Here is a 288358-nt window from a genome sequence, read left to right on the forward strand (position 1 = left end):
TACACTAGCTTACCCGTCGCGCATTGCTGCGATCTCGGAAGAAAGGAAATTCAAGGAAACTTGTTATGATAACATTCAATTTACATTGTGTCATTTTTATTGAAACGTATTCATTTTAATATGGAAAACATTTCAAAGTGTCGTTTTAATTCTATTTATTTATTCGAGTGCTTGTGGATACACGATATTTTTTGTTTTTCCGTCTGGTGCGTACACGAATAAATCAGAAGGTTTTCTGACGCATGAGCTGGCCACATACAGTTGTCCATGTGAGAAGCACGGATTCTCCAAATGGAGTCCACACACTTACAGCGATTGTCCTTGTGCTTTGTTGATGGTCATTGCAAAAGCGAGTCAGACCGGGAACTGAAAACGTTTGAATTCAAATGGCATATCTGTTGGGATCATTGGAATACGTGGCAACAGTACATCTTTCCCCTTGAATTTCCCATTCAAAATTGTAGCATCGATGACATTGTTAATCATCTTTTTCACCGAAAGTCTTGTTCCGTTGCAAAGTCGTGGTGGATTGATGTTTCAGAGAAGAATGATAGGCACGCCAATTTTCAATGTCAAAATGTGCGGTGGCATACAGAGCAAATCCAGTGAATTCAAGAATCCCGTTGGGTAATTGACAACTTTGTCTTGATTCATCACAGTATCGATGGACTTATACGCTGTCGCTTCGCCTGGTATTCCGTTTTGAATGCTGAAATTGATGGCATTTACATCGTTGTTCGTAGCTGCTAATATAGCACGTGCACTGAGCCACTGATGATTTTTGTAATTCCGCGCGATATTCGAAAGATTATGAGGGCCCCGGAGGTCCGATATTTTAAAAAAAATTATGCCAGAAACCTTCACGGGAGTGTACTCAACAACTTCCCAAAGTTTCATGGTGATCGGATGAATGGTGTAGTAATGCATAAAGGACAAACAGACAGACAGACATTCGTTTTTATATATATAGACTATAATATGTGGCCATTAATAGTGTGATAATGTACATCTGTAGAGATTACTGAAAAGAATGTGTGCTTACTTTATTACACACTATTGGCAAAATCTGCAACAAAGTACAGTTTTGACATAGTTAGGCCTAGAGACTAGTGTGATGCACCATACATATGGTCAATAAGAACACCAAATGCAGATCGTACATTAATTTCCTCATATCTGCCCCCATTTTGACACTTAAGAATGTTTCTCTGCTTCAGCTCCTAATTTGTTTTTGGCCATTTTAATCACCCTACCAGGCAACGTTAATTGTCCTGTTGGCCAGCTGGAAGTTCAAAAGCCTCCCTAAACAATATGGCCATTAGTCACTAAATTAGGCCTGCTCTTGGTAAAGGAAAGGACAGGACAGAATCTACGTGTGCTAGTTCGTTTTCACACTACCCCTGATTGGGAAGGCTCTGTCCCACAGAAACAAAGGAGGGTAGCCACACCTTTGGAGCCAGTCATATCACAGGAGGTGCTGGCCTTTGAAGTTTAAGAGGGAAGGGACCCGGCATCTTTGACAGTTTGGGGCCGAGCTTAGGCTCTTAGAGTAGCTCTTTCAATAGGCCCCTTGATAGCGCCATCTTGGAGATTCCCCACATTTTGTGCAGGAGTGTTGGGGCAGGGCATGAACAGAGGGGCTTCAGAATATTTCTACTCCCACTTATCAGGATCTTTCCAATCCCACTTAAAACTCCTTGAGAACAGTTTTGAACTGGAGAAAGCGATGCCGAGGGCTGTCCAGCAAGAGAAGGGAAGACATCAGATCCCACTGCAAAGATGAACTCAACGTTTCCTAATTTTAATTGGCACCATGGGTACTATGACTTGTTTCTCATCAGAGACAATAGAGGTATGACCCTGCTGGGAGGTACAAAGGAGGGCTTACCAGGCTCTTCTGTGTGTTGCTCTTGCAGGAGTGTCTGGAAGAAAGGGACCCATGATTTCAGTTGACCCAGGTGCTCTACAAGTGGCCAAATGAGGCCCTAAGACCTGGAGGGTGAAGGCAGGGAAGTCAGTCTGTCTTGGGGTTTATGGGGTGCTACTGATAAAGGCTTCAGTCCAGGAAAAGTACCAGGCTCCCAGATAGGAGACAGGTCATGTACGAGAAGGGAAAGCAGTAAAAATCAAGTTCCCCAAGAATTGCAAAATATTTTGGCCTGAAGGAACCACTCCTGGTGGTTTGAGCGCATGAAGTGAATTTTTTTAGATATTAAGGAATGCCATTGTAAGAGGGTACCATCCTTAGTGATCTTAATAGTGTTACGTTGGTTTATCATGACATGCTGATGCTTTTATTAAAGGGGCGATCCTATGACTAAGCAAGTAAGCCAACCTTTTGATAACCATAACCCCCACATTTGCTTTTAGTATATGTGGGGGTTATTGATGTCATAGGGTTCAGGACTCACTGCAAGTGTTATCTGTCAGGGGCTATCCAGAGGGAGAAATGTGTAGTATTGAGTAATGTGGGTGTAATAAAGAGGTTTCTGTTGTTATAACTGAAAGCACTGCCTGGGCAATTATTTATTGGGTGTTGTTTCTTGTGTACCTGTGGACTGGGGTACTAGCCCACTTCACTTCTCTTGAGTGCTCTTGGACTGCTCTGCTTCGCTACCCTGAGAGAGTCAAGTGCTACAATGGGGTGCGGGGTGGGGGCATATTATCAACAACTAGCGATATTTATTGCTAAATAAGCTTAGCGACATTTTTTTTATCGCCACGCATCGCCGGAATTTATCGCAGAAATAACGTGCTATTAGCAACGTTTATCTCTAAAGCGATAACATTTCCGTGGATAGCGGCGAAATGCGGGAATATCACTGGAAATCCAGCGATATTCAGGCATTATCGCTAAAAGGGTCTTAGCCTGAATATCCACCTCCCATTGGATATACAGGCTAAGAACTGGTCTGAGCAGGCGTTAGTTTTCAGCGATATTCGCGCTTAGCACGAATTTTCTTTTTGCTACGCCTGCTTTGATAATAGGCAATAGCGATGTTAGCGACTGCTTTAAGTCGCTAACAGGTTAGGTACACCCACTTTGCATGTCAATAGCAATAAATATCGCTGACATGCAAAGCGGGCCCCAAACCGCTCGCTATCGCCTACAAGCTGTCGCTAACTGCTGTTAGCAACAGCTTGCTAATAGAGCGATAAAATCATCACCGCTTAGCGGCCGAAAATGGCCACTAATGCGGCGATAATCTCATATCGCCCGCCTTGGTAATGTGCCCCGTTGTTCCCAGTAAACAAAAGGTTGCAGACCTCTTACATATGAAGAACTCACATCCTTTCCAACTAATAACCCACAAACATGCTGGTCTGCTGGCCTCAGCAGGTCCCTATCCTTCTGATGGCCTTCAATTGGGTTGAGTCGAAAATTGAGACCCGCCTCATGAATATTAACGAAGGAGATTAGATTGCAACCCACTCCGAATCAGAATTTTCTGAACAAACCTATTTGTACTTATTTACTGTCACAAAAAAAAGCGGTTTCAAATTGTGAATAGTATTTCTCGAGCAGTACATAGGACATCCGGCCTTCATTGTCAGTAGAATCTATGAAAATTTTACAAAGAAACTGTTGGAAGTGGGGGTTCTTATCCCTCACCGCCGCCACCAAATGCTGGAGGTGGGAGTCCCTGTCCCACACTGCTATCGCCAGGTGCGAGATCCGGACCCCTCGTTTCAACGTTAGGCTCAGTATGGACACCGTCTGAGATAGCCCTTCTCACCCCTTTAGTAGCTTGGCACGAGCAGCCAGGCTTATCTCCAAGGCACGAGTGTACAGTATGTGCGACCACACTCACAGCAACCCAATGATGTCACCACAAATAGACTCCACACGAGATTTTATAAATCGAGTATAATCTTTATATAAGCAGATATACATTATGACCACACAATACAAAACCAACATATAATAACGAGTAGTATTCCTTCCGGTGGATTGGTAGGTTCTAATACCAACCACCGCTTCTAACCAACAGTTAAGCTTACGTCTAACCGTTTCCAAAAGGTTAGGCAGGTCGTATTGCTAGAATCACACACGTTCCAAAAGAAATACTGTAATGCGTAATGATATACGCCTGTACCGTGCAATAGCTAAACAATACCATACGTAGCACCACAGTCATGTGCTTTGCAATAGAAGGAATAATGCAATACGTATCACTACCAGCATGCCCTGTGCAAAGAAGGAACAAAGCAATGCGTCACGCTATAATCATGTACTGTGCAATGAAGAAATAATGCAATGCAAAACCAAAGGGGATGATGGACAGAGTGTTGAACATTGCAAGCACTCACCCCCAGTCAACTGATCTGGGTTTAATGCATCATCATTCTTTAGCTTACTCCGGCACCCCAGTTCAGACATGGCCATATGCAAATCAGTCTGACCCTGTGCCTCATGGGAACAGTCCAGCCCGAACTGCCAAGCCATGTCTTCCCTGGACCGGAAACAAGCATCTTGGGACCGGTTTCTGGCTAATCAGCCGTCATCAGTCAGGCTAGCTTGAATCCAGTGGCAAAGTGAGCAAGGGACCCACGTCTGGGCATACACTGCCAACTTAGGGCGAACAAAGCAAAACCAAAGGGGATAATGGACGGAGTGTTGAACATTGTAAGCACTCACCCCCTGTCAACAGATCTGGGTTTAATCCATCATCATTCTTTAGCTCACTCCGCCACCCCAGTTCAGACACGGCCATATGCAAATCAATCTGACCCTGTGCCTCATGGGAACAGTCCAGCCCGAACTGCCAAGCCATGTCTTCCCTGGACCGGAAACAAGCATCCTGATTCCACCTTGATGCCTGCAGCCTCAGCTCAAAGACTCCCCCGACCACGACCTGGTGAGCTGATTCCAGATGTCAAAGGACATCTCTGCACCCGAAGCCCCTATCCTTGATCTTGACCGACAGTGTCCCTTCGTCCCCTAGTATCTTTACTTACCTTGGCAGCTGTCTGTTTTCTTCATCTGGCCTCCTAGCCCAAGCCTGCAGTCTTTCTTCAAGACCTATCTCCCCATTGGTTAACATTGGGGGTCCGACACTCTGTTGAGACTCTTCCTCCGGCCGCCCATGTGCCACTGAGGGTGCACATTTGGTGCTGCCTTGTGGCCCCCCTTACACTCACCTTAAGTCCAGAAGATTGGCCCCTGACACCGCTTCACTCACCTGTGAGCAGGGATCTTCGAACACCCCTGGTCTCCATCTTCATTGGTTAACAGTGGGCACCTGACACAAATCTAACCTCTGCATCCAGGCCACCCTTGAGCCGCTGGTGGTGCAGTTTTGGTGCCAATCTGAACCTTGAATGGTGTTGACCTGAAACCCTAACGACTGGATCTGTGAGTCGTATGCTAACCTGAAAAACTGCATTCCTCCATAGTTTAACATTGCACAGCCTGAAAATTGCAGTGTGTCCACTTTTTAAAGTGTAAAGTATATTTCTTGAAAAATGTATTTATCTTTTTGCATGCATCTTGGTTATAAAATAAATCTTGAACGAAGCTTACTTTCTAAAATTGGTGTGGATCTCCTTTTAGAGTTCTGTCATTTATTAGTCAATGTGTGTATAACAAATGTCTTACACTCTGTGTTAGGCCTAAGGCTGCTCGACCAAGACCACAAATAGAGCACTTTGGGTTTACATTGAGTCCAGTACACTTCTGGGGGAATCTCTGAACTCTGTGCGTGATATAACCACTTAGTGGTATACATACCATATACAGAGACAGCTTCCTATGAACAATAACAAACATATAAGTTGAACAAAAAGGCTAATCCCCACCTGTGACAGGACCACTAGACATACATAAGCTAGGCTCAGCTTAGCACTAGTCGCAGAGAGTCAAAAGTAAGGCAAGTATTTTCATAGTAGGACATTGTGACTGTTAAGGCAAGAGAGAGGCCACAATTTTGCATTATTTTTTATACTTGCCAATGGTGGGCAGCAATGGCAAACTCACTTTTCACGAGGGCAGAACCAAATGTAAACAGCGACAAAACAGACTTTGATGACTCGTGATGAGTGTTGGGTCTCACAAAGGTATCTTACTCTTTATTGAAAGACCAGACTGGTGTACCATGTATGCAAAGATTATTACTGCAGCATCTTTTGGATCAAATAAGTATTTATGGAAAGAAACATACTCACAGGGTGAAGGGTACCAGGCTGTAGATTGTAACGATTGGACCTCTTCTGATTCTTGATAATACAGATTTGTCATTGTAATTCCCTGCTCCTGACAGTGATTTCATGAATTATGTTGTGATGGATAGAATGTTTGGATTATTCTCAGCCACTTGTAATTACTCGGGCTGCATCACTGTTATTCTGCACACCATGTCACCTCAATTTGGACACAGTCATATACAGATCCAATGGTAACAGTGCAGCCTGAACTGCCAGGCCAGGTCCTCCCTGAACCAGATCACAAGCAGCCCACAACCGGTTTTGCTCTTGTTAAGGTTCATCAGCCAGATATAGCTTGGGCACAGTGTGCACACATTATGTTGTAGTCAGTTTACTTTTTCTAAAATAGAGATTTAATAAAAATAGTTTTACTTGCCAAGCCAGCAACAAACACTGACAATCCAATAGGTCCTGACATAATGTTTTTGTGTTTCTTTGTAAAAATAGTAAAATAGAGAGAATCTTGGTTGAGAATGAAATAGAGGCAGTTAGAGACAGAGAGACAATACATTGTAATAGAGAAAGACCGAGAGGGATACAGGTAAAAAGTGACAGACAGAAGGAGACAGTCAGAAATATAGAGAATGACATATTGAGAGAGATAGAGAGAAACATTGAGACGGTAATAGAGACTGATATAGAGTGAGATAGGTAGAGACAGAAGCAGGCAGGTAGAGACACTCTACAGCACTCTAGTTTTCAGCACTGCACTCTCTGCCACTGAACTCTATGCTAGTCTACTCTGCACCACTCTACTATGTGCCACTCTACTCTGCGCCACTTTACTCTATGCCACTGAACTCTACTCAGCACAACTCTATGCCGCTGTCCTGCACTCTGTTCTAATGGAGTAGTGCATCATAGAGTGATGTATCCTCTAATCTACTGTGCACCACTGCACTCTGACACTGCACTCTACACCACTAGACTCTACACCTCTCTACTCTACTCTGCATCACTCTAGTTTATGCCAGCACACTCTACTCCACTCTGGCACCACTGCACTCTGTGCCACATCACTTTACACTACTCCACTCTGCAACACTGCACTCCACACCAGTACACTCTATGTCACTACTCTATACCACTCCATTCTACCCTGCACATCTCTACTCCGCGCCACTGCATTCTACTCTGAAACAATTAACTCAACATCACTGCACTCTATGACACTCCACTCTATGCCACTGCAATCAATTCTGTGCCCCTGTACTCTACACCACTCTTTTCTGTGCCACTGTGCTCTACCCTGCACCACTATACTCTACCCTCCACCATTTTACTCTGCAACAATCTACTGTATGACACTGCACTCTACGCCACTCTACTCCACTTTACACCACTGCAATCTATGCTATGCCGCTGTACTCTAAACCACTGCACTCTACGTCAATGTACTCTACACCACTTTACTCAAAACCAAAGCACCCTATGTCACTGCACCTATGTCAAAACAAAAGCACCCTATGTCACTGCTCCACTGCACTTTATGCCACTATACTCTACAACATTCTATATACTATGCTACTGCACGCTATGTCACTCTATCCACCACAATCTAAGTCACTGCACGCTATGACATTCTAGTCTTCTCTGCACCATTGTACTCTACATCACTGCTCTCGCACCACTCTACCCTGCACCACTCTACTCTGCACCACTCTATGACCCTTGACTCTACAACCAGTCACTCTGACACTCCACTCTGCATGACTTCCACTGCACTCTAGGCCACTGCACTCTACTCTGCCCCACTCAGCTCTACGCCACTCTATTTCACTCTACACCACTGTGCTCTATGCCACTACACTCTGTGCCACTCTACTCTACACCCCTGCACTCTACCTTTAATCACTCCACTCCATGCCACTTCACTCTGCGCCACTCTACTCCACTCTGTGCCACTCCACTCTACACCATTGCACTCTACACCACTGCAATCTACTCTGCACCATTCTACTGTATGTCACTGCATTCTATGCTACTTTACATCACTGAACTATATGCCACTGCACTCTATGCTAATCTACTTTAGACCATTGGACTTTATGCCATTTCACTCTAGGCCACTCTATCCACTCCACTTGACGACACTCCACTCCAGGATACATCACTCTATGATGCACTACTCCATTAACCTCCGACCCATTGACACTCTACTCCACTCTGTGCCACTCCACTCTACACCACTGCAATCTACTCTGCACCATTCTACTGTATGTCACTGCATTCTATGCTACTTTACATCACTGAACTATATGCCACTGCACTCTATGCTAATCTACTTTAGACCATTGGACTTTATGCCATTTCACTCTAGGCCACTCTATCCACTCCACTTGACGACACTCCACTCCAGGATACATCACTCTATGATGCACTACTCCATTAACCTCCGACCCATTGACACTCTACTCCACTCTGTGCCACTCCACTCTACACCACTGCAATCTACTCTGCACCATTCTACTGTATGTCACTGCATTCTATGCTACTTTACATCACTGAAATATATGCCACTGCACTCTATGCTAATCTACTCTACACCACTGAACTTTATGCCACTTCACTCTAGGCCACTCTATCCACTCCACTTGACGACACTCCACTCCAGGATATATCACTCTATGATGCACTACTCCATTAACCTCTGACCCATTGACACTCTACTCCACTATATTCCACTCCACTCTGTGCCATTCTAAAACACTACTCCCCTCTACACTGCTCTAACAACTCCCTCTATGCAACTCCATGCCACTTTACTCCACTCTGTTCAATGACACACTACTCCACTCTATTCCCTCCCCTCTATGCCACTCCACTGTATGACAATGTTATGTTATGTAATGTTAAATGGGTATTTATAAGCGCACAGCTACTCCATAGAGTGTCCTGGCGCTGAGGCGTAAGAATGAACAGATGAAATATGCAGTATGACAACCAGGTTCAGTATTAATGCTGAAATAACCAGGTTTTCAGTGATTTTCTAAACGCTAGGAGATCTTGCGTCAGTCTTAATTCCCTCAGAAGATTTTTCCACAGTTGCGCCGCCTGAACCTGGAAGGAGCCCCCCCCCCTATCTGTGCTAGGTGGTATTTACGGCACATGCCAACTGAAGTGTAGATGACCTTAGTGTACGGCGAAGGCAATAGAACTGGACTCTCTTCCTGATGTACCCTGCACCTATGCCATGGAGAGCCTTAAAAGACAGAACCGTGGCCATAAAATGGATCCTCTTGCAGATGGGAGCCAATGCAGGGATTCCAAACATATGGACGTCCGTGCTCTTGGGCCCAGCATGAGTATTGCTCTTGCTGCTGCATTCTGGGCCACCTGCAGCCTTGACAGTAGATACTCCGGCAACCCTAGATACAGTACATTCAGGTAGTCCAACCGAGAGACTATCATAGCTTGGACTACCGTTTTTGTTCGAGTGATAGGTAGGAGAGGCAGGAACTTCAGCATCTTCAGCATGCCAAAGCAAAAGCCAACCACTGCCTGGATCTGAGCCTGCATAGAAAGGTTCTCGTCCAACTCCACCCCCTACGTTTTTCACTGTTTTGACAGAAGTGGAAGGGGGAGACATATCAGCTGGCCACCAATTATGCCATACACTGCTGGGGGGGTGGCCGAAGAAAATAATCTCCACCTTTTCGGGATTACATTTAAGCTGATTAGCCTGTAGCCAAGAGAACACTTCAGTCAGACAGGAATTCATCTTGTCTCCTTTAAAATGAGTCTTTATTGCAAGTGAAGAGAAGCTGCGTGTCGTCCGCATACAGCACAATTTTAGCTCCATGAGCCTCGGCCAAAGACGCTAGCCATATATATATATATATATATTAAAGAGGGTGGGGCTCAAAATTGAGCCCTGTGGAACTCCCACCGCCAAAGGTCCTTTAGAAAGGAGGCAAACCATTTGAGTACCGTACCCCCAAAGCCGCATTCCTGAAGTCTCGCCAAGAGTAGGTCATGGGGGACGGTATCAAAGGCCGCAGATAAGTCCAGTAATATCAATGCAGCTTTGCCGCATTTATCTAGCACTTCTTTAATGGCTTTCAACAGTTCAAGCAGCGCCGTCTCAGTGCTGAAGTTTGCCCTAAAACCCGACTGACTCTGGTGGAGTATTGAATTTGTTTCGACAAATGCTGTAGTGACCTGGTTCATAACTTTTTCCAAGGCTTTAGAAAAAACAGGAAGCAGAGATATTGGTCTGTAGTTAGAGGCCAGTTCTGGGTCTAAAGTAGTTTTTAATAAGGAGAGAATTGTCGCCCTTTTCCACCTTTTGGGAACTAGGCCCATCTGAAACGACAGGTTAAGGATCTGATTAACCGCAGGATTGATAATCTCTGCTATTGATACTATAATGCTGGCCGGACATGGGTCGGACGGAGAGCCGGACTTAAGGTCTTTCATAATTTCTAATGGTTTCTCCAAGGGAACCAATGAAAACTGATTCAGGGATGCTTCTCTCACATGAGTTAAGGATAAGTCTGCCTCACCACTATCTCTCAACACCGAGGATGTTCTCGGGAAGGTCTCCTGAATAATTTTAATCTTGACATGGAAATAAGAGGCCAAGCGGTCCGTCCATGCCTCTTTAGGGATGAATGACTTAGCCGCCGCTAAAGGAGAGGAGAATTCACTGACTATTCTGAACATTTCTTTATTTTTGTTCTTTGCTAGTTCAATTTTAGTGGAGAAAAACAGTTTTTTCTCCTTAAGGACTTGTTTATGGTGAGTCATCAGCGCCTGTTTATAAGTAATTTTATCACTAGGGGTGAAGTGTTTCCTCCAGGTCCTTACTAAATATTTACAGATCCTCTTGCTTTCCTTAAGGGTAGTTGTAAACCAATGGGCAGAGGACCTTACAGTTTTCACTGGGCGCAAAACAAGGGGTGCAAGTTCCGCAGCCCGGAGCTGAAGACAGTTGTCCAGACCCCCTGCATCTGCCTCTAAATCTCCAGTGAAAGATATAGAATGCTTATTAATAGCAGTACTCAAAGCATCTGGTGTAATTAAATGGAAAGGTCTAAAGTTACTAAGCTAAGACTTCCCTGGGGCCTTGGGAAAAGTCGATTCCTTTCTAAATGTAAAATCCAAAAGGAAGTGATCAGACCACACAAGGGGAAGTGGTTGGGACATTCCTATTTTAACAGTGGAGAAAAGCTGATCTAAAGTGTGGACCTTTTCATGAGTGGGAAGATGTACATAAGGGACCAGTTCTATCACCTCCAAAGACTCTTGTAATCTGATAGAGTCTGGATCGTCCGATTTATCCATGTGCAAGTTAAAATCGCCCAATACCGGACAGTGTTTATGTTTCAGGACAAAAGGCGAAACAGCGTCGCTGATGGAGGCTAAAAACCTTCCAGCAGTACCAGGGGGTTATGTATTAGAATGCCCGACAAAGATTGATGAGGAGACACCCCCAAGTGGAAGCAGAGACATTCTGCACCCTCTACTACCACCGAAGAGACTGTCTAACAGGTAAAGTTGTTTTTAAAAATGATAGCGATACCACCCCCTGTGCCACCTGTCGATCCTTCCTGGTTATCTGATAGTCAGCTGGGATGGCGGCGGCAATGGAATGGGTTAGAAGCCTCACTTAACCAGGTTTCCATTAGGAATAGAAAATCCGGGGAATTCTCCACTAATAGGTCAAGAATATTGAGGGCATGTTTAGTCATAGACCGTGTATTTAGAAGCATTGTGCGAAGTTGCGGCTAAATCTGAGATTGGTTAGTATCCCAGTTACCTTAACTACATCTGACTGGCTCCTTAGACAGCTTCTTTGATAGAGGCGTCCCCGCCATATAATGAGCAGCCCTTTAACATTGGTTATGCAAATAAGGATAAGGGAAGGGGGGAGTATCCACTCATATTCTTTCCCATTTGTAGCAGCGTATGTTTATTGTAGCTAAGTGATGCGTAGTGATGGACCTACCGCCAGAGTGGCCGATGCCGAGCGCCTCCAGGACGCTGACGGGCGCAGATGGGCTTGCCTTTGGCGCGCCATCAGCGTGCCCTCTGCACGGCTGAATCATCACGCTCTTTTAAAAGGGCAGGAAGGAAACTAGAGCGCTCACCAAAGTAGGCGTACCTGCTCTTACAGACGGGTACCGCGGTAGCGCTAAAGTGTTACAAAGATTCAAACAAATTCATACCAAAAGTATGCTAAGAAAGATTAAAACAGGTACATACAAATTAAAATCACTAAAATGCGAGGCAAATCAGGTTTAGCAGCAGTAGACACCCTAAAATAAGCACACAGCGCACAGCGTTGTTCACACACAATATACTACGCTGCACACCACTCTACTCTACAACACTATACTCCACTCTACGGAACACCCTCTAAGCCACTCCACTCTGCTGTACACCATGCCACAACACTCTATGCCACTCCTCTCTACGACACTCTACTCAACTCTGACACTGTGCTTCACTCTACGCCACTCGATTGTACGCCTTTCCACTTTGCAATATTCTACTCCCTCCACAACACTCCACAACACTGTATGCTACTCTATGACACGCCACTTCAATGCTCTCCACGCCACTCAACTCTACTGTACGCCACTCCATGCTCTCCATGACACTCCACTCTACTCTACTTTATGACACTCCACTTGACACCACTCTCCTTTTTCCCTTCTAACTTTTAGCCATGGTGAACAGCAGCCAGTTTGGTGTACAACATTGCTAAAACATATTGGCAAAGCTAACAGCTCTTGCATAAGCGAGACCTATTGACTTTGCAAATGCATGTTTTAAATGAACCTGACTACCATAATCTCACTGGGATGCTGACGACAGACAATGGTGTCAAAAACAAGAGTGCAGTTGCAAGCAAACCTTTATACATGTTTTCTGCCAGGGGAGAGTCAGCTTCTGTCCTCCCCTGCTTACATAAATTGGCCTGCCAATTGCCTGGAACCGGGTCCCATGCGTCATTCTTGTGGTGCATGGATGATGCGTGTGTATGTGTTACTTTTGTGGGTAGAGGTTGCGTGTGGAGTGATCCTACATGTGGTTGGGGCCACACAGGATTACATTTTGTTTTCCTAAATGCAAGCGCACCTAAGGCAAAGGGTGGAGAGAGCATCAAACAGTAATGTGAATTATTTATCTCCTCCAGGACATTCCAGATACCCTTTGTAGGGGGTCAGGCACCGGGGTGTGTAAGAGAGGAGATAGATAGCTCTTTGAGGCTTCTGAAAACTCCCCTGCACTCTTGTGCCTCATTGTTCTCTGATAGGGATACACCACGCAGATAAGAGAAGCTATGCGGGCCACCTACTCTCACTCTGGTGTCATTGTTTTGAATCTCCCTGACAACAGATTGACAACTACTCCACCCAATTCCATGGTGGCACTTGAAGAAAAAGACTAAGGCTGGACCAATCAGAGAGGAATGTGCCAAAGGCAAGATCTTCCCAAATCCATTCTCGGAGCTGACTCTTGAGATACCCCAAAACTATCTGAAACTTTAGTATAAAGATGGGACAGAAGTTTCCAGCCAGAGCATCAATGTTCTCAGCCTGCACCAAAGAAATCACACCAAGGAATGATAAGGACAACTGGGGCTCTAAGAGGGAGAGGAAAACTGAACATATAGCATTGAACTCTGATCCAGAGCACGCTGATCAATAGCTATTAATTGGGTGTCCCAAATGAAGGGCTTTCACGTTTTATGTACAGGATTCTCTGACATGTTCAGGTTTTTTTTTTGTAAGTAAAAGCACAGGATGGGCCTTGATTTATTATTTACTGTTGCGTGGTCTCCTGAGCTCTGAATCTCTAAACCACAGCACCTCCCAGCGTAAGACTTAGGTGTATTTACTGCTCAGTTTTGGGCTCAATGGCAAGGGTAAGCCCCGGGGCATTGGAGTTAAAAGGCTGAGTCAAGTAACCCCAGGGACGTCTGAAAAGGTTTGCACACCGTTTGCACGCAGATTCATAGAGCTAGACAGATAAAGACACATAAGGCTGTGGTTCCCAAACTGTGCGCCGCGGCACCCCGGTGCGCCGTTAGGAGTAGCCAGGGGCGCCACGCACGATTTGGGAAAGATAGCGTGTACCCAGGAAGCTTGAGCTTCTAAATATGTACTTGTGAGAATGTGAAAAATTAACTACATCTCAGCCTGTCGGCAGCAAGTGAAGCTCATTTAAATTACACTCAACTGCATCTCATCACACGGGGGAGTTACAAATGCTTCCTTTCTAATTCGGAATCATGATTTCGCCCAAGAGGACACGTCCGTTTTACACACGTAGGATGTGTTTTCTCGTAGCCTCCGCATATGCAGCAGCCAACAGAATGTCGAGCTCGAGTTCAGCTATTCCTCTGAGGACCCTCGTCACAGCTTACAAGTAGGTTGTTTCCACACTAGAATACTTCTTGCTTTAAGGTTAACTGCACAGACCGGGGACATGAAAAAACTCGTGACCCCCAAGCCAGTGTGTTTATGTTGGCTGCTGTTCCTGCACATTGTTCTGTGAAGAAACACCGTGACGGAATTCATTAGGTTGAAATTCCAATGGGCAACCTCGCTCTGGAACCAGCCCACCTTGCAGCCTGGATTAGTTTTCCGCCCTTAGTCTGACCCTCAGCCAAGGCCAGGCAGGACGAATGTAATAAATAACCTGTTTCTTCCTCAGGCTCAGTGAAAGCAGTTCCTCCTTCTTCCCTCATTATATTTCGAGTGACAAAACACTTTTGTCCGATTCAGAAAAGCTTCCCTTGAACTCGGGATAAAGATTTTGGAATTCATTCTGAGCAGTCTGTTGTGGTTATTTCTGCTTTAATTTGGGTTATTTACTGCTGCACAATTAGCATCTTTACTGATTGTGGAGTTAAAAACAATCAAACAAAGTGTGTTTCTGCTCACATTTTCCCTTAGGAAATATAAACAAAGAAGTACCTTGAATTCATGGATTGCAAGCTGTTAAATCACCCCAGACTGGGCAACCTATGTTTTATATCTGGGAAGAGGAGTGTGGCAGAGTGATGAGAGAAATGCAGAAAATAAAAGTGACACCCAGACTTTCAGTCTGAGAAAACAAGGGCACGCAGCAGGTGGAAGAAGGAATACCTGGGGGTAAAACAATGTGTGAAATAATGAAAGGGGAAGAGAAGGAAAGCAGGACATAAAGGCAGAGACAGGGGCGAAATAGAATGTATGAAGAGGAAAGGCAGCAAACAGAGGTGGAGAAAAGAAAAGGATGAGGGAATAGAAGACGCTTTAGCTTTTTCATAATTGAAAGTTCAACAAAGCGTCAATAACTGACCATATACAGATCTAGCAGAGTTTGCAACAATGCAAGCTTCCTTTATTGCAAAGAACAGGCCCCCCCTATAGCTGCTCTTTGGCTCTATTTTAGTGTTTAGTAGTGCATTCTAGGGCTTGTAGTTTGTCTTTGTTACACTATGAGTATCATCTCACAACTCATGGCAAGCAAGAGTTAATAGGTGACTTGAGTCTGAGAGTATCAGGGTGGGCAGCGGGGCAGTGCATGTGCAGGAAGGCCAGGAAGTGCCAAAAAGCCAAGTGTTGCAGCCCACATTTCAATTCATGTGCCATTATAGAAGAAGCAGCATTGATAATTAGTTGGCTGCTTGGCTCTGACAGCTCTGAGTTTCAGAGCTTTAAAAAAATTGGGCTGCAAAACTTGGCTTTGGCAATCGCTGGCCTCGCTGCACATGCCCAGAGTTTGCTTCTTGACTGGCTGCAGCACTTTGCATGACAGTGCTTACTTCAGTTATTACTGAGGTGCCATGGTTGTCAAAAAAACGATGGATTGGGATGCGGCCTGAGTAATTGCCAGTGGTTGAGATTAATTCAAGCATTCCATCCATCACCTTGTTCTTTGTACTTCACTTATTTAGAATACTCATCGCCTTCATCCCAATTTATTTCAGGGAGAAAACTGGAAGTTCTTCTGAGGTCGGGCTTACATCCCCCCATCGGTTAAAAAAAGTGACATGTGGGGAGCCACGGCCAACTGCCAATTTGGTCAAGGGAGCCACAGGTCGAAAAAGTTTGGGAACCACTGACATAAGGGGATATTTATAATAAAATGTCGGAGCGTGGTGTTACTCCAAAATTTGTAACGCGCCGCTCCGACATTTTTAAACGCAGGGATGCTCTATATTTACGATCATACACTGCACTCTTGCGTTTCGCCTAGCGCTGGTCCTAAAAAAGCAGCCTAGCACGAGTGCAGGCAGACTTGCGCCATGTTGTAAGGGTGCCTGCGCTGCATGGGTGATGGTTTATGTGCCGGACGGTACACCTTCCAGCACATAAACAATCTTTAAAGGTGATTTGCTTTTGCTATGTGCTGCAGAATGCAACACACATAGAAAGAGCAAAATGCGAGGAGAAACAAAAAATTTCTCCTTGTATCACCATCCAAAGACAGGGTTTTACCTGGCCTTCGTTTTTGGTGCTGCCCCATTCTTTGAAATATGGGTGTTATGGCGTTAAGTCAATACCAACAAGAGAGGGAGTAGGCACTCCTGTACCCCAATCAAATGTATATTAACAACAAAGGAGTGACTGTGGTAAAGGTGCTATCAAACTAAGATAGTGAGGTGTGATATTATTCCGCTATGTGCTGCAAATGTGATCAATACTCACACACGTGCATGCACACAGCGAAAAACTCTCTGTCTCCCGATGCACGCCCATTGGGTCCTCCTCTGAGGATGAAACCTGGTGGGCTTAGTAATCACCCAGTGTTAAAAGAGGGAAAGAACCTTACTTATTAGAAGGACCCTCATGGCGTTAAACCATGTTCTGTGGCTTAACGCCAATGTAAATTTGGGGTAGGTAGCAACACGACCGGAGCGTCAAAAAAGTGACACTCCTGAGGCGTTAGGGTCTTGTAAATATGCCCCATTGAGATTTATACTGCCAGAGACAGAGACAGAGGCAAAGGCACACTGATAGAGACAGATAAGTATAGACACAGAAAATACATAGAAAATATGGGTAATATCCAACAGCTGACAGATCAGGCCGCAGTCAGGTGCACCATATTTAGAAGAAAAAACTGTGAATGAACGGAGCACTGTTGCCAAAGAAACACAATCTAAACTAAAAGTGGAAATGCTTTCATTATTAATTGCTAATAGATAACATATCATTACAACTTGAAAACAAAATACAAGTTTCACAAAAATGCAACGAGTTTCAGAGCCCAAAGGCAAAAACTCATTGTCGCTAGCCAACTAACTAAAACTGTCAAGAGAACTTTACTCAACTTAATTGACAAGGAAATTAGCTAATTCCTGTGCTGTTAACAAAACAATAATAAAGCTGATATTTCCAAGACAACCAGTGGCTAAAAATGGCTGACCCACTTACTCATTCTGTCTGTAGTCATGAGGGCTGATCCAAGTTTTAAGTCACAGTACAATTATCAGATGACAAAATGAAGGCTAGCTCAAAGCTAATTTTTCCACTTACAACTATTTACTACTGTTCGTGTTTCAGGACCACAATAACATTGAACCTCAAATAAGACAGCCAAGAGACTAGCGTTAGGAACTTTACTAGGGTTTCAAGGTTGAACAACCAAGGCTTGGCCAGAGGTGAAGAGGCTGGGCCCAAAAGACAGCCCTCAAAAACGTTACTGTCTAGACAGTACCTTACCTCACAAATAAATAGCTTTAATTGAAGGCAAGTAAAGAAATACACTTAAAAATATGACCTGCGTAGAAAATCAAAGGGGCATATTATCAAGTACGGCGATAAAATGATTCTGGTGTTAACCTGGGCTTCTATGTGAATTCACAAGGGCATATTATTTATTTATTTATTTTAAAACTTTTATAGCCGCTCTATTACCACGGGGTATCCTGGCGCGGTGAGTAGTTTAACATCATGAGTGATAGATCTGGAGCAAGTCTGTTATAGTGGGACGTTAAAAAGGTGGGTCTTAAGATCTTTCTTGAAAACAGTAATGGTTGAAGAGGCTCTAAGGTATAGGGGGAGGGCGTTCCAAGCGTAAGCTGCCTTAACTGAAATAGATTGGCCTCCCAGTCGAGCATATCTATATTTGGGAACGATCAATTGGCATTGGTTGGCCGAACGCAGGGCACGATTGGGAATATAGAATGAGAATCGTTTCTGCAAATACATCGGTCCCTGGCCATGAGCTGCTCTAAATGCCAACACCAGAATTTTGAACAAAATTCGGTGTGGTACTGGGAGCCAATGCAGGCTACGTAGGTGGCTCCGCACGCTCGTCCTCCTGGGGAGCGAGAAAAGCAGACGTACTGCAGCATTTTGTATCACCTGAAGGCGATGAATCATGTACCCAGGCAGGCCGCTAAATAAGGCGTTAGCATAATCGAGCCGAGACAAAATCAGGGCTCGAAGAACAGTTTCCTTAGCAGCCCTGGGGAGGAGAGGGAAAAATCTTCTCAGGGTTCGCAAGGTACCAAAGCAGATGCCAGTCAATTTTTTTACATGATCCGAAAACTTCAGGTCCTGGCCGAACCATACCCCCAAGTTCTTAGCTGGGCCTCCCATCGCACTAGGGCAGGGCAGGTCTGAGGGCCAAATCTGGTCCTTGAAGTTGACAGGGAAGGTGCCAAAAAACAGAACCTCAGACTTGTCTTTGTTGCACTTAAGTTGGACTTGTGCAAGCCACCGAAAGACTTCCGACAAACAGTGCTGGATTGCTGATGGATCCAACACACCCTTAGGACAGGTGAAAAGCAGCTGTGTGTCGTCAGCGTAGGCCATTATTTTGGCTCCCAGCTGTTCCGCCAGGTAGAGTAGGGGGGTCATGTAAACGTTAAACAATAAAGGGCTCAACGTAGACCCCTGCGGAACTCCCGTTGTCAGTCTCTTTGGGGCCGAAGAGTGGGGGGGCATCCACACCTGCTGAGTTCTATCGCTCAAAAACGATGAAAGCCAGTCGAGGACCAGCCCTGAAATGCCAACGGCTCCCAGTCTTGCAATAAGCAAGGCATGGGGCACCGTATCGAAGGCAGCAGAGAGGTCCAATAAAATCAGGACCGCTCTGCCGCCCCCGTCCAAGCACTCCCGAACTGCCTCTGAGACCTCAACCAGTGCCGTCTCGGTACTGTAGGCCGCCCTGAACCCAGACTGAGCAGGATGAAGGGCGTGAGAGGACCCGATGAAACTATCCAGCTGTTTAAAAGCCACCTTCTCACACACCTTCGCCAAAGCTGGCAGCAGTGAGATAGGCCGATAGCTCGATGGTATTGATGGATCTAGACCAGCCTTTTTTAGCAGCGGGTGCAGTTTTGCCTCCTTCCAGCTTCTCGGAATCGAGGCAGTGGAAAGGGAGAGGTTGACGATCTGAGTCACCTCTTGAGTAATGGTGTCCACTATCCCTCCCAAAACCCTAGCAGGACAAGGGTCCGAGGGAGATCCGGACTTTAAAGCCACCAGGATTTGCCGTATGTCAGATTCCGAAGCCGGCCGGAAAGCAGCAAACTGAGCCTCTAGACATCGTCTATCAGATAATAAGAGGACAGATGAGGTCGCAAAGGTCTTTTGAGCCACTTCCAAGTCCAGTTGGATTTTTTTAATTTTGTCCGTAAAGTAACATGACAGTTCTTCACACCATTGTGCGGAAGAAGGAAGCAGGGATTGGGCGGCACATGGAGATAAGAAATTTTGGACAATCGAGAAGATCTCTTTACTGTTATTATCCGCCTTCTCGATTCTGTCCGAATAATATCTGCTTTTAGCTGCCTTAATCGCAGCATAATATTCCTTTTGAGCTACCCGTAAAGTCTTCTTATCGGCTGGCAGATAGGCATGTCTCCAGGCTCTCTCTAGTTTCTTACAGACCAACTTCTGTTCCCGCAAAGCATGCGTGAACCACGGTTGAGAGGGTCTTGATCGCATCCGACGGATACCCCCCACATTAGTGGAGGCGGCGGAGCCATTCGCAATCCAAAGATTGAATGCATCAACCGCCGCTTCCGTTTCCGTCGTCGGATCCGGACGGGTGCGAGAAAGGGACTCAGATAATGACACCAGATTAATTCGTGGCCTATGTACCAAAGAAGGAGTTTTTCTCAGATCCTTATCTAACTGCCAAGCGAACTTAATCAAACAATGGTCGGACCACAGCATAGGCATGGGGGGGGACATACTGATGTCAAAGTTGGTGCAAACCAAATCAAGGACATGGCCTCCCACATGTGTGGGAGCGTCCACCCATTGAGTGAGGTGAGCCATGCTAAAAGTCTCGCTGAGACGAGTAGCTGCAGTGGTATTCCCGGAATCCTCATGAATGTTAAAGTCGCCCAGCAGTAGGAAGCGGGGAAACCGTAGAGCTCGTGGCACGATGACCTCCTCCAGGGAACCAATAAAGTTTCCAACATAACCTGGGGGACGGTAAATTAGCGTGCCACCTAAGGTAAAATGCGGACTGAGCTCCAAGCAAAAGTGGAGAAGTTCTGCCTCCACCAGCTCATCCAGGTGTTCACAGGTGAAGGTCCAATGATCCCGATAGATCACAGCAACCCCTCCACCTCTTCCCTGTTGGCGGTCTGCACGGCAGATCCTAAAACCACGGGGAATAGCCAACTCGACTACTGGCGCGCAAGAGTCGGTCATCCAGGTCTCGGTAACAAAAAGCAGGTCAAAATCATTTTCTGCTAATAGGTCAAAAACCTCCGCCGTGTGGCACACCAATGATCTGGCATTGATTAAGCCCGCCTGAATGCTCTTGATTTCATGGCCGGATTGGGTGGGCAAGCACATTATCGCCGCTTTAGCGGCAGTTTCCTTTATCGCCGTTCTTGATAATATGCCCCAAAGGGTCTTAGCTCATTCTGGGCCTTAGATACAACTATAATCATCTTTATAACTCCTTCGAGGCACTAGATTTCTGGATAACTTGATTATAGCCAGGGACTCCAGTTATGGGCCCTTACTATGACCTTTTTAAGGGAAAGACGGTGGGCAGTCACCCCAAAGGTGTACAGCTGATTAAGTCTGTGACCCTGACTAGAAACACTGTGGTAGCACCATCTGTCGCAACGCAGAGTGGATTGAGCAACACTTATTCAAAATGGTGCACACCGGGCCCCTGCTGACAAGGCGCTGATGTAAAATTAAATAGGGAAAGGGCGCACTCCCTGCGGGTTCACAGGATTGTTGAGCTTCACCCAAGGAACTGGGGAACCAAGTTTGAGTCTCGACCCCGGCTTAACATCCTGTGTTTGTGAGCAAATCACTTTATCTCTGAAAATAATGAATGTATCCTTTTGTAATAAAACTGGAACTTCTATAAAGTGCTCCAATACCTTAGGGTCAAGTTCTCACTATATATAAAACTAAAAAAAAAAGAAGTCATGCAGAGGACGTTGGTCCCAACACCATTTCAGTTCTTTTCACTCTCTTTCTCTCTTGCTACATCACAAAGCTTGGTTGCCTCCAACTTTGGGCCTGATTACAAGTTCGTCAGGCGCACCACCAGCCCATCTCAGAGAATGCCGCCAAACCTGCAGCAAATAAACCGCTACATCACAGATTTACTGTCGGGCTGGTGGTGTGCAGGCGGCGTAGCCACGGTGGCGGCATGTTTCGGCTCTAAGAGAGAGCCTAAAGGCAATGCTGGCCACACTGCTGCTCTTCTAGCAAGTTGGGGGCACTGTTGCCATGCACCCTGTCGTGCATGGCAATCAGGGCGCGCACCAACAGTGCAGACATGTGCCCTGCCCACAGTCACCAGGGGCTAAATCACCCTGAGGCCCTTTTGGTGGCCATTTACCAGCTTTTTCACCGACCTTTGCATGGCGGGTCCCACAATGAAAAGCTTGGCAGAAAGGCAGGTCATAATTCCCAATATGGTACCCATGCGGCCCGACCGCACACATCGTAATCGGATGGTCGAAAACCTCCAGAAATGGCACAGCGCTCACAAGACAGTTTAAGTCATAATTAGCCCCTTTGTGTGTTTACATTTCGTATGCCTCCCCGCTATATATTCATATTTATTTATGTTTCTTTCCAGTCTCTCTACATTCCCAGCTTAGTACTGGGATTCTCTCTAGCTTTTCAGTCTCACTGTGCCCTTGATCATTTTCTCTTGCCACATTATGAGATTAGATTTGTTCTTTTCTTGTCTCTGTGTTACAACTGTACACAAGCGCTCCGGGCGCTGGCTGCCCACTGATAGAGCAACAAAAAGAAGCAGCAGCAAGCGCAAACATGCCAATGTAAACTGACAACCATATGCTCTGTGCAACCCTGTACACACAAAGGTACGGGTGAGCCCATAGGACGAGGCATCATCAGCCTATACGGAGATGGAATAGCCTGCAGCATGCATGGGTTGCATCTCCCATGGACGTCAATTAGGGGTCACCAGGAGTTGATACTGCGACCCCCAACCCACCTGTTGCAGCCACTGCCCCCTTGCTTGCGACACCTGGCTGCTTGTGAGCCTTGGCAAGCACTCTGGTGGCATAAAATCAGCCGCAGTGTGAGCAGCGCTTGATTGCATTGCTTTGCTGAAGCTCTGCCTGCAGGCACATCATGATGGCCTGCAAGCTGGAAAACACACAAGATGATGGACGGAATGTTGCACAATAGCAAAACATTCACCCCCAGTGACAGATCTGGGTTTAATCCATAGTTATTTTGCTCACCACGCCACCCCAGTTTAGACATGGCCATATGCAAATCAGTCTTGACCCTGTGCCTCATGGGAACAGTCCAGCCCAAACTGCCAAGCCATGTCTTCCCTGGAACGGAACCAAGCATCCTAGGACCGGTTTCTGGCTATCAGCAGTCATCAGCCAGGATAGCTTGACTCTAGTGGTGTAGTGAGCATGGGACCCACGTCTGGGCATACACTTCCCACATAGGGCGAACAGCAAAACACACAAGATGATGGACAAAATGTTGCACATTGGCAAAACATTCACCCCCAGTCACAGATCTGGGTTTAATCCATCAGTATTTTGCTCACCACGCCACCCTAGGTCAGACATGGCCATATGCAAATCAGTCTTGACCCTGTGCCTCATGGGAACAGTCCAGCCCAAACTGCCAAGCCATGTCTTCCCTGGACCGGAAACAAGCATCCTAGGACCGGTTTCTGGCTATCAGCCGTCATCAGCTTGTCTCACTCATTGCTAGGGTGACCCCGGGCTGCCCAGTGTATTTCTTGATTTGATACATTATATGTGTCTGCTGCGATCCTGAGTCAGGAAGCTGAGTGAATGAGCACAAACTGTGCGCAGCACGGCTGTGCATGATTGGACAGTGACCAGCTGCACGTGCTGCAGCTAACAGCAAGCGGGCACCTGCTGCACCCTACCCTACATAAGGACATGATGCCTGGTGCACTATGGAAATCTGGTAGCATGTGTGAAAGCGCTACCAATAATGGCAAACCTGACAAAAATTAATGGGCAGCCCCCGAGCTGCAGGAAAAGAGGCACCAACGCAGCGCTACCTCAGAATCCAAATCGAGACAGATTTGTGCCTGCCGGGTGGGTGCTGGGTGTCAAGACTCTAGAGTGACTCACTAGAATCAACGCAAGTTCAGTACAGGGCAGTGAGTGACTGGCTTCACTCAATTGTCACTCCTTGACTGAGTCTGTTGGTCTGACCTTGGGTGGGGCAGTGTGGCAAGGGATGTCATGTAAGAGACTGACTGAGTTGTCACATCGAATCTACTAGAGTTTCTACTCTCTGACTCCCCTTTTGGTGGTGCCGTTGTTGTGGTTCCTGTGAGCTGCGGGCCTGGATAAACCTCTAACACAAGCATCAAGTAAAGTTAGATAAGAATATCTATTTTTGGAGCTAACACAAGATTTTCAAATGCCCTGCAAAACTTTAGAAATGATTGTTAAAGAGCAAACATTTCAGGTTCATCCCTTCTAGCGGTCTAAACATCATTTAGGTAATGTAAATAACACATTAATTGCAATTGTTATATATCGAACACTGCATCTGTGTAGCCACAGCATGCGCACGCTGGACTGTGAGTGCTGGTGGACTAGCCAGCAAGCAAAAAGGACAAACTCTGTTATAAAGTGTTACATAAAGGAACATATTGACCACAGTGTAAATTCTGCCTATGAGCCGATATACACAATCTACTTCTCCCAGGCTCAATAACTTTAGATCAAGAGTTTCAGAAATTATAACAATGTATAGAAATTTAAGTTAAAAAGAATGTATTCACATAAATCATAGAAAGACCTCCCTAGGGGTTACAATCTAAAACAATTCAATGCCAATGTCTCTTATTTTAAAGAGGCAAGTGTCATTAAAAACAGTCGACGCGGCATTTAGGTGTACAGTAGGTATTTTCCACCTTCATCAGGACGAAAATATTTATTTTATTAAAATCTTATGATATTAGTGGGAATTATGTTTCATCAATTTCATAATCCCTGGGATGTTCCATGTATCCACCGGCTACTTAATTGGCGCCTTTATTTCTTTATATTAAAATAACTTGCACATCCTTATTGGAGTTACACGTTGGAGCCACCGTCTTGTGTGTAATAATTTGCGGAAGACAACTCAATGGTCTCAATTAAAAGCCCTAAATATCGGCGTGGCCATACGATATATATCTCTGCAGACTTCTATGGCTAATCACCGTGTGATGCCCGGTTTCTCTAATTCAATTTCACATTCGGGCACTGTTAAAATCAATGCCCGGGAATGCACGTTGGAGCAGGGAGGCTGCATTGATTTTAACAGTGCTCGAAATTGAAATTGAAATAAAGAAACCGGACATCACTTCCTGTGATGTCACCAGGTCAAAGTTCATGTGATGTCACTTCATGTGGTATCAGGCAGCGATCACATGTGATGTCACCTCTGCTACCCCAGGCATTTTGATGAATCGATGTCCATGTGGTGTCCTGCTTCTATTTTGAGGTAGACTGGCAGTGCTGGGGATGCATGGCCCCACCGTGGACTCTAGATTCCTTTTCCCAACTAAGACAAGGCTCAGAGGAGTCGAAGAGGGTTCTCACTGTACTGGACAATGATCAGTGCTCTACAATACTGCCCTGGTTCCGACCCACAGAGACCAGAGGATGCCCATCTGCGTAGATCTCACTACGCTAAGTCACAGCTTAAGGAAAAGGCATAGCTTCATGGAGGGCAAGGAAACTGCTATGCTGTGTGCATGGATATAGAAGGACTAGCTGCTGGTTGTGGTCTGGCTTCAGGTGTCGGATGGTCTAGTAGCCTCATGGAATTCTTCCAGGACAGGGGAGAATCATCACACCCTGGCACCAGGCAGTCTATGGATCTCACCGTAAACGTCTGGCTCAGCAACCATCAACGCATGGTACTAAGGCGCTCATTGGATTGCAAAGTCTCCCTTTACATGGGACCTGTTGTTCCAGATGACATTCTTCACTGGGGAGAAACGGCTTCATTAAAGACCTTTCTTGATGGGACACCAGAGTGAGAAGATGCTGCAGTATGTGTGTGGCGTGGTTTGGTCTCACTATATACAAGAGCAAAGAACACCCTATGGATGCCACCATGCAAAACAGAGCTGTAATAAATAGTACTTTGAAGGATCAACAGTTACCCACTGCATAATGTGTCTTTGCTACTTGCTTATCTCTATCATCTCGGCAGAGCCCTACTGCTGCAAACTACCGGATAAGTAAATCTTCTGGTATTTCGTCCACAGTTGAGATAATGTTGGTTCTGGCATAATACTGATAATAATTAAGATAGTTTGGGCATCCTTGATATTGTGGTATTTATTTCTAGTATAATTCTGGTCATGGCATAATGATTATAATTTCTGGCTTATTGTGGGCATAACTGGCATGGTGGTGCCCACTTTTGCAGGTAGTGGGCACCACCATGCCAGTGGTCTAGCCATAATGTTGGTAATTCTTGGCCATCTTTGGCATGATGATGCTTACCTCTGGCATAAGGCTAGCCCTGATGTGATGATGGTCACTTTGGGCAAACTAAGGGTTTCTTTGACATTATAGAGTCCATCCCTGGTATAATGCTGACCTTGATATCTAAGTACATAGTGGACTTCAATGGCAACATGGTTCCTATAATCAATCATATAGGCAGAAGAGGAGGTGGACTAGCTGTTATATTCAAGCAAACAATAAATCTCGCTAAAGCTGACAATATCTCCATACCAGGTTTTGAGGCCCTCTTCAACAGATGCAATCCTACAACATCTTCCTCCTTTAACTTCCTACTCCTTTACAGAACTCTACCTAGCAATGCAACATTCCCAGACACGTTTCTAGACACAGTTTCAAACCTGATAACACTACACTCCAAACTAAACATTCTTGGTGAGCTAAACATTTGGTTTGACACACCCAATATGCCGTTCACAAACGCACCCACATCGCTGGACACATCCTAGATGTCATTTTTGCTAATCCAGAACTAGTTACCTTTCAAACGATGATTTCAGTCACATTGTCAGACCACTATTTGCTAGCTTTCCAACATAAAAAACCACAAACCAACACCCCTAAAACAACCTTACATGCACCCAGCTATCGACCGTGGAACAAACTACATTTTGAACACATAAAAAACAACTAACATCCAACACAGATTTATACACAAACTCCGTTCACAAATTATATATGAGTGGCTACAGGAACCTTTTGATATCCTAATACCACTCAGAACAACAACACAGGACATAAGAAAACAGGTACTTTGGAGAAATACAGAACTAAAAGAAATAAAACAAAAAATTAGAAAGCTGCAACACACCTTGCTCAAAACAAACTTTAATAAAGACAAACTTCACCTACACAGACTCAACAGATTATGCAAGTCAGCAATCAAAAAAGCTAAAAAAAAAAGGTACTATTCAGACTGAATTCAGAATACTAAATGTGCAAATAAAAATTGTTTTCAAATTCTCACTGAATTTCATAAACCTAAATGCATAGAAGTGACTTGTCCCACTACTCAAGAATTCATGGACACACTAGAAAATCTTTACACAACCAAGGCAGACACATTGGACTCCTATTTAAAACAAATGAAAACCACCAGCACCAACCCCTTTCTTTCCAAAAAACCCTCCAAGACTAGGCTAACCCAGCCTTTGCAGTCCTTTAAACAAATATTAAAAAGTGAATTTCTGGATCTGGTCAAAGCAAGCAGGCCTGCTGGCAGCCCTTCTGACCCTTTTCAACCACAAACCTTCAAGAACATTCTTCTAACTACCACCGGTGCCACACCAGTAAGAATCATCAATAATTCCTTAACCACTGGAATCTTTCCAGAAGACCTACAAAAGGTATACATACACCCATAATTAAGGAAAAATAAACTGGACCCGCTTGACCACAACAACTACAGACCGATTACAAATGGACCTTTCCTGGGAAAACTGATAGAATGAACAGCATTCACCCAGGTGTCACAATTTATTGAAAACAATTCTATACTTTCCGATTGCTAAACAGGATTCCGTCCAGGAAGAGGCCCAGAATCGCGCCCTCATCGCCATCTAAGATGACCTCAAAAACACTGAAGACTGGAATGGGGTTGCTGCATTTCTCTCTTGGGCCTCTCAGCTGCCTTTGACGCAGTTGACCATGTGTAATGTGTTATGTTATGTTAGTAGTTTGTAAAGCGCCTGGTTACTTCAAACAGAGTGTCCCCGCGCTTCTCCTTACCGTCCATCAGAAGTATACAACAAGCCAACCATAGCCAATATACCCATGGATTGCCTGAAGAACCAGGTTTTCAGATGTCTTTGAAACAGCACTTCGGAGGGCTGCATTCTAAGATCCAGGGGCAGAAGATTCCACATTTTAGCCACATGCAGACTAAATGATCTGCCACCTAGGCGAGCACTATGGACTATGGGAATCATCACTTTAGCTGTTCTCTCTGATCTGAGATCATGATTGGGCCAGTAAAGGTTAATCAATGGGAACAGGAATCGCAGACCTTTGCCGTTTATGATTCTATGACAAAAACATATGGCTTCAAAGGCCACTCTATCCTGCATGGAGAGCCAATCGACCTTTTCGAGGGCCAAGCCCAGAGAGGAACAGGAATATTAAGAAGCATACAGACGGCAGAATTCTGCACCCTCTGCAATATTCTTATTCTGCCCTTGACGACCCCAAGATAAAGGACATTGCAGTAGTCCATGACACTCTAAAACAAAGACTCTACGAAACCGGCATAGAAAGGACTGCTCTCGACTGGATCACATCCTACCTTCAAAACAGAACATATGCCATCCATACCGTCCAAACCGTACTTCACAAAAGCAGGGGTCCTTCATGTCTCTATCATGTCACCTATACTATTCAAAATCTACATGAAGTCATTACCAGGACTGATCAATGAATTTTCCCCATGTGCTATAACTATGCAGATGACACACACATACTCCTTAAACTGGAAAACCCCAACAACATTGGAAACTCCTAAATTTTCAGTTGCCTATGAGCCGTTGATCAGTGGATGACGTGGAGCCATCTCAAATTTAATGCTTACAAAACCGAACTACTCATGTGTGACGATTGAAAACATTATGACCTGCTCGCTGCGTGGCCTGATGATATGGGAACACCGCCTAAAGTACACGTTGCAGAAAATCAACCTTCAAGCTGCTTTGTATCAGCCACAAAGCAATATGTGCAACAGGGCTGCTTTTCATCAGGAATAAAATCACCAAATACATTCAACAAAGGAACCTCCACTCCAGATTGGCACATCGCCTCAAACTACATATGGGTATTTCTTTGTATAAATATGTATAATATTTATGTCAATAAATATAAAGATATTCTTTAGGTCTGCTTAACAAATGTACATATTACTTATGGTTATATTATTCTATGCATAACGTCACTGGATAGTTTTAGATTGGATACTTATGGTTCTCCATTTTCTTTGTTTCACAATATGTAAATTCTATCATAACTATGTATCTACATTTGCTTCACTATTTAATTATTGAAGAAAAAGAAGAAAAAAACACACACAAATATATTAGCTTAAAGTGCAGGAACACTTGAAAGTCTGAGTTTATTAAATACAACATAAATCTTGATAGTTATTATCCTTCCTTATAAGTGTTTACCTTCCATGTACTTAGTTATCTATATATTAATTACTTTAATCCTACTGTTAAAAAATATATATTTGTGTCTCTCCAATCCACTTCTCTTTGTTTCACCCTATACCTCTCTCGGTATATCCTCTACCTCCACTCTCTCACTCATCCCAGACCCCATTCTACCACTATGGTCTCCTAAATAACTATTTCTAGAGTGATTCTTCCCTTCTCTATCCCTCCTTGCATCACCCCAAACCTCTTTTTGCTACTAAGACCTCCCAAACAACCCTTTCTAAATTCTTCCTTTATGTTTCCCTCTTTAGACTAATCTGAGACCTCATTTTAGTACTGGGGCCCCCCTAATCGATTTCTAGAGACTCTTCCATCCTCCATCTCTCCTTACTCATCTCAACCCTCCTCTTACTACTATGATTTCCCAATAAACACTTTCTAGGCTCACACTCTTCTATCCCTCCATTATCTTTTTCAATCCAACTAACAGACTCACATGTCCCCCACTCAAATGAATTCATATTTCCCTATACTAATTCACCACTAATCCTTTTTGGGTTCCAGAGTAGCATGCTACTTGCCAAAAAGCGCTTTGACGCCTCATCAGGTGTAGTAATCACTATATAAATACAATTACAACTATGGGATTCTTGGATTGTGATACTCATGCATAGCTTCTTTTGTACCAAATCTATATGAAACGTCTTCTTTGAAGTACATAATAAGAACCATTTTTTGTCAAAACTTTTTCATGCTGGAGAACCTTCTCAAATGGCTCTAAATGGCTCATTTACATTTACTTGGTGCAATATAGGGACACATTAAAGCCCCACTACTCCCAGTTATCACAAACTACTACACGTGCAAGTCATGGTGATAAGGGTTTGTGAATAGACCTTTTTGTGGTCTTTAAAAAACCTCATACTGGTGACGCATAAAAACTCTAACTGTGCAAGGATTTTAATTAGTGTACAGGTCAGACCTTCCTGTGGTTAGTTTTGTGTTTTGTCAGCTAAGGACTGTAAGCAAGCATTGGCAAAGCCAACATGTCTGTTGTAGGTGGTGATCAACCGATTGACTTTAAAGTTATTTTTTAATCTTTTTGTAAATCTTTCCTATGAAAGCATTAAAAACAAAATTGCTGCCCGTCTGTGCTCATGGGTGCGGCTGCTCCGGCGAATATCTTCAATTGTATTTGTAATAAGATTTTACAAAAACATACAAAGATAGCTGGCTGTGTCTGCACTTGCACATGCAATCAAATGTCTGTGAATGTTTTTGTAATCAATCAATCAGAATTCATAGAGCACGCAAATCACCCATGAGGGTATCCTGGCGCTGGGTCTGGGCTGCTCGGGGCTTCAGTTGAAAGAGCCAGGTCTTGAGTTCCCTTCTGAATTCTTGGAGGGAGGAAAAAGTCCTCAGGTGAATGGGAAGGCTGTTCCTAGATTTTGAGGTGAGGTAAGAAAAGGAGCAACCTCCACTGTTGCTGTGGCAGGAGCAGGGAGTGTGAGCGAGGGAGGCAGAGCACAGGAGTCTGGAGGGTCTGTGGAAGCTCAGGCGGTGGCTGATGTACACTGATCCTTGGTTCTGAAGGGCTTTGTAGGCATGTTTCAGGATTATGAACTGACACCTCTTCTATACGGGGAGCCAGAGCAGTTTCTTCAGGTGAGGGGTGATGTGGGTATGGCTGGGGTGGTTGAGGATGAGTCTGGCCACTGAGTTCTGGATGGTCTGAAGTCTCTTCATGTGTGATTTGATTCTGGCATAAAAAGCATCATCATAATCCAGGTGGCTGGTGACAAGGGCTTGAGTGATGGTACGTCTGGTGTAGATAGGGAGCCATTTGAATATCTTACAAAGCATGCGAAGGGTGATGAAGCAGACAATAGAGATTGCATTGAGCTGGCTCTTCATGGTGAGTTAGGAGTTCAGGATGAATCAGAGGTTCCGGGCCTGGTCAATGGGGTGGATGGGGGGGTCACAGGTCAGTGGACCACCCGGAGTTGTCCCTTGGCGAGGTGGTGCCTCCAAAGATCAGAACCTCTGTTTTGCCTGTGTTGAGCCTGAGGCAGTTATCTTGCATTCAGTTGGCAACACTGGTCATGAAGAGGTGGAAGTTGGCCTTCGTGGTGGTGGGGTATTTGGAAAGTGAAAGGATGAGCTGGGCGTTGTCCTCCTAGGAAATGATGTTCAGTACGTGGTTTATAACGATGCTGCCCAGGGGTGTCATGTAGGTATTGATAAGGTTGAGGTTGAGGGATGAGCCTTGGGAACATTATAGATGATGTTCTTGGGCTTCTGGGTGAAAAAGTTGGGTGTCAAGATCAGCAATGATCTATCAATGATACCTCAGATCAGCTCTGTGGTGTCCGCCTGCTTCCTCATGTTACGGAAAATTAAAAAAATAAAAAGATTTTTATCAACAAAAGCCCTAACTCTGGTTGTTCTTGCGCTTATCATCTCGCGGCTAGATTATGCCAACGCACTGTACGCAGGCATTCCTGCCTAACAGATGCACCGCCTACAATTAATACAGAACCAGGTGGCCAGACTGATCTTTCAACTCCCGGCCCGCCAGCACATAAAACCACTGCTTAAACAACTGCACTGGCTTCCTGTGGAACAACGCAGTATCTTTAAGCTCAGTTGCATGACGCATAAAGACCTATCAGATGCAGGCCCTAGGTTCATCCCCAATCGGATCAATAAATACACTCCCTTCCGCACCCTCCGCTCCTCTGGTCAACATTTATTGACCGTCCCCAGATATAAGCGCCTAAAATACAGCGGGATCCGGTTCTCCACTCTTTGCCCCCAAACTTGGAATTACCTCCCTCTTTCAATTCGATCCACTAACTCGCACTTTCACTTTAGGAAGCAGCTTAAAACGTGGCTATTCCAGCAAGCCTCTTCCACCTAAGCCCCCAGCCACTCAGAGCTCAAACCCAGAAGCGCCAAAAAACCGATCAGGTGAACGTTGCGCTATATAAATATTTTAACATAACATAACATAACATAACAGGTATGGAGGTGGATTCTCTGAGTTCTTCTGGAGAGGAAGGATACGATCCATTTGAGGGCATCGTCTTGAATGGTGATCTGATGGAACCTTCTGATCAGGGTGTGATGGGAGACAGTGTTCAAAGCCACGTCTGGGAGGCCAAGTCTACTCTGTCCAGGAAGGTTCTTATGTCATCTGTTGCAGTGATCAAGGCAGTTTTGGTGCTGTGGGTGGAGCGGAATTTGGATTGGGATGCATCCAGAAAGGTGTACTTCACTAGGTATTCTGTGAGTTGCTGGTTGATAGCCTTTTCGAGGACTTTGGCAAGAAAGGGGAGCAGGGAAATCCGCTGGCAGTTTATGAGCTCATTAGGGGTCGGTGGAAGGGTTCTTGAGGAGAGGTTTGATCTGGGCATGTTTCCAGTCATCCGGAAAGGTGACTGAGGTGATAGATGTGTTACAAATGTCTGCGAGCTTGCTGCTAATGGTGCTGGTATCGATGTTGAACATATGGTGTAGACAGGGGTCCTTGGGCGATCCAAAGTAGATGGAATAAATTATGTCAATGGTGTCCTGCATGATGAGCTGATTCCAGAGGGTTTTCAACGAGGCCATCTGTAGGGTCTAGGAGACTGAGGGTGTCGGCAGCAGTGAGTTGGTGTTTGAAGTTTTTGTAGAAGGTGGATATCTTGTAGTGGAAGAAGTCAGCAGGCGTGTTGCAGAGTTCGTGGAAGGGGGTGATGATGTTTTCAGTCACTGAGGGGTTGGAGAACCCCTTGATGATGCTGAATATTTCTTTACTTTGGTTGGAACTGGATTCGATGTGGTTGGCTAGGACATTCCTTCTGGTGTCTTTCAATTGTCTGGTAGTGGCTGAGTGAAATCTTGAATGTGGTCCTGTCTGTGGGTTCCTTGGTGGTGCACCATCTCCTTTCCAGTTGCTTGTAGTTGTATTTGGAGGTTCTCAGTTCCAGAGTATATCAGTTAGCTTGTCTGGAGGGCCTGTTGGGTTTGGAAGGTTTATTGGCAGGGGCGATTCTGCCAGCGCTGTCGGACATCCATGTGGTGATGTTTTTGATGGCTTGATTGACGCTCGAGGGGGTATTGAGGGGGGAGGAGTTGATGGCATTAGTCCACTGGCTCTTGCATACTCTGTTCCAATTACAGTGAGAGGTACTGATTGGTCTGGTAGTGAGTTCAGGGGCTGTAAAATAGGTGAAGTGGAGGACTGCATGGTCTGTCCAGTTGAGCTCGGTGGTGTATCTGTGTTTGTCCTGTAATGTGCGTGGGGTCGATGAGTATCTGAGTAAGGACGATGTTGTTCATGTTGTCCAGAAGGTTAACGGTGTTGGCATTGTTGGAATCTTCAAGGTGGAAATTGAGGTCTCTGAGAAAAATGTTGTGTTCATTTTGATGGCTTTGGGGTGATGAGATTGGGGATGGCATCACAGAAACTATGGCGCGGTCCGGTGGATCTGTAGGTGAGGGTCACAGGTCAGTGGACCACCCGGAGTTGCCCTGTGGTGTCCGCCTGCTTCCTCATGTTACGGAAAATTAAAAAAATTAAAAGATTTTTATCAACAGAAGCCCTAACTCTGGTTGTTCTTGCGCTTATCATCTCGCGGCTAGATTATGCCAACGTACTGTACGCAGGCATTCCTGCCTAACAGATGCACCGCCTACAATTAATACAGAACCAGGTGGCCAGACTGATCTTTCAACTCCCGGCCCGCCAGCACATAAAACCATTTGATGGTGGTTTTGCTGTCTATTCTGAGCTGGAAGTTGAGGGGTTCCATGATCAAGGTAATATCATCTGTAGTGGTGGTGCAGTAAATTGATCCTTGTGGATGATGGTGATTCCACTTCTGTGTTGGTTGATGCGGTGGCGGTGAACAATCTTGTAGCTGAGGAGTGTGGCCATGGCAATGTCAGGTGCAGAGTCTGAATTGAGCCAGGTCTCGGTGAGGAAGTCTATGTCTGGGGTAAGGATGGTGATGGTGTCCCTTATCTTGGTCGCTTGCTTGCAGAGGAAGCGAAAGTTGAGTAGTGAAGTTGTCGGGGTGCGGTTCTTGCCTGCCGGGTGGTGGTGGTAGTGTGAGCTTGTGTGCAGGTGTTGCAGGAGAAATGGCATTGGCAACAGGTGAAGGATCCTGCCGTTGAGTGAAGTGAAGTGCAGCAGCAGTTCTTGTTGCAGTGTTTGGGTTTCAGGGCAGTAAGCTCAGCTGTGGAGTAGCGGGAGATCCAGGGTTCCTGGCACTGGGCACGGTCCAATTACGAGCTGGCGCAGATGGACTTGCCTTTGACATGCCGGTGAAGCGCCAACTGTGTAGCAACTGTGCGGCCTCCATTAAGTAGGTCTTGGGAGGGGCGCTGTGGAGGAGATTGGCGGGAAGCATGTGCCGGGAAAAGGGGATAGCAAAAATTACCAGAACGAAGCGGCCCAAAAGAGGCAAAAAACTAAGTAGCAAAAACAAAATGCCAGGAGAAAACAAATCATCTAAAGTAAGATAATAATAATAATAATAATAATAATAATAATAATAATAATAATAATAATAATAATAATAATAATAATAATGAAGTAAAAAAGTAAAACATTTTTTAATAGATTGGCAGCCCATTTAAATAAGGCTGTCATGTATGTGCACACAAGGGCAGCCATCTTGAAATGGGTTAAAAGCCCATTTTCAAACATGGCTGCCGCAAGCAGTGTGCATCCAGGACGCTGTTAACTGCAAGGGTCTGGAAAAAATACCTGGGGAACTGCTAGCCCTTCCAGAGTTTAAAATAAGTTTTTTTAAAGATGTAAAACAGAAAGCATCCAATTGTACGCCAGGCCCTGACACTAAAAAGGAATATTTGATGTGTTGTAATGACATTGTCACTCGTAAACAAAGGACTGGCTGAAAGGCAGCTGACCAATTGCCACGTGCTGTAAATTGGAAGTTTTCTGTAAAAGTATGTGACTTTGGGAGGGCATTTTTGGCAGATAAAGCAGTTAGTAAATTCAGATCAATATCTTTAATGTAATCACGTACACACTTTTCATGAGTCTGATGTTGTTCGTGCGGCTGAGGCAAAGTGATCTTTTGCTGGCTCCCGTATCTGCAAGTAGGCATCTGCAAATCAAGTGCAAACCTGCAAAATATTATTGCTTTACTCGGTCAATAACGAGGCCGCGCAAATTAATCTCTGACTCTTGTGTGATTGATTTCACTTTAAGAGTCGCAGGATCAAAAAAATCAGGCCAACGCGCCGGTATCGATTGGAGATTGTAATATATTTTTCCATCTCCTTTCATGCGCTTCCTCTGCTCACTTCTGTGGAAAGCTCTGAATATTTAATTGTCCTCAAAGGTGAAGGGCTAATTGCACTGGATAAACCCAGCCGCGTCCAGACAGCAGACTGGAACCAGCACATCTCTCCCTGCATCCAATATTTACCATTTGATATCTATTGACAGAAGCCACGACTTTAAATATTAAAGACCCACATGTTGGCAGGTGTAAACTAGTTGCTTGAACTGACACTGTAATTGGTTGCTTGAAATATAGCTAGTTAATCCTTCAATTTCCTTGTTTCTGTCTGGCAGCGCCTAGAGTCCCCCTTCACGCCTTGATGGAAATGGTGCAGACATGGTTAGTTGTTATGATGTAAGGAGGAGTTCCAGTATACATAGTTAGGTTAAAGATGAATATGTGTATTGTTCTTAGAAGATAAGGTCTTCCAGTAAGGACAGTAGTATAGATGTAATCAGCCCCCCCAGGAGCAGCCTCCCTGCTGCTCAGCCCAGGATCCAGCTGACACCATCCACACCAACATTCTACCCAACACATCCACACTGGCTGAGCATCAGAGACAGAGAAACAGGGAAGATGAATGATATCAAAAAGATATAACATTAGTGATGTAGTAAACACGGATTAAATGTTGCTACTGGTATTTAAAAGCACAAATAAGGATACCATCTGACGATAAACCTGCATGCCCAAACAGGAGAGTGCCTACCAGGTTGGGAGCAGGGCCGGTATGTGAGAGTCACCACAAGGCCCTAATGTGCTTGGAACCCTTGCAGCTGTTCACAATTGCCGGCTGTGATTGCGCACTGAGCCAGGGCTGTCTTTAGCACTGGTGGATCCTGGTGCGACAATGTTTGTTGGCGCCTCCCCCCCCCAATGAGTGCCTCCACCACGGATTCCCTTACCACCACCATTTAACAGTGCCCCAATAAGTCTCCATAACCACTATCTCTCAAATGCATTTAATTAGTTATATAGCACCACTCATACCAGTGTAGGGTGTCAGAGCACTTTACATCACACACACATTGCACAGAGACAATCATACATGTGTAAATCAGTGTATACCAGCTGTTACATAAATCAGACGACTACAAAGTGTAGGAGTCACATGCCATCCATGCTAGTAGGCAGTATAGTTTAAGAGTGCTTGGTCTGGAGAAGCACAAACTCAGAATTCAAAACGGAACACTATAGTTAAGTGTTCCCTCCGGCGGCTTCAGCGGAAGGCAGTCTCCTCAGCGCAAGCTCCGGCGCACCATCTACGCGAGGGCCGGTCTTCTCCGGAGGCTCCAGCGGAAGGCACTCACCTCAGCGCAAGCTCCGGCGCACCATCTACGCGAGGGCCGGTCTTCTCCGGAGGCTCCAGCGGAAGGCACTCACCTCAGCGCAAGCTCCGGCGCACCATCTACGCGAGGGCTGGTCTTCTCTTGCAGTTCCAGCGGAAAGCAGTCACTTCAGCCTTCCTTGCTAAAAGAGGAGTTAGAGAAGACATAGCAACCTTTGATGTCAGAAATATCACCAAGGAAATACGAGCAAGTTTAAAAGAACTTCTAACACCAACAAAGCATCTTTTGAACCAAAGTTTGCAGGTAAAAAGAAGCTTTGTTTCTCAGTGGGGAGAGACCAACGCTGATACTGATAACGCTGAGGACCCTGATCAAGACAGCGCAGGGGGTACCATACCTTGCTTGCCTCTCTTGCCCTGAGGGAACCGGACGCCACCTTCTACCGCGCCGCCGCCCGGGACTACATCTCCCGGCAGCACTAGCGGCGGCGCGCACCTGACACGTGACGAGAGCGCCAGGAGGCGCACTAAAGAGCGAGCACCCCCGCGTCGCGGGACGAGCGCGGGACGAGCCGGGCGAAGCCCGGGCGAAGGGCGGGCCGTCTGTGGCCGTCCGGGGACGGAGGAGGACGGGACGGGTCACCTCTCTTTTGCCCTTCACAAACCCCCAGGCTGCAGGTCAGGTAGGACATAGATACCATGTCTACAAACTGTGATAAATCGCTGTCTGCGGGGGGCAGTAAAGGTACACTAGAGAACTACTTTACAAGGGCTGCTACGGAGTTGGATAAGGACATTGTGATGGCAGAGCGCAGGACTGAGCGACGCCGCTCCATTGAAGCCATGAAAAATAGACCCTTGTTGGATTTGATGGTTGTATCCGGTCTGCCGGACTCTTTTTCTGCCTCCTCCAGTGAGGACCCATTGTCCTTGGACAATTTTCCTGTACTCCTTAGAGACACCTCGCCGCAACAAGTTGTTGTAAATACTGCCCCTTCATTCAATGTGGCGACCCCAAGTACTCATAGTACAGGAGCATATGTAATTAATGTGCCTTCTCTTCCAGCTAGGGAGTTACCTCGAAAGAAGGGCAAGTTGCCCTATGTACCCAAAGTTCATGGTCCTCCTCCAGCCAAACGGAGAAGGGGGTAGCTCAGAGGTGAAAGCTCAGTCATTCTGAGTTTGGCAAATCATTAAAATTTAATGTAACAGCCGTGTCTAAGGTAAAGGCCCCAGAAGTCTCTGCTGTAGTGCCACCGGCTTCTGATGTAATAGACACAGCCGATATATTGCCTGCTACCGACCCATTATGTGAAATGAGGCCAGCCTTTCCCCCCTTAGAGAAAGTCTTATTGCCTGACTCCCCCTGTAATTCTATTGAGCACCTTCTTAGGTCCTTCATGCACCCAATACTAGATATTTTGAAGAGGGTGGAACAACGGTTGGGGAACCTTGAGTCATTGTTTGTCGATAATGCCGGGGTAGGGCCCTCTTTGTTTATTGAAAAGCCAGTCCTTCCACCGATGGTTACAGTTCAGGCTCCAATTGCCCCTGTCCCGTCCCCGGCTGCTCTTAAGGGCCCCACTAAGGGCCTTACCAAAGTTAACAAACCCCCTGTTAATACCCATTCGGGAGTACCAGCAACTCAGCAATCAGTCCAACAGGCCCCTTTAGTGACAGCAGCTAAATCAGCTGCACTGGTTGCTGGTGAATCCCAGAAGGGAGGGGAAAATCCAACCACCCCGAACAAGCGAGTGGGACGGGGAAGGTTGAGTCGACCTACCAATGATAAATTGCAGGGCCCTAACGTTGAATTGCCTCCCGACGCTGTGCCCTTTGTGGTCGTGCTCACAGGAGTTCCAACCCTGGAGGCAGGTAAAAGGGAGGGATACTCCCAGTTAAAAAACAAAACACTGCACTGGCTTGGACTAAACAGACCACTCCCTTATTATGTTAATGGAGAGATTGTTCATGTCAGGCGTCTCCCCTGGTTGGGCAGTAGGGTAAAAAACGTGAAGGGAGATCTTATTGTAATATACTTTAGAGACCCAGAGGCAGTCAGACTTATATTGAATGGGTCCTCGGGGAACCTGAGCAGTGCCATAGTCCCATATGACTTAACTTTTTTTTATCCAAGATCCCTTGTGACCCCCCCCTTCTACCCGGGAGGATTAGCTGACATACAGCCTGACATGTATATGCCACCCAATAATAGTTACACGGGGCAAGTTCTTAGACCTCTGCCCACGAGGAACGATCTTGGGTGGAGTACAGTGCCTGTTAGAAGCTATAGTATGTCTCCAGGGAGGTTGGATCACTTACATGGGAACAGGAGAATGGATCATTTGATTCCATTTACCCCGTTAGAAACATCTAACAGATTTAACATTTTCTCCTGCTTCGATGGGTGTGATTGACAGCCGGGGTTCTCTGTTGATAGATCACTGGGTACGGTGACTCCAACATCAAACCATCTATTACATCCAGCATATGAGAGTCCTTTATCTGCACAAACCACAGAGTTTAAAACTGTACTCCCTTCTGTTGACTGCAGCTCTTTTTTAGTGGGATCCGAACAGGGGATATCTGTTGGTTTAAATGTTGATAAAGCTACCCTTGGTGAATCATTATATTCAGTCTTACCTGTAAGTTCCCTAACTTCTTGCATTTATGCTAGCCCAACTCTCTGTCCACCCTGCCCAGCCATATCTAGCTCGGCAGGAGTTAGGAAGGGGGCAACTGATCTGTGTTTACCGATGTTACGGATATGCTCGTGGAATATTGCTGGCCTTGAAACAAAGCTTGATCTGCCCGACTGGGGGTCCTTCATAGACCATTCTGATATTTGGACATTCCAGGAAACCTGGGCTACCCGGCCTATTTTTCGCGCTGGTTTTCTGAATTTTTCTAGACCAGCTGTGAAGGGTGCAAGGGGCAGACCAGTGGGTGGTCTAGCCATCTGGGTACACCAACATGTGGGAGTAACAGTGGAGGAGCTCCCGCTGGATAACCCCGATATGTTGGCCATACGGGTAAAATCGTCCTCGGGACTGAATATGGTGATTATAAATATCTATATGCGGGGTATCCAAGGGGGAAAATGTTCTCCTGTTGCCTTGGTGTTGGAGGGACTCTTAAGCTCATTGCCGGTGAATACAAATAGAGTGGTATTGGGGGACTTTAATACCTGCTTTGAACCTATGGGGCTGGATGATGGTATGCTCACTGAAGATGAGGATTCTTTATGGGGCATTCCGGGTTTGGAATTACAACCTATTAAGAAATGGTCCCAATCAGCCATATTTTTGAAGGGTCTATGCTTGAATCAGGGAATGCGTGCAGTTAATGGGCGTTTGAAGTCCGATAGGATGGGGGCAATGACCTACGATAACGGCAGATCTGGTTCCCGTATTGATTATATCCTGGTGAATGTGGAAATGTGGCCCAGTCTGCTGGATATGGTGGTAGTAAATAGACCCGAGAGTGATCACAATCCCCTGGTTCTATTGATCAAAGAAGGTTCCTTTGCAGAGCCCTCGGTGGCAGAGGCGTCCCTGCCGCAGGTCTTATTATCCAATAACGAAAGAAGGGTCAGTTGGCCTAAAATAGCCCTGGATGAGGTGGCTCTGTCAAGGATTAGAACCATGCCGAGGGATACAATGACTCAAATCAGCGGGTTCAGCCAAGAGTTGGCCCTTCTGGATAACATTACTACACTACATAGGGATCTATTTTTAAATCTCAAAACTCTTTTTATTAAATCCATTGGCCCTAGAAGAAATAAGCTGAAGCCCCTATCCTGGTATGACAGTGCATGCAGGGAGTCTCAAAAGGCGCTGCATGCGGCTTTAAAGTCAAGAGATCAGAGTTTAATCCGTAGTTGTAGGGCCACCTACAAAGTTGTGCAGGCTACTGCTAAGAAGAACTGGGACGAGACCCGTTGGAAGGAACTGTTGGTGGCTTGCCAGAGTAATAACATGACTAAATTCTGGTGGCAGCTTAAATGGGGCAATCGCCCACAGGACAGATCCCCCTCAAATTGTGTTGAGCCAAGGGAATGGGTCGAATACTATGGGAATCAATTCAAAGCGAATGTCACTAGTTCTGCAATTTTGTTGCCTATTACTTCCAACGAAGCCTTGGTTTTTACGCCTACTGAAGTGAGGGCAGTGTTAAGGGTTATCCCGGGGGGTAAAGCACCAGGACCTGACTGCATACCAGCTGATATGTTTAAGCAGGAACAGGACCACTGGGTCTCATACATTGTTCTCTTAGCCAATGCCTTGGCAAGGGGTGCGAAAGTCCCTGATTCATGGCTGAGGGCGGAGATCCTTCCCATTCATAAGAAGGGTGATCGCTCAGTAACAGCTAATTATCGACCTATTAGCCTTATTGATGCTGTACAAAAGATTGTGGCTCGCCTTCTTTTGGGTAGGATCCAGACTTGGATCTCTGATCATGATGTTTTAAGCCCTCTCCAGGCGGGTTTTCGGCAACATATGGGGACTTTAGAACAAGTTTTTAGATTCATGCTACTATATTGGAAGGTGGTCTACCTTGGGGGAGGTTTGTTGTTTGCGGCATTTGTGGACCTTAGGTCTGCGTTCGACCTAGTGCCCAGGACCAAGCTCTGGGAAGTCCTGCTGGATTTGGGCATGGCCAAAGAGCTGGTGGTGCTGTTGATTAATCTGCACTCAAACACCTATGCCAAAGTAAGATGGGGTGGTCCAGGGGAGGTTACTGACAGTTTTAAAGTTGCCAAGGGGGTTAGACAAGGGTGTGTGTTGGCTCCCACCCTTTTTTCTTTGTTCATTAATGGGGTGACCAAGTATTTTTCTAATTTTCCAACGGATGCGCCCTCCCTTGCTGGTAGGAAAATTCCTCTCCTTATGTTCGCGGACGACACTCTTATCATCTCTAAAACGAGGCAGGGCCTTCAGTCCGCACTGGCCCGTTTTGAGTGTTTTTGTAGCGAGCATGAGTTAGAAGTGAATGTCAACAAGACCAAATTTATGTTCCTGCGAGGTCCTAAGGCTGTGAAGGCTAAGGTGTCGATGAGTGGAGCCATTTTGGAACAAACTGAGGTTTTTACATACCTGGGTGTCACATTGTTGGACTTGGCCTTTTCCCCCCAAAATTTTTCGCTTTTGACCCCCTTATCTGGATTGTCTCCCCCATGGGATTAAACCTGTATAGGCCATGAGTGGTGTGAGACATCTTGTGAAAAATGTAATTACCTGAAGTAATGTGAGCACTTGTAAAATCCCCCATTTTAAAACTGCACTCCCATTTTGGAAATGTACCTGACTGAAATGTATTGTTTTTCAAATGGATGCCATGGCCATGGGTTTTGCCACTGGACTGACATAGGTTAGCAGTCTAGATAATATTACCCAGCTACCCCTAGTTTTGGAGGGAAAGCCTGGCACCCAGGGTGCTCACCCCCTCCCCTAGAACCAGTTTAGGCTAGATGTGCCAACATTCTAGAAGGTCCTGGCACTGCCTGGGAGGAGGGTATAAATAGGGGGAAGTGTCACCAGAGAGTCAGTCAGCGCTGGGACAAGGAAGAGAGGGGACCTGCTGTGAGGTGCTACCGCCACATGGGCCTGTGAGCTGGGCCCTGCACCCCTATGACCCCCCCTCTGCTGTCCCCATGGGCCCCTGACAAGGGAGGGCCCCTACCCAGGTCCCTGACACTGTGGGAACCGGGAGTTACGCCAGCGCTACAATGAAGAAGCGCCCAGGAGGTGAGAAATAGGATTGTCCACTCCCCCTGCTGAAGCTGTGACCCTGTGGGAGTACTGGGTCGTGAAGAGCTGCCTGAGGGAACTGTTGCCCTTGTGAGGTACTGCCCGTCAAGCGCTATTCTGAGGAGGAGTGTGCCCTCGAGGAACTGTGTCTATTAGACTGCCTCTGGACTGCCTGTCAAGCGCTATAATTGAGAAGCGCTAGGAACTCGAACTGTGCCCTGCATAGCGCTGTGTGGTGAAGCGCTGAAGAGCAGTGCGCTGTAAATAGCGCCATCTGCTGAGGAGTAGTGTGTGGTGAAAAACGCTGTTCCCTGAGGAGACTGGGGCAAGGAGCAGTGCGCTGTGAATAGCGCTGTGGTGTGAGGAGGCGCGCTTCTGTCGCTATATAAATAATTAATCAGAAGGGAGCCTACCCCTTATTGCCACCGGAAATCACCGCCGCGGCCCGGCGCCATCGTGGGGACCCCCCCACCGCTGTGGAAATCGTTGCGGCGGCCCCCGGTACCAGGAGAGGGCCGCCGAAGTGCAGGAAGGGCCGCGCTAGGCCCTGAGGCCGTCAGGTTCTCCCGTCACATGACGGGGGCCAGGCTGCATCATCGGCCCGCCCCCGTCGCGCACTGATTGGCCTGCGCGGCCGTGACCTGTAAAGGCCGCGCAGGGATTGGCTGACGGCCGGGAAGGCCAGGAGAAGCGGAATCCCAGCCCCGGGTCCCCGTGAGGTAGGAGGGGGACCCGGGTGAAGCGCTGGAGCGGGGCCCCCGTGGACGAGGGGGGAGCCCCGAGGATTAAGCGACCGAAGCGGGAGGCCACCCCGCCGGTCTGTGCCCCAAAGAGAGCCTGCCCGGACCTAAGGCAGCCCCGGGTCCCCATGAGGAAGGAGAGTCCCGGGTGAAGCTTCGTTGCAGGGCCCCCGTGATCAGGAGGGAGCCCTGAGAAGAGCGACCGGAGCGGGAGGCCACCCCGCCGGTCTGTGCCCCACGCGAGGGGCCGGTAATGGTAGAAGAGGGGCCGGGGTGCATTGCCGGTACCAGCCCCGCCTCCCGACCTGTGGGAGCCAGTGAAGAGAACCCCACACAGGGAAATCCCGGGTCCCCGAGCTGTGGAGGATTCCGGGGGAAAGCAGGGAGAGGGCCCAGACGGAGCCTGCAAGCCCTGAGTGCTGCCGTGAGTCCTGCGACTGGTGGCAAGGTCCCAGAGGGGGGGCCTCGAGGCACATTGTCGGTGCTTGCCCCCCCCCTTATCTCAGAAGTCCCGGGAGAAGGCCGCGTGGAGCCTCCTGCTCGCCCCCCCCTTGACAAAAGGGGCCAGCAGTGTGGATGGAGCCCGAATCTAGAACCCAGGAGTAGCTGGTGAGTGGGGCTTGGATTAAACTGTGTGGAGGTCGGGGCACAGGGTCGGTGCTCGCCCCAGGACTTGTGCTAGCCCCCTGGAAACTGTACTGATCTTCATTGGCCCTATTGATCTCCTTTTTAAGCCTCTAGACTGGGCTGGGACATTACTGAAACCTCCCCGAGATTGGTAGAGGGACAAGTTAACCCCTAGCTAGGTGTCAGGCCCTGCAGAGTGAAGGGCTGGGTAACTCAGCCTGGTTGTTAATGGCTTGTTGACCCCTGTGCCCTGCAATGGTTATTTGCCATGTTCATTTCTGATCAGGATGCTGGTTGCCTAGGGTAACGCAGCGTTTCATGTTACCTGTCCAGGTGTGATGCGCCACTGCGCCTAGTGTTATGGTCTGCTGATTACCCTGCTAATGTGGTTATGCAAATGTTATGCCTACACTAAGGTTATTGAGGCCTAGGTATACTGTGGTTTTACACCTGATGGGTGATCGTATGCTTTTGCGCCCTGTTAGTGCCGTGGTGCCCCTATGCTGGCCTGATGAGTTATTCCAGGCCCCTGTTATGCCCCTGATTAATGAGCCTGCCGTACTGATTTCTTACAGGTGCTCCTGACTAGTATGTGCTGTAATGCTCTGTTGTTGTTTTTCCCTAACAGGGGCGGGTTGGTGCTAATGTGCATGATGTATTTCTATGCTAACGTAGAATTTTGCAATTACAACCCCCTAAGGATGAGAGCCTGAGTTGGCCCCGCCAGATTGGCCCCAGGACTACTGTTATTTAATCACAATTGTTCTTTATTTCAGCATGGACTACTTCCTATGTAAATAATTCCCCCCTTTATTCACTTGGCTCTGGCGCCATTTGGTGCCCTGTGTGACACTACTGTTTTGCATTCTTTTGCCTTGCAGGTTGGAAACCCTACTAAATGACGTATCTTTTTCCAACTCAAATTGGTGTCCTGCCTCTTTTGTGGTGTGCCTGGTGTGTTGACTGAGGGTACTGCGTGAGTGCTTCACATGTCCTCCAAGTTTGGCCTGCCCGCTTGATGCCATGCTACCCCCTTTGAGACTTGGGTAACCCCCAATTCCAACATTTGGTGGCAGAGCGGTGGGATAGGACTTGTGTTTGCGCAGTACCACAGCGGCCACAGGTTACACCACAGGTAGAGCCTTGTGGTGGGGATTATTGCTGTTTGGCTGAATATTGTTTTTTTTTTATGGCTTCCTCCTGAAGGGTATTCTGAATTGTCCCCTTGTTCCACTGGGAGGGTGTGTCCCGGGTGTACCTCGCCACGATGGGGTTGATTTACCAGGAAGTGGAACTAATGGAGTACACCGAACAGGAGGTGATAGACTTCCTCCTGGAGAGAGGGATACCCCCAGTAGGGAACATTAGGAGGAATTTGTTTCTCTATGAGGCCCTCAAGAGGGGAGAGCCCTTAGAGGTTAATGGGGACTTGTCTGACTACCCCCCCGAAGTTTTGAAGGGTCAGTGGGTTAGAGACCAGAGAGAGGGCTCCCCATCCAGAACCCTGGGAGGTAGTTGCTCCGATGAGGAGGAGGAAGAGTCTAGCAGGGCAGAGACGCCAGTAGCTGTGGAGGACACCGGAGATAGGGAGTCTCGCACTGGGTCCAGTCCCGGGGGCACTGCCCCATCCCTTTCCCTGTCCCCAGAAGAGTGGGTAGATAGGAGGGAGGAGAGGGAGTATCAGCTGGCGCTGGCAAAGCTCAGGCATGCCGAGGGCTTAGCGCAGCTGAGGGTAGAAGAGCAGCGACTAGAGACTGAAAAAGTCCTAGCGCTGGAGAGGATGGCGGAGGCGGAGAGGGCCTTCGCCAGGGAGAGATCAGCTCAGGTGGGTAGGTTGTCCCCTGAGAGTGGTTTTAGGAGTCTGGATTCACCGGAGAGGGTGGGATCCAGTGGTGGCAGCGAGTGTAGGTCCAGTGCAAGGAGTCCCACTCCCGAGACCCAAGAGACTGTGCCTGATTCCCTGGAAGAGGAGGACGGGTTAGTGTTTAGGGGCAGGGGAAAGCTGTTCCATCAGTCCTGGGGAGAGTTCGAGGAGGAGTGTTGGACTGTACTGGAGGATTGGGTGGTGAGGAGAGCAGTGGAGGATTGGGAAGGGCTGTGCCATGCCGTTATCCGGGAGCACATGCTAAGGAGTTGTGTCCCAAGACTGCGTCACCATCTGTTGCGGTGCGGGTTCTCAGACCCCAGGGAACTTGCACGGGAGGCAGACCTCTGGGTAAGTGCCAGAGCGTCTGGGAAGACATTGGGGAGTGATCCAGAAAGGAGTGGTGCAGGGAATTTCCGACCCAGCGTGGCGGGAGAGGTGAGAAGCCCAGCTAGGTCCCAGAATAGTGAGCGGGTTGTAGGGCCTCACATCCCATCTAAAGGAGGGAGTGAGACGGGGAGGTGTCCCGAGATGCCCCAACTGCAGTCACAGGGCCTGGAGAGTTCTTTTAGAGAACCCCAGGTTGGGAGTCTAGGCTGTCCCGATGTGTCATCCAGAGGAAGGGATCCCCTCATGTCAGGAGGACCCGGAGCATCATTAATTGGAGCTCCAGTGGTTCGGGGGCTTGACCAGTCACAGGGTTTAGATCCTGGACTGGGGTTCCAGGTTAAGGGGTTGCCTGACCTGGAGGGTGGGGTACCTGTAATTCAGGTCCCTACCAATTTGACTCCCAGGGGTACTACTCCCAGTGGGAGGGTGCGGAACTCTGGGAGGGGGTGCAGAGGGAGGAAGGTCTCTTCTCTGTCACCGGCTCAGCCACAGGGCGCAGATCCTGGGTTGGGTGGCCAGGGACAGGGTTTGCCTGCCCTGGTGGGAGGGACCTCTGTAATCAGGGTCCCCCCAAAGTTGACTCTCAGGGGTACTACTCCAGCTAGGAGGGTGCGGAACTCTGGGAGGGGGTGCAGGGAGAGGGAGGACTCGCCCCTGTCACCGGTTCAGCCTGTGGGTTTCGGCTCCAGGTTGGGGAGAGAGTTGTGTGAGGGTGTCCCCCAGCGTAGGAGATGGAGGAACCCTAGGAGGAGAAGTAGGGGGAGGAGAGCCTCGCCCCTAAGGGCTGGTCAGTCTGAGGGTGTAGACCCCAGATGGGTGGACCAGTGGCAGTTTGGAGAGAAGAGAGTGGTCCAAGGGAATTACAAGCCTGAGGCTAGTGCCTCCCACTCTAGGAAGGAGAGACATCCCACTAGGGAACACCAGTGGGGTGGTGATGTTGGTGAAAGGAGGGATGCGAAAAAGAACCATTGGGTTCCAGAGTGGAGGAGAGACTGCAGGTGCTCCTGTAGTTGCAGGCCTGCGTCCACCTTTTTCCGCCCCAAGCAGGGAAGCCCATCAAGGCATTGATATGTCTACCCTGGCTTTTGGCTGGGGGGGAGTCGTGTTGGACTTGGCCTTTTCCCCCCAAAAATTTTCGCTTTTGACCCCCTTATCTGGATTGTCTCCCCCATGGGATTAAACCTGTATAGGCCATGAGTGGTGTGAGACATCTTGTGAAAAATGTAATTACCTGAAGTAATGTGAGCACTTGTAAAATCCCCCATTTTAAAACTGCACTCCCATTTTGGAAATGTACCTGACTGAAATGTATTGTTTTTAAAATGGATGCCATGGCCATGGGTTTTGCCACTGGACTGACATAGGTTAGCAGTCTAGATAATATTACCCAGCTACCCCTAGTTTTGGAGGGAAAGCCTGGCACCCAGGGTGCTCACCCCCTCCCCTAGAACCAGTTTAGGCTAGATGTGCCAACATTCTAGAAGGTCCTGGCACTGCCTGGGAGGAGGGTATAAATAGGGGGAAGTGTCACCAGAGAGTCAGTCAGCGCTGGGACAAGGAAGAGAGGGGACCTGCTGTGAGGTGCTACCGCCACATGGGCCTGTGAGCTGGGCCCTGCACCCCTATGACCCCCCCTCTGCTGTCCCCATGGGCCCCTGACAAGGGAGGGCCCCTACCCAGGTCCCTGACACTGTGGGAACCGGGAGTTACGCCAGCGCTACAATGAAGAAGCGCCCAGGAGGTGAGAAATAGGATTGTCCACTCCCCCTGCTGAAGCTGTGACCCTGTGGGAGTACTGGGTCGTGAAGAGCTGCCTGAGGGAACTGTTGCCCTTGTGAGGTACTGCCCGTCAATCGCTATTCTGAGGAGGAGTGTGCCCTCGAGGAACTGTGTCTATTAGACTGCCTCTGGACTGCCTGTCAAGCGCTATAATTGAGAAGCGCTAGGAACTCGAACTGTGCCCTGCATAGCGCTGTGTGGTGAAGCGCTGAAGAGCAGTGCGCTGTAAATAGCGCCATCTGCTGAGGAGTAGTGTGTGGTGAAAAACGCTGTTCCCTGAGGAGACTGGGGCAAGGAGCAGTGCGCTGTGAATAGCGCTGTGGTGTGAGGAGGCGCGCTTCTGTCGCTATATAAATAATTAATCAGAAGGGAGCCTACCCCTTATTGCCACCGGAAATCACCGCCGCGGCCCGGCGCCATCGTGGGGACCCCCCCACCGCTGTGGAAATCGTTGCGGCGGCCCCCGGTACCAGGAGAGGGCCGCCGAAGTGCAGGAAGGGCCGCGCTAGGCCCTGAGGCCGTCAGGTTCTCCCGTCACATGACGGGGGCCAGGCTGCATCATCGGCCCGCCCCCGTCGCGCACTGATTGGCCTGCGCGGCCGTGACCTGTAAAGGCCGCGCAGGGATTGGCTGACGGCCGGGAAGGCCAGGAGAAGCGGAATCCCAGCCCCGGGTCCCCGTGAGGTAGGAGGGGGACCCGGGTGAAGCGCTGGAGCGGGGCCCCCGTGGACGAGGGGGGAGCCCCGAGGATTAAGCGACCGAAGCGGGAGGCCACCCCGCCGGTCTGTGCCCCAAAGAGAGCCTGCCCGGACCTAAGGCAGCCCCGGGTCCCCATGAGGAAGGAGAGTCCCGGGTGAAGCTTCGTTGCAGGGCCCCCGTGATCAGGAGGGAGCCCTGAGAAGAGCGACCGGAGCGGGAGGCCACCCCGCCGGTCTGTGCCCCACGCGAGGGGCCGGTAATGGTAGAAGAGGGGCCGGGGTGCATTGCCGGTACCAGCCCCGCCTCCCGACCTGTGGGAGCCAGTGAAGAGAACCCCACACAGGGAAATCCCGGGTCCCCGAGCTGTGGAGGATTCCGGGGGAAAGCAGGGAGAGGGCCCAGACGGAGCCTGCAAGCCCTGAGTGCTGCCGTGAGTCCTGCGACTGGTGGCAAGGTCCCAGAGGGGGGGCCTCGAGGCACATTGTCGGTGCTTGCCCCCCCCCTTATCTCAGAAGTCCCGGGAGAAGGCCGCGTGGAGCCTCCTGCTCGCCCCCCCCTTGACAAAAGGGGCCAGCAGTGTGGATGGAGCCCGAATCTAGAACCCAGGAGTAGCTGGTGAGTGGGGCTTGGATTAAACTGTGTGGAGGTCGGGGCACAGGGTCGGTGCTCGCCCCAGGACTTGTGCTAGCCCCCTGGAAACTGTACTGATCTTCATTGGCCCTATTGATCTCCTTTTTAAGCCTCTAGACTGGGCTGGGACATTACTGAAACCTCCCCGAGATTGGTAGAGGGACAAGTTAACCCCTAGCTAGGTGTCAGGCCCTGCAGAGTGAAGGGCTGGGTAACTCAGCCTGGTTGTTAATGGCTTGTTGACCCCTGTGCCCTGCAATGGTTATTTGCCATGTTCATTTCTGATCAGGATGCTGGTTGCCTAGGGTAACGCAGCGTTTCATGTTACCTGTCCAGGTGTGATGCGCCACTGCGCCTAGTGTTATGGTCTGCTGATTACCCTGCTAATGTGGTTATGCAAATGTTATGCCTACACTAAGGTTATTGAGGCCTAGGTATACTGTGGTTTTACACCTGATGGGTGATCGTATGCTTTTGCGCCCTGTTAGTGCCGTGGTGCCCCTATGCTGGCCTGATGAGTTATTCCAGGCCCCTGTTATGCCCCTGATTAATGAGCCTGCCGTACTGATTTCTTACAGGTGCTCCTGACTAGTATGTGCTGTAATGCTCTGTTGTTGTTTTTCCCTAACAGGGGAGGGTTGGTGCTAATGTGCATGATGTATTTCTATGCTAACGTAGAATTTTGCAATTACAACCCCCTAAGGATGAGAGCCTGAGTTGGCCCCGCCAGATTGGCCCCAGGACTACTGTTATTTAATCACAATTGTTCTTTATTTCAGCATGGACTACTTCCTATGTAAATAATTCCCCCCTTTATTCACTTGGCTCTGGCGCCATTTGGTGCCCTGTGTGACACTACTGTTTTGCATTCTTTTGCCTTGCAGGTTGGAAACCCTACTAAATGACGTATCTTTTTCCAACTCAAATTGGTGTCCTGCCTCTTTTGTGGTGTGCCTGGTGTGTTGACTGAGGGTACTGCGTGAGTGCTTCACATGTCCTCCAAGTTTGGCCTGCCCGCTTGATGCCATGCTACCCCCTTTGAGACTTGGGTAACCCCCAATTCCAACACACATTAAGTGAGAATCTGAGCTGGAAACCCCAATTGGATCTTATGACCCTGAAACATGCCCAACTTGGGGGAGCCCTACTGAAGGAGCTCGCAAAATCTCTCACTAAACCCCTGGCACCGTTGGTAAAAATGTATGGCTCGAAGATAATCCCTGCAACTATCTACGGTGCAGAACTGTGGGGGTATAGTGATTTATCCACTCTGAGGGTGGCACAGAATAGGTTCCTCAGAATGGCAACTGGTCTTCCACAATCAACACCCTCCCTACCCCTGCAGCTTGATTTAGGTGTTAAATCCATCGAGGACGTGGTACGGTATAGACCACTGGCGTTCTGGCGTCGTCTGTGGACTACACCTGAATTAATCCTGTTTGCTGAGGCTATCACTGAGGTGAGGGGGCTTGAAGGGTCCCATAGCGTTCCCTGGTTCTCTCATCTCAGGATGCTTTTGAAAAACTTGAGCCTGGAGGCATTATGGGTCGATCCAGCACGTGCGACCTTTCCATCTAAAAAGGCACTCAAAGATATTTATTGGCACTGGATCGCTGAGAGGAGATCCGCTATGGTTGTTGGTCCTACCCTGTCACTTGAATTCTTGGTTGTAAAGGATGTCCCTAAATACGAAGCCTACTGGGATTTAATTACCAAGCCAAATGATCGCAAACTGTATCACCAATTACGTGTAGGCTCGTTACCTGTGAGGGGGCTTACGCACTCCTGGTCAATTGGTGGTAGCGATAAGTGTCCTTTCTGTGTAACAGCAGTAGAGAATATTGAACATCTCTTCTTTTGCTGTCCTAAGTACTCGTTACCCAGAAAAGTTTGGCTTTTACCGGTCTGCCGCCTATTAGGTACTAGATCTGCAGTTGCAGTGACTAGAATTCTTAAAACAGATACTTCCCCCCCTATCGCCATTGGTGTAGCAAAATTCGTGAGCTGGGCTTGGTCAATTCGTATTCGCAACCTTGGCAAATGAAGCTCCCACTGTATATGTTTTTACAACTCTTAGCTCCAATGTAGCATTGTTTTTATGTAGTAAGGGGTCTTTTTGCACATCATTGTCTAAAAATGTAATACTTTTCTTAACATGGTTTTAAAATGTAATGTATTTATTATCTTATATGTAAAAGTATATGAATTGGTTTTTTTTTTAATATGTATTTGTCTTTTATGATGCAAATCGAATAAAGACCTCTCGAAGATTTAATAATAAGAATCAATTTCTACCCAAATGAAACCTTTTTGCAACATTCATCTCTGCTCTGATTTACACCTTCAGTGTGCACGCAGTTCTTTTGTGACAGTTAATATTGCACTGTTCTATATTAGGAGTTTAATTTATAATCTGCAAGTAACAAAAGGATGTCTCTTAGAAAAGCAGTAACCCACTGACCTATTTGCATCATATGCACTTTGTGATCTGCATGGATCATTGCAGCAGGCATAGTAATCCTCTGTGCTATTTTATGATCAGTCAAAACCTCAACAAGACAAAACTCCAATCTCTCTATAGGGCCAACATAAATCACCAGAAATATCTTGACATATTTATTATTGCTTGGAAATTGCTGGAGGCAAGGAAGGCTGCAGTAGGTGCTTTTTAAACTCAAAATAAACTTGCAAACTCAGCACCACCTGAAGTCAGCTCTCGGTGCGGTGGAACCGGTCGCACCGCCCTAGAGCCGGCCTTGCACTGAGCATATATATGGCTACTCAGTGACACAATGAGTATATATGTGTGGCTGCGCTGATTACACACTAAATTTAACTGGTCTGATCCCACAGTGAGGCCGAGCTCAATTATTTTTGGGTGCAAAAGTCAAACTTGCTGAACTGCGTTCAAGTAGGAGAAACCTTGTTAGTCATATTTGCTGATGTTATCTCTTTGCAATGCTTTTTTGCAGGTGCTGATCAGCTTCTGCAAAAAGAAAAAAACATGCCTGTAGCATAATACTGAAGTGTATTGGCAGAAAAGGTAAAATTGCCAGGCCCAGGAGTGATGACGTGGGTGAATGCATGCTCATGTAGGGCATTTTATTTCTTACATTTAAGTGCCGCTCTAGGATGTTTGACACCCATTTTAGAGTGAGGAATTAAAAGACAAAAAGTGTGCACAAGTACAATAGAAAGAAAGGAATAGCTCCATAGCAAATTGCAGCTTCTGGTCCCACCAAAAAAGAAAAAAAAAGAGTTGCTCACCTCCCGGAGTGGGTGAGCAACTCAACGTCACTACGGACAGGGAGGAAGAGGGGTGGCGGAACAACAAATGAGATGGAGGAAGGGTGTAGAAACTTTAACAATGTGTTCTAGTCATGTTATACACAACCGTGGATACTGTTCAGCATGGATAAAAGTTAGTGCCATAAACGAGAGTGCAGTGGAGTGGCATAGAGGAGAGTGGATTGTCATGGACGTTATGCATTATGTTATATTGAATTATATAGCGCACTAATCACCCAAGAGGGTATTCAGAGTGGCGTTGAGAGAAGTGGAGTGTCAGTGAGTGGCTTAGAGTGGAGTGGCGTAAACTTTTGTGGGATGTTGCAAAGGGAGTAGAGTGTCATAGAGTGGAAGGGCATAGAGTGAAGTAGAGTTAAGTAGAGTGGCATAGAGTGGTGTGGCATAGACTCTCGTAGAGTGGAGTGGGGCACAGCAGAGGGGACTGGCATAGAGTGGAGTAAAGTACCATGGAATAGCATAGAGGGAGTTGTGTAGAGTTGAGTAGAGTGGTGTAACGTAGAGTGGTGCAGAACGGAGTAAATTGTTGTAGATTGGAGTGGCATAGAGTGCCTTAGAGTGGAGAGGTGTAGAGCAGAGTGGAGCGGCATAGAGCGGAGTAAAGTAAAATGGAGAGGCTTAGAGGGATTTGTGTAGAGTGGAGCAGTGTGGCATAAAGTAGAGTTGCGTAGAATGAAGTAAATTGTCATGGAGTGGACTGGCATAGAGTGATGTAGTGTAGCGGAGTGGAATGGCATACAGTGGAGTGGAGTGTTGTCGAGTGTCATAGACTGGAGTTTCGTAGATCAGAGTGAAGTGGCATAGAGCGGAGTAAAAAAATGTGGAGTGGCATAGACAGAGTTGCGAAGAGTGGAGTAGAGTAGCATAGAGCATAGTAGAGTGTCGTGGAGTGGCATAGAGTGTTTTAGTAGAGTGGCATGGCATAGAGTGTTGTCGAGTGTTGTTGAGTGTTGTAGAGTGGAGTGGCATAGAGTGTCAGAGAGTGAAGTGGCATGAGTGGAGTAGAGTGGCATGGAGTGGCACAAAGGAAGTGGCACAGAGGGAGTGGCGTAGAGTTTTGTAGAGTGTAGTAGAGTGTTGCTGAGCTTCGTATTGTTGAGTAGAGTGATGTAGAGTGGAAGGGCATAGAGTAGTATAAAGTGTCATAGAGTGGCATAGAGTGGAGTAAAGTGTCAGAGTGGAGTAGCGTGGAGTAGAGAAGAGTGGAGTGGGATGGTGTGGAGAGGACTAGGGTAAAGTGTCATAGAGTGGAGGGGCATAAAGTAGAGAGTGGAGTGAAGAGTGTCAGACAGCGGAATAGAGTTTAATGGAGTAGAGTGTTGAAGTGGAGTATCGTGGAGTGTCACAGAGTGGAGTAGAGTGGCATAATGAAGTAGAGTAGAGTGCAGTGGGGTAGAGTGTTGCAGAGTAGAGTACAGTGGCACAGAGTGCAATGTTTTTGAGTAAGGTTGTGTAGAATGCACTGGTGTAGAATGCAGTGACAGAGTGCAGTGACTTAGAATAGAGTGGTGTAGGGTGCACTGGCACAGAGTGGTGCAGAGTAGAATAGAGTGGCATAGAGTGCAGTGATGCAACATAGATTACAGTGACGTAGAGTGCAGTGGAGTGGTGTGAAGTGGCGTAGAGTGGAAAGGTGTGGAGTAGAGTGGCATAGAGTGCAATGGCATACAGTAGATTGTTTCAGAGTAGAATAAAGTGGCATCGAGTGTAGTGGTGCAGGGTACAGTGGAGTGGTGAAGGGTACAGTGGAGTGGTGCAGGGTAGAGTGCAGTGGTGTAGCGTAGAGTGGCTTAGAGTGCAGTGGCATAGAGTGCAGTGGTGCAGAGAAGATTAGAGTGGAATAGAGTGGATTGGCATGAAGTGTAGTGATGTAGAGTGCTGTGGCAAAGAGTGCATTGGTGTGGAGGGTTGTAGATGGTGGAGAGTAGAGTTGTGAAGAGTACATTGCAGTGGCTTAGAATACACTGGGGCAAGGTAGAGTCGCAGAGATTTCTGAGGCAGAGAGTGCAGTGCTGCAGAGTAGAGTGTCATAGAGTGCAGTTCTATAGAGTAGATTGGTATTGAGTGCATTAGGGTAGAGTTTAGTGATGTAGAGTAGAGTGTCATCAAGATCAGCAACATAAGAGTACAGTAGTGCAGAGGTCCATAGAGTGCAGTAATGTAGAGTGCAATGGTGTCGAGTAGAGTGGCGTACAGTGCATTGGTGCAGAATGTAGTGACGTGGACTCGAGTAGTGCAGAATAGAGTATGGTTGGTTTTGAGTATGGTGGCATAGAGTGCAGTGGTTTAGAGAGCTGTGGTGTAGAGTGGAGTAGTGCAGAGCAGAGTTGTGTAGCGTGGAGTGGCGCTGGGTATATTGCAGTGGCATAGAGTAGAGTGGTCCAGAGTAAAGTGGAATAGAGTTCAGTGGCATAGAGTAGATGGTACAAAGTATAGTGGCATAGAGTGGAGTGGTGCAGCATAGATTGAAGTGGCATAGAGTGGAGTGGTGCATAGTGGAGCTGGGTGGCATAGAGCGCAGTGACATAGAGTGCAGTGGCGTAGAGTTGATTGTTTCAGGGCAGATTAAAGTAGCGTAGAGTGCAGTGGTGCAGAGTGGAGTGGTGTAGAGTGCAGTGTCGTAAGATGCAGTGGTACTGAGTAGATTAGAGTGGCTTAAAGTGGAATGGCCTAAAGTGCAGTGATGTAGAGTGCAGTGGCGTAGAGTGGAGTGATGTAGAGTAGAGTGGCAGAGAGTGTAGTGGCATAGAGTGCATTGGCATAGAGTGCAGTAGAGTGGTGCAGAGTAGACTGCCGTGGCATAGAGTACAGTGATAGTGGCGTACAGTTCAGTGGTGGAGAGTGCAGTGTTGCAGAGTACAGTGTCGTGGAGTGGTGTAAAGTAGAGTGGCGTAGAATGCATTGCAGTGATTGTGGTGTACAGCTCAGTGGTGAAGAGTACAGTGCTGCCTAGTACAATGATGTGGAGTGGGGTAAAGTAGGGTGGCGTAAAGTGCAATGGCATTGAGTGCAGTGGCATCGAGTGCAGTGGTCGGGTAGAATAGAATGACGTACAGTGCAGTGGTGCAGAGTAGAATAGAGTGGTGTAGATTGCAGTGACGTAGAGTGCAATGTTGTAGAGTGGGATAGAGTGCATTGGTCTAGAATATAGAGTTGCAAAGTGGTATAGAGTGTTGTGATGCAGAGTAGATTGGTATACTGTGCAGTGACGGAGCATGTATTGATTTTGAGTAAAGCGGTTTATAGTGCAGTGGTGTAGAGTGCAGTGGTTAGAGTAGTGTGGTGCTGAGGAGAGTAGAGTGGCGTGTGCATTGTCGACTGCAGTGGCACGGAGTGCAGTGGCATAGATTAGAGTGGCATAGAGTGAAGTGGTGCAGAGTAAAGTGGAGTGGCATAGATTGCAGTGGCACAGAGTGCAGCGACATAGAGTTGATTGTTTCAGAGTAGAGTGAAGTGGCAAAGAGTGGAGAGATGTAGAGTGGCATATAGTCTAGCTGCGCACAGTGGCGCAGAGTGCAGTGGCATAGAGTGCAGTGGTGTATAGTAGATTAGAGTGGCATAGAGTGGATTGGGATAGAGTGCATTGGCATAGAATAGTGATACAGAGTAGTGCATTGGCATAGACTGCAGTGTTGCAGAGTAGAGTGGCACAGAGTGCAGTGGTGAAGAGTGCAGTGGTGCAGAGTAGAGTGCCACAGACTGCATTGGCATAGAGTGCAGTGGTGTAGAGAGGCATAGAGTGCACTGGCATAGAGTGCAGTGGTGCAGAGTAGAGTGCAGTGACACAGAGTGGACTGGCGTAGAGTGGTGTAGAGTACAGTGCAGTGGGATGGCGTGGTGCAGAGTAGAGTGGAGTGGCGCACACATGATAATGTGTGGAAATATCATCACCTAGTGTATTAATTTGTTTTGATCATATTTAAATATGTGTTTCCACCCCAATCTGAATTACCACATAATATGCTTCATTAGTGCTATCCTAAATCAGATATACTCTGAAATATCTACCCAGTTCAGACATTTAGATTTTATTGTGTGCTAGAAAAAAATAACATTGCACAGACTTCCTCTGGTGCACCCCTGTACCCAGCCACAGACACGGTCTCCTACAGGTCTGAATGCCTACGACAACTGAACGTGACCACCTCCCATTACACATGGATCCTACAGAGAGGATCACTGAAACCCTTTCCATCATGACTAAAGAAGCTAGAGACAATGGATGGATCACACCAAGAGAAGCTGAGTTCCTTTGTACTAAAGAACCAGTGACCCCTACATCAACGTTCTATGAATAATCTACAAAGATTCCTTGCTGTAAGCAATTAGAACATGACCTTTGTGAACACTCTAAAACAGCTTCTAGAAGGCAGCCTCATCAAGTTAATTATCGGCACCTGTCGCTTGTTACAAACAATTGGAATGTGGCCTTTATGAACGTTCTGATACAGTCATATTTAAAGACTGTCCACACTCCTACTCATCGCTTAGCCTCTTCGCCTGCCATCTACCTGTTTCCCGGCTTCCAGGACTCTGTTTTGCCAGTTCTCTTGATTCTCCCGCTTCGACCTCACCGCAAAGAACGTCCCACATTAGTCTCGTACCTGGATGCAAAAAAAAGCCACGAAGAAAAGGAGTGACCCATTAACAGACTTGATTTTACTACACGATGAGCTCAGCCACAACATCGTGCTGCAAACAAAGGTAACCAGTGTTTTTTTTCAACTTGTACATACTGTTGACAGGGCTCTGCTGGAGAGGACTTGGATGGAGCTCACCCAAGCCAAATTTGCTGTGGGTTTGATGCTGAAATAATACCCACTACAGTTTTGAAAATGTTGATAAAGGAGCCTTTATGGACAATCTAAATGAAAACAAAACAGCAACAAAACTTAAGGTTGATTGAGATTTGAAAAGCTTTTGTGAGGTGATACCATGGGAGATAGAGTTAATTCTAGACTAAAGCCTTATTATTTGTTTGTTTATAGGTACCACATCTGCTGGTACCATTCATCAGACTGGTGTGAATGCCTGCTGCAGTGTTGCTGTTGAGTAGATGATCCACAGCATAATTGACTCTACATTCTCTCTCCATCCCAACCCCGTTCCCACTGGGATTTACTACTGGAGCAGCATCTTCTCCTGTAAACTGAGGACAAATCTAGGGAGGATTTAGGAACTAGCGTCGCTGCCCCATTGGAGTCATTTGGTATACAGGTAGGTGGCTTATGACATTATGATTATCAAACCAAAACCAAGAATTGATGTATAACTCATATTGTAAAACTGTCCCAAATATCACTGAAATGCCACGTTGACAGAGTTCTTTTTTCTTTGTGTATTATGTTGTCTTATTGAAGTGTAATTAACAGGTATTAGACAATGTGGTCTTGCAAATCCTAGATGTGAAATAGATCGATGTACCTAAATCAGCTTGTTTTTAAAAGTTATTTTATCTAGGGTATGTTTTACTTGTGCATATTACTTGATATATGAATGATTGCATTGCATATATTTTTTATATAAATACATATAAATTAATTCTTCCATAATATTGTGATAGATTCAATTAGATTTTGAGTGTGTTTAAGCTGCTCACTGTCCATTATTTTTTAGTATATCTCCATTTAGCCCAGGGGTAAAATGCAGCTTTTCTTTTTATAAAGGCTTGCACAAAAGGGAACATATTTTCCTTTAGATATAAGCAGCCCTGTCTCTTTTGGCAGTGAAGGGTGACTGTGTATTTGGACCTCTTTTTCACACCAAAGACCACAAGAAGCAGGTGCAAACGCCCCTGCGCCTTCCCAGAAGTCACCTACTGTAATATAACATCTGAGGTCAACAACTGATAATCTTCATTATTTCTTTTCTTTCTCAAATTCAAAACAAAGATGTAGGTTATTAGGCTCTATTTAGTCAGACAACATGTGTGTGGCCTTATCTTAAGTGTCTAGTTCGTCTTGAGCAAGCATCAGGGCTTATGGCACACCACTGATCCCTTCCCATAACCTAACTTCTATTCTTTTGTGTTGTTGTCGGAAGGTATGTATTACCTGTTGCCAGGGTGAAACAGATTGTTAGCTCCTGCCTGAAAAGTGCTCCATTGGGATAATCAGGGTCATATTTATAAAGGTTTTGCATCACCCTTGCGCCATGCAAGGGGGCGCAATGTTGATGCAAAACCTATATTGGATTTATCAAGCCACTCAAAGCCACCTAGCTTCCTAGAGGGATGAGACGACTTAGAAATTAAACTAAATAAATATTGCCTGGCACTTTGAGAAGGTTACATATTTTCTTGACCTATGGTTTCCCCTTCTTTCCTTGGAAAACGTGTCTTTCTTTCCTTGTCACCGACTAGGAATATATGGAGATGTTTGCTCTTCTCTTTTGCATCCTTCAGACTGGCGGATTGAGGCTTCTTCCTGCTTGCAGGGCCCATGTCAGTGTTGAGGATAACAGTGCTTTTGTTGAAGGTATGTCACATTCTGCTTCAAATGTAAACTACAGCTGAACTTTTTAGGAAACACTGTATGAATTATTTCTGGCTTCTCATGTGCACCCTAGTCTTTAACCAAAAGGAACCACCTCCCCCTTTGCCAGAACTACCTGTTGTATCTCCTTTCAGGGTGTTAATTGTGCCTGCCACTTGATTTGCAGCATACACCATCAGCCTGGGAGGGCGCTTTAGAATTACCCTTACCTAACTGTATAGATGGTCCAGACACTAGGTAGTACATGTGTCATTTTCCTCACCTGTGGTTGATCACAGAAAAGTAACTGGCATGTATGGAGAGGTGTAAGGCTGATACAACATTAAGCTACTTTATATGTAACTAGCAGCCCGTCCCGACATTGTCCGGGTATGAAATAGAATGTGTGTACTGTGTGTATTTGTCAAGGGCAATTTATTTTAAAATCTTGCGGTAGACAGCATTTTTTGTTTCATTAGAATAGGGATGGAGAAGGCCCAGCTGCAGCCCTGGTTGATGTTAGCAGGCGCATGTAATTGGTGTAGTGATCCGCCGCCTGAGCACGGCTACAGCCCTGGTTGATGTTAGCAGGCGGTGTAATGTCTTGGACTGAGAGAGTTATCAGCCGCGGGTAAATCCGTTTAATGAGAGAGTTGAGTGACAGCGAGTAGGAGAGGCTGCAGTAATTGTCCCAGCAGACACGCTCATTTGCGTGTTACCCCGCTTGAGGCCCAGATGCAGGCCTGTTTGATGTTAGCAGGCGCGTGTTCCCCCGCTTGAGGCCCAGCTGCAGCCCTGGTTGATGTTATCAGGCGCGTGTAATTAGTGTACTGATCCGCCGCCTGAGCCCGGCTAGAGCCCTGGTTGATGGTAGCAGGCGCAAGTAATTTCGTTGAATGAGAGAGTTCAGTAACAGCGCGCAGGAGAGGCTGCAGTAACGTTACTTACCAGGCCTCCAGGTGAACACGTTTGTCACGCCCCCAGCACACAGCCACAGCAGACGATCTTCTGATTAATGTACGACCCACATGGCATGAAGGGCGGAACGTAGCACACGTTTCCAGCGTTTCTCACGCCCCCAGCGTGCCCCTTGATGAGGTGCAATTGCGTTCACATGGCATGAAGGCCGGACACACGCCCCCAGCGTTTCTCAAGCCCCCAGCGTGCCCCTTGTTGCTGCGCAGCAACGTAATTGGCGCTTATATGTACGACTCACATGGCATGAAGGGCGAACACACGCACCCAGTGTTTGTCACGCCCCCAGCGTTTGTCACGCCCCCAGCACACGCCCACAGCCCACGATGTGATGACCGTACCACATGCTCCCAGCGTTAGTCACGCCCCCAGCCCACGCCCACAGCACAACACAGACATGCCCACAAGGGACTACTTTGCTGGCACGGTTCTTTTACCTTTTAAATGTATAGAGGAGTTGGCCTAACGGCTAAGGCGCTCGACCTCGGACCTGGGGATCTGGGTTCGAGTCTTGGTAACGACGCCAAGCATCCTGTGATTCTGGGCAAATCACTTAATCTCCCCGTGCCTAACAAAAATGAATGTGTGTCCTCAGGTAACGTAACTGGTGCTATGTAAAGCGCTCTGATACCTGATTCAGTTCGGGTCAAGTTCGCGCTATATAAAACTCTGCAAAAAAAATAAAAAATAAAAAAAATATGGTGGCCGTCTGCATAGTCTATGTCCTTCTGCTGCAACTGCCCTTTCCAACACTGTATTGGGTGTTGTGATTGGTGCTGTGGTTACTGAGATTACCCGCCTCAAAGGTTTGGGCTCTCTCTTTATAATATTAGTATGGATTATCATTTTAATGAGGAGTTGCTCTCATTGATGGTGCAGTCAGTATTCATAAGAGCACAATTCTGTTTGAACAATATATTTCAGTTTAGCCAGAGAATTCAAGGACTCACTTTCTGATCATTGATGCAAAATAGTAACAGCAAATCAGTCACATTTGCAAAGACCGAATAGACATTGGTGGAAAGAAAGTACCTGATTTGCAGATCAGATGCTGTGAAATCGAACAACAAATAGGCAGACCATCTACCAGCTCTTCCAACAGCCCTTATTTGGATTCCCATTGGCAGCAGACATCCTGCCAGGGAACACTCCTCCAGCTTCGCCTGTGGGCCAGGCCAGTTACAGATGTACCTCCATCATACGTGAACAACAGGACAAACTCAATATTGTTGATGCCCAGGCCTCGTGTGTTTGTTACCATCTTCTTTTCCATTTTTTTAGTGAGTGCAGCTCCTGGTCTGGGCAGAACACTGCAGGGCTCAATGTCTCTGGCATTCCCAGCAGAGTGCACCAAAACAAATATGTGCCCTGGAGAAGGAAACACCTTGCACATAAAGAGTGGTAGCATTTCAATAAAAGACCAGTATAGTGTCCCCAGCATGCTAGGGCACACCACTGCATATTTCGAGAGACCAGATGCGTGGGTGCTGTCAACTCCCCAATACCCTTAAGAACATTGCTACCAGAATTACCACAAACACTGATACATTTTACACCAAATTATTTTTTCATCAAAGGAGTTTCCCATATAGTGAAGACAAATACTTTGGTGGAGCAGCCTTTCTGGCCATAGCAGAAGAGCCTCTAGCACAGTTTCTCATACACTACTAATGCAAGTCTGTAGCGTCTGTAGATTGAGCCTTCTCCGCGATCGTATCTGCAGTTGCTCTGGTTGGCAAAGGAATCTCAGGAGCACACTGGGTTTCAGTGGGTCTGGTGGTGTGGGGTGGAGCCCCACCAGAGCTGTGCAGGTCCCAATGGTTGCCCCGACAAGCACACCAGGTTCCTTCCAGCAGGTGAGGTTATAGTAGGCCCGACCGAGTGACTACCTGGTGAGTTCACATCACAATTAGTTACTACTTGTTCAGTGTCTCAGGTCACACTTCCATCTTGTGAAGAAGCTTAGGTCACACCACAGTTGACACTTGGGCACAGCGCTTCAGGTCAAGCCACAGTTGATAATTTAAGGTGTGACATGTTAGGCCGCGCCAAGTCTTGATGATTCCTGCTAGGAAGTGCAGGAGAGTCTGGGGTCTACAGACACTAGAGCTCTTAGACCGCTCCGTGTAGTCCTCTACTGGTCACACTGCACTAAGTTTCTCTTGGACAGTCACTCTTTCTACAGGTTTGGCAGGCTTTTTCCCTTTCTGAGTAGCAAGCTGGCTTCCAGGCGCTACAGGATAGGTGAACAGCTCGTGCAACGATAGATTCAGGTGATGTGTTGATGTCGGCTCACCCCAGGACGCTAGCTGTCAGGCAGATGCAGTCCTCTGAGTACTCTCCAGAGGACTTCCTTATTTGGACATAAAGAAACTAGAACTAGAACAACAAGTGTGTCAGTGGGTCCCATTTTTAAATAGTCAAAGCAAAGAGGAAGCGTGGATCCGCTCTCTGCACTTTCAGAAGCGGTTTGGGTGGTTCTCCTTTCTATTGAACTCCCCAGGCTACTCTCCAGACACAGTCTTTGTCTAGAGTGAAGCTCCGCACAGCAGGGCCATCTCAAGCAAGGATCACCCACAACAGGGGCGCAAAGAGAGCTTTCTGCACCTGGCTGTCATCAGCCAAACTGCAGACTGCTTAGGGGAAAGACAAAGGGCAGGCCTCACCTATGTGGTCACTTTTACCTTAAACAACAGAGATTTTAGCCCTTCACTTCGCCCCACTATCTACCAAGTGGCAGTGTTCAGGATGAATGATCAGCTGCTCCTTGCCAAGCAAAGTCCTAATCCAATTTCTAAAGGAGCCTTTTCTCCTCTCGCCCCACTTCAGTGTCTAGGTCTCCCACTTAAGCTTCAGGAATGTCAGCAATACAGTTCCACTGTCTGAGAAAACAACCTCACCTTCATCTCATGCTAAAGGCTATGCAAGCAGCAACCAAAATGGATCTACTGTTCCTCCATTACTCTGGTTCACTCAACCCTCAATGCAGGTACCACTAAGGCCACATAAACGAACATATACCACATACACTTGGGATGTTCGTGCTAGGATCTGGGCATAGTGCATAGAAGCTGAGCTATACTCAAGTGGACCGGTAGGCCTCCACTCCACTGGCACAGATAAAAAGGTCTGGTCACTACTATGGATTCACAAAACAGTACGCTGGCACCAATGCTTTATGAACTAAGCCATGTAAGGGACAGTAGTAATAACGGCACATTTGGTGTGCCCCTCCAGGTAATAGGAAAGGACCTTACTGATAAACAGGGGGCAGGTTTAGGCCTCTGCACAAAGTCGACCATGTAATTTTGTAGAAGTGTCTACCACACATGTGCATGCCTAAATATTAAATGTTGTGTATCTGAAACAAGGTTTACCCTTCCCACAAGGAACCAGGGTATCAGTATTGTAACGGATCCTGCAGCCTATGTATCTGGATACTTAATAGGTAAAACGCCCAACGTAAATAATTGTGTGCGCGGTGAATGTCAGAAGGAGAATCAGAACCACACACTAGATGTAGTTGTCAAGACAGACATTTTTACTGAGTGATAGTATTTTTCACAAAACATTGTACACATATAAGTGCGCGGTGCCCCTAGTGAAATAGAACCTTATAAAGGGGAAAGGAGTGTGGACAATTGGTAAGAAGGTTTCTATGTACAACAGACGACCACAATACAATATGTTCAAATCATCAATCAGTCCTCTATAGAACAATGCTAGGGGTCTGTGAAGGTGGTTTGTTTGTAGAATGTGTCTGGAGGCTGTCTTGAGCGATGCACATATCTTTGCATCATAGTGCAGGGATGCATGCATGATCTCAAGTGTAGGTTTTGTACTGGATGGAAACACACTACAAAAACTATTCTTTTATATTTTCCTGCTTTGTCCACGAGCTCTACAGTGTAGCACGCATGGAAAGTTAAAAAAATGCGGCAACTTTTTAAGGTGTACATGTTTAGTGCAAATCCCTAACTACCAATGCTAGTAGACAAAGATTTTGGTGGTTGCAAAGGCATTATTATTATTATTATATTTAATTTTATAGAGCGCGCAGCTACCCGGAGGTTTCCTGGCGCTAAACCAACAAGGGAGGTGTGCCTGCCGAAATAGTTTATTGATTGAATAACCAAGTTTTTAAATCCCTGCGGAACTTTAGGTAATTAGGTTCAATCCGAAGGGGTAGAGGGAGAGAGTTCCACAGGGATGGGGCCAGAAAAGCAAAAGAGCGACCACCCATTTTGGCTCTCCTAATCCTGGGAATCTGGAGTTTGTGTTGATTGGACGAACGAAGAGTGCGAGAGGGAGAGTACAGATGAATCAAAGATCTCAGATATTGAGGGGCCTTACCAGTATTAATTTTGTGTATAAAACAGAGAGCCTTAAATTTACAGCGACTATCAATGCAAAGCCAATGAAGGCTACAGCGGGAAGGGGAGGTAGAAGACTTGTAGGGTAGTTTACATAGCAGACGGACTGCCATGTTCTGAACCGTCTGCAATTTACGGATTACCTCTTTGCCCGCCCCCAGAAAAAGAACATTACCATAGTCCAGGCGAGATGTTATTAGCGCCTGGACTACAGTTTTCTGGGTGTCCAAGGAAGCATCCATGTGATTTTCTTCAACCATTTGAGAATAGTTGTGCAAGTGGAAGAGACTCTAACAACATGTTGCCTCATGGACAACTGGTCATCAAAAATGATGCCCAAGTTGCGAGCTGTTTTAGATGGGTTAGGAGGGGTGCCCATTTGAGCAGGCCAATGAGAGGGTACCCAGGGTGTTGTTGCCAAACAGAAGAAGTTCTGTTTTCCCTCCGTTCAATTTTAACTTGTTGTCATGCATCCAGGAGGCAATGTTGTTGAGACCATAGCAGAGGGAGGATGTAGTGGAATGATGGCTGGTGGAGAGTGAAAAGATGACCTGTGTGTCATCTGCATATGAATATATGGAGAGCCCCGCTTGCTCCGCAATAGTAGCCAAGGGTCTGACATACACATTGAAGAGAAGGGGGCTCAAGATGGTACCTTGGGGAACACCGTATGCTGAATTGTGGATTTTGGACGCAGAAGTAGCCGAGAAGACTTGAAACGTCCAGTCAGACAAAAAGCTGGTAAGCCATCCAAGGGCAGAATGAGTGATGCCAGAAGTCTTGAGGATGTTAACCAGAATGGGGTGGGAGACCGTATCAAATGCGGCACTTAAATCTAGTAGAATAAGTGCCACGGTCTCCCCTCTGTCCACCAGATGACGAATGGTTTCAGAGACTCCTGGAAGTGTGGATTCTGTAGAAAAACCCGAGCGATAGCCAGATTGTGAATGATGTAAAATATTATGAGATTCAATGTAGCTGGTGAGTTGTTTGTTTACGTGCGCTTCCAGGATCTTAGAATAGACTGGAAGAAGCGAAATTGGACGGACATTGGCGGGGTTATTTGGATCTGCATTGGCCTTTTTCAGCAATGGTATAACCATTGCGTGTTTCCAAGAATTGGGGACCTTGGCCTCCCTGAGTGACATATTCAATAACTCCAAGATGAGCTTAAGAGAGGAGGAGTCTAGGGTTAGCAGAATTTGGGGAGGGATGGCATCCAAAGGGGAACTGGATTTGATACTTCTGACTATGTCATGTAATGTAGAAAAGGTCAAGGGGTCCCAGGCAGTAATATCCAATTCCGCCGACTGATGATCGCACTGATGAAAGGCATATACATGTACCACCCGTGGTCCGCCTCACTTACGCACTGTAGCACAAAGCATTACTTTGTGTTACTTTAGGCTACTGGCCAACACAAATCAAGATTTGTACTGGAAACTAAATTACAACACAAGACTATAGACTAGGTTTTCGTCACTTTTGTAATGCGATCACGGCACAGTGTTAGTAAATCTGGGTCTAAATCTATTTGTACATTTTGCTTTGGTCTATCTTTTACTGTTTATACTACAATCTGAGTCAACCAAGATGGCCACAGGAAGGTCATGGGATCACTTTATAGTAAATATCCCTGCATTTGCCAACCTCTTTTTTTAGGAGTTTTATATAGCGCGAACTAGACACAAGAAATCGGGTATCAGAGTGCTTTACATGAGCACCAGTTTCGGGACAGAAGGACACAGTCATTTTTGTTAGGCACGGGCAGATTAAGTGATTCGCCCATGTTGAGCATCATCGGCGAGGCTCGAACCCAATTCCCTAGGTGGGAGGTCGACCGCTCTAGCTGTAAGGCTACATCCTGGCCTCGACTCAACACTCTCCATGACCAAGCAAGTCAACGCCGTCTCTTCCTCATACTTTAATACCCTCTGCATGCTCCGCAAGATCTACAGATGAATCCCCACCAAAACAAGAAGAACAGTCACCCAGACCCTCGTCAGCAGCAGGCTGGACTACGGAATCACCCTCTACGCGGGAGCCTCAGCCAAACTCCTGAAACGACAGCAACGTATACAGAACACGTCTGCACGCCTGATCCTCGACGTCCCTTGCCACAGCCACATCACACCCCACCTGAGAGACCTGCACTGGCTCCCCATCAACAAGAGGATCACCTTCAAGGTCCTCACCCACGCACACAAGGCACTCCACAACACCGGATCGGCTTACCTCAACAGACTACTCACCTTCTACATCTCGAACCGCCAGCTTCGCTCAGCCGTCCTCGCCCTCGCCACCGTCCCCCGCATCCGAAGAGCGACTACCGGCGGAAGATCATTCTTCCAACTTGCCACCAAGACCTGGAACACCCTCTTCATCCTCCTACGACAGACCCAGGACCTGCTAATCTTCAGGAAGCTACTCAAAACCTGGTTGTTCTAGCATTAGCAGCACCCCCTCTCCCCAGCTCCTTGAGACCCTCACAGGTGAGTAGTGCGCTTTACAAATGTATTGATTGATTGACTGTGACCTACCATGGCGGTGAAGCTTCTATTTGCCTCTGAGGTAACTTTCAGCAGCCTACTGTCTGAGCAACACTTCTGGACGGAACTCTTCATGATGCAGACGCCCGGCCCGATTCTGGCTGAGCCAAGCTCGAGGTGAGCACCCGAGGCGGATCCCAGTGGCGCCAGGCAGTTCTCACCTGCTTTTACCCTCTTGCGACCCACAGCCCGGTGGGCTAGACTGCGAGGTCTTGGTGCCACTTGAATTGCATCCCCCTTCTCGCCCGAGTTCTGGACTGTTTTGGCTCTGGAACCCGCCATCCTTGCTGAGGTGGGTGAGGGGATCCGACCATCCCTCACCCGTCCCTATTACCTGGTCCTAATTTTCACCCCTAGCTGAGCCAGTACTACTGAAGTCCCAAAGCGCCACTGTGTCTCTGGCAGGGTTGTCAATGTGGTTCACATTCCACCCCCAGCTACTCTGAAATTGCATGCTGATCAGCTATTTGGGGAAGAAGACACCATCTTGTGGAAGTGCTGACCATCCTTACCCGACCACGGCCCACCCCTCAACACCCGGGTCTGCACATTGCTGCTGAGCCCTGCAGCGTCACCGCTAAGCCGCTGGTGCCATTTGGCCTCGATCCTCCCCCTCTCGTTTGTGTGCTGTGTCAGATCAGTGGTGGAGGAAGAATCCCTCCATCCTGTCTTGATTGGGTGCCCGGGGTCTCATCGCCCCTCGCCCAGATCTTGCTGCTGCGGCTCTGCCCAGCTTTCCAGATTCTGCCTGTTGTTAATGTGTAGATCATGTGCAGTCAATGTATTATTCTCAAGGTCCTTCTTCAATGTGAGGCCAGATGCCCATTACCTGAGGCATGAGCCTATGGGATGTATGTAACTTCAGAGATCTCCATGTGAGTCCTGAAATGGGTAATTTGGAGGTCAGTTTTGCTGTTCAAGGTCCAAGACTTTTGTAATTTGCTAAATGGAGTGCATTGTAGGACTACTGGTTGCACTGTCAGCTTTCTTGGGTCTGAACATATGCAATTTGGCTAATCCTGAGCAACTATGTGAGGCTGGAGATTATGGATTCTAGGCAATTCACAGGCTTGCTGCCTGGCCCTGTAAAACACTTTCTGGGGACGTCTGGTGTGAGTTGCAAATTGAAGTTCTGATTCCAGCTGGAGCCGGCTCAGTTGTTCATTCTTACAAGGTTGGCTGGTGGTAATATCCGCTATATTCCCAGGCCTGTAAGAAGTTTGATACCTGAGGGCTAGATTCCTTGAGTGAGCCTGGGTACGATCTGGTTAAACCCTCATACTTCTTTTAAGCCTTAACAATGCTGGCATTTGTGGCAATGTCTTATGTTCGTGGCATGAAGGCCACCGGAACGTAGAGGTTGACACTCCCCCCCCCCTTCCTTGTGACTCTGACACATCTCTCCGAATGTATGAGCACCATGCCGGTCTCCCTGGTGTCTAGCCCTTTGTCAGACTGGGGCAGACCTGCAGGACTCCCCCAATTCTTTGTGATCCTTGATCCTCCAGTATTTGTTGTTGTCCTTGTCGTGACAAGGGCCTAACCTATATTTGTACTGCACATTTATATTGTATATTTAATTCCACTTTGCTCCTCTATCTTTGCATTTAAACGGCCACTGAAGTTGATACTTGCTTGCGACACCTACTGGATCTAGCCACGGTAAAGTCAATTTTAGGCAATTTTGAACGGTCTTGGTAATAGATTTGAACGAGGAGCCTCTCTGCCTCTGTATTCAGCAGTGTTCACTCCATCTCCCAAAATGTCATCCATCTTTAAGAGGCCCCCATCTGCTTCCCCCAGCTCCCTCATGTCTTCTGCACCCAGCATGAAAACACTTTTACCACCTACAGGAAATGACTCATACTCAATAAACTACCCTCTCAACCTAGCCAAAAACACCATAAGATAGAAAATATTTTCTTTAATAACAAAACTCTTATCACTGACCTCTACATCTGCTACAACAAAGGTACCCTACTGAATGACCACATCTTCACTACCAATCAATATGCTCTGTGGAGAAAAGTCCTATTTTCCTCACTCAATTTATTTTATTTAGCACATTTATAAAGCGCAATGGTTACACTAAAGACAGTGTGGCCCCGCGCTGAGATACAGTTGCCAAGGTTGTACTATCCGCCACCACTACTCTACATATCTCGAGGGAAAAGGTGTGTTTTTAAGTTTTTCCTGAAGCGGTTCTGCTGGACCTCCATCCGGAGGCCCACCGGGAGCGCATTCCATTGTTTGGCCGCCAATAAGCGGAAGGACCGACCCCCCATGCTCGCTCTCTTGATGGCGGGTACACACACCAGACCCACTCCACCTGATCTTAGATGATGTGTAGGGACATAGGGGGTCAATAGCTCAGACAGATAAAATGGGGCACTCCCCTGCAGAATCCGATGACAGACACAAAGTGCCTTAAATATGACTCTCTCTCTTATCGGGAGCCAGTGTAGTTCCGCCCAAGCTGCCCTTGCAGAAGACCTTCTAGGTTGCTTCAGAATTAAGCGGGCTGCCGCATTCTGTACTCCCTGCAGACGTCGCGCCCAGATAAAGAATGTTGCCATAATCCAGGCGCGACGTCAACCAAGGCATGGACCATGGACTTCCTGGCCGCCGTGGGTAGGAGATCCAACGTTTTTCTCAGGACCTTCAGGACCCCAAAACAGGCGCCTGCCACCCGCCTGGTGTGATAGTCAAAAGAGAGGTTCGAGTCTAGCCAAACTCCCAGATTTTTTGCCTGTACACAGGGCGTTGGTGTCATCCCCAGATTCTGGGGTCACCACAAGTACCTCCGTCTTGTTGCCATTCAACTTCAGGCAATGCATTGCCATCCATGCAGCCAGTACTTGCAGGCAAGCCGTGAAGTTGGATGCAGCCATCTCCGGAGACTGGGTTAGAGAGCCCACCAGCTGAGTATCGTCAGCATAGGATACAATCCTGATCCCAAACCCATCAGCAATCTCCGCTACTGGAGCTACGTAGAGATTGAACAAGGTCGGGGACAGGATCGATCCCTGCGGCACTCCTTGCCTCAGCTCGATGACTCTAGAGTAGTGATCACCCTGTCTCACCTGGAAGCAGCGCCCAGACAAAAAAGATTTAAGCCAGCTCAGGGCATTACCTGACACCCCTCCCTTTCTCAGGCGTTGCACCAGCGTGTGGTGGGCCACCGTGTCAAAGGCGGCGCTTAGATCCAACAGGATCAAGGCCGCCGTTTGACCTGCGTCCACCAGTTGCCTGATGGATTCGGTGGCAAAGAGCAGCGCAGATTCAGTGGAATACCGTGCTCGGAACCCAGACTGAGTTGGGAGAAGAAGACCGCCTTCCTCAATGTGTGCCGTCAGTTGGTCATTCACCACTTTTTCTGCCACCTTCGCAAAGTACGGCAACAGTGAGATTGGTCGTAAATTGTCTAATTGGTCTAGACCAATGTGTGGTTTCTTAGGGAGCGGCAGGACCACAGCTTCCTTCCAGCAGCTGGGTACTCTGCAGGTCCTAAAAGATGTCTCCACCAGATGTCTTATGTAGAGTTCCAGGCACTCCAAAGTCCCTCTCAGCCTTTTCGGTGGTGCCGGGTCCCTGGGAGAGCCGGACTTAATACTGAGGCAGATTGTAATTAGGTGCCCCGGAAGGGGCATCAGAAATTCCTTCAGCCCTTCTCCCTCTTCCTCAAGTTCGCTCTCCTCAGTCCCTTCATCTCCTATTCTGGCCAATACAGGGAAAGTGGCATGTATTTTCTCCACTTTATCGGAGAAGAACTCAGCTATCCGATTGCAAAGCTCCTCTGAGCCCACTGCCGGTGCTGTTAAAGTAGTAAGGGAGGATATCTCCTTATAGACCTTGAATAGCTCCCGAGTAGAGTTACTTGCTGAATCGATTCTCTCCAGGTAGTGAGCAGCTTAGGCCCTTCTGATTAGTGTGTGATATTTCCTAAGTTCCGCTTTATAACACTCTTTCCTCTGTTCTGAGAAGTCAGTCCTCCCCTGCCTTTCTAGCCGTTTACACCCAGCTTTCGCTGCTCTCAAGGCGTCCGAGTACCACGGGGAAGATTTCTGAGCTCTGCCCGGTTTCCTCTGTGCCCAGGGGGCAGTGCAGTCCAAGGCCTGCGTAATTCTCTCCCCAGGATCTTACATGCCGCTTCGGCATCTGTGCCACCAGGATGGCCCCCCTGAACTAGGGCATTACTAAAAAGAACCTGCGAAAAGCCCCCCCATATCCGGCTAACTATAGTCTTATTATCATTTTTTTCCCCTTAGATCCAGATCGCATTATTGAAAAAGGGACCAAGGAATGATCTGTCCAAGTGACAGGGAGAGGGGGGTGAACTACGATGTCTCCCCAATTCGCAAACAGGGCGTCCAACAGATGTCTCTTTATGTGGGTAGAGGTGTTAGATCTAAGCCTGAGTTGCAGTGTGTCCATTTCTTGGCAGAGTTCAGTGGCTGCGGTACAGGCACTGTCCTCAAAGTGCAAGTTGAGGTCTCCGAGCACTATAAATTTCTCGTATCGCAGTGCCGGTTGAATAAGGTAATCCATCAGGCTTGCCGAGAAGCCCTTGGACATACCAGGTGGTCTATAAATTAGGACCCCCTTTACAGTTTAACTCTGGTCCACCTTCATCGTAAAAGCCCCAGCCTCACTATCAGTCAGGTTGATATCTTCCAAAGTGCATTGAATGGGGTGTTTATAGATGATCGCTATTCCACCCCCCCCCTACCGACCCCTCTATCTATTCGGCTAATAGCATAGCCCTTAGGAACCGCCTCTAAGATATCAGGGGCCAACTCCTCATCCAGCCAGGTCTCCGTGAGAAACATTAAGTCACACTGACCATCTACCAGCTGGTCACAGACTTCCAGTCTATGTTTCCTAAGGGACCGGCAATTCAATAAGCAACAGGTGAGCTTCCTAGTCACCTCCTCCTCCTCCCTCCCTTCTACTAATGTGAATAGGCAGAAGCTACAGCCCCCACTTGTGCTGTTACCCGCAATACTATGTTTGCAGCCATCCTTGATATGGGGGCGAAGATTATATAATTCCTGACGACCATAATGGTAGCCGACTCTGCCGGGACCAGGGGTTCTGGCCTCCGGGCCCCGTACGGCAGCGGCCGGGCGCAGACGGGCTTGCCTTTGGCGCGCCAGCAGCGCGCCTGCTGCGGGCGTCCGCTGCGCGGTCGCTGACACATCTCAAGAAATAGCTGCCTGTTCCAGCAGCTAGACCGTTAACCGCCCCCCCCCCCCTCTCCGGAAGTGCCTGGATCTCCCTACCCTGCCTTCCGCGCAACGGTACTGGTTACCGCGACGGAACAGGGTGGGTAGGACTGACGATTGAGCCCAGGACACAAGCCTCCAGGTAAGATTGCCCCCAAACTGCGATTAACAATAAAGTTTTAAAAGGAACTGGGTGCCGAAGCTAAGCACCGCTATTTAGCACAATCTCCGATCCCCAAGTTAAAAAGATGCACAAGTTAAAAATAGAACAGTGACTGGCCGATAGCGCGAACAGCGGCAACAGGGCTCTGCCACCACCCTTCTCACTGCATCGCACCCTCGGCGCCACCTTCATTTATGCCTGCCTGCTCCAGCAGCTAGACCGCTAACCGGGCCCCCCGGAAGTGCCTGGCTCTCCCTACCCCGCCCTCCACGCAACGGTACTGGTTACCCGGTCGGACCAGGGCTTGTAGGAGTGACGATTGAGCCCAGGACACAAGCCTCCAGGTAAGATTGCCCCCAAACTGCGATTAACAATAAAGTTTTAAAAGGAACTGGGTGCCGAAGCTAAGCACCGCTATTTAGCACAATCTCCAATCCCCAAGTTAAAAAGATGCACAAGTTAAAAATAGAACAGTGACTGGCCGATAGCACGAACAGCAGCAACAGGGCTCTGCCACCGCCCTACTCACCACATCGCACCCTCTGCGCCACCTTCCTTTATGCCTGTCTGCTCCAGCAGCTAGACCGCTAACCGCCCCCCCCCCCCCCCCGGAAGTGCCTGGCTCTCCCTACCCCGCCCTCCGCGCAACGGTACTGGTTACCGCATCGGACCAGGCGGGTAGGAGTGACGATTGAGCCCAGGACACAAGCCTCCAGGTAAGATTGCCCCCAAACTGCGATTAACAATAAAGTTTTAAAAGGAACTGGGTGCCGAAGCTAAGCACCGCGATTTAGCACAATCTCCGATCCCCAAGTTAAAAAGATGCACAAGTTAAAAATAGAACAGTGACTGGCCGATAGCGCGAACAGCGGCAAGAGGGCTCTGCCACCGCCCTACTCACTCAACACCACCATCACGATGAAAATTCAATACGGACATTCCATTCGATTCCATCTAGAGCCCACCACATTGTACAATGCAGTTGCCATCATGTCCAACTATAACAACGGCAACATACTCATCCAAACTCCTTCTTTGCTGAGAAAACCATGCTACCCACCACCAATATCCAGAACGCTATGAAACTTCTACCTCGCGAATCCCTCTACACCCCACCCCTCTCGATGAGGAAGAATGCCCAAGAAACCCTCCCCTCACACCTAAAAATAATGCTGCCTGGTCTAGCTATAAAACCTTTGAGGAAACTATTGACTATTGACTATTGACCACTCTGAAATACTCCAGCCACTTCAATGATCCCCTTTCCTCCAAACTTCTGAACGAGTCCATTCACCTCCAACTACTATTATGGAATATGATAATCAATGCCTACCTCACCAAAGGCTCCATACCCAACTGCCTCAAAAGAGGCCAGGTTACTCCTATCCTAAAAAAAATGAACTCCAACCAGTACGACCCCCAACAACCACCGTCCTATCTCTACCATCCCAACTTTACCCAAGCTCATAGAAAATTGTGTGCACTTACAGCTTGCAATCACATTGAGCAATGTCAACTACTCACCCCATGCCAATCTGGCTTCCGACCGGGCCACAGCACCAAAACTACCCGGATCCACATTGTTGGTGATGCATTACACTCACTTGATCAGAAGGACTCCTGCCTACTAATCCTACTTGACTTGTCAGCGGCATTCGACACAGTCAATCATGATGCCCTTTTGAATGTATTAGAACACAGGATGGGTCTTTCCGGTACCGTTTTAAAATGGTTCTCCTTTTTCCTTCACAAGCGATCTCAGCGTATTCTTATCAACCACACTGTTTCCAATCCGTTGTCAGTCTCACTGGGCATACCCCAAGGTTCTACTCTTTCCCTGACATTGTTTAACCTATACGTGAAACTCCTAACCAAAATCTTCAAACTCATCCACATCTCCTACCATGTGTATGCAGATGACACTCTACTTGACATGAAAATCGCCTCTCCAGATGATATCCATATCCTCAATAACACCTTGACAAAACGCAGCATTGGAGGATCCTTGCCCACCTCAAACTCAATGCCCTCAAAACAGAATTTATTGATCTCATCACCCGCCATCTCCCCAAATGTCAAAGACTGGCACCCACATGTTACTGCCTTGAACTGTACCCCACAAATTGTTGACTAGGTATGTTCTTGGATAATGCCCTCTCCATGCAAAAGCACATCTGTGCCGCCACCAGAGGAGCTAATCATCAACTGCATACACTAAGGAAACTAACACCTGTCCTCCCCTTGGCAGACCTCAAAGCAGCGGTTCAAGCTCTCATGCTATCAAAATTAGACTATGGCAGCGCTACCCTTGCTGACCTCTGGAAAAATACACTTGCACCGCCGTAGGCTCTTTGAATGCGGCAGGTAGGCTCATCACTAGATTAAAACAAGTGATCATATCACCCCTGAACTACAATCTCTAAAATGGCTACCCTATAAGGCTAGAATCCATCTCAAAATTGCATGTATGACCTATAAATCTCTGCACCACCATACTTCCTCCTACCTGACCCAGAAACTGACCCTTTTATGTGGAAACCGATCTTCCAGAAGTACAAGCTTCTTACTACGTAAACCACAAAAGTTCAACCAGAAGAAAACCTGCAACTGATCCTTCTCTGGAATTGCCTCCAAAATGTGGAACTCTCTCCCTCCCGAGATCAGACGCAACCCGTCCACATCTATCTTCAGAAAAGAAGGAAAAATGCTAGATTCAACACATTTCTCTCACACTGAGGACAAACCTCCCTCTCCTCATGAGGACTCTATCCCGCCTCTTTGCCATTGTTTGTTATCACACCTACACCCAAATCCCCGAGTTCCGTGCATTCTTCCTGTGTTTCCCAGACATCTACACACCGTTCTTACACCTGTTGGGCTTGCTCATGCCAGCTGTGATTGTCTATGTGTTCTTATTTCTCCTCTGATCATTTGCTAATGTAAATAGTGTCCTCATGACTTATATTATGTTTTTGTATACTGTCTACCATTTTTGTATCATATCTTACTTTGCTATTCTTGTAAAGCTCTATGTCGCCTGTAAGGGTCTCGTTTGTGCTATATAAAACTCTAAACAAATAAATAAACTACACTTTAAATTAATGATTCCTATCTTCAGAGGGCATCGGTCGCAGTACGGGACCTCACAGCCCTATAAATGCATGTCAGTATTTCCCACTGTACCAACCAGAATTCAGTTCTGTGGTTAGTTACACACACAGACATCTCCAGTGATTATATTAACCAACTGAGCTTTCGTAAGATAAAATTATGCATTTCTCACTGATTACTTTAACACAGTTCCCATATTTTTTTATGCACTTCAACATATGGGTGCAAAAATGGGCAGGTAAAAAAATGAAAACCTGTAGCAAAGACACAATCCTTGAAATCAAGAGACTTCACTGCATTGGTACATACATCAACCACCGACTGAGCTTTCACCAACCCTCCAGACACCTGCACTCTTCCTCCCTCGCCGATACTCCTTCATCCGCAAGAGTGGCGGACGCTCATTTTCCTGGCCACAAAGGCTTGGAACAGCCTCTCCCCTCCACCTTCGAACCTCATCCCCCGCTCCTCCCCCCCCCCCCCACACCCCCCTTGCAGGAATTCAGAAAGGAGCTCAAGACCTGGTTGTTTGACTTATTTCACCCGAGTAGCAGAACCTCCAGCGCCTGGATACCCTCTTGGGGCATTAGTAGCGCTATACAAATCCCGTTTGACTGATCGATAGTTCCCCACAACTCTATGAATATAGGCAGATATTTGAAGCTTGTTTGCTTGTTCGAAGCCATTATCGATGACCCATTGACCTCCTCTATTCGAAGAATTAACCCTTTTACCTGGTATCTTTGTTGGGTGAGCAGGGCGACGGTATCTCAGCAGCAGCCATCTTATCTGCTATGACTATTGTCTTTGCACTTGTCAGTAGTAGCAAACCCTGCTAGTAAGCGCACTATTTTAGTTTCTCGGCACTCTACTACACATCTAACTCACACAATTGTTAAATATTGTGAGCTGAAGCATTATATTTTTATTTATAAGTACCAATAATAAACCTTTAAAATACATCAGAAACATCTGCAAAATATACCCAAGAGATTGGAGCAAACACATTCCAGTTAGTGTGCCTGACAAATAAAATTAGCATAGTTGACTGCCCCATAGAGCTTTTTGGCGAAGAGAAAACATATGTTACATGTTCTGACGCCGTCTACTGCATGTAATAAAAGCTAAGGCATATTTTGCACACCCGGGAATAAAGACAGCTTGAATTAACCACGCATGAACCACCGAGCGCCACACTTGTCGATACTCAAGGAGCAGTTTTCCATCGATGGCCATCTCCGGTGACCTTTCCAATCGCCCTCAATGAGGGATCAATAGCGCGACAGCTTCAATGAGAGTGGACATTGCAGGCCCGCGCTGGATGTCACACCCCTGCACCGCGCACCTCTCCACGGCCTTGTGAAGAGAACCCCGGAGCACATTACTGGAGGCCCGCTCTCCGCAGCGGCCGTGACAGCGCCCGGGCCAGCCTCATTAATACCGAAGCATTTATATTTTTTGACTGCCTTCACCACAATCTGGCAAATCAAAGCCAGGCGCTGCTCCCTTCGCCCGTGGCCGGCGCCTCGCAGCACACGAAGCGCTGGTAATGGCTTTTTAAATCAAGCGCCTTGTCACTTTCAGCACTGTCGCTCGATCGGCGCTTAATTAATTGAATTATTGTTCTGCCGCTCGACGTTAGTTCCTCCACCTATTACAGACTATCTCCTTTTTTTGCACCAAAAAAAAAAGGTGGTAGAAGGCGATGGACATATATTGAAATGGTCCTCCCGGGACCAGGGATAAACAGCCTAACAAGCTGGCCTGTCTGCTCGTACATCTCTCTTTATGAGAAAACTGGCTGCAGATTGATTTCATCCATAATTGGGGTCTCACCTCTGCCTGTCACCGTCAATAAAGCGCCCAGCAGGGTTAATAAAGTGAAGAGGGGCCCAGGTGTGAGCTGAGAGGCCGCGCTCACGTCACGTGGCCGCGCGCGGCCCAACTTCCTGTGAATTAATTAGAAGCCGGGGGTCTGGACTCCTGAGCGCCGTCCCCAGGGGTTGTGTGTCTGTGGAGGAGGGGGGACAAAGGCGCAGGTACCCCCATCCATCCAAGCAGCTCTCCGCCTCCCTCACCAAGGCCCGGGCTAATCCAAAGGGAGAAGGGAACGGGCAGGCTGCATCTGTGAGTGAGGGGCTCTTCAAGGCGCTGCACTGTAGGGAGTGTTTGTGGGGTCCACGGTTCCTCATGTAAGAGTGAGGGGGTAGTCAGTAGATGTCTTCACTGACAAATTAGGGTTGCCACCTGGCAAGATTTATGCCAGCATGACCAGTATTTTAATGTCTCTGGTCGGACAAAAGTTAGTAATATCACCTATAGTCAAATTTTCCCCTTATCAGTACATATATTAAACAATAAATATGAGAAGAATACATCTTGAAATGTGTCCCACAGCTCCTTAATGTTCCCTGACTGCCTTGGCAGAATCTTAAAATCTGAATAAATGCCCAGTATTTTTCTTTACGGATAGGGTTATGTTATGTTTTGTTAACATGTTTACATGACATGTTTTGTTCTATTGCTTTGGTAACTGGATTTTAGCAACAGCTGGCTCTGTCATTGGATTCTGGATTGTGTAATCAAGGGTCAGTACTAGCTGAGCTGGATGAGGAACGGCTGCTGGACGTTACTCTTCTTATGCTTAATAAAGCCTTTCACTTAAGAACACTGCTGTTGACCCTCCTTAAAAATGGCGACGAGGATGGTATCCACCTAATGAAGCAGAAGAGGAGGGCGACAACATTTTTAGCAATTTTGACTTTTAATTGAGTATTTCATCCAGGCAAATTTGTTTGATCGCCGCTTTGGAAGCCCTGAAGACCCTCGGCAGCATGCGTATTGCACAGATATTTTGGAACTACATTTCTTCGAAGACGCATGTAAGTAGCTTGAAAACGTACATTTCGGTGTTTGGCAGTTTCTTTGGAGCAGGGGTCTCCAACCTTTTCTATAGTGAGAGCTAATTCTGCTCAAGGAAAGTCCTGCCGAGCTACTAGCATATTTTATCACTGTAAAATGCTGATTATATGTATTTAACAATGTACTATGACCCCCCTAAGCACGATTATCATTAGGGACCACCCAAACATTCTAGGTGAAGTTATCAGCAGAATGCTAGGAAAACGTTTATCATTAAGCTAACAACTTTAAATGTGTTTTAGAATTGCAATATTTTGTCTTCATTAGCATATTCGTTTTTGAAAATACACATCTTTTTCTATCAAAACCACTTCCCACTTTGAGCTATCCAACTCAATTCTCCAGAAGAAAGACCTTTTCTGGAAAAGCATAATTTTTTCCTTTAAAAATAATATCAGTTTTCATTGTTAGAAAATACACAGTCCCTAAACATCAGCTTTTCGTTTTCATTGAGTACCGCCATGTAAAATTGCCTCTCATGGACAAATTCTGCTTCAAATACCCAAGTATTGGAATCATAGGTCATGCTTGCTTAACATAACACTAACAGGCACATGCATCATTGTTGGCTTTTGCAATTCCTTAATTGCGATTTTTAAGGAATCGCAATTAGGGAATCGCAAAACCCTATGCATGTAGAAATCGCTTAAAAATAGCGATTTCTAAACATTCCTTAATTGCGACTCACAATTTGCGAAACGCAATTAAGGAATATCTCCCCATTCATTCCTATGGGCCTAGAGGCCCATAGGAATGAATGGGAAGACATTCTCAATTTGCGAATCTCAATTAGAGAATTGCAAATTGAGAATGCAATTTCAAGGGTGCCAGGGTGTCAAAATGACACCCTGTTGCACCCCTGAAATTGATCTGTGCACATATGTTGCGCAGTGTGTGTGCAATATGAAACTTTGAAAAATGCATTTTTTAAAGTTTTTGCAAATTACCATGAAGTTGAACTTCATGGTAATTTGCTACTCCTATTAGCAAAATCGATATTTTTTTTACTTTGATGCATTGCATTTAAGGAATCTCAATTTGGGATTCCTTAAATGCAATCGCAATTTAAGGAATCTCAATTTAGAGATTCCTTAAATTGCGATTTTTGCATTTGGGATGATGCATCCCAAATGCAAAAATACCGGTCGCAAAGGGCAGATTCTGAGAATCTGCCCATTTGCCACCGGTTTTTAGCTTGATGCATGTGGATGTAAGAATGTCTCTGTTGTGCTAATAATGCCGACCATTAAACCAGGGCTAATACTGTGCCACAGCTGGATGTCCAACATATATCAGTTATGGCCATTATTATGGGATAAAGTGGTTGCCACTCTGTCAGGAATGGCTAAAAGCAGGCCAGTCATGCTCTTAATATGTCAATGATGGCAGCTAGTATGTAATTACTAGACTTGTATGCCCAAAATAGTCAAGGATAAAAATGTGATGGCTATGGCACAATTATACCATAAGCGGGCACAATTGCGTCCGAGATAATACTCCTATGATGGGGACCAGCATACATATTTAGCAGTCCTTGACACTAAGAGTAACTTTAAGTAATCAACACTGTTTAATAGGGAAGGACACAATGTCACACACCCACATAAAATGAATGTGATGCTTTAATTTTCTCTGCCCTGGATGCATACTCTCTTCTCCTCAGCTCTTTGGTTGATCATGCTACCAACTAACACATTTTCACTCTAGTTCTTGCAGTCACACACTTTGGTGGGTCAGCCCTGGTTACAGCTGCCACTATTCTTTGAAGTCACACATGGTTCAACTGACAGAGCAGAGCATATAACATGGCCAATCTCCTTCTTAGGTAGATTTAAAGTGGATAAAGATGGTTCATGTGGCAGACCCATAGGCCAACGCCGTAGCCTCTACATGCTTCAACACCCTCTGCATACTCTGCAAGACCTTCAAATAGATCCCCCCCAAATACAGGAAGACCGTTATCCACACACTCATCACCAGCAGGCTGAACTACGGGAACGCCCTCTAAGCCGGAATCAACAAATCTCTACTCCACAAACTCCAGACCATCCAGAACGCCACAGCCAGACCCGTTCTCAGCATCTCTTGACAAGACCACATCACCCAGCACCTATAAGACCTCCACTGGCTCCCCGTCAAAAGAAGAATGATCTTCAAGCTGTTCACACACACATACAAAGCCTTCCACAACACCGAACCCCAATACCTCAACAAGAAAATTTCCTTCTACGCCCCCAAGAGAAACCTCTGCTACGCTGACCAGTCCTTGGCTGAAATCACCCACATCCACAGACCCAGAACAGGAGGCAGATCCTTCTCATACATCGCGGCCAAGACCTGGAAAAAACTCCGCCTTCAGCATCAGATGAAGCCCCAACCTGCAAGCATTCAGGAAGAGCCTCAAGACCAGGCTTTTCGAATGACCAGAGCTGCCCAAATCCATACCCCAGCACCTTGAGACCCTCACGGGTGAGTAGTGCGTTCTATAAATCCCTGATTGATTGATTGGCCAACACCGTGTGTGTTTGAGTGTTATCAAGAGGCCCTGCCATTGGTTTGGCTGTCTGTAACTCTTACAGATAATGAAACGAGCAGTGCTGCCTTCTTTAGTATACACAGAATCTATGAGATTGGCTTGGTTTGATTTCACCTCTGAGAGCTACTTTGAGAGTGCTGGTGAGCTACCAGTAGCTCCCGAGCTACTGGTTGGAGACCCCTACTTTGGAGTCACTGAAGTCTCTGTGTGCTGGCGCGCCCTTCCGAATCATCACCAAGGCGCGAGTGCTGAGTGCGTGAGCCGTTGCTGTCATCTTGATGAATACACCAGAGCTTCGATCCTGGCTGTATTCTGTGTGACGGTGGAGTTGCGTACGACGTGCGACATGTGACGTGATATGCACGACGTCCAACATACCACCATTTTGGAAGGATTAAGTGTTCCTGTGTTCCCGTTACGCTGATACTTATTTGTGGGAATCTCATCGGGCGAGATCACGCTGTGCACACTGGCATTTCGGAGGAAGTATGCCAGTATTTGTGTGCCAGCATCGGTAATTTCAATTACAATTTTGCCGCATTCGCAGTTTTCGCCTGTAATCTCTTTTGATTAACACTGCGGTGTGGCTTATGAACTTCAGCTTGGTGGCATAGGGTGAGATTTTTTTTTCTTCATTTGTATGACCATTGTGACTGTTAGTATTCCGAATTTGATATGCACGCTATTTGAGATTGGATGCCCTTTACCAATTGATGTGAATTTTTTCTCACACTTTCTAAAAACTATCTCAAGTAACATTCTCCTCATTTTAAGTTTTGCTCCACTTGAAACTGGTACTTCACCATGACAACTCAATCTATTCTTCCACCTCCTGTATTTTTGGAGGAACTGTAGTGTAGTTCCTATTATCCCAATAGGCTCTGCGCATTGGAATAATACCTTCAATAGTATAGGCCTAGACCAGACGTTAACTAGGTCTACTACTGTCGATATTAGACTTAAAGTTTTGGGTTTGCCAGCTAGCTCAGAGTTCACTAGAAACTTTCTCGACTAGGCAAGGAGGAGTTGAACCTCCCTGGATAGACAAGAAGGGATTTAGTTTCTGACAACCATAGAACATGACAACTTTGCTCTCCCCTAATCAAGAGTGTATCTCTAGAGTCGTGTGAAAACAAAAGACGACTTATTTTACTCAGTCAGTACGTGCATTCTTAGTCTCACCAGATTGTAGAGAAAAGGAAGAGACGGGCGTGTTCAATAAAAGATGTTATTTATTGATCAGTCTCTTTTCTCATACAAGAGAAATGGATCGATATTATTGCAATACTTATGGTTAAGTAAAGTGCATACATTAAAAGCAGAAGTATAAAATAATACTGTAAAAACATTGATATGGTTTCTAAGCCATATGATGGTTTAAAATGGATAAAATAGATACATACACATATGCATTTGACTAATCGTACTCAACTGGTGTTTCTAACTACGCCTACCCCAGATGTACCTGACCTAAGCCTAATACGTGGGCGGGAGTAGAAAGTAGCAGTTTAAGTTAAGTTTGTTTTGCCAAGTGACTGACTCAAGAATTCTCTGTGAGGGGTTATTCAGTTCTGTACCTGGAGTCTAGGATGAATGAGGGATGGTATCTCTCGTCTCTGGTCTCGATATTCCAGGCTGCCTGCGAGGGCTACCCGGAAGCGCCGGAGCTGGATTTCTCGGCAGGAGAAAGCAGCGTCTCGTTCTCAGCGCATCAGGAAGGCGGGGGTGCGCCAGCGGGGTCTGGTCTGCTCTGGGCTTCGGCAAGTCTGGCTGCTCCGATCTCGTCACCACCGCGTGTGTTTGCATAGGGCAATATCGGTAATATTTATACCTTTAAGGTGCCGAGATTGACGTAAGGATGGACATAGATACGTCAATAAGGATGTCATACACATTCTTTTGCTGAAGTTCTCGGTGAAATCAAAACAATGGCCGCAGGGTTTTTCCCAGGTCTGTCATAGGTTTGATTTGTTTTGAGAACTCCGTATGCCTTATCAGGGGCTGGAGGAATATCGCTTGTCTAATTAGATGGCAAGCGTTATGACCTAATCAGATAACACGTTCCTGTGCCGTAGTGTGGCTTAATCAGATAACGGTTCCTGCATCATGGGGGTTTTCTGCCTCATGGGATGGCTGCTAGTTAACTTGTTAACCAGAATAGGGTCAGGAATAGGGGGATCGATACAGAACCTATAGGAATACATCACACCCACTCCACGCTAACTATGGACATATTTACGAATATATGCATAGTAAAACATACTGTAGAGTATCGTGTATACCTTACCACCCCAAAATACATAAATGCATTTTGAAATTATCAAATATACGGAAAAAACAGTCACATGTAATATATGCACTCAAGCTGTAGAATAATGCTAAAGTAATCACGCATATCTATACATTATCACTAATTTGTATACGAGAATTTACACATGAAATGGCTCTTAATACAGAAAAAAGCTTCGAGACCATTCCATCACAGAATAAAATAATAATGAACATACCAGCGGGCAGCTAATGTCTATAAACTATCTAAAATAAGAAATTTTAGTTCTCTAAGAATAGTTCTTACTTTAAGCAGAAGATAAGTGTCCCGAAAAACATGTAAAAATATTTTGGGGCTGCTGAAAAAAATTACTGTCCGTGAACTGGAGGGAAATTGTTCATGGTATTTTGCTATTCTAGCTGAAGGTCAAATTCAGGGAACGCCGTGTGCGAGCTTGCTCAAAAGTCTCTATTTCTGCTCTGGTGAGAACATCATATCATTTAGACTGTCGAAAAAGCTGTCAACAGCTTCCTGGGAGAGTTCCACTAACTCGGAAAAAGATGTAACCATGCATTCGTGCGCATGATTGTCTCCATTGACGTTTTGATTAGTATTGCTGACCGAAGGTCGTACCTGATCAATGCTGCTTTCATCTTGAACTTCACTACCCCTTAATCGTAGTGGTGAAGCTTCCACGAATGCCGTCATCAGGATTGGTAGCCTTGAGGGCAGCACAAAGCATGAGCCTTTATTGGACTCAACAATGTTTCTGCATCCATTGGCGCATCTGATTGTAGCGTCAGACAGGTGTCTAACACGCATTCTTCTCCGCATAGCAAGCACCTTAATACAGGTAAAACACATCGTTGCCACATTGGTCGAAATGAAAGAAACCAAGTCATGTTCAGGTCTCTAAGCCGGGATAGTCCCAGGATTTTTGATATCCGGTCCCGGTATCCAATGGCTAGGATTGTTTCTTCCCTTGTCGCAGGTATTTTGTCTGTGACATGGTTTGCCATAACGAAATATGAGGACTAGGAATAGGATTCCTGCAAATAGTCCCAAAATGAGGGGAAGTCCGCCAAAAATCGAATGGACGAAATCTGGAAAAATACCCAGTATGGCTTTGAATGGTGTTAATGCCATCGAAAATACTGTCTTAAATACTTTTGAGACTCCACTGGTATCAGAAATATTTAAGATTTCATTCAGGATTTCTGCGAAATGTATGGGGGAATTAGTTGATAACAATGAATGAATCTCTGCAGTCGTCCTTGCGACTAGGAGATCATACGTTTCTTTTGATGACGTGAGCCTTGTCGGCGTCTGAAGAAGCACTGTTTTCATTCTGCTTAAAGTATCTATTCGAATAGAAGTAATTTTCAAGTTGGGCCATGCCCTTGCCTCCCTATCTGGAAAGGAGCTGGGGAACAATAAGCGTCCACAGCACTTGACCTTCGCAGTCGTAGTTACGAGATAAGGAGTCCCGGGCATAAGACTACAGCATCTGCGGTCCACAATTAGAATGTAACTCCCATTATAGAGTCTTTGAAAGAATGGTTCTATCTCTGTTGCAGGTGCGCCTAGTTGGTGACATGAAAGGTTATTTGAGTTCCCTTCACAGGCTCCATGCAAACTAATTCCATTACACAGAAGTGTACCGCTCAGTGACATCGCACAATTATTGCCACTAAGAAACACTTTCTGTCCTTTGTTACTGACACATGCATGTGAATAGGGCAAGTTCCATGTTGTTTTAATGTACCCTTTTCCCATTTTTTCGTACATGCCAGCCTGTATATATTTTTGGCAGTATTGAAACCTGAAGGTAGATATTGGAATATTAATTATCCCATGTATTATCCATTCACTGACAGGTCGTTCTGACATTGTCACTGGTAATCTCTCGAGTTTCTCAATGCTCAGGATTGTATAATCAGCACCCTTTTGTGCCATACTGATTTGTTTATCAGTAAGGTTAAAGATATTGAATAGTGACGTTGTGTTGATTAAACGCCAAGGCACATAGCCTGAACGAAGATTTTGTAACGTCCAGCCTAGCTGTACAATAGAACGCAATTGAGACTGACCGTGTTGTAACAACAGTAAGTCTTGTGATATTATGTCGATTGCTGAAGACACAATGCTGTCCAGAGAAAAAATTCTGGAGGACAGAGTCATTAACCCATTGTCCACTACAGAAAGTGATTTTTCCAAATTAATACGGTCAATTTCCCGTATTCTTTCTGCTGTCTCAATTTGAGTCACCTTCCAGGCCTCGTTGTATGCTGCATATACAGAGGCTGCTATGAAACGTTTCTGACGCTGTTTGCGCGGTCCCATAATGAAATCACGCAAGTCAGCACCATCAGTAAGTAAAGTTAGGTGTTGCTTAATTTCTGCCAGTGTGGAAGTTTGTAGCCATTGAAGGCATAATTTGCCCACACTGTAGTTGGTTATTATTCCTGGGTGTTGTCTTTGGGAATATCTAGGGTCTGGCCTGGTCATTTTGAACCCCTGTGTTTTGTTCAGGAATCTGTCTTGACAGTTATTTGTATCTGTGGGCCAGATCAACCACTTTTTCCAATCAGGATGTGTTCTGTTTTGGTTTAATACATAATTTACGTCTATCTCTTCATCTGTAGAGCTACTGCTGTTCATTGTTGGTTTTGGAATAGACGGTTTATTTAAGTCTTTGATTTTGGCTAGGCCAAGACAGGTAGTTTGTTGAACAGTGTCATTTAAAAATATAATTTGTTCTGGGATCATGCAGGCTCTAAACAAAGATTCTATACCCTGTACTTGCCATTCTTTTGTACCCCAAACACTCTTTACTTCAACGTTTTTGTCCCAATAATCAAAACCAAAAGTATTCATTTGTTCAAAGAATGAGTCTGAATATATCAATTTTGTGTTTGTTATCATGGTCTTTGTCCCTGTCTTATTTGACAATTTGAAATAAAATGTTTCAGCATTACTTGTGTTAAAACCTGAAAAGTATGAATATTTGTCATAAACGGTTCTTGAGTTTCCTTTTGGAGGGGTTGCACAATGTTCCCATTGATTATAATTTAAAACATTTCTAGGTTGTGCAGATCTATGTAGAAAATGGTTACCATAGTGGTTATAACAGTACATACTATCATAATTTGTCGAACCCTGCAAATAATCATGTTTGGTAAATTTAGCAGACATCACTAAGTCAGACATCATATTATTTATACTTTCAAAGTCCCAATCATCAGCATATGAGCTTGGTTTTACAAAGTCACTCAACGAGATCTTAATTTGGTGTGAATATTTCAGGATTTCAACCGGACCATAAATTTCGTAGTCAGTGATGTCCCATGCTACCCCACCCGGTATAGGATTGGCTGTGAAGTTGACTGAAGAAAGTTCTCTTTTCTCGACGTGTGAAGATGTGTGTGGTTTGAGGATCAAGTTGATTTTCTGACTTGCTGTGTCCATTTTAGCATATTTTCCCTCAATGAAGCGTCCCAAAGTTAGTACCATGATGAGCCAAAGTATGAGGATAAATGCACCAAAACCCACCCAAAATTCAATCCATGGAGAAATCAGATATGTTTCTTTCAGTTGTTTCAAAAGTACTTTAACTTTATCTTTAAAGGTTTTTGTTGATGGCTGTGTTTTTGATTCAGTGAAGCCTTCAGAGGAATCATCGAAGTTTATGAAGTAGCCGGATGCAGTTCTGTCAATTGTTCCAATTGCTTCAGGATTACTGTTTCTTGCATAGTCGTTTGTTACTTCATTATAGACTGGTGTGTCTCTGCTAAATGTTTTTATTTGGGTTTTCAGAGGTCTAAGTTCCATTGCATTGTTGCATAGTCCTTGTTGTAGTTCTGTAGGCGTTTCGAATGTGATTAGCCTCTTAGATTGAACCTCTGTGTTTGTAGCAAATCTTGGTGTACTACTACTTTTCGGGAGTCCACTTGGCCTACTATTTGTTATCGGCCACATGATTGTGGTTTTACCAGGTCGATGGATACAACTCGGTTCTCCTTTTTACCAGCAAGCGGCGGTAGTACAACTGATCTTGTCCCGTTGATAGACAAGACAGGAACTGCTTTTCTGTAAGAAGGCCCAAATTCCTTCTTTACCGCGATCTTTTCTCTGACTAGATCCCCGACTTTTGGAATCCAGACAGGTCTTGCTGGGACAGGTGGTGGTTCTTCAGTGGTTGTTGGCTGTTGTTTCAACTTTATGTTGCTCAGGTCTTTTCTTGTTTCGTTTAAGTCCTGCAAAATAGCCAAACGATCTTTGATATCAAAGCATTTTTCCTTCACCACTGAAGTCTGACTGTCGAGGTCTAAGACTAACATCCTAGTTCCAAATAATAATTCGTACGGACTGAATCCCTTCAGAGAATTTCTTGGCAGGTTATTTAGACTACGTTGGACACTTATTAGATGTTTGACCCACCCAGCCCCCGAACCTAATATCCTTTCTGTTATAGATAGCTTTATGCCTTGGTTTTTTCTTTACACCATCCCGTATCCCTCAGGAAGGAAGTGAGAAGAGTCCCGCTGTGCTATGCTCATTTGGCCATGTTTCCCCTCAGGCTGGAGGGCTAGAGTGAAAACAATGGTCAAACGTAGCATGCTTCTAGCGTATATGCCATTTAGACTCGCAAATCTTTGTATAACAGTCCAGACATCAGCCGAGTGCTGGTGATCTACATTATAAGTGGAAACTAGCCTGTATATGTTAATCGGACGCTTTGCTTTTTACTGTTGATCTTTTCTGGAGTGAAACGACACGGTATTACACCGTTTCTCTCACCACTGCGATTTCTGTTACAGTTTGGGCAGTTCTTTACAAACATGGTATGATGCAGGCTCATGCCTGGCCACCAGTACCTTGATTGTAATTCTTCCAGAGAATCTTTTAGTTTGAGGTGTCTGAGACCCTCGCCCATATGTGCGTCTCCTATTAACAAGGTTCTCCTGTCCATGTTTGGAATCACTCTATCCCCCACTCCAGGGATTCGAGCAAAAGGGACGGAGTTTGCATCGATTATGTATGTATAATTGAGTGGATAGTTGATCGGTAGCGCTGAGCAGTCGCCTTTTGATGACGTTTTCACCGCCAGCACTGTTTCACCGTCAATATACTTCACTGTATGCTTTTTTCGAGCTACGGAAGCCAATTTAGTTGCTACCGCTGTGGCTGTCTCAGCCAATGAATTCCCTGCAATGTGAACGCCATCACGCTGATGACTCAGTGAGTGTGTCACGTGAGTCTTTGGTAGTTCTTTTTGTAAAAGAGCTATTTGTTCCCAAAGCAGTTTCTGCTTTATTGTTGCATCTGTGTCATCTTTGTAACCGTTTTGAATCCATGTCTGCAAATCGTTGTTATATGATTTGACGCAGTAATATGAATCGGACACTATGAGTGTCGGGAATTCGCGATCCGCATTATCTAGCGCCATTTTCAATGCCATTATTTCAGTCTGTTGTTCTGAATTAGTTTCTACTGAGTGTGTTTTTGTTAATAGAGGTCTTAGTTTACCTCCGCGCCACACTTCTTTTGTAATCTCACATGTTGGGTTGTATGCTTGTTCCCCCCAAACGGAGGGTTGAGCATGTCCGTCTGTATAGATTACACAAGCGTATTGTCGTAAGGGCAGAATGTCGATAGGCAGAGGGAATGTTCTTTCATATTCTAGATTTTTCAATTCCTTTATTTCTGGATCAAAGTAGTAGTATACTTTGTCCGTTGTAATTGAATTCACCCATTGTATCCATTCCGGATTCAATGTTGTTGTTGGTAAATTACATGGTGTTGTTAATGCCTCAAAGGCTGATTCCGCTGTTCTGACTGTGATGTGTCTACCGTCCGCTTGATCTTTTTCTCTAGCTATTACGGTTTGAACTGCATGAACAATGTTTTCTTTAATGCTGAATTTCTTTTCAGCTTCTGTGTACAAGTGTGATTTGAATGCAATTGGTACCTTTTCTCCCTCATTAGAGGTCAGGTATGTGAATCCGCATCTTCCTGGGATGACTCGAATCACAAGATTGCGTGTGTTATCACGTGTTTCTAATTTTGTTTTAATTAACATGTCTGTTTGTAAGGATCTCAAAATTTCTGTGTGTATTTGAGTCCAATTGGTTCTTTTAAAATCTGGTTTTATTAGATCATAAAGGGGTTTGACCCTTTCTGCGTAATTTGCAATGTATGTTCTTCCGAAATTTAGGAAGCCTAGAATTGACTGTATGTTTTTTAGTGTTCTAGGTGCTTGGAGTACGGCACATTTCTCTAGTAAATTGTCAGCCAGGCTTTTGCCTTCACTTGATAATTCGTATCCTAAGAACAGGACTGTTAGATGGGCAATTCTAGATTTTTTAAAGTTGAATTTGTAACCCTCTGCTGCGAACCCAAGTATTATGGTGTTCACTCTCTTCAAGTGAGTATCCAAGTCATCATCTGTTAGGTATATGTCATCGACATAAGATAATGCTTCGTCATCATATGTTTGTAGTAACTCTGTTACTCTCGCTGAGAATACCCCTGGGCTATTCTTGTACCCCTGGGCTAACCGACAGAATTGTTTTTGAGTGCCATTTATTGAGAACGCAGACAAATATCTGCTCTCTGGTGCTATGTTTTGACAAAAGAATCCATTAGAGATGTCTAATGTTGTTTTGTATTTTTTGCGCACTATGTTATTCATTAGTGCAGCACTATGCGAGTTTTGCACTGCAAAAGTTTTGCAACATGAGTTAAGGTGTCTGTAATCCAAAACTAGACGATATGAATTGTCTGGTTTGGAGACCGGAAACAAAGGGTTGTTCATTTGTGAGGTGCAAGTTTCAATCACCCCCTGGTATTCTAATTGATCTAGGATTTCTTTTACCTGTTTTTTAGCTTCTTGCTTAATTGGGTACTGTCTTTGTGCAGTAGGTTGTGATTTTAACTGGATTTTGTGAGGAGGAGAGTCCTCATCCCATCCTACATGATTTTTATATAAAGCAGGAGCTTGAGCTACTGCCCACTTTCTGGCAAGTGTGTATTTTTTATGAATTGGGATATGATTTGAGAAGGCAGGCATAATTATTTCTTCGCCATGAGGGCACTCCCTGACAAACTCTGGTGGCCAGTCTTTTTCAGCTAGAAGGATGTCATAGCCCTTGGAGAGATTATCCCAAAATAGTCCCCTTATTTTTCTAGTCTTATCCCCTTCTATACGTAAAGTTATTTCATATATTTTGTGAGGTTTGCTAACTCTGGTGTCTGCAGTTTCCACTTGAAGATATTCATTCGTGTCCACTGTCTCCAGAAGATTCATAAGGACTTTGCGAGCTATGCTCACTTCTGCTGCGCTGTCTAGCGTTGTCTGAGCCCATTCTCCGTTTTTCAGTTGTGTCCTCAGTATTCTCGGCATTGTTTACTACCTTGATACTGGCTACCTTCTTTTTTGGAAATTGTAGTTTCTTTTTTAGATGAGCAGATTCCGTGTCTTTGGACTTGGCGTGCTCTTCTCTTTGTTCTGATCGTCCTCTTCTTTCCGATTTCTGCGAGGAAGTCTGAAAAGATTGAGAGGGACGTGTATCAATGTCTTGATATCTATCAGGCTTCTTTATATTATCCCTATTCCTAAGGTTATATCTTTTCCCAGAGGGGTCACTTTGGGGTGACCTGTGTCTTTGGTTCGGAGATTTTTCTCTCCGCCGAGGAGACCTTCCTCTGGACTGGAATTTCTTTTCTTTAGGATTGGATTGTTTGTTTCCATCCCAGCTCTTTTTTTGTGATGTTGAATTATTATTAAAAAATATTTTTTCAGGACTTTCAATCAGTTGTGGTTTTACTGGTATTCCACCTAAACTATCTCTACCTAGTTCCTCATAGGATTTTTCTATAATTCTGGCAATTTCAGCTGGTTGGTCTGCTATATCTGTCTCCTTTAACCTCTGGCGGATCGCCACGTTTGCTGCTTCTCCCTTTATGTTGGCTAATAATATAGCCGAGACCTGCTTGAAGTCTTTCAGTAATTTCATACCAAGAGTTAAAGCGGGTTCTGGACCGTATTCGTCTTGAATTTATTTTAGCACATCTGGTATTACCGAAATGGATGGAACACCGTGCGTTTTTGTGTAGATGGAAGCAAAGACTGTACCCCAAGTGTCACAGTCCTCCACGTGTGGTGCGATTCCCATTGGAAGACAGATAGTCAGAATCCTGTGTTTTTCTAACGGGGTGGTGTCTGGAAACACCGCCTCTATTTGGGTGATTTTTTGTGCTAACCAGAATGGTATTTGTTCCCGTTTAGCTGGTACTTTACCTAGGCAGGACTGTATGTTCTGTGGTGTAATTTTATTTGTGTTCCCCTGATGAGGGGTCAGCTGTGGAATTTTAATTGCTGGTTGGATTGTTGAAGTCCGCATTACATATTGGACTAATTGTCTATGTATTTTTATTAATTGTTTTAGTTGTATTAAAAGGTTTGCTGCAGACATCCCATCGATGTCTGGATGTGGTGTGTATCCGGCTAGAACCGGCCACGTTGCTCCTGGTCTACCTAATGGACCGAGCCTGGTGATGTGATTATTATGTTTTAGGGCGCCATTAAATAAGAGCAGATGCTCTTGAAATTTAAGTGGTACTTCCACCTCCTCGAAAGGAGTGTACTCATTAGGAGGGTCCTCTGTTTTGTAATAGTGGAAGACCTTTGTTACAGCATTTGCTGCTGGAAAATGTATCCATGAATAGAATACCTCTGTCTGCCGATATTCGTGTGCCTCAATTACGAATATGACCGTGCCACCTCTAGGTGTCAGTCCATTTTCTATAAGTTTTAAAGTTATAGATTTTCTTACGTTGACCGGGATGAGTATTATATCCGGGTCTGCGTCTTGCATAGTATTATCAGCCGCTACTAGTTCAGCTGCTAATCTAGCTGTCTCTCTTTCTTCATCACTGTCTACCATTTTACCGACAGGAAGGTTATTTTGTTTGTTTGCAGATCTTGTTCTTATGGAAACAAAGATTAGATGCACAATATTTTGGAACAGTGTATCCTTCAACGTTGACTAAACCAAGGACCATACATAGGAGTTTCCTCCTGCGAGGTTTGGCGGATATTACCTTTCACCCACTCCAGACGTCTTTGGAGTATTATGGGAAAAAGGGGTCTGAGTGAAAAAGCACGACTGAGTTACTCTAAATGTCTTACGTTAGTTTTATCGCCCATCCAAACCCGTTGGGCGCCATGTAGTGTAGTTCCTATTATCCCAATAGGCTCTGCGCATTGGAATAATACCTTCAATAGTATAGGCCTAGACCAGACGTTAACTAGGTCTACTACTGTCGATATTAGACTTAAAGTTTTGGGTTTGCCAGCTAGCTCAGAGTTCACTAGAAACTTTCTCGACTAGGCAAGGAGGAGTTGAACCTCCCTGGATAGACAAGAAGGGATTTCGTTTCTGACAACCATAGAACATGACAACTTTGCTCTCCCCTAATCAAGAGTGTATCTCTAGAGTCGTGTGAAAACAAAAGACGACTTATTTTACTCAGTCAGTACGTGCATTCTTAGTCTCACCAGATTGTAGAGAAAAGGAAGAGACGGGCGTGTTCAATAAAAGATGTTATTTATTGATCAGTCTCTTTTCTCATACAAGAGAAATGGATCGATATTATTGCAATACTTATGGTTAAGTAAAGTGCATACATTAAAAGCAGAAGTATAAAATAATACTGTAAAAACATTGATATGGTTTCTAAGCCATATGATGGTTTAAAATGGATAAAATAGATACATACACATATACATTTGACTAATCGTACTCAACTGGTGTTTCTAACTACGCCTACCCCAGATGTACCTGACCTAAGCCTAATACGTGGGCGGGAGTAGAAAGTAGCAGTTTAAGTTAAGTTTGTTTTGCCAAGTGACTGACTCAAGAATTCTCTGTGAGGGGTTATTCAGTTCTGTACCTGGAGTCTAGGATGAATGAGGGATGGTATCTCTCGTCTCTGGTCTCGATATTCCAGGCTGCCTGCGAGGGCTACCCGGAAGCGCCGGAGCTGGATTTCTCGGCAGGAGAAAGCAGCGTCTCGTTCTCAGCACGTCAGGAAGGCGGGGCTGCGCCAGCGGGGTCTGCTCTGCTCTGGGCTTCGGCAAGTCTGGCTGCTCCGATCTCGTCACCACCGCGTGTGTTTGCATAGGGCAATATCGGTAATATTTATACCTTTAAGGTGCCGAGATTGACGTAAGGATGGACATAGATACGTCAATAAGGATGTCATACGACCTGGTCGTTAGCACATTCTTTTGCTGAAGTTCTCGGTGAAATCAAAACAATGGCCGCAGGGATTTTCCCAGGTCTGTCATAGGTTTGATTTGTTTTGAGAACTCCGTATGCCTTATCAGGGGCTGGAGGAATATCGCTTGTCTAATTAGATGGCAAGCGTTATGACCTAATCAGATAACACGTTCCTGTGCCGTAGTGTGGCTTAATCAGATAACGGTTCCTGCATCATGGGGGTTTTCTGCCTCATGGGATGGCTGCTAGTTAACTTGTTAACCAGAATAGGGTCAGGAATAGGGGGATCGATACAGAACCTATAGGAATACATCACAGAACCTGGTCCCACATGCATGGATTGGGAAGAATGGCTTGATGCTTTCACAACGTATTTGGAAGCAATTGGTGGAGAAGTGTATATTGCTAGCAGGAAGTTAGCAATGTTGAAATTGAGCATAGGTGTGGAAGGGAGGAAAGTCCAAAAAACCCTTCCCAAACCTGTCATTAATGTGCGAAGTACTGGAGAGGATGCAACAGAAGAAGGGGAGGATGTCTATGAGCTAGCTCTTGCAGCACTTACTGAAAACTATGGAAAGAAACTGAGCATAGTGGTAGAAAGACACAAATTATTTTCCCGCAAACAATTACAAGGGGAAAAGATTGAACAGTATGTTGCTGCGTTAAGAAGATTATCAATAACATGTAAATTCAGGGATCACAGAGATATGATAATTAGAGATCAATTGATAAATGCTACTAACAATTAAAAAACTTCAAGAGAAAATGCTGGATTTGAAGGATCCCACATTGGAAAAATCCTTCGAAATTGCAAAACGGATTGAGAACACGTCGCAGTATGTGAAAGAATTATCTAAAACAGAATCTAATGTGGAGGCTAATTCAACCAAGATATGCAATGTAATCAGCCACAAGAAAACTATGTAGCAAGAAGATAACAAAAACAACACTGATAAGAAACAAATTCATAATTTCAAGAGGTCATGTTATAGATGTGGGAGCAATAGGCACACTGCCGGTGCGACTCATTGTCCTGGTCTAAAAAGTAGATGTTACAAAAGAAAAAAGATAGGTCATTTCTCTAGGGTTTGCAAGGCGAGTGATGATACTTCTCGTACTAAACAAGTTGTAAATGCTATTGATGATCACTCTGTAGTGATTTCGGGAAGTGGAAGTGACATAGAGGTTCTAGTGGTCGATGAATTAAATGAGAGCAAAGAAAAACCTAAAAACATATACTGCCCACCCAAATGCATTATTAGTATTGACAACGAAAAATTACCTATGTGGGCTGACTCATGTTCACCTATCACCATAATTGATAGGCAGGTGTGGTTAGATTTGGGTTCCAAAGAATTACAAACTGCTGATGTAAATCCTGTAGGATATTGTGGCCAAAAATTGCCTGTACTTGGCTATTTTATAGCAAAGATTATGTTTCACAATAGAGAGGCCACTGCCAAGATATATGTTGTAGAAAAAGGTAAGTCATTATTAGGGTGGTTAGATCAAAAGGCTTTAAAAATTGTACTGGATCCTAACCATCCTTTACAAGTGTTGATGACAGAACCACAATGTATTGACAAATGGATAATTAGTTTTCCCAATCTGTTCAAAAAAGATTTAGGCTGTTTGAAGAAATGTAGACATCACATAATTCTTAGAGACAGGTCTATTCCAAAGGTACATAAAGTTCGGAACGTTCCTTTGACCTTAAGAGAACCTCTTAAGAAGGAATTGAATAGGTTATGTGAGGAAGGCATAATAGAACCAATAGAAGCATCTGATTGGTTAAGTCCCATTGCCATCGCACGCAAACCTGATGTCAATATTCGCATGTGTGTGGACTTGAGAGATTTAAATGAATGTATATGGGTTGATTGTCATCCGTTACCACACATTAATGAAATGCTTGCTAATGTGGACAATGGGAAAGTGTTCTCAACCTTGGATTTATCAAGTGCTTACCATCAAGTTTTGTTACAACCTGAATCTAGACATTTGACATCCTTCATAACTCCTGAAGATGCATACCAATTAATTCGAATGTCCCTAGGACTGGTATCTGCTTCTGCAGTTTTCCAAAGGGTGATGCAAGGAGTTTTGAAGGATGTTCCCAATGTGTTAGTCTTCCAAGAGGATGTTTTGGTGTGGGGTGAGAACAATCGTCAACATGATAAAACTTTAAGAACTGTACTTGGCAGGTTAAAGGAGGCTGGTCTAACGATAAGTTTACAAAAGTGCAAATTCTGCAAATCTCAAGTAGATTATTTGGGTCATACCCTATCCCAAGATGGGATCAAACCCAAGCTCAAACTGGTAGAAGATTTAGAGAGAGCTCCCATTCCTCAAGATAAGGACCAGTTAAGATCATTTCTAGGGCTGGCAGAATATTATTCGAGGTTCATCTGTAATTTTTTGAATCATGTTTTTCCTTTACGTGAACTAATGAAGAAGAATGTGATGTATGTATGGACGGATGAATTTCAAAGGGCTTTTGATAATGTCAAAATAGCTGTTGCTAAAGCCACTGCCTTAAGACCTTTCAACCCCAATGATAAAAGCATTATTGTAACTGATGCTAGTGGTTATGGTTTGGGTGCTGTATTAGTGCAATTACATGCAGGGAAAGAAAGAGTGGTAGCCTTTGCTTCACGCACACTCAAAGGTACTGAGGGCACGTATTCTACAATTGAAAAAGAAGCTTTAGCATGCTGGTGGGGAGTACAGCATTTTCATACTTTTGTCTGGGGAACCAATTTTGAACTTCATACTGACCACAAACCCCTTATAGATATATTTTCTACAGCTGGTGCAGGTAGAGATTCTCCACGCATAGCTAAGTGGATTTATCGTTTACAGCAATACAATTTTGTTTTAAAGTATGTTCCTGGGACTAGAAATATAAATGCTGATTTTTTTATCTCGTTTACCTGTTGACAAATTGGAGAACATTGAAGAGAGGTCTGATAAAGATGAATGGATTGTGGTAATTTGCATGAGGTTTGCCAGGCAATTGAGGAATCAGATTGGAAACAGGCCATAGCAGATGACGAAATCATAAGCGTACCTAATAATAATGGATGGAAATTGCGTGATGACTTGTTGCAGTATAAAGAAGTTTGGAGTGAGTTATCGGTTGTTAAAGGGATTTTGAGGAGAAGTGATAAATTAGTAGTTCCGGTCAGTATGAGGAATAAGCTTATGGAACTTCTACATGAGGGGCATGGTGGCATGACCGCTATGAAAAGGAAAGCTAGAGATGATTTTTGGTGGCCAGGGATGGACAGACACATAGAAAGGCTTATATCACTTCTTGGGGGCATTTTCGAGCTGACCTGCTGCTGCTACGGGTCCCGCTGACACCGTCGGGGCCCCATTGAGACTGACACTCTCCCCCGCCGCCGCTGCTGCAAACGCGGCCGCTGAGTGGGGAGTGTGTTAAACTACAGTGTCCAGCATCCTTTGCTGGCTGGGGGCACCGGACACCACCTACTGCCTGACACCACTTTGGCGCCCGGAGGCGCATAAAAGCAAGCAGCCCCTCCTGTGGAGTGGGGGCTTCTATCACTTCTTGGGGGCATTTTCGAGCTGACCTGCTGCTGCTACGGGTCCCGCTGACACCGTCGGGGCCCCATTGAGACTGACACTCTCCCCCGCCGCCGCTGCTGCAAACGCGGCCGCTGAGTGGGGAGTGTGTTAAACTACAGTGTCCAGCATCCTTTGCTGGCTGGGGGCACCGGACACCGCCTACTGCCTGACACCACTTTGGCGCCCGGAGGCGCATAAAAGCAAGCAGCCCCTCCTGTGGAGTGGGGGCTTCTATCACTTCTTGGGGGCATTTTCGAGCTGACCTGCTGCTGCTACGGGTCCCGCTGACACCGTCGGGGCCCCATTGAGACTGACACTCTCCCCCGCCGCCGCTGCTACAAACACGGCCGCTGAGTGGGGAGTGTGTTGAACGACAGCGTCCAGCATCCTTTGCTGGCTGGAGGCACCGGACACCGCCTACTGCCTGACACCACTTTGGCGCCCGGAGGCGCATAAAAGCAAGCAGTCCCTCCCGCGTAGCGGGACCGCGCGCGGGCTAAGCCCGGGCAAAGGGCGGGCCGTCTGTGGCCGTCCGGGGACTACAGGGGACGGGATGGGCCACCCCCCTTACAGGTGACGTTCAAACATACAAGGAACAGGCGCTCTTCACAAAGGTACTGACATTTGGACATATATCCTCCTAGCCACTATTACTTGACTTATATGGTTCGCACAGGACTGAGGGTGCCACATTTGATTTGTGCGGGACGTTTTCCCCATTTACTAATTTCTGATACATTGTTGCTAACTACTTTTAGTAAAAATGAGCAATCTGGGCAAGAATTTAAAACCACCTGTATCTCGCCCAAACACTAGATTTCAGGCAGCACAGCCACAGCCCTTACCAACACTGACGGCTATTGACAGGGGCTGTGGCTAATGCAATTGAAAATACTGAAAGGAGACTATCCCTCACACCTACAGTATGCCTCCAAGACCAAGGCGGGGATTGTTCAGTTATTACAATTGACCCTACGGTCTTAGACTCCTACCTTACATCTACTTATGCTGAGTTGCCCTGTACACAGATGCCAGTTGAGACTCCAGTAGATGTTGAAATAGTGCAGGTTCCAGTAGAGTCCCCTATAAATGATGAGGACCCACTTCTTATCCTGACTTCTCCCTCTCCTGTGGTAATTGCAAAAGCTGGCAAGCCAGGCCCTAGGATGAAAAAAGACAGTTTCCCAAAAAATAAGGGTAAAAATAAGCTGGCCAACCATAACTTGGTGACCCCGTTTGATAATACTCTGCATCCATCTCCAGGGATACCGTGTTGGGTCACCAATATGGTGGCTGACCTTCAGGCAAGCTTGGAGCAAACTATTGTTACCCACATCAAACCTTTGGTGTCGAAACTGGATAGAATAGCCTCCATTTTAAACAATAGGGTGGTAGGGACAACAAAGTCAACAAATCCCCATGGTAACCTAGCACCCTCTATATCTGGTGGTGCGTCCACAAAGGTCCCTTGTCCTGAGGTAGTCATGTCCAATATCCCACTAGCGCAGAACAAAAATTTAGGGATTCCGATAACTACCCCCAACTCTGTAAACCCTGTACTACCCCCCTCTCCTACCTCTAATATACTAGGTCATACCTCTCAGTCTGTAGGGGACCCAACTGGTAAATCTAGATCACATCCTAAGGAGGGTGAAATTCCGGGAACAACTAGCACATCATCACTAGTGAGGTCTGCTTTGCCTAAGGCAGTCTCTTGCCAGTTGCCGTCAATAAACTTTCCCCCGGAAGCCCAACCATATGTGGTTGCCCTAGTAGGTGTCCCGGTCCATAGCGAGGGGAAAAGAGAATATGAGACTGACTTAAAAAATAAGTGTATCCAATGGTTGAGCATAAACAGACCCTTACCTTCTAATATCTCGGGAGAAATACTGACGGTGAGAAGAATAGATTGGATTGGAAGGGGCCCAAAAACAGTGGCAAGAGATGTTGTTACAATAAACTTTAGGGACCTTTCCGCTGTGGACCATATCTGCAAAGTCCCTCCCTGTAGAGATTCCCAAATATTCCCTTTGCACCTGTCCTATTTTTATCCTACCCCTAATTTTAAATTGACTTATCCTAGGAGGCCCCAACACAATAGGAATCACTACTCTCCTCCTAATAGAATCCATTACTGGCAGACATTTGGGGAGGGTACCTTCCCACCTACTCCTACTTACCCGCTCCAAGCTCACTGGAATAGATTCAGTGTTCTGGAGGTGGTTGATTGACTTACTCCGAAGGGAACCCCCCCATCAGAATTTAATAACGGTGAACTTACGGGAGGTTCTGTATCAAATGAAAAGATTTTATCCACGCCTACTGGTGATGACCTTTGTCCTATTGATGTTATAAGGGAGGGGAATAGAGTAGAGCGGAGCTTGGTTCAGGGCCCCTCAAAAGAACAGGGGGATGTGCAAGGCTTAGAAAAGGCAATGGAAGGATGTATAAAGATCCTTTCATGGAATGTAGCCGGGATAAAGAGTAAGTTACTTGTACCGGAGTGGTCCTCCTTCATGGCCACGCACGACATTTGTTTGATGCAAGAAACCTGGGCCCTGGAGGAGAGTGCTAGCCCTGGCTTTGCGACTTACGATATTCCTGCAGTCTCCGGGGGCAAGGGCCGCCCTTCGGGTGGTCTATCCACATGGGTAGGTATACACTTAGGTATACAGGCTACCCAGATGGAAACAAATTCCCCAGATATCCAATGTGTTTTACTAATGCCCCTTGATAAATCTCGAGTGGCCATTATAAACATCTACTCCAGGCCCACCATGAATGGAAAGGAATCGAGTACTATTAAAACGCTTGACCTTTTTATTCAGACACTTGATCCCGCAATTTCGATAATCCTTGGCGGCGATTTTAATTGCCAGTTCGAGCCCCTGGGTGGATCCGAGATGTGCGATCAGGACGAAGTTGACTCGCTCTGGTGCATCCCGGTCCCTATGATTGCCCCGGTCAGGGCCTGGACCTCGTTGGTATTACAAATAAAATCCTTTACCCTTGCAACATATCTGCGGGCATGCAACGAAGGTCCAATAACGACAGTTCCGGCCTACCCACATACAATAGGACCAACCGCACTTCCATCATTGATTATCTCATGTTGGAAGCTAAACATTGGGACAGGTTCAAAGATTTCAGGGTTGTACCAAGGCACGACAGTGACCATAACGCACTAGTCCTGACGCTTAAGCCTGGTGCATTTGGTTTAACTAACCCTGACTCTAGCCCTAACATGGCAGTGCCACCTTTTATTATATCCAATAACAGGAGAAGGGTCAAATGACCTACCTGTGTGCACTCTCCCATCCGACTTGCAGAAATATACCAGATTGCTTCCCCGCTCATAAGTGAAATGGGGGGATCTACCTCTTATGGGCAGGCTATAGAGATTCACAGGAAGTTAGCCGTGAGCCTAGGGGAGGTATTTTATCCAGTTAGCGGGACCAAGCAGCCTAGGATTAGAACACATCCCTGGCATGACCATGCCTGCAAAAAAGCAAAGACAGATCTCCTTGCAGCAATCAAATCTAAAGATACCCTAAAAATCCGAGCATCTAGATTGCTCTACAAGAAGGAACTCACCAGGGGTAAGAGCGAGTGGGAGGAATCTAGATGGGATGAGTTAAGACAAGCACTCCTCTCAAAGGACGCTAAGACCTTTTGGGCCATCGCCACTTCGACGGCGGTAGGTGAGAGAGAGGCTGGGGTGTCGAATATCGCTCCCTCAGTGTGGGGGGCGCATTTTAAGGCACTCTACACAAGCCCTGAGCAGGGGGCTCTTGTGTGCCTAGGTCGGGACAAGATGCCTAAAGGGGTTACGGTCCCTCGGACCTCCATGGCCCAAGACCTCCCGCACGAGTATAGACTGCCGGGTGTCTTGGGGCCTGGGGCTCTTGTCTCTCAAGGCCAGGATACGATGCCAGAAGTGGTTTAAGTCTCCGGGATTTCCACGGCCCCAGACCTCCCGCATGAGCATAGACTGCCGGGGGCCTTGGGCCTTGGAAACCGGATAGGACAGCTGGATGCCCAGGAGAGGATTGCCGCTAATAATCTAGACTCCATTTCCCTTAAGGAAGTGGAATCTGCAATTGAGAAACTGCTCCCGAATAAAGCCCCAGGCCTTGACAAGCTCCCGGGGGACCTCTTCCGTTCCCAACCTAAAATCTGGGCTCCATACCTGGCGGTCTTGTTCAATGCGGTCTTGCAGGGTACCGCAATGCCAGAGACCTGGTTGGGAGCCGAGATTGTTCCCATTTATAAGAAGGGTTGCCCTCTTGTTCCATCCAACTACAGACCCATCAGCTTACTGGATACTACCCAGAAACTGATGGGCCGAATCCTACTCGATAGACTATTGGGCTGGATGGAGGAGAACAAAACATTGACCACCCTCCAAGCCGGATTTAGATTGGGCGTCTCGACCATGGACCAGATCTTCCGGCTCCAGGTCCTATACTGGAAAACTGCAAGAGTAGAGGGTGGCAGCCTCTACCTTGTCTTCGTGGACCTGCGGGCCGCGTTTGATCTGGTTCCTAGGGAGAGGCTCTGGACGGTGTTGGAGGAATTAGGTCTCCCTCCCTATTTACTGGATGCCCTAATTAGATTTCATACAGGGAATTATGCACAGGTGAGGTGTGGGAGGAACGGAGAAATATCGGCCCGTTTCCCTGTAACTCGGAGCGTACGTCAGGGCTGCGTACTGGCCCCTACACTTTTCAGTCTATATGTTAATAGACTGATAGATGAACTCAATAGTGTTAGGGACAATGATGCTCCGCACCTGGCTTCGGGCCGGGTGCCCGCTCTGATGTTCGCGGACGATACTTTGCTGTTGTCGCGGACATCATCGGGCATCCAGCGGGTCCTGGATGGGTTTGTGACCTTTTGTGCCTCGCGGGGATTGGAGGTTAACTTGGAGAAAACCACGTTTATGATTTTCAATCCCCCGAGATACACCCGCCCGAATCCCGTTCTGAGTGGCACTCCCTTAGAGCGAGTTAAGACTTTTATTTATCTGGGGGTTACGTTGACCGAGCACTTTGTATGGGACCAACAAGTATCCAAATCTTCCCTGAGACTGTCGCAGATTATGGGGGGTATTGGCAGACTCCATAGAACTTCAATATTCAAACCTGTTGCCCTTGTACTCGAGATTTATAAAACACAGGTGAGGTCAGCAGCCTTGTATGCTGCAGAACTTTGGGGACACACGAACACACATAATTTACTGAAGGTAGAACAGGCCTTCATGCGTAGTCTGGTTGGCCTTCCCTAAAGCACGCCTCTTATACCACTACGGTTGGATATGGGCCTGGAACCCATCAACGAACTGGCAGCTGCACGACCTCTACTCTACTGGAGAAGGCTCTGGTCTGTGCCAGAGCTTGTATCCTTTAGAGCAGTATTCATTGAAATTTGGGGGCAGCTAAAGAATAAGAACATACCCTGGCTAGTTCATATAAAGGCTCTCTTCTACCAAGTTGGTTTGCCCCAATTGTGGGACACACCGGAGGATAGCTGCGCGAGGATGCAAAGGTCTGCGCTAGTGGCGGCTGTAAGGTGTTATAACCTTAAAATACTATATTGTTCGACTTCCTTGGGTAGGCTGTCTACTGAGTTCCTATTGATGAAAATTGAACCCAAGACGGAGGTATTCTTGGACTTAGTGCAGCCTTTACTCGCAAGAAAATTATATACTCAATTGAGACACGGTTCTCTACCGATTGGGGCATTGACATCTAAATGGGTAAAGCCGATGGAGGGTAACTGTCCTGCCTGTAATTATAGCAAGGAAGACATTGTACATATTTTCTTTTTCTGCCCGGCATGTAGTGAAAATCGGAAATGTTGGCTTATCCCATTGTGTAAAAACTTGGGACTTAGACAATGTGCACAAGCCTCCAGAGTTTTAACATATGATACTGCCCCTTCCATTGTCTTCGCTGTCTCCCGATTTTTATATGGCATGTGGCGGGGAAGAACTGTTTTTACTAACAAAAAGTAATGCCCCCTTGCTTTTTTCACATCTTTGATAACTCAATGTTTAATAACTTTTTAAACTGTCTGTATTTATGGTTTTACTTCTGTGCTTGTATATATTTTATTGCACTTTTATGGTCATTGACCGAAATAAAGTTATCAAATGAATGAACATAGAAAGATTTGTGAGGGAGTGTATTGCATGCTCATGTAGTGATAAAACCCATTGGTGCAAGAGTCACCCATTCATTCTGTAATATGGCCCATGCATGCGTGGGAAAGAGTGGCCATTGATATTTGTGGACCATTTGATCTGTTGGGTGTGGGAGAAAAATATGCCTTAGTGATGAAGGATTATTTTTCCAAATGGCCTGAGGTGACCTTTGTTCGTGAAGTTAAGACGAGCAGTATAATACATTTTTGTGAGGAAATTCTTTGCAGAGAAGGATGTCCTGCGGGAATGTTATCTGATAATGGTCCCCAATTTACCTCTGGTGAGTTCAATGATTTTTTTAAAAGATGGGGTATCAATCATTTTAAAACACCCCTTTATCATCCAAGGGGAAATGGTTTAGTTGAGCTCTTTAACCGAGTTTTAGGTGAGTGCATTCAAATGGCGGTTCGTGGTAATTTGTGCTGGAGGAGTTGTGTTAAAAAAATGTTGTGGAATTATAGAACTACTCCACATTCTGTAACTGGTGAAACACCGTTTTGTTTATTCAAGGGAAGAGTTCCATGCACCATGGCTGTGCCTGCGTGGATGGAGAGATGTGGTAAAACATTTGTTGATGAGAGAGTTGTATGGAGCAAGGTGGAAAATTACCAGATAGCATATGAGTGGAGACACAACGACAGGTTGGTTAAAAAACCTAGAGTGTTTAAAGAAGGTATGTACGTGAGAGTACACATAGAAACTTCCTCTGAAAAGGGTCTTTCTAAGTTATCTAACATTAAAAAAATATCTGAAGGTAAAGATGATTTGATTAAACTTTGTGATGGAGGTTGGTGGAATTACAAGCATGTTGCTATTTGTAGCGATGCGGAAGTTCAAGAACGGTTAAAAATGAATCCTGAGGTGGATAAACAAATGTTTACCTCCAGAGGAAATCTCAGTATTTGTTCAAGAGCGCCACCTAAAACATTTCAAGATTACATATGCAATTAAAACGTGTATTTTGCACTAATTCTAAGAGTACCACCTAACCTAATTCATTTCCTTATTCACCTCCTTACCTAGTTATAATAGTGAAAACAGCAAAGAGACTCTCAGATGAATTACTAGCACAAATACTAATATGTGAAAATGACCTAAAGGAAACAGTTCACATCTCAGTTTTCAAAAAGAAACTACAGGAGGTGAATAAGGAAATGAATGAGACACAAGAGTATATAATGCAAAATAAACTACAAAAATTGGGCAAAGATCTTAAACGATTCAGCCAAGAGAAAATGCACCCATATACAAAAGAGGACTTCACAGCCCCCGATCCGAACTCAGACAACGAGTCGGGAGGTTGGAACTCGTCGGAAAATTTGGATGGGAGCCAGGAAGACCAACCATCAAGAAGAGGAAGATACCTCTATAGATACCAATGTCCATGACGAGCCAACAGATGGCCGAGACCAAACTTCACAGGACACCAAGTACCATTTTTTCAGCCATACATGCCACAATATCCAGGCTGGATGCATCCTTATAATCCAGGAATGACACCAATGCCCCACATGATGGGACAACAGATGACAGGAGTGGAAAATCCCCAACAACAGCCTTTTTTAGGGAGAGGCCAGTTCCATCAAAAGGGACGCAGAAAAAATCTGACTTGGCAAGACCAGCAACGAAACATGATGACCAGGAGCATGGCATCGGAAAAACCAGGCACAAGCAAAACGAGTCACTAGTTGTAAATCTCACAAACTTAGTGTTAACTGAAGACCAAACAAAAGTCCTAAACAAAGGGTTAGGATTTGTACCTACGCCCACATTAGATGTTTTTAAACTGAAAAGTGAATTGGCGGAGTTCTGTAGAACTTTGAAGCTCAAAGCATTCTTCACAGGAAAAGAACCGAGGGAAATTGATGGGGACAACGCTTTAAGAATAAAATCAACATTCAACCCTCCAACTAATATGGTTCCGATAGAAATACAAACATTTGAGCAAGCGCTTCTCAAAAGTGCAGACGAACTAAGGAACAGCACGAAGACAGTTTTTCAGAACCTTACAAAGAATGAAAAAAAGGCCCTAGGGGAACTACAAAACAACGACAAAATAATCATCAAGCCGGCGGATAAAGGGGAAGGCGTTGTTATTCTAGAAAAGGAAGGGTACAACCAGCAGTGCCTATCCCTCCTCACCGATACCAAATTCTACAAAAGAATACTCATTGATCCAACACACCGATTACAGAACACCATAAAAATGATGACACGCGAAGCTGAAACGAACTCGTGGATATCCAAAAAAGAAGCCGAGTACCTAGTAGCACGGGAACCAAGAACACCTTTTTTCTACTCGTTACCCAAAACTAAGAAAAATAAATCACCCCCACCAGGTCGACCGATAGTTTCGGGTATAGGTTCTGTCCTGGAACCCCTGTCCAAATTCGCTGACCAATTCTTAAAACCCTTAGTACAGCGCACACCAACATATCTAAAGGATACCCGAGACCTCCTTAACTTATTGAGAGGGATGAGTTTTGAACAAGAAACAACACTGTTGGTAGGACTAGATGTGGAATCACTCTACACTAGCCTACCACAAAAAGAAACATTACAGACATTAGAGAACATCTTATTTATGACTGAATGAAACTATCAAACTCCCAGACACTTTGTACTAGAGTGCTGCCGCCTTGCACTAACAGAGAACTATTTTGAATATAATGGGACCCTATTTATTCAATGCCATGGAACTTCCATGGGAAGTGCATTCGCTCCATCAGTAGCGGGATTATACGTGAGTGAATTTGAGTCTCAACATGTGCTGAACGAGACGAATCCATTTGCCACCAATATATTGTTTTGGAAACGATATATAGATGATATCGTCATGCTCTGGAAGAATGATAAGAATCTCAACTTATTTATTGATTGGTTAAACCAACGAGATAAATGCTTGAAATTCACCTTTACAGCAAGCAACCAAAGCCTCGACTTTCTCGATATAACAATTTTTGTTGAAAATGGTAAACTCGAAACAAAGACCTCTTCAAAACCAACTTCCAAGAACAGTCTTCTATCATATCAGAGTTTCCACCCCAAACCATTGCGGGACAATCTGCCGTACAGCCAGTTTTTGAGACTAAAACGAAATTGCAGTAAGATGAGCGATTATACATCACAGGCAAAGAATTGAGTGAAAAATTACAAAGAAGAGATTATCCACAAAGAACGATAGCTAAGTGTCGGAAGAGAGCCAAGTAGAATGTCTCCTTCAAACGACAACAAAGGAACCCCTCACTGATCTAATGACCTGTGTGACAACTTTCAGTCCTGCAACCTATGAAGTACAAAAGAGTGTGAAGAAAAACTGGCGAATCTTGACTACAGGGATATTTAACTGGCCTAAACCAAGGTTCGCAAATAAAAGAACCCGCAACCTTAGAGACATTTTTGTACATACGAGACCTCAACAACGCCCTACAATACAATTAACGAGGAATTTTGAGATGGCACCGATTACAGGCCACTTCCCATGCGGAACTTGTTTGGTGTGCAAGTTAACCACTGCTAGTAAAACATTACAACTAACAGAGACACTCATTTGGACACAGAAGCAACATACCAATTGCAACTCAACACATGTCATATATATGGTGACATGTCCCTGTAAGAAGAAGTACATCGGAATGACGACCAGAAAAGTGAAATTACGGATTGGAGAGCATAAAAGCAACATTAAAAATAAGAAGAACACAACTAAACTATGCTCACACTTTATTGAACAGAATCACAAACCAGAATATTTTAAATGGACTGTCATTGAAATGCTGCTCAATAAAAACCACAAAACAGAAAAGATTTTGTTTGAAAAGGAACAAAGGTGGGTGGATCGTCTCACTACAAACATTAACAGGTTAAATGATAATGTACCCTGGCACCAGTTCTCCAAATAAATGTCTTGAGACTGTTGTTGCCAGTACAATTATGCACCCTGCCCACCATGAATCTAAAGAAAACCTTAACCTCCAGACATCAGTTCCCTAAATTAACGAAGAAAGATGATTTTCTGTGCTTATTTAGAATAACGTCATTCCATCGCAAAATGGTCACATAAATTTGACTAATGTATCACCCACACAGAAACTTTATTGACTGACACACCGACAAACATACAGAGGTCACAACTTACTAGAAAACAAAAAAACCTCCCTTTACCTCAATCTGCAGCAACAACAGGGATCCATAGTTACTGAATGAAATGAAGTGATGAAATGAAATGATTACGCACTTATATAGCGCACGACTACCCGTAGGCATCTCGGCGCTTGTACTAATACCGCAGAGGAACCCTTAATGGCCTTTCCCTGTGAGGAGCTCACTCCTGGGCACCCCCAAGGTGAAGTCAGGCATCCTCAGCGTTGTTGGGGCCGTTGTAGAGATTAAGCAAACTATTGCCCAGAGGTGCAGAGTGGGACTCATGATTAGAATAGGCACCGAGGCGAGAATTATCAGGTCCGAGGAAATTGAGCCCGAGACCCGCCGAGGCGAGAATTGAACCCTGGTCCCGGCCAGACTACTGCATCAGGGTCTGCCGCTCTAACCATTGAGCCACACTACTACTACTACTACTGAAGGGTTTTACACGTGTATAAATACATAGTGTTTAAACACCATTTTTAGGAATAACATATTTACTTATATTTCACACGGAGACAAAAAGATTCCCATTTCTATCTCTATGAACGTAACAAGTCTAAAAGACGCCCGGGACGGAGCTTCCGTGTCCGGGGGCAGAGCCAGCACTAGCAGCGGACATTTTCCCAAACGCGGATAAGTGAGGGACAGGAGTTTTTGCTCCAAACACCCCCTGACCTTCGCAGTCATTTATTCATACGTTTGTCTGGTTACTTTCTCCTTAGTCTGTGCTAAATTATCGACACCCCGAGGACGCCCGTCCACATGAACTAAGAGGTAACGCTTTACTATTTGCAGAAGGGATGGTGCGTCGTAACACTTAGCCTACTCTGACTCATAAGTAGCTTTGAACACAACCCCGGATTTACGTCTTTGTAAGCGAGTAGCATAAACATTGGAAAAGTATAGCCACCAAACGAGGGACTCAGTAATGTAATAACAGCATAACATAGCACGTTAAGGAACTATGAATGTGAGAGGGTGATATTTTCTTGCATATATAGAAAAGATTAACGACATACAGAAACATCATGTACACTAAAACCCTAGAAGTACTTTTCATTAGATTTCTCATTTCTAATCCTATCTCCACTGTAGCTGAGACCGAATGGTCACCATATCGCAAGCTCCTCTAGTTAGAACGAGCGCACTGATGCTTCGTTTTTTGTTAATTAATGCTCACCGAGAATCAGGATGGAGTAATTCGCAACATACTAAACAGTATGTCAAAATGTATGCTACCTACTGCCCAAAATTATGTTTCTATTTATTACAGGTATATAGAAACCTCGGCCAGCAACTAAGTGGCGATATAATAACCACTGTAAGCACTGCACAAATGGTGTAAGTAAGAACCTTATTTTAAGTACTGACGAATTCTCCACAGACCCGGCTGGGCGAGGAGGGGCAGAAACATGTTGACTGATGATCTTAAGTGGTATAATGGGATTTAGTCACACGATCCATAGGTATACCCAACCAATTTTTAATAACAAGCAACATCTCACCTATATTAAAACCTGATCTTGATGCTAGCTTGTTTTTTTACCTTTTTTTCATTGTGGGCACAGTACTATCTCTGGACACTATCGCGCTGGAACAGAGGGTGCCTCAGGCTTGAGGCAGGCATACAGAACACTTAAGAAACCCAATGACTATGCCATAACGCGAGTGTGGGGTGGAGAAAAAGATACACCGCTTTATACGACTTTCACCGCGTTTATGAGGGTTTTTTAAGGAACCAAGGTAACGCGATTACAAGTGTCCATTCCACCTTTGATTCTGTGTAGATCCTCTATAGCCACAAAGAGGGGAGTAACCAAACGAGTGGCAAGATCAGCCCAGCGTTGATGGTGGTCACGGATCTCGAGGACAAGTGGATAATGATATTGGTAGTCAAGCCCAAGGTGTTCCTTTCCATGTACTACCCAAACAAAGAGCAGCCCATCGTCTTCTGCATCCTTGGCCAGGTACCACCGAATGTGGGAGGAGATAATATACTGCCGTAAGCATATTGGAAGGTATTCAAGTGAGGGTTGTGACCTGCTGTGGGATTAATACAAAAAGGACAGAGTCCTATTGGGTAAGAGCAGAGAAGTGTGAGAAAAGTGTTAGCAGAGCTTGTTTTTGAGTGAGGCTGTGTTGGGTGGATACCTCCACTTTTATGTGGTGGAGCATGTGTATGGTGGGTATACCCTCATGGACCAGGAATGTACCCTACTATAACCAGCCAATAGTTTAATGGAATCTTTCAGAGCCCTCTTTATGATGGTTTGGCAGAAGCTTCTTGTGGGAAGTATTTTAGATCATGCACCAGTGGAGGTTACAATGTGAATGTACTCCCTAGTGCAGACATAAAAGATAAAATAATTTAGCATGTTAGTTTTTAAAGACAAAAACTGCTGTACCTGATCCGTAGAAAATATTGACAGGTATTTTGAAAAGAAAGGGGAGAATAATATCACTGCACAAAGTGCAGGAGTATGCATCGATGACGGATAGGACTCTCTTTATAGTGAATTATTATTTATTTTTTTGTTTTATATGGCACGAACTCGGCCCGAAGATATCAGGTACCAGAGCACTTTACATGAGCACCAGTTCCAGTACAGACGGACACATTCATTTTTGTTAGGCATGGGCAGATTATGTGATTTGCCCAGAATCACAGGATTCTGAGCGTCGTTGCAGAGACTCAAACCCGGTTCCCCAGCTTCGGAGCTGCTTGAAGGATGCCTCCATAGCTTTTTGCGATGTCTAGCACTCCGAACTCTACTTGCGCATGAGCTCAGCAGTCATGTGCGGCAGTGCAGGCTCAGGCACTGCAAGGTGGATGGAGTTGTTGAGGACATCCTGGTACAGGCAACAAACAGCTCTCACCCTGCTGCAGGACATCAGATTCATGCAAGATCCCAGCTCCAGCAGTGACCTCACCCTCAGTACTAACGCTACAATATGAGTAAGCTACACTCCAAGGGGGAAGGGCAGATCCTGGTGGTACAAGATGTGTACCAGGGTGCAACGCAAAGCTCGGGTCTGGATCAAGCCCGCTCAGCAGCAGCTGTCCAAGACATTTTGTGAAGCTTAGTACCCTGGCTAGTGATAAATATCCATTGCCTTATCACCAGGGCTTCTTGTCTCTCTCATGGTATCAAGCACTTCTTGCCCACAGAGTATGCAGTCTCCCTGGTAATCAGCCCTTCTGACCCGGGAGCCAGCAATCTTACCTGCATATTCACTACTCTTGCATCTTAAAACCTAGGAGTGCTCCCTGGTACCAGCACTACCCCCTCTCTTGAGTCCGCAGCCTCATCTGAAACCCAGCAAGTTCAGCCCCCTGATTCCAGCTCTTGTGGTAGCAGATACTTTATACCTTCAGAACCAGCAGGGTATTTCTCTTTATAGGGAGCACACACCAATGTAGCTTGTGGTCTCTTTAGCACTTACCCTCTTTATTAGTCTCTGGCTCACATGACTGGTGCTATTCTCAAATACTTCAACTAATATTAGGCTATCTTCTGTCCATATACATAACACAACTTTATTTCAGCAGTTTTCCATTCCCCTGCAATTCAACACTTTTTTTAGCCTAATTTGAATATAAGAAGCCTCTTAGCCATAGAGACTTAGAATCAGAGATCAGCCTCTTATATAATATTCCCAATCTCCCTACCTGCTAACTTTGCATATGCGCTGCACTGGACAGTACACATACAAAACAGGAAACATTTTAAAGTTAGTCTAAGTATTACTAGTGCAGATCATACATCTTTGCACCTGGCATTCCGTAGGGACAGATGTACACAAAGGCCATTGTTTGGTGGTCACACTCCACATGCAGAAAGGAACTCCATGTGACTTACTTGCAGTCAGATGGACTCACTGACCAATCCATCCCAAGCTTGCTTCTTGGAGGATTGCTTCCGTAGGCCACCGCAGTCTCTCCTCTCACCTAACCTGCAGTTCATTCTTGATCTCATAATGTTTATCCCATCACTCACACACTTCACTCCAGTTAGGTCTCCCTAAGTTTCAATGCAGAATAGACTTCTTTTCACTCTTAAACCTCACCTTTTGGCTATTACACCTATCCCTAGAATACTCAAATGATTCTTTCCTCTCCGTCCGTATCTTCCCATAGTGTTACTGAGACCAGGGTCTCACTGCCATCAAGCACACGAGGACCATATGCTACACTATGCTCAGCTCTTCTGAAATTGAGACATTTATATTTCTGCAACCTATAACCCCTCAACATCAATCCCACTAATCTCTTTCCCCTGATATTCTCTCCTTTCTCACTTGCCAAAAACCTTGATGTGCCCTTCATCTCACACTTTTGACCAGACTTCTTTGAGCCACAATCAAAGAGCTGTGACCTTGTGGCTCAAGGTTATACCTGTTGGGTTGGCCCTGTCAGAGACCCTCCCCCGCCCAGCAGAGCGAAGTCTGAGCAGCCTGGCAACTTGCCTCCCCAGTGGTCTGACCCGTGTACATATGGAATGGTGACAGTAATGCCAGATGCTGCCTGGCGATCCAGGCCCAATATAACATGCAGTTGCCCTTTTTCACCCAGTGCATTATTTCAGCAACTGAGAATGACTAAACCTTGGGGTTTTCCCAACACCCATGCTGGTAGAAAGGCCATAACTCCTACATCTTGCACAGGCTGCAAATTGACCTGCATTCTCGCTTCCATTGTGGAGAAGCAGGCTGGGCTGCCAATGGCTGTCCGATTGTCTTATCCACCCAGCCACTGCAGGCTGCTGCGGTGCAAAGGTTAGTCTGGGACAGGCATTCATCTAACTTCTTCTGTTGGTGTCGCTATCTGGTTGATTCTCTAAGTAGCATATGATTGTCTCAAAGGTTACGTTTGCATGTGTAAGTACACATGGTCAATACAGTGACACTATGAATGGCTCAATAAATCAGTTGTGTTTACCTTGATCTCCCCATCTGTTATTTTGGTAACTGTGGTAATTCTAGAGCTACTACATGCTGACAAAAGCTGATCTCCTGGGATGCATGCATGTTTTCAGACCAAGTCCAATTCAACTCATCTTGTCACCTTGGTTACTAGATAATCTTGGACTGATTGCAGATCCCTGTGTCAGTGACAGTACATTTGAATGTTTGCTCTGTCAACATTAGATGGTACTTTCTGTGCCTACCATTGTGACAACACCTAACTGGAAATTAGGAGAGAGAGCCTAATAAACAGCTGCCACATCCAAGAAAGGCAACAGGAATGCATATTACCTATTTCCGGCTGGATGAGGTAGTGATGTAAAATCACAATACAGGAATATTTTGAGTCCCTTTAATTGTAGTTAATATTATCCTTCTAATCCTTTAATGAGGATTCATTGGAGGGCAATCTAGTACAAGCAACTGCAGTAATTCCAGCTTCAATAGCGTATGATAGGGTTGGTGGAGTTAAAAAGTTCATAGTTGGATCTTGGGATCGAGCTGACACTTCACGGCGAGGTGACCTGCTGCCTATGTCAGCCCCTCGCACACAGTACTCCCTTGATGTACTTGACTGAGTGTCCTGGGAGTCCAAAGCATTTACTTTGAAAAAGTGTTTACTGCAGGCCGACAACCTGAATACTTTAGCCAGGAATAATGTAATATGACTTTTTTTTTTAGCTGGGGTCATGATTAAGCAGGAAGACCAACGGAATTCGTAGTGTGCCACTAGAGGTGAAATTCTTGGACCAGTGCGAGATGAAAGAATCTGCCCAGAAATATTTTATTAATAACCAAAGTCTGTGCTTAAAAGATGATCAGGTACCTGTGCAGTTCACAACAGAAATTATACCAACTAGCAATCAGGCCCATGACCCCCCAAGCAGCTTCCAGGATACCAACGAGTTTTTAATCTGGGCTCCATCAAGAGTGGAGTCTGAGGCTTAATTTGATTTAACACCGGGAATGTCACCTGACCCACACAAAGAATAGACTGACAGATTGATAGCTCTTTCTCAATCCTGTGAGTGGTGATGCTTGGCCGTTCTTAATTGGTGGATGGATTTGTCTGGTCAAATCTTATAACAAACAAGACTCCTCCATGCGAACCAATTATGCATAACAAACAAGACTCCTCCATGTGAACCAATTATGCATAACAAATAAGACTCCTCCATGCGAACCAATTATGCATAACGAACAAGACTCCTCCATGCGAACCAATTATGCATAACAAATAAGACTCCTCCATGTGAACCAATTATGCATAACGAACAAGACTTCTCCATGTGAACCAATTATGCATAACGAACAAGACTCCTCCATGCGAACCAATTATGCAATCAACGTCTTAAAGGGACAAATGGGGTTCAGCAACACAAGATCAAGAAATATAAGTCAGTGGTGGCCTTGTGTGCTATACGGAATGGATTACCATGTCTACTTTTCACCAGCAGGTGCAGATAACCCTCTTAACCCATTCATGATTGAAATTGGGGTTTGCAATTATATCCCATGAACAAGAAATGTTCAGTAAGTACAGGTCATAAGTTAACAGTGAATAAGTCCTTTACCTTTGTACACACCACTCATTGCTACTACTAATTGGATCGTTTAGTGATGTTGGGATTCCCTATTGTTGCCCAGGGCTAAAGTATGAACAGTGCTGTTAGTACTTATAGTTTCAGGCACATATCACTGAAGCATCGGACAACATTGTTAGGACAAGGGAACATCAATCACTTGAAAGCTTAGATGATTAGAAACAATGGGACAGGTCTAGGGAGATTAGGCTGGGTAGGTGAATATGATGGGGCATGACTGATATTTAAGCAACAGCCAACCTCAACTGCCAGGTTTGTGATTCACTTTCTGGGGAATAAGCAGTTCTTTGTGTTACTCCTATCTCACACATTCCAACTCATTTATTAGTTTGTGTTCAACTATCATTAAGACTTAGAGGTATTCGCGTGGACAGCTGTAGCCATGCAGCTTCCTAAAAAGAAGAAAAGGAAGAGAGAACTGAAAAACACATGGTAAGAAAAAGAAAAAGACAAGCTAATCAAAGTAAGGTGCAGGTAGTGCTTAATTTGAGCCGGTGTTTACTGGTGCTCGGCACCAGCACTTAACTGTCAACACTGGCACGTATGACAGTCTGCAGGTGAATACCTACCTTCTAAGCCATTTTAATAGCTTTGGGGGCCTTGAATAGTTTGAATTGTCACACACTTGGAGGACTGTGGTGCTTAGCAGTTGTGTTGTTGCTGGCATTGGCAGTGCTGGCACAGGCAGTGGGGCCGTGCAATCTGCAGAAGCCTCCTTACAAGGGCCCGGCACTTATTTTTTCACAAATTAAGCACTGACAAGCGCCTATGAGATAACATATCACCTGTAGTTTCCAGGCTGGGTTTCAGGTGTTCACCAGTAGAAGAAGAAAATAAGGATCATTTTAGAAATAGTATTCTGGAAAGCACATTTGACAAAATGTTGGGATTTGATCGGATTTGTTTTCAGAACTAGTACAATTGATAATGACTTTAGAAATTTTAAAGAGAGAATAAAACAGCTGGAGTAAAAGATTTTAAACGTGCAGCTAGACTATAAGGACTAATATAGACATGAACGCACTGAACATCCTCATTTAGCAGGGTGAGCTTAACCTCACCTGGGAAAGATGTACTAACCTGGCAAAGACTGGAGAGCAGACAGGAGACAGCTGCAAAGAGGATGAGGAGGACACTTTGGAACAAAGGACGGCACACTGTGAAGGTTCAGCCCAACTTCTCTTTCTTACCTATGGCCCCTTTTCCCTGTTTGGCTGACCCACACCTTTGTGTAATAGGACTGCCAGAGCACTTTCAGTAGGAGAGTGAACAGAGGAAATAGGGCATGCAGGTGTCTTGGTGCTGCTTCTATTTCAGTAGTCTGAACAGCTCTATTGAAATTAAGTCATATAGTGCCTAGTTGTTGGAGAGCCAAGTTTTCAGTTCTTTCCTGAAGGACAGGAGCTTAGATATGGATTTAAGGTGCAGCGGGAGAGTATTCCATAACTTACTTCAAAACTTCTTCCACCCCATGAAGTCCATCTAAAGTTGAGAACAGCAACAGTTTTAGCACTGAGAGAGCATAGCTGTCTGGTAGGACAGTACCATTTGAAAAGTTTTTTCTAAATATTCCGGGCCTGTGTTGTGAAGTGCCTTATGTAATTCACGAATCCTTGAAGGTAGTTCTCTGTTTGACAGGCAGCTGTAGTGCCTGTCTAACAGATTGGCATTTAGGGATACCTCAGTATTCGTGCTGCTACATTTTGGAGGACCTGAAGTTTACTTGGAAATTTCTTCCACATATTCAACTACAGACCATTACAGTGGTTAAGTTTGTACATGACTAGGCGGTCACAACCATTTTATGTAATGTCTCTCGAAGGTAGGGCAAGACTTTCTTCATTATTTTTATTGCATGGAAAGAGGAGGAGATGGTATCTTTAACTTGATCGCCTTATACAAGTTTGCTGTCTATAAGGACTCCTTAATGTTTTACTTTCTAAGCCAGTGTTGACAGATTTCCTAGCTCTTGAGGCCACCAGGCAGGCGGCCAAAAGGTGGTTTCTTTGCCAAGAAGGATGACCTCAGTTTTTCCTGAGTTTAGTTTAAAGCAGTTCATGCTTATCCATTCTCTGACTGCCAGCATACAATTACTACTTCTGATGTTGATGTTTTCAGCATTGCTAGCTAAGGAGACCATGATCTGATAAGGGAGAATCCAAAAAATTTAATCAGACTGGCCAGAGGTGTTACATACACGTTGAACAATGTAGGGCTCAGTGAAGACGCCTGAGGGACTCCACAGGGTAGTGACAAAGGATCTGATTCACAATGCCCAGATGACGCAGTTTGTTCTCTCTCACTAAGAAAGGAACTTAGGATGGCTATCGCGGTTCCTTTGATTCAATCTTGGTGAGATGGTAAATCAACAAATCATGATTATCTGTGTTGAGTGCAGCTGATAGGTTAAGTAGGATGAGCGCTGATTCGCTCCCCCCCCCACACCTAGTTGAGGCTTGCCCTAATCTTTTCTGAAGCTACGATCAAGGCAGTTTCCGTTCTGTGAACGCTTCTAAAGCTGAATTGTGTGAGGTCGACGATCTGGTGGTTTTGTATGAACTCACTTTTAGCAATGCAGTAGCGATGTTTGGTCCTGATGAAAGCAGCGGACACCATGCTGGGTCCATTTACTGCAGAAACATGTTGACCAATATAATCTAATAGTAGCCATTTGTTTAACCTACTATGTTTCCGCACTGGTTTTAACTATTGGAAGTTTGAGAGATACCCAATAAATTTCCTTCTCTCTCTACTCTCCAATTGTATATTATTCACTTTTTTCACACATTCACATTTTCCATGCACTGCTTCTCAGCTATCAGAACATGGTCACCTCTTACATACCCTTAAAACACTGGGGCATCCACTTTTATTTCCAACGTAACAAGTGGCTGCAGGTATATTCTCCTTGGTGTGAGGAGTCCCAGATGATGACAAGAGCGGTACCGGACGATAACTGATGGGTACTTTCACAGTTTGGAAGTATCCTGTTGTGCCTGAGTCACATATTATGATTTCATGCGAGAGTTGTCAGTGAGTTATATGTCAGACACTGATTAACAGGTAGTTTGTTCAGACCCACAGTTACATTCTGTTTTTCACTTCTGTATGAAAGTAGACAATTGTAAATTCATTGTTTTTGCCACTATTTTATCAGAGAAAGATAGCCTCAATGTGGTAACTATTTGGGTCCTTCGCATTGAATTTGGATTTATTTTTTAATAAAGAACAAATTGAAACTTTTTTCCATTGCTTAGGGAAATAGTTGCTTCTTAATATGGTATTGGAGACTTTTCCTATTTGGTCTGCAATTATATCAGTGGCCAATTTGACAACTGAAAAGGGACAAGGATCTATTGGGGAACCTGATTTGGTAGAAAACATTAGCTCTTTTACCTGTTCCTTTTTTTACAGGAGTGAATTCCGTGAATGTAAAAATCTTTTGGTGTGAGGAGGCTGAGTTATTACCTTTTAACATTGGAGGAGAAATTATTAAATATCACTTTAAATTTATTTAGGAAAAAGTTGGCTAATATATTGCAAAAAGATTGACTATTTTCTGTTTAATAAATGCAATGTACATGGGAAAGTTTATTAACTGTCAGGAATAGTTCTGTTGCTGAATTTTTGGCTAGTTCGATTTTATGAGTAAAGTATAATGTTTTTTCTTCCTCTAACAGTACTTATATTCAGACAGCTATTGTTTACATTTTTCTTTCTCTATATTATTGTAGTTATTCCTCCATGTTTGATCTTGACCCGTACACTTTTGTTTCTGGATTCTAAGTGCGTCTGAAAACCATGGTGCTGAAGGTTTCCTTCTATGGTATTTTCCTATTTTAACTGGTGTCAAAGCAGAGGCAGTTCAGCTTAGACAATTAGAGTAACTGGAGATTATTTGATCTAAACTTCTAGATCTGATTGGCTGAGATTCAGAGAGGAGTTGGTTGAATTGTTCAGCATGAATTGTATGCCATGCCAAGAACGTTTGAGAGGTACAGGGTGCCACGGTTCCTCTTTGGGCGATTTTTATTTTTAATAGTACTGTGCTGTAGTCTGACCACATTTGTGATAGTATATTTAGTTTAGTTAGGGAGGGGTTGTTTGTGTAGATGCCAACAGGAGTGTGGTCTGTCAGAAGGTCAGAGCAATCGACAAATTGGGTGAGGCCGAAACAGGACATTATTTCGGTTAAGGCCTCGAGTTGAAGTGTCCGAAAATAACATACTCTGAGGAGTGTAGGCATGTTTTGAAGAAGCCGGTGTCACTTCATCATGATTGGCAGCAGGTTATTGCTTTTCAGATCAAGCTTTCCTTGATGTCCACAAGAGACATTCTTCTCACAAATCAAGCATCAGAAGGCACATTGATCTGTCTTAACAGGAACAATGAATGCTAAAGTTAAAAAAAAATCACAAATTATCATTGTCCTGTAGGAGTCTTTGGAATAGTTTGAATTAATGCACTAGTGCATACAATGGCTGTTCACAAGCACCTGCTGGGCACTCCTAATGCTGACTGCTATGGTACAAGACACAAACTCTGTGCTATGCATCATGACATTTGTTTAGGGCTGGGGCAGACACTATGTTTAGTAACAGACAGCATTGAATTGAGTATACTTGGCCTCGATCCAACAGATATACAATGAAGTCCATTTCATCATAGTGTTTGTAAGCAGCAGTCCTGCATTGGACTGAAAAAACAACTATCTGTAGGGTGAAACTGAAATATCCAGGAACACAACATGTGGTCAGGGTTTTGGGCCCTTATTGAAATGTTTGTGTCTTGAATCCCCAAAGTACAAAGTAGGAAATATGCCTCACCTCTTCCTCTATAGTGTGAGAAACAAACTTCTGGAAAAATAGTTTGCATTGTGCACTCACTTCTAAAACATATAACTCAACTCACTATTGATGATATAAAACCTAGGGGAAAGCTTAGGTAAAGCAAAAAGAAGACCATATAACAAAATTGATATACTATTTTTCAACACACTATAAAGCAAATACCTTGATTTAACTACTTTTGCATTGCTATGCTTGCATCCAGGGCAGGTTGAATTTACTTCGGTAACACTGTGCGCAGATTTCTTCCCGTTAGGTTTTCTTTGGCTAGCACCAGCCTTTCCCTTTTTGAAACTCACAGCTGAAATGCAGAGCTCACTGTCATTAGTATTAGATGTTATTATGCCAAACCAGGGAAGGGAAATAAACTAAAATATGCCCAACATTCCACATGTTTGACCATCAGTGATAAAACATGCCTAAACCAATGATGGTCATAGTAATTATGTAGTTCAGCTGGTATTGTCTCCTAATTGTTACGGCCAAGTACTTCTTCTTGTGAGTCTTACATGGCCCTGAGGTCCCTCTAATTTTATAAAGTCAGAGCCCTGTTTCTGACTATTTAAACCTATCAGGCAATTACATTATCAGAATTGCAATTCACACCACTAATCTGTTTTACACTCTGAGATTATTAATTAATAGTGCCCAGTTTCCAATATCAGTGGGTCTGTATCCATAGTACATCGCTATACCCCAAAATGAAAACATTTAGGACTTACAGCTTTCACAGTGACTGGTCCTGTTCAGTATAGTCATGAAAAGCTGCACTGTGAGGTGGAGGACGAATATCTAACATAAAAAAACGACTCACACATACATTTGTGTTTTTTTGTTCAGAAAGAGTTAAAGTTTTAACCCCTTGGCTGCTAGGCCTTTTCCCTTTAGAAAGAATCCTAAGCCCTTTGTTGCTATTTATGGTACTGCATGCTTACGCCCTCCTAACTTTTTTCGACATAAGGACTCCACACCAAATCAGCAGTTGTTTTCCAACATCCTGGAAATTCTAAAGGTACTCTGTAGGGGACCAAAAAAATACCAAAATTTAGCTAAATGTTGGGTTTCTGTGTTGTGCAAAAAATGGGGGGGGGGGGAAGTGCTGTACAAGAAAGCATGTTTTTTTTTTCTATAAATGGCACCAACAAAAGGTTTGCTGTTAAGGGACTACCATCTTCGTAGCTTTCAGAAACAAGCACAGTTATATCAAAAAAACATTTTTTCAGCACAGTTTTTGCATTTTTCTAAGAGGTAGTCCATTTTTATGTACAGCATTTGAGACCTCTTGTATATACTTTAGTATATACTTGTTTAGTGGGCTTAAAGCCATCCCTCTGCTTTTCATTTGTTTGTTTCGGTGTCCTTTAAATATCCCTGCTTGCTAGTGGTCAGTCCTGCCTCTTTGTTCCTCCTTTGTTCCTTTTCGAGGAAGAGGTGTGGCGCCGCGGCCAGGGTGACTGATGCTGGAATCTGGGTATCACGGTACGATCCCCAGCGCTGGCAGAAGATTAGCCCAGCATCATGTGACTCTGGGCAATAGCTTGCTTAATCTTCCCGACGGCCCCCAGTGCATGGAAACCCTTACAGGTGATTGTTCATGCTTTACAAATGTGTATTACTATTATTATTTTGTCTTTCCTCCCATTTATTTTCTCCTGTCATTCCACTTCCTTCTTCTGGCTCTCTCCTGACCTCTTAATCTGTTCTACTCTTACTGTCGTCCTGCACCACTAACGCTGTCCACCCATCACTCCATGATCAAGACCTATAAATACATAGCAAGATATAGGAACATTTCGCCAGTGTGTCAGGATGTTTCTTGTCCTTTATTGAGGCATTGCAATGCTCCCCTACTGTCTCACTTCTCAAGAATATCCCTCACTATTTTCCTGACTATTATTATTATTGTTAAATTTATATGGCGCACAGCTACCCGGAGGTTTCCCGGTGCCTACGGACCCACACCAGAAAGAAAAGGAGAGAACTCTAGTTGTTAAATAGCCACGTTTTTAGGTCTTTTCGGAACTTGTAGTATATAGTTTTGTGGCGGAGTTGTGGAGGGAGTGAATTCCATAGTGAAGGAGCCAAGTAAGCAAAAGATCCCCATATAACAGGTAAAGCCCTTTTACAGGAGGAAGGCATCAAATGCCTTGCATCAGAGAATGGCCAGGACCTTCGATATAGTGGGTGCCAAACTTATCAGCAGATTTGTAAACTGTGGTAAAGATTTTAGGGGCAACCAATGCTCATGCAACTGCTGGCTGGAATCAGTAAGCATCATCTGAATTGATAGATGTATTCTGATCAATAAGAATAAACTAATCAGACTACAATTCAGTCTCTGCTTCCCCCCAAAAAAGTAATAGTCTCCTTACAAAAAAACTGAAAAGATTCAAGAAGAAAAAGAACAAAGAAAGAATGGACAAAAATTGGATTGATTTACAGATGGCAGCCCAACAATAAAAAAGCAAATCATTCTGGTGACTAATCGCAAAGGGAATCAGAAGCAGAAATCGTTAAAGGCCTCTCCAGTATCACAGAAAGATTTGGAAAGTTATCTGTTCGAGTGCAAATCCTGATCTTCACATTCTAAGGACTCCGTCTGAATCTAAACAGCTGATAAGACCACCCTTATTAAAGCCAATCACATTTTATATCAGGAAGACAAGGCCCTCTGCAGTTATGGGCCCAGACATGAGTCCAGTTAAAGTGCTCCAAAGTAATCCAGCAAGATGGAGCAAGTTCTTAGCACCTCTTATCTCGTATTGTTACGACTCGGGCCAAATTCCCAACTCATGGACAGGAAGCACTGTCAACCTCCTTCTAATAATAGGCTCTCGCCTCAATTCTGGCAACTACCGTCAAATTGTACTTTTAGATGCTGCAGAAAAAATCTTTGTGGCAAGTATACTTGAACATCTAAAAGACTGGCACAGACAGATGGGACACCTCCAAGAATGTCACCCCTGGTTTGATTCCGGTCAAAACATTCTGTGACCGACAACATTGGCATCTTGCAGACAATTCTTGAAAAGTATGTGACAAGTAAATCACAGGTGGTTTGTAGTCTGTTTGTTGATTTTTCAACAGTATTCTACAGGGTTGATAGAACTGTGGAGGAAACTGATGAAAATGGGGATACCAGACTCTCTCATGAGATTAATTGTCGCCCTCCATTCTTCTACATGGTGTAAAGTTGAAATGGGGGGAAAGGTCAGGCCCATATGATGCCCTTTTTTAATAATCTGAAGCAGGGTTGCCTTTTAGCCCTCTTCCTATTCTCACTTTTCCTAAGTGATTTACTGTACAGTTTTACAAGAATAAAGAATTTCCTCCCAAAATAGTGTCAGCTAACATCCATGTGCTAATGTATGCCGACGTTGTGGTTCTCTTCGATTTCACGCCGCTAGGTTTACAGGTTAGTGTAGACGCTCTCATTAGGTGTTCTAAAGCAAATTATCTAAAAGTAAATATCTCTAAAACAAAAGTGGTACCATTCAGGGGAAGGAAACAATATATTCACTTCATCTGGAATTTCGACGGGATACCAGTTGAGGTGGCAAAAGCATACACCTATTTAGGAGAGTATTTACACAAACACTGGAAGTCATTTCCTATTCCCAGCACATGGACCAAAAGCCGTTAGCTCATATAAATGCTCTCAAGAGATTTTATTCCTCATTTGTAAAGAGACGCTTTCATTCTCTTCTCGAGGTATATGGGGCAAAAATTCCCCCACCCTAAACTTACACAACAGAATGTATCCCTACAAACAAATGGCTCATTCTGAATTTGAATGAAGGCAAATTAGTACGCAAAATAATGCTTCTGATCCAAGATACACCAGTTCAAGCACTTGGCTTGGAATTATCTTTTATTAGAACTTATTCAAGAGCTCTGGCCAATGTTATCAGATGGGCATTTAACCTCCTACATGGGGAAGAAGGCTCTTTAAGGGCATTACTAAATTACAAAACCTTTAAATTGGAATTGAGCCAATTTACTTTCAACAAATATCTTAAAATAGCCCTTGAGCACTTCCAATGAACCGAAACTATCTTACAGACCTGGCCTCCAGCTCACCTGAAGCGATGTTTAAAAGATATGACTCCACTTTTAAGCTTCGACCTCAATATGGAGCACTATTTGCAGCCTTTTGCAAATACTATAGAGTCTAATATCCAACAGAAACAACAGAGTTTTACTCTCGAGCATAGTGTCCGATGATGCATTACCATGCTTTGCGTAGGGATACTACCCTTAAAAGCTTATACCAAGAGTTGAAGTCATGTAAGTGAAAGGACAGGAATATTCGATAAATGTAATGCAGAAGTCCAGGACTCAACCCATGCGCTTTATTTCTGTTCTAGGAAAGCTCTGATAGAGGCTTGGCTTTTTAAAATCCATATTTTTTAGGTATAACCTTTCCACTATTAATGATTTGATTGCTTCAATGAAGTCTCCTCTGAATTAATTTATTTGACATAATCTGTATACGTTCTTAAAATCTTTTGTTCTATATTTTAAAAGGAACATATCTATTACCATGTTTTATTGGCAAATATATATAAATCAATTGATTGTTCATTTTAAATTGGTTTTCTCTGTCAAGTTCTAAAACAACAAATGAAATTGAAATTGAAAATTGTATTCTGATCTATTTTTGGAGGTTATCTAGAGTGTAAACTACGCCCCAGAGGGTGTTGGAGTACTTTATATGGTTTTAGGTTGAAGTGCTAGCCCTTATATGAAGGGCTTTACAAGCTTCACATTCTATAATTGAAAGTAACATTCTGCACAGCTGTTGATCATTGGACCTAAAAGGACCTCTAACAGGTAGGCTGGTGGGAGGCTTGAATACACAGCTGTCGAAGCCTGGAAGTTGCCCTTGGTTACTCTTGTGCTGCCCTGTCCGTGTCTTTGAGTTACTGGGAGCCTATGTCCTTACACTCCATGTGTGTAGCTTTTCATACCAGCCCTGATTCGCCACCGTTTCTTCATGCTCACATTTGCGACACCAGAGACAAAGGAGGCGGTACAGAGCTACTTCACTTTTGAAGGGCTGGTAGATTTCGTCATAATGTTGGGTCGGGTTTCATCAGATGGACTGTTATCAAAAAGTGGGCAACCAAAACCACGATATTCACTTACTCATTACCTGTTATTGTTCTAGATCCTAAATTAATGGCTATTGTGCAATCAATTTGTTTGCAACTAACATTTGTATTGCATAAAGACAGAACCAAAGACATTGACACAGACAATTCCAATAGCTCTTGGGTTGCCAAGACGTATTGACTTTGCCGCCGGGATAATGTGCTGCATGGCTAAACACTTATGAAGCCCAAAAGATGAGACCTATTGGCAATGCCAATCTTGTTTCTTATTCTTGTTATTTTAACCTATTTGCAGTTTGTTGTGAAAACATGTGTGAAACCCATTGATGATCCCATAAACCTACACATTTTCAAAAAGTAGAAACATTCTGAATTTAGCAAAGTACCATTTCTGTAGATCCCTCAATGTTTTTCCAGAGAAACTAACTGTTGGAATAAAACAAATAGTGAAAACAAATAAGAAAAAAAACATATGTATGACAACATTTTCAACTGTAGCTTCTTGTCATGATTGCTGATTTACAAAAACAATATACTGTTATGTCTGACAGATCTTTGTGGTCATGCTTATATGTACGGTTTGTAGGTTCCCCAAAACATGGCAGACATCCCCAGAGCCAACAAACTAAGCTACAGCTTACAATGATTTTTCATTGTGTATCAACTATACCCCAATTCATAAGGTAAAATATCAAGAACGAGAAAAGGATATGAAGAAAACCTTTGTATTTCTGGAATGTACACAAGATACTGAGTTTAGGAACAGTGGTTATTTGTCACCTCTGACTTTGATTTGGGGTTACCCATACTATCCTGATTCTGTGGGCTTTTTGCAAAATGCCATGTCTTCACACTGGCTTAAATTTGGTAGCCACAAATGCAGAGAAATCCATTTTGTAATAACAAGTATTCTACTATTCTGTGTTTCTACACATCTCGCAATAAAAACTGGTACCTCAGTGTGGCTGGGCCTATCTCCTCCAACACAAAACGCGGCCTGAAGACATCATATTTCATGCTGAAGAATCCACACTTACAATGTGCAAGGCTGCGGATTCAGGACCCTAGCTCAGTCCCCACACAGGGAAATCTACCATTCTCAGACATTTCTGAATACAAGACTCCTGGGGGTGTCCGGGGAGGGTATGACGTGTAGTTTTCATGAGGTTTTCTTACCCAAAAGCATTTGCAAACCTCAAACGCTGGTTAAAAACACATAATTATTTGAGGGAAAGCTGTTGAATCTGTGGCAATACTCAAACTTTCTACCATTCAATATTCCCACATGTCTCTCAATAAAAATGAAACCTCACTTGTGTGGTTAGCCTAGTGCCTGTGACAGGAAAGGGTCCAAAATGCAACATGGACAGATTACATTTTTCCGCTCAAGACCAACCCTTTTTTGCATTTTGGATAGCAGTCAAATGTGGGCCCTAGCTCCACCAGCACCTCTGGAAACCTACCAAACGATGCATTTCTGAAAACTAAACACCCGGGGGAGTCCAGGGTGGCATGATTTGTATGACTCACATGAGCTTTTCTTACCCAGAAGCCCTTACAAATCTCAAATTGTGGTTAAAAATATACATTTTCCTCACATTTCTGTGCGGAATAGTTCTAGAATCTGTGGGGAACCATATATTTTGGACATATTTTGGACCACCCAGTATTCCCCAATGCCTCCTGATATAAATGGTGCCTCACTTGTATAGGTAGGCCAAGCACCATTAAGAGGAAAGGGCCGGAAACAAAGCATGGACAGATTACGTTTTCCACTGAAATCCAACCCTTTTTTGTAGTTTGGGTAGCTGGGGACTTTGGGCCTTAGCTCAGCCGGCACATAGATGTAGACATTTCAGAAAACTAGATGTAGTAGCAAGCCCCAGTCAGGCCTACTAGTGCAAGGGATTCACCCGTCTCTGCTCAGAGTCCTTAGACCAATAGTAAGAAGTTGGCACAGAAACTGGAATAGAGAAGATAGAGTTTATTAAACCTCATGAGGTGGAGCTACATTCACACAACACCCTTCGGTATAGTATGAGGTAGCACACTGACTGGAAGGAGCTGGGTGCTTTTATACCCACACAGGGGCTCAAAAGAAGGCGGTACAAGTACAAGCTGCTGTTCTTATGCACATACAAGGTCATACAGAAAATGCACAGTCGACAAGTGGGAGGAGGTAACAGTTAAGCTAGTTGGAGTAAACACATCCTGACAGTTACATGCTAGGGACAGCTGTATGCTCTTCTGAGCATGTGCAAAGTAGAGGAGACTAAACATATCTTGTCTCTAGGCAGATTTCAAGAGCAGTTGACAGGAAGGTAGGACAGAGCACATGGCATACAAAATGGCAGACAGAAAGACAAAATGGATTCCGTAAAACGGGCAATATAGGTCAAAAAACTGGATGTCTTCTGCTAATGCTTAACTTAATGATTTGCTAAACTACCACATAGACAGCCAGTGGAGTCCAGGGTGGCATGATTTGTATGACTCACATGATCTTTTCTTACCCAGAAGCCCTTTCAAACCTCAAATTGTGGCTAAAAATATACATTTTCCTCACATTTCTGTGCAGAATAGTTCTAGAATCTGTGGGGAACCATACATTTTGGACCACCCAGTATTCCCCAATGCCTCCTGATAGAAATGGTGCCTCACTTGTATAGGTAGGCCAAGCACCATGAAGAGGAGAGGGCCTGAAACAAAGCATGGACAGATTAAGTTTTCCACTGAAACCCAACCCTTTTTTTGTAGTTTGAGTAGCTGGGTGTGACACATTCACTGCGAAATAAGTATTGTGTTTAGTTGACTAATGTGAAAATTGTTCTTAGAACGGCACTAATTTTCCCAATTTTGGTGATTTGCGGCCACATGCATCAATATTGCTTTTTGCAAATTCTTATTTGCGAAAAATAAGGAATCGCAATTAAGAATTCGCAAAAAGCAATGCATCAAAAATTCGCAAATATTTTTCCGATTCCTTAAAATTCCTTATTTGCGTTTCACAATTTGCGAAACGCAAATAAGGAATCCCTTTACATTCATTCCTATGGGCCTAAAGGCACATAGGAATTAATGGGAAGGCATTCTCATTTTGCGATTCGCAATTAAGGAATCGCAAAATGAGAATGCAATTTCAAGGGTGCAACCCTGAAATTTAACTGTAAGTGCATTTTTCACACACACATGCCCCAAGGGAATGTGTGTGTGTAAAATGAAACTTTCAAAAATGCACTTTTGTGCATTTTTGAAAGTTTTCGCAAATTACCATGAAGGTCACCTTCATGGTAATTTACCTCTCCCTATTTGCGAATTCGCAAATTTAAAATGATCATGCATTACATTTAAGAAATCTAAAATTGCGATTTCTTAAATGCAATCGCAATTTTAGAAATCGCAACATGATTGCGATTCCTAAAATGGCGAAAAACATGATGCATCCCAAGTTTGTCAATTGCATTCGCAAACGGCCGAAAATTGCGATTTGCGCCGTTTGCGAATGCAATTTACAATGATGCATGTGCCCGTTTGTTTTCCAGCCAGAAAGAGAGCCTAGAACAAGGAAGGTATGCTTGTTTGGTTTCCTTGCTCGCTGAGCACAATTTAGGATGGTTATTTCTAATCCATTCCTGTGAAAGATCACCAGTCACCACTGGAAGCGTGTGATACTTCTGCAAATCATAATAAAAGGGCATCATGCCACAGTTTTGGGATAGCACTGTTCTGTGCAAGAGAAAGTACATCTGAGGGGCTCTATGGATGCTCCGTCGTGAGATAGTGGTGCATGGTGCAGGTCAATGCACGGGACCACTGCAAGGGCCAAGTTCGTTTCAATGGTGCACACAACAAGTGAGGAATGCACTGTTCTCCAGTGACGCATGTATTTGCTGGTTGTGCACGTAGGGCCTGGTTCACGAAGGTAAACTTACACTTCTGTATAAGTGTACGATTGTAAGCTATGCACAAAGGGAGTTACGAGTCCTATCTTTTTATGTGCGGAGATATTACTCGTAAATCTCTTTGTGAATACCAAACAGTGTACATTTTCCTTTGTGAATCCGGCTCACAGTGTTTTACTGAGCTCAACCTTTTCTCATAGATATGTGTGGGCTTGAGACAAAATGCTACTTGACCTGTGGCAAACACAGAAGCTTTGGAATCGTTTTAGTTTTCCGAAAGAGAAACCCGTAACATCTATGACCTTGCAGCAAAAATATTTGAAACCCGTAAAATACGCCATTAGACTCCAGTTTTGTGAGGGGGTGGGGGTGGGGGGGCTCGTGCTCCAGGGAGTACCAGCCTTAGCTGTCTTGTCAGATGTCACTGTGGGCCTGGCATAAATATTTTGTCGGGGGCTGCTGTTCCTACTCAGCCCCTTTATCTGATCTGCAGATCACATTTAAAAGGTGTTTCAGAAAAATAGGGAGAGGAAACAACAGATTACAAAAACACTACATTTAAGGAAATGTGTTTCTTCCCCTCCTTTAACATAAGTAAGGTCTGTCTAACTCAGGCTGGCCCCAGTGAGGACAGGTGAGGCGGGGAAGCGAGAGAGAGTGGTGGCCAAGTGTTCAATAAGTGGTAAGTTTCATAGGAAAGAAACAGGGCAGGTTTTAAGATGTTGAACTTACCGTAGGAAAGTTATTAACATCTCTTGATAGCTACCACATGTCATAGAGGACATAAATCATGCCTTTGGTGTAACTTTATTCTTATGGTATGTTGTATAAGGGGGAGGAGCCCGTGCTTCACAGGTGAGATAGAATCAGCCAGTGCCCTCTCGTACCTGGACGCCTGTAATTCTGCACCATTCCGAGAGGATAAACGCAGAAACCAATGAAGAACGTCCCTACAAATTGCCCCTAGCTGTGTCCTGTTTACAGTAGCATCACGCAATTACATTAAATGAAAGAACTAACCAAACACTCCACCGCGTTCGGAGGAATATACCGCCATCTTGTGGCTATCTCACGAAGTACGCGTAGTTTCGATTTCACACATTTTTATTGGGAGTTTTAACAGAATCAAGAAACAATACATACATAAATGATAACAAAAAAGGGGGAACAAAAAGAAATACATGACCATGATGCAATAATAATAACCAAGGATGCGAATATCATAAACTGAAGCATAATAAAGAAAAAACCCAGGTACATTGATGCAGGCGGGGTATGGATGCTTGGAAGCGTCTTGGCAGTACGTGTAGTTTCAACGCAACATTGCACTATAGATGTTCTGCAAGCTAGTCTGTTAGATTCAGATGCTCACAGCCAATATTTTACTGATCTGTATGGTAAATCGTGCATTACATTTATGACAAGCGGCGCAGCAGCGCAGCAATGCATTAAATATCAGAATGATAATCTCCATAAAGTTATTGCATTAGATCAAGTGCAGGTTGTTTTTAAAATAGTAACTTATTAATGAAAGTGAGCGCAGTCAGTAGTATCTATGTTTATGTAACATTTGTAAACATCATAAGAAAGGCAGATTCTACATTTAATAGAACCACCAACTATAGTCTATATCTATTCTGCAACATTTTCTATACATTGCTCTTTATCTATGTCGACAATAATGTATGTTACAGTCCATGAATATGCAATATAGAGCTACAAAAACTTCAGACAAAAAGGAAGAGGGAGAGAAGCAACAAAATCGATATATATTGCCAATTAACCATCAATGATCATATATGCTGTCATAATTATCAAATACCTTCATATTTATACTCTGCATCCAATTTTTCAGAGCTTTTTATCTTTTAGGATTCAAGTTTCAAGTTCAAGTTTAAGTTTATTTGATTTAGTTCTCGACTGAGAACAACACATATTAAAGGATTAAAATTACATTTGGATAGTAAAATTGTCATTCTAATACAAAGTTAAAAATGATTTAAAAAATGTAAACATATTAATACACACAAATTCATTGGGTGGTGCCTTACAGAGAGAAATCAGGTTCTGAATAGAGTTAGTTTTACATTTTGTTCTAATTATTTTTAAAAATCTCTTTCTAGCTTCTACGACATTCACGTTTGGGCAAACAAATAACACGTCTTCCAAGTCTTGCACCCCATATTTACAAAGTTCACAGAGTCTATTCACTTTATTCTTTGAATACCACTTAAAAGTAAATTATTTTTAAAGCAGTATCCCTAGACGGAGTAATATAATACTTCGCCTGACTCCATGATTTAAGTTAAAAAAGATATACTGCTGCGTTTTCTTATATACAATAGTTTCCGCATATTGTTTATACAGGGATAGTTCGGAGCAATGTTGGATATCTAGATCCATGCTTAACCTTGGTGTTAAATGTTTTAAAGAAAGTTTCAGATTGCTGGGGTCCATGATTTCAACATTTCAAGAGTAACAGTTTAAAAGCAATAGATACATTTCTACAAAATACATAATTTATCTTTTAGGAAAAATAGACGTTTGTAAGGTTCAGTGTTCAGCTATAGGGTCTACATCCTACTTCCTGTGTGTCAATGTGTGGGAGATGTTTGCCACATGTAGAGCACATATGATCCATAAATGTTTACCACACATAAACGATCAGTGGCTCTCATTCTTCTGAATTGCTTGTTGACCAGTCTGCAGGGTTACAAAGCTGCACATTCCGACAGAGGAAAATATGCAATTAAAACACAGAGAGAATATTTTATAGAACACAGAGGTGCATGTCTAGCTCGTTTTTTTTGTCACATGATCGGTCTCATGGCCAATGAGAAGGCAGATAAGATTATTTTTGAAAGCAAACTGATAGTCCAAACAAGCTGGAACCTTTGGGAACTTCGAAGAAACTTTGGTGTGAGTTAAGAACAGGTCATTTTGTTTGTTGTTGGAGATTAGATTTTTTAGAAAAATCTGAATACGATAATTCGCATGAGTATAGGTGTTACAATGTGGTTTCCCCCGTTTTTTCTTAGAAGAGTTCTCGCTATACGCGGTGATACCGGCATGTGAGTTTTTTTGAATTTTGTAAGTTACTCCCACAGGTTATAAGGTTATAAGGGTTCGAATGTAAAATACACTAATAATTTTTATAGTGTGCACACCTCATAAACTCGATACTTAGAAGGATTTTTGGGACTCCACGAGGTGAATAGTGGTCGTGAGGTGACATGCAGGATATTTACACTCTAGTATCACACTTTAACATTGAACATGAAGTTACAAAAGTCGCTTGTATGAATAATTTGCTGATGTATAGTTTATATGTTGATTATTTTCATTTTTTGAATTTTCTTTAGTATTGCACCCTGATGAAGAGCAGTCATATATGCCCGAAGTGCATTGGATGTTGACGCAATATATGCCGCATGTATAACAGTGAAATCAGCTAATGAATGGAACAAATGAAAGCAAAACGTAAAAGCATTGATATTTTGGTGAAATAAAATATGAAGAAATATTGAAGGAATACTGTGTTCAGAACCCTCATTTGCTTTTGAGGGGTGATTGTGTGCCTACAAGGATGCAACTAATGACCCATTAGGAGCATGTTAATTTGAATCATTTTAGGCATCATAGGGCGTTCGGACGCCACTTGTGGAGCACCTTTAAATCAACTTTAAATCTGTGATAAAGGAACAACGAAGGGAAGCTGTGCACCTGCCTCAATTCTAAGTCCATAAATGTTTACCACACATAAACGATCAGTGGCTCTCATTCTTCTGGATTGCTTGTTGACCAGTCTGCAGGGTTACAAAGCTGCACATTCCGGCAGAGGAAAATATGCAATTAAAACACGGAGAGAATATTTTATAGAACACAGAGGTGCATTTAGTTTTTCATATGGACTCTACTTTTTGAAAAATCAGGCCCTGCCATTAATTAATAAAATAGTATATTGGTGAAAGCTGGAATTTCCAGGTCAGGGCAGGTCTCATGGAACAATACAGTGACAGATTTTGAATTCTTAAACTAGTTTAAATACAAGTTTCCAATACTCTGCAACATAGTTGTGGTTGACTATATTAATGACTGGAGGGGCTACTAAAATGCCTTCTCTTCTGCATGTAGCACAATCAAGTCTATTTTCTGTGTGAACTACTACAACGGGACATACATGTTGAGAATGAGTTTGGGAAATAAATGAACGAGCGAATTGAAGCTCTAAGGTTACCAATTAGTAATCCAATGCGGATGAATTTACAGAAGTGAATAGCTGCACCCACGCATGATTTGGGATTGAAACATATACAGCGGATTTGCAAAAACAGAAAGGATCCCTTGTAATAGGTCACTTTCAAACCAGCTTTCAAACCTTTCTAGTGGTTCTAGACAGAGCTCATGGAATGTTCTAGGTCGAGTCTACAAGTTGTAAAATACCCATTGTCAACTTACAGAGAATTGACAGTGTGCTTAAAGCCCACCCATTGCTTATCATTGGTTGGTTTTATTGTCACTCTCATTTATCTGCTAATTATTTGGTGGCTTGTCTTGTCAATTTTATGTGTGTCTCTCCCTTGGAGATTAGTCTCTTTACTTGTGCTCGTCCACAGCTTATGTGTAGGGCACTACTTTTTTTCTTTTTGTTTAAGTAATTCATGAGAGTGCAGGTGTTTTTCAGATACCTCCCTTGTGTTTTGCCTAGCTCCATGCCCTAATTTAATCTCGCTCTTCCTTGTGCTTCACTCCCCCTCCACTCCTTATTGTTCTTGCCTGTGTGCTTCTTCCCCATGTTGTTGTTTCCCTTGTGTGCATCTCTCCCACCCTCCTTGTTGCTCCTGCCTTGGTGCTTCTTTTCCCTTATTATCAGTTCCCTGCATCCCGTAATGGCTCCTCCATTGCTCCTTTCCCTGCCAATAGTTTTCTTTGCAAGCTCATTCAGTGAATTGCATTATGTAGTTTCAATACCCTACTTTATTTACCAATCCATATTTCATCAAACAATCAATCAGTGGTTTGTAAAGCACACCTACTCATCATGAGGGTCTCAAAGTGCCGGTGGGAGGGAGGGGGGGTTAGGGAGGGAGAGGCTGCCGATCCGTTTGATCACTGGGTTTATTCGAAGACTCATGTCTTGAGGACCTTTCTAAAGTGGGGGGTGTGGTGTTCCAGGTCTTGGCGGCACAGTAGGAGAAGGATCTTCCTCCGGTTCTGGTCTTGTGGAACCTTGGGCGGAAAGGAGGGATGTGTTGGGTGCAGGGAAGGAGAGGCGGTGGTTCAGGTATGCTGGTCCGGTGTTGTTGAGGGCCTTGTATGCATGGGTTAGGAGCTTGAAGGTTATATTTCAGTCGACTGGAGTGTTGTGTGATGTTTCTGCGGCTGGGATGTTTAGGACCAGTCTGGCTGTGGCATTTGGGACGTTCTGGAGCATCGGGAGGAGTTTCTGGGTGACACTGACGTAGAGTGCATTGCCATAGTTGAGCTGCTGATGAGGGGGTGGGTGACCATCTTGCTGGATTCAGTGGGAATCCACCTGAAGGTCTTTCTAAGCAGGTGGAGCGTGTTGAAGCATGAAGAGGAGACAGCGATGATCTGATGGTTCATTATGAGCGAGGAGTCCAGTATGATACAGAGGTTTCGTGCATGGTCCGTGGGGGGTGTTCCCAGTACAGCGGGCCAATATGAGTCATTCCAAGCGGAGCGAGTTGATCCAAGGATGAGGACTCCTGTCTTGTCTGAGTTGAGCTTAAGGCAGCTGTGTCTCATCCAGGAGGCAACAGCTTTCATCCCTTTGTGAAAGTTGTTCTTGGCAACTGTGGGTTTGTTGGTGAGGGATAGGATAAGCTGTGTGTCATTGGCGTAGGAGACAATCTTGAGTCCATGGTTCCTGGTGTTGGCTGCAAGTAGGGCCATGTAGACGTTGAAGAGGGTGGGGCCCAGGTAGCACTTTGCAGCTGATCTCTGAGAGGTACAGTGGTAGTCTGACACGCTGTGTTCGGCCGGTGAGGAAGGAGAGGATCCAGTCCAGGGCTTTGTCATGGATGCCGATGTTGTGGAGTTTTGTGATTAGGGTACGGTGGGAGACGGTGCTAAAGGCCGCCGAGAGGGCCAGGAGGATGAGGGCTGTGGTTTTGCCCATGTTGAGGAAGGAATGGATGTCATTGGTGGCAGCAAGGAGGGCGGTCTTGGTACTGTGGTTGCTTTGCATGTTGGAATGGTAAATAAAAATAAAAGGGTGTCAGTGCTGTTATGACATAGCCCATGAACATATCTACGGCATGATGCTTGCTCATACATTCAAAAAAATGATGTAGCATGGTCACTGTTTTTTCTTTTGTTAATGCTGTATGTTCTACACCAAGAATAAAATGCATTGGCAGAGCCAGAATAAAATGAATTGGCTGAGCAAATAGGTCTCAAAGTGAGACCTAGTGCTTTGCTAATGCTTGTTTAATGGTTGATGCCCTCATGACCGCCAGTCTTCTCTTGCAGACTTAAACTGTCCCTTGGACTCCCGCCCAGTATGCTCCTCTTCCTCAGTTAAACCCTCTGAGTACTTCAAAGTCTCTTTTTAAATAAAGCTTCTGAGGGGCTAAGCTGTTTCAGTGCAGCACCTTAGGCTCCCACAAATAAGCAGCTTTGTGTTTCTCCATGCTGCAGCTATACAATAGTCAACAAGCTTTTTTGCTCTGCTGATGTGGCCCTCCCAATGGTTCTACAATGTCATGAGCTGAGGGGTAGAGCGCAAGCCACACTGTGCATGACGCCAATCATATGGGTATCAGTAAAATCCCTATAGCACTGATAATAAGGACGGGAAAAGGTGTGTCCTTACCATGGAAGAGATGTTGCTCTCCCACTGTGTAACCTGACAGCTGGACTCTGCTCTACCCTGAACTGAACCTTTCCAAACACCAGTTTGATTAATAACCAATAACTCTTTCTCCTTCTCAAATATATCATGTCAATTTAGGCACTCTCTTGCACTGGAGTCTGTTCCACTGTGTCCTGTAACACCTCCGTCAACTACAAGGAGAGGGCAAATCCCCGGGAGGATGGGAGTCAATAAAGTAAGGGTCACTAGGAGTAGTTCAGGGAAAACAACCGCCCCACTTGGCCACATCCTCTTAATGCTCACTTACTAATGCGTACTACCCCTCCTGGGATGTAGGCCATCAACCAGGACTCCCCAGCCACCTCCTTCCTGGGCTTCTCTTTTAGTTTGACTCCAGTAACCTAACCAGCCTCAGCGTCTTTTCATGATTTCTCCATGAGCAGGGAGTTGGAAAGTCTGCTACCTTCGGTCATTTTTGCTCATGGTGTTTGGCTAGCTGATTTTGAGGATTTTCTGCAAACAGGTGTTGATGAAGGTCTGGACTTTGTTGGTGGTGGTCACTGTTGTCCTCCAAGGTTTTGCTCCATTCAGAAGGTCCAATTTTATGTTGGTGTTAAAAATCCTGATTTTGGTTTGCAGCTTAAGGTCCTTGGAGCTCCAGATCTTCTTTAGCTGAATGAAAGCAGCCCTTGCTTTTCCGATTTGTGCCTTGACGTCTGAGTCTGTGCCACCGTGGTTGTCTATGACACTGCCAACATAGGTAAAGGCCACAATATTTTCCAGTGCATTGCCTGTAAGAGTGACTGCGGTTGTGCTGGCCATGCTAGCCTACAGGATCTTCTATTCTATAAGATCCTGGTTTTTCCTTTTGGACGTTGAGGCCAAGTTATGCTGATGTGGCTGCCACTTTGTCGGTCTTCTCTTGCATCTGCGGGATTGATATGGGAGAATAGTGCCAGGTTGTCTACAAAGTGCCGGCCGTCAAGCTACATCCAAGGTGTCCATTAGATACCATTTATTCTCCTTGCTGTGGATATCTTCATGATCCAGTCTATGGACAGCAGGAAGAGAAAAGGTGAGAGCAAACAACCCTGGTGGATTCTGATCCTTACTTCGAAGGCTTTCATGATTTGTCCTCCATGAACTGTCCTGGAGGTCATTCCCTCATAAGAGTTCCTGATGATTCTTATGAGTTCATCTGGCACACCATAGTGATGGAGTTGTCTCCAAAGTTCTCTCTGTCCACGCTGTCATATGCCTTCTCATAGTCGATGAAGTTGATATAGAGAGGGGAATTCCCATTTCATCGACTGCATAATGTATAATGCACTGTGTTTCAGTCTGGTCTGTGCAGGATCTAACTCCATATCTTCATATATCTTCAAGATTCATGTATATGGTGTTAAGAGTAGTAAATATATGCATCCCTCTGTGCACATATCGCCTGGATATTTTGGGTTTCGATATTTTGGCAACAATATTATGACCACCCGATATTCCAGCTTCGATGTTCCAAACTATAATTATTTGAAAGAGAGCTGTGATTTATTTTCCCTGAAGACTTAATCTACTCTAAGACGGTATGTCTTTTTCCTGAATAGTACCCTTACAATTGTGGCCATGATGGGCATCTGTTAGGGGGAAACTAAAGGTAAAAGCTGCTAGCCTTGTGCTGCCTTTGCTATCCCTGCAGTCAGCAGTGAGAGCAGAAAGGTAGCCGAGTTCTAAGACCCCTGTACTGTTTCTGCTTCGTAATTTCATACTGTATTTATGACAAGCCGGAAGTTTGTATAACTAGGTACTAGATACCGGATTGTGTGCATGCAGATTGGTCTGTAAGAAACCATGGGTGAGAAATTCCAAGCTTTTCACATGTCCCTTCCCACACTTCCTGCTGTGCGGGAAGGGACATGAAGGATACTCTTCATGTCCCTTCCCACACAGCAGGAAGTGTGCAGTGGAAGTGTTATGACAATCAGCCACAACTAAATTCTGCTGTTTGTGCTCCTTGAACTGCACTTTGCTCTTCAGCAGCAAACAGCAGGGAATTCAGCCTAAATATTGAGTAAATAATATAGCCATACCAGAATATTGAGACTAAAATATCATGATATAGAACTATTGTCAACAAGAATTTCGATGTCAAGAATATGATTTTAAGGTAAGTAATATCGATTTTTTAAACATTGAAGTCATTAATCATATTTGAAAAAATATATTTGTTTAAAATATCATTTTTAGGTTTCGCCCTGGGCGTTGCAACTGCGTAGCAGTTGCTCCGCACACGGCGAAACCTCATGATCCTACATATGTACTTTGGTTCAGCCTCTGTCTACTATTGGCTAGCTCCATAAATGGAGGCTAGCCATTGGGAGACAGAGGCTGTCAATCACGTTTTCTCGTGAAAACGCGATTCGGGGGCGTTTCTGGGACTTTTTTTAAGTCCCGCCCCTTTGTCCCAGGCCGCGCTGTCATTGGCTGCCGGCCCGGGACACCCCCGTGACGTCATTCCCCAGGCCGCGCTGTGATTGGCTGGCCGGCCCGGGACCTGACTTGTTTTCACTTCTCCGAGCCTCAGTACAGAGTTTCTGCGGCCTCTCGTCCAATGCATGATCACAGCAGAATGTATGGCGAGGAACACGCATGAAAGGATGCGCCACCGCCCCGATCATACCGTCGGGTTCGAACATTATATTTGGTTTAAGACCCACATAGTACATCTTGTAAGATTTGCTCCTTTGGTATTCTCATGCCAAATTTTTTCATTTAAATTGAGCATTATCAGTTCAGCATGGTGCACCAATCTTGCAAGCATGGAACAGTGACATTTATGTTACTACCAACGGAACACCTCGAGGTGCTTGTCAACAAAAATTTCAGGCGGGAGTGAGTACGATGTGAAACACGTGCTTTCTTGAAAAATCATGCACAGGTAAATGTAGCTCAACAGCATGTTCTCTTGCCTCCCCACGCTTAATATGATGAGACTTGCCTCTCTAAGATGGCCACCACGTTTTCAACACGGAAGATACTGAGACGCTTTCAGTGTCTACAGGTCTGCCTGTCATTTCGTAACGTGAGCTGCTTTTCTGTTGGTTGTCATCGGTAGCAGCTGCCTAGTGAAGATCGGCCTCTGATTGGCTACCTTTGTGTTCCTTTCTAGTCTGATCCCAGGCTGTCAGTAAGAGAGAGGGGTGCAGGCAGTGCTGGTGGCAGCAGGTCAGTGAGTGTTGGTTGCTGCCTTGTGTGTGCCCTATGCCGGCAGGTTTGGGAGAACAGTGTGATAGGTTGAGGGATGTTCAAGTATGGGTTTGGAAGGGAACCTGCATTTCAGGGCATCAAGGGCTGGATTTGGTACCAAGTGCTTCTCTGATTAAAAAAATATATAATCCGACACTGTACAGCGTTTTGGGACTGGGTTGGGGGCGCACTTGTTGAAAACATGGCCAGAAACTTATTGGTTCCCCTTTGGTATCGCATAAACTTATTGGTGCCAAGTTGCTCCGTTCAAGTGTAGTTTACCATGGCTTTTTGCTGCGAACATGCTGTGCATTTTCAGACCTGTTGTGTTTTCATTATACGAATAGGGTTAAAAATGCCAGATTGGAATCTGCTATTGGTTGAAGGTGTCAATCATGACAAGAATTCCACGGTTTGGTGTGAACAGTAAATTTTTACTTTTCCAAAGGCGAAACCGTTGCATTGTAAGTGCTTGTTTAATTATTGTTATGTATTTTAGTGCATATTTTAAAGGTATATGATGTAATATGTTTGTATAATTATCTTTTACCCGTAGCGGGCTGTGGGTTTTTAGGGGTATAGGGTGGGTAGTAATTTAATTATGAGAAATTATGATTATTTTTATTTAATATTATTTATTTAATTGATATTTAATTATGTTAATTGTGCTATTACTTTTTTATTGTACATTTTATGTGCAGGTTGTAGGATTTATAGGGGTAAAGGATGGGAAGTAATTTATTTGTAATTATATAATAATTTGTTGTTAATTATTATTAATTATTTTCTTGATAAATAATGATAATATATAAAAAAAATAGGTTCAGGTTGTGGGGCATACAGGTGTAAAGGGTGGCGAGTACATTCATTTTAAATATTTAATAATTATTTGTTAATACTATTAATTATTTAACTGTCAAGTAATTATTTTAATTATGTATTTTTTTAATGCTTCATTTTAGGTGTGGGTTTTGGGGTTTATAGGGGTAAAGGTTGGAAAGTTAATTAATTTAAATTAATTATTATTATGCTTTTAATTAATAATATTTGTTTAATTGATGATTCATTATGTTAATTGTGCATTTTTTTATTTTAGATGTGGGTTGTGGGTTTTGTAGGAGTATGAGGTGTGAAGTAAATTAGTTGTAACTAATTATAATTTTTCAAAATTAATATTAATTAATAATTTGATAATTAATTATGTTAATTGTGTAATTTTTTGATTCATTTTATGAGTGTGTTGTGTGCTTTGTGGGGTATATTGTGAGAAGTATATTAATTATAATTAATTAATAATAATTGGTTTGTTGATAAATATGTATATTAATAGTGTAAATATTTTTTTAAGTTAAGTTTTAGGTGATGGTTGTGAGTTTTGTGGGGTTATTGGGTGGGAAGTAACTAAATGAAATTCATGTAATACTTTTTTTGTTAAAAATTATTTCTAAATAAAAAAAATTGTATGGAAATTATGTTTGTATTTTATTTGTAATAATATGTGTGATATGTATTTAGCATTGTAATATGTCTTTTTTATATTAAATATATTTTTATTTTATTTTTCAACATATTTATATTATTTTTATTTAGTTTGTTTTTTAAATAAATTAATTTTGTTCAATATTTTTTGTTTGTTTTTAATGTTTCACTGACTGGAGTAGGAACAATACATTTTACCTCTCTGCAATCCAACACTTTCCCTACAGTTGTACTGATTGGAGTGGGAATAGTACATTTTACCCCTCCTCTATCCAACACTTTCCCTACTTTTGTACTGACTTGAGTGGGAATAGTAAAATTCACACCTCCATAATCCAACGCTTTCCATACTGTTGTATTGACTGGAGTGGGGATAGTACATTTTACCCCTCCGCAATCCAACACTTTCCCTACTGTTGCAGTTATTGGAGTGGGAATAGTACATTTTTCCTCTCAGCTATCCAACACTTTCCCTACTGTTGCGTTAGCTGAAGTGGAAATAGTAAACTTTGCTCTTCCACAATGCAGCACTTTTCCTACTGTTGTATTGATTGGAGTGGGGATAGTACATTTTACCCCTCCGCAATCCAACACTTTCCATACTGTTGCAGTTATTGGAGTGAGAATAGTAAATTTTTCCTCTCTGCTATTCAACTCTTTCCCTACTGGTGCATTGGCTGGAGTGGGAGTAGTAGATTTTACCGCTCCGCAATCCAAACCTTTCCTTACTCTTATACTGACTGGATTGGGACTAGTACATTTTACCCTTCCGCTATCCAACACTTTCCCTATTGTACGTACTGGAGTGGGAATAGTACATTTTACCCCTCTGCTATCCAACACTTTGCCTACTATTGCAGTCATTGGAGTGGGAATACAAAATGTTACCCCTCCGCAATCCAACACTTTCCCTACTGTTGCACTGATTGGAGTGGGAATAGTAAATTTTAGCCCTCCACACGCCAACAGTTTCGCTACTGTTGTACTGGCTGGAAAGACAATATTAAATATTATCTATCTGCAATCCAACACATTTAGTGGGAGAAGTACATTTGTTTATATATTTACTGTAATAGTTTCTGTAGTTTTGCATGAATTGTAGTGGGAAGAATATATGCTTTACATTTTATATTTCATCATTTATTTGATATTGTTATAATTTACATTAAGATTATTAATTATTAATTTTTTTATGTGTAAAATAATTTTTACTAAATTAAAAGAAATATAGGTTGTTTAATTTTTTTATTTAATTAGAACGTTTTTTTTTTAAACGTTTGGGCCTATTACAATGTCGGTTTTAATTCCGACCGGCTGACTACAATACAGCCGGTCTGAATTGAAACTGGCAGGCCTTTCTGGCTGGTTTACGGCAGTCGGCCAGTCGGAACCGTCCCTTAATCCATATGGATGGGGGTTTACGCCGTCTGGATTATGATGTATGGGTTACGGCAGGGTTTCCATACTGACATTTCCGACATGGAAAACCTGTCGGAAAGCATGTTTAGGGTCCCCTAGTAAGGCCCCCTTCACCCTGTGGCCTCGGGTTGGGGGCAGAGGGGGCACCTAAGGTGCACCCCTGTTAATCCCTGCACTTTTTAGCAGGCCCCTTGAGGTGCCTGCCACGGGGTGCAGGGATTAACAAAACCTCCCATTTCCCTTTGGGAGCTTATGTTACGGCCAGTTTACATGCTCCCATAGGGAAATGTTTGAAATGCGGTCGCATCATAATTAGGCGGTCGGGACTGCCGACTGGAGGTTGGTCGGTCCAATTTCAGCTACGGTGATGGTCGGGAGAAACACTGCCCAACATCGTAATTGGCCCCTTTATGTTCTAGAGCCTACTCCTAAAGCCTTAGGGTATGATTATGAGAGCGCCGGTCCTTGACCGCCTCACTTGCGGCAGCACAGCTGTGGTAGTCTGCCGGATTTCGACTTTTAAAGTTTTACCTGCGGTGGACCGCCGCCTGCACCAGGGAGCCGCTGTTCCCTTACGCTGGCACAGTGGAGGCCCAATGTAACATTCTGAGCGGGACTGGCGTAGTCCCGCTGAGCATATTCCCCGCCATAAAAAGGCTGACGGTGGAGGAACAAAGGGAGCCCTGTAGGGCTCCCATCCCCACTGCCATGGGGATGCATTCAAGGGGGCTCAACATGTACCCCCTTGTCTGCCTGTACCCCGAGTACCAGCACGGCATGGACATCACTGCCTATGCCATGCTGGAACATTTTTGCCATTCCCATTGCGGTACCTGTTTTTCCGGCAGCGCCATGGGAAATACGAAAGAATGTCCACCTGCGCGAGTTGAACTCGTAATCAGGTAGGCGGTCCTTGTGCATCTTTGGTGCAGCGGTGTGAGTGGAGAACCGGCGTAAGTGCGGCAAAGTCGAAATCAGTCCCTTAGTATTGCATGTGAATTTGTATGCTTTGAAGTTCCCACACTTAAAATGCTCAATGGCTGGTGCTAAGCACTAGCAATAAAAAGTAGCTGTCTGCAGTTTTGTGGTACAATATTGTACATACAATACCGTCTACATGTCTCACTAAGAGGTCTAACTAAACATTGTATCTACTACTCTGATTGTAAGTAAATTTAAGATCAGTACTTTGGTTGTTCAGTCAGTCAGTGAATGCTCATTGGTGCACGCCATACCATAAACACTTCATTTATGTACCTACACCACAATCTAATATTTTGTTTGTAGGGGGTTCTCTGACCAAAATTTTGTTTTGTCCTGATATTCCATCAAATTTGCTATGTCCGAAGCAGGCTCCCATAGCAACAGCTTTTGTGTGGATATGGAATACATTTTTTGACATTAAATATTTTATTGTTTATGCTATCTTTGTATGTTGTGGAATGAGCTCATTCAATGTCTGCTTGTCAGTCCGGGTAGATGTCAATGTCCTGCAAATGGTTTGTATGGCTGCATCCTGTGAAATGTTAATATATAAAGGTTCCACATCTTATGTCACCGGGATGTCTGTGTATTCTAAGAATGGTATCCCCTCTGTGCTGTTAATTAAATCAGTGGTGTCTTTCACGTATGACCTGTTTGGGGGGTACATGTGATTAATGGAAAGATCCACACATTTTCACACTAGTTCGAGGACAGAACCACACCTGATGCATTGGGGTTGTGGAGATCCTAGTGTATCCTGGGATCTGCACTAGATTTCATGTATTATGCTGTTATGTCTTATAATGTTAAAACAAAACAATAAATACTTTATGATATCAACAGTGGTGGCTTTGTACATTAATGGTCTTATTCAATCTCATTGAGAGTGAGTTTCCTTATTGTGTCGATCAGTGCATACATTCAACCCATGGAATCCTTGTCTGTGTTCCACTGAGAAGAAAATGCACTCAACACTTGTGTGTTGCCCCCAAAACATTGAGGCTAACTTTCAATTTGTCTGGATAGTTAGGTTTGGCTCACTGCCCCTCAGGGTGAATATAAGCCGGCCACTCAAGTCTATCTAGTCTTTACGTTCTAAGTCCAGAAGCTCAGTTTACCCGTGTAAAGGAATGTTAGGAACAGAAGCAGAAATTGTTGCTGTCTCCCTTCTAAAGGCAGAGACAGTACTTTGATGAATAATGGGCCGATTGCGATCTCGCTAGGAAAACCCTCCGTACGACTCTGATCCGGGTTTTTTTTACAAGCGAATCGTGCTACGGGAGTCTGAACGAGTGAGTACAATGCATCCATATGCTTACAGACACGGTTCGCTTAGACTCACATTGAACTCTATGAGGGCCTGTATACTGGACGCATACACAGGCTCCCGTAGCAAAAAGGGGTGGGGAAAAGCGTACACTCTGTGGCAGGCACCATGGCTCACCGCACTGCCCGCCTCAATGCTGGGAATGCACTTTCTGCATTGGCATGCACAAGGTGACAGGCACCACGTGGTGCCTGCTAACTTGGCTATTCCAATGTAGAGGGGTACCACAGGTACCCCCCCAAGTGCACCCCCCAACACCCTGGGGTCCCGCAACGGGCCCCCAAAAGCAAAGAACGCATGCCTTTCCATGGCGGCAACACCACCATGGAAATGCTGATTTCCGCCATCATTCTAATATGGATGGCGGTGTCTTGCAGACACCGCCACCATAATAAACATGCTTTCCGCCCAGTCGACGAGTTGACCGGCAGAAAAGCGGTGGCCGGTCTTTCCGTCCACCGTGGACCCCCCAGCCATCCTAATATGGAGGGGTCTTTTAGGTATAGATGGCAGGCAGATCGCCCCCGCCGGGCCAGTGGTGGCTACCGCCGGTCCGGTGGGGGCGATCTGCCCCCCATCTTAATGGGGCCCTAAGTGTATGGACCCTGCATTGCCACCTTTGTGCCTGCTCTCTACATATACGGCACATCCTTATTGACTAGTGGTCTGCCTATGCTAGGCACTCTTTCTTCTTTGCCCCCTGTTCTACCTTGACGCCCTGTTAAAAGGTAGCTTTATCTGGCAGGCTTGTATACTTAAACATGTCTTCCATCTTCCCTGTGACTTGCAGCACCTGAGAGTTGCTGCTCGACCGAGCATTCCTCAAGGTGTAGCCTTCACGACTGATCGCAGACACACAACATAGACAGTCAGGTATCAGGTTGTGTGAAATAGGTTGGATATTTGCTACACCATGTAAATACAAGTGACCTAAAGTGAGGTATTTACAGGGTGTGCTAAATACCTCCCATTCCAAGTTTTCAACTTGGAAATGAAGCATAAAATGCAGAATCGGTCTTTAACATACTGTATTCTGCATGTTTTGCCTTTTTTCCAAGCCTTTTTGTCTCTGATTAATTTCAGTCGGTTTTACCTGCCAGAATATATCAGAGGAAAACTGCAGGGGTGTGATCATTATCATAAAACTTGTGAATCGAATCCCTCTGAAACCATTTCTTTGTACAGAGATCAACATTTAGCTGTACCCTACACCACCTGGCAAGAATAAGCCTTGATTGTTGGACTTTGCTAAACCCTGAAAGTCAAAGTATGTAGAGGAGGTACTTGACATTTCTGTGAGTTGGTGTTGATTGTGATGGACCAATGAGTTAAACACTTGCTGCTGTGATCTGCAGGTTATGAGCTTGCAAACTGAGTACAGTATTTGTTGTAAAAGTAAAGACTTCTCATTTCACCACTTAGTAATTACACACGTGATTTATTTTCTTCAGTAAAGGCTTCACAGCACTTGGATGACTAGAAATTGGGCAGGCTAGTATCTGTGTCAATGCTTGCATGCAACCTGTGGAGGCATCTGAACTATCAAACGTTGGTGAACTTTATTTCATATAGTCAAATGTTTGCATTAACACAAAATTAACATATGAACACATTTATGTTATTTGTAGAGAAAAATGCCTCACAATTGTTGCCCATCTTGCTTTGGGACACGTGAACATTTTATTTCTAAGTAAAGATGGTGTCCTAATTATCAAATGCAATGTTCTTTTGCTTTCTTTCCTATGCTAATGAATGTGTTCTTTTCTTTGTGATTATTATGGAATGTTTTAATGAGTACTGCATTAACGAAGATACCTGCAAGAGAATAGGCTGGCCCCTGTATCTCATCCTGTTACAGATAGTGTAAGTTTGAAGGACACTGTGAGAAGCTGTACTGTGAGGAGTCCTGAGAAGCTAATGAGCATATAATATTACCATCTTGTTTTAACCTGATTGAACCATTTCATGTGAACTGTGTGTAGGTGTAGCAAATGTTAGAATTGTGTGACTTAAGCTGGTGCAATGTCGATTAGCAGCAGAGTGAGTTACACTGAGTTTCGATGCAGCTTAGAGCAGAGTAGGACTTTTAGAGTACTCCCTTAATGAGAGACTGACTTTCCTTTGCCTTTTCCATGGAGGTGATTCCATGCTGATTCATCCTCTGATGTGTACTATTTTGATTTAATTTTGAATTGCATATTAATCAAACATAAACATTTATAATATTAAATTATATCAATCAGATTTTTGCCTTCTGTAACTCTTTTATTCTTTGTTAAACCTTCATGGTTTGAAAACATAATTATTCTTTCTTGTGGAGCCTAATGTGCTTTCACATTTAAGGAATGCGTTGTTTGTTGACCAGCCTCAGTTGTGAATTTTGAATCATCTGAATAGCACTTTATTGGCCCCAAAATTTGCACAAAGAAAAACACTAACGGCATCTATCTTCTTTGGAGCACTCACATGTTTGACAGATGTAGAGTCAGCTTTCGAAAGTATTTATAACATGGCTTTATAGGGTTTATTGCTGGAGCAAGAATATCTACCACCCTAAAGTAAATGGCAATTTGCTGTTCTCTAACATTGGCAATGGTGGCCAATGCCCTCCACCCCATAGTGATGCCTCCTTAGTACATGTGTGCCCTACAAATGGCCATAAATCTATATGCATCTTCAGATCACTAATTAAAATCGTGATATGAGTTTTGAAAGCTACAACTTTCAGCCCTGCGATCTTCACCTAACTGTTGCTGCACATAAGTTTTACTGGTAGTGGTATATATACATAGGATGGTGTGCATTGGAATGTGAGGCTGTGTCTGCATTGGGCGTAGTTCGCGTAGTTTTGCTATGCAAAACTCTGCGAAGTTACAAAAAAACTCTGCGAAGTTCCGCGAGTGGCGGAGTGCAGTGCGAGCTGCAGTTTGTGCTGGTATTCCTGCCGCTCAGGTAGAAATTCTACCCGAGCGGCAGCTCGCAAACTTATTTTTCGCGATCGCCAACTTACTGTTCGCAAGCGGGGGAAAACTCCGCTGCACTTTGTGAAGCAGTGTTTTATGCACTCCGTTACTCCGCGGAGTACGAAGTGCAGAAAACTCCGCGAACGGAGCGAAGTTCACCGCCCAGGCCTAATGCACAGCAGTCGTAATTGAGAATTCTACCGGGAAAAGGCAAGCTGATATTTTTAACACAATGAGTGTTAATAAAAGTGACTTGATGATCTTTTGGGAAAGCAATACGTTTTAAGAAAATAGCAATAATTAAAGAATGTCTCCTTTCGGAATGCAACTGGTGCTCATGTAAAGCGCTCTGATACCCGATACCTTTGGGTCAAGTTTGCGCTATAAAACTCTAAAAAAAAAAAAAACAATGATGTTATATGAAAAAAAATGTTGTTTGAAGAAAAATGACAAACTAGTGTATGGGGACCCAAATTGCATATTTTCAGGAAATGGCAAGGGGTTGTCTGGGTACCAAGAAATAGTCTTATTAAATCAAAAATGGTTACTATTGGACAGTATGAGTGTACTAGCAGAATAATGCCAATCTGATGTTGTGGGCCAGAATTACTTTATTCAAATAAATGACTATATCTAATGAAAATGGCAAGCTGATCTTTGGGAAGAAAGTTAGTGAATTTGCTAAAATAGAGAAACTAATATTTGATTCGGGTGCAATATGTATTTTAGAAGATATTTACATAGTTTAGAAGATATTTACGAAGAGTAAACGGTTGGGGTGTAGGAATAAACTGTTTACTTTAAGAAAATGACAAGCAGATGTTGGAGACAAAATGAATTCACTTACCATGAAACGAAAGCTTTTGGGAACAAAGTATGTGTATTTACTGATACTAACCGGCTAATACTTTGTTGCAAATGCACAATTTTGCAAATTATTTAAACTCATATCTGATGTATATTTGCATGATACTTGAGTGATATCTGAGTGGTAATACATGCTAATATAGGGATACATTTTGCTAATATGATGGCATCACATTCATGGTATGTTCTTTTCTACCACGGTGGTTACTTTGATTCTAGTGGAGACATTTCATACAATATATTGATGGATTTTTGCGGTCGTGCTATAGAAGCTTGTAAAACTACAGAGATTATTTGAAATAAGTGTGAAATGTATTTTTTTTTACCTATGGCGTTTAGAAAAATTATTTAAAAGAGAGACTCTTAACCTTTTCAGTTTTGTGGATACCCATTGAATCACTAATATTTGAGCCCCAAATAATACACAAAATCAGAAACACAAATCAGATAACTATTAATTCACAAACAAAAAACGTAAAAATTGTATTTTCAATGGGACGGTCGACTTTTCAATATTTAGTTTTATTTGTAAAAGTCAAAGTGATATGCTATATTATACCGTATTATGTTGTCTTTTTTGCTCCTGATTCCGATTACTGTAATTGCTCTACCCCCACGATTATCTATAGAGTAAATGAAGTACTCAAAGAACAACAACTAAACTTACTAATTGGTTTATCGATGATCAAAAGCAAAGCACATAATTATAATAAAGCACATCTTGAAATAGCTTGGCTAATAAGCAGTAATCAGAAGTTATAAACAAATAGAATTCACAGCGCTTCAAAAACAAATACACCCAAATACAATCACATGTATAATCCGTTCATGCAACTACATTGTTAGAATCAATCAATCAATCAATCAATCATATTATTTGTAAAGCGCGCTACTTACCCGTGAGAGTTTCAAGGCGCTGAGGGGAGGGGGGGGGAGCTGCTACTGTTCGAATAGCCAGGTCTTGAGGAGTCTCCTGAAGGTCAGTAGGTCCTGTGCCTGCCGTAGGTGGAGGGGGAGGGTGTTACATGTCTTGGCGGCGAGGTGGGAGAAGGATCTACCGCCGGTGGTTGCTCTTCGGATGCGGGGGACGGTGGTGAGGGCGTGGTCTGCGGAGCGGAGCTGGCGGGTGGGGGTGTAGAAGTTGAGGCGGCAGTTGAGGTATGCTGGTCAGGTGTTGTGGAGTGCTTTGTGTGCGTGGGTGAGTAGCTTGAAGGTTATCCTCTTGTTGACGGGGAGCCAGTGCAGGTCTTTCAGGCGTGGTGTGATGTGGCTGCGGTGCGGGATGTCAAGGATCAGACATGCTGAAGCGTTCTGGATGCGTTGGAGCCGTTTGAGGAGCTTCGTCGAGGCTCCGGCGTAGAGGACGTTTCCGTAATCCAGTCTACTGCTGACGAGAGCTTGGGTGACCGTCCTTCTGGTTTCGGTGGGGATCCACTTGTACATCCTGCGAAGCATACGGAGGGTGTTGAAGCAGGAGGAGGAGACGGCGTTGACCTGCTTTGACATGGAGAGAGTGGAATCAAGGATGACCCCTAGGTTGCGTGCATGGTCGGTGGGTGTGGGGGCCGTTCCTAGTGAGGAGGGCCACCAGGAGTCGCCCCAAGCCGAGGGGGTGGACCAGAGGATGAGGACCTCCATTTTGTCTGAGTCCAGCTTCAGCCGGCTGTTTCTCATCCAGTCGGCGATGGCCGTCATTCCCTCATGGAGGTTGGTTTTGGCTGTGTGACGGTCTTTGGAGAGGGAGAGGATCAGCTGGGTGTTGTCGGAGTAGGAGATGGTGTTGAGGTTGTGCAATCGGGCGATGTGGGCGAGCGGGGCCATGTAGACGTTGAACAGTGTGGGGCTGAGGGAAGAGCCCTGGGGTATGCCGCAGATGATCTCGGTGGCTTCGGAGCGGAAGGGAGGAAGGCGGTGGTCCAGTCCAGGGCCTTCTCTTAAATCCCTGCGTCATGGAGGTGTGCGCTTAGGGTGTGGTGGTAGACCGTGTCGAAGGAGGCCGACAGGACCAGGAGGATGAGGGCCGCAGTTTCACCGTTGTCTAACAGGGTTCTGATATCGTCGGTGGTGAATAGGAGGGCTGTCTCGGTGCTGTGGTTTTGGCGAAACCCGGACTGGGACGAGTCCAGAATGCTGTTTTCCTCGAGGAACCTGGTAAGTTGTATGTTGACGGCCTTCTCGATGACCTTCGCCGGGAACGGGAGATGGGTCGGAAGTTTTTGAGGTCCTTGGGGTCAGCCGTGGGTTTCTTCAGTAGGGCGTTGATCTCGGCGTGCCTCCAGTCCTCGGGGAAGGTCGCTGTCTCGAGGGAGCTGTTGATGGCATTCCAGAGGTGGGGTGCGATGACGTGCAGGCCCTGTTGAAGATGTGTTGAGGGCATGGATCTGTCTGTGATCCGGAGTGTATGGAGTTTATGATCTTGATTGTGTTGTTGTTGTCTATGTTGGTCCAGGAGGTCAGGCGGTTGGTGAGAGTGGTGGTCGTGGGTGTCTCGGTGGTTGCCGGGGCGGTCACGGTGTTGAAGCTGTCGGTGGTTGCCGGGAAGGTCCCGGTGTTGAAGCTGTCGTGGATGTCCGTGATCTTGCGGTGGAAGAAGGTGGCCAGTGAGTCGCACAGTTCTTGCGAGGGTGGGATGTCGTTGGCGCGGGAGCTGGGGTTGGAGAGTTCTTTCATGATGTTGAAGAGCTCTTTGCTGTTGTGTGCGTTGTTGTCTAGGCGGTCTTTGAAGGAGGTTCTCTTGGCGGATTTGATGAGGTAGTGGTGGTTGCGGGTGGCGTCCTTGTGAGCTGCGTAGCTTTCCGGGGTTCGTTCACGGGTCCAGTTCTTCTCTAGCTTATGGCAGGTTTTCTTAGACGCCTGGAGGTCTTGGGAGAACCAGCTCGCTTTCTTCCTGGTGTGGCTGGTCGAGGGTTTCTTGATTGGGGCAAGGGCATTGGCGCAGTCTTCGATCCATTGTCTGAGGTTGTGGTCTGCGGCACCCGGGTCGGTCGGGTCTGCGGGTGGGCTTTGGGCGAGGGTGGTGGTTAGCTGGTCATCGGTGACTTTGCTCCAGCAGCAGCATGGCATCTGTTGGGTGCGGTGGGGTTTGACGGGTTTACGAAAGGTGAAGTGGATGCAGCGGTGGTTGGTCCAGTGGAGTTTGGTGGTGTGATTGAAGCAGGCGTGGGTGCTTGCTGAGAAGATGGGGTCCAGCGTGTGGCCGGCGGAGTGGGTGGGTGTCGTGACAAGTTGTCTGAATCCGAGTTGGCAAGGTTATCGATCAGGGTGGAAGAGTTGGGGGTCGTTTTTGTTCTCGAGGTGGAAGTTCAGGTCCCCGAGGAGGATGTAGTCTGTGGAGGCGAGGGTGTGCGTGCTGACGAGGTCGGCGATGGAGTCGCAGAACTGTGGTCGGGGTCCGGGGGTCTGTAGATGAGTGTTCCTCTGAGGGTGGTGTTGGGGTCGGTGTGGATCTGGAAGTGCAGGTGTTCGGCGGTGCAGAGGGTGTCAGCGTTGTTAGTCGAGATGTTGAGGGTGTTCTTGTGGATGATGGCGATTCCTCCTCCTACTCCGTTGGTGCGGTCCTTGCGGATGACCTTGTAGCCTTCCGGGATGGCTATGGCGATGTCGGGTGCTGAGGAGGAGTTCAGCCAGGTCTCGGTCATGAATGCGACGTAAGGGGTGTGGGTGTCGAGTAGGTCCCAGAGTTCAACGGCATGTTTCCTGGTGGAGCGGGTGTTTAGGAGGATGCAGCGAAGGTGGATGGATTGATTGGCGGATGGGTTGGCTGGCTGGATGCTGGTGTAGCTGCATTTTCGGCAGGTGAAGGGTCCGTGGGTGCATTTCGGGGCGGCCAGGTAGCAGGTGCTTGATCATCCGGTGTTGAGTGCGTGGAGGGTTCTGGTGGCGTAGTGGAGACGGGTGTTGTGGCGGTTGCGGGGGTCCAGGGGCTCTGTCGCAGGGTGCTGGGCGTGGATGGGCGTGCCTTAGGTGCGCCTTCGGCGCTCCAGCGGCGCGCCCACTGCACGCAGCCGCTTCGCGGTCTGCATAAGAGCGTTGATGGGAGGGAGGAGCAGCTGGGTGGCGGGAGTGGGGCGGATAATGGGCTGTCAGGGGGGCGGGGCCGCAGGAAGGCAGCAGCGGGAAGAGTGCGGCGAAAGTGACCGGCTCAGCAGCGGCTGGGACCGGGGGCAGGCAGAGGTAGCAAGCGAGCAGGCCGAGTCAGCTGGCAGCAGGAGACAGCAGCAGGAGACCAGAGTGAGCAGGCGGCAGCGGCGCGGGGGCGACCTAACCTGTAGGCAGGGTCAGAGGTCGCCCTAGAAGTGTACAACTGAAGTCTAAAAAGCCAATTTTCACAAGAAATAACATCAAAATAAATCAAACACTGATTGCTTACAAATGTATGCATATTAAGCTATAAAATAAATGAAATAATTAATTTAATTAATGTATTTATTTAATTTACCAGCATCAACATTTTGATCAGAAACATTTTACATAGATTGCTGAGAGTGAAATCGATAACATAGCTTAAACAAGTAGCATTTGTTGGATTAGTTGAGCCTCTTGGGAAACAGTGATTTACAAAGATACGCATAACTAATGTAACTAATGTTACAACATATGGGTAAGTGGTGGGGCATAGAGGCATGCAATATAAATATTTGCAGCAGGGCGGGGGAGCAGAGTTGCAGCAACAGACTTTTCAGCATTATATTGAACTCTTGTTTAGAGGCCATAGCACAAATGTGTGGTGGCAAGAAGTTCCAGTGGAAAGGGCTCAGAAGGTGGAAGGACGAGAGCTCATAGGTGGCACCAGGTGTCATGATTAGAAGGTTCAGGTTGATGGATCCTTGGTTTGTATGCATGTATGTTAGTGGTAGTTTCTATAGCGCAAACCTAGCCAAAAGCCAGAGTTTCAAGTAGGCGTTTCAAGTAGGTGTATGGCGGGATTGTACGTTGGAGAGGTAGTTTGGAGGTAGACCATTTTACAGCTTTGACGACAAGTGTCAGTAGCTTGTGAAAGGCCCCGGTCACTGCAGTGAGTATCGGGATGCCAAAGTGGGATAGGATAAAGTGTACAGAGATCGGGTAGTCTATGAACTTGTCTTGTGGTGCGAAGGTGTATAGGGGGAGGCCAATGAGAGGACTATTACAATAGTCTAATATGCTGCATGCTAATTAGCATTTTCACTCTGTGGAGTAATACATGTGAATATGTGTTATGTATATTGCGCAAATGTAGCTGTGTTGGTAAAAAAAGGTTTTTAAGGATGGGCTTAAGGGAACATGGAGGCTTCTGGTGAATTTGAGAGATTCAGGGGATGGTGGGGGTGGGGAGTGGATACAGTAGATGGTAGAAAGAAGGGGAAGAGTTGAGCCAGCTCTAAGAAGGTTTAGAGAGAGGAAGAGGGTGTAGTGGTTCACAGTGTCAAAGACTGCAGATTGATCCAAAGGAATGAGAAGAGAAGAAAGCTGGTTTTAATGGGCAATAGTGATAAAGGTAGAGACATGTAAGAGAGCTGTTTCCATGGCATGTAGCATTTGAAAACCAGTTTGACTGGCATTCACAATGTTATTGGGAAAAAAAATATTATTGTTGTATCATTTGTTCCATATGTTACACAGTTAATAATCTAAACAATTACCATTCAAATAATAAAATTTGAAACTACATTACGCTTGAACTACCTACCCCAAATTAAATTTGGAGAACCTTAGCTGGACAGCTCAACCATTTGTCAAGTTTTAAGCAGGTTGGTCACCAAAGGTTTAGCAAGTCAAAAATTCCAGTAACTTTGTATGTCTTTACGAGCAATTACAAGAATTGCTATATAAAGGCAACTATTGTACTGGATCCGATGTGGACAGACGGTGGCATGCACAGCAACATCTGTGCCAGTGTTTAGTTTTTGTACTTCAACATGTGCAATCCCCAATTTCTTTACTTGGGTTGATATTTTGCTCTACATTGCTTTTCCTTGCTATTTTTCATGCACACTTTATGTTCTTTAGAGGTTATTTTGGCTCTGAGTTTCTTTTTTTAGCTCTTTTGTTTGTGGGGATAAACTCTTCCGTGTTCACTTCTTGTGATTCTTTTCAGACTCACCATCTTCTCAGTAAAGAGACCCTGTCCCCCATGTGTGGTATCCTGGGAGCTACAAGACACTGGAGTAGCCATGATGCTACAAGAGATAATGGTGTCCATTGAGGCACAAGAGAAAGTTGTGTCCGTCACGGCATAATAGACAACCAGGAGTCACTTAACCTGGATATGTTCAATGTCAATGGCAGGCCTTTGGCAGTCTGGACGATGATTTATAAGGCACTTCGTCCACTAAACCAATCAAGGATCGTTTGGGTAAAGAGATATTTAGCTCAGTCACCATCAAACACCCACGCATCTCCGTGTGGTGGTCACTTACTCAAGTTGAAAAATGTATTAAGCAGTGGGTTAGCAGACCTCTTGATAGGCAGCAGCGGAATCTAATGGAGGCCCAATGCCTAAAGTCACTCATAGATGACAAGGCAAGATACCAAACTTGGACCCTGAATTGATTACATTCCTATTTGAGTCTGGTAAGGACTCATGTAAGGGCCTGGAACGGTGCCTGAAACAAGGTCAGGATTATCTCTTGAATTTCCTGGGCCCTTTGGCTCAAATATTGGAAATGGCCGAAAAGGCACATGCCAAAGACTCTAAAAAATACCGGAACTTCCTTAGAGGTTGGAGCCAGAGAGCTGTCTGCATGTTGGGTAAATGCCAACACAGGCCTCATAGCCAAAAGAAAGAAAGTCATGCTTATGAGGATGAGTCCAAAGCTCGCAGAGTTGACTAATAAAGAAGCTGAAGGAGACCTTGGAGGCCACCGTTTTGGAGATGATTTTATTAATTTATTGGGCAAATGCGTGTCCACCTTTACAACTTTAAGCAAAGCTCATTATAATTTAAGACGTGTATTTGAATAACATGTTTTTGGAAGAGCGATAGGAAGGGACTGTCTGCCAGCCGTGGACTCATGAGATTAAAATTTCATACCCAAAACCAGTATAAGCAAGGCTCCAGGGGTTACGGTAGGGGCTTCCAAACCTCATCAGGTTTCTCAACAGAGGGAAAGATCAAGATCGAGAGGAGGAAGAGCAAGATCTCAAGGCTCAACATCTGAAGGTAGGTGGAACAATTTGTGCTGGTTCCTCCCCAGTACAGGGCTTCTGACTGGGCCCTCCTCCCCCGGTCTGTAGCTTGCGTGCTCCCCTACTACCTTCTTTTTGGGGTGGCACGGAGTCCCGTTGCTGTACCTCCACTCACCGATGTGCAGCTAGGTAGAGGCTCGCAGGCTCACCTCTCCCGACATACAGCGGACCGCTGTCTGAACGCCCCACCCGCCTCAGGCAGTCAGCTTCTAATCCCCAACCGGGACAGGGCTCTCAGCAGCTCCTGGTACAGCTTTTCCCTGGGGAGGGCGCCAGGCTCAGTTCACCAGGTCCGCAGTGTGCGAGCGCAACGGATATGCCATTACACATGCGGCAGGCGTTCATGCCAGTGCAGTCGCTCACGGCCAGTCGTCGCTCTCTGGTCACAGCCACTATCCGGGCAGGGCAGCACTAGGGAGCAGACAGCCCGCAGTCTCGGGTGCCCCAATCACTGCCTCCCCTCTTTGTGGAAAAGTAAATTTTGCCATGTTCTGTGTCCCTACGTGTCATCCATCATATGTTATGTGTGCATGACCAATATGCATATGTTATTCCCCATGTCCGATTAATGACGCAATTATAGTTGTGTCCACCTCTAGTATGCTAGTTTCCAGTCCTCGTGAATACTACGAATATCAGGCCTATGTAAAGTAATGTTGCCACGTTTCTCAGTGTGCACGTTATTTCATTATAAAGTCCCCGTTTCTAGGCCTCAACAGGGCCCGGACATCAGATTCAGCCCCTGTCTCCTGAAGCCTCGCTGAGGAGCGATCCAGCCCCCACCTGTATCCTCGACCCTTCACTTACTTCCTGCCTCGCAGTGCCCGGTGCAGCTTGGCTCTGCCTCTGAGTCTGCCAAGACTATGTTATGATTCCAGTTATCAGTTTAGTCCTCCTTCTCTGCATTCCTAAGCTACTGAACTACATCAATAGTTTCCGTCATTGTCTAGCCTATGCGGCTCCATGTTAAGAGAAATACTGTATTTAATGGTCATTTAATATTCTTCATCACGCACTATATGTAGAATAAATGCATGCTCCAGTCTTAGAGTCAGTTAGCTTTTCCCCTCATGACTTCTAGTTTATATCAACATGTTCCCTAAACATCAGATACTAGATAGGGTTTAGGTACATGTCGCTCCGACCCTCCAGACTTTAGTCTCTGCTCCTAGCACAGAGTTCATAGCCCCCAGCTTTTCCTAGTAATACGTCATTACCAGTTTGCGCGCACCATCAGGTTAGAGGTCCCGGCTCCTTAGGTCGCCCCCTCCTATGTTTCCGCCCCATTCATGACATATCCTGTTACGTCTGCACCACATGTCTATGTATACGCCCAGTTACACCTCTTTTTACTCTTATCTTTCGCGACTGCTACGCGTCACGCCTTCTGCTCCACCCACTGCTACGCCTACTGCAATGTAATGCTATGTGTTCGCGCTATGTATATATGCTCGTGTATTGTTATTAAAAGTTAGCGCGCTCATCCCAGACCCAGCCCCAGCAGCTGCTGGGCCCTGTCATCCTATTCCTATGCAGGTTGTCCTGTTCCTGTCCTTATACTGTATTAAACCTGCAAAACTCCTACTACCTCGAATCTTGACTCTTATTTATTGAGCTATCTGTTATGATATATGTCTAGTCAAAAATAGGGTATTATTTATTTATTTACCACATAATGGCGCCCGAACAGGGACTTGCCCTTTCCCCACGCGTCGGTGAAGCCACGCCGACCCCTGACCCTCTGCAGTCGTGACGGAACTCTTCTGCGCAGTGGCAGATATTTCTGCTCAAGTATCCCTCAGGCCCACGGAGGAGACGGAGGAGGCGGTCCAGCATCCAGACGAGACGGTGGAGGAACGCGGCGAGTCCCGACCAGAGCCCAAGCCAAGAGTCCAAGGTCCGAGGTATCCGGAGGTCCACCCGTAACTGAAGTCCGAAGTCCGAAGTTCGTCGTCCGTCGTCGTAGCAGTCCAGTCCAGTCTGAGGCCTTCCGTTCTTGCTGCCCGGTGAGTACCGTTACTGGGGTGGTATCTAGACAGGGTCAATTTAATTGACTCTGGTCTGTGGGTTGGTGGTACACAGTCCCACAAACGAAGTGTCCACTTCGGTGGATGCGGGTCCTGACGTGTCTCTTTAAGAGACCGGTAAGTTTCGTACTGTTTCAGCAGTGCATCTAGTTTCTGTTCTAGTCAGTTCTGTTCTCGAGAAATTTCAAGTATTTTCAGGTGGTATTCTGTTCGAACTGTTATTCATAATGTTCTTCATGTATTTTAATGTTGTGGTATGAGTGCGACGTGATTTCGTGTTTTCATTGTGTATTGTATTATGTCCAGATTATAGTCCAGTCATGCGGCTCTTCTCAAAATTACGTCAGTTAAAAACTAGAAAGGGTCTGCTGGAAGCAGCAGTTCCCGTCCTGCCCAGGGACAGTCCAGGTCACTTTATGTATCAGAAACATGGCATAAGTGCCATATTGTATCTAGATTTATGGGTAGAGTATACCAAACAGTTAGAAGAAAAGTATAGATGGCCCGTATCGGGTACATGGGATGCCGAATGCATCATGCGAGTAGAGGAGGCATTATGGAAAAAGAAAGCCAGACAGTCACAGAAAGATGCCATCGAGTTATGGCGCAAAGAAGCTCATAAGAGAACCGAAAAAGAAATCAGAAAGTCAGAACTAAGTAGAGAATCCCAAGAACGAGCCCAAGAAAGAGAATTAATCGAGATAGGTGAACGAGTTAGAACTGAGCAATCAGACAGACAGAGGAATGCCCTCATTAAGGGTATGTATCCTCTTCTTGCCGAGGGCTTGCCAAAAGCGACCCCGGAGGCATCCAGTAATTTCCCGCCACCATTAGTTCCGACCAAGCTACGTCACAAACCGACCGCAGCTGATATTTTTATTTCGTCCTATCTGGACGACACAGTCCCCGAATATGCAAATCCTGTTCGCGCTCCGCCAGTCCCTGTAAATCAGGTAATTCCTGCTCCCCCAGACACCGGGGTGCCCTTAACAGCCCCCCTGGGTCAGCCCGCCATACAAGTCCAGCCCACGTTACAATTACCGACCCTGCCAGGACGAAAAGCATCAGTTGATGATTCTAGTTTAGGGGCCGCAGGAGGAGGTCTTCCTCAAACCCCGCCGCCATACAAGCGTTTATCAGCACTCGAATTACATGCTCAAGCATCACAGCGTACTCCCAAGAGTAATAAGTCTGTCGCAGAAATCAGGCAAACCCTTGGCGAATGTGTCTATGACCCAGTTCCAGGCGAGTTTAATATGGTTTTATATTCCGTACGCGTAAGGAGGGTGACCGAGTATCTAGTCACCCTGCCGAATATGAAAGAAGATCTAGACAGGATATATCGTTTCATCCGTACAGGGGATGACCCACAAAGTATTAGTGATGCCATGTCTCAAAGGAAAGCCGAGATTCAGCGCATGATATTAAAGTTTTTAATTAACTGTCTAATAAGAGAACAAGATTATCCGTCTAAAGACCCGGAAGAAATGAAAACTCTAACAAAGTGGAGTGATAATATAGCCGAAGGAAAGCACAATACCATTGGTGCCATGGAAAGTATGTACAAGAAAATCCGTAGAGAAATAATAAAGATACACGAACAGCGTAAAGCAGCACAAGTAAGCGAGAAAGAAAGTATCTCTGATCCTGAAGAGGAAGACGATGAGAATACTGCCAGAATAGCGTATGTAGGAAAATCTAGATTTCCAGATCGCCATTTACGTCTAGAACACAAGCCAACTTTCCATCATCCAGCACCAGAACAAGGTTCCCTAGAACAAGTATTTCAAGCTACCGATCACATTCTGAAATCACGAATCGGTTATAGTAAGTTAAGTACTATGCATGAACAAGAACTAGCCCGATCAGCAGTCCGATGGATTACTGATTCTACCACTTTTCCAGACGAAATAGTGGCACAAATGTTTCTGAAATTGCCCCCAGCCGAGCAGCGACTGGTGGGTATGTATATGATTCAGCACCTCATTACTCTGTATGAGGGTCAACATTCTGATCCAGGCCCGTTACATGATATCCTGAACGAGTTACTCCAGTACAGATGGAGAGGTCTAGGTACCGATTTAATTAGTGTCATTTTAGAACAACGCCATAAATATAGAACATTCTTAAACCCGCATTTTGTTCATGTCTCACCCCCAGAAAGTAAATCATTCTACATAGACAGACAGAATCCGTTACGAGAAGTCCACCCAGTCAGAGGAACGGGTGGCGAAATGCAACGAGTGTTTGTATACACTCCGATCACAAAGATGGAACTCCTCGAAATGAAGAAATTAATTCCCTGTCATGACAAAGATCCAGCAGGGTTCCATAGAGAATTAAAAGACATGCTCCGTATGGGAGAATACACTTACCCAGATATCATTAAAATGTTAAAGGTTCTGCTACCCGCAGGGGTGTATGAAAAGCTAAAGGAAAAAGAATGGGAGGTGGGAGAGAAAAAGATAGATTGGGCAGTCCTAGAAGCAGAAGATAAGATACGTGTACCAGGTACTGGTCTTGGAGAGAAATGTAAAGAATTACCAGAATTATTGATTCAAGTTTTACCTAGATTATTAACAACTAGAAAGGAAGACTGGGATGCAATCTCAGCCTGTAAACAGAAACAAGATGAAGATATTAGTGATTTTTATTCTAGGTTTGAAAAGTGCTTTAGTATCAACAGTGGCCTCAAGACAAGTAGTGAGTCATACCCTCACCTTTTCGTTACTAAATTAGTCGAGAATTCAAGCCCACAAGTTAAAAACCGAGTTTTGAAAGTCGAAAGCACCTGGCAAGCAAATACTCCGTCCCAGATGCTCCAGATGCTCCAGTACCACCAGAATAGAATCAGGGAAGAGCAAGAACACGAGAGAAAACGTATGAAAGACACGAAAATGAAAGTACTAGTTGCACAATCTGTTCCTCAAGACAGTCAGAAGAGGGGTCCGAATCAAGCCAGTCATCCTGCAGCTCCCGTTAAAGGGAACTGCAATTATTGTAAACAGCCAGGTCATTTTATAAATGAGTGTGCAGTTCTGAAACATAACATAGCTACTGGTAAGACTAAAGAAAGACCACGTCCGCCTAGACAAGAACAAGTTTCACAGACTCCTCAGTCACAGAATGCACCACAGACAGTTACAGCACCGCAGCCTATTGCTGCAACACAGCATGTTACATCGCAGATGTACCAGTATGCACAGTCTGAGTATCCAGAGTACCAGCCATATTCATGAAACAGCCTAGAGAGGGAGGTAGGCTTGCCTCTCATCGAGATACCTGTAGATCAAGAAGGTCCCTATGTTCACAGTCAAGTATTAGGGAAAGACAGAAAGTTTTTGATTGATACAGGGGCAAGTAGGACCACAATTAGTCATGCCGAAGTTCCAGGGGCTCCGCTCTCAGGCTCAAGAAATGTTTCCCTTGGATTTTCAGGAAAGCCTATCGTTAATGAGATTTCAAACCCAGTCACTCTAGAAGTAGGTCCATTGTCCCGCACTACTGATCTGTTACTTACTAAGTCATGTCCAGAAAATCTATTAGGCATTAAAACACTGAAAGAGTTAGGTGCAGTTATTTGCTGTTCCCCAGAGGGAATACGATTGTTCCTACGTGACTTTAAGGGTCACTATGTATTACGAGATTTTGATCCCAGACTGTCTAAAGTTCCGCAGCATTTATGGGCGCAAGGTCCAACTGATGTAGGTTATATGCAAATCACACCCTATCGTGTGACTCTCAAACCAGGTGTAGTGTTACCACGAATCAGACAATATAGATTGCCACCTGAGGCTGTAGCAGCCTTATCCAAAATTATAGACGAGCTCATGGCTCAAGGAGTAGTTGTAGAAACTGACTCCAATGTATGTAACTCTCCGATCATTCCAGTCATGAAACGTACTGATCCAAATGCACCCCCAGTATATCGATTAGTGATTGATTTACGGGAACTTAACAAATGTATTATTCCTCAGTACCCAGTTGTCCCAGATATCTCTTCCCTATTGACAGCCATTGATTCCGAAGCCATGTTCTTCACTGTCATAGACCTTAAGAACGCATTTTTTAGTGTTCCCATCCATCCAGACAGCCAGTTCCTTTTCGGATTCTGTTTAAATGGAAGGAGCTATATGTTTACACGCGCTCCTCAAGGTTTCACAGAAAGCCCTAGTATTTACAGTCAAGCACTCAAGAGACAACTAGACAATGTTCACATGCCAACTGACACTGCCCTGCTCCAGTATGTCGACGATCTATTGATCACAGCCCGTTCTGAACGTGACTGCGAGCGAGCGTCACTGACGGTTCTGTATTTTCTAGCCGAGATGGGGCACAAGGTGTCCCCTTCGAAGCTTCAATTCTGTGTCCAGCAAGTGGTCTACTTAGGACACTTACTGTCCAAGAGGGGTAGGCAGTTGACACCAGACCGTATCCAGTTAATAGCGAGTCTTCCTCAGCCCAAGACCCAGAAGGAGGTACGTGCTTTTATCGGCCTTACTTCTTATTGTAGACAATGGATTCCCCAGTATGCATTTCTAGCCAAGCCACTGATACAGTTAACGACACAGGAGGCAGCCGTATCGACTGTCCTCCCTTGGACATCTGAACATACACTTAGTTTCGACGAGTTAAAGAAAGCTTTATGCCAAGCTCCAGTTCTAGCTACACCGAACTACAGTAAGCCTTTTACACTTTTCGTTACTGAACGCGAAGGTACAGCATTATCTGTTCTCACACAAGACCAAGCAGGACAATACAAGCCCTGTGCTTATTTTTCGAGCACACTAGATCCAGTCGCCCAGGCGTTGCCTGCGTGCCTCAAGTCAGTTGCAGCCACAGCCCTAGCTATCAGACAAAGTGATTCCATAGTTTTAGGACACTCCTTGACAGTACAAGTTCCACACTCCGTGGAAGTTCTTTTAAACCGAACACAAACACAGCACTTGACAATTGCACGTTTAACAGGTTATGAATTGACACTGTTCCAACCACACATAGATATTAGGCGCTGCAACGTCCTGAATCCTGCTACACTGTTACCATCAGCTAGTTCAAATTCTGCCACACATGATTGTGTGGAAGTAGTTAACATTACGACAAAGCCAAGACAAGATCTGACAGACATTCCGTTACCAGACCCTGACCTGACACTTTATGTGGATGGTTCATGTATGAGAACTAGTACAGGAGAACTAGTAGCCGCGTATGCAGTGACTACTGACACTGAAGTTATTGAAACACACCGTATTGATACCCTGTCCGCTCAAGCAGCAGAGCTAGTTGCTCTGACACAAGCCTGTATACACGCCAAGAACCTGAAAGTTAATGTTTACACAGATTCACGTTACGCATTCGGAGTTGTACACGACTTTGGAGTGCTCTGGCAGGAGAGAGGTTTCATGACTTCTCATGGAACCAAGATTCAGCATGGTCTCCTTATTCAAGCTCTGTTAGATGCCATACACTTACCGACATCTATTGCTATCATGAAATGCAAAGCACATACGAAAGTCACTGACATTATTTCTCAAGGTAATGATCTAGCAGATCGCACAGCCAAGCTTACAGCACAGACTCCAGACAGTCCAGTTAACATGACACACACTCCAGATCTGACTACATGTATGTCAGTTAAGGACCCTACTCAAGATGTCATAGATATCCAGTTACATGCTACTCCCGATGAAACCAAGAAATGGTCTGAACAAGGAGGGGTCCAGACAGATCAAGGATGGTTAACAAAGGGTAGGACCACATGGTTTCTCCCCGACTCTATGGTTCAAGTCATCATTAATACCGCACATAGTCCAGCACATTTAGGAGAAAAAGCAATGTTAGACAGTATCCAGAACATTTGGTTCAACAAGCATTTACGAGCTGCAGCCAAGCAGAAAGTCCGTACCTGTATGATATGTTGTCAGTTTAATCCAGGTAAAAGTGTCCCGGTGGAACAAGGTGGTTTCCAGCCCCCTGACCACCCTTTTGAGGTCCTCCAGATGGATTATATTCAGATGGAGCGATGTCGAGGTTTCAAGTATGTCCTTGTAGTTGTATGCGCTTTGTCCAGATGGACAGAAGCATATCCAGTCCCAGATTACACAGCCGCGACCACTGCCAAGCAGTTGGTTCGTGAGTTTTTCCCTCGATATGGACTCCCTAGAGTCGTATATTCTGATAACGGCCAACCATTCTCCTCAGAGTTAATGAAGCACGTTTCCCTGTTGTTAGGGTACCAGTGGAAGTTTCATTGTGTACGCCATCCTGAAGCAGCCGGTCTCGTTGAGAGACATAATCAGACTCTGAAAATTCGAATTGCCAAAATATGTAAAGATAAGGGTGTGGACTGGCTAGTAGCTCTGCCAGTTGCTTTGTTTTATATGCGCATGGTCGCACATTCCAGATCAGGTCTGTCCCCGTATGAGGTCGTATTCGGCCGCCCCCCCAACATGTGGGGTACTCCTAGACCCCGAAGTATTACTGATGTTTCATGTAATATGCTGACAGATTACCTAGCTTCCTTGATGTCTGCCCTCAACTCATGTCGTTCACAGGTTGCCGCCACATTTCCAGACAATACCGAGGTGGCACCGCATGAAATCGTTCCAGGTTCGATGGTGCTCGTCCGGAACTTTGACAGATCAAGTCCGCTGGAGCCACGTTGGAAGGGGCCCCGTCAGGTCCTCCTCACCACCCGTACAGCCGTGAAGTTGGAAGGACGCCGCGGCTGGGTGCATCTTTCGCACGTCAAGAAATTCTACGGATTAAAACCGGTCTCCAAAAACATTTCCCAGGATATCAAGACTTGTCAAAACATTGTTCCTAAGGACTGTCCCGCAAATGACATTGATACAACCCCTCCCTTGTTAGAGAAAACTCCGCAGCAGGAGTATAAGCAAAAACTCCGGTCTAGTAAAATAAGTCAGTCAGTTTGATTGTATAAGTCCTCCCCTAGGTGAAACGGTTAGACTGTTTCTGACATGTATAAAATAGACCCCCATAGTGAGAGAGTTAGTCAAAACTCAAACCGATGTATCGTTTTTCTAAGTTTCATATTATTTCTCAGCATAATGATTTCCTGCACTAGTTACGCATTTTTCCTGTGTTTTCCAGTTCCTCATGTAAATAAGCATTCTAATGTTACAGTAGAGCACACGTTTAGTGATCTGCCTCCTCACGAATATTCATACCGCCTCGCTATGCGTAATAACTCATTTATCCGCATGTTACATTATTCACACCAGACCAGCAATGCCACTAATTGTTGGGTGTGTGGTCGACTCCCCCCTTTCCAGACACCGAAGGGAGTTCTGCCACTCTTTCCTTATCCTTTTTCACATAATGGTTCGTGTGGAGCATGGTCCACATTAACGTCATCCTCAACAGACATGTCTTTTCTTAACAGTACATGTTTCCCAGACAAGCAAGGTTTCCCCCACAGAACAGGTTTAGATCTAGAAAATGAAGTGTATAATTTAGGTAACTATTCTTCGAATTTCATGGTCCTGAATGTTCAGTCTGATACTACTCCAGACTCACCTGCTATTTCAGTATTACCAGTCAAAGGCAAATTATGTGTCCGAAATTATGGTTCTGTATACGTAGGACATAGTGATTGTACTACTATTATCCAGTATAGTGACAGTGGGAAATCTATTTTTAAAGCTTCACGTCATTCTTATTTTGTTTGTGGTCAAACTGCATATGTTCGTCTGCCCCTCGATTGGGAGGGAACCTGTTACATTGCCTTCCTACTGCCACCTGTTTTTCTAGCCCCACCTGACTACCATAGGAATTCCTTCCTAGTACATACTAGACACAAGAGAAACCTCCCGATTGTCGATTATACTGAAACTGCTGCAGAGCAATTCATTGATATTGATAAAGGTGTGTTCCCTTATTTAGGTACAGTTGTAAATAGTAAGCTAATTCGTAGGTTAACAAGAACCCTTGAAGCTGTAGTAGATGAGACTGCCTCCGCTCTAGGTAACTTAACCGAAGAGCAATCCTTTATGAGAATTGTCGTTTTACAGAATCGTCTCGTCCTTGACGTCATACTGGCCGATAGGGGCGGGGCCTGTAGAGTCCTCGGATCTAGTTGTTGCATTTTCATTCCAAATAACGCGCCGTCTGTTTATTCAGCTATAACCAGACTTCATAAAATTGCCCATCTATTACACCAAGATCCAGGCACCTGGACATGGTCCGGTTGGTTCTGGAATATAATTTCCGCCTGGGGATGGAAAGTCCTGTCCTTTCTAGGTATCGCAGTAGCGATCATATTCAGCTGCTGCCTCTGTATACAATGTGGCCCTGCGATTTGCGGCATGTGTGCTACCTCTTGTATTCCTAGTCCCAAGCCCTGTTCTAAATCCCGTTCCAAGACAATTCGAGATGAACAAATGGTACTGTATGAAATGATAGATGGTATCATGAATATTGATGTTTCCTGATGGAAACGTAGTGACAAGGAGGGAATGTGGAAAAGTAAATTTTGCCATGTTCTGTGTCCCTGCGTGTCATCCATCATATGTTATGTGTGCATGACCAATATGCATATGTTATTCCCCATGTCCGATTAATGACGCAATTATAGTTGTGTCCACCTCTAGTATGCTAGTTTCCAGTCCTCGTGAATACTACGAATATCAGGCCTATGTAAAGTAATGTTGCCACGTTTCTCAGTGTGCACGTTATTTCATTATAAAGTCCCCGTTTCTAGGCCTCAACAGGGCCCGGACATCAGATTCAGCCCCTGTCTCCTGAAGCCTCGCTGAGGAGCGATCCAGCCCCCACCTGTATCCTCGACCCTTCACTTACTTCCTGCCTCGCAGTGCCCGGTGCAGCTTGGCTCTGCCTCTGAGTCTGCCAAGACTATGTTATGATTCCAGTTATCAGTTTAGTCCTCCTTCTCTGCATTCCTAAGCTACTGAACTACATCAATAGTTTCCGTCATTGTCTAGCCTATGCGGCTCCATGTTAAGAGAAATACTGTATTTAATGGTCATTTAATATTCTTCATCACGCACTATATGTAGAATAAATGCATGCTCCAGTCTTAGAGTCAGTTAGCTTTTCCCCTCATGACTTCTAGTTTATATCAACATGTTCCCTAAACATCAGATACTAGATAGGGTTTAGGTACATGTCGCTCCGACCCTCCAGACTTTAGTCTCTGCTCCTAGCACAGAGTTCATAGCCCCCAGCTTTTCCTAGTAATACGTCATTACCAGTTTGCGCGCACCATCAGGTTAGAGGTCCCGGCTCCTTAGGTCGCCCCCTCCTATGTTTCCGCCCCATTCATGACATATCCTGTTACGTCTGCACCACATGTCTATGTATACGCCCAGTTACACCTCTTTTTACTCTTATCTTTCGCGACTGCTACGCGTCACGCCTTCTGCTCCACCCACTTTTTTTTTTTTTTTTTTTTTTAGGAGTATGACCTGTGGTGGCCAATTTGAGGGAGAGGGGAATTTGGTTAATAGTATATTTGGATGATATTCTATTGATGAGTCAGGTAAAGACAGAGCTACTTGATCATTTATGTATGACAAAGGAACTCGTAGAGAGCCTGGGATGTATTGTCAATGTAGAGAAAGCCGGACAAGTACAATCTTAATTTACTGCAGAAAAAGATTAAAAAAATAAGGAAGAAGTGAGATATATTTTAGGAAGAAGATTGTAACTCTCAAGGAGCATTGGTCTCCAGTCCTTATCAATCCAGGCTATTTCACCAGGCCCCCTGCATTACAGGGCCCTCCAGAGATTAAAGACATTTGGTTTATGAAAGGGCCTATGGTATGCGAATTTGATAGGTTTAGCCCCAGAGGTTCTTTTGGACCTGGAATGGTGGTAGAACAGCCTAAAGTGTAGGAACAGCAAAGCAATTTTTGGAAATGTGCCAGAGTTTATCTTAGAGACAGATGCCAGTTTTCTGTGCTGGGAAACCAGCCTGAACAACCTAGAGACAGGGGAATGTTATTTTAACAGCAGGTCATTTCCAGGCGAGCAGAATCTGAGAGCAGATTGGAATTCTCGTCACCTCAGGAATTTCAGAGATTGGCAGTTGAACCCAGAAATTTTCTGGAAAGTTCAGGAAGATTGGGGCTCAAAAATGTTTAGATCTTTTTGCTAGTGGGATCACATGTTGTAAGGATAGATATTGCTTCTTTAACTCAAGGTATGAGAAGGAGTGGTCTTGGTCAGAAAAGCAAAGTGTGTTTCAGATGTCCCGTGATCAGTCATTGGGAAATGGTATAAAGTTCAGTCATAGAATAGGTGGTTCAAGATGGTCGCCATTTTGGTTCAAATATTTAAAGCACATTTAATTAGAACTTTCTTAGAATCCCTTTTATTCAATGTTGCACAAGCTCCACTCTGCACACTTCAGTTTATTCTTCGGAGGAGACTAACATCTCAACCGCCATCTTGTCAGAGTGAGTTCATGTATTGAGAAAGGAAATACTGTTCCTTTCTATCATAGGGCTGTTAACATTTCCTGGAAGGCTCAGCAGTGTTCCTGTTCTGCACATCCTCCGTTATCTGTCTCCAGGTCCGCCTTCATTAGAGCCTGGTAGATGGGGCAGTGTACCAGCCCTGCACAACCACTGTTCTTGGCCTCCAATTCCACTTCTGTACTTCCTGGTAGGCAGCAGTGTTCCAGACCAAAGCATCACTGTTCTCGACTGTTAGATTAGCCGTCATCTTTCGGGGTAGGCAGAGCAGTGTTCCATACCTATGTATTGCTGTTCTCGGCCTCTCAATCGGCCATCCTCTTTCCTGGTAGGCGGAGCAGTGATTTATGTGAGTAGCATTTAAGACAAAATCAGTTTCTTAGGAGATCTTCTGGCGACTGAAAGATCATCACAGACAAAGTCAGTATTCACTTGATTTCTATTTAGTTGCGGTGTACTGTCAATTCCCTTCTTAAATTTACCTTCGGGCGCCTTTCCTATCTTTTCCTTTCTTTCCCGTCCATTTTCCTTTTTAGGTCAAGCCTGAGCCAGCGCCAGCGCGCCAGTACTGCTCTGGCGATGATCTGTTGTAGTTCAGGATGGGAGAGACGTCTCGCCCACTCCCCCGCCCATATTTTTCATTGACTTGTGTCTTTGACCTTTGTAAATGCTGGCATCTAATTTCTTAATAGGTTTGTTAGTCCCTCCTTAGTACGGAAGTGTCGTCATTTGTAACCTCCGATGGCTACTGGCCCCTTTACTTGGTTGTTACACGGTAAGTGTACTATTTTCTTTATTCATTTTTTCCGATATTAAGCACGACGACGTGCTTCACTTACATTTTGCGGACCATGTCTGCTTTCACTTTCGCAGCAGCCAGGACAATGGCGGCGGTTCATTTCCAATGCTGTAGGTCACGCATTTATATGCGAGACCTGTAGCATTGCTAATATTTTTTGTTCTGTGTAGGCTGAGGTCTTCCAGCCTGTAGATAGAGCTGCTATTCCGGACGCCTACTCTTGAACTTCGGCTCGCTTATTTGAGCAGCACAGCCACCTCAGCTGGGATAATGGCGGAGTCATGCAAATCCGATGAGCACTATGGTGTGCTGTTTCAAGGCTGAGCGTGAGTAAACAATGAATGAGTCTTGGCCAGAGAGCAATAGCAGGGAATGAACCATGCTCCAACTCCCCAGTGTGCCGGCGGCGGGTCAAAGAGGCATCCAGACATTAGCTGCTCCTGCAGTACAGACAGCAGATGACAGCAGAGCCCACTCGTTGGCACAGTTATACTGTGTGCACTCTGTCTAACTGCACTGAGAAACCACTGGGCTTGTCTAGCAGTTTGGGGACCAGGGCTCCAGGCACATGGCCCCTCTCCAATCTCAGCCCATCGAGGGCTGGAATGTGCTCGCATCGAGCTCTCATGAGCCGCGCAGTTATCTGGAGGCCAGGCTGAAGTGGCGTGAACGGGTGTTAGAAGCCTGACTGGCTGAGGTAGTCAAATGTGAAAATACCAAGCGTTGTTCCCAAAAAAATGTCATTTTCCCTCTGCATAAAAGGCATGGGAGAAATGACAAGATTGAATCGCGAATAAATGCAGGGTGCCATCGAAACACAATCCTTAATCCTTAATTTGAAAAACCTTGGGGACTTTCTAAAAGTGGTCCTCTTCTGGATGTGCCCGCGGATGTGGCTTTATCTATTGCAAACAAAAAAAAACCTCAGCACAATATATGCGTTTGATTTTACAAACCGTTTTGCGCATGTTTGTACTCTTTTAAAAATGTTCCATTTCCACGCGTTGAGTGTGCCTACGCCCACATTCATTACTTAATCTGTCCCTCGAGATTAAAAAAACAAACATGACGTCATTAATTCTCAGTCACATCATGAATGAACATTTTCAACACCAAACTGACTCCATTTTATTTTACCAAGCTGTATTTGTTTTCCTCAGTCAAGCACTTCATTTGTTTTGCTTTGCGTTTCACTGCAAAGAAAGCCATGCAATAAAAAAAGTAGAAATTTCGGCCTATCCTTGCACAAACCAAAATCCAAAGGTATTTCAGTGTGTAGCATTTGTCCTAGCACGTTTTTAAAATATTCTATAAAAATGTCCACAGTTCCCTGGTTCCATTTTTTTTGTTTGAATATGTTTATTGTATTTTGTCATAGTACAGTATACACATATGCAGTCATTGCGAATAAACGGCGCTGTTACATAAGACAGGGAGTCCCAGGCTTCGCGAATCACCCCCCCCCCCGTGGAGGTATGACAGCAAAGGGGCAACTTAACAGGAGCACGAGCAAACCGCATGACAGGTTCATATAGCTCCACCACATGCACGATACATTAACGTTCAGTAGTGGCAGTGTCTATCATTGACACAGTTCCCTGGTTCCATTATGTCTGCAAAGTCATACAGGTCCCAATAGTGCATACCATGGTACCACCATGCTGCGGAAAATGCCCATAGTACACTGATAGCTTAATTTCCCACCATGGCCCCCTCCTGTCAAAGTATACACACGTGTAATCATGCTGATGCCATTTGGGAGCTTGCGTAATAAAGTACAGAAGCCCTCGAATGAAAATAAATGAGCATTTGCAATGCAATAGGTCTCGCCTTTGCGAGGTTTTGAGCTATTGGCATTGTATATGACAATGCCTTTTATGTGTTTTGAAAACTTGCAATAATAAAAGGCATTGTCATTTACTATACCAATAGGTCAACGTTTTAAAAATGCTAGAACTATTGCATTGCAAATGCTTGTTTTGTTTGTGCTAAACCTCTCCAGATAAGAAGCAACTTTGGAACTGGAGAGTTCTAATCTCCTGGTCATGTTGTGCAGAAGAATTGATTTGCCATTGGAATTACAAGTCCGAGAACAAAATCTATTTAATGCAGAACTCTACATAAAGTCACATTGTAATTACAAACTGCACTTGTAAAGGACAGATTTGCCGAGGTACATTTTGACGCATTTGTCACCTACGGTATTGTAAATAGAAGAGAAGCAATAACTCAAATAATCTGGGCATGAGATTCATGTTTAGCACATTATTTGACAGACCTGTGTAGATTTATAAAATACCAATTGTAATGTTTATTATTTGTGCATTGGGTATTCGCTTGTGCTTAAGACAACTAATCGCATACAAATGCAACAATGTGAACAGCTGAGAATCTAGATGAGAGAATCCCATTCCCCTTTATCTCTTGCTGGTGACGCTAGACTGAGATCAGGCTGGTGGCACGGTTAGGCCGGAAATGTGAGCCAACGTCTGTTTTGTCTCTCTTGAGAATCGAGGGTCCTGACAGATTTGAAGTGCCCACGTATTATCTCCACCCAGACAGAATGGCAAAAGGCTTTAGTTTAAAATCATTGGGTGAGATGTTAGAAGTTATTTAAAGGGAGTAAGGTGCGGTCAGAGAAGAAAATAAGCATCTAAGACGGAATACAGTAGCTTCACGCCAAGAAACTAATACACTATCTCTTAAGACAAATGGGTTGGTTGCAGGGTGCACTCCTTTGTCCCAGTCAGAACCTTCCACCTCGTCCCAGGAGCAACATCAGCGGGCAGTAGCTCAAGTTGTTCACAAGGTATCTCCTCTGTACTCTCCAGCACCTCCAGAAAGGTTTAGTGGTCACCCACAGAAAGCCAAAATTGTTCTTACTCAATGTTCATTACATTTCATGTGCCGTTCAACCGTGTTTCCAGATGCTCAGTCACAAGTAGCATTTGCTCTCTCCTATTTGAGTGAGGATGCTGCAAATTGGTCTATGCCTATAGTTGATAGGACTGATCCTTTTTTTGAATGATTTTGAGAGCTTCAAAGCAGAATTTTTAAGAATCTTTGACAGAAGTAGAGTGCCACAGGTACTGACAATGAGTTGTTGGAACTACGTCAGGGAAACAAAGAGTTGGTGACTTAATTAACTCATTTTAATAAACTAATAGTTGGAACTAATTGGCCAGAGGAAAATAGAGCAGCACTTTTTTACAGAGGACTGCGGGATGAGTGTAAAGACATCTTAGCTCAGATACCAAATAGGCCAACAGAGTTATCCGCTCTTGTGGATTTGGTGTGAGAAATTGATTTTCGTGGGTCTGAGTGTAAGGGAAAGAAGAGATTTCTGGCAGAACTCTCTCAGATTTGATCTGACAATATCTGACATGGTAAAGCGTTCTAAAGCATCTGTTTGTAGAAAATAATTGGGGGGCACTACCAACCAGAATATAAGATCCTTAAGTATTGCCCGGCGGTGTCGCCTCTTGACCCACAAAGAAGTTAAACTATTGAAGAGGCAGGCGCTGGAGACTGGAAGGCAGGAAACAAGGTTTTTATTCTCTCCGGAGGAGAACACAACGAAACGGACAGAAGGTATCGTTCTGAGGTGCTCTAGATACATTTCTGAGGCCTCGCCTCTTATACACTGTTTTACGACTTTATTGTAGATTTACACATTCATGTTAAAGCTTTGATGTATGGAAAAGACATTCCCGGAAATCCCCTTTGGGCCCGTTCCCACACACATTTACAGTTGAAGTCCCCACCCTAGTCACAACAGGTGATGAGTATCACGCAGCTGGATATTCCGCCGATTCACGGAATGTGGGGGGTTCGATCGGATCTCATGGAGTGGGGGCTTTGATCAACCCGGGGATCCTTTGATGGGGGAAGCTTTCTATTGTACGGGGAGGGGCAAGGAATGGTATCGGCAGAGCTGGGTGTCGGCCTGGGAACGGGGAAGACAAAACGGGCACACAGGGAAAAAGGGGTTTGCATCTAAGGGCCGGAGATCATGAGAGGGAAGCAGGGAGGCGTCGCGCTGGGAACAGGATGAGGGCCTGGGGCAGAGCAGCGCCGAAGAGGGGTTTATGACTCAAGGCAGGTGCAAGCAGGGGGTGGTCAGCGTGCAGGCTTAGTGAAGGCGAAGGGCTATGTCAGGGGCCAGCAGCATGCAAAAGGGTTCGCTCTGATCGGGGCATCTTAAAAAAATGGCGGGCGCGCACGACAAAAGTGTGGCATCAGGGGAAGAGGCAAGATGGCGCAGATAATGTTCACCAAAACGTACTAATTTTCAACAGTCCTCCCTTTAACATATTCAAGACATCTTGCTGGTTCATTTTCTACTCGGTTCTATTGTGGTGGGCATGAGAAAGAAAACGGTAGGAACCCTAGATGAAAAGAGTCGTGAACAATACATTTTAACATTTCTAGTTTCTAGGAGGTGGGCCTATTTGATAAACTTTGATCAATTTGTTTAGCAGGAAAGTCATAGGAATGCAATACAAAAACGATTCTGTAGCGAGAGCAGCAAGCATATTTCATACTGGCAGGTTGTTACATATATATCAGGTTCGGATTGGAGCATGATCAATACAATGGCGGCTGGGAGAGAAATGAGGTCGAGCAGAAACGGCGATTGGGGATGTCAAATGTTCGAAGTTTAACGAGTTCTCATCATTCTTTGTTGCCTTTCGTTGGCGCTGTTGAGCACCGGCGGTGGAGCTACAAGTCCAGCTCTGTTCTAAGTTCTGCGTTGCAGGGCACGACCCTTTCCTCGCGTTTCCGGTCGGAAAGGTCCTTTTCGCCCTGTGTCCTTTGAGGTGTTTGTCAGAAAGTTCAGATGGAAGAAGAGCGTACAAAACAGTCCATAGGGTAGGTCAGAGGGAAAGGGGGATGGAGCAAGGCCAAAGTAGGAACAAACTAGGGGAACGAGAGACTTCAAATAGGCGGGCGTATGACCGAATTCAGAGAGCGGGGACTTGTCGACAGACACTGGACATCGAGCAGGGGCATCAGGTCGACCCTTTCTTCTCATGTTGTCGAAAACAGTGCCTCGTCCTGCAGCTCTTTTCTGTCGTGGTCTCGCCTTGGCTAATGTCGCAGGTGTTCCTTAGTCAGGCCTCGAGCTCCCACATCCGGTCCTTCTCTCCTCCAACAGCAGTACCCTTAAACAAGTTTGAAAAGACAGTCTTTAGAGAATTTGCAGATGAAGATAATCAAAAAGTCTATTTCTCTCCCAGCTCCAGGCAAAGAATGAAAAATGCCCGTTATATTAGTGTTCACAACTGGCATATGAATGACCGGTGACGGGCCTGTTGGATTTACTATGACTTTCCTTTACAATTATTTATTACAGTCACGACAGTTCATCTGATGGTGACCCACCTTCGTGAGACGAACCTGGCAAAGATATGCCGTTCTCTAGAGTTTTACATTTACAAAGGGTACTGTGAGTCGTCAACATGGTACTACACAGGTATTTTGCTGAGAGACGAACATGGCTAAACATTTCCTTTCTATCGATGCATCCTGCCTTTCAACTACTACGGGGTTCATTTCGATGATTTCTTTACCTTGGACTAGTCTGTTAACCTTGTAAAACATCATTCTGGATCCTACGTAACCTTTTACAGCCCGATTACTTAATTAGGAAGGACAGGGGTTTTATGGGAAAACAACCAGGGACATAGGAAACTTGTGGTAAGGGCATAAATCGACCCATCTCTCACAACCGGAGATGAGGGGTAGTTTCATAATTCCAGTTTTTGGGCGGCTGATACAGGGGAGGTAACAGGGGTGATCATTTTTTCTGGTTTGGGTATTGCGACAATTCGGGGAGGGGAGGGTCGCGTATTCTGAGGTCCTTGTTTTATACCATAGGAGCCGTTGACATGTAGTTCCCTTATTTCGGGTCAGATTAGGGAACCTCTGTCGTCTTACCTGTCCTTTCCCTTACGGCCCAACCTCGGTTCATTGACTTCTAGCGGAAAAGGAGAGGTAATGACGCGGCTTCAGGGTGATTGTATTAAAGACAAGTTTTTGTGCAAATACTGACGGTATTTGAAGCCAATTAGGTGGTGTGCTAGGGGTGGCAATCTGCCAATTTCGGGGCTAATCACTCGGAAGAGTGGGAGTGCAAAAAAATAGAGGGAGAGAGAGAGAGAGAGAGAGAGAGAGAGAGAGAGAGAGAGAGAGAGAGAGAGAGAGTGCAACGGCAGGCTAAATAGTACACGTGCAACAGAGAGGGTGGCGGTGTATTCAAGAAAGGCTATTTAGTGCATTACACAGTAAAGGGCATTCACAGGTCTGCGTTAGAATCTTGTAATCATGCAGTTTGAGCATTAGACAGGGTAGAGGGGACGTGCCTTGAGAAAAAGGAAAGAAGAAAGGAGGTACCATTTTGTCGCACTTCTCGCATTCTCGGTCCTTCGACCAGTTGGGTCGACGCCTCAGTCACACATACACATTCCCTCATAGTTTCGCATCATACGTGACATGGGTTCATTCGTCCGGTCTGGTTTAAGGGTGATCACTTTTTATCAGGTTGTGCTAATTTTCCGGGTTTGTTCGATGCGTGAGTAGTTTGCAGGCGTGCTTAGACACCACCTTGCGGCGCTAGTCCGCTTCGTGTATTAGACATGGCAAGGCTTCAGATCTTCGCCACACCTCGGCTGTAATCTCTGATGTAACCTGCAGAGGGAGGAAAAAAAGGGGGGTGGGGGAGACAGCATTCGCGCATACTCAAATACATGGATTCATAAGTCCTTTACTTACCTCTTACTCGTCTTTCCTCCTCGGGGCAGGGTCCCCGGGGATATGGTTTCTGGAGTCGAGGGGGGGGGGTAGTGTGTCCATATAGGTCGTGTGCGGGGAAACGTAAAAAGGAAACCAGAGGTGCTTAGTGCGAGGTATCTAGTCAAAGGATGTATCTCACTATCGGGATCCTTAAACCTCTTTCAACGCTGTGGCGTTCTAAGGTTCTTCGGTTCTTGGGTCAGCTCCGTTCCCTGATACTTTGGAACGTTGTACTTTATCACATTTACATTATTTCATTTCACCCTCCTTTTACATTCCCTCATTTACACCGTTCGTTTTACCCATCCTTGGAAGTCAAGGTCTTCCTCTACGCGAGAGTTCACGAGTCAGTCGCGTACTTTGAAGGCGGAGTGTCGTGTTGTCGATCCGATCCGTCCTCCAGGGCTGGGCAACCATCTTCTTTTAACCTTAAAGAGAGAGCAGAGTAGGGTGCACAGAAAAGAACTTTCCCACCGACCCCACATTTTTTTAAAATAAAGCATGCAATACCCGTCCATAGTTTCAAAAACTTTATTTTGCAAAATCATTTCAGCATGAGGATTATGAGGGTGCGGTCGTATTTGGCCGGTCGTGGCAATGGCTAAAGTGCGTACAGTGGGGGGAGTCGTTTGCAGCAATAAAAACATCGGAAAGTTTTACTCATTCATTTGTAAGAGACTAAAACGTCTATTAATTGGCTGGGGGTTCGGGGGCATTTATTTTCATAATTTAGAAGCATAATCATAATAGTGGTAATCAGATTTCCTATATGCATACCGTACGTGAGCGTCGTAAATGAGGTTTACATCAGTTATAAAAATATAATACATTGTACATTTGTAATCAACATTTGTAACGGGGATCCTTTCATACTGTTCGTCGAGTGAGTTCTCCTTGTCTTTTCTAGCCAAGTGTACAAAGGATCATATAAAATCTCAGAACATCAAGTTTATATTAGTGCGAAGGAACACCACGAGGTGTTCGTAAGTTCCGATTGATACCAGCGCCATTTTGGGCGGGGCCGGCTCAGTCCGGAAGCAGCATCAGGGGGAAATGTTTCCCATTACTGGCAGTTTGGACCAGAGTCCTTTTCGGCAGTTCTAGAATTCATGCTAACAGAAGGAGTGGCAATGTCATGTTTGTTTCGTTGGCGATCAAGGCAGCCGTCCCTTACCGGAAGCCTGCAGAGGCCGAAGGTTCCGCTGGGGACCTTTGTAGGATCTTCAAGGCTGCGGAGATGCTGTCGGAGATGGGGGCTCGTGCTCCAGGGGGCAAATGTTCGAGTTATATTGCTGGTCAAAGTTACTCTAGTGGCCGGGGCCCACCTTCCAGCGGACCCAGACGCCATTTTGAGGCCCTACAGGGGCCACTCTCGTCGAGTTTGCAAGAGTGGGAGAGATCCTTCGGAGTGAAAGGAAGAGGTCCCTGTTGTGTGAAAGCGGGACGTTCAGCTGGGGTGCAGCTGTGATGCCCCCACCTGGGGGGGGGGCGAGGGAGACTCGTTCGCATCGTCTCCTTCTCCCGGTGCACTCCATGCCGCTTCTTTTCATCGCCCCGCATGAAGGTCTCTCCACATCCGGTGTCTCCCAAGTCCTGTGCTCAGTGCTGTGGGAGTATGGCCACCTGTGGCGCGCATTCGGCGCGGCACGAGTATCAGTGCAGTCATTGCAGGTTCGGTGTTCCGAAAATATGGCCACCATTGCACGTTCGGTGCTGCGCAAGTACTGGGGTGCCACCATGGTGTGTTCGGTGCTGTGGAAGTATTGGCACCATCGCCTGACTGGGGGTGTTCGGCGTCGGGCCGGGGGCTGGGAGACCTCCTATCGGTGGAGGTGGGAGAGGCTCGTCCGCGTCGCCTCTCCCTCCCAGCCCAACTTGGACAAATTGTTGTGGAGGTACGTGCAGGACATCCCGCCGTCCAGAGCTGCTGCGGCTGTTACGGAAGAGAAAAGGAAAAAAAAGGTGCCCCGTTCTCCTCTGGACATGTGGCGGGACTACTTAAGTCTATCCAGGCCCGTTGCGGCTGGCTGAGGAGACATGTGGCGGGACTACCTACAACTGCCCGGGCTGCTGGCTCCTGCCTCTCCTCCGGCTCCCCCATACGTTAAGATTTCCTGACCAAGAGTTGGCGGCCGGGCCCGCCTTATATGGGTTGCCGTTGGTTGGGCGTAGCCGTAACCCTGCCCTACTTTGGAAGGTTCCAGAATGGGGGGGGCGAATGTTCTGTTTGACTTTCATTTTCTACAGTTTACCGTTATTATTCCTTGTTTGTTGTGCTAAATTAAAAGTTCTAGTTCATTAATGGTCTACGGATTTTGTTTTACCATTTCTTTCTTTCCAGGTTGCTTTTATGCTAAGTTTCTGCTAACAGAGGTTGAGTAACACGGAAACACGTGTAGAGGGATGACGCAGATTTGTACATTACATACACACAAACTCAGACGGGGGACAGTACAAGTACGACATACAAAGACCCAAGACGAATATAAAACAGTTATTGGTTATAATTATCTCTTTCCGTCTGTGAATTTGAAACGAGGCTGGATTCCCGTCTTGTCGTTGCCCGACCTAGGAGAACTTGAGCATGCCGCTGAAATTGTCCTGGCGAAATCTGTGCCATCGGGCATAATCAAACGTGGTGGTTCTGTCTGGTCTATCTATGTAAGTCGGGTTCTTCTTTGTCTCGCGCTTTTTCTCGTACTGCCGGTCTGTCGTTCCTGTCGGCCCTTTGCCTTTACTCACGCTCAGTAGAGTCGGGCATTGGGCTTTCCAGTGTCCGACATACCTACAAAAAGCGCATTGGTCTGGCCCTAAGTCTGGTCGTCTTTTGCATAGTGTCGGGGGATAAGTCGTGGGTAGCGATGTCCTGGGGTTGTCCTGTCGGTACATTTCTCTACTTGGTTTGTCCTCGTCTTTTCTCTGTCGTTGCATAGCCTCTCTGCGCCACATACCGAGACTGTCGAGCATAATTGGCGTTGTCTTATTATTTCGAAGGGCTATTTCTAACGTTTCTATTTTATCAAGGTCAAAGGATCCTGCCAGTGGCCACTGTTTGTCTTGACTCTCTTCGGTATACCTGTGCCACAATTTATTATAGGCTATGGTGACTAATCCATAGTTTATGAACATGTCCTTATTAGGGGTGCCTTCTAGTGGAGCTATATGGTCCACCTCTAATACACGGTCCGGGCTAAACAGGCTATTAATCAGTGGGGAGAAGACAGACATGACGGCTCGTAACGAGGGACTAAAAAGTCAGCACTGCCTATCTTATCACTAGGTGCAAAGACTGGACAGAATATTTCTATTCAACGTTGTTTGCAGGCAGTGAATACCTCATGGATCAAAAAATAACAAAAAAAAGACCAATAAATAACAATGGGGAGAATGAGTAGGTCCGCAAAGATCTGCGTTACCTACCCTTTTCACTATCTGCAAAAAGGGTGGTCTCTTCCCTGTTTGCAGACAGGGAATCTCCAGGAAACAATAGTTTTGCGAACAACAGTTCAGTTTCAAGTAATTATTGAGTGGGGGAGAAAAAATAAGCACGGCTGCTGCCCTACCTATCCTCCACTGCTTGCAAAGAGAGAGCCCGTTGTTTCTCCGTTTGTAGACAGTGAATCTCCAAATAAATAAAGAGCAATACTAGTATTTTTAAACAATCAAACAATCAAGCAATAATTTCGCACTTGTCGTGATTACACGACCTTACCCGGACCATGTGGACAGTTTCTTGTCTTCCGAATCCAGCGCCCGATCGTCCTCTTTTTCTCGTATTTCTCACGGCACTCCTGATGGTCCCCAGTCAGGACCGTAGATCACTCGAGAGAGGTCTGTTCGGAACTAGTGAAGTTCGGATGATCGGCTGCCAGACGAGGGTCTATTGGGCAAGAGCTCTCCCGATCGTTGCAGTCGTTCACTCTGTCGTCGGGACCTCTCCCACTGGATCCACGAGTCGCTGATGGGCCCCACGTTGGGCGCCAATTGTAGAAAATAATTGGGGGGCACTACCAACCAGAATATAAGATCCTTAAGTATTGCCCGGCGGTGTCGCCTCTTGAACCCACAAAGAAGTTAAACTATTGAAGAGGCAGGCGCTGGAGACTGGAAGGCAGGAAACAAGGTTTTTATTCTCTCCGGAGGAGAACACAACGAAACGGACAGAAGGTATCGTTCTGAGGTGCTCTAGATACATTTCTGAGGCCTCGCCTCTTATACACTGTTTTACGACTTTATTGTAGATTTACACATTCATGTTAAAGCTTTGATGTATGGAAAAGACATTCCCGGAAATCCCCTTTGGGCCCGTTCCCACACACATTTACAGTTGAAGTCCCCACCCTAGTCACAACAGGTGATGAGTATCACGCAGCTGGATATTCCGCCGATTCACGGAATGTGGGGGGTTCGATCGGATCTCATGGAGTGGGGGCTTTGATCAACCCGGGGATCCTTTGATGGGGGAAGCTTTCTATTGTACGGGGAGGGGCAAGGAATGGTATCGGCAGAGCTGGGTGTCGGCCTGGGAACGGGGAAGACAAAACGGGCACACAGGGAAAAAGGGGTTTGCATCTAAGGGCCGGAGATCATGAGAGGGAAGCAGGGAGGCGTCGCGCTGGGAACAGGATGAGGGCCTGGGGCAGAGCAGCGCCGAAGAGGGGTTTATGACTCAAGGCAGGTGCAAGCAGGGGGTGGTCAGCGTGCAGGCTTAGTGAAGGCGAAGGGCTATGTCAGGGGCCAGCAGCATGCAAAAGGGTTCGCTCTGATCGGGGCATCTTAAAAAAATGGCGGGCGCGCACGACAAAAGTGTGGCATCAGGGGAAGAGGCAAGATGGCGCAGATAATGTTCACCAAAACGTACTAATTTTCAACATGTTGAGGTGGAATAGCTGCAGATTAGGGCAGTAAGAGGTTCCTTAGCAAAAGAAGAAAAACAAAAGAAGACAGAAGAGTCTTTGTCTCTACTGTAGGGGCTCTGGACATTTTAAGGAATGCCCTCAGAAACCAAAAGCACCAAGAAATGAAACTAAAAGAGCCATCAGTAGGTAGAGAAGCATTGGTACCAAGGATTCCAAGGCAAATCCAGAGTCTCATTTTATTATGAATACTCTACAGACAATGGCTCCTCATCTAATTTTACATATGACCATCAAGTTTAGAGATCAAGAAATTCCTGGGGTCGCAATTATGATCGACTCGGGAGCTACAGGCAACTTTTGTGAACTAAAATATGCTCCAAAGATTTGATTGCTCTTCTTAAGGAAATAAGTGAACCTGTGCATGAAGTGGATGAAACTAACTTGTCCTCAAGTCCCATTACCATTCATACTTAACAAATTGAATTATGGAAATCCGATGGACATCGTGAAATTATTCAGTTGAACCTTATCGATGCTCTACAATTCCAGCTTATGTTAGGTTTGCCTTGGCTGTCTGAGGAGAATCCAACTATAGACTGGGAGAACCAAACTCTTGAAATGAAATCAAGTTACTGTTTAGAACATTGCTATTAGAAAGAAGAACAAAGTCTTGGACCTTCTCAGGCATTTTTATTATCTTTTGGAGGAAAGTCAATTTGCATAATTGATACCACTGAGATGCCTTCCAAATACGAGGATCTTCATGATGTTTTAGTGAGATTACATCGGAAAGACTCCCTCCACATCCCCTCTATGATTAATCCATTGGTTTGGAACCAGGAGCTGTGCTTCAATGCAGTAGAATGTATGCCCTGACTGAAGCTGAAAATAAATATTTAAAGGAATATCTTGACAGATTTTTGTCCAATGGATTTATTCAACCGCCAGAGTACCCAGTTTCCTCTCCTTCATTTTTCATTCCAAAGAAAGAAGGAACTTTGAGAACTTGTATTGACTACAGAGCTCTAAACCGGGTAACTGTTAAGAACCAATACCCATTGCCCCTGATTTCTGTCCTGCTCAATCAAGTTAAAGAAGCCAGATTTGATCAAACTGGATTTCCGAGGAGCTTATCAACTTATTTGAGTTAAAGAAGGGCACGAATGCTTTTTGAACAAGGTATGGTTTATTTGAGTATCAAGTAATGCATTTTGTCCTGTGCAATGCACCAGCCGTATTTCAGCAGGTTATCAATGAAAATGGGAAATGTCATTGACAAGATTGCAGTAGTTTATTTAGATACATCTTCATCTTCTCCAAAAATCCTCAAGAACATATTACAATGTAAGAACCATTCTAGCTCACTTATATAAAAATGATCTATATGTGAAATTAGAAAAGTGTACAGTCAGTGTAAAGACTGTAGAATTCCTTGGGTTCGTCTTATCCCCTGGAGGAGTCAACATGGATCCCAAGAAGGTGGAGTAGTGCTCCTCTTTCGCATATCCTCCGGTCTCTGTCTCCGGGCCGGCCTTTGTTAGAGCCTAGTTGATGGAGCAGTGTACCAGCCCTCTTGGTAGGCAATCTAGTTTTCCAGACCTATGCATTGTTGCAGAGCAGTGTTCCATTCTTACGCATCGTTGTTCTCAGCCTCCCGATCAGCTGTTATCTTTCCTGGTAGGCGGAGCAGTGATTTAAGTAATTATTGTTTATTGGGCTTGGCCCTTTTTGCAGGGTTATCCCCAAACTTTTTTGCTTCTTCCTCCTATTTTTTCTTGACCTGTTGTTGTTGGCTTTAGGACTCTGGGCACTTTACCACTGCTGATCAGTGCTTAAGTGCATATGCTCTCTGGGTAAATTGTGTTTATGGGTTGGTGTTTCCATGATTGGCTGTTTGATTCACCGATAAGTCCTTAGTACAGTGCACTCTATGTGCCCAGAGACTGTAAATCAAATGCTACTTGTGGGCCTCGAGTACTGATTGTGCCACCCACATGAGTAGCCTGTATATGTATCTCAGACCTGCCACTATAGTGCTGCACGCAGTTTTGTACTGCCATGTCAACCTGGCAAGTGCACCCACTTGCCAGGCCCTAACCTTCCTTTTTCTTTCACGTAAGGCACCCCAATGGTAGGCCCAACGTACCCCATGGGCTGGGTGCAGTGTATGTAAAAGGCAGGACATGTTCTGGTGTCTGTGACATGTACTTATAGTGAAACACTGCCAATTTTGTTTTTCGCTATTGAAGGGCTATCTGTCCCATAGGATAGAATGGGAAATACCTTTTAACATCTCACAAGTATAACTTCCCTTGGGACAAGATAGAGAAATAAAGCTTAGGCTCTTATTTAATAACACAACTTTTAGTAAAGTTGGTTTTTAAAATGTGTGTTTGAAAATGCCACTTTTAGAAAGTAGGCATTTTCTTGTTTAACCATTCTGTGTACCTCTGCCTGTTTGTGGATTGACTGTCTGGTTTTGGAGTGACAGGGGCTGAGGATGTGCATTCACTGTAGTCAGCCACTGGGGGGAGTGGGGGAAGGTGTGCCTGGCTCTTCCTGGATGACTCAGAGCTGAGCTGAATGGGGCTTGGCTTCATTTAAAGTATTGGGAGGAGTTTTCCTTACACTAGAATAGGGCCTATCTCCCTTGCACAATGCTGTCTCCACCCCCTGTGGTCATCCTGCACCAGTGAGGACAGAACCGGTTTGGACTGGGCTCAGAGACCTTGGCACAAAGAAGAACAAAGACAAAATGGGGTATAAGTAGTAGGCCTTGTACCCCAGAACTTTAGATCACTTCTGGACTCAAGAGGAACCTTTGCCAATGAGAAGAGCTGGAGAGGTGTGAGCAGGAGTACTACCCCTTTGCTATGTGCTGCATGGGGTTGGCGTGCAGTTGCTGGTTTTGCCAAGGAAAGGACAAAGACTGGAACTTTGCTGTGAACCTGTTTGAAGAAGAATCTCCAAGGGCCTGTGTGTGCTGGCCTCCTGTTCTGAAGTCTCAAGGACACAAAGACTTCACCCCCAGCTCCCCTGAACTCTATTGCAGAGTGTTCTGACAGGCCAGGAGGTGCTTATTCCAGTTTTGAGTCTGTTTGAGAGATGGAAGAAACCTAGGAGAAGTAAGAAAACCTATCTCCGACACTGTCAGCATCGCCGCGTCCTGCACCAAGACCAGGGGCACCGCTCATGAAATGCACAACGCACCGCCCTGCCTGCACCGCAGATCCGACGCCATTCGCCTCCCTTTTGACGCCTGCAGTTATAGGAATTTCCCAACACCAGCACTTGCGTCGACTCAGTCATCTCCGCGATAACCGCCAAGGGTACTCCACGAACTTGCCGTCTCCGCACTGCCACAGGAACCCATGCCTCACCACCAACGCAACTGTCTTCACCTGTCCTGGACTCGACACGTCACCTCCTCGTAGACACAATGCCTGACCTCCCCCGTGTAGCCAGGGACCCGGCCTCAACCTCGGCAATGAAGCCTCATCTCCAGGACACGGTGCATCGTCATTTACTTCGTTTCCAAGGTACTGTGTTATTAGGGGTCTGTAAGACTCTGTGCCAGATGCCGCACTCCTCGCGGTCTTCGCCGTACTTTGGATTTATTGCTGTCACAATGTCCCAATAGCCCTAGGTGGAGCTATTTGTTTTCTACAAACATTATTAACTGTTCTAAAGTCATATTTTATTACCTGTATGTTGGATCTTTGTCATTTTGGTCTTGTTGAGTTTAGATAAAGATACTTTATTTTTCTAAACTGGTGTGGTGTCCATTTGTGGTGTTATCCCTGTATTACTGTGTGTTTTGTGTACAAATACTTTACACATTGCCTTTGGGATAAGCCTGCCTGCTTGTGCTGAGCTTCAAAGGGGGTGAGCAGGGGTTATCTAAGGTGTGTATCCCCCTTACCCTGACTAGAAGCAAGGGTCCCTACTTGGACAAAGGTACCTACCTCTGCCAATTAGAGACCCTCAGTTCTAACATTGATGGTCAGCGTTGAGGATTTGAACTTGTATTTGTACTTGACCCACAGTGATTGGTGTACATCCCTGGACTATCGCAGACCATTACGCAACCACATATTATTTTTCCCTGTTTCCCTTCGGAATTCGGCTGTTGGAACTCTTGTTAGTTGTTGCACCTGTGGGGCCTTGTCGAAATGGAAATCAACTTTTTGCACCTGTACATCTACACGATGAGGGAACTAAAATACTTTTGCATGGAGAGGGGGCTACCTGTGAAGAGGAGTTGCAAAAGGCAGGATGTTGAGGCAGTCCTGTATAGCAATGAAGTACCACGCTGGGAAGCACTTCTAGCAGATGACTCTGAGGAGGAATCTGAAGGGGGGTCCCCAGCCAGAATATCCAGAGGGTAATGGCCATGAGAAGGGAACATTGTGGGGAAGATTTGCTCGTGAGGAGAGGAATCAAATCCACGCTCGCGACGGAGGCTGCGATAGCTGGACCAGGAGTGTGAGGAGCAGAGCGAGCCTTAGCTGAAAAGGACATGTGTGCAACTCCTGAAGTGAGCTTGGCTGAGTTGGAGGTGGAGTCCAGCTCAGATGGTGGCAGAAAAAAGGTGTTATTTAGTGCTATGAGAGAAGTACACACACTCAGAGATGTGGCACCTGACTTGAAGGAGAAGGTTGACATACACCAGAAGGTTCAGGTTTATTAGGTGTCTCCAGTGGTGCACAGTGTCCCTGAGGTGGACTTGGGAACTGTCACAGGTGGTTCATATTCCTAGTGGTAGGAGGTACACTACTGACTCTTGATGAGAAGTTCAGGGAGAGCGGTTCCCCCATGGTAGATGCCTTGGTATGTGAGAATGGAGACCGCCCAGAAGAGTGTGGGTTGAGTGACAGAAACAGTCAGACACTGTTTTGCTAATCTCAGGAGGGCGATGTGGAGTACTTGTCTAAGGCACTAGATGGTGAGGCAAAGAGTAGCTTGGTTAACACTTGTGTGTGGCTGTGTGATTCAATTGTTGGAGAGCATATTTTAAGTCCTTGTTTTCCAGAGCTATGCCAACACCGGGTAGAGTGCAAGTTCTCTGACCTCAGAGAGCTTGCGCTGGAGGCAGACCTTTTGGTGGAATCCAGAGGGTACTAAGAAGCTTTTGGGAGTGACTCTGAAGGGGGTGGCTCAGGTTTACCCCAACCAGGTGAGGTATGGGAGGTTTGGAGTAACCCAGATAGGTCTCAGTATAGTGGGATGGGTAAGGAGTCCCATGTCCTGTCTCTTAGTAGAGGGAGTGGGGTGGGCTAAGTCCCAAGGTGTCTGAAACTCAATCCCAGAGCCTGTTTCATGGGTATACACCATGAAGGGGCCCAGTCTGTACCAGGAGGCCATCCCTTGAGGGTATCCCAAGGTGTCAGCTGAGCTGGAGAGACTGCTGTAACCAGCGTCCCACCAGCTCTGGTGTCTAGCAGCAGTTTGGAGAGTGCATGAGTCCAGAGAACAGGGTGAGGGGTGACACTCCACAGTGGAAGGGCCAGTGGGTCAGGGGTTGCCAGCCCTGAGGTCAGAGCACCCCAGGACTGACCCAGGTGAGGCCACTTCTGGCCTGGGGGGATATTCATGCTCTGTCATGTGGACAGGAGGCTGGAGATCTGTGCCAGGCAGATTCTTGCACAACTGGTGAGGAGTTTGTTTCCCTTGGGAGGGTGGACAAAGGGTGCCAGGCACCTGGGGCTACCGTCCCCCTCTCTCTTACAACACAGAGTTTAGATAGGCATGAGGCCTGGCTCTCGTCACTGACAGATGTCAGTGACCACGGTGGCTGGCTGTCCTGGTGGACAGAGTTGCCCCTGGAAGGGGGACAGGAGTTACACTCCGGGGGTGGACTGGGCCACACCCCTGTGCTGTTAATGCGGGGACTGTCTACCTGCTGGGAGATATCTGTGAGCAAAGTAAGCTTAGGCGCTGCACAGATGGGGTCCATAGGTGAGGAGAAGGGTTCCCCACGGGTTAGCTTAGTGGACCCTGAGAGTATGGATAGAGGGATCCAACTTGGTTCAGGGAGGTGTAGAATGGGAATAGATCACTGCTGTTGCGGGCCAGGATTCATGTTCTATCACCCTAAGCAGGGAAGCCCATCGAGGTATGGATTGGTCTACCCTGGCTTTAGGCTGGAAGGGAGTTATGTAGGACTTAGCCCTTTTACCGGGTATTCCACAAACTTTTTGCTTCTTCCTCCTATTTTTTCCTGACCAGTTGTTGTTGGCTTTAGGACTCTGAGCACTTTACCACTGTTGATCAGTGCTAAAGTGCATTTGCTCTCTGGGTAAATTGTGTTTATGGATTGGTGTTTCCATGATTGGCTGTTTGATTCACCGATAAGTCCCTAGTACAGTGCACTGTGTGTGCTCAGAGCCTGTAAATCAAATGCTACGAGTGGGCCTGCATCACTTATTGTGCCAGCGACATGAGTAGCATGTAAATGTAACTTTGGCCTGCCACTGCAGTGTCTGTGTGCAGTTTTGTACCATGTTGACCTGGCAAGTGCACCCACTTGCCAGGCCCTAACTTTCCCTTTCCTTACATGTAAGGCACCGAAGACGAGGATCACCGCTGCAACACTCTCTGGATGGTAACTGATGCCTCAATGGTGAATGGCGCCTCCTAGTCCTCACCCGACCCCAGGACACCCCTTCTCAGAACTGCAGGAGCGCCGACAGGAACGCTGACGGCCCCGGACACGGGCCCCCCTCACTCCTGGCCATCTGAAGAATTCTGCTGTATCACGGAGCACGCTGTAACACGGAGCGCGAGCTGGTCCGTCGCTCTGCTACGCCTGATTTTAAAATGGCGGCTCAGCCAGGACTGCCCGTCTCGAAACTCTTGTCCCCATCCTGAAGTAGGCTCAGGTGAGTCGCGCCCTGCCGCAAGCCCTGGAGACTGCCTCCTGCCCCTGGCCTCTCACTTAGCTGATTACTTGCCGAATCGGAGCACTAATTACCCTGCTGCTCCGCAACCTCCTGACCCCAAAATGGCCGCGTAGCTAGAACTGAAGAGTACACCCACAAGTAAACGCTCTCACACTGTACTGCGGACTCTCAAATGCCCCCCCGTGATGTCCTCAGACCGCCTACCTCTCCTGCTCCCCCCCCAGGGCATCTAGAGTCTATGCTAAAATAAGAAGCGCGAGTTTCCACCTTGCTCCGCAACGCCTGACCCAAAAAAGGTGGTCTAGTCAGGACTGATCCTCAAGAAGACCCTTGACCACAAACATTAAGCGCACCCTGAAGTGGGCACTGGCAACTCTAGTCCTCCATCGAGCCCAGTAGTCCGCCTCTCGCACCTGGACATCAGGAAGTTCCCTTATCGAATCATGTCACAAACTGTTCCTGTGCTCTACATTCGCCTGACCCCAAATGGTCGTTCACTCAGATTGGGGCCAAAGAAGGAATTGAAAAATAAACACGCGGGCACAGGCAAATCCCTGCCACCGCTTAGTGGACACACACAAGAGCCCCCCCACCCCGGATAGCCACAAAGCATGTCCCCTATCCAAGCACCACCGCTATGAGTCCATGTGAGCCATGACCCACCTCAATCGTGTTTCTGTCGAAGTGGGGCCTGCAGACAACTAGACTGAACCTACGGCAAAGTCCTGCAATGCCTGACCAATAAATGGCTGCCTCATTCTCATTGTGGAATCTATAAGATCTTTGCTCAAGGGAGTCCAGACTCCCAATAGCCACCATAAATCTACAAGCTGACTCTAAAGTAACCTAAAAATACGCTACAACCTTCTTTGATCCTCACACCATACAGAAGTGCCGCGGAACCCCCTCACCCTGACTGCCTCTTACCCACCTCGCTCCTGGGAACCCTCCCCTCTTAAATACTACCTGGACCCCTTACATAGTTATTACTCTCTCCTTGGAGATACCGTAGCCCCACCTCTTCCTGCTACCCCACTGACGAGGCACTGTCCCGTGGGCAACCTCATTAATTCCCTAATGCAATGGCCGCCAGTACTGCCACACTCGCCTCCAGAAACTAGGCTGACTCTAGCTCCCCTGCTCCCTATCTCCTCCTGACCCCCAAGACCGCGTTTCAGTACCCTCCAACCCATTACATATAGACCGATCTGGGCAAGCTCATTAATTCCCTAACACAATGGCCACCAGTACTGCCACACTCCCCTCCAGAAACTAAGCTGACTCAAGCTCCCCTGCTCCCTATCTCCCCCTGACCCCCAAGACCACGTTTCAGTACCCTCCAACCCATTACATATAGAGCGATGTGACACTGCTAACAGCCCTGCCCATAGTCACTAACCCCCGTCCGCTGGGTTACTAGAATAAACCTAGCACAAAAGGATCTAGCCACACTGACATCTCAGTTATAATGCCTTCTATCATAACAACATCCCCCAACCCCCTGTCCTCACCCTACATAAAGCGGCACGGCCCGAACTCCTTCTCGATCACCCTCCCCCCAATCTCTCGCCAAAAGCAACAAAAAAACCTCAAACACAAACTGATCAGGCAATTCTCTGAATCCCTCTTTGCTGACTTATATCATTGTTCCGCTAAAGGGCAAGTAAAAATGGACCTAATCTTTCACACAGAATGGCCCGGCTATTGGATCTCCACCCTGAGAGCAAAACTCCAAATTACCAAAACCACCTAGACGTCCCATGGCTGCAAACTATCATTCTACACCCCAACCACCTGCCACACTGCGGGATCACCTCGGTGACCATCTACTCCAATGGCACAGTCCTGATTGAAGCAAACAATGCCAACCTTGAGGCTTTTGATCTCCTCTTCTCTTCTCTACACACCAACAGCTCCCACGCATAGCCCCCCTCCCAACGCTTCCCGTCCACCCGGGCAACCAGTCCCCCAAACTGAACACCCTCCCTATTCCACCTCCCGCTATCACAATCACCTACGCTCAACCTCTAACCCTCTCCAATCCCTAAACCACCAATGACACAGTGCCTCCTCCTGCACTAGTCCATCCTCTAGAACAACCCCCTGTGCAGACCCCCCCCCAATCACTACCGGGCGACCACAATACACTCCCCAAGTCCCCCAATCACTGGCCTCTACCCTCCTGCAAGAAAAAACGACTACCAAAACACCACAACACAACCCCCCTCATCCTACGCCCTATCCCATAACCAAACTGACAACTCAACTACCACCAGAAGACAACACAACACTGTCAGTTCTTCTTCCCGCCAAGGAGACCCTACCCAGAAGCAACCCACCTCAAGAAGAGACGGACCGCCGCCTCACCTGTATTGAAAGCCAAGTCGCCATTATAATACAGGGCCTGAATCATATCCTAACCAACCTCTCGACACTCCACAATCCCCCCTAAACACTCACTCTACCCCCATCTCCACCAGCCCCACACACCCTAGGCCTCCCATGGCGCCCTAGCCAGTACTCTTGCCCTTTCTCGACCCATGCCCCGAGAACGAATAGAACTGTGGAAGCCATGTCCTCGGAGGAAGCGCTTGAGCTGGCCTCCTCATACACCACCCCTTCCACTCACGTCCTGCAATCCACGATTCAGGTAATCACCGGGTTCAGAAGTGAACACTCCTTCCCCGAAACCCCTCAGACCCCCAGCCTCCCTCATCAACATCCCTACTGAACCAAAAAAAGAGACTCCCCGTACTAACTGCATGCTCATAAAATGTAGATCTGCCATGAAACATGCTACAGAGCTTGCAGAATCCATCCTTAACCATGACATGGATATAGCCTTCATCACCAAGACCTGGCTCAACGACTCCTCTCCTCCTATCTTGGATATGCTCGTCAGTGGCGTCACTAGGAGGGTGCGGGGGGTGCGGACCGCACCAGGTGACACCATCATTTGGGGTGACACCGTGTGCTCCAACATTTCCTTATATTTCACGCTTCAGGTAAGCGCCTATAGCAGCTCTCTGTGCCCCTCACACACCCACCTCCTTTGTGCATTACGATTTAAGATTACATTATTTTATTTAATAGCACAAGGCGGCTAAGGCGCAGGTTAGGACCAGATACGGGTCACATGCCTACAAAGGCCACGAGATATTTGACTGCGCGGAGCGCTCGCCTTTTCAGAATCAAAACAATGCTGTGCGCGTGCAGACTCCGAGCTGCGGGCTGCACTCATAACGTGATGCATCGTTTATTTACGGGAGGAGGCGCCACTGCAGGGCCCACATACTGTCTCACAGGGCAGAGTGGCCCGCTGGAGGTAGGGCCACTAAAGATATTTATATAGCAAGTGACAGATTGAAATGCCACATTGCAATGGTGACAGTTGCCCGCTTGCCTTTATGGATGCTTATTTTCTGCCTATACAAGGACGCCCTTTTTATTGACTGCGAGAACCCTTCCTTGGAACATAACCGGTAGCTTTTAAAGTTTAAAGACTTTTATTGATTTTCTTACAAGCAAATATCAAGGCTTAAAGCCTCACATCGGTACACTATGAGACTAAGAAATTATTACAATTTTTAAAAAGCATGATTTTTAACCCTGGGTTTATAAATGAATGAATGAATACTGTATTTGTAAAGCGCTGCTTTTACTCCCTAAGGAGCATCTTGGCACTGGGCGAGTAAGAGCAGAATTCGAGGCACCGGAAAAGTGGAAGATGTTTAACATTACCAGATAAGTGCCTGGCACTAACCCCGCCTAGTACCTCCACCATTACTTATAACTTTACATCTCATTCCACTTAGAGGTGTAAGGAGATAGGTTTATATTTTCAGAGGCCTTCGCGGAAGACTGGAGTGATCTGTTTTTGAGCAAAAACAAACATTGCACCATACTACTTGATGTAAAAGGTTTCTTGATTGTAATTTTAACTGCACTTTTGTTTGTAAGTCCACATTCAAGTATAGTTTTGAGTGTAGCTTCAGCGTACATTAATTGCTTGCATCGCCCCTTGGCCCTGTCGTACTCCTGTGGTACGGGGCTCACCAACTCCTTCGTTCCACCTTTATTTTGCCTAGTTGATCCCCCCCATCCCCCACCCACAGGCGATCAAGACCGCAGAGCCGTAAAGAAAACTAAAGTTCCCAAAAAAAGGAGAGAAAACCTGTGGTGGATAAAATACTCAATATGGCCCTGTGAAACACCATCTCAACAAACGAAGGCGCTTGAAGAGATATGCGGAGTAAAATGATCTCAAAGTAAAAACGGAATAAGAAAGGAACGAATTGCATAAATGGATACGCTTTTGTGAACAGTGTCAAATAATGATGAAGATATTGATAATGATGATAGTTATGATGGCATTGATTAAGTTACCAAACGTCGAGGACTTATAGAAATAGTAAACATGAATACGAAAAATCACACGTGCATTGCTGATATTCTGTTATGGTTATAGTTTAATTCCAACTGATGCAATGTGCTCAAGAAGCCTAAGTGTAGGCAGGCTAGGATTTTTGCACACCTGTGTATGATGTGTTTTAACCATAATCTTTCATTTCCATTAGAGAGAAAATACTGTCAGCAGTATTGTAAGATGGTGGTCATGTTCTGCCTGACGGGAATCGCAGTCTAGACTTGGGGTAGGAATACGTCACGCGTGCTACTACGGGTTGGATATTTGCTAGTTTGTTTCAATCTGGAGCGGAAAGGGAAAGCAGGCTGTGAAAAAGCGCGACCAGACGGAGGAAAGATGCAGAGGTAAAGGCGGGAGCGGTGTTTGCGCGGTTTCTGATCCCGCCATGGATTTACGGCCGAGATCCTTTATATTCTTAAAGAACCGTGATGGGGATTGGTTTTCTTAATATTTCGTGGGTGACCTCTGTGGGACGGCGCTATTGCATCTCAGCCACCTCCTCAGCGGCTCCGCACTTCCCAGCACTAACACACCAGCATGCCAGCAACTTTTTTTCTGCAGGATTAGGTACGGGCCTACACTCCACATCGGCCCGCTGACTCGCCACACCAGCCTTCACCTCCCACATCTTGGTTCTTCTGTCAAGGGGGGTCACACTCAGGCCAAGTAGGTAGCACCTCTCCTTGGACTCTTCTACTGCCCGAGGGTTCCCACACATTCACCGATGTCGCCGGCCTCAGTGCTCTAGCATGTTGGGTCCAGGGCGCGCGGCCGCACAGATCCACGCCCAATGCCATTGTTTAGCGGCTAGGAGGCAGTCCAGTTCATGCCTCAGGCGTCCACCAAGCCTCCATCATGTACTTTGCAGCTGCGATGTCTGCCAGAAAGGACAGATAACATATGAATTGGCTGTCCAGCCCTCAGAGCCTCAGATGAATACATCTCCTCGAGGAGGTCCATCATGGATTCATGGGGTAAGTCGTGAGGGGGTGACACCATGAGTTACCTGCACTGAGTGACACCAACCCTAGTGACGCCACTGATGCTCGTACCCCCGGGCTTCCCTATCATTAACAAAGATAGAAAAGACCAAAAAGGCGGAGGCTTGGCAATCATTCACAACAACAACCTGTCAGTGTCCGAAATTGATACCTTCAATTACAACTCCTTCGAATGCCTAATCACCAACAACAATCTACTACACTGCCACCTCCTATACCATCCCCCCGGCAACACCGTCACGTTCACGGAACACCTGTCAGACCTGATAGCCCACTGCTTCCTCCGAAATAGCAACAACCTCATTCTAGGCAACCTCAACCTCCACTGGAATGATAAAAACAGCGCTCCAGTACAAAACCTGAACAAGCTATTACACTCCAACAACCTTATCCAGCGCTGCTCAAAAGAAACTCATAACAAAGGAGCAATCCTGGATGCCATCATCGCCCAACACAACACAATTACTAAAGACCACATCCCTCTGGTCGACTGGTCCGACCACCACCTAATCCTATTCCACATCTCACAACCGATGATATGTCAACCTTCCATCAAAGACCCCCCTACATGGTCTAGAAACCTAACGCAGATCAACACAGCTGACTTAGAAGGAAAAAATAACCACCCTCCTGCCCATCTCCCCAGATGACCTCTCAACTACAGAACTCACATCCCACTACAACATTACCATGTCCTCCAACTTAGACCAACTAGCTCCCATGAAACTGAAAAAATCCAGGAACATCCCCTCCAGATCCTGGTTCAACAAGGACATCAATGAGGAAAGGAGGCAACTCAGAGCCACAGAACGTCTCTGGAGAAAGAAACCATCCTCCAGCCGCTGCGAAGAACTCAAATCAACAAGAAGAAAGTACAAAAAGCATATCAATAATGAAAAAAACTACTTTTTCTGTACTGCCCTGGACAAGGCTAAACACAGACCTAGAGAACTCTTTGACATCATCAAAAAACAAACGTCCAAGCCATCTACTACCCATGTCCAACCCTCTAAAGCCTTATGTGACAACTTTGCCAACTTCTTTAACGAAAAAATCACCAAGATCGAACTATCACTTGACATCAACATCCATCCTGCTGGCAAAAACTACACCCCAGCAATCAAAACTACCTCTAGAGGGTGACCCACAATTTCCTGGACTTCCTTCGACCCCATCCCTGAAGCTGAGATCCTCAATTTAATCTCCTCCTCCAAGCCCTCCTCGCACAACCTGGACCCTATGCCCTCCCAAATGGCCAAAAAGCTGAAACTCTCCCTGGCACCACTTTGGTGCAAAATCATAAACCGCTCCCTAAAAACTGGCATCATACCAGATTGCTTTAAAGTCGGCCAAGTCACACCTCTTCTGAAGAAACCAGGGCTAGATACTAATGACTTGAATAATTTCAGACCTGTCTCCAATCTACCCTTCCTAGACAAAATCCTCGAAAAATGCGTTCTCCGTCAACTGAACAATCATATTGACAATATTAATTTGCTAGACCATCACCAATCAGGCTTTAGAAAAGGATGAAGCACCGAAACTGCAATTCTCAATATCGTGGATATAAATGTAAATGTAAATGTCGGAATTTGTAAAGCACACAGCTACCTCCACCGGAGGTGTCCCAGCGCTGTCTGTATACCGCTTAGGAACCCTTCCTGGCTTTCCTGGGAAATGTCCACTCCTGAGCACCCCCTAGGTGCAGCCAGGCATCCCAGCGCTTTTGGGGCCGTTGTGGAGACTAAGCACGCTATTGCATAGAGTTGCAGCGTGGGACCCATGATCAGAACAGGCACTGAGGCGAGAATATCCAGTCAGGGGGATTAATGAGCCGGAGACCCGCCGAGGCAGGAATCGAACCCTGGTCCCTGGCCAGAGCTCTGCATCAAGGTCTGCCTGCTCTAACCATTGAGCCACACTTCTCCACATGTGGATGACATTCTAAACTCCCTTGACTCAGACCATTGCTCATCCTCTTAGACCTGTCAGCAGCCTTTGACACGGTGGATCACATTCTTCTCATCAAGGCTCTCAAAAATTGGGTAGGTGCAGACGAAGTGGTCCTTCAATGGTTCTCCTCCTTCTTTCAAAATCGCTCCCAAAGAGTAAAAATCAAATCCTTTAGATCTGACCTTCTCCCCATTACCAGAGGTGTCCCCCAAGGATCCGTTCTCACCCCTCAACTGTTCAACATATATATGGAATGCCACACCACCATTCTAAAAAAAAGCCAACATCCCTTTCCATCGATATGCAGATGACACCCAGATCTACTTGGAAACCTCCTCCTTTAATGACAATCTAAGAATCAACAATACTCTCAGAGAAGTCCAAGAATGGCTATCAACTAACCGCCTTAAACTCAATCAGGGAAAAACCGAAATCCTCCTCATCTCTAACAAGGAAGAAAACCCGCAAATCGTTGAATGGCTGAAAGCAATCGATCTCCTCAACCGCAATCTCACCCTGGCAAACTCGGTAAAATCACTTGGAATCACCCTTGACCACAAACTATCCATGACCAACCACATCAAGAACTCCGCTAACAGCCCTTTCCTCAATCTGAAGCTTCTCAATTAAATCAAACCCCACATTCCACCCATGGACCTCAGACAAGCCACCCAATCACTGGTGTTGTCTAAACTAAACTATGGGAACGCAGTCCTCTCCGGTACAGCTCTCTCCCACCTAGCGCCACTCAAAACTACCCTCAATGCAGCAGCCAGAATGGTCACCGGAGGCAAATAATTTGACCATATACATCTCCCGCACTCAAAGATCTAAAATGGCCCCCAGTGGAAATGCGTGCCAGCTTCAGAACTGCCTGCCTCACACACAAAGCCCTGCACACAGGGAAACCGGAATACCTAGCTTCTAAACATAAGAAAGCCGGCCAGTCTAGAAGTCTCAGGAGTTCCAACTCCCTTTTACTCATCCTCCTGAAAACGCGCAAACAAAAAAACGCAGCCCGCTCCTTTGCAGGTAATGCTCCCAAAATCTGGAACTCCATCCCTGTTGACATCAGAACCACTCCCTCCTATCCAAAATTCAAAAGCCTCCTAAAGTCCTTTTCCTCAAGCGTGCCTTCCCGAACTCGAATCCGTGACTCACATGCCTCCACCTGGGAGTCACCTGACATTGCGCACCCACTGCCTACCTCATCCCCTCTCCCCAACCCATCGCCTTGGTTCATCGCCGCTCGGAGAAAATTTCAGCCTAAAACTTTGTCTATGCATTGAGATTACCTCTAGACCTCTCTACCTCAATGGCGCACCTCGGACACCTAGACCTCTCTACCTCAACAACGCAACTCAGATGCTCAGCACAATTGTAACTTTTGAACACTTATGAATACATTTATTTTGTTCTATTATCCTGTATTTGACTTCTCTCCCTCCCGCTGTAAAGCGCTCCGATACCTTCGGGTCTGGCCAGCGCTATAGAACATTTCTTAAATAAAAGAAAGAATTTTTGAGAAAAGATGGTTTTTAAATTTTGTGTTTGAAAATGCTACTTTTAGAAAGTATGCATTTTCTTATTTAACCATTCTGTGTGCCTCTGTCTGTTTGTGGATTGACTGTCTCTTTTTGGAGTGACAGACGCTGGGGATGTTGAGGTGTGTGTGGCCCATCCTGGATGACTCTGAGCTGAGCTGAATGGGGCTTTGCTGCATTTAGAGTAGTGGGAGGGGTTTTTCTCCACCCCCTGTGGTCATACTGCACCACTGAGGACAGAAAAGGTTTAGACTGGACTCAGAGACCCTGACACAAAGAGGAACAAAGACAAAATTGGATATATATGTAGTAGGGCTTAAACCCCAGAACTTTAGATCACTTGTGGACTCAAAAGGAACCTTTGCCAATGAAGAGAGATGGAGAGCAGTGAGTAGGAGTACTTCCCCTTTGCTGTGTGATGTATGAGGTTGCCCTGCAGTTGCTGTTTCTGCCAATGAAAGGACAAAGACTGGAACTTTGCTGTGAACCTGCTTAAAGAACAATCTCCAACGGTCTGTGAGCGCTGGCCTCCTGTTCTGAAGTCTCAGAGACACAAAGACTTGACCCCCAGTCCCCCTGAATTCTATCGCGGAGCGTTCTGACCTGCCAGGATGCGCCTATTCCAGGTATGGGCCTCTGGAGGTTGTTCCTGCTGTTGGGAGCTGGAAGAAACCTGTAGAGAAGTAAGAAAACCTGTATTCAACGCTGTCAACAACATCGCAACCTGCACCGAGGCCAGGGGCACCGATCGTGGAGTGCACGACACATCGCCAGGTCTGCGCCGCAGCTCCAATGCCCTACGATGCCTGCCCTTAGGAGCATTTCACGATGCCAGCTCTCGCACCAACTGCATCGTTACCAGCGCCTGCATCTTGTTATCATAGCGCCGCCATAACCGCTGAGGTTGACTCCACAAACTTGCCAACTTCGTACCGTCACTGGAACCGACGCCTCACCTACAACGCAGCCGTCTTCCCTATCCTGGACTCGACACATCACCTCCTTGCAGAGACAATGCCTCGTCTCCCTCGTGGCAGCCAGGGAGTCGGCCTCAACCTTGGCACCGACGCCTCACCTCCACAACTCCGTGCATCATCATAGACTTCGTTTCCAAGGTACTGTCTGTTTTGGGGCCCATGTGACTCCGTGTGACTCCGTGTTCGATGCTGCGCTCCTCACTGTCGGAGCCGTGCTTTGGATTTATTGCCGTCACAACGTCGCAATATCCCCAGGTGGAACAATTTGTTTCCTATAAGCTTTATTTTTGCAACAACTAAAATCATATTTTATTACCTATATGTTGGATTTTTGTTGTTTTGGTCTTGAGTGTCCATTTGTGGTGTTATCAATGTATTACTGTGTGTTTTGAGTACAAATACTTTACACATTGCTTTTGGGATAAGCCTGCCTGCTTGTGCCAAGCTACCAAGGGAGTGAGCAGGGGCTATCTAAAGTGTGTATCCCACTTACCCTTACTAGAAACAAGGGTCCCACTTGGACAAAGGCACCTAACTTTGCCAATTAGAGACCCCCAGTTATAACATTTTTCAAGACGAAGTCAGCATTCTGAGAAGATTTTCTAGCAACTGAAAGACCATCAGAGACAAAGTCGGTATTCACTAGTATTCTTTTTAGTTGCAGCATACCGTCAGTTCCCTCCTTAAATGTACCTTTGGGTGCCTTTCCTATCTTTTCCTTCCCCTTTCTTTCCCGTCCATGTTCCATTATTTGTTTGTGTTAAACATGTCCAGATAAGAAGCAACTTTGGAACTGAAGAGTTCCCATCTCCTGGTCAGTTCTTGCAGAAGATTTGAATTACCTTTGGAATTACAAGTCAGAGAACAACATCTATATAATGCAGAACTATATATAAAATCACCGTGTAATTACAAACTTCACCTGTAAACTGCAGATTTGCTGAGGTAAAGTTTGTCACAGTCGCTGCAGACATTTGAATTCTTTTAAGAGTCAATCAACAGCAGCATTAGTAGACTCGCCTATGGTGTAAATAGAAGAGTTTACAGAAGAGAGGCAATAACTCCAATATGCTGGGTATTACGATTCATGTTTAACACATTATTTGACAGACCTGTGTAGATTTATAGAATACCAATTGTAATGTTTAGTATTTGTGCATTAGGTATTCTCTTGTGCTGAAGACAACTAATCTCATACAGATGCAACAGTGTAAACAGCTGAGAATCCAGTTGCGGGAGAGCCCAGCAGTCAGGCAGGAGTTGTCTCTTCTCTATCCCATTCCCGCTTGCTGGTGATGCTAGACTGAGATCAGGATGGTGGCATAGGTAGGCGGGCATTGGGAGGCGGCATCTGTTCTGTCTCTGTGGAGAATCAAGGGTCCTGGCACATGTCAGTTGTCAAAAAATGTCAGTTGTAGACCGGACCCAGAACCCCTAGCAGTAGATGCCTTTGTACAGGATTGTACCTTAGGAAGGGTTTATACCTTTCTGCCATTTGCCATGATCCTGAGGGTAATCTGGAAGGTTTGGAAAGAGAGGTGCAAACTAGTGCTGGTCACCTCCTTTTGGAATTCACAAGTTTGGCTCCCAAGGTTGATTGAACTTGCAGTGCATGAACCATGCCTTATACCGCTACTTAAGTGTTTGCTGATAGGCCCAGATGGGGAAGAGCATCCTTTGGTGATAGAAGGAAAGCTGGACCTTCTTGTTTGGAGACTATCAGGGGCTCTGCAATGTTCTCAGGCCTTCCAGGAAAGGCTAACGATTTACTGGACAAGTCGTGGGCACCAGGGACCAGGAAAAGATATAAGGGGGTTTGGTGCAGGTGGTGTTATTGGTGCATGGAAAGAGGTCTGAATCCCATGAAGACTTCTGTGATGGACTTGGCCAATTATCTAGCCAGGCTTTTTCCATCAGGTTTAACTTATGGTACAATTAATTGCCATAGGTCGGGTGTTTCAGCTGACCACACCTTGATAGGTGACATCACGGTTGGGAACAATCCACTGATATATCGGATGATGAAGGGAATAAGGAATAAGAGACTCCCTAAACATCGCTACATTTCTCTATGGGATGTTAATTTAGTATTCAAACTTTTTGATTCATGGCCAGGTAACTGTTATCATTCCTTAAGACAGATTTCCCAGAAATTGGCAACACTACTCTGTTTATCGCCCCATCTCCCTCATCCCTATTAAGGCAAAAGCCTGCAAAAAGGTGGTCAATAAACAACTCACAGACTTCGTCAAGGGTGCTGGCCTACTTCATCCAGCTCAATCCGGATTCAGAGCCTTCTATAGCACTGAGTCGGCCTTGGTGGAAGTCTTGGAGGCTATTCGATAATGTTTGGATGCGGGATGGAGTTTAGCTCTTATTTTGTTTGATCTCTCGGCAGCATTCGATACTGTCCCCAATTCTCTGTTGCTTACCCGTCTTGCGAACATGGGGATTTCGGGTGCTGCCTTGAGTTGGCTTAAATCTTTTTTGGAAGGGTGCACTCAGCAAGTTTAGATCCCTCCGTTCTCCTCCTCACTTCAGGAGGTGACCACTGGGGTGCCGCAGGGGTCCTCCTTGAGCCCTATACGTAACCCCTCTGATTTATTTGGCTTAAGAGCTGGGAGCCAAAATTATAGTTTACGCTGATGATACTCAGCTGCTGTTTACCTGGGGAAAATCAGACTGCCCCGTTACTGGCCAAATATTGCCTCTCAGCAGTCTTTCAATGGCTTTCCTCAGCACAGCTCAAATGTAATGAGGATAAGTCTGAAATTCTTCTCATTGGGAGCTTCCTTCCAGAGTTCAGGGAAACTCTATGGCCAGCGGATTTTCCCTTGCCAGTCGCAATGGGGCAACCCGCTAAAAATCTGGAAGTCTGGTTTGAGAAGAATCTTTCCACCCAGATTAAGAAGCAAGCGGGGAACTGCTTTGAGATACTTAAAACCCTTAGGAAATGTCTCCCGCTTCTCACCAGAGCAGCTAAGGAAACAGTGACCAGGGCCCTGATACGTTCACGGCTCGACTACGCCAATGCTTTGTATTTCAGCCTACCTTCTTAATAAATTACAGGTTGTCCAAAATGCTGCTGCAAGACTTGTCTTTAACATCTCAATGAGAAGCAGTCAGACAGCATTTGCGATCACACCACTGGCTGCCTGTGATTAATTGAGTCAAGTTTATAGCCCTGGCCCTGGTCCATCATGCATTGCATGACTGCGATCCCTCCTATTTGTGGAAGCGGTTCCAGTTCTATGCCCCCGCCAGATATCTTCGTTCTTATTCTCAGTTCCTGGCCCATACTCCCTGCTTCCGGCTCATTAGAGTGGGGTGCAGCTCACTTGCTGTCAGAGCTACCACGGCCTGGAAAGCACTCCCTCTGGCTCTCCGCAGTAGTCAAGACTTCTGTCTATTTAAACAAATCTTCAGGCGTCTGTGCTTACATTTCCCTTTCTCCAGGCTCGTGCCGGGACACTCCTCGGAGCATTTGTGTGCGCTACAAATGCGAATAACATAACATAACATGTTTAGTATCATTCAGAAGGGTTTCTGATGTTAACGTTTTGGAAATTTGCAACAGTTTTTATTCATCAGATGGTGGTCATTTCGATATCTGGAAAAGGACAAAGAATATGTCTGGTCATGTTTTTTATCCTTCTTTCCAGGATTACCCAAAACTTTGAGCGGTAAGTTGCATGGTGGTATATGAGCATAGAATGCTGGAGAATTGAGACATGATGGTGAATATCAACTTTTAGTATCTTATGTGAAACCGCACAAGGCAGTATCTACCGCCACTATAACCAGGTGGACTAGGGCAGAAATGAATGAAACAGGCATAGACTTACCACATTTTGGTGCTCAGTCAACAAGTGGTGCAATGGCCAGTAAGGTAATCTGGGCTTGTGGTACTCTCTCTGAGATCCTTAAAACAGTGGATTGGTTGAATTCCAGCCCCTTTGCAAATTTCGATTTGAGACTAGTGAAGCATGTAAGCAATTTTGTTGTAAACAGCTTTAAACAATGATAGCCTCCGGTCTCGTAATGAAATGACAATTTTCCAATTAACATGCAGAGAGGATCTTGATTTCATTAAAAACAACGGAGGCTATCATTATCCCACCCATCTCATCCGGTGTTTTTTATGGGTAAGGTGAGGAAATGTAATAATAAAGGTAAATTCTGGTTTAGAAAAAAAAGAGAAAGAAATCTAGGTAAAGAGTTGTGAACTTCTTGTTCTTAGGAACAGTTAATTAAGAGTTGTGTACACCCTATCCTTAAGAATAGTTTATTAATCTATCTTTTTTCTATAAGAATTAATTCTTAATTGAATCGAATAACAGGGTAATGTTGAAATCATTCCCGGTGATGACTTTGTTACAAATGTTCCGTGTTGCTTTAAGTTCAAGTTCCTTCTTCGTGTTCCAGCCTAAAAGAGGAAGATGTGTTTGCCATGGCTGTATATATGCTGTACCATGATTCCAGAATGGAATATTTTACTTTATGATGCATGTTTGTTCTTTAAAGGGCTGCATTTTGGGGCAGCAATTAAGGTTCATGCATAATGATAGCCTCAGTGTTCTTTAATGAAATCAAGATTCTGGTTAATTGGAGAATCGTCATTCTTCCCTGCCAAATACTAGTCCCCACACTTCCATGTTGCTCTTCCTTTTATGCTGCCTGGTCTCTCATTCAAGGCTCTCACCATAAAACTCCCCAGCTCCCGTGCTGCATGCTGTTCTCTCCCTCATGTGTTTCTCCCCATCCATCTGTTGCTGTTTTACTTGTGTGGTGCTCACTCTCTTGTGTGCTTCTCCCTCTGCGCTCCATTTTGTTCTCTCCATCGTGTGCTTCTTCTCCTCCCTCTATATTGCTCTCTCCCTTGTGTGCTGCTTTTACCCTCCACAACCCATTTGCCCCCAGCACCCACTCCTTCGCTTGTGCAAAAAATATTTTTTTTATTTACTGAACCAAGGGGTGTCCGCCATCGTGGATTGGTAAACAAAAAAACAAAAAAATAATGCCCGGACCATTCTGTAGATGCTTCTACAATGTCTCTATTTTATTTTTCATCTCTTTTTTTCTTACAGGTGCTGTGAAACATTTGAAATCTTTTTGCCAATGCCACACACCATCAGCAACCTGCAGTGGGAAAACCAATGGGTCCTAAAGTGATACCAATTGGATTTGCTTGTACATTTTTGTAACCATATTACAGTGAATTTCACTGTCATGATCTACTGACCCAGTGAAATATTTAGGGGTATAGCTTCACAGCGAGCCGGAACTGATACTTTCCATGAGATATGGATGGGCTATCAGACAAATCACTGAGCAAACTGCTAGATGGACTAGACTACCCCTTTCACTGGCAGACAGAATTGCAGTGGTGAAAATGACAATATTGCCCAAACTCCTTTATTTATTTGTAAATATCCCTATGACACTTAACATGGCGCTATTCAATACCCTCCAGACGGCTATATTGTCTCTGGTTTGGGCTGGTAAGCGGCCATGATGTCGCTGGGGCAAGCCTACGCAACCATTTGACCAAGGAGGTTTTTAAGTGCCTGATCTGCACTTATACTATTTATGTGCTCAAGCGCAGTTTGCCCATTACTGGTACTTCCCACAGAGATACTTGCCCGAGGATTGAAATAAATTTGGTTAAATGCACTGCTTGGGCATGGAAGACTCTGGCCAAACTGGCTAGCCTGGACTATCCTTACGCCCCGGCACTGCTGATCACTGCACATCCCGGTATCTCTGCGACCAAGGAGCAGGCAGCTGTGAAGGCTCTGCAGGATGCTGGGGTCAAGCAGCTGGGAGATATGTATGAGGAAGGGATATTTAAATCGCTTGAAGGGCTACTAGCAGGGAAGGGCTATAACGCAATGCTTGGCTCACATACAGGTGGAGGAGTGTGGCTCAATGGTTAGAGCGGCAGACCCTGATGCAGAGTTCTGGCCCGGGACCGGGGTTCAATTCCCGCCTTGGCGGGTCTTGGGCTCAATTTCCACGGACCTTCATAATTCTCGCCTCGGTGCTTATTCTAATCATGGGCCCCACGCTGCAACTCTGGGCAATAGCTTGCTTAACCTCCACACTTGCCCCAGCAGCACTTGGATGCCTGGCTTCACCCTGGGGGTGCCCAAGAGTGAACACTTCACAGGTAAAGCCACGAAGGGTTCCACAGCGGTATGAGTAATAGCACCAGGAAACCGCTTGGTGGCAGTGCGCTCTACAAATACCTTGACATTTACATTTACATACATCAGGGTTGCGGGTGAGTAGTGTGCTATACAAGTATCAATTTACATTTACATTTACAGGGTGCGGCAGGCAATCAGGGCTATATTTCCCAACTATCCTGCAGAGCCGAAAGCATTGAAGGCACTGCAGGTCGTGCTGGGGGAGAGGAAAGTAGAGGTCTGATTACAAGGTTATATAATGCTTCCTTGAAAGAGATCGAACTACTTGAACCTCCTTCGCTCAAAAAGTGGAATGATGTGCTTGAGACCCAAATGTCATTAGAACACTGGACGTTTTGCTGTGAATTGACGGGTAGATTAACGGCAAATTGCAATCTCTGCGCTATTCATTTCAAATACTTGCACCAACTGTATTTAACTATTACAGACAACAAGGGTCCTCAGATCGTTTTTAAATGAACAGAGAAAATAAAATTACAGACCACAATCGGTACTATAATCAAGTTTCCAGACCCAGCCGGGTAAGGAAGTGTTTAATTAGAGATAAAAAGGAATTTGGGTGACCTAGAGGTGGTCAGATATAAACATTTAAGATAGGGCACAATCCTGTACCTATCCTGCAAGAGAGAGGAATATAGTAAAAGAAACAGGTAAGAAAGGAGGGTTTTTCAGGCAAGAGGTTTGGAGCCAAATGTCGCTTGTAAATTAATAGTCAATTCAAAACAAGTTTCGACATACAGTATTTACAGAATGGCATACAATTGAATTTTCCGTAATACTGTTCAAGCGTCAACGTTTCGATCCCCTGGCTCCTAATGAACCGGGATCATCATCAGGACTATTTAAATCATTTGCCTGTTTTGAGAATGCCTGCCGAGCAACGTGCTTGGTCCTGGTCAGGCGCCTTGGCGGGTGGTCAGGATACCGTAATTGTACCGGTACCTGGTGGGGGCGAGGTTAAATAGCCTCGCAGTCAAGAGATCCAGGCGGTCCCACTCGAAGGTACATTGGATGTGCTTAAATATATGCGCTCTGAGGCGAGTTGCAGAAGTGCTCACAGAGGTTGTTCTTGAGCAGGGCACAAGTCCTAAAAAAAGAAGTGGGGGGGACGCCGTCACCGGAAGTGACGTCATGACAGGAAGTGACGTCACGAAAGGTGGCTTGCACCATCGGGATCATTACCTCCCCTCGCTCTCCCCTTAGATGCGATTGCATCTTAGAAGCCTGCTCTGGGAGTATCAGACGGGCTGGCATTAAACTTACACGCTATGCGTCAGTGGGGATTTTCTTACACATGCAGGGCTCGATCTCGTCCCAGAGAGGCCAAAGAGAGAATTCCAGCTGTTTGGCAGGGGGGACGGCGTCCCCCCAGTAAAATAAGTGGGGGGACTCTGTCCACCTGCATGGTACCCCGACTCGAGCCCTGTTCTTGAGAGAGTTGCTTGTACTCCTGAATTGTGTTTGCTGGGCATGATGAAGAAGCTCAAGACACGTAATAGACAAATTGTCGCAATCTCAACCCTGCTCGCCAAACGTGCAGTTGCACAAAGCTGGGGAGGGAGAGCCAGCCCAACTATTCCGAAATGGGTCAGTGGTTTAGTGTATTGTAAAGAGCAGATGGAGGTTTCTGCAGAGGAACTGCCTGAGGCCTCTCGGCCTAAAGACTTCTGGCCGCCACTCTCCATGTATTTGCTTGGGAACCCGGACCTGCATTAAACGCAACAAATAACTGTTTGCGGCAGAAAGACTGATTGTTTGTAGATTCTGCCCGGGACTATTGCCAAAGATGTGTTGTGTAAGATGATGTAAACATGTCCAAAAGATAGTAATTGCTGAATGAGGAAGTTGTTAGGGAGGAACGTGTGGCAAAGTTTGGTTTTTGCATTTCGAAAAATGCTTGCATTCTATATTGACAACGTATGGTAGCTGGGACATTTTCCTGGTACTCTGTAACCTGTGAGTTGCTAGCTGGAAAAAAAGATAAATAAATTTAAAAAAAAGTTTTCAATATTACACTGAATGTATATGTGCATGATGTTGCTTTTGTGGTCGAGTCATTGTAGCTTTTTTGCATATAGTAATGGATGCCAGTGTCACATTTTGTTATAGTTGAGATACTTTAGTTGAATAAATTCCCTTTCAATAACTTTCCTTTCCTTTCTTTTATTTTTTCTAATGTTTATTGAAATGTAACTTTTAAAAACTTTTGAGGGTTTTTTTCCATCTGGCTCTGTGTTTTCATAATTATTTTGGGGCGTTTGGCAATATAATGGTGAGTGTATTGACATACAATGTGGCTTGTGTGGTGTTTATTGGTTGTTTGTGTGCATGCTAGTGGATATTTTTGTGTAGAAGTTTGAGTATGGTAATGTGATGGACTTATGGTGGCGGCTATGAATATGCTTAGTGATTAGTGATTGACTGCATGATGGGTTGGCTGGTCCTGGGATGGCAGATGTTTGTTTGTCTAGTGGTAGGTCTCTTGGCATATGATAGTGGTTGTGCAAATGAGTGTAGTGAATGTTTGGACGTTTGCTGACCGTTCTCTACTAGTGTATGATGACGGGTGTATGTGGGTGTAACTTGGTAGCTGTAAGGCCACATGATGGTGGGTGAATAGTCATAGGATAGTGGGCTTGTTGTCATTTGTTGGTGGGTGTCTGATCATTCCAAAGTAGGCGTGTGGACTTATGTTCTAGGCTTAAAAAGTAGACTACTGAATGCTTTCCCAGAGATATAGCGAGTGGTTTGTACAGATGGCACCAACTCAATTTTCTCTGTGAGGGCTAAAATTGTACTGCATGGCATCTAATGCAACAATCAGTGTTCTCAATAAGTGTGCACCTAAGGGTGATGCAACAGACCCATCCGCGTCTATTTCCATTGAAAAATTGATTAATCTATGTACATTAAATATGTAATGCTGGCTGTGCACGTTGGCTTCCTGTACAAAGCTATCAAATTGTGCAAGTCTGTAAACTGCTGAAGTGAATTATGCAAATATGGCTGCCCCTGCATCTTAAGCCATCACGTGAACTTGTCTTCATTCATTGGTCATCCTCTAATGTGAAGTGGAAAGATGGTTACCCCAATCTAAAGCCTCCAAGGTCTGCTGAATCATAAAGGTACTCTTTACTTGGCAACCGCAAAATCCCAAACGCCAAACGTAAGCCAACAGATTTATGCCATTAATAAGACACTGGTTAACACTGAGGACTTAACTTCTCTCCGTAGTCATATTTCTGCAGGTGGAAAATATGTAACTTTAGACTACTAGCAAATGTGTGTGTTTGCACCTACTTTTCACACGTATGCCCTGATTACAAGGGGCAACTTGACTCCAGTGGGCAGGTAATAGCAGATATCGACCCCAGTGGAATTATGAGGTCTGCAGGAACACCGTGGATTTCTTTACTTTCATCCACAGATCTTGGCTGATGAACTCCTGGTCAAAATGAGGAATTACCTTGGGAAATGGACCCTGGATTACTGCTTGCCCCAGCAATTCCTTATTGCTCAATGGGCCGTCAGAGTCCAGCTCGTATTGGGCCGGATTTTCACTGTACCTGGAGACGCAGGTACCCTCAGCATTGGTAACTTAGCAGGAATTTAATCGTTTTCAAGTTGCTTAGCTGAGCAGCGGGCCTCTCTTGAACACACATCTTCCCATAGATAAACATAGACACAAGAGAGACAAACATCTATCATATGTGAGGTTCTGTGGGCAGGTATAAGGGTCTGCAAATCCAAAATCAGGATCTGCCATTGTGCTCAAATGGCACTTTTTGTTTACTCAAGCTCAACCTACGTGGACAACAACTTAATTGGCCCGGTCACTCCCATGAGCATTATGAGCAGCAGTGAGGGAAGCCTTGTGTAGAGCATCAGAAAAGTGGAGAAGCGTGGCTCAGTGGTTAGAGGCGGCAGACCCGGATGCTGAGATCAGCCGTGGACCAGGGTTCGATTCCCCGCCTCGGCGGGTCTCGGGCTCAAAAAAAAAAAAAATTCCACGGACTCGACAATTCTCGCTCCGGTGCCTACTCGACTCACGGGGTCACACTCTGCGACTCTGGGCAATAGCTTGCTTAATCTCCACTACGGCCCCTCGCGGCGGGATGCCTGGCTTTCACCTTGTGGATACCCTTCCGGGGTATCTCACAGGGGAATACCAGGACGGGTTCCCTAAGCAAGCGCCTTGATACCTTCGGGTGATACGTGCGCTATATAAGTCGCAATACATTTACATTTACATACAAAAGTCGCCCTTCTCCTGCTCAGTAGATTTATTGTTAGGGCACCAAAACAATTTGCATCATGGTCAATAGAAAATATTGCAGTAATGGTGGCTGAAACAGTCTGTTCAGCAACATAAATTGCTTAATTGTCCGTTTACTAACTTACGCCTTCGCAGTAGATTTAGGTTTAGGTCACCACAAAAAATCTGCTTTTTGGATATTATGTGTTGCCATGCTAACAAACCTTTTGTTCATAAGCCACGTGCTCCACTGTGGACCACAAAAAAGTCAAGAAAATGTAGCATTCTTCCAGCGACTCTGATATCCAATCAGCCTGGCCTCAACCAGGACCTGGTCTGATTGGTCTGAGATCATCCAGTTAGGTTTGCTGAAAGAGCAGGATGTTTCTTCAGATCTAGTTCACAGTCTTTCGGACAATGGGAATGGGGTCTGTGTCTAGACCGTTCAGTTGGGTCCTGCGAGCCAGACTAGCTAGTGCATCCCTGAGGGGTTTCAGTAAGAAATTGGTGGTCCAAGTGGGTTGGTTGGGGCAGTTGCGAACCAGGGCCCGTATTCATCACAGTGTTGTATCACGCAAGAGGGCGCAATGGAGAGGCAACGCTAAAGTCGGATTTATCCAGCCACGTAAGGCCACCTTGGTGTCCCCGCTTGGATTGATAAATCCGGAGTAACGCAATGCAGCGCAAATCTCTGCCTTGTGTTACTTTGCCCCAGGGTGTCATTCCATGTGAAGGCTCTGGGTGTTCCCACGCATCTACCTACTGACTTTGTCTCATCCCGAGATTTACCATTAGTGGTAGACATGGGAATGTGTCAAAATGCTTCCTCTCCAAGGAAGGTGTAACGAGCAGAAACATTTTTATTTCTCATTGTTATTCCTTCTGCATCACGTATCAAAAGAGGAAAATGACTCAGGGGATTGTTTTTGTGAAGGAAGTGCCCCTTCATGCACAAAAATAATCCTGCTTACAATGCAGGCACCCTTACACCATGCTAGGCAGCCAAAATTGCTTTTCTTCATGTCATCTGCGGTGCACAGCACATATTTTTCTCCTCATGGCAGAATGAACTTGCTCCTAACAGTTCCCCCCTGCCACCATAGCCAAGTTAAATAAGATGGCGTCTTCCTCCAGTACACTATAGTAAATAGAAATGAACATTTATTAATTATGTGATAATGAAACCATCACTACTTCCCATTAATGTTACCTAGCATAAGCCTAGTGTGAAAAGCGGCAATAATCATTACCTTTAAAGCAGAATGAGACATGCAAATACTGAAGCACTTGTGGCCTATTTGTGCAGCTCCTCCGTTTCTTCTAAAGCACAAAAGTTATCACATTACTATGTAATTACGTGTTAATTCAGGCAGGCGCAAAGCAGTTCCCTCGTGTTGGTGTTTATTAGTTTTTCTCCGTCTACTTAATGTTAGTATGTATTATGGGGGTAATCAAATCGAGCAGGTTTCATTTTTGCGAAACCCTGCTCCATGACCATGCTAGGCAGCCAACAGTGCTCCACCCCAAGGTTGTTAACCCCTTCGATGCGGATGACAAAGCCAGCTCGTCATGGGCGTTACCTACGCTACGCGGATGACGAGCTGGCTTTGTCACAAACCGAGCATTTTTGAAATTCCAGCGCACAGCGGGAAAACGCGGTAGCGCGGTAGTGGTTAAATACGGCGCATTCCTGCCCTTCCACGCAGTGCTGCAAGGTGGCTTGCTGCGCTGGGGTGCGTTAAAGTATGATAAATATGTCCCATGGAATCTTGCTGCAGCAGAACTACGCTTGCTACCTGCCTGCAGATGTGGAAATGTATCCCATGCAAGTTGAGCTAGTGACCAAAAAATATTTATTTTTACCTCGCCAATACCTCTAAAACACAAGTTCCTGTTTCTGAACTCGAGTTCCGATAAGTCATTCTAAAAAACATTTATCATTTGAAAGGCTTAAATAAAATGAAATATTCTTGCCATCTATAGGAACAAGAAGCTGCTGGTGATAACTGCGTATGCTAATTAGACACAGATTAAGGGCCATTGATTTCCTCAACTCATTATGTCCTCCACTTCAGGCCATGGCGGTCTAAAGCCCTGTACCTGGACTGATCCCCGGGGACCTCAAGGAGCCTTTTCTTCTGCTCCATCAATACCACAGACAATCTGAGGTTTTCTTTGGTTTGTTCAAAGCGTATAAATCAATGGACAAAATTGCACTGCAGCTTCTGGGTATCGGCTCCGCGGCTCCCAGAACAACAAAGTGACAACCCTATTAACAGGTTTTGATTGGTAGGGGGTCTGCAGCTAAATGGGAATCTAAAACTCTCTCCATATTGGTAAGAGGAAAGCTTCTTCGATAAAAAGATGGTCACAAGGTTAAGCACACGTTAGGAGAACTGCGGAAATGTACAAATTCCCATGTAACACAATAAGAGAGAAAACATGCGCCATTGTTGTTAACCAGATCCTTGACTAGGGCTGGATTCGTTGACGTATGAAGTAGTAAAATCCCTTTTGGGTTCAGATTGAGCAGCCGTGACAAAGATCGTCATTTTAAAAATGATGATGTGAAATTTGCCTCATACAGCATCATTGGGATATCCAGAACCCAAACCTGATTTAATTATTTGGTAGCACCTAATGCGGATACCCAGAAAACCTAACCTGATTATTTGGTACATCATCAATACCGATATCCAGAAAACCTAACCCAATTTAATTATTCGGTACATCCCATTGGAGATATCCAGAAGACTAACCTGATTGAATTATTCGGAACATCATCATTGCGGATATCCAGAAAACCTAACTCGATTTGATTATTCGGTACATCATCATTACGGATATCCAGAAAACCTAACTCGATTTGATTATTCGGTACATCATCATTACGGATATTCAGAAAACATAACTTGATTTAATTATTCGGTGCGTCATCATTGCAGCTATCCAGAAAACCTAACCTGATTTAATTATTTGGTACATCCTAATGGGGATACCCAGAAAACCTAACCTGATTATTTGGTTCATCATCATTACCGATATCCAGAAAACCTAACCCAATTTAATTATTCGGTACATCCCATTTCAGATATCCAGAAGACTAACCTGATTGAATTATTCGTTACATCATCATTGCGGATATCCAGAAAACCTAACTCGATTTGATTATTCGGTACATCATCATTACGGATATTCAGAAAACATAACTTTATTTAATTATTCGGCGCGTCATCATTACGGATATCCAGAAAACCTAACCTGATTTAATTACTCAGTATGTGGGCAAACCCATCCTTAGCACCAAATATCAACAGCTAATAATAGTGCCTCTAGTGGTACTTCTTTACAAGCCCCTTGTGCTGCTGGTGCGTCACTTTTAATATGGGAAAAAGGGACTGTACTAGTTTTTAGTAGGGAGTGTTGGGAGATGGGATTGTGTACATCAAGTTGGCCTTTACACATTGGAGTTAAATTACATTTAAAGTATTTAAAATTTGAGGGGCAGGGAGATTTACTGTAGTGCCCAAAATCACACTATTTTCTCTCAAGAACCAAAGTCAGGATCAGAATGATTGACTACATCTGTTCCATTTCCCGGGGAAGTCATGAGTGATGCCAAGGCAGTGTCCTAGGGGTTTAGCAAGGATTTGCTGAAGTGACAATTCAGTTATTGGTCCAATCACTGTTCACTAACATGCTGCACCCTAAGTTTTCAATCCACATCTTTTACACATTTACACAGCAGTTAAACCACTCATCCTAGAGTTGAAATGTAATGTGATTTTTCCGTCCTGTGACTCGCAACCCGAGATTAGCAGTAGTGAATATGTTCATGATTCCCCTTTTGAACAAACAAGCACTGGCAAAGTCAATTGTCTTAACTATTCTCTAGTGCATGCAGCACTGTACACCTTAGATTGGCTGACGAAACAGACATCAGGAGGTGAAGCAACATTGTGTCGGGCTCGCCCTGCTGACCCAATCTCATCAAATTTGGTTGCACAAGGGCCAGAGGAGGCCACACGCCTGATGGGGTTACTATTCAGCCCAAGTCCTTTGTATATATGGGAAATTTAGAGGTAGCAACATCGTTTTGCACTAGCAGAGCACATATACTCAGGTATCTTTTTCATTGTCAATATCTCATTAGTTGCTTTACTATCTGCATCTCCTGCAACATATGCTTGGCAGCAGTGACCAATGTGTAAAACAGAGACTCCCTGCTGAGAAGCCAGCGACCGGTGCCATTAAACATCGGCGTGCCGAATACCAAGGATCGTAGTCTTAGATCTGGCTCATGCCTCTTTAATCACCTTAACCCCTTCCATGCTCATGAGTCACAGTGGAGCTGTGCTCAGGACGAGCTGGGCTCGTCATAACGGATGCGGCCCGCCCACGCGCAATTGATTCCCCGCCTGTGCGGGAGAATTAATCAGTGTGTGGGGTCGTGACCCCTTCCCGTGGGGGAATTACCCCCGCGGCGAAGGGGTTAAACCCTCCCCACCCCTTTGTCTCAGGGATGCAGGTTCCTACTTTCTCCGTTTGAGACTGTTTTGCTGTCTTTCTCTTCCTCCGTCTTTCCGAGCTCAGAGGTTTGACTCTCCTCTCTCAGAAAATGTCTACGGCTGGAAAATCAGTGCTGGTCCCAAAAAATAAGTATTGGTATCCCCCCAACGGCAACCACCGGCTCAAATTAAGCACTGCTTGGTAGTTGGGTGCAATGGGAACAACAACAAAGTACTGCTGATGTCAGTATAGTGCCCGAACATTGTGGAAGAATATATTGTTTTAACAAAAATATTGCAACCTAAGTATCAACTACAAAGATATTGCGGAGGAAAGTATATAGAAATATATAGGTTTCCCATACTTTATTCCACATGTAGGTACTTTAAACATATGTCTTCAAAGTACATTGGTGTGGAGTTAATACATGTATGCTTACTTCCAGTAAAATGAAACACAGCGGGTTAACCACACATTCAGACCAATCACTTGCCTGAACATACTTTTATGTCAATAAATCTCTATTTTAGAAATTATGCAGCTAATTCTGTAGCACTATTAACTCACTTTGTTGCCATTTTAAAACATATCAATACACCAGACCCAAATGCTTTGCAAAATACTACGGTTTCATAAGAAAGAAAATGATTATGTTATACACATTCATTAGATACTATTGAAACTCTCATTCATTCACAAATAATTACTTAGTTTTACATAGATTCATAAGAAGACCGTTTTAGTGACATCAACCTTTGTAGCTTGCAAAACAACACAGTTTGTGTAAAGCGTACAAAAAAGAAGTTCTGTCTTTTTTATCCTTCAAACCCCAGTTATGTTTTACAATTAGTCTTCAGTTAGCATTTCACTCCTTGTCCACACAATATGAACCTTTCGAACCACCTCTTCTCAGTAGAAAAATGGTACAATTCCATCTCTCTGCCACTGCAGCCTGGAAATCTTCTCCAGAAGTCATACAAAGTCCGAAATACTATTTCATTCTTGGACATCTGGCATTTACTTCCATGGACTACATACAGTGGCAGCTGGCACCTACCGAGGGGGTGAGGCAAATACAATTAAAATAGAAAAAATGAACCACACTTATTGAACACGTTCTCCACTCTGGTTCTCTGACCTCTTCTTTCTTGACTGCGTTGCGGTCGCCAGCAAAGTCCCTTGACCAGTCCTTATGGTGCTCCCAAGCCGATAACCAGACAGCTGGGTTGAGAGGCTTAAAGTGTGCACATCTGGGTGGTCGTCGCAAGACGGCACGACAAAGAGACAGGCGCACTTAAAACAGTGCACTGGCAGCCCTTTGCCTACCACTCCTCCCTACTGCCACTTAGTTGTGAGGAAATGGAATTGCACACACCTGTAACTCGTGGTATTGTATGCAGCCCAGACAAGTGCATCTGCCCTGGGCTAGCTGCTTCCTAGAACTGCTTATATGCTGCCAATGCTTGAAACTCATTGTTCATGCATTGATGTTTGCACGTTTGTGTTGCCTGTTTTCCTGACCAATCCTGCCTTGCTTCACCCAGAGCTTGTGTCCTGTTCCTGTGCAGATTGCTGTAGATTGTCTCCCAGCCTTGCTTTGCATTTTGCATACTCCCTTTTCTGCCTTTTGCCTACAGTCAAGTGCAGCCCCAGGGCCTCTCTCCGTCTAATTTGTTGATCATAACTAAATTAGCATTGCATTAACAATTTTTGGTAAGCTAAGATGCACACTTTTTGACTTTGTATGTGCTGGATCATGTATCTGCTCAGTATGGGCAGCTTACCTTAGTAGCTTGATGTGGGACACTTGTTGGAAATAGTGAGAGGGTGAAAAGGTAGAAGGAGGAGGGGAGTGCCTTTTGCTGTTGGTGGATGGTGGATGCCTTTTAGAGCTGGGTAGATGATGCAATTGTCCCTATTCTAGGCAACAGATGTGGGCCTCCAGTGAACCAAAAATTGCCACATGTCTGTCTGCAAATATTCTAGTAAATCCTCTCATTGCATGAGTCATGGTGCATACTGCCCATCTGCCTGCTTTCTGTTCTGCTTAGTCCACCAAGCGTTGCCATTGTTCTTCACTCAAATGGGGCCACATCTGGATATGATTAAACATGGCTGATCATTATTCCTCGTGCTGGGATGTGATCATATTTTGGAGGTGGTTGCCAGCCCCTTCTATAGCCTCCATTTATTCTCCTACATTGTTTAACAGTTGCACATAGTGTTTTACCAGCCTCTCCCATGAGGGCCGGTCCATACACCCATCCCACACCCATCCAACACAGATGTCACCAGTCAGATGACCCTGCCAATAAAAGAGAACCCGAATGAACATGCTCAAGCCCAGTTCCAAGTACCATATACCATTTGTCTATGTCACACTTATTCACAAATTATGTGGGCTTATAGCCCACAACTTTACTCACACGACTAGCCTGAATTGATGAGACTCTATGGGACATTAGTTCCAAAGATTGTGCCACAGTGTTGCTGCTGCTATTGACAGTTGTGTGTGGCAGTGTGTGTTGTTGGCCGTGCACTCTCCTTAACAGGGCCACCAGGAGAAACATTATGATATATGTCAAGCATTGCCATAGCCTCATCTTCCTCCTCATTCCCTCCTTGTTTGGGTTTTCTGCTGCTGATTGTGGTAGGGAACCAAATCGTATTGGTAAAAAAAGGCCATGGTGACAGTGGTAGATAATTCACTTTCCGGACAGCCTTGAAGGAACCCAGAAACAGTGGTTGTTCTCGTGGTAGAGGTGTCAGCTGAGGCTGATTATAGTGGCAGTGCTTCCCACAAGCAGAGCAGTTGTCATGCGTGTGTCGTGGACCGACAAGTAACAGGGGTTCGTACGGATGCCCTGACCTTGAATCTACCAGCAAATGGTGGTGCATTGCTTGTAGAGGGCCCTCCCATGTTCTTTTGTATGGTCTCCTGCAAGTACAGAAGGTTTGTGTACATACCTTTTCTAATTATATAAAAATGTATTATTGACAAGTTATATTAAAACAAGTGCTGCACATGGAACATCCAATACTATATAATTATGGTTTTATCATGACATATTTACATTTATCATTTATTTTAATTCATGAAAATAAGTTTAGCGCAACATTTCCATTATAATGAATTTACAAACTAAACCGATTACATACTTGTATGAATTGAATTGCTTTTTACCTTATGCACATGTTGAAGACCTACATCTACAAGGAATGTATGGGTAGGTACAAGAAGCATATTTGATGCACTTATTTTTCTTAACTTCTCCAGACCCTGCGCCACTATATATTCCTTCTATGTTAGATCGATGATGTTCCTGGCTTGGTTTTTTAGAGGGCTCAGGTTAGGTTCTGGAGCTAGACCTTCCCCTATGGTCAAACATTCACATCTGTATTTTCATAGTAAATCTCTTACATAACGTTTATGGTCTTGAAACTACGTTTACAGTCCTCCACTGTTCAGGGTTGTTAAGACACAGTAGTAACTTTTTGAGTTATCACCTGCCACATTGTACTTCTCACCGTGACACTGGTTCCTGTATTAACTTAGCCTATATTAGTCTTAGTTCTTCTCTAGCAACTTCTTCCGCAAGTGCATAGGACCTGATTTTACTTTCCAGAAAAAATCATCTGTTTGAAAATTGTTTTTGTTTTTGGCTGAACAGCAGCCAGAGGCAAGGGAGGGTGGGAGCATGCATTGGTCTCACCTGACAGGACACTGAAATTGTGCAAAATTGTCTGCTTCACTTTTTTCATAATCAGATGTTTTTTATTGTCATAAACACATACTATCTTAAATGTTTATACATTATTGTAAACTGTTACTAAATATCCATATTTACTAATAAGAACATATAGGGCTATCTAGAGTGCAAGAATCTCCTAGTTTCTCCTAAACAAGACGTTTTATGAAGGCCCTCACCACCGCCAGGGTATTGATGGCCAACAACATACTGAAGATAAACCCGACTAAAAACGAGATCTTAATTGGAATGGGACACAACCTTATCGTAGCTGCCCCCGATGATTGAACCATATTGTGAAATTTAGAAGTTCTCTTGGAATGAGCCATCTGGTGAAAGCTCAATCCATGAATGTGGCCTAAAACCAACTACCATCGCCTTCTAGAGACGATTCTCCTCTACATTGATCCATCATTGCCTACCCCAGTAGTGAACACTTTCTTTCAATCATGTCTTGACTACACTACTTCAATCTACGTTAAATCTGAAGACAAAATCTTATGTCAACTACAACTTTCTCCGAAAGCTACAGCCCGATGGCTTAATAAAACGACCAGAAGATTCTATATGTCATCGTTCTATGATCTCTACACTGGCTAAACATTTGATGTTGGGTAGCCTGTAAGGCCTTAACAATTGTACATAAAGCCCTACAATTCAGATCACCCTACTCTCTGGTCAATACCTTACCCATCTATCAACTATCAGGCTCGCTTAGATCGGCAGACTGCGGAACTCTTTCCGTTTGAGTTTGTGGACAGAAACAATTTTACTCTATTTTAGAACCCCGCCTGAAAACATGGCTTTTTAAAAATTAAGTATCTTCTCACCTTTTCCCGCTGCCGTTGATAGGTTTTAAGGTTGTGTCTTCCTAAACCTCCAAGACGCATCTGACTACAAGTGCTCTACAAATAAACATAACATAGTTGCATAAAGCTCAATTATGGAGTTTAACAGTGAAGGAAAAATGTTCTTAATTGTATCTAAGCACAAAATATGGCGCTTAGAAAACCGATATTTCCTACACATGCCACTGTAAGCTTGTTTTTAAAAGTATGACATGGATAAAAAAGCTAAATTACTAACTTATATTAGGAAGAAGCTACAAACTCCAAATTTGCAAAGTATTGACTGTCCAGTATGCTAGAGCTTTAAAATATGCATAAGTAGCTTGTTTTAGGAAGTTAACCTCTGCAATAAGAACTGGTTTGATTCACTTAGAGGGTCATCACCACTCGCCCTTTAAATTGCAATGCTTGACCCATTCTCACCAGACGGCGTACCGGACCCAAACGGAAAACAAGCATTTACAATGCAATGGTCTCAGCATTGTTAAAGTTAGAGCTATTGGCATTGCTCATGACATTATTTTTATTTATGTTTTGGTTTTTAAAACATATAAATAAATGGCATTGTCATTTACAATGCCAATAGCTTAATCTTTCGCAAATGCGAAATGTGCCATAAAAGCTTGGGTTCAAAGTGAGGATATTTTAATTTACTGACTACTGCCTTGTTTAAGACACTCACTAACAGAGGGATAGAGAGAGTTATTAGCTAGAGTCTTGAAATGGAACAACATGGCGGTTCAGCAAAAGGAATACGAGAATAGATGGAGGGGTTCACGGAAATGGAGCACAGGTAGGTGACACAGACTCTGGACAGACAGCCCCAGGCAGAGAGAAAGGATAGGACCGATTAGAGGAAAACAGGAGCTAGAAGTGAACAGAGATAGTAGCAGAGGAAAGGGGTGTTGTAAGAGGAAAATGATGGGAAGAAATGGAGATAGAAAGAGCATGCAAGCAAGATAAAGGCTGCGAGAGAATGAGTTGGAGATGTTAAGAGTGGGTGGGAGAGCAAAAGAGAAAGAAGAAGTGAAAGGAGAATTGAACAAAAGAGAAACAGAGAGCAAGAGGAAAGAGAGAAAGGGAGGGGAAGAAAGAATAGAGATGGAGAGAATGTGAGACAGAGAGATATCTAGATAGAAAGGACGAGGTAAAGGGCATTGCCAGATGAGATGGGGTCTAAGGGGATAGTGAGAGAGTGCAGAAAGCGAGCAGAAGGGGACGGTAAAAGTGGTGATCGGGACACGAGAATGCTTTAAAGTGCAAGAGAACAAAAAGAGAGCGATTCAGACCAAGTTAACTCAATATAGTTAATGGCGGGAAGAAAGGGGAGCTCTTGGCATAAAGTTAATCATAATAGTGGGACTGTAAAGTGCAGCAGTGGGCGACAGAGTCACCACAGAGGCAGTGCGAGGGAGACACAGGAGATGGGACGTCAGTGAGCCGGGAGGGTCGGGTGAGAGCTCTCACCTGGCCTCACCTCTCTGCTCTGCCCTCACTCACACAGAGCGCTCACCTGAGCCGGGAAGAAGCCTTCGCGCCACCTCCTCAGGACTCCCCCGGTAGGGGCTTTGCCTCAGCCGGTGCCCGTTCACCCGGGACATCGCCTCAGAGGGACACCGCTCAAGGGCGCCTCACCTGAGGGTGGAGATGGCAGCAGGAGGGGCCCTGGCGGCACGGGAGCTCCGTACAGGCAGCGACTAGAGCCCTGCGGACAGGTACGGAGCCTCTGACCCCGGGCTCACTGGACCAAGGGGGGGCGAGACAGGGCCCGGGAAAGAGAGCGGTAAGCAGAGGTGACAGAGCATGACACCGGGGACGGGCAACGCGGCATTCCCCAGGGTAACAGGGCGAGGGGCAACAGGGCCCAGGGGGAGGGGAGGTATGAGAACACAGGGGAAGGAGTAACCCGGCAAAATCTGAGAGAAGCACAGCTGGTCACACAGAGGGGTAACAGGACATAACAAGAGGAAACAGGAGGCAGGGATAGGGGCAAGAAGACACAATGATGGGGCAGCAGGAAGGACACGGTGATGGGCAACTATGTGCGGGCATGGGGAGGGAGGGTACAGCACCGGAAAGGGCCAACAACATAAAGCGCTGACATAGCTGCAAAATCACTGATACAGAGAGGCAACATGACCAGAGACAGGCACAGAGACAGGAGAGTGAGGGGGAGAGGGTGCACGAGCCGCTGTCAGGAGCAGGGGTCACGGCAGGGAGCGCTGGCGGACTCTCCACATTATTTCCTATTTACAGTGATGTGTAGGCGCTACCTGAGAAATGTGTGTGCGCTGCCTTGCACTCTGTACTACCCACACTGTGCATAGATTAAGTAAGGTAGTTTGAATGACACACATTTGTTTGGTGTGCGATCTGGGATTGGCAAGCCTAAATTATATGTGTGTGTGACTTGGGGTTACTTGATGTGCACAATGCACAGCATCACGCGTGCAGTGCTGCCATGTGCATTGTGCCATGGTCATACTTTGTATGTGGCCGGGGATCACGCGCATATTGTCACGGATGCATAGGCAGGCTGGGGCCAGCAGGCCAGCCCTTACGGCTGTTTTACGGTGCACAAGCCCTTCACTGCCCCCAGTCTGCCCGTGCTCTCTCTTCAGTGCCTTTTGCATAGGTTTATACTCGTGCTTGCCCTGCCTATACGTGACCTTATTCTGTCCTCTTCAAATCCACCCGTTCACGAACATCGAAATGACCCTGCAGGGTTCGTATTTCTGCCCCTCATCACGCTGCCTGCACGCGCCAGTCGGCCCTCTGATTGGTTAATAAGGAACACCAATCAGAGAGCCGACTGGCGTGTGCAGGCAGCGTGATGAGGGGTGTGCTCTCTCCCGATGACGTCAGGGAGAGAAAGAAGAGCAAAAACACACCGCTCTATCCCAAAAAGACGGGGCTTAAATGGAGTGACGCCCCTCTCCTCCAATGGCTGACCACCATTTACGAGGCCAGCCAATGGAGAAGAGGGCTGGGTTTAAGCCCCCAATACTGTAAACATAAAATCTCGGCTGCGCGACACTGCTGGGCAGTGTACGCTAGGCCGAGACCTAAAAACCAGACCTTCAGTAAAAATTCCTTTTAGCCTGACAGAGAACTGTGGAAAGATGGAGTGGAGAGAAGTTGTTCCAGGAGTTAGAGGCGGTAACCTCTTTCTGACTCTCAAAAACATAGGTGCTCAGGCTGTGCCAGAGGTGATTGCTTGCTTTTTGGAACTTTTTCTTGAAACTGGAGAGTGCAGTGTACATGAAACAGAAGAAGCTTTGTGTATTTACAAGATGACCAGTGGACCAGTTGTAATTAAATATTTTTCCTGTCTACACTAGTGAAACCTCTGGACTGTGCCTGCCTGGGGTGTGAAATAGACACTGTGGACAAAGCGAATTAATATTGCTGCTGAGGAATCATGGATATGAGTTGTAACTGGACCTTTTGCTGGAGACCTGAACTATGTGGGAAGCTTCACTGCAACTTAAACGCAGTGACCGGCTGGCACGCGTCTGATGTAGTGCAACTTCTTAGACCACACAGATTTATTTCCACCTTCACCTTTGCCACATTTTTGTGGGTCCAATTTGCTTTTAGCAAGCAGGAAATCTTACCTTGAAAAGTGGCTTCTTGACAATCACCCCAAGTTATCAAATTTCCCTGTTGCAGCAGTTTGTGGTAGCTGCCAGGTACGTGGTCTATCAACCATGTTATGTGACCAAATCAAGAAAGCTTTTGAACTCCAATTTGTTCTGAAGAGTCCTGGCAAACTTGACATATTGCACTTTCTCTGAATCTGATGAAATTCCTTCTACCATAAAAAACACGCAAACAGAATTCAAGAGTGGCGTTAGCAATTCACAATTGCCACTGTGAAGTGACATCTCCTTTTCTTGTATCCTTTTCGAGGTGGTCATAAGCCAGTCATGATGATTCCCTTCAGTTTATGAGTAGATCATTGTCTGTGAGATTCTGGACTCTCAGCGGGTTCATTCTTTTGTACCAGCCTAGTCTTCCATGGATGGAGAAGGATCTCGTGAGCATCAACATCTCGCGCGACTACGGCTGATGATAACCCGGCACTCAGAGCTAGCTTTGGAAAACCCATGGGTCAGGTCAAGTCCTCTATAATATAATCTTTATTGGGAGTTAAAGATCTTTCTTACTTGATTGTGTAGGTGCATGACCACACACATGTATACACCTGTCTGGACTGCTTGGCCTTTTCGTGGACCCCAGTGGCCCCCAAGGCCCTGTTTAAAATTCAGGCAGAGCAGAATTTCCTGATGGAATTCCGATCTTCTTGATCGCGACTGGTCCAGTGTTCCTGTACCTTGTTTTCCAGGGTGTGGGTACACAGGACCCGATTTTACTCGCCAGCAATTCCATCCAGTAAATTCAGAAGAGGGTTTCTTTGCATTAACAAATAAGTCTAGTCCCCCAGTCCATTTTTGTCCGGCAAGGGAATAGTCAGAACTAACCTTTCCAGCCCCTCCCCTCCTCTCCATGTTCCCCTCCCCCAGCCCCACCCCACAAAGAAACCCGTACACACAGCCACCACCTTTTAAGAGCAGGTGGTAAATGTCTGTGCTAAGCCCCTAAAATTAAATAATACCATTGCAGACTTCCACATGGTAATCCCATCTCCACTCAGTTATTCTCCATTCCTAGGGGTTTCATTTGAAATATGTGGGATTCCAAGTGGAGAATACAGCTGTTAGCTGTAATTCCAGCCGCTGTGAATCTACACATAGAAAATGTTTTCCACGTGGAAAACCAAACACAAACAATTACATTTGCGAAAACACATTTCTGCCACACCTGCTCCTGCGGATCTACAATTGGCCTGTAGATCTGTCCAAAGGTAATCAACCCACCATCCCAGTTTTTGCATGATGAATTCCAACAGGTCAAACAGGCCTATATGTATTGGAGGAAAATGTCAAGAAAAAAACCCAAAGCATATGGGATTTAGGGTCAGATGTAGGTGGGAGATTTTGGCCATTTACAGGCCGGTAACGGACGAATTCGGCCGTTACCGACCGGTAAATTGCCATGGAGATGTAGGGGGATAAAAAACATGCATTTTCGGTAATTTTACCGAATCGGTAATTTTACCGATTCGGTAAAATTACAGAATCGGTAAAATTACCGAATCTGTATATTTTACCGAATCGGTAAATATACCGGTCGGCAAAATTACCGAAAATGCATTTTTGGTATGTAGGTGCCAAGTTTAACATTGACACAGGGCTTTGAAAATCGGTATTTTACCATGCAATACAATTGCATGGTAAAATACCGATTCAGGTGTACATGCACATCTGTGCATGTACACCTGTGCCACGTGGCACACATACATGCCCTTAGGGCATGTATGTGTGCCACATGGCACACAAGCCTAAAACAGGGGTGCCAGAGGGTGTCAAAGTGACACCCCCTGCACCCTTGCAAAATTCTGTATTTACCGATTCGGTAAATACCGAATCGGTATTTGATATTGAATCCTATGGGCTTCAAGGCCCATAGGATTCAATATCAAATACGGTAAATACCGATTTTTAGCGATTCGGTAAAATTTACCGAATTGGTACCTTCATTAGAAATACCTACTCTTAATTACCGAATCGATAAAATTCGGTAATTAAGAGTCGGTATTTCTGATTTTGCTACATGTTCTTAGCAGTGTGTTAAATGTTCAAAAGTCATATTGTAAAGTGTATACCACACCGCATTCTGCACAACAGGTAATCAAAGCCTCCAACAATATGATCTGCCCGCCAAATTTAAAAGCGGGTGGACCATAGTTTGACTACGGCGGCCACTAATCTGTCTCTACTGTGGGTAAACTCCTCCGACGGCCCAATAGATTAATGGCCGCCGTAGAATTGTCTATATGTCCATCCACCCAATTAGGATGGGCGGACATATAGCTATTTCTACCTGCTGGTCACCGCCAGATAAACTCTGGAGGTAAGGGGCAGTGAAAAACAAAGAGTGCACCCATCACAATAGGAGAAGTCTCTCATGGCGAACATTTTAGTTTTCATTTTCAAAAAGAAAATGCCACTTCAAGATTTTCTTTTTGCAAATAAAAAAGAAAACATTTTGGTGCAGGGCTCCATCATGTTGTTGGAGCCCTGCACAAACTGCACAAAACATTGACAGGAACCACTCTGACAGCCGTTCCTGGCAATATTTAAGAAATTACTAACAGCTTGCTGGTCATTTCATAATTTGTTGGACCGAGGTGCAGTCAAGGTGACGGAGTAAATACCTCCATTCACCAAAATATTTCAGCCCCTCAGACTTAACCAGAAGTCCTTCATACTGAGGTCGCGACCGACATTTCTCATTTAAAATATCAATCAGAGAAGGAATTCAGCGTGAACATAACAGGCACAATGAGCTGCTATCTTGTAAAATGTCAGTGACTTATTCTGCCCTTTTCTGGCAGTGCCCAGATGCAGCATTCTCAAGTTGATCCTGCCAAGCTAGCACATTTCCTCAGTTTATCAGAAACAAAATTCAAGAGGACAGTTTACATGACAGTAGATAATGACACTTATCTTAAGAAATTGAGCTTTAGATGTCACCCAGAGAAAAATACTGAACAAAAAATAGCGTGATAGCAGCGAATCAATGCTGATTTGCACTGCAGAGACTCTTCCTCGCGCCTGGGAAGGTTGCACCGATCAATTCTATCTTCATCCATTGACCATTGTCCAGGAGAAAAAGTGATGCAAAGAAAAACAGATAGGCTGATCGGGGCTCAGAAGCAGGGGGGCCTTTGAAGAGGATGATCCGAGAGGTGACATTTCCCAAGGCCTTGGGGTTGGCGGGAGCTTACTTCTATGATATTGATCAACGCGCCAGGCTCATATTGGGAAATCGTGAATGCCGCAAGGCGATGAAGCGCCTGCACCTTCAAGGACGAAATAGAAAAATGCTTTTAGTAGACGATTTCCAAAATAGAGTTTGAAGATGTTATTGACAAGTGTTGTGCAATACTGTACGCAGCTACAGGGGCGGCTCCTCTGCAATGGCGGTGGAGCGCCGCCCCACTGGTCAGAGCCAGTCACAGAAAAATAAAATGATATTATTGTTTTAATATCATTTTCTTTTTCTGTGACTGGCTCTTTGGAATTTTACAACTTAGTACATAGGTCGGATCATAGCAATGTTTACTGGTTTCAGTTTGTGATCAGCATATTACCACCAGTTATTGTAATCTGGCCAATAGATATGTGAAACCATAAATCAATAAAGAGTCAATAATCACTACTTAAAATCTAAAGCATTCTAAAAACGTAATTTTGTATTTTGTACAGCGCAGTATATTTTTTGTAGTGCAGTAGTCATTATACGCATATATCGTGCACTATAATTATGCAGGGGGAACTATAGATGTGTACATGCTCAAATTATTCCAAGGTATAGAGCTCCTTTTTGGTGTCAATAAATGAGCAATTGTTTGGAGCTCAAATATGCACAGAATCCATTGATACATACTATTTCAACCAGGGTTATCTGGCATTGTGTGCTAGCTGCTTGTTTAGGCTGCTTATGGGCCTGGTTTATGACCTGCTTGGTTGCCCCTTACTGTTGATTTCCCTGACACATGCATTTAGACTTCCATCCCTTCCAATCCACCTATACAACATTTCTTTTCGAGTTCAAAACTGTCCTGATTTGCAAATCCGCGCCACTTTTTTAGCTATCTGATTTGCTAATCAGGGCCACTTTTATTTTGGTGCCCGGGACTATTTTCCGCCCCAGTCTGACCCTGATTGCAACTTGTAATTAGGAGGAGATGTCACTTTCATGCCCCATCAGAACTGCGATTTGGAACAGATCGCCAAAACTCATTTTGCAAGCCGCAAAGTCTTTTCTAACTCACAAAATGGGCTTAGTACTAGAAAAAAGCCATTTTGCAGTCACTAACTCTGTGATTTTGTGAATCACAGGTTGTGTGATTGTAAAATGGTTTTTCACATCTGGTGCTGGTCCCTAAGCCCTCTTCTGATGTACCTCCCTTTCTGACCACTGTGTCTTCATGCACTAACTATAATGTGCATCCGGAACAAGCCCTAAAAACACCAGTCTCTGGCTCTGGGCAAACCACTGAATGAAGCAATATCTTGGGCTTTATTTAGAGTGCACGTCTGATGCTGAGAGCAGTAAGTAGCATGATGTGCAAGTGCTGTGCTGAGTCTGTGAAGGGTGCAAATAACACTGACATTGCACTTTACTGCCCGGGTCATGGCGACGATTGTGACAAAACATGGTAAAAAGGGTGTTATGGCCTCCTGCGGTAACTCCATATGTGATTACGTATTAATAGGCAATAATGACAAAGAAGGGAGGAACATGCAAATGATGCCAGTTGCCGAAGATGGCTGAATCATAGAGATGAAAGCATGCCCAATGACATTTCAGCAAACAATCATATGCCAAAAGATGTTACATGACCTATGTTCACTACATCTCATGTTGGGCATCAGCCAGTCGCACAACACCCACTAAACGGGCTTCAGCCTGTCCCCTCACAAGGCTGCCTGCCGAAGCAAACACATGGAGATGATGAACGGAGCGCTGAAACTTTTCAGACACTCACCCCCAGTCACAGATCTGGGTTGAATCCATCATCCTTCTTTTGCTCACCTTGCCACCTCAGTTCAGATCCAGCTATATGCAAATCAGTCTTGACCCTGTGCCTCATGGGAACAGTCCATCCCGAACTGCCAAGTTAGGTCTTCCCTGGACTGGAAACAAGCATCTTGGGACCGGTTTTGGGGTAACACCCCTCATCAGCCAGGCTAGCTTGAATCCAGTGGCAAAGTGAGCAAGGGACCCTTGTCTGGGCGTACCCTACCAACTTAGGGCGAATAAAGTAAACACAAGGAGATGATGTTCAGAGCGCTGAAACTTTTCAGACACTCACCCCCAGTCACAGATCTGGGTTGAATCCATCATCGTTCTTTAGCTCACCTTGCCACCTCAGTTCAGATCCAGCTATATGCAAATCAGTCTTGACCCTGTGCCTCATGGGAACAGTCCATCCCGAACTGCCAAGCCAGGTCTTCCCTGGACTGGAAACAAGCCTCCTGGGACCGGTTTTGGAGTAAAACCCTCCATCAGCCAGGCTAGCTTGAATCCAGTGGCAAAGTGAGCAAGGGACCATTATCTGGGCGTACCCTGCCAACTTAGGGCGAATAAAGTAAACACAAGGAGATGATGTTCAGAGCGCTGACACTTTTTAAACACTCACCCCCCATCACAGATCCAGAAACTCACCCCCATTCACAGCCTTCAAGGCTTTGGTGCAGAGAGCACTGAAATCTGTATCTTATGTCCAATTTTAATTTTCAGACAGAAATCATAATTGATGCTATTGATCACACCTGATAATTTCAAATCTCCGTAGTACCTAATTTAACATGTGCAATAGATGTCACACTGTTCTCCAGGGCATTTCTAATTGGGCCTAATTAGAATTATGTAGAGCACAGTACAAAATTGTGCAGCCCTAATCAGCATACGTTTTCAGTGTTGTTTGGGAAAAGATATATGCATGCAATATTGTTTTTCATGAATCACCATAGCTTTTTCATGCCCTGTCCACTTTGTGCTTGTTTAGTTGCTTCATACATTTTTCAATGCTGTGTCAGTATTTTCTGAAAGCATATTTTACTCTGAATGGACATTCACTGATCTAAATGTTTGTTCTTTAATGCAGGTGTATAATCACAGACTCAAATCTACTTTGCTGGTTCATATGGTCATTAATTTGAATTAATCTTCATTTACTCTTCCGAATGTACAATAGTTTGAGAAAAACACATTCAATTATGTTAATTTTGATAAGTAACAGATAAATTGCACTGTATTGTGGACCAAAGTGCTTCTTTGTGGCCGTGTAGCAAGCTATTCAGCTGGTTGCGCTTTGTTAGAAATCTATTGGCTTATAGTGTGGCCTGAATGAAATATTGATGTTAGCCTTAGGGACTCCTCGGGTGCTCCTGCTGTGACACAGTTAATGTATGTGGAGTGAAGCAAAGATCAGTATGGCATGTAGCTGGTAATGCTCATAGATAAAACTGCTGTGCTTTCCTTTATGAGGAGGCATTTTGGTGTGGGGCATGATGACCAGAGGGTTGCTATCTTGCAAGCAATATTTCCGGTGCACTTAAGCTTGGGTTGGAGCCAAGAGAAATGAGAGATGTGAACATCTACCACCAGTACATAAATGTCAAGTTCAACTTTGTGGGATTGTTAGGATCTGGGACTGCTTTGCGGTAGGGGTGTCAACTTTTACGGAATAGCCAGGTCTTTACTGTATCCGCGAATGGAGGTGGTATTGGATGCCTCTTATTTTTTACTAGGCGTGAGTTTTAGAATTTTGCTTTGTGGGCAGAGAAGGAAGTTCCAGCAGTGTATATCTTTCTGATGGAACTGACTGAGGGCCAGGATGCCACTTTTGAGGCCAGCGATCTAGTCTCCACACATCACTGAAGCTTCATTTAGATTCCCCTGTGGGTAATGAAAAGTGTTTTGTAAGAGAAACATCTGAACAAGTATTTTGAGGGCAGGAGTAAAGTGATCCTCGAGGTATGAATGTATGATGTTACAACGCATACATTTACAATGCATGCCTTTACAACACAGATTTTACATCGCAACATCCTTTACAACGCATTCTTTTACATAGCATGCCATTACATCGCATTTTCGGAAACTACTTTTATAAAGCATTCCATTGCATCACATTAAACCTTTACAACGCATACCATTCAATGCATACCACTACATTGCATTCAAGGTACGTGTTGGTTAGTATAGGGGTAATATTTACTATTCTAACTCCAGTGAGTGCAACAGTAGGGTAAGTGTTGGATAGTGTAGGGGTAAAAAGTACTATTATAACTCCAGTGAGTGCAACCGTAGGGTAAGTGTCGGATAGTGTAAGGGTACTATGCGTTGTAATGACTTGCGATGTAATGCATGCGTTGTAGTGACATGCGTTGTAATGACATGCATTGTAATGTAATGTAATGTGTATACTTGTAAAGCGCACTCTTGCCAGCCGGCGTCCTGACACTGTATTCCGCTGGGGAACCGATCCTGGCTTTCCCTGTGGGATGGTCCCTGCTGGGAATCCCGAAGGTGGAGCCAGGCATCCCCGGCGTTGATGGGGCCGTTGTGGAGATTAGGCAAGCTAATGCCCAGAGTTGCCGAGTGGGACCCCTGGTTAGAGTAGGCACCGAGGCGAGAATTATCGAGTCCGCTGACCCTGGTCCACGACCCTGCCACGTCGGGAATCGAACCCTGGTCCCGGGCCAACTTCTGCTTCTGGGTCTGCCGCCTCTAACCAGTGAGCCACACCACTCCACGAGTGACATGCAATGTAATGGCGGTATTGTAATGACATGCAATGTAAAGGATGTTGTGATGTAATGACTGCTATGTAAAGGTGGTGCGATGTAATGACTGCATTGTAAAGGTTGTTTCCCCCGAGGTACAGTTGAAGTAATGCTGCTGCTTTTATTTGTAGTCTTATAAGTAGTTGAATGATTCATCCATTTTCACCCTGTCCGTATCTTGGTTTCAAATACGTTATTTCAGGTGGTTTATCAGCTTTCAGTGGTCCATGGCTTAGAGGCAATGGTCTATGCCAGATCACCTCAGGTTTACCATGTTGAGGATTATCTGTATTTCATCTGTGTAGCTGTAATAGATAGATGAAAGGACTTGATGAGGCCTGTTAATGGGCTGATGGATGGAAACGTTCAAGAGGAGTTGCAAGATAATTGAACCTTGCAGTATGATGAGCACAAGATGATGCTTTATTTGACAGAATTGTAGGAGGAGGTTCAGTCTAAAATGATTACTTGCATGCTAACATCTCATAGCCCTACAGTAGGCTTGAGCGTCAGACTAAATCAAAGGTGGAGGATAGGCCCAGAGGCATTATGTGGCAATTCAATTCGTATGAGATGTGAATTTCACATGGATATGGGTATGTACTGTGATCCACTCCCAGAATGGAAGGCAGTGTGACTATTAGAGAGAGAGGAGTTTGGACATTTAAGTGAAAGTAGCTCTTGCTTCCAGTTTGCACTCGAGTACACTATTGGAGTTCGATCGGTAGCTGGCTGAATCAACTAGATTACGGTTCATCTTTTGTATGATTAGCTTTCTGTTAGAGGTATTGAGAGGAAGATGTCTGAGTTTAGGAGAAATGGGTGGGGCCTGGAGTGTTAGTGGAAAGTTGGATATCCTCTACAGGTGTGCAAGTGTCTAAAGGGGATGTAAGTTGGTGGCTCGTATTGAGGAGTTCCTAGACCTGGGTGGGGATACATTGTTGCCCACTAGCACATATTGTCTTGTGCTTTGTGGATTGAGAATGGAGGTTACTGGATGACTTATGTCTGTGGCAATGGTCTAGGATATTGGTTATTATAGCAAGAAGGACTGCAAGCACATCCCAACGTTATTGGGGTAGTGTGATCTTAGTAACTGTGGAGGCTAGGATATGGAATTTGTCATGACAGTCATTGGACTCCTTTAATTCAGCTTTCCTTTCCTTCTTTACATTTTTTACTTTCGTATTGAGCAGCAATATCGTTGATCTGTTTTTCAAAAAATGAGGAGGTCTTGAGTGGTTTCTGTTGGAGTCACTGGATAGCCTTCTCTTCTGTTATGCAATTGCGATGCCAAGGATGCAATGCCGTGAGAGTTGAGTGTGATAAAGTTAAACTAGTCTGCAGAAGTTATTGTTGCTCTTTGATATTGCAAAAGTGGTAATGGTGGCCAGGTTAATGTTGAAGGAGATGATTTGGTGGTTTCTTTAGATGAAAGGAAGATTTGCTGTTTATCACTGAGTTGGTGTGTTGAAACAATTGTTTCCAGAGTTTGTCCAATATGTTGTATTGTTCTGAAGACCCACGGAAGATGGTGAGAATTTGGTTTGACACGAAAAATCTAGTTTGAGTTTTGGTTGTACATTCCAGATGCTCAGTCTCTCAGAATGCAGAGGCTGCACGCGCACAAAGCCCTACACGACCAAGGCCCGAGCTACCTCAACAACCGGATCAACTTCTACACTCCCAAGCGCCTCCTCAGATCAACCAGCCACGCCCTCGCCGCCGTCCCCCGCATCCGAAGAGCGACAACAGGAGGAAGGTCCTTCTCCTACCTGGCCGCCAAGACCTGGAACTCACTCCCGACCGACCTGCGCCTGACCCAAGACCACCTCTCCTTCAGGAAGAAGCTCAAGACCTGGCTGTTCGAGCAGTAACGGCACCCCCCCCCACCCAGCGCCTTGAGACCCTACGGGTGAGTAGTGCGCTCTATAAATGACCTGATTGATTGATTGATTGATTGCTGTTGTATTCAGTCACATACAGGGATGGCATCCGTGTATGCGGAGTTGTTTGGTAGAGGGAGTTTGGACAAAATATTGAGTTCAAAATATCGTGAGGCCAAAATATTGTGTCAATTTCTACTGTACTAAACTACACATATATGTACCTTGACAATATATATATATCTAACATTTTTGACCTTTTGATCCTTGATATATATATATTCACAGAAAAAACCATTAGTTTGAGTCCATATATAGTTAGGTATTTGCATTTACAAAACCTTGAAAATTCAATGAAAAAACCATAGGTTTGAGACCATATATAGTTAGGTGAATATTTTAATCATACAAAACCAATGAAATTCCATATATAGTTAGTTGCACTAACTATATATTTCGTGCACCCGCAATCCACTGCTGATGATGTCACATATTACATCATTCATGACATGGTCAGTGACATCACTGATGATATCACTGATGACATCTCAAATGACATCACTGATGACATCACTGATGGCATCTCATTTGACATCATTGATCACATCACTGATGACATCATTCTTGTGCTAATACGATGAACCTCTTCAGACTCTAATATAACCTTAGATACACTCAGTGTATACAGACACTCACACACTGTCACTCATCCATGGAGTTACTCACACACCTAGTCAGTCATGCAAAGAAACAATCTCACCTCCATTTCCTCAACTATACAGTTATACACACCTTACTTATTCAAACATATACTAACACATATTTACTCTCTTATACAATCCCTGATACAAGTTCACAATGATCCATACAGCCACTCACACATTCACTGGCTCTCATGCACAGTTATTTATATATGCCAACTCTCACATGTACTGTGTTTTACATATGTACTTACTATGACATGTAGCATTCAGATATCCATTCACTCATCAAAACACTCATGCACACAGTCAACCGCCCATGTAGCTGTTTCCACATGCACTCTTGAACTCATACACCTAGTGAATCAACTGCTCACACATCTATGCACAGAGTCACACACCTCCCAGCCACCCCCACACACACTCAATCTGCCATACAAATACTTGAGCAACCAATCAATAACACATATAGCCTCTCGTATAGCTAATGATCAACACATGCAGCAGTTTACACCACAACAGACATACTGATGCACACATTCAGACAGTTTAGTCACTAAGCCATGCATTTAGTACAACACATTTATTCACTCACTCATACAGTCAGTCACGCACCTACTAAATCCTTCATCCAGACACTTATACATCCACTCATTCTTCAATATGTAAAACATATTTAAACTTTACAGAAACACACAGTCACTGGATGATGTCATCAGTGATGTCATCAGTGATGTCATTTGAGATGTCATCAGTGATGTCATCAGTGATGTCACTGACCATGTCATGAATGATGTAATATGTGACATCATCAGCAGTGGATTGCGGGTGCGCGAAATATATAGTTAGTGCAACTAACTATATATGGAATTTCATTGGTTTTGTATGATTGAAATATTCACCTAACTATATATGGTCTCAAACCTATGGTTTTTTCATTGAATTTTCAAGGTTTTGTAAATGCAAATACCTAACTATATATGGTCTCAAACCTATGGTTTTTTCTGTGAATTTCAATGGTTTTTTAATAGCAAATATCAATAGCTGTAAAATAGATACTTCATTAAAATGAATAATGTATTTTATATTTATTTAATACAATTTTTTTTATGTTTAATTTTTTTTAAAATTTTGCCCCGGAGCGCTCCCGTTTCGCGCACCGGGCAGTGCACCGGTAAGCGCAACTCTGTTCAGCGCCCCGGTGCGCGTTACGGTAAGCGCCCTGTCAGCGCAATTGCCGCGAACGAAAACAACATCGTGACGCGCCGCGTAAGCGTGAGGTATCGCGTAACCACGTGATGCGTTCTTTCGGCGCGCTGAGTAAACGCACCCGGAAGCGCTCCGTGGCGTGACCCGGAGCGCGTAACGTAAGCGCGCCAGAGCGCGTAACGTAAGCGCGTCGGGACATGTGACCTGACAATAACACTTTTCATTGGTTCTCAACTTTTTTTTTCTCTAAATGATGAAAGCCCCCTCCTTTTTTCCTCATTCTTACTTTCTTCTTTGAGAGAGCAAGAGCTATTTGTGAGCAGAGAAATGGCTTCAGTAGTAGCTGCAGCTGGTGTACCCCCATCACCACCACCACCACCCAGAAAGGAAGGTCCACCACCCCAGATCCTTCCAGGAGTGGAAGAAGTGGAGGAAGAAGTTGATGAGGAGGAACAGCGTAGGAGATTCTTGCCGGAAGAACCTAGGGAAAGGCATGTAAAAGTGCATTTTATATATGAGTACTTCTCCATCCCTGCTGGGCAAAAAAAAGTGAATGCCCCACATGTCACCTGTTTAATTTGCGACAAAGTCCTCTCCAGGGGCAACCCCAACAAAAAGTATTCCTTCGGGAATTATACAATGATCCGCCACATGGAGAGGTGGCATCCTAACAATTTGGCACAGGCTGAGGTACGGGACATGATTCAAAAGAACAGAGATCCTCAGGCCAGCACCTCCACAGGTGAAATTACGGTTGCATCACCAGAAGGGCGCCAAATGGTGCCAAACATACAAAATAAATTTGGTGGATTAAAGATGGTCTGCATTTATTGTGGAAAGACCATCTGCTACGGGCAACTAAGTATTTCCCTTATTAATGATGCTGTAGACAACCACCACTGCAGCAAGAAAAGAAAGCAGTAGCTTTTTTTATTTTTTTTTTGCTCCTGTTGAGCCACTGTTAATTTACAGTTTTTTGTTTCTTCCCTAAAAAAATACACCCTCAGATAAACTAGGGGGTCATGATATGTCTACCGTGCCCCCTTTAGCCCATTCCCAACATTGTTTATCCTCCATCTTCTGTCTAAATTCGACCGAAACACAAGATGGCGGACTCCCGTTACGCTGCCGGTAAGCTTCCCGGTGCGCGCACCGGGAAGCGCAACTCCCGCGAAAAAACGCAAACATTTTTTTTCTTTTTTTTTGCCCCGTAGGGCCTTTTAATAGCCCCCACATCAAACCTAGGAGGTCAGGGGGGATCTACCCTGCCCCCTTTTGGTCATTTCGCACTTTGTTTTTTCCACCTCTTGTGTCTCTATCCTACCGAGACACAAGATGGCGGCCGCTCCGAACTGTTTGGAATGTTGTCAGACACCGGAGAGCCAATCCGCTTCTCCTCGCGAAGTTCCGTAACGCGCTCCGGTGCGCGCACCGGAGCGCTGTCACAGATATATATATTTTTTTGAACCTCAATTTCTCAAAACCCACTGGACCACATATCTTGAGACCTAGCAAAGGCACATCGGGCTAACAGTCCCTACAATTTTGCCAAGTTTGGTGGAAATCCATTCAGCCGTTCGGGCTAAAAGTGAGTCCAACCGCCCTATGGAAAATTGCATGGGGAAAACATGTTTTGGGACCCCCCTTTTATTTCGGCCCCCGCTTGACGAATCCCCCCCCAAACTTTCAGGGAAGGACCGGAGAGTAAACGTGCCATTTTCAGGAAAATATCAGCCAATTCCGTCCATCAACGCCAAAGTTATTTAACATAGAATTTTGAAAAATCCCATAGGAAAAAATCCTAACTATATATACCTACTGGCGACCGCCAGTAGGTAATATATATATATATATATATATATATATATATATATATATATATATATATATATAAAACTTCTATGGCAAAATGAAACCCCTCATTTTGTTCCTTTTCAAATTAAATGTATTAAGCGTTACCACTTTATTCCAATCAAGATGACTTCAGGTGTGCCATACTTTTGTCATAAGTAAGACTGTGAGCGTAGTAGCGTAAGCGCGTCGGGTCATGTGAATGTTAAAGAATCTGTCAATTTTCACTACTGAAACCCATTGATTTGCACTAAAATCGTTTTTCAATTATCATTTTAGGAAAAGAACACAGGTCCTATGTACAAGCATTCATTTTCACTACTGAAAGCCATTAATTTGCCCTAAAATCGTTTTTTAATTAATATTTTATGAACCGAGCACAGATCCTATTTACAAGCATTCATTTTCACTACTAAAACCCGTCTCCTTTGTAGATATCTTGCATGTTGTTACAGAAGTTATTGTGGTATATGGAATTCATACCATAGTCTGTCAGGAAAGCATAAACAACATGGAGGCAGGAGATGATAAAGAGATGTTAAATACACATTGGAGATAATATAGTGGGAGATAGGAAGTAACTATGAGCAAAATTACTATGTAACATAAAAAAGTTGCACAGTATATTTTAAGTCTCTGGTGGCCATCTTTGGGCAACATTGGGCTACATTGGGCTACATTGGGCTACATTTGGGCTCTAACATATATATAGCCCAATGTAGCCCAATATATATTTTTTCAAAGTTAATTTTCGTAGAAACCACTGGAGCATATATCTTGAGACATAGCAAAGGCACATCGGGGTACCAGTCCCTACAATTTTGCCAAGTTTGGTGGAAATCCATTCAGCCGTTCGGGCTAAAAGTGAGTCCAACCGCCCTATGGAAAATTGCATGGGGAAAACACGTTTTGGGACCCCCCTTTTATCTCGGCCCCTGCTTGACGAATCCCCCCCAAACTTTCAGGGAAGGACCGGAGAGTAAATGTGCCATTTTCAGGAAAATTTCAGCCAATTCCGTCCATCAACGCCAAAGTTATTCAACATAGAATTTTGAAAAATCCCATAGGAAAAAATCCTAACTATATATACCTATTGGCGACCGCCAGTAGGTAATATATATATATATATATATATATATATATATATATATATATATATATATATATATATATATATATATATATATATTTATTTAAATCTTTTTATTAACAAAGCTCAGGACAATTGCAGACACAGTATGCATAATCGGGGTTAAACGACAAGCAGACACCATTTTGCAGAAAAGATATGAAAAATAGGCGGGAGCAAACCTCCAATCCTTGATATTTTTGACACAATATTCTGTCCACACGCTATTTTTGTCCTCTTTGTTCTGTCAGAGATCGTTGGTAGGGGCTTCTATATCAGTAGGTACAAGTAAGTGAAGGAAGGGGTAGGCGAGAGGCAGGTGAGAAGAGATTGGTATTCAGTAGCAGCAACCTTCAAGAAACTGTACAAAAAGGAGCATCTTAGTGGCATACTAATGGTAAAATGCAGTATAAAAATACTGACAACAAAATTTCATGCTTATTGGATAAGAGTAGTGTTAGAAATGGGGGTCTCTATTTGGCAATGGTTTGCACCTTTGTTCAAGTAGGGACCCTTCTTCCTAGTCAGGATAAGAGGGATACACTTGTAAAATAACCCCTGCTCACCCCCTTGGTAGCGTGGCATGAGCAGACAGGCTTATGTCAGAGGCAGTGTGTAAAGCATTTGTAAACACATTCATTAATCAAAATATGACTTTTAAAAGGTTAAAATAGTTCTGTTCAAAGCAAATAGCAGATGCAACACTTTTCACACAAAGTACATTGGATGCATTGCGCACACAAACAAAAACCATTGCAGGGAAGCTGACGCGCCAGTTCCTTATGCCCAGGCAAGGTGATGCATCGGTTCCTTACATCAGGGGAGGTGATGCGTCAGTGCCTTACTACCCGCAGGGGCGGTGATGCATCGGTTCCTTACTGAAGGGGAGGTGATGTGCTGGTTTCTTACTGTGCGGGGATGTGATGGGTTGGTTTCTTACTGCGACGCCGGTGTTTTTGCTGGTGTGGCGCCCAGATGCATTGTGTGGGGATCGGGGATGAGGCTGTTCTCGATGAAGCGGCAACGACAACACTGCGTTGTTTTCTCCAGCAGCGGTCCCACGATGCGTTGGTTCTTGCAGCCGCCCAGCAGGGCCTGCGTCGGAATCGGTGCAGTGATCTCAGACTTCGGAGATCAGTGCACGGGATTCGGTGTGCAGCGATTTCTTGAGCTGCTGCAGGCGCTGTGTCGATTTGTTCGCCGATGCTTTGGAAACAGGTGCGGTGAGTCGCGCTTCTCGAATTTGCGTTACTTTTCCATCTCCCAGCGGCAAACAGCCTCCAGACGTTCAAAGCAGCAGCAGGCTCCACTTAGCAGGTCAGAACTCCCAGCAAGGAAGTTCAGGGGAGCTGGTGGTAAAGTCTTTGTGTCCCTAAGACTTGGTAACAGGCGGCAAGCTCTATTTCAAGCCCTTGGAGATCTTCCTCAAGCAGGGGACACAGCACACAGCAAAGTCCTTGTCCTTTCCATGGCAGAAACAGCCACTGTAGGCCAACCACGGACAGCAAGCAGCAAAGGGGCAGTACTCCTCAGTTTCTCCAGCTTTTCTCCTTGGCAAAGGTTCCTCTTGATTCCCAAAAGTGATATAAAAGTCTGGGGTGTGGGTTCCTCTCTTTATAATAACGAATCCTTTGTTCTATGTGGCAGAGAAGCTCTTTGCCCAACCCAACCAAATCTAGGTCCTCTCCTGGTAGGAGGTGGAGATAGCATTGCCCTTGGCAGGCCAAACCCATTCAGTGTGAAATAAATCTCCTCCCCCTACTCTGAATGCAGCCCAGGTCTATTCAGCCTAGCCCTGACTCACCCTGGACAGGCAGGACACACCTAACCCACCCCCCCAATGGCTGTCTGAACAGAGTGCACATCCCCAGCCTCTGTCATTCCAAAGCCAGACAGTCAATACACAACCTCGCAGAGGCACACTGGATGGTTAGGCAAGAAAATATCTACTTTCTAAAAGTGGTATTTTCAAACTCAGAATGTTAAAATCACCCTCACCAAAAGATGCATTTTTAACATTCTGAGTTCAGGCATATCAAACTCTATTTTCCCATCTTGTTCCAATGGGCAGTATTGCTCATATGATGTTATGAGCAAACTCCCCATTCTATCCTATGGGAGTATTTCACTATCAGGACATGCTACACACATCAGGACATGTCCTACCTTTCACATACACTGCACCCTGCCCACATGGGTACCTTGGGCCTACCTTAGGGGTGAATCATATGTAAGAAAAGGGAAGGTTAGGGCCTGGCAAGTGGGTGCACTTGCCAGGGTGATATGGTAGTACCAAACAGCACACAGACACTGTAGTGGCAGGTATGGGTTCCATTTGCAGGCTGCTTCTGTGGGTGCCACAATCAGGGCTGCAGGCCCACTAGCAGCATTTAATATACTGTCCCTGGATACACACAATGCACTGTACTAGGGACTGACTAGTAGATCAAATATGCCAATCATGGAATCGCCAATCCTTAAACACAATTTACAGAGGGAGCACTTGCACTTTGGCACTGAATAGCAGTGGCAATGAGCCCAAAGCATCTAGACCAGCAAAAACGAAGTCCAACACACAGCGAAATAACAGGAGGCAAAGGCAAAAATTCAGGTGAAACCCACGCCAATGAGGCCAGGTCTAACATGATGATTATAGAGCTAGGATATGCATCCTACCTTACCTAGGGCTTTGCTGGGCCAGGCCACTGATAAACTTCACAGTGAAACCCTGCTGCCTTTAGACCTCATCCTGTGTCTTTAATGTAATATTTAATTAAATATGATTTATTAGGACATACCTCTTAGATCTGCAAGCAGCTTTAACCCCTTCCATGCTCATGACGAGCTGAGCTCGTCATGCAGTGCACTGCTCCTGTGCTGATGACGAGCTGAGCTCGTCATGAACAATGGGAAATCTGGAGTAACAGCACCCAGGGGAAATTGCCTTAGCACTAATGTGGTTAAGACTATTTAATTGACCATTTCGGTCTCTAGAGATTACCTGAAGAACACCTTTTTGACTGTAAAATTGAGGAGACTGATCGTTTCTTGTCACATCGAAGGTATTCATATTGGTGACCTGAATCATTACTCGTTCGCCTTGATGATCCTTGCTGATTATTGACATCAGAACATTTGTTGGGACTTCTTAGAAGGTGTTTATTCAACAAAGAGCTTTTAAACAGTGAGGAGGTCATGAAATGTCAATCGTCCGAAGAGACTACCAATATTAATTTACTGCGTCACTGATCAAATACTTGTTTATATCTTAAGTAAGATTCCAATTTTGTAAATACAATGGGCTTGTCCTACTTGGATCCTCAACTCATAAATTAACATTCCAAAATAAACATTAGATTTAGTTATTACTTTTTTAATCCTATCTAAGGGCGCCTCAAACAAATGTTTTGGTTTTACGTAAATTTAACAGTGCCTGAGAAGTACCTGACTCAATCAATCAATCAATCATACCATTTGTATAGCGCACTACTCACCCGGGAGGGTCTCAAGGCGCTTAGGGGAAGGGGTATGCTACTGCTCGAACAGCCAGGTCTTGAGTTGTCTCCTGAAGGCGAGATGGTCCTGGGTCAGCCGAAGGTGGACGGGGAGGGAGTTCCATGTCTTGGCAGCCAGGTAAGAGAAGGATCTTCCTCCGGCAGTGGCTCTTCGGATGCGTGGTACGGCGGCGAGGGCGAGGCTGGTGGACCGTAGCTGGCGGGTGGGCGTGTAGAAGGTCATGCGGTCGTTGAGGTACTTGAGGCCCAGGTCGTGGAGAGACTAAGTGTGCGTGGGTGAGGAGCCGGAACGTGATCGTCTTGTCGACGGGGAGCCAGTGCAGGTTCCTCAGGTGGCTGGAGATGTGGCTGCGTCGGGGGACATCCAGGATGAGTCGGGCGGAGGCGTTCTGGATGCGCTGGAGTCTTTTCTGTAGCTTGGCTGTGGTTCCGGCGTAGAGGACATTCCCGTAGTCCAGTCGGCTGGTGACGAGTGCCTGGGTGACTGTCTTCCTGGTCTCGGTCGGGATCCAGCGGATGATCTTGCGAAGCATACGCAGGGTGTTGAAGCACGATGAGGAGACGGCGTTGACTTGTCTGGTCATCGAGAGGGAGGAGTGCAGGATGAAGCCCAGGTTGCGTGCGTGGTCGGTTGGCTTGGGTGCGGTGCCCAGGGCTGGGGGCCACCAGGAGTTGTCCCAGGCGGAGGGCGAAGATCCCAGGATGAGGACTTCCGTCTTGTCCGAGTTCAGTTTCAGGCGGCTGTCCTTCATCCACTCGGCGACGTCTTTCATCCCTTCGTGTAGGCAGGTTCTGGCGGTGTCGGGGTCTCTGGTGAGGGAGAGGATCAGCTGGGTGTCGTCGGTGTAAGAGATGATGTTGAGGTTGTGCTGGCGTGCGATGGCTGCAAGAGGTCTCATGTAGACGTTGAAGAGGGTGGGGCTGAGTGAAGATCCTTGCGGAACGCCGCAGATGACTTCGGTGGCCTCGGAGCGAAACGGGGGGAGGCGGACTCTTTGTGTTCTTCCGGCGAGGAAAGAGATGATCCACTCCAGTGCCTTCTCTTGGATACTGATATTGTTGAGGCGCTGGACTAGGGTGCGGTGGCAGACAGTGTCGAACGCAGCGGAGAGGTCCAGGAGGATGAGGGCCACTGTTTTCCCCTTGTCGAGCAGGGTCTGGATGTCGTCGGTGGCTGCGATGAGGGCGGTCTCGGTGCTGTGGTTGGCTCTGAAGCCGGACTGCGAGGGGTCGAGGGATCCGTTCGTCTCGAGGAAGGCGGCCAGCTGTCTGTTGACAATCTTCTCGATGACTTTAGCAGGAAAAGGGAGGAGCGAGATGGGGCGGACGTTTTTGAAGTCGGTGGGGTCCGCTGTTGGTTTCTTCAGGAGGGCGCTGAGCTCGGCGTGCTTCCAGCTCTCCGGGAAGGTGGCGGTGTTGAAGGAGGTGTTGATGATGTTCCGGAGTTGGGGTGCGATGGTGGAGTCGGCCTTGTTGAAGACGTGGTGTGGGCAGGGGTCGGTCGGTGATCCGGAGTGGATGGTGTTCATCGTGCGGGCTGTGTCCTCGGTGGTCACCGTGGTCCAGGTGCGGAGGGTGGTGGTGGTGGTGGGGGGCGTTGGTTCGACGGTGGGGTGCATGGATGGTGTGCTGAAGCTGTTGTGGATGTCGGCGATCTTGCGGTGGAAGAACGAGGCGAGGGAGTCGCAGAGGTCTTGTGACGGAGTGATGTCGTTGGTGCCGGTGCTGGGGTTGGAGAACTCCTTGACGATGCTGAAGAGTTCCTTGCTGTCGTGGGTATTGTTGTCCAGTCGTTCCTTCAGGGATTTCTTCTTGGTGGTGCGGATAAGCTGGTGGTGCTTGCGGGTGGCGTGTTTGAGGGCGGTCATGTTGTCGGTGGTCCGGTCGAGGAGCCAGGCTTTCTCGAGGGTGCGGCAGGTCTTCTTGGAGTCCTTGAGTTCGTCGGTGAACCAGGATGCCTTCTTGCTTCTGGGTCTGCTGGGAGCGTTCTTCAGTGGTGCGAGGTCGTCAGCGCAGGCGGTCAGCCACTGTGTGAAGTTCCGGGCTGCTTCGTTGGGGTCCGTTGCGCTGGCGGGTGGGTTCTGGCTGAGAGAGGTGGTGAGCTGCTCGGTGGTGATCTTACTCCAGCTTCTGTGGGGGATCTGAAGCGGGTGGTGGTGGGTCGTGGTTCTTCTGAAGCTGAAGTGGACGCAGCTGTGGTCGGTCCAGTGGAGTCCGATGGAGTGGCTGAAGGTGATGTGCTTGCTGGATGAGAAGACGGGATCAAGCGTGTGGCCGGCGTAGTGGGTGGGGGTGTTGACCAGTTGCTTGAGTCCGAGGTTGGCGAGGTTGTCCAGCAGGGTGGCGGTGTTGCGGTCCTTGTTGTTCTCCAGGTGAAAGTTGAGGTCTCCAAGGAGGATGTAGTCAGCGGAGGGGAGGGCGTGCGGGCTGATGAAGTCTGTGATGTCTTCGCTGAATTGTGTGCGTGGTCCCGGGGGTCTGTAGACGCGGGTGCCTCTGAGGGTCGTCTTTGGGTCGGTGTGAATCTGGAAGGGGAGATGTTCGGCTGCGGCGAAGTTGTCGGTGGAGTCGGTCGTGATGCGGATGGTGTTTCTGTGGACGATGGCGATGCCTCCTCTGGTCTGGTTGACGCGGTCCCTCCTGATGATCTTGTACCCGTCCGGGATGGCGATGGCGATGCCGGGTGCAGAGGAGGCGTTCATTCAGGTTTCCGTGAGGAAGGCGACGTCCGGTGATGTTGCGTCGAGGAGGTTCCAGAGTTCCACGGCGTGTCTGTGGACGGAGCGGGTGTTGATCAGGATGCACTTGAGGTGGTTGCTGCTGGTGCTTGGCTTGGCGGGTGCGGTGCAGGTTCGGAGGCAGGTGAACTTGCAGGTACAGCAGGTGAAGGGTCCGTGGGTGCGTCTCGGGGTGGCTCGGCAGCAGGCGGGGGTCCGGCTGGCATTGAGTGCGTTGAGAGTGGCGGCGTCGTAGGTCCGTCATGTGGGCTGGCATCGTCGGGGGCCAGGGGTCCTGGCACTGGGCGTGGTCCAGACGCGGACGGGCGCAGACGGGCTTACCTTTGGCGCACCTTCGGCGCTCCGTCGGTGCTCCCGCTGCGCGCGTCCGCTGCGCGGTCGCTCAGGGGGCGTCATAAGTAAGGAGCCGGGAGGGAGGAGCAGCTGGGTGGCGGGAGCGGGGCGGCAAATGGGATCACGGGGGGGCGGGGCCGCAGGGAGGCACCGGCGGGAAATCCAGCGGCGTTCAGCGGGGTCAGCGGGAAGGAGCAGCGGAGAGCGAGGTCAGGAGGCGGCAGGCAGGCAGGAGCGGCAGCAGTGAGTGGAGCGACTAAGCCCTGTGGAGGCTGACTCAATGAAGTGAACCTAGCACTAAGCATATAAAGCTCAGATATTACCTTTCTTTTCTGAAATATAGGTAGATTGTGTTTGTATAAACTTTGGTGAGATTTTGGTGAAATTTGATGCAGTTTGAGAAATTTGAGAAATCTGTACTTTGAGAAAATGTTACTATGGTTGTGCAGAGAAACTTTATACGATATGCTGTTTATTGGTATTCCCTTTGGGAAGTACTAACGGAGGTGGGACTTGAAAAACAGAAAAATGGAGTATGAAAGCTAGGATACAAGACTGAGGAAATGAAGAAGGAGTCTTGTGGATAAAGTAGGACTTCCTCAGGACATTAGTATCTCAAATGGGCTGTTCAACAGTGTTTTACATATAGCCTAACATAGGCATCTGCCCAAAAGGCACATAGCAAAGGAAAAATCGGAATTGATAAGAGAAGGCAGGATCAAATGAGGAGGAGGAAGGGAGGTGTATTTCCAGAGTGAAGTATGACAGTGAGAGAAATGGGCATATCGAAGGTAAAACTAAGGGCGGACTGTTCAAGAGATACAAGGGCAGGTCAGGAAGAGCCCCTTTGAAGCAGTAGCTGCCCACCTGCTGCTTAGTGCCTTAAGGAAGACCTTGCATAATCCTCCCTGTAGTAGTTACATTCAGCTGAGGAGATAGCATGAGTGAATGTGGAGAGAGATGGCTTCGTTGAGGACAGACGCAATCATGGTTAAAAATATCTTGTCTTATAATGGTTTATATGGGAGATGGTTATCTTAGCTGGAGGGGCAGTACCTAAAGATTTCCTCAACTCAAGAAGCAACACCCTATGTCGCTCTGCGTGGTGCTGTTTGCGCTGATTTTCCACCTGGAACTAGCTCCTGGAGCTAAAAATCAGCACAAGTATCTCAATGTGCCTAATTCCGCCCGTTTTCGGTACTCTGCGAAATCTCATGGAGTTTTCCTGTAACTTGTGGAATTCTGAGGAGTGAAACTCTGTGAGTTACACTCACCCCTAATAAGGAAACAGTCTTATGCATGCAAAGTTCTTTCTGGGATTACTTTGTCATGCTGCTACTAAGCTTCCAACCCAGGAAGTCATATTTCATATGTCATTTGCTTCACACAAGAATCCAATACAAATATGCAAACATTGTTATCAGTAAACACATTAAGTCATTCTTCAAGCACCATAGCAAATTACTTATAAGAAGTTTATTACTATTTAACCCCTTGCATGCGGCGCGAATTTTCACGCTGTGCGGGCATTTTAATAAGTGGGAGGGATTTGGATGGCCCCCGGCCGTCCTCCGCACATGCCCACCAGCAAGGGGCCGTCACAAGCATGCAAGGGGTTAATAATCTGCTTCCATTTGTGTTCAATGGTATGTTGGAGGTTTGAATATCAGCCATGAGCTGCCATGCCATTTATTCAATAAAATGCCAGCAATAGTAGAAGGGGCTTCACCGGTTGATCCCTTGACCATGCTTAGCTCCACAACAGCAACTTATTTGTTGTCCATTCGCTGGGTAGAGGAACTGGAATGTAGCTTAAAGGAAATACATAAGACTTTTAAAGCTCTGTTTATTTTCTGATCTTTCCACTGAGACGTGTGTTCAGTTTCAATTTTGAATGCATGTTAGTAGAGTAAATCGTATCAAACATGTAATATGTTTCATGCTAAATGATTACCCAAGCATTTAAAATCCCAAAATATTAAGGGGCATATGTACAAAGAGTTAACGCTGCGTTAGCCGCACTTTTCTGCCGCTAATGCAGCGATATTTATATAGCAGTATTAACAAGCTGTCGCTAACAGCAGTTAGCGACAGATTTCTGGCGATAGCGGCCGCATCCAGCATTGCCAACTATGTTAGTGATTACTATCGCTAATGATATGCAATGTAGGCGTTCCTGGGCAAAAACGCACGCTAACCCCACTTCTCAATTTTTAGAAGGGGATTCTTTAAGTTTGGAGGACCAAAAAAACTGCCTCTAACTGCAGTTAGAGGCAGTTTTTTTAAGACCAGAAAATAGATGGTCTTAAAAATTGAGATAACCCTTGGGGCCTCATCTCAACATGTTTTGTTGCTGGACCGCGCTGCAAGCAGTGTTGCTGCGCTGCCCTGCGACATAACTACAGGGCAGGACTGTGCACCATCAATAAGATAGTGCTCATTCCTGGGCCTCACTCATGAAAAGTGTTGCAGCGCTTCCTCAAGCCAGCGTTGCAACACTTTTCACTACCCCCTTCTTGTGACACCACGGATGAGCTGTATTCACAGGACAGCTCTCCATGAGCAAGTAATTACAGATCTGTCTGAAATCCTGACGTATCTGTCTGCGCTAAAGTCCCGCATAGCTGCAGTCATGTCACAACCATGACTCAACTTCAGCAATGCATGGGGCCAGCCTATCCCTGTGGCACTGCGTCACCCTTACGCCTGCCATCATGCAGGAATAAGGTACTAACGCAGTGCCATTCTGAGGGGTGCTCGGTTGTCAGCGCAGTTGGAGATCCATCAGTGGTGGTTGTCCACTGTGGTGTCATCGTCTGTAAGCGTTAGTGGAGTGGTGGTGCTGGGGGAGTTGACAAAACATACTTTGGTGGCCTTGCCCAGCTGCAAGGGGGGCGATGATTGCGGTTGTGTGCGGTGGGCATGGTGAAGACGTGATGTATACAATGATGGTCGGTCCAGGAGAGTCCGGTGATGTGGCTGTAGTTTCAGGTCCCGCTGGCAGAGGAGACATGCTTGACCGTGTGTCCTGCTATGTGGCTTGCTGCGGTGACTAGCTGCTTGAGTCTGATGTAGGGGAGCTACCCCAGGAGGGGGTAGTGGTCTGGTCACTGGGGTTGCCAAGGTGGAACTTGAGATCACCGCGAAGGATGTCGTCGGTGGATGGGAGAGCCTGGTGTGCAACGAGGTGTACAATGGTATCGGAGAATGGGTATCCATGGCCCGGGGCGTGCAGATGAGTGTGCCACAGAGGAGGGGGTTGGGGTTGGTCCAGATCTGGAAGTTGAGGTGTTCCATGGTCACCGTTGGGTCATTAGGGTGTGATCAGTCGGAGTGTGCTTCTGTAGGTGATGGCAATGCCTCCTCCTGGACGGTCGGGGTGGTCTTTGCCGGAGATTTAGTAGCCCATCTGTGATGGAGATGGCAAAGTCCGGTCCGGAGTAGATTTTGGTCCTGGAAGATGATGTGGTGTCCAGTGTTGATGGCGAGGTGGGTGCTGGCGCCGTAGGGGTAGAGTGTCCGAGAGGAAGGGTCATTGGTGCAGAGCACTGTCCAGGGGCAGGCAGATGCAGATGGGCTTGCCTATGGCTTGCCTTTGGCACGGGAGACGTCCATTACAATGCAAGCATTACATCGTAATGCCTTTATAACGCATATCCAACAAGGCAGGTGACTTTACATCGCATTCCATTACAACGCATTGTGAGATCAGTAATGGGGTATTTTTAATTTTTAGGTAAGGGTGGGAGTAGTGTGCATAGAGGGGCTACAAACAAACAAACTCCGCACACTCCGCGTAGCCCGACTACGCACCCCTGCCTCCCTCCCATCCGCTTAACAATTAAATTACAAGCGTTAAAAACTATTTAAAAGTAAGGAAAACATGGCTTACCTTAGCTGCGGTGTCCCGGGTTTCCCTCTTCCTCCTTCATCGCAACTTCTTCATCAAAATCTTAGCTGGTCACTGGAGTTAAGAAATTCGATCACATCTCACTCGCACTCGGAGAACTAAAATGGCTCCCAATTGAAATGCTGGCTAGCTTCAGAACAGCCTGCCTCACGCACAAAGCCCTTCACACAGGCAAACCGGAATACCTGGCTTCCAAACTCAAAAAAGTGGGTCAGACCAGGAACCTCAGTAGCTCCAACACTCTACTACTCATCCCGCGGAAACACGCAAACAAAAAACCGCGGCCAGGTCCTTCCCTGGTAACGTGCCCAAAATCTGGAACTCTATTCCCCCCTACATCAGAACTATCCCCTCCTTTGCAAAATTCAAAAGGCTGCTCAAAGTCCTTTTCCTCTATCGTTCCCTAGCGAACCGATGGGATCCGCCGAAGAGCTTTAGCCTGCACATTGCATGACTTTGACTCTGTGTTCTGTGACCTCGACCTCCTACACCTTCCGGACTCCCTTCCTCGTTCCCTCCTCTCTGAAAGAGGAGCTTCGCTCATACAACGGCACTCTTATAAGACACTACAGGACTTCAGTGCCTCAAGGTTACACAACCTAAATAAACTTCATAATAAAATAGGACAAGTACCTGCTGCTAAGTTTAAAACAAAGTGTCCGGGAGGAACGGAAAACGCATCCAGCTAAAGCATCTGGCGTCATCTAGTGGTATTAACTGTTTTTTTTTATTAAGCAAGTCCTGCTTTCTTTAAAAAGTGTAAAATAAAAATGTTGGAGCACTTGTGCGGAGCCCTGAAAAATTGCGTGGTCCTGGGAAAAGTGTTACCCCCGACCCCCACACCCCCTCGCTCGTCCCTTCTGAAAGCCCTGCTTACTGGTGATGCTGAAAAACTTAAATATACCTAATCTACTTCTTAATACAGCACTGGATAATAATGTATAGAATTGTACCACAAAACACAAAATACTAGGATGCCACAATTTTCTAATTTTCTGAATTTTCTCTATGGCCTATTTGTTTCTATGTCCCACGTGCAACCAATCTAACCACCGATGTTACTTTCACAAGTCCCCTTTAAAATTGATCACGGTCACACTTAAGTAAAAAAAAGGATAGCCCTGGTGTGATGTTCCTAACCAAAGTGTCAAAAGACAAAAATGCTAGAATGCAGAAATTAAAAGTGGAATTGAATGCTACGTATAAGTGATAACAGCGGAGAAACAAGGTGAACTAAAATCAAATCCCCTTACTTAAATAATCAATTTCCTGGGAGGTAAATATTATACAAAGCCGAACAGAATACATATCAATCACGTGATCCCACATAGGGGTGGGGAGATACAGCATGTAACTGGCTCAGCAGTATAAAACCCAATGTGCTTTCCATTTAGTTATGTTGCACTTATTTCCAATTTCAGCACGATTTGCCCAGAATCAAACAATCTTTGGCGCAATGCTGATTCCACAAGAGTTTCAGGGTCAGCTGTAAAGTCACTAGCCCACAGCCATTCTCCCTTGTAATAAAGGGTAATAAATAACGTGGTCGCTGTATTAAAGCAATGCAGGAGAAGAGAAGCAAACAAAGAGACATCTAAATGCATTAATTTGCTGACATGATCAATATATTTATTGGCACAGGCTTGACTACAAGGACAGATTTCTCTATAGAGATCTCACAATTAAAAATGACAACTTCAGCACAATGTGAGCACGTCATGGGAGGGTAACCTTGGAGAATAATTGATCCAAGAATCAAGAGGTTCCTTTGATCTTTATCCACAAAGTTAATTTCTGAGACACGTTACTGAAACTATTCAATTTCTAAAATCTAAGATAACTGTACGACCCCAAGGGGACTTGGTGCCACAAAAGGGAATTTGTGTTCTGTTGGAGTGGTGGAAAATCTATCAGAAATTAACACATTTAAAGAAAGGTTTAATACTTTGCATACACCAGTTGCTCTAGATATAGGCTAGATATATTCCTTATGCCCTGAAGTGCTAGAGATTATTGAAAGATATTTTATACGCTTGTTCTTGAAATAGGACTAGAAAGAATACATATTACTTGTGTGCCAATATAAATTGAATAACATTTGTTAAAACCTGCAAGTGTTTTAGTGCTTTGAAAGTGTGTTATAAAATAATGTACGTTATTGCTTTCTTTTAGATTGTGTGCTTTTTTAAGCTCTTGAAGCAAATACTTTTAAAGTTAAACTTACATACACGTTGCGGTGTAATTTCTTTAAAATTACCCCAAAAAATTCCTTTTACCTTTGGCTTGGGCCTACCACAGGCTTCGGGTGAAAAATGGTGTTAGCCATATTGTGCACACAAACGTTTGGGTTGATAGATTTTAAAACATAGGGGCATATTTACAAGAACTGACGCATCAGCATTGATGAGTCAGTTTCTTGCACCTGCTGCAAGAACGCCATGGATGCATTGTATTTACAATGCAGTGCTCCATAGCACAAGGATTCAAGGATGCCTCAGAAATTCTGACCATCATTTGACACCAAAGTGACGCATTGCTGGATTTGGTCATAGTACTGATGAAACTCCAGCAATGCGTCAGAACACAGAGGTGAGTCACATGTTAAAAGCCCTGCCTCCATCCTTACACCTGGTTTGAGAAGGTATAGGTGTAGTAAGCTGGCTCTGTATATACTATACCCAAGTAAGGTACAGTGTGCACAGAGTCCAGTGGAACCTTAAAGGTAGGCAGAGGTAAAAGTAGATAATACCTTACTCTCTATTTCTGGTAGTGTGTGAGAGCATTAAGGCTTTATCAGAGGGTAGTGTTAAACATTTATTGTACACACTCAGGCAAGAAAGGACGTCACACACTCAAAGACTGAACTCAGACCAATTTGTTTGTATAAAAATATTATTTAGTTGTATTTTATTTTCTAGAACTAAGCCAGGCCTGGTACATGTTAGTGTAATAATACTTTGCAAGAATAATGCAGTTAAATACAGTTTGAATGCAGTTGAATGTAATTGGATTGTTACAGGTAAGTCACTTGTTCATAAAACAATCTAACTTACTTTTCAGTTACTTTTTAGATTACTCTGTACGTTACTTTTCAAGTTACTTTTTCTACTCAGTGTGATAGTATGCCTAGATATCACACTGGCACATTTCCTAGAGAAAATGTAAGTACATCAGTTTTTGTACATTTGTAGTTTCTTAGGGTTTCATACAAACCAACTCCACACTTAAAAAATGTTCACAAGAAAGCAGTCAATGCAGTCCTATGGGAGAACATAATGTTATTGGTTTAATGGTAAGTACTTAGGTTTGGGAGTTGGCTTTCTAGGGTTAGAACCAGGGTTCCTCCAGGGTCAAGGATGCATTTTTCAAAGCACCCTCAGCAGCACTAGGATGGCCGGGTGCAGAGTACTGAGGCCCAATGTTATCCAATGGGGAATAGGGGGCCTCTGATTGGTGGCTGCTCACAAGCAGGTCACAAGGTTGTGGGAGCAAAGCTCCTGGACTTAGGCTCAGGGAAAAGAGGGATCAAATTTGGCACACAAGGTGGCCCCACAGTGGTGGCCGGGTGCAGGTTGCTGTTTTGGCGTCGGGTGCCCTGTTGTTTTCAATAGGGATTCTCCGTCTGCAACAAACACTGCAGGCTCAGGGACAAAGATATTCTGGAGGCAACCACCAGTTGGACAGGTAAGTTGGGATGTCTTAGAATGCCAGGACACCATCAGTTGGGCCACCCAAGAGCGGCTGAAATCGGGTGCAGGGGTGTCTTTTGGTGTCAGATTCTTTTTACCGCTCCAGTCAGGGGGATCCTCCAGAAAGGGGCTGCAGGTGTCGGTTGGAGATTTGAGGTAGGTCATGTATCACCAGATCCCAGGTCAGGATTGCTGGGGACACCTCCTCGTGGTGTTGGGCCACTCAAACTCGGGCCATGGGTGTCAGGGGCAGAGTGGTGCACACTTGCAGATTTTGCAGAGTCTGTGAGTGAGCAAATCCTGTGCTCATGGGAGATAAAGTCTGGTTTGGGAAGGCAGGGCAGGTGCTCCGGGTTCTTGGGGACTGCTAGCTGCAGGACACTATAGGATTTCGCTGGAGCAGGTCAAGGTCGGGACAGGCTGGTAGGGCTGGGGCCAAGTCAGTTTGTGTCCTCCTCTACTTCTTTCAGCATGGCTTCTTTAGTCCTTATTCTTCTCTCTTCTTGTCTGAGGAGGCAAAATTCAGGGCTGCCCCTAAATACTAAATTTAGGGGCCAATGGGTCCCTTCTTGTGGGTGGGTACACTCCTTATTATGCCATCCTCCAGTGGGAGGGGAGACATAAGCCTCACTCACTGGGTCCCCCCATCTTCAAGATGGTGGAGACTGAGAGTTGTGCTTCACCTGAGGGGTGGGGTTAGCAAAGGTGGGCACACCTCTCCTCTTAAATTGGTTTTCCTGCTGTTTCTCCCATCCAAAGTGGGGGGTCAGAACCAGTGGGGCCAGTTGCTGGGAGCAGGAAATGGCTGGGGTAGCTCACAAAGGGATCTATGACGTTACAACGCATACTTTTACAACGCCTACCTTTACAACGCATTTTTTACACTGCAACATCCATTACAACGCACACCATTACAACGCATACCATTACAACGAATACTTTAAAACTACCTTTACAACGCATTCCAATACAACGCATAGTACATTTACAACGCATACCATTACAACGCATTACACTACATTGCATATAAGGTAAGTGTTGGATAGTGTAGGGGTTAAAATTACTAGTCTAACTCCAGGGGGTGCAACAGTAGGGTAAATGTTGGATAGTGTAGGGGTTAAAATTACTATTCTAACTCCAGGGGGTGCAACAGTAGGGTAAGTGTTGGATAGTAAGTTATGCGTTGTTATGGTATGCGTTGTAATGACTGCGTTGTAATGGTATGCATTGTAGTGGTGTGCGTTGTAGTGTCATGCGTTGTAATGACTGCGTTGTAAATGCATGCGTTGTAATGGATTTTGCGTTGTAAAAGTTTCGTTGTAATGGTAGTGCGTTGTAAAAATTGCGTTGTAAACGTTCTATACCCTCACAAAGGCAGCACGCCTTGGAGGCTTCCACTTCGTGGATCTTGCCCATCCTGGGGGGGGAAGCTTGGCAGCTCAACCCAGAATGTGCTTTATTTCAGGACCCCGAGAGCGGCAGGCTCTCAACCCAGGGGTTCAGAAACATGTCTGTGGTGGCAGCTGGCGATCAGCCACCCAGTCAGATCTCTAGTGTTAGGTCGTTTTTCCAGGGGCATCTCTAAGATGCACTCTGAGTGCATTTTTCATTAAATCCCACACTGGCCTCAGTGTGGGTTTAATGTGCTGAGAAGTTTGATACCAAAATTCCCAGTTTTCAGTAAATTCATCATGGTGTTGTGGCGTTCGTATTGACAAACTCCCAGCACCATATACTCTTAATGGCAGCACTGCACTTACAATGTCTAAGAATGGACTTGGGTACTGTAGGAGTACAGGGCTCATGCACCTGTACCCTCACCACTGGTATAGTGCACCCAGCTAGAGGGGTGGCTTACCTATGCCAGGGCAGTGTTCAGTGTTCAGTGCTCTGTCCATTATCTCCTTGTGTTTACTTTGTTTGCCCTAAGTTGGCAGTGGATGCCCAGACGTTGGTCCCTTGTTCACCTTGTCACTGGATTAGCTTGGCAGTTCGGGCTGGGCTGTTCCTATGAGGCACGGGGTCAAGACTGATTTGCATATAGCTGGGTCTGAACTGAGGTGGCGGAGTGAGCTAACGAATGATGATGGATTTAACCCAGCTCTGTGACTGGAGGTGAGTGTCTGAAAAGTTTCATCGCTCCATCCATCATCTCCTTGTGTTTGCTTTGTTCGCCCTAAGTTGGCAGAGTATGCCCAGACGTGGGTCCATTGCTCACTTTGCCACTGGTTTCAAGCTAGCCTGGCTGATATGGGGTGTTACCCCGAAACCGGTCCCACGATGCTGTTTCCATTTCAGGGAAGACCTGGCTTGGCAGTTCCGACTGGACTATTCCCATGAGGCACAGGGTTAAGATTGATTTGAATGTAGCTGGCTCTGAACTGAGGTGGCGAAGTTAGCTAAAGAATGATGATGGAATAACTCAGATCTGTGACTGGGGATGAGTTTCTGAAAAGATCAGCGCACCGTCCATCACCTCCTTTTGTTTACAAAGGGATGTGTGCCATGTTGACTCTTCACTTTGCTGTTCACCAAAACACAGAGCCTGTAATGCAAGTGTGTGTGTAAAGGTACATAGCCCCTAAGGGTGGTACAATAAGTGCAGCAGAACTTAGAGAATTTCCTGGTCACAGTGCCCCTAAGGGTGGCACAATAAGTGCTGCAGCCCTTAGAGGCCTTCTCTGATCACTGTGCCCTCGGTACCCATGGTACCTTTTACAAGGTACTAACATATGACCAGAGAGTTGCCAACTGGGTTTTGCAACAGTATAGTTTAGGGAAGAACATAGGCCATGTGTACCTGGTTTGCAGGAACCCAGGGCACACTCAGTCAACATTATGCATACAGTGGTGGGCAACCATGCAAAATGGGTCAATTTCCTACACAACCCACCACACCCCCAAATGAAAGAGGAAGAGACTATCCTTTCCCTAGAGAGTCTTCATAGTCTAAGTGGAAGAACCTGGAAAGGCCATCTGCATTGGCATGGGCAGTCCCAGGCCAAAGTTCAACTGTAAAGTCCATTCCCTGTAGGGAGATGGACCACCTCAAAAGTTTAGATTTTTCACCTTTCATTTGCATTAGCCATTTGAGAGGTCTGTTGTCACTTTGAACTGTGAAAAGTATCGTCTCAACTTTTTCAGGGACCAAACCACAGCAAAAGGGGAAACATCGTGTACAACACGGGGATTACATTGTGATGCTATTACATTGCAGTTTTCACAACGCAAGTCATTACAACAACTTGCGCAGGATGGCGCTTTAGGACAAGGAATAGTATCATTTACTATCCAACACCTTCCCTACTGTACGTAGACTGGAGTTGGAATAGTAAATTATACTACTCTTAAATTCAGCACCCCCGAACGCAAGTCGTTGTAACGACTTGCGTTGGGAAAACCGTAATGTAGTGTACCGTGATGTAAATGTATGCGTTGTAACATCATACATCCCAACAAAGTCCTCCCTCTAAATAGTACTCCAATGCTGCTCCCTGGGAAGTAATCTCCTGCTTATAAAAACAGCAGGCTGGTCTTGGCCATCATCATTGGTCTGGGATAGGAACACTCCTATCACTAGCTCAGAGGCATCAGTCTGCACTATGAACTGCTTGGTGTAATCTGGAGGTTTGAGAATTGGTGCTGAGCACATTGCCTTTTTCAGGGTGTCAAAGGGCTTCTGACAGCTGACCGTCCAGTTTGCCTTTTTGGGCATCTTCTTGGAGGTGAGATCTGTGAGGGATGTTACAGTGGATCCATACCCTTTCTCAAACCTCCTGTAGTACCGAATCAAGCCAAGGAATGCCCTGACTTGGGTCTGGGTTGTTGGAGCTTCTCAGTCCAGGAAGGCCTGGATCTTGGGTTGTAAAGTTTGCACTTGGCCTTAACCCACAATGTGACCCAAGTATACAACTGTTCCCTGCCCTATCTGGCATTTGGATGCATTGTTAGTTAGGCCTGCAGTTTGCAGGGTTTTTAAAACCTTCCTCAGGTGGATCAGGTGATCCTCCCAGGTGGAGCTGAAGACAGCAATATCATCAAGATATGCTGCACTGAAGGACTCCAATCCAGCAAGGACTTGGTTCACCAACCTTTGAAAGGTGGTAGGGGCATTCTTTAAACCAAGGGCATAACAGTAAATCGATAATGCCCATCAGGCATGGAGGATGTTGTTTTCTCTTTGGCTCCTGGGGCCATGCCAATCAGCCAGTGCCCTGCAGTTAAGTCAAAGGTACTAAGAAATTTGGCAGCACCCAACTTGTTTATCAACTCTTCAGCTCTTCGTATGGGGTGGTTATCTGTCTTAGTGATAGAGTTGAGACCTCTATAGTCCACACAGAACCTCATTTCTCTTTTCCACCCTGTGGATGAGGCTTAGGGACTAGGGCCACTGGGCTTGCCCAGTGGCTCCCATAGGGTTGAATCACCCCTAATTCCAGCATCTTGCTGACCTCAGCTTTGATGCTCTCCTTAACTTGATCAGACTGTTGATAGATTTTGTTTTTGACAGGTACACGGTCCCCAGTGTCCGCATTATGGGTACATCAGTTTGTCTGACCCGGGGTCAAGGAGCAGTGCATAGCATAGTGCTGTAAGTCATGCTTACAGTCAGCTTGCTGTTGGGCAGTGAGGGTGTCTGAATAGACAACCCTATCTACTGACCCATGTTTGGGGCTGTAAGAGAGGAGGTCTGGGAGAGGTTCAGGCTCTGTCTCCTGATCCTCATCAGTATTATCAGCATGGTTAGGTCAGCCTGTCATGGAAAAGCTTTAGGCGGTTCACTTGGATCACCTTTTTGGGGGTCCTACTATTACCCAGGTCCACCAAGTAGGTGACTGTACTTTTCTTTTCTAAGATAGGATAAGGACCACTCTATTTGTGCTGGATGGCCCATGGTGCCACAGGCTCTAAAACCCACAATGTTTGCCCTGGTTGGAATTCCACCAGTGCAGCTTTTTGGACATACCAGTGCTTCTGGAGCTTGAGCCTGGCCTCAAGATTTTTGGAAGCTTTTTCCAGGTGCTCTGCCATTTTCGACCCTAGTCCTAGACATAGTCCACAATAGCCTGTTTGGGTTCTTGGAAAGGCTTCTCCCAACCCTCTTTAACAAGACAGAGTGGTCCCCTAACAGGATGGCCAAACAGAAGTTCAAAGGGGAAAAGCAAGCATGGCAAGAAGACATCCATCTCCTATTGAGTTTTTCAGGGAGCCTCAAGATCATGCCCTTCAATGTCTTGTTGAACCTTTCAACAAGACTATTGGTTTGTGGGTGATAGGGTGTTGTAAACTTGTACTGCACTTCACACTCCTTCCACATGTGTTTGAGGTATGTAGACATGAAGTTTGACCATCTGACTGATACCATCTCCTTAGGAAACCCTACCCTGGTGAAGACACCAATGAGTGCCCTGGCTACTGCAGGAGCTATAGTAGTCCTAAGGGAAATTGCTTCAGGATACCTGGTTTGTTTCCTGAGGCTTTGGGAGGTTCAAGTGGACCCACTATGTCCCTCTCAAAGGGAACCCCAACCACTGGCAGTGGAATTTAGGGGATCTTCAGGTGTCCACCTGTTTTGCCACTGGCTTGACAGGTGACACAGGAACTCACTAACTGGATTCAAGCAAGCCTGGCTGAAGACGGCTGTAATGCCAGAAACCGGTCCTAGGAAGCTTGAGTCCGGTCCAGGGAAGGCGTGGCTTGGCAGTTCGGGCTGGACTGTTCCCATGAGGCACAGGGTCAGACTGATTTGCATATGGCCATGTCTGAACTGGAGTGGCAGAGTGGGCTAAAGAACGGTGATGGTTTAAACGCAGATCTGTTGACTGGGTGTGAGTGTTTGATTGGTTCAGATGCTCCGTCCATCACCACCCCTTTTGTACCACAGGAACTTACTAACTTCTTTACTTTCTGGGACACATGAGACCAGTAAAAGTGGCTAACTAGCCTTTCCCAAATCTTGATCTGGCCAAGATGCTCAGCTAGGGGGATGTAATGAGCCAAAGTTAGTTAAAACTATCCGTACATTTGAGGCACCACCACTCTTCTAGTGGCACTAGGGTTGGGGTCTCTGGCCTCAGTATACAGGAGTCCCTCCTCCTAATAGACTCTGTGGGTCCCACTGATATCTCCCTTATCCTGTGCAGCAGCTTTCTGCCACAGGCTTTCAAATGTTGGACAAGTCTCCTGTCCAAGGCATAGCTGTTCCCTAGTGGGTCCCTGTGGGCCTAAGAGCTCAACCTGGTAACGGTCATGCTCCATGGGCTCGGTTCCCTCTGGGGCTGCCAAGTCCTCTCCCTGAGGAGAGTGATCCTGAATCTCTTGTTGTTCCGAAGCTGATTTCCCAGTCTTCTTACCTCTTCTCTTGGAAGGTAGGGCCACTCTTTTAGGCTCCAACACCTCTTTTTCACCCTGTTTTGGCTTTGTGCTCTAGTTTTGACACACACATTCTCAGGGACACCCAGCATTGCTGCACAAGTTTTCAATTCTACCTCAGCCCATGCTGAGGTCTCCAGGTAATTTCCAAGCAGACAGGCAGCTGGAAGTGTTGGAGAGACCACTACCTTTTTCAGGCCAGGAACCCTACCCCCAGTCTAATGTAACCATAGCCATGCAATGGTTAGTAGTAAAACTGTCAGTGTTAGTGACTGGATAAGATTTTCCAATCAGGTTTTGCTCTGGGGTAACCAGTGTGTCTCTCACCATGGTGACACTGGCACCTGTATCCCTCAGGGTTATCCTAGTCCCATTTACCCAGGGGTATTGTAAATACTCTTTAAGTTGGGAGGCCGCACAGCTGGAAAACTCAACTTCACCCTCAGTGACTAGAATTGCTTCAGTGTGACCCCTGATTTGCTCTGAGCACACTGTTGATCCCATCTGGAGATTGTCTACACCAGTGCTAACTGGAGGGGGACTAGGAAGCTTCTTGTTAGGACAAGTAGCATCTCCAGTTAAGTGTCCCAACTTTACAGTTATAACACCAGGACTTCTGGGGATCAAGGTTCTTCCCTTTGTACCAACCCTGGGGTTAAAACCAGGGTTCCCCCAGGGTCAAGGATGCACTCTCAAAGCACCCTCAGCTGCACTAGGGCGGCAGGGTGCAGAGTGCAATGTTATTCAATGGGGGATAGGGGGTCTCTGGTTGGTGGCTGCTCACAAGCAGACAACACGGTTGTGGGAGCAAAGCTGCTGGACTTAGGCTCAGGCAAAGGGGATCCAATGTAGCACACAATGTGCACTCACTGTAGCAGAGGGGCTGGCGGGTGCAGGGTGCTGTTTTGCCATTGGGTGCCATGGAGGTTTCAATGGGGATTCGCCGATTGCAACAAACACTGTAGGCTCGGAAACAAAGATCTTCTGGAGGCGACCACTAGTTGGAGAGGTAAGTTGGGATATCTTGGAATGCCAGGACACCGTTGGTTGGGCCAACCAAGGCCAAGGGACGTCGGATGCAGAGGTGTCTTTTGGCATTGGATTCTTCTTACTGGCTCATGTTGCTGTCAGGGGGGATCCTCCAGAAAGGGTCTGCGGACATCAGCTGGAGATTTGAGGTAGGTCAGGGATCACCAGATCTCAGGTCAGGATCACCGTGGAGACCTCCTCCTGGTGTTGGGCTACTCGAACTTGGGCCATGGCATGAGGTGCAGAGTGGCGCAGACTTGTGGATTTGGCTGGAACCAGAGTCTGTGGTTGAGCAAATCCTGTGCTCACAAGAGACAAAGGCTGGTTTGGGAAGGCAGGTCAGGTCCTCCCGGTTCTTGGGCGCTGCTGGCTACAGGACACACTAGGATTTTGCTGGAACAGGTCGAGGTTGGGACATGCCGGTAGGGTTGAGGTCAAGTCAGTTGGTGTCCGCCTCTTCTTCTTTCAGCACAGCTTCTTCAGTCCCTCTTATCTCTTCTTGTTTGAGGAGGCAAGGGTCAAAGGAGCAAAGTCAGTCAAACGTAAGTCGTACTTGACTTGTGATAACTCCGCCTTAGCACTACAGGCCTATCAAAGCACATGCCATATTGGAATCTGGAGTTTCCTGATTGGACATTGCTTCTGAATGACTGGTAGATTTAGGTGGTAACAACTCCTTACATATCAGGAATAGGAAATGTCATGAAAGTTGCTGGCTTAAAACAAAATAATTCAATGTCCTGTACAGTGTGAAATTTCTTCACACAGCAACTTTTTGTTTGGCATGCCATATATGAAAGGTGAGAAAAGAGTTCAGAGAATACCCATTAAATTCTTGGCCTCTCGACTGTGACAGTGAACTAGTAATGGTAACACCTTTCATATCGGCTCGTCACACCCAATACTGTGTTGCATCCCACACGGGTCCATCAAATGCTCTCTATTATTCAACATCTACCTAACCCCCTTACCAAACCTGATTAAATCCTACAACTTTACCTGTTACAACTGTGTAGATGACACTCAAATCATTTTTAAAAGTGGATGGTCTAGAAGGCATCTACAACTTAAAACGTGATACCTGCCTGTGAGCCATAAAAATATGAATGAATTATCATCTAAATCTAAATACCACTGCCATATGGCCTAAGGAACATGAAGCCCCTCCAACATTATCAAGAGCAGTCAGAAAACAAGAGGTAACCTTGGGTTTAGACCTATATTCGATACCATATGTTAACAATGTAAAATAGAGTGCCTTATTTACAATGAAAATAGTTGCATCCTCCCATACAGTGGATATCAATAGAAACTGCAAGCCATCCTCACACTCATAATCTCCAAGCTTGACCATGCCAACAGCCTATACCTTGGTACACCCGCATTCATCATTTGAAAAAATACAACTCATTCAAAATGTTGCTGCAAGACTTCTTCGCTGCCTTCACCCAAGAGAATGCATGATTCCAGTCTTGCAACCACTCCACTCGCTGCCTACAGCAAGAAGGGCCACTTCAATGACTTGCTGGTTCAAACTCTCTGGTATAACAATTCTCGTCCTCATAAGACGATACTTTCTTGGGTAATGGAAAGTTCATCTTTCACATTTTTTAATTTCTGATAATCGCAGTCACTTGTAAGAGGTCAAGTGTGCCTTTTCTCGTTTTCAGGCTTCATGTGCAGTAATGTCTGTGAGTATTAGCATATCACTGTCTGTGCTCGTGGCAGCAATGATTTGTTCCACTGATATACCGGCAGGCATACTGGACTTTACAATGAAGATAATGTAGGCTTCAGCCGTTTTGGAAGTGGTATTATGGCATTGTACTGGCACTCGTGAAAAGTAGTCAGCAGGAGGATTTTGATCTTTCCCTGGTTGGTGCACAATAGTGTAGTCATATTCCAGCAGTTGCAACCCCCACCAATTCATGCGAGAGGGAAGCCTAGATTTGGGATTGCCAAAGATGGTGAGCAATGTTTGATGATCTGTGATAAGATTGAAATGCTTTCCACATAGAAACACTTGAAAATGTTCACAAGCCCACACCACAGGTAGGTTTTCTTCTTCTGGTTGTAAATAGGCATGTTCAGTTTGTGACAAATTTTTGCTAGCATAAGCCACAATATGCCTTCAAGCATTTTGGATATCCATTGTGTTGGGCAAGAATCGCGCCCAACCCTACGGTTTTGCATCAACAACAACTTCAGTATGTAGCTTTGGATCAATGTAGGTCATTTCAGTGGCGTTCTCAATTGCATGTTTGATTTTGTTGAAGCATTGTTCACATTCATGTGACCATTAAAATTAAGCATTTTGTTATGTTTGGTCTCTTAATTGGGCACTTACTGTGACATCATCTTGGATGTACCTTGAACAGTAGCTGGCCATGGCAAGAAAAGAGCGTAACATGGTAACATCTGACAAAACCTGTACTCTAGAGTGATTTCACCATCAGAGAAAATATGGCCAAAGAATTCGAATTTGTTTTCTGGAACTCACACTTCTATGCACTCAAAGTGAGACCTGCATCTTCAAGTAAACAGTACACTTGAGTCAGAATGTTGTCATATTCTTTTTGTGCGCCCCAAAGACCAATATATCTCCACAGTAATTAGAAGCATGTGTGACAGGCAGTCTTAAGCGGTGAATGACATCTTGAAACAGTATTCCAGATGATGACACCCCAAACATAATGTTTTACATCTGAAAAAAACAATATGGTTAGAAAAGGTGGCACTGTGCCTGCAATTTTGTTCCAGTTCCAATTGATGATATCCTTTATTCATATAAAGGCGAGAGAATTATTTGGCATCATTGAACTGTGTGATCATATCTGCAATGTGTGGGCCTGGATGTAGTTCTCTTTCAATTGCCTTGTTAATTTGAAACATATCAACACAGATGCGTACAACTCTTTGAATATCCTTTTTAGGCACTACCACAATGGGCAAAACGCTTGGTGTCGGAGCAGTAGATCACTCAATGATATCATGCTTCAGTAATGTCTTAAGTCCTTTTTCAACAGCTTCCTGCAAATGAAATGCAAGTCGATGATGTCCTCAATTTAATGTACACATTGATGTCCTCAATTAATGTGCAGCCCTCATTAATGTCCTCATTAATATGCATTTGTACTTTCATTGTCTTAAGTTTTCCCAATCCATGAAACAACGATGGAAACTGACTCACTATTTCATGATGAGCAAATATGTACTAATTTACATATGTCAGTCCTATTTAAGCAGCAGTACTGAAACTGAGTAAACAGGCACTTGACAAAGTACCTTGTAGTACATAAATTGGTGCTTGTACTTTTGTCTGTTTGTGCTTCATGGTTGCTACAAATGTACCTTGACTTATTAATGGTGTCAATGCAGCACATGTATACACTTTAGTTTTCAACGGTGTGAAATGGGGCACTGGAGACAGTTTGTTGTACTTCTCCATGTCCATTCACCTTTAGTGTGACTTTAGGGCAGTGTCTAAATGAATTTCATAAAGTGTTGATCTTTATTCAACTTGAAGTCTTCCTTGCATGCAGCCATTCCGGCATATGCACATTTCTCGGTAGTTGACATTGATATCACACATTCATCTTCTTCACAGTTGCTTGGCAATGACGTTGAAGAACTACTAGACAAATATTTAGGTGAGAATCAACTTTTTTCAGTTTCCATTTGCTTCAACTGACTAGAACTGAGTAGAATGTCTCTCGTCCATTTTGTTTTCTTGACGTGACACACTTAGGGGCCCATTAGGATGGTGGGCGGATTGCCCCCACCAGGCTGGCGGAAGCCACTGCCGGCCTGGCGGGGGCAATTCGCCCGCCATCCTCACCTAAATGACCCCCCGCCATATAAGTATGGCGGGGGGGAACGTGGCGGACCGAAAGACCGTCCGCTGCTTTTCTGGTTCGGTCGCCTTGCGGCCGGGGCGGAAAAGGTTTAATATGGTGGCAGTGTCTATTAGACACCGCCAGCCATATTACCATGGGCTTAATTAGATGCCTTTCGGAAAGGCATGCTGTCTTCAAAATGGGGGCCCCCTGCGGGCCCCCAGAGTGAAGGAGAGGTGGGGGGTGCACAGGTACCCCCCCGTGTGCGGTGCCTGCCGCTTTGTTAATTCAAATGCATTCGTGCATTTTTTAGCATTGTGGCGGGCGGTGCTGAGAGCACTGCCCACCACAATGCTAACAATGCAGGATGTGCCCACCACAGTTGCGGACACATCCTAAATCCCCCATGGGACCCCCGCCCTTATGCGGGTGGTCCCAATACCCGATAGAATGGCGGGCGGACTAAGTCCGCCCGCCATCCTAATGACCCCCTTAGTTTTTCCTTCGCTTTGTAAACCATCACAAAATGTCTGCCTTTCCCATAACTATAATTGTTCCAAACAGTAGTTCAGGAGAAAGAATACATATTTCAACACATTGACAGAAAGAATTCAATTCAAACCGGAATTGTGTTATTTTGCAAAAGAAAGAAGGAAAAAGGACACAGAAAAAATGAAGGAAAAGGGGAGGGGGAAAAAAGGGGAGATAAGTGAAAAAAAGTGAAAGAAACCAAGGAACGAATAATATTTTTCAAATGACACAGAATGAAAAATTACAAATCCAAAAATAAATTAGAAAAATATCAAAAAACTTTTTTATTATTTGTTATTGGTCAAGATAATACGCTCATGAGTGAAATGTTTGTTATTAAAAATACAGTACATCAAGATAAAAACCAAACATGTGGTGAACACAATTTCAGTTAAAAAATAGTAGGGTATCAATATATACATCAAATTATGAACCCTCTATCATTTTGGTGCCACCAATATGTCGACGGCGTTTCAACCGCAGTGAAAACTTGCGGTCATCATCAGGACAGGAAGAATGTAGGAGCGTGAGTAAGTCTGTAAACATAAATACATAGTATTACTTATTGAACTTCCTTTGATATATGAGCGGAACAAAGAAACGGAAAGGGGAAAAGAAAAAAGAAGAGACGAAAGAGTAGAGCTTATTTATGACAAGTAAGACCCGTGTATGACCTTGAAATAAAGGCTGTAACAATCTGACGGAAGAAACCATAGTACGTGATAAGACTGTAACTTCATGCAAACCATCACCATCGTGAAAAAAAGAGAATGAAGCAGCAAAACTTATTGCTTCACCTAATAAAATTGCCTAGGTGTGCGGTCAGATGGCCACATCCGATGTTGGTAATTTCATCCGTTTTTTGGAAAGAGAATTAATCACTCTAGGAGAAAAGGAGGTAGCGTTAAGACCAAATGAGTCCTTGCATGTGCTACAGACGGAGGCTTAGCTGGAGCTAGAGACTTACTTTGTGTAACAAATGTGTAACCTTAATTGGTCCTGCTAGTAAAAGTCAGGCGTTGGGGAACTGAAAAATGCGGGACAGCCAACCTTGGCATATAGACGTATTATATTCGTCTGCAACAAATCTAAAGCAAAAATGAGAAAGTCACGTAAATGGCTGTAAAAGGATCACGTGTACAAAATCATATGAAGCTCCTCATCTGACTAGCGTAAAGCTATGTCATTGAAGAAACATTAATAGCCGGTTGTTTAAAGCAAAAAAGGGCGTAACAAAGACCACACGGCTAAAGTTGGCAACCAAGGGACAAAATGAAACAGGGTTGTACTATTAATACGACATGGTTGTAATATTAATACGACATGATGACAAATGTGCATCGTAGAAGAATTTAGGATTTGAGAAGTAAAAAACTATCGATCCTCCTACCCAGATACCAATATCACATTCTGGGAAAGCTACATGCGGAATTAAACAAGGTTGTCATATTGATACGACATAATACAAAATACGTCTCGTGAAAGAGTTAAATAAAAACTGGAAAACTGTCAACCCGCCTCCCACGATACCCATATCACATTCACGGAAAACTACACGCGGGGGGTCATTAAAGTAAAAAGACATCCCCCGACTGAAATATATCATACCATACAGCAACACAATCATAGTGCTGACAGAAAGGGAAGGGGAGTGAGCCTGCTCTCTTACCTCGATTTGATATCGTGTCCCGTGGAAAGTTAGGAATCTGCGAGGCCGAGCTTGCGGCACGCCGAATTTAAACAGCACGCTAATAGAGATGGAAAAGAGGCAACTGGTGTGAGCCCCGCACTGGCCACCGAAGTAGTGAAAATGAAAAGCGGACTGCAGGGTGTGGCGGTCGTCCACTATTGTGGTGTAATTTAAAAATAACGAGTGGACGTAGAATTTAAAGACTACACATAACTGGTGTCAACGGTCAGTGTGCGGCCCTCTCAGTAAATTAGGAGGCCCTGAAACTGTTAGGCGCCAAACCGAATAAACTACCGGGCGCCGCCATCTTGGGTTGGTAGTTTAAATCACACCTTAATCGTGATCTAGAAATCGAAAGGTAATCCAAGATTGGTGCATAGAAAAAGTAACACACACTTATCACCCAAGGAGATCCAATATAGCAATTGCACAGAAAGGTACTCATAACATTTCCAAACTATACCTATTTACAAACAACTATATAATCAGAGATTAACAAACATATTTCATCAGTTAGGTTTGAGCTCGCCAGTCAGAATAATTACAACTAGACACAAGGAAACATCAATCTGAGGAAAGATACATTTACATACATTTCAAAAGATATATAGCAACAATAATACAGTTACAGATAAACCAACACTATCAGTTCGTGCTTCATTAGACAGTGATTTGTTATAGACCAAATAGTCCTTTCATAATAATTTGATTACAGAGAACACATATATTATCACATCGTCATGCATGAGGATATCTACCAAATTGTGTACAATTGGATCGTATCTTGATTGACATAGATCTTCATAGACATTTACACATAAAGGCCCTCATTAGGATAGCGGTTTTTCCGCATCCTCCGGGCCGGCGGAAGAGTCCGCCGGCCCGGAGGATGCGGAAAAACCGCTGCGGAGCCTTCACAGACCCCCCGCCAGATTAGGATGGCTGGGGGGTCAGGAAGACCGTCCGCAGCTTTTCCGCCGCGGTGGCTTTCCGACCGCAGCGGAAAAGCTCTAACATGTCTGGCGGTGTCTATCAGACACCGCCAGGCATATTAGGATGTCAGCATTTCTATACCTTTCCACGGCGGCATTTCCGCCGTGAAAAGGCATACGGACTTTTGTTTGGGGGCCCGTTGCGGGCCCCCAGGGGTGAAGGGGGGGTGGGGGGTGCACATGGGGGGTACCTATGGTACCCCCCTGCATTTGCGTGCATGAAGCGGCAGGCACCTCGAGGTGCCTGCCGCTTTGTGCATGCAAATGCACTGCTTTCATTTTTAACCTTGCGGCGGGTGCAAAATACAGGATGTGACCGCCAGGGTGGCGGTCACATCCTAATTGCACAGGAGGGACCGCCGCTGCCCCTGCGGACGGTCCCTCCTACTCTGGGGTGGCGGACAGACGCAGGTCCGTCCGCCATCCTAATCGACCCCATAGTCTCATCATGGTTATTCTATATTATCCTACCCAGACCATTTTGTGTGTTCCCTATAAAGGAAGTCATCCGTAGGTCAAAGAGTGGCATTCCTCCATGGAATTCAGACCATGGTTTATGCTGTCACAGCGTAACATCCAACGGCATTCAGCTTTATTGAGAATGCCTGTGATACTGCCACCTCTATCTGGAACATGTACAACCTCGATGACCTGCCAGCGTAGGTCAGAGGGAGCATGTTTATGCTCCAAATAGTGTGAGACCAATGAAGCATTTTTAGTCTGACACCTAATGCGGCTCTTATGTTGGGTTAAACGCGCCTTGATTTTCTGTGTCGTTTGCCCGATGTAAATTAAGTCACAAGGACACCAGATCGCATACACCACATTTTCGGTGTTGCAATTTGAGTAATCCTTTAGGTTAATCGTCAGTGTACCGTGGACAAATTGTTTTGTGTTCAGACTAGAGTCGCACATTTGGCACCCACCACATTTGTAATGTCCAAGCAACTTATTCAAACCCCACATAGATGTCAAACTGGGGGTTTCAAGTCTGGGAAGGGCTGCTCGAATGAGGAGATCTCGTAGATTTTTGCCCCTTTTATACGAGAACAGAGGTAATTCTTGTGTGATGCCTGTGGCTACCACAAGTGGCCAATGTTTTTTAACAATCGTTGCCAGTTTGTTACTTTGTGTACCAAAGGTAGTTACACATGGAATACGGTTATTCTGCTTTTTAGGTTTTGGTATTAAAAGGAACTCGCGATGGTTATACCACGCTCTCTTCATCGAGCGCTTGACCAATTTGCGCGGGTAACCTCGTTGTCTTAACTTTTTGCAGGGAATCTCAGCTTCTTGGAAGTAATCATTTTAAAAAAAACAATTACGGCGGATACGCAAAAATTGCCCAAAGGGCAATCCGTCTCTCAGTCCCCTGGGATGATTGCTGGTATATTGCAACAAAGTATTGCGAGCAGTGGGTTTGGTAAATAATTTGGTCGTCAATTTACCGTCATGTGGAATAATGGTCAGATCAAGAAAATCAACCTGTGAGTTACTACTGTTAGATGTAAATTTCAAATCAGGAGAACACAGATTTAACCAGTCCAAAAATACAGATAAATCATATTCAGTACCAGTCCAAATGAAAAAAATGTCATCTATGTATCTACGCCAATGGCGGATACAATCAAAATGGGCATTGACCGTTAAATCATAAATGAATCTGTTTTCAAAATCGTGTTGGTTTATCTGTAACTGTATTATTGTTGCTATATATCTTTTGAAATGTATGTAAATGTATCTTTCCTCAGATTGATGTTTCCTTGTGTCTAGTTGTAATTATTCTGACTGGCGAGCTCAAACCTAACTGATGAAATATGTTTGTTAATCTCTGATTATATAGTCGTTTGTAAATAGGTATAGTTTGGAAATGTTATGAGTACCTTTCTGTGCAATTGCTATATTGGATCTCCTTGGGTGATAAGTGTGTGTTACTTTTTCTATGCACCAATCTTGGATTACCTTTCGATTTCTAGATCACGATTAAGGTGTGATTTAAACTACCAATTCAAGATGGCGGCGCCCGGTAGTTTATTCGGTTTGGCGCCTAACAGTTTCAGGGCCTCCTAATTTCCTGAGAGGGCCGCACACTGACCGTTGACACCAGTTATGTGTAGTCTTTAAATTCTACGTCCACTCGTTATTTTTAAATTACACCACAATAGTGGCCGACCGTCACACCCCGCAGTCCGCTTTTCATTTTCACTACTTCGGTGGCCAGTGCGGGGCTCACACCAGTTGCCCCTTTTCCATCTCTATTAGCGTGCTGTTTAAATTCGGCGTGCCGCAAGCTCGGCCTCGCAGATTCCTAACTTTCCATGGGACACGATATCAAATCGAGGTAAGAGAGCAGGCTCACTCCCCTTCCCTTTCCGTCAGCACTATGATTGTGTTGCTGTATGGTATGATATATTTCAGTCGGGGATGTCTTTTTTCTTTAATGAACCCCGCATGTAGTTTTCCCTGAATGTGATATGGGTATCGTGGGAGGCGGGTTGACAGTTTTCCAGTTTTTATTTAACTCATACACGGGTCTTACTTGTCATAAAAAAGCTCTACTCTTTTGTCTCTTCTTTTTTCTTTTCTTTTCCCCTTTCCGTTTCTTTTTTCCGCTCACATCTCCAAGGAAGTTCAATAAGTAATACTATGTATTTATGTTTACAGACCTACTCACGCTCCTACATTCTTCCTGTCCTGATGATGACCGCAAGTTTTCACTGCGGTTGAAACCCCGTCGACTTATTGGTGGCACCAAAATGATAGAGGGTTCATAATTTGATGTATATATTGATACCCTACTATTTTTTAACTGAAATTGTGTTCGCCACATGTTTGGTTTTTATCTTGATGTACTGTATTTTTAATAACCAACATTTCACTCATGAGCGTATTATCTTGACCAATAACAAATAATAAAAAAGTTTTTTGATATTTTTCTAATTTATTTTTGGATTTGTAATTTTTCATTCTGTGTCATTTGAAAAATATTATTCGTTCCTTGGTTTCTTTCACTTTTTTCACTTATCTCCCCTTTTTCCCCCCTCCCCTTTTCCTTCATTTTTTCTGTGTCCTTTTTCCTTCTTTCTTTTGCAAAATAACACAATTCCGGTTTGAATTGAATTCTTTCTGTCAATGTGTTGAAATATGTATTCTTTCTCCTGAACTACTGTTTGGAACAAGTATTCTCTACCTCTTGTTCAGGGTGTTGGGTTGCCTCTGTGGTTATACACTACTTTCCCATAACTATGGCATATTTGTACAATGGGGGAACATTTATCTACATGTGTAAATGAAAATCTGCATCTGAAGCTCTGTTTCTTTTTTTTTTTTGGAGACATCACTTTGTGGCTCTCGACCTTGTGTCTCCACTTACTTTACATGTTCAATGCTGCCACAGTCTTAGTGAGCCTCCAGGTCAGCAGCTTGTCAGTTTGCAGGTTCTTCGGCTCTTGCAGCCATAAGTGCTCGCTCCACACTGATCGTTTTTCTCACCGTTGGTTGTCTGTTCAAATAGGAAAGGCAACAATCTATGACTCTGAGACAAATGGCTTCTTCATCCTTGAATTAATTTAACTTGCAATGTTTGATGAGTGTATCAAGTCTTTCGTCAAATTTGTTGATGGTATCACCAGCTTTCTGCCTTTCTTGGTTGAAAATGTACCTTTCGTAATCAGCATTTGGCATTGGATTGAACTTGATATTTAGCGCCTCTTTGAATTGTCAGCATGTGGTATTTTCTTTATTACTTCTTTATTCCTTCACCAGATAGATTCTTGAGATACTTGGTGATCTTTTTGGTATCAGCTTCTTCCAGTGTACCAATGAAATCATCAAAATGTTCAACCCAGACAGTCCATTTTACACCAATATTCATCTTTTTGACAGTACCGAATAAATGCGGTGGTTTCAGGAAAACGGCGGCGTTATAACCAGTTGTTTAAACTAAACACCTGCAATGCTCACCCACCGAGACTAGGCACCATGCAACTCTCACATCTCTCATACGTGGATGATATTGTACTTATGAGCCTAACAAAAGTCGGTATGATCAGGCTACTAACCGAACTTTCACTTTTCTTATCCGCGAATAAGCTGACTCTGAACTTTTCCAAGACCAAAACAATGTTAATTTCCAACCGGCGCTCAAAAGATTACAATATTGGTATTGAAGGTAAAAGGCTTGAAAGGGTCTCAAGTTATAAATACCTGGGATTTTTTATTGATGATAAACTAACTTTAAAACCCCAGAAACACTATCTTACACAACGAGCTGGTGCCCTGATTTTTGCATTTAGCTCCCTGTTCAAAAAACTAGAGGGCCCCTCATTAAAACCTTTACTAACAGTAATTGCTAGCAAAGCTCTTCCTACGTTAGCATACGCAAGTGCAGTAATGCACGGCAAGGATTGTGCCCTGTTAAAATAACTTGATTATCAAAATCTATAAGAAAGTCCTTCAACTTTCCCGCACGGCTTCACCAGCGCAAATGCGCCTAGAATTTGGTCTTATGAATGAGTCAGTGGGAAGATTATATACGTGCATCAAAACATGGTACCGGATTAAAATGAACGCCTCTGACAATAATCTAAATACATTTTTGTGGCAAGAACTTGAAACACGAATCAGATCTGAGGCAAATAAATTCCTGACCAGTGCACTGGAATTAACATGCACCACCCAGCTATGGGACAAAAATTTGCCATTTAATTTATTTAAACAGGCACTAAACAAAGCTGCTAAATTTCATTAAGTGCTTATTGACAAGGAAATCTTCTCCCATCGCTCCCACTCTTGGGTTGTGATTAACAGCTATAAATTACTTATTCCGGTGCTTTATCTGGATTCTACATACTCAGTTTTCATCAAAAAAAGGTTGATGGCTCTAAGATTCGGAAAATATCCAACGATGGCCGACGCACCAGCCTGGAAACATTCGGGGACCGTTGCCTGTCGGCTTTGTGGTTACAACAAAGAGGACTTAATTCATATTATCTGTCATTGTACAAAGTTGAAACAGGAGCGATCGCTCCTTTAAAAAAATTATTTTCTGATTAAGGGATTGCGCACCTGTAGGTCAGCGATCATTGGTTGCTTGGACTCTATGGACTCACAAATTAACTGCAAGATTGTAAGGTGTCTGCTCGCTTTTGATAAACATCTGAAAGCAAACTAATATTTTAATCCGTATTGTGTTATGATATTTATATTCTTTTTGTCGGTTTTAACTTTATTTCTAAGTATTGGATTTTATCTTGATGCAAATCTTGAATATTATTTTAATCGATTGTATATTTAAACACTGTGCAAAGGAAATTGGTTATGGTTTTAATTAACTAAACAATAAAGTTTTTTTTTCTTTTTTTTGTCAGTTGTGGAACTTTTTGTCGTTGAGAGCATTTGCTGTTCGGACAGCACTTGATGAGCACATAATTCTGTACCTACTTGACCTACTGGCTCAGTACTTGAACTCTGGTCATCTGGCCCACTCACCGGGTGTGCAGCGCATTCTTCGTTTTTTACCGTAAGTACTTGTTTTGTCTCTTGCATGTTTTCATCACCATTTTCAATTTTCTACATTGTACCTGGTTTACCCTACCTGTAGCATTTCTCTATATCTGGCGATTTCTTTTCTAACACTTCCTTGCACCAGCTATGGCAGTCTTTAATGTTATCGTTCCATATGGCTCTGTGCTGCGTTTTGGCGCAGTACTTTTATGACGGCGTCACCAACAGGTTCCTGGGCGATAATTCACAAATTCCTCCGTAAGGCCTTCATCTTCTTCCAAACGAAAGCTTTCCAATGACTGGAGTGGCACTTTGACTCCACATACGCCACCCATCAATCTTCACTTTGACTGAGGTGCATGTGGCACACACAAGAAGTTTGATGGACCACGACAAACTCTCTGAGAGAGCACTGTCAGTTCTTCGGGTTATGTCTCCCCTAGATCGTCGCTAGTTGTATTGTCCTTCCCAGCCTCTGAGAATATAAATTATTACGCCATACATGGAGCTTGTTATTACACATCATTATTCCTCAGCTTGTAACTGTTTGTCTACATCATGAATTTTATCAACCACACCCAAACACTTACGTTACTGTTCAACAGGGTCCGTCAGAAACTAAAAGGGTCCCACCGTATCTGACTGGCAAGACACTACATCAGCCAGCATACAAAGCATCCAGGAGGATATACACTTCAGAAGACAGCTGAAAACATGGATATTTCTAAGACAATTACAGCAGAATATGACTCGTTACTACGCAAGTCATTACATAGCGTGCCTTCACAATGCTGTTGTTACAACGACCACGTTGTTACAACGCAATGCCATTACTACTCAAGTCATTAAATCAACTTGCAGTAGATGGCGCCGTAGCATTAGGAATGTATAATTTACAATTCCAACTCCAGCCTATGCAACAGGAGGGAAGGTGTTGGAATAGTAAAGTATACTCGGGCACATGCATCATTCGTTTTTGCATTCGCAAACGGTGCGAATCGCAGAAATTGGCCGTTTGCGAATGCAAAATTGAATTTTGGGATGCATTAAAGTTAAAGTCCAAATCGCAAATTTAGGAATCGCAATATTTTTTGCGATTTCTAAAATTATTCGCAAAAATTAAGGAATCGCATATTCAGTAGAAAAAAGTGCATGCATGACAAATCGCAATTTGCGATTTTATTAGAAATCGCAAATTGCGATTCTTATTTTTAGAAGAGGTCTGAGGTGGTGGTATTTTTTTTTCCTAACAGTGAATCAGGTGAAAGTGATTTGAAAGGCATATAAGGGGAACACCAATGCATCTTACATACATTCACTATGGCTGCAGTCATTGTAGTTGCACGTAGGATGAGGTTGAGAGCTACTGCTAGGAGGAGAAGGATGATTAGTGAAAGAATTTTTAGATTGCGCATAACATTATTAGGGCAGACTGAGCCAGAGATATATGATAAGTATAGGCTCAATGGTGATTCTATTTTTGAGTTGATTGCAGATTTGGTCCCAATTTTGCAGAAGCAGACACGTAGGACCCAAGCCATTCCTACTCATGTTCAGGTACTTTGTTCGCTCCACCTTCTTGCCTCGGGGTCTTTCCAGGGTGTCATAGCCATTGCTGGTGGGGTCTCCCAGAGTTCACTGTCTAGGTTTTTTAATAATTTTCTAGATGCTATGTTGCAAAGGATGAGGCATTACATTACTTTCCCTACAACTGCGCAGGAATTGCTTCAAACCAAGTTAGACTTCAACAACTTGGCACATTTCCCACATGTCATAGGCTGCATAGATGGCACACATATTCCTATTTGTCCTCCTTCTGACAATGAGTACATTTTCCGCAATAGGAAATGTTACCATTCTCTCAACATTCAAGCTATATGTAACTCCAAAACTATTATCACTGATCTAGTTGCTAGCTTCCCTGGAAGTGCCCATGATTCCTACATTTTTAGACATAGTGCTATTCATGGTAGACTGCTGGCTGGAGAATTTGGTGACGGTTATTTGCTTGGTAAGTTGTTTTTTATGGAAATAAATTTAAGTAGTCAAAAAATACTTACCATTAACACTAATAGATTTTTATTCCACCTTTTTATGTACTGTAGGTGATAGTGCTTATGGTGTCAGATCATTCATACTCACACCTTATCTGACTCCTACTACTCGCAAAGAGCAACAGTACAACCATGCCCATATTTCAACTCGCAATGTCATTGAAAGAACTTTTGGAGTTATGAAATCTAGATTTCGCATACTACATAAAACAGGAGGTGCCTTACAATATCGCCCTGAAGTTTGCTGTAAGATAATTGCAACATGTGCCATGCTGCACAACGTAGCAACTAAGAGAGGACTTGAATTGGATTTTGAGGATGTCTTGCAAAACAATGACAACCAACCCCAACAACCCCAAGCCAGAATACATGGGCCAGACGCTGCAGAGGGTAGGAGAAGGAGGGCAGAGATCACACAACATTACTTTTAATACAGGTATGACACTTACAATGCTTTTATTTTGGTGACATGTTCTGTTTATTAAGGTAAATGTGCAATGAATTTATTTATTTATTTTTAAGATTTGTAAAGCGCGACGTATGCCCGTGGGCGTCTTGGCCCTATAACTCAACTTAATGCCTCAGTAATAACAGTATCAAACTTTAAAGGTGATGAGATGAGGAGATGAACTACTGGTCAAACTGCCAGGTTTTTTAACAGTTTCCTAAATTGAAACAGTGTAGGTGTAGATCTAATCACCAATGGAAGAGTATTCCAGAGTCTGGCTGCAGTGTTGATGAAACATCTATCACCCCAAGTGACAGTCCTGGTCCGTGGCACCGCTAGTTGGTATAAATTTATGGATCTTAATTGTCGGGTAGGGCGATAGAGAGTGAGCTTCTGTTTAAGAAACTCCGGCCCTAGATGATGAAGAGCTTTAAAGGTAAGACACAGGTTTTGAATCTAATCCGGTTTTTGACCGTCAACCAATGATAATTCCTGATTACTTGCTTGATTGGTTTAAATTTGGGGGTCCCAGATAGCAGTCTTGCTGCCGCATTCTGGACCAGTTGTAGTTTGGCGACCACCCGAGATTGAGCATTTGCAAATAAACCATTACAGTAATCAAGGGATGACAGTATCAGTGAACTCACCACAGTTTTCCTTGAACTTTCTGGAAGAAATGGAATCATTTTTCTTAAAAGTTTAAGTTTGTAGAATGCTAAGGAAGCTGTCTGATTGGCATGATTAACAAAATTCAGTTTTTCATCAAAGATGACCCCCAAATTCCTGACCTTCTGAACGAGGCTTGGTAAAACTCCGAGTAATGGGGGCCACCAAATTGATGACCACATAGGTGACAGTTTACCGAAAATAATCTCCTCGGTCTTCTCGGAGTTAAGCCTTAAACAATTACAGGCCATCCACTCCTTAATTGCCAGCATGCCCTCTTGAAACCGAGCCGCCACCTTTTCTCCGTCATTATTGATGGCTAGCACCAGCTGGGTATCATCGGCATATGTAGTAAGGTTCATCCGGTAGATCTTAATAACCTTAGCTAAGTCCGACACATAGAAGTTAAAAAGTGTCGGACTTAGGGATGAGCCTTGAGGAACCCCACAAGGTAAGGCCAAATCGGCCGATTTAAAAGGTCCCAGTGTTACGGCCTGGGTTCTGCCAGACAGAAAGGAGGCAAGCAAGGCTCCAGCCCTAATTTAAACAAAAATGTAGATATCATAATGGCTCTTTGATAAAGTAAATTTACATGTATTGTGTTGAAATAAACCATTGCAAAGCATAAATCTTATGATGACAAATGTATCATGCTATTTCCTTCTACCTCTCACCCCTAAGGCTTTACTTGTGACATTGTCAGTGCCCTTGGTCATGCTGCTTCCTTTGGAACTTTACCTATTGCTGCGGCGTTCCACTACTTGACCACTACTCCCTTGCTCTGCTATATCTGCCCCACCATAACTGACCTCCTCTTCCACAGGCATCTCACTATTTCTCACAACTTGCATGTTATTTGATAAAGTCATGAGTGAGGACATTCCCCTGGAAACATCATCACAGCACTTTGTCAGGCCCTTCTGCATGGCAACTGCATTCTTGACAAGCTGTGCTGTGCTCATGCACATTCTAGTCATTGCCCTACTACATGCTTGCATAGAGATGTTTGACAGTCTTGACCTTTAAGACTGAAATAAATATTGTGCCTTCATAGTTGCACACATGGAATCAATGGAAGCTGCTATTCGGTCCAGTTTTTGAAAAGACACCACATGGGCATTTTCCATGACTGAAGACATTTGTGTTAAACTGCTACTGATGGCACTGAAATCATCACTCATGTTACTTATTTTGTTTTTAATGATCCTACTGTCTTTTCCTTGCAGACGCTGAATTTTTAAAAGCTTCAATTCCACCACACTGGCACTGGTGTCATCATCATTATTTGATCTGCGCTGGCCATGACATGTTCTGCGCCTAAAAAATTGCTGCAATCTATGACGTCTGCCAAGCTGTCTTTGCGGAGGAGCAGGGTTTCGTGGAGTAACTTGGACTTGAACAGTATCATTTTGTGGTACATCGCTGTCTGACTCTGGTAGTTGACGTACTCTGTGTCGTGGATTACTTCTCTGGACTGTTGGTGAGGATGCTTCAGAATGATTTTCAACAGAATTCAGCAAATCCTCAGTAAAAGACTCAGCAAAGTCTATGAAATCCGTGTCCAGGTCTACATCTAAAGTTAAAAGAGTGCAGAAATGTGGTTACTATGTGTGAAATGTACTTTATGTTGCATTAAATAAAGTACTTCATTTGTATATTCAAAACATGTTTACAGCCTACTTTTGTTGCCTATTACTATATATAATGTTGTTTTTTAAATACACTCAATTAAGAAATGTTTCCTGCAAATGTCAAGAACAAACTACAAGTACCATGATGCATTGCAACTATTAGAAAAAGTACTATTGCTCTCACATCCATAGGTTAAACATTTAAGCAGATAGTGAAACAAACCAACATCACTTATGATGTAGTTTGAAATGGCCAGCAGAGACAAACATTACATCTAAAAAGTCAGAAAGCATCTTTACCTTGTGAAGTTCCTGGAAGCTCTGATGTGTCAATGTCTATTAATCCAATCACCGCTTCTGTGGAAAGGGTTCCTTCAACAAGGTCCTCAAGAGGTGTAGTTGGCTTGTCTTTGGGAGTTCCTCCACCGGTCTTTCTGGCAGACTTCATGCGGGTCGCAAGTCTTTCTTTTGCGCGACTGCGCAGATCATACCACCTTTTTTGAAAGTTGGTGATGTCTCTGTGTGCTACTCCTACTGCATTAACTTTGGCTTGTATTGCCAGCCAAAGTTTCCTTTTCAGCCCTTCAGGCACCTTAAGGGACTGCTTGCAAACAACTGATCCTCTTCTATAAGAATCTCTAACTCCTGTTCACTAAATTTCACTTTTCTTTTCCTTGCATGCGGCTCTTCAGACAAATTTTGAGAATCCATTGCTTTAGATGTTAAAACAGGCTCCTCCACTACCAACAGGCACAGCTCCAACTGCCAGAAGTCTCTCCTGCAGTTCAAATGCAGAATCAGGTGCATTTGATTGTTTACCTAGCTTCCTGGCAGTAATTGTATTGAGATGCATCATGTGTGTGATCTCGCAATTTGCGAATTCGCAAAAATGCGAATTCGCAAATAAGAATTCGCATTTTGATGCGATTCGGTAAAGATTGCGATTTTTACCGAATCGCATAGAATTTGCGAAAATAATGATGCATTCCATTTTGCGATTCCTTATTTGCGATTCCCTAAATTTCGCAAATAAGGAATCGCAAAATGTACCGATGATGCATGTGCCCGACTATTCCTTACGTTAGAGCGTCATCTACTGCAAGTCAGTGTAATTACTTGCGCAGTAATGGCATTGAGTGGTAGCAACGCGGTCGTTGTAACAACCGCGTTGTAATGGCATTGTGTTCTAATGACTGCGATGTAAAGGTTGTTTCCCATTACAGCCCCACATATCCCGGAAACAGAACCTGGAAAGACAGATCGACCCTCAAGCTCAATCTTTGTCTTACAGATTTGTCCACAGATTGGAAACAACCCAACCAGCAAACTACCTTTGATAAACATGCAGGTTAAGGATGGCTGATCTATCTTTGCCCGGGTTTATATGGTTATGTAAATTCATATATATCACTTCTGGCCCACACTAATATTAATACCATAACACCAAGCAGCCCAAATACTAACTGTAACTTACACCTCTTACATTCAATTAAGGCATATTTGCTATGAGGGTTGCCCATCACCAGTACTGTGCAGCCCATAAGTCAGCCATCACTAAATCAACAGGCATGGAATAATCGAAGAGATCTGTCGCACACTGCATGTCAATTGGAGGATTTAAATCTGGTCAATGACTGCAGTTCACAAATATCTAAACACTCTCTTTCCACTTATCTCCCTCCAACAATGCCATCTCTGGCCCAGAACTATGCAGTAGGGGTCAGATTTACTAAGAATTTCCATCAAGATCGCATCAATTTTCTGGTGCAGCCTCGAAGCAAAATCTCTTTGTGTGGCTTTGTGTGGTTTAGTAAATACAAAGTAACGTAAGGCAGCGCATAGTGCTGCCTTGCATTAGCTTGTATTGGGATAGTGTTCCTTGGGTGGAGCATAGATGTTCCCATGGATCCACACATGGATTTTGGTGCATTCTTAGATTTGGCATATCACTCAAGCTAATAAATCCGGGAATGTGTCAAATGCTACGTCTTCCCAACTGAGGCATAATGAGGAGAAATATCTTTATTTCTCCTTGTCATTCTGCTGCACACCTGGATACTCTCTTGGGGGACAAGCAGCGCTCTACAAATCCACGATACATTACATTAAATTACACCTAGAAAAGGAATGCACCTCAAAGGATTGTTTTTGTTCAGGAAGGTGGGTCCTGCATTGGCGCTAGGCAGCACAAAGTGCACCAGAGCTACTGGACAGCAGAAATGCTCCATATCTTTGTAAATATAGCACATTTCTGCTGGCTACCTTTCACAAAATGCAGGGCAGCAAGTTGCCTTGCTGTGCTGTGTTGCATGAAATGTTAGTAAATCTGCCCAAAAATGTCTGATTGGACAGTAACCAGCAAACGGACTATAATCATAAGAAACGTCATAAAGGGACCTGCAGAGCTGTTCAAAGCTGCCCACGTACTGAAAAACTATAAACTGTCATCTGTATCTCTCAGACCTCATCATTCACCACACTGCTATGTGATGCATCTTATGACATGATAACCACACCTTAGTGGTCAACACGCACAAGATGGAAACACTCACCACATAGGATCACCAAACGAAGGCAACACCCTTCCAGCTACACACCACTCTAAATAGCATAGCTTGCTGACCATTTAGGTAAGCACTTCAGTTCCACCAATAGGGATAGTACGCACTATACAAATGTGCAATACAATAAAATACGTTACAATATTTATCATTGTGCATTACCAAGATTTGTTTTGATCCTATTAAAATCTTTTGTTTCCATCACACTTCAAAATTATAAAATAAAATGTGCTTTATTTGAGCTTTTATAACTGCTGGTATTTGTTGAAATATATGGACAGTTTACAGGTATTTCTATTTTGGGAGAATTACAAACAAATTGACATCCCACAGTATTTATTTTTGCACTTACTGTATGCAAGGTCACTGGAACTATGAAATTATGTGGACCCTGAGTTTTCTGTATAATTATGAATTTGCAAAAGGTGCTACATAATCCATCATCTGCTGCACATTCTGCACATTTAAGCAAAACACAATTGTGGTTTCTAGCTCACACAGATAAAAGTTACAAAAAATGCTGTACATGTGCTTCTGCACAGTGGAAGATCCTTCGCAAAAGTTGACTGGTCACATTTCAGTTACTTACAGCTGTATGTGGGTGTGGAACTGGTATTAACTAAGTGAAACCTTTGCCCAGACAGAGCTTTCATATGTAATAATAACAAAATAATGAAGCAATGCTAACACATAATGTGCCCCATTAAACTGCATAATTTGTTTTCTTGTCACATAATTTAGTCAGCATTGCGCATAATTTAGGCCACTCCTGTCACATAATTCCAGTGACCCTGTCTGTACCTCCGAAAGATTGTCACATAGTTCACTAAAATCCTCTAATTTTGCAGTCAAGGAAAGAAAAGTAAACAACATCTCCTTAAAAAAGAATAAGACGCAATTTTCATAAGACATAGCCTAACATGTAACCTGTCTTGGAACAACAAGTAAATGTAACAAGAAAAAAACACAATTTGTAAAGGCATTTTTATTGCTCATTCACCTTCTGAATTCATGCACCTCTACACTGTGCCATCTTCTTTTGTCATTTGGGGGAGAGCGGGGGTGGAGGATGGGCAAATAGTGATATGGCATGGCCTGGCCCTCAAATACCCTCCCCTCTCCCACCCACACCATAGCTGGCAGGGTTTCAGATTGCTTATGTCCGTCATTTCGGTGGTTCAATGTGCTTATGTGTCACATTTAACTGCCTGGGAGTGACTCTATAGAAACAAGCAGTTATGCCTTGTGCCATGCTGCACACATACCGATTATAAGCTGTGTAGAAATGGCTGAGAATGCTAGCATTTGTTTACCTGGCAGTTAGGATTTGCCACACGCTGCTTAAGAAACACATTTACCTTCATTGTCCATAATAAAGAACATTATCACATGAACGTGCAGCTGCAATACATCACTGTGTGATTTAACTTGAGTCATTTAATACAGCGGTCCCAACTATCACTGGCCTGAATAACAGCCAATTCGCCAGTGGGAAAACTTCACAACTTCAGTGGTGGTTGCATCCTATTAATCTGTCAAAATGTATGGAAATGTGCCCTGTACCTCACCGGGACTCACGACAAAGGCTAGTTTGAGCAACATTGGATATCCTCTCGCTGCAAGCCACAGCTCTCAGAATGTAAAGTGCTGTTGGCTATAAAGCCAGGACTCAAAGACAGTATTAGTCACACACCTCACTGCCACTTGGCAGCTATTTCATAACCATACACACAACGCATTAAAAATAAGGATTCTGATTGCAGGAATGTCCCCTTTGTCAAAGGAATATGCAATATGCATATTCTCAATTTACTGCAAATAACTTGGAAACAAATATTTGGACGTCCAAACATCAAATGCATTGTTCTGGTTCTCCCATCACATCTTGATCAAAAGACTACACAACATCTCTTACTCCGATGACACCCAGCTCATCCTCTCGCTGTCACCAGCAGGCTGAACTGTGGGAACATACTCTATGTAGGACTTACCGTACACCTCCTGAAGATACTACAGACAATACAAAACAAAGTGGGAAGACTGAGCCTCGACCTCATCAAATGGACCTACATCACACCAAACCTCAAGAAGCTACATTGACTCTCGATCCTGAGGAGATACCAGTTCAAAATGCTGACCCACGCATACAAAGCCCTGCACAATGAAGGCCCAGCATACATCAACAAACACATGACCTTTCACCAACTGACCAGACACCTACATTCCACACCCCTCTTCCTTGCAGACTACTCCCAAATCCACAGAGGCAACAGCAGAAGACACTCCTTCTCACACCTGGCAGCCAAAGCTTGGAACAACCTTCCCCTGCACCTCAGGGCCGCTCGCTCCGGCAAATTCAGGATAGGACTAAAGACCTGGCTGTTCAAAGGAACAGAGCATCACGAAGCAGCAAGCGACTCCAGCGCCTTGAGAGCCTCACAGGTGATTTGCCTTGCTCTATAAATCCTGATTGATTGATCATGTTATGTTATGTGTCTTTGTAAAGCGCACTGTCATACACAAGAGTATCCTGGCACTTAGCAGGTGTGTGTTCCTTGCCCTGCCTCTGGAAGGTTGGTTAATTGAAATACCAGGTCTTCAGTTCTTGTGGAATTCGAAAAGAGAGGAGGAGGCTCTGATGTGAAGTGGGAACTGTTCCATGCTTTAGGAGTGATGTAAAAGAACACCTGTCCTCCTGATCTGGTTCTTTGTATGTCTGGGATGCGTGGGAGTAGGAGTCCTCCTGCAGATCAGAGGTGTCTGGGTGGTTGATGAAAAGAGATGAAACAGTTCAAGCAATTCAGGCATAAGTTGTGTAGTATCTTGAATATGTGCTTGAGGAGTGGAAAATGAGCATGTTTGAGTATGAGGAGCCGGTGTAGCTGTCAGAGGTGTGGTATCATGTGGGCTCTGTGTGGGAGATTGATAATGAGTCTGGCTGTTGAGTTCTGGATGGTTTGTAATTTTCTAGTGAGTTTCTTGGTGATCCCGGTGTAAAGAGTGTTCCGGTACTTGCTGGGTAACACGTTCTTGCAGAAGTTCACTATTTCTGCCTTGTCGGTGTATAGTAGAGGATAGGTATCCTTCATCCTCACAGCAGTTTTGCCCCTCTAAAGTATTTAACTCTACGATCTCCTGTGAACCTGTGGTCCCAGAGGAGACCAGTCTTCCATCTTCACAGCTGATCGGTACTTGGGATCCTCTTAATATGATAACACTTCATGATATTATCAGTAATATCAAATCTGGTTCCCCACTGGATCCACTTCCCCCTCAAATTCTAAAAATGCTGGACAACTCTTCCCCTAAGCTCATCTTGGACTTACTCAACATCTCCCTTAGAGAAGCTATAGTACCTTCTGCATGGAAACATGCAGTGATAGTGCCTTTGCTAAAAAAGGCAAATGCTGATTCAAATAATCCATCTAACTTCCCCCCCATTTCACTCCTTCCTGTTTTTTCAAAAATTTTGGAAAAACATATTAACACACAACTCACCTTACATGTTGAATCTAGGAACATTTTACATACATCTCAATCAGGTTTTAGGTCCGGCTTCTCGACGGAATCTACTCTGTTGGGGGTTTCTGAAACCATCCGATGCCGAGTGGATAGGGGGGAAACAGTGGCACTCATTTTGCTTGATTTGAGTGCCGCATTTGATACGGTTTCCCACCCCATCCTTATTAATGCCCTTAAATCATCTGGCATTACCGGCTCAGCCCTCAACTGGCTTGCTAGTTTCCTTTCAGACCGCACTTTTCAAGTCTTTTCCTCTTCATCAGTTTCTCAAACCTGTAAATCGGCTTATGGTGTCCCGCAGGGCTCCATTTTGAGCCCCTTGCTTTTTAATCTGTATGTCAGAACTTTGGCTACCATTGCGGAGCAAGCTGGGCTCATTATTTATTCCTACGCCGATGATACCCAGATCATCTATTCTCTCTCGAGGGGATCTCACTCTTCCTCTTCTTCCCTCTGTGTAGGACTTAGTAACATCGCTGCATGGATGCACGCTAATAAATTGAAATTGAACGGTGGGAAAACAGAGCTTCTTCTGTTTGGCCATAACACTACTCTGTGGGGGCCCCAACATTGGCCCTCGCAAATGGGCACTCTCCCCGTTCCTTCTAGAACAGCCCGTAACCTTGGCGTCATTATGGACGACCAGTTATCCATGAAGCACCATGTAGTTAAAACTTCCTCTACCTGTATTACCATCATTAAATGGTTGAGAAAGATCATTTGGATGCTCCCCCAGGAAACACAGAAAACCGTAGTCCAGGCCTTAATCACTTCTAGACTAGACTACGGTAATATTCTTCTCCTGGGGGCTTGCAAAGAGGTGATCCGTAAATTACAGACAGTCCAGAACATGGCGGCTCGGCTGCTCTGTAAACTTCCCAATACATCCTCTACCTCTAATTCCCTACGTAATCTGCATTGGCTTCGTATTGAAAACTGTACGAAATTCAAGGCCCTCTGTTTCATGCACAGAATTAATGCTGGCCAAGCTCCACCCTACCTCAACACCTTGGTTCAGCATTACTGTCCTCCCCGTACTCTTCGCTCATCTAATCAGCACAGGTTCCTAGTTCCCAGAATTAAGAGAGCTAGAATGGGTGGCCGCTCTTTCTCCCGGCTTGCTCCCTCCCTTTGGAATTCCCTTCCCCTCTTTTTGCGCATCAAACCTTGCTACCTTAAGTTCCGTAGAGAGGTGAAAACTTGGTTATTTAACCTGTAATTGCCTGGCTTCTTCTCAGTTTGCTCTCTCTCATCTGGTTTTAGCGCCGGGAAACCTCCGGGTAGCTGCGCGCTTTATAAACTTAAATATAAATAAATAAATAAATAAATAGCTTGAGGCAGTTGTCTTTCATTCAGTTAGCAACTTTGATCATGCAGGCGGTGAACTTGTTTCGTGTGTTGGGGGTCTTACCCAAGAGGAAAAGTATGAGTTGTGGGTCATCAGCATAGAAGAGGCTGTTGATGTTCTGTGTGTTGATGACGCTGTCCAGAGGGATGATGTATGTGTTGAATGGGTGGGGCCTGTAGGCTTCCGAGGAGTAAGGTGCCAGGCTGACGGCTTGTGTTCCATCCATTAAGGAGCAGATCCAACAGAGAGCAGTCCTTGGATGCCAATCTTGTGCATGCGCCAGACGAGTATGGGGTGTGAGAGCGTGTCATATGCTGCAGAGAGGGACAGGAGGATGAGGGCTGCCATATTTCCTTTGTTAAGAATCATGTGGATGTTGTCTGTGGCCGCAGTGAGTGTGTTTCTATACTGTGGTTGAGCCTGAACCTGAACTGTGGGGTGTTGAGGAGCTGGTGGTTGCTCAGGTGGTTGGTGAGGAATCTGTTGATTAGTTTCTCGAAGACCTTTGCCAGGTATGATAGGAGGGAGATGGGTCGGTAGATAGGAAGCATGGCTGGGGCAGTGGATGGTTTTTAGAACAGGGGCCTAATGGTGGCATCTTTGTAGGTGTCTGGGAATGTGGCTGAGTCAATAGAGGCATTAAGGATGGGCATTGGTGTTTTGCTGATTGGTAGGAGTCCTTTGGTGAAGGTGTGAGGATCGAGTGTCAGATGGGTCCCCTGAATTCATGGTCTTCATGGTAGCAATGATTTTGACTTTTGTGTTGGCAGGCCACAAGGTCAGGGTTTGTTCTTCGGCTCTGATTGGAAGTTGAGTTGCAACAGTGATGGGGTCCGGTTGAGGGTCAAAGTGGATGAATATGTAGGTGACTTTGTTACAGAAGAATTCAGAGAGCTGTATATGGGTTATTTGTATAGCACAAACCTAACCAAAAGGCAGCTGAGCTATGATGTATGATATGAATAATGTATGATAATCATAGAGGAAGGTTTGCATGAAATACCTTCTGTTAGTCATCCATTTATGACCTAATGATAAATATTATCTTTATTTAAAAAAGACTTCCCAAATATTCTTACACATTCATTACACCACAGGCATTTATTTATGTGTGTTGCTCTGCAATGCAAGGGCCATGTTTGACAAAGTGTGCTATGTTAATAAAGATAGTTAATGGGTTAGTCAGAACAGGAGCAGACGTCTACCCAGCAGCTAAATGCCTATGGTATGGTGGTTTATGTACAAAGAAGAATCAAAGATGAAATTCTGCTGCAACAATATATGAAAATCCAATAAGGGAAGAAATATGGGGCCACATGCATCAAACTGTGCATTTGCGATTCCTAATTTTGCGATTATTAAGAAATCAGAATTCAGGAATCGCAAATGCTTATGCATGTAGGAATCGCAAAAATATTTGCGATTTCTACACATTCCACATTTGCGACTCGCAATTTCCGATTAGCAAATAAGGAATTGCTTCCCATTCATTCCTAAGGGCCTTTAGGCCCAAAGGAATGAATAGGAATGCAATGCGCAATTTGCGAGTGCCAAATAGGTACTCGCAAATTGCTCATGCAATTTCAAGGGTGCCAGGGGGCCAAAGGGTCACCCTGATGCACCCCATAAATTGCAATTTCAATACATGTTGCACACACACATGCCCCAAGGACATGTATGTGTGCAACATAGAACTTTGCAAAATGCACTTTTGTTCATTTTTAAAGTTCTCGCAAATTACCATCAAATTGATGGTAATTTGCATTTGTTAAATGCGAAATCACATTTTTGGGGGGGGAAGTTGCATTGCTTTTAGGGAATCACAATTTGCGATTCCCTAAATGCAATCGCAATTTAAGTAATCACAATGTTAGCGACTACTTAAATAGCGATTTTTACATTTGGGATGATGCATGCGAAATGCAAAAATTGCAGTTGCAAAGGGGCAGATTCTACTGTTCTGCCCCATTGCAGCTGAAATTTACAATGACGCATGTGGCCCATGGTCTAGTGGCTTAGTTTGCTTACCTTCCACCCTGAGAACAGGATTCTAACCTGAACTTCAGCACATCACACAATGTGTGATTCTGTTCAAATCGCTTAGGGCCTAATTTAGATCTCGGTGGATGGGTTATTCCGTCACAACGGTTATGGATTTATATTTCGGCAGACGGGATATCCGTCACCCGTCTGCCGAGATTTCAATCAGGCCCTTAGTCTTCATTCATCTTGAACTAATATGTGTGATATAAAAGATATGCCATCTAGCAGCATCCTAAATGTATTACTTTTCCTGCCCCTCAAACCATGGTTTGTGTAGTTTTGTTTCAACCAGACCACCTGAAAACATCACACTGTTCTCTATAAAGCAGTTTCCGCTTGCAATGCTGCTGCAATCAAATTGTTTTCCAAAAGAGCTCTGAAGTGCATGGAACTCAGGGGCCAGATGTACTAAGAATAGACTGACAAAAAGTGATTGCAATAGAACACCAATTTCTGCAGATCAATGTCTGTACTATTAAGTCGGTTCACGAAATCACCATTCTCATTACTATTCACTATTCATGAGATAGTTCGCAAATTGCGACTCACTCTGATTAAATGCCATCACAATTACATTGATGCCCGTTGGGATCAGGAGATCACCATGCCTTTGATTGCTTTTAAACAAAACATTGTATTTACTGCAGCCCATTTTCCTTTAAAGAAGCCGGGTTGTGTCTTTAAAAAATAAATAGTTTAAAAAAAAAAAAGTTTGTTTAAGAGTTGGCAGTTGTTCCCTGGATCTCTGCTTAGTCCCAAAGAAACTTTTTTTACATTGACAAAGAGAAGGGGGTTCCTAAGGAGGTTTGTGACCAAAAGGTTTGCAACCAAAATTGCAGTCCCAAAGCATTGATAAAAAGCATTGCGGATCGCAATTTGGCATGGACGTCCACTACAAGTTACGATTCAGTATGCATCTCTATTTTTAGATTCCATAAGCAAAATGGATTTAGTACATGATAAAAAGACATTTAGCAGTTTGCAAACTCTGTGATTTAGAGAATCGCAGGTTTTTGTCTGCTTAATGGCCTTGTATAATAATGATTTTAATTTTACCTACTGTGCAAGGTAAATTGATGTGCCTTTTTTGATATTGCTTAGAATATCCTGCCGGTCACATTCCAACATGTGTGGGTACATTAGTGGCAACAAATTTCTAAACTTTAGAAATGAAGCAAACAACCATTTTTTACCTCTTTGAAGGCTTGTTATTTAAAACAATCTCCTTATTTCACCTTCTCCTTGACCCCACCAACAGTGACACTAAAGTACTAAAGTAAAAATTGGTAAACCACAACATCATTCTTTTATTCTGGGACCACTGTAGGTAGCAATCTGCTTAATGTCATATTGGATCCTGTATGCAAATAACAAATGTCAATAAAGAAATATCTATTTGTTTTAAACACAACACATAGTAATATGTGATCACAATAAATCCTATTTTTTTGTTTTGATGTACAAAATACCTCAACCAAGCTTAAATCAAATAGTTTTCAGTTTCCAGGCCAACAAATGCAAACACTGATATGAGTGATATTATAGTTGGCAGCAGTGTGGAAAAAAATGTGATTCCTGGTTTAACTTAATCCTTCGCCAATCTTTAAACTTTAAACAAAAAACTCAGCATATCCTTAAGAAACAACACTCATGTGTCACATGGATGGACCTTGCATAGCTCTGCACTGAGCTTTGACACTATGACAAGTGTAAAGTGGTGCAAAACAAGACAGTGAATGATTTTTAAGGATAGAGATTATTTCCTGCAATCTGTCTGGGGGTGTTGTAGTACCCCCATTTCTAGAAACACTATTCCTTCGGCCGAGCCTCCTTCCGATAGTACAGCCACCCAGACTGATGGCAGGACCCACAGATGGTCTCTTCCTCTTCAGGGTAGATTTCTAGAATTACTAGAAACAATTGAACACCAGGTGTAATTTCTAGCAGACATGTGATTCAATATAGTTTGAGTCTTAGCTTTATCTACTGTTGTATTGTTTGCAGATCATCTAAGCCTGTTCTTGGAATACTGCAGCCCTTTGGATGCCCTTTGAGGAAACAAAGCTCTTGGTCCAGCGTTGGAAGAAAGCTCACATCACATCTTCAAGGAAAGGAAACACTCTTAGAGAGCAACAGAATAACTACACATGATCTTCTAAACATAAGTCTTTTTCAGGCACACGTCTAGGAGCCGACACTCCTCAGAACAATCTTACAAGCTTTAAGGTAAATCATTAGCAAGCACATTTCAAAGAAGACAGAAACAGGAATCTATTGCTAAAGATCCCTATCCCTGTCTACACTAGATCCCCATACCTGTCTACACTGAGCCTCTGACAGATGTAGGACAGGAGTTTCAGGTTGGTGGTCAAAGTTATCACTTTCTTATGGAATGGGAAGAATCATCTTCAGACAGGTGCGACATGGACATTGTTCAAAGGGGACATTGTTCCTCTGTCCTTCTCTAGATGTTCTGGGCCATTCCTACCCCATCACTGAAATGCCAAATTAAAAGCAGAGCATTGAAAGAAGGAATAGGTGCATTAGTGGGGAAGAATGCAATCTTTCTTGTGCTGAACACAGTACAAGGGTAGGGTATTATTCCTAGGTCGCAAGGCGGCAGGGGCTCATCAGATTGCGATAGATCTTAGAGAGTGAACACATAGCTGAACCACATCCCACTCAAGGGTGGAGACACTAAAAAGACCTATAACCCTGAGTCTCAAAAATTGCTTTATTGTTACAATAGTTGTGATGGGTCCCTATTCCCATATACCTCTTGCAAGGGATGGCCAGAGGTTTCTCAGGTTCTGTAGACAAAACCAGCATTAGTAGGTCAAGATTCTCCCATTTGGTCTCCCATTGTCACTAAAAGCCTTTACAAAAGTGGTAGCTCTGAGTGTGGTTCATTGTCACTACCAGGGAGTGACCATTTATACGTTCCTTGAGGGATGGTTTATTCATGTTCCATCAAAAGCCAAGATTCTACAGGTGCTGGAGTAAAAAAATCATCCCTGATTAATCACCAATGAGTCCAACTGGAAAAACCAAGATGTCAACTCAAACCATCGAGAAATATGACCTTCATTGGAGCCAAGGTCAGGACAAATTTGGGGAACGTTTTCCTTCCTGGATAACAAACTGTCTGTCTTCATGGTCTGCTGCCTACTTTACTGTCCCATCAGGAAGCTTCAGGAAGAAAATGACTGGAGGCCCATGGGCACATGTGAGGGTGTGCTTTCATGGTGCAATGGACAAGCTTCATCTACTATGGCATCTTCAGACTTTCTGATCTCCAGCATGCCAGTCCCAGGAAACGTTACTCCCAATAAGTCCAAAGAGAAAGTCACACCTTCATTAGTGGTTGCAGCCTATTAACCTGGCAAAATATATAGTAATGTGCCCTGGACCTCCCCGGTACTCACATACGAATGCCAGTTTGCATGCCACAGGTCCCTGACACAAAGTTGCAAATCTTCAGATTGTGCATGATCCAGGACAGGTGAGTATCTTCTAGATATTCCTTGCAATCCGAATTAGTGATGAATCGTATCGCTGGTGATGTAATGGTAGTGTGTTTATTTTACAAGATAAATCAAAGCTCTGAGGTGATTTTTATTGAATCACTGAATCTGAAATAAAATCTTCAGATTGTGGGGAATGGACAGTAGCATTACATGTCTTACATCACTTCCAAAATGTGGTGCTTCATCACAATGTTCTGATCAGATTGGTCAACACTGTGGTGGTGGCATACATTAGTCATCAAGGAAGCACTCATTCCAGGACTTTTAATGATATGGCAGCCCAACTGGCAATATAAGCCGATCACATCAAAGAACAAGACAATAAGTAAGAGGATAAAATGAGCATATTCCAGTCTTCTCAGAACCTGGCAGTATCCCCCCAACTTTTCAAAAGGTGTGCAGAAGGTTTGTCATTGACTATTTTGCCTCCAAGAACAATACTCTTCTGCCAAGATTGGCCAGAGAAGGGAGAATGGGGAGGGAATCACTAAAAGTGAAGTGCCCCAATAGGTTACTATTTACTTCCCTGCAATTTCTTCTAATCCTGAGGCTCCTTTGCAAAATTAGGGAGGAAGGAGCAGAGGAGATTTTGATAGCTCCGTTTTGGACATGCAGATTTTGGTTTCCTCTGAATCAGTCTTAAGCTGTCCTTCCTCCTTGCATTCTGCATCTGTCCCCGTCTCCTCGGCCACTTTTCCACTACCTCTCAGGCTGTCTCTGCCGGCCTGAATGTTGAAAGGCTAAGCTTACAAAACAAGGGTTTTCCATGGCATCTGGCAGAGGATATTCAGGGTTCTGGCAGACATTCATCCTTGAATGGGATGCTTTCCACAACTGGTGTTCTTTCCATTTAGTATCTGTAGTTTCATTTTCTCGCTATACTTCAAATGGAGTAGAATAGGCTCCATCTCAACAGTCCCCTGCCAACTCTGAAATCTCAATGGTTCCAATTAAAATTCTGAGCTTGCTGGATTTTCTCAAGAAGCTGCTGTTATGGTTTCTGTGTTATTTAAGAGTCTCTCTACACATACCTCTTTCTCATCCTATTGAGCCTCCTTGGGACCTTCTTTTAGTTTTTAAATCTCCTATTTCCCTTCCTTTTGTACCTTCAATGTAAGCTGATTTAAAATTTCTTTCTTACAAGGTGTCTTTCCTTGTATCTGTTATGTCTGCTCTCAGGATGGGTGAATGTCCAGCCCTATAATGCTAATGAGCATGAAGTGATTGTGAAACCTCACCCTTTATAGTTTAGTACGATCAAAACAAATCAGTACACTAGGTGATGACATTTCCACACGTTATCTTTTGTGTGCTGTATACTTTTATCAGTAAACTGTATGTCTGTGGAAATGTAAGGGTCATTTTAATTGAAGATGTGTTGTGTGTAATGGCAGTGCGCTACCACGCCATGCTTACTCCATTTTACCCTACTCCACTCTACTCTGCATCACTCCACACTAACCCACTTCATTCCACGCCACTCCCCACTGCGTCATTGCACTCTACTCTGCACCACTCCAATCTATGCCACTTCACTCTATGCTTCTCTACTCTACATCACTCTACTCTGTGCCAATGCATTTTACTTCACACTACTCTCTAGGCACCACTGCACTCTTCGCCACGGCAATCTACATGATTCCACTCTGCATCACTCCCCTCTATGCCACTCTGTGCTGCAACACTGCACTCTATGCCACTGCACTCTAACTATGTACCACTCCACTCTATGCCAGTGCACTCTATGACAAGCAACTCTGATCTACTCTCTGCACCACTGTACTCTACGCCACTGTACTCTACTGTGCACCACTCCACTCTACTCTGAAACAATATACTCTATGCCACTGCACTTGGCACCACTGCAATGAAAAATCTGTGCTACTTCACTCTGTAAAATTCCACTCTGCGCCACTCCACTGTATGCCACTCTACTCAGCAACACTGTTCTCTATGCCACTGCACTCTACTCTGTACCACACCATTCTACACCAGTGCACTCTATGCCAAGCAACTCTATGTCACTCTAATCTACTTTACACCACTCTACTCTACTCTACTCTACTGTGTACCAATCCACTCTACTCTGAAACAATCTACACTACACCACTGAACTCTGCGCCACTGCACTCTGGGCCACTACACTCTACTCTGCATCACTGCAATCTATGCCATTGCACTCTACATCACTTTACACAAAACCAATGTTCTCTATGCTACTGCACTCTATGCCAATCTGCTCCACACCACTGCACTCTACGGCACTGCATTCTACTCGAAACCACTAAACTCTACCCCACCGCTCTCTATGCAACTCTACTCTGCACTCTATGGCAATGCACTCCATACCAATGCTCTCCACGCCACTCTACTATACACCACTGCACTCTATGACAGTCTACTCTGCAACACTGTACTCTCTGTCACTGAACTTTACGCTACCGCACTCAACTCTGCACCACTCCATGCCACTACACTCTGCATCACTCCACCCTACGCCACTGCACTCTACCTTGCACCTACTGTGCTCTGCACCACTCTCTGCCACTAAGCTCTACGTCACTCTTCTCTGCATCACTGCCCTTTGTGCCACTGTACTCTGCTGTGCATCACTCTTTTACTCTACGCCAATGCATTGTACACCACTAACGGCTATGCTACTCTAGTCTGCATTACTTCACTCTATGCCACTGCACTCT

This window comes from Lissotriton helveticus, chromosome 2_1, assembly GCF_964261635.1.
Source record: "Lissotriton helveticus chromosome 2_1, aLisHel1.1, whole genome shotgun sequence".
NCBI classification, from domain to species: Eukaryota; Metazoa; Chordata; class Amphibia; order Caudata; family Salamandridae; genus Lissotriton; species Lissotriton helveticus.